The sequence below is a fragment of the Aedes aegypti genome, chromosome 2, assembly GCF_002204515.2.
Source record: "Aedes aegypti strain LVP_AGWG chromosome 2, AaegL5.0 Primary Assembly, whole genome shotgun sequence".
Lineage (NCBI taxonomy): Eukaryota > Metazoa > Arthropoda > Insecta > Diptera > Culicidae > Aedes > Aedes aegypti.
Genome location: NC_035108.1, coordinates 18,165,271 through 18,395,179, shown reverse-complemented (window position 1 = coordinate 18,395,179; position 229,909 = coordinate 18,165,271). Strand labels below are relative to the sequence as shown.

Sequence of the window (229,909 nt, the reverse complement as noted above, 5' to 3'; positions counted from 1 at the left end):
CACAGACTGTTTCAAATCGAATCAGATGAGGTTGAGCCGCTCACAAAGCAAGCCTTCTCAGGTCAGCTCAGACCCTAGTTCCCTGAGCACAGGCGCGTTTGGCACACCGGAAGTGATTCAAGTGAACGTGATCGCAGATAACTTATTGAATCATCAAGGACGAATCCTTATTGTAAAACAAAAGTGGGGTGAAACGCTTTCAGATTACTTGGTGCCGAATGAAATACGATGCAACGTACAATAATGCAATAAAATCAGCGTTAAATATCTCTAGATCGAACGCTTAAATAGAGAATACCAAATACGACAGAGTTCACTGCGATTATGAAGCCGGAAACATGTCCATGATTCGATTCGAAAGCAACGAACCTCAAAATCCTCACCCCAAACGGTCAATTTGATCTAAATTTTCACCTATTCATTATGCTTAGCTTGCTTTCCATCATTGTGTTTAGAACAATTTTGAATATAGGCGATAAGATCGAAATGCGTTACAAGTGACCTATCTGAAGTAAATAAATAAGCATTTGTGGTATTTATACAGGCTCAATCCCGACCAACCAGTCTTTATAATTCTTTATAGATCTTTGACCAACGATGGCGATCAATGAATAAGGTTACTACTGTCCAGGACTGTGTTTCAAAAAAATTTTTTTTTTACTTTCGCCCCCTTACATATTTTTGAATCACCGCCTGATTTGTAATTAATGTGTTTGTATTAAATAAAGGATATACTGTGTTAAGATCGTGTTCTACACCTCACCATAAGTTTACCAAAAATACATCAAATTTACTGGTGAAATAGGGTAGGACAGGGCATGATGAGCGAATCTATGACAAAAGGTCAAAAGACAAAAGGTCGAAAGAACAAAAGGTCGAAGAACAAAAGAGAAGGGACAAAAGGTCGAAAATCTTTTCTCAAAAAAGGAAAAAATTTCTACCATGCAAATCAATTCGACCTTTTGTCCTTTCGACTTTTTGTCCTTTCAACCTTTTGTCCATAAACCATGATGAGCACCCCTCAATTTGAACGTATTTTATCAAAATAACATCATACATTGTTGAGTACAGATTAATTCAACTACTATCCTCGATAAAAGTTATCAGAAATAATAAGAATTTGAAAATAAACCCGTTAACGCCCAAGGTCACAATTGTGCTTTAATCTAGAAATTGTTAACAATAGTTACGTTTCCATAAAGTAAACACTGTTCCAGCAACAACAAAATAAAGTCTATGGTGAAGTAATTCAAAAAAAAATCTTAAATGTGTGTCGTCAATATCTGCTAGCTCTATGGAATAAATTTGGCAGTTTATTAAGACAAAATTAATTAAAGTTTTATTGCAATGGAATAAGACACTATTCGAGTTCAATATCTATTCGAAATTTATTTAAAAGTATAGTATACCCAAAGGTTTTAACAACATTTACTTCTAAGTGTTATCTGGTACGGATTTATGGCACAAATTAAGCAATGTATCAATATTCAAGGTGATAAATTATGGTTTGCTTGGTAAAAAATAAATTCCAGAGCCACAATTCACATGTTTGAGTTGAACTCTAATTTTTTTATTACCCTTAAAATTTGCTTTACTCAAGAAACCTCAAAAAACCCTATTGTTAAACCTTTTTTTTCTATAAATCAAAATTCGACCCGGTGACATGTAGTTGTTTCTACATGAATTTGATTCTTTGATCCCAGCAAATATGTTTGGGCAGAAATAGAAATTTTAATTACACTCAAAAAATCTTTTAATTAAAAACTACAAAAAAATAATTTTTTGACACTGTTTGCCTTTACAACAAAATTCAACGCAATAACTAATGGATTTCTCGACTGAAATATGACTGTTGAAGTCTATTGAATATATATTTTTTATTACGCTCTAATTTTTTTTTTTTTTTTTTTTGGTTACGCTCTAAATTGATTCTTTTCTAATTACTGAAATCCCATTTTTTCCATTTGTCAAAAAATCAAAATATGATGCGATGAAATCTTGTATTGTGGTTTATAATTTTATTACAAAAGTCTGGTGTTCAGCCAGAAAATAAAATTTTTGAGTGCATTCAAAATTTATTCTATTTTAAAAATTACAAAAAGCCCTTTTAAAATTTTTGCCTGCAAATCAAAAATTAATATTTTTTTTTTGGCTTTCAAACGAGCCGGAGAATCAGTTTTTTTTACAATTCGGTTGTATATCAGCCTACTTTTTAACAAGAAATTGATCAATGCATTCAATATAATGGCCTACTTTTCCTACCAGAAGAAGTAATGCTGAAAAGAGCTACTTTTCAGCACTAAAAACGATCATGGATTGTGTTTTAGTTTACAGCTGGTAATAATTGTCAAACTAGAATGAGATACATTTTTGGTCTGTTGATGTCATCTAATTGAATAAATAAATAAAAAACTTGTAACTTTTTAACATCACACAGCTCATAGAAGCCCATTGAAAACTCATGGTTTGAAAAAGCAAGTTTTTGTTATACTTAAATTTATTTTACTAGAATTACGAAAAAAGGTATTTTCGTAACTTTTTGTTTTTAAGCAAAAATTTAATGATGACTTGTGAATTCTTTTACTTCTCTCCAAACATCTTATGCAAACAAACTTATGTCTAAAACCACCATGTCATTACATTGGGCTTTGATTTAAAGAGATAAAAGGTTAAATAATAGAATGTTTCCTAGTTGTTTAAATCAAATATATTTTGAGTGTTATCTAAAATTTAATTCTGGCTAAAACATGTTCACTAGACATCTAAAAGCAAATTTTCCTTTCACGCGTAAAAAATACATATAATTACCATGAATATTCATTTACAGGCAAAAAAATAAGTAGTTAGTAACTTCTGTAGCAATTTCGTGAGTTAGTAACGTGGGACCGCTCTGGGATAAGCTATGGTGCCCGTTTTGCCCCGATTCCATGGATTTTTTTTATTTTTATGTTGTTTTGTGTAAAATTGTTTTATTATGGAGATAATTTCACATGAACTTCTTCATTTCTAGTCCATTCAATAATGTTTTACAGAGAACGTTATAAAGAGATGGTAATTTAGGGGATTATGGGGTCAAATGTACAATGAAATATTTTTGAAGATGAATTTTTGTTTTTGATTTTTTCAACGTGTTTTTTTATTGAAATAATTTCTAAAATAGTAAAATAATCATGAATATTGCTTGCAGAAATAAGTTGTAGTGAAATTTGTTGAAAATGTATGATCATTAATTATGCTCTATGCAAAATATTGTGAATAATTTACCTTCTTATATCACAAATTCCAAACATTTCCAAACGGTATGCGATAGTTTGGGTACATGGTATTGATCTAAATCACTGTTTCCCAAACTTTTTTAACTTTCGCCCCCTTAAGGCCAATATATCTCTGGAATCGCCCCCCTGATGTTTTTGAAAATTCAGTTTAATATATTACCATAAGTAAACAAAGTTTGGTTAAGTTATCAAGTTTACTGATTTAAAAATGTTAAGGCGAAGTAGTTCGTCATCGAAATTGGTACACGTCTTTAATGATTGTTGCTAATTCACCTCACGATTAAAAACTAATGAAATTCAGATGGGTTTTTACTGAAATAGCTGAAAAACTATCAGCATACTTTCTGCATGGAAACGAATATTGCGATACTTTTCCAAATCATTATTGATCATGAAGACTTGCTTTTATTACTTTGAAATTGTGAGCTGCAAAGTCAACATGGCTGCTAAAACGAATGATGGGCTACTTAGCCTTAAATATGCTTCAATATTATGCACTTAAAAAAATTAAGGAATTTTGTGCAATAAATATTTGATAGTTTTGAGAACGCCAATACTAAGAAAGCATAGGCAAATCCTAAAAAAATCCATTGCCTTGTTAACTGCAATGTAAAGCAAACAAGTTTTTATCCTTAAGGTGAAGATGAATCGAAGCCAAACATCAAATTTTCAAGAGCACGGATCAGGAGAAATAAACATCCGTTTAAGCTTAAAACCTAATCGATTGGTCACTAGCTGGTGCTGATTAATCGATTAGGTTTTCAGCTCAAACGAATGTTTGGTTCTCCAGATCCGTGCTTTGGAAAATTTGAACTTTGGCTTCGATTCATCTTCACCTTAAATCCTTGAGGTTTTAATCCGATAATTCTTCAAATTTAATTAAATTAAAGTTGCATGATTAACGTTTTCGGATATATTAGTTTCAACGTTGATACCTGATCTTTGTTTACAAAATTTTCTCTCGGATTACTAACATATAACATAGTTCTGAATACGTTATGTTTTGGGAAAATTTCAGTTACTAATTCATAATTCATAGCGAGATTAAGACTCAAGCTAAAAAAAAAACTGGATGCTTTATAAACATATTTCGTCTTTTGAAAATTGTATCCAAGTTTTGTTTATCCTGTTTAAAAAGAAAATGTTAAAAGGTACAAACAAATAGAGGGAAAGAGTTGATGTGGAATTTTCAGACTATTTAAGTATAATCTACTATTAAATTGAGTATCTTCTCCAAATAAATCGTAGTTTTCAGTTTCTCCCACTTTCGCCCCCTTTCTAGTATTTTCGCCCTCCAAAATCCAGTTTTCCAATTTTCGCCCCCCTGGACCTGAAAATCGCCCCCAGGGGGACGAATTCGCCCACTTTGGGAATCACTGATCTAAATGATCGATTGCCGTTAGCCTCATTGATAGGAGATAGTGGGAGCATATAGTTTTTTGGCTATTTTTGCCCCAAATCCCCTAAAAACATTTTTTTTTTCATAAATAATTGAACAGATATCTCCGAATTAAATTCATTTTGTACTGAATTGTTTATGCTGTATCTGATACAATATTTAAATCATAAAACATAGGAGATTATGGGGATCATTTAAAAAAAAAATAAAAATAAAAATAACGAAGTATAAAAAAACACAAAACTAAATCTATCAAGAAACCACCTGCCGTTTTTTTTCTGATTGAAATAAATTACACAACCTCTTCTGTAGCAACTTCGTGAGAATTTAATTACATTTCACAAGAAATTATTCGGGAAATATTTTTTTTATTTTAACGGATATTTGGTATTACAATATTCCAATTGCCATCATACACTAGAGAAAAAGTTACCATAAAAATGAAAATGCAGTTGTCAACAATGCTCAATACTAGATTTTTTTTCCAAAATCATTAATTTAATTAGTATAATTTATTGTTACTATGTTTAATATGTTGCCGCCCTCTACATTTTCAGTAAACAGATTGCTTGTTGGTTGACATATTTCTCTTGGTGAATCATACTGTGTTAATATTGTAAACAGTTATTATGGTTACATCTGTTTGACTGAATTTCAAGCGTGTTCAAGAGCATTCTAAAATGCATAAAAATGCATAACATATAGAAATTATTTTCTTGTTTTATATGTTTTCATAAAATAGCCCGAGCAAACTTGAATAACAAAAAGATAAACGCTGAGTCATCAGATAGCAAGCATTTTATATCTAGATTTGTTTTCATTTTGTTTGAATAAGCAGGCAACACAACAAACATAACATAAATTATACTAATGAAATGGATAACTGAATTTGAAAAATATTGAGAATTTAGCATTGTTAACTATTACATTTTCAATAAAAATGTGCCATATTGAAATATGTGGGACATTTTGTTTGTTCACCTTTTCTGTAGTAGGGTGTAGAGCTACTTGGGCACTTCCATGATTCAATTTGACAGGGTGGATTTTTTTCAGTTTAATTGTCTGAAACTTTGCAATAAGAAACGCTTAAATACGATGCATACTTTGATCAAATATGAGCTTTGAAGCTTTCAAAAAACTTCACTGCCGAACATTGTAATGACAAACATTCGTCAAAAGAGAAAACTATTTTCCGAATAATTTCGTGTGAAAAGCAATTTTACTCTCATGAAATTTCTACAGTTGTGTTTGTGCAACTAACTTAATCCTGAGTGATTTGTTTCGATCAGAAAAAACACTGCAGATGGTTTCTTAATGGATTCATTTTTGAGTTTTTTATTTGTGTGTTTTTTTCTTTAATTTATGTGTAAAAGATCCCCATAATCTCCTATGTTTTATGATTCAAATACTGTATCACCTACTGAATAAACAATTTAGTACATAATATATTGAATTCGGAGATTCTGTTCAAATAATTATGAAACAAACCGTTTTTAGGGGAATTGGGGCAAAAATAGCCAAAAAAAACTATATGCACCCACTATCTCGTATCAATGAGGCTAACGGCAATCGATCATTTAGATCAATACAGTGTACCCAAACTATCGCATACCGTTTGGAAATGTTTGGAATTTGTGATATAAGAAGATAAATTATTCACAATATTTTGCATAGAGCATAATTAATGATCATACATTTTCAAAAAAATTCCACTACAACTTTTTTCCGCAAGCTATATTTATGATTATTTTACTATTTTAGAAATTATTTCAATAAAAAAACACGTTGAAAAAATCAAAAACAAAAATTCCTCTTCAAAAATATTTCATTGTACATTTGACCCCATAATCCCCTAAATTTACATCTTTTTATAACATCTTTTTATTTCTCTGTAAAACATTGTTGAATAAACTATAAATGACGGAGTTCATGGGATATAATCTCCATAATAAAACAATTTTACACAAAACAACATGAAAATCAAAAATTTACAAGAAATCGGGGCAAAACGGGCACCATAGCTTATCCCTGAGCGGTCCCACGTTTATGAAACTACCACCAATCGATTCCTGAGAAAATTTCCTTTCGAACGACCTATACCTAATACCTATTTAAACTTATTTACGAGCAAAAAATCAAATCGAGTTCTTATGTTTTAATGCTACCCGGGAAGGAGCGCCTAAAGTCCAGACGAAACCAGCGTCGCTTCCGGCCTTAGCAAAATGATAATGTGTCTTGCGCTGCAGATCCGTAGCAGGAAATAGCGACAATGACGTCGTGTTCCGGTACGTGTGAACGCATATTCAGAGAATATTAGACTCTATCGTACCAAGAGCACTGGCCTATTTGACTGAGGCGAGAAAACCTTATACCCCATAGGAGTGGTTCACAAGTTTGCTTTCAATTTTATTACTCATTATCGAATTAGAGCCAATAATAATTATGACCGCAGTGGAGTAATGCAAATTAGGTTGCACAAAACATCAACAAAGTTGGACCTTATATAGCCCACAATATTTAAAATAATAAAGATTACATAAGACATGATTCGACTGACATAAGGCAGCAGGGGACCAATTTTGACCACTTTTATGAATCGAATAGCTTGATGTTTGTACACGAATATGAGTTTGTAATGTCTAGGCAACAACAAAACCGTCATATTATTTGATATAAAACTATAGAAGTGAATGGCAATGTACACAAAATAGTTCTGTAACCTGAGAAGTGTTTCACAAAACTTTATAAAAAAATTAAGGCATGAAATTTAGCATTCAGATCCACTAAATTCAAATTTTTGAATTTCAGTAGTTTGAGATGTGTTCCCGCTGTTAGTTTTAACTGTTATTCAATAAGGTCCTCTTGGACTTCATATCTTGAGGTGGTAAATCATCTCAATTCAAAACCGTTAGAATGAACAAGATGTGGGTGCAGATAGCAGGTGTTTATTTGATAATTGTAAAAGTGCTTATACTACCAAAAGTCCACGTGGTTTAAAATATTCTTCAAAACGAAGTTCGTACCATTCTGAAAAGCTAGTTTATGTTTTTCACCAGCAGAAACGTATTAATAATTGTTCAATGCCATGTCTGGATAGACTGTGAGTTTGCACAAATTTCCAACGAGAACGAAATCGCAAACGGTCATGAACCCCTTACAAAGCTATCGCAGCAAAAATAAACGCACTTCGCGACTCGTATGTAATTACAATGATACCGGTAAATTATCATTTTTGTCTCTCCTATTGTGAAGTAGGTACCAGCCTACCCACCATATGGGATTCCCGCTCTCGGCTGGTCAAAAATGCACACTCCAACCGTCGTCGTTTATGTGCCGTAATACCCACCTACTGAACATTATGTGACTGCTCCAAATGACCCACTCACACGTTTTCGCGTTTTATTGTTTCTCGCTACTTTTGGTGAAATGAACTTGTAACTGCTGCCAGAGCCATTGTCGTTGTCGTCGTCGTCGGGGTTCGAGGAAATTTTCATCGTACAAGACATGTGCAAGCGAGCGACGATGCATTAATTATTCAAATATCGTGCATCGAAATTACAATGAGAAACTCATAGGCCAACTCTTCCCCCACCCTCCCATCATCGTCGTCGTCGCACAGTGGTGCAGATTTGAAAAATCATGGAAAAAAATCCGCAATCTTAATATTATGCTATATTTAGCTATGGAAAGGGTTTTGGCCAAGTCCTTACTGTTTGTTAGCTGAGGAATGGTAGTGTGTAATGATTGTTGCTTCTAGAGACCGAGAATACCTCTGCATCTCCACAATCACCACGGGAAGCGTGCCCGAGCAAGGCTCAACATCAAAATAAGAGCATGTCGAAAATATATCCAGTTTTCAGCAACAAGTTGATACAGGTCGGACTCGATTATCCGAAGTATCGATTTTTTTACTCCGGATAATCGAATCCTCCTAGTAATAGAATCACTAAAAGAAAAATTAATATCTGCGACAAAAGAACTTAAATATTATCTTTTTTCACTGTTTTATTTATATAATGCAGTGGCGTAACCAGAAATTATTTCTAGAAGCATTAGGTGAAGGAGAAGAAAAAAAATGTTTTGGCCGCAACTGCAAGGAACATGAAGGTCTTTATTTCGTCTTTGGTCATAGTGTTGTCTGATGGTTATTAGTGAGGGAGAAGCAAGATCTGGGAGTCACCTTTGATCGATGATGCGATCCATGGATAAGGAGGAAAAATACGATTCTTACTTAAAACTAGTTTTACATTTTAGTCTCGTGGGTTTTTTCAGATTTTAGAAAAAGCTGGACCTCCGTGTGTCGTCGTTGCGTTGCGCGAATCATGGAACAAACGAGAGGCGCATTGGTAACTATTTAACCACGCCACGTTCAAAGTGCAGCAGCGAAAACGCGTACAAAGAGCAGAAATGTTAGCTTCCATCATGATTTACTATCGCTACGCTCAGCCACGATGTAAAACTTGAGAGGTAACAAAACAGGTAACTCTTCCGTCATGTTGCACAGTGGAACCACTGACGCTGAATAATGAAACTTAGATCAAAGAATAAACACACAGAGTAAAAAAGCGTTACTTTTCAGTGCTATTTTTCTACTATTCTCGCATAAACTGTGATCTCGCCCTAAAAGCCATTGGTAGCCGAGAGTGTAGCTTGTTGTTACCAAGCAAACAAATGGATTTACACGTTATTCAACAATGCTACGATAAAGAGAAGATCATTTCCTATCTTCCAGTGGCTATAGTTTTCATCCTGGGCCATTCATTTGCTTAGAAACAAGGAGCTACACACTCGGTTACCAATGGATTTTAGGGCGAGATCATAAGTTATGCGAGTATTGATCTCTTTACGATCCTTGTTAGGATCCGTGCCTTCGATTTTTCGTTGGATACGTTAGTGAAAACTAGCGGTGGTAATCCTTCTTGAACACCGTCTTGGGAAAAACCTCTTAGAAGGTCTCTTCTTCCTTCGTTTATTCATTAAACATGGTTACAACCACGAACAAAAGAAAAGGTGAATCGCTGAATTCACAACTTCCTTCCAAACAAGTGACATTTCAGACATTTTTTAACACCAAATCGAAGCAGCCTCTAGCTCAGGCTCTTTGATTTAAGTGAGGAAACAAAGAGTGTCGCCTATCATGGTCAGTTGTTCCGAATTTGGGGGATTTAGGCAGGAGATCTTGAACTCCATTATGAGAATTAAGGTTTCCTTCCAAATCGCAAAGAAAGGAGACTGTCGCGATTTTCCGGAAACTCTCAAAGATCGCGAACTTCTTCTCAAACATCTTGAAAAGAAGAAGCACATTTTTGTTTACTTATGACGACAAAACTGAACGATTGTTCAAAGTGTCTTGAAAGGTCTCTCAAGTGACTATAAGTCACCTGAAGAGATCAAAAATGGAATAAATGATTTACTTCGATTTTCCCTAGTCCAAGTAATCATCATGAAAAAGAGAACCGTAAAACGGGGTAACTTTGATAATGCGGGTAACATTGGTAGTGCGAGAATCACAACATATTAAACGAAATATCATAATTTATGTTAATCAGTTAAGCAAAAAGAGAGCAAAAGTAAAGAGTATTAGTATCAGAGCTGTTAAATGTCATGAATTTCACGTGACTTTGACATTTGAATTTTGCTAATATCATCGATCCCCGTAAAAAAAGTCATCTGAAAAGCATTTTTCCGGTGACGTTTTATAGACTACTATCGGTTGGCATTAAGTGCTGATGTGATATTTCGCATAGGACGGTGCTATGAGCATTCTAATTTTTCCAAAATTTTGACATTTAACAGCACTGATTAGTATGACACTTCATGTGAAAGCTATTTGCGTTGGAATCAAGTGCATTTGAGGATTTATATGCAAACATTAAAAATTTACAAGATTTTAGCATTCTTGCAACGCTTACAAACAATCTTTTCTACGATCACTATTTGATAAAGTCATAAAGAGACCATCTTTGTAATCAAAGTCAGAAATTTCCATACAGCGATAAACGCCTAGAGGTATGCAACGCCCTATAAATGTTCCGTAATTCATTCAATTTTGTTCGATTATCAAAGTAACCCCAAAACAGAAAACCGACTTACGATTATATGAAAAGTAATATATCCATTCAGAACAAATCTTTTGGCAATCTATCAAGTGCAATCGATAGCTAGGATGTCAGTACTTGTTTTAAAAATATAAATTGTAATTCTTTGAAACAGCATGCATAAATATTGAAGTTCTCTTCGAAAAAACAATCAAAGTTACCCCGTTTTACGGATCCTACTCTGGTATTCTTCGGAAAGGGCTTTCTAAAAAATATTATTTAGTTCAATTTAACGAAACAGATCTAAATAATATTAAAGCTTTAGAAAAAGCGAGACTTATGTTCGATGTCCGTGTGACATGGGAACATTTCCAGAAACCTGGAGGAAATTTCCAGAACCCTACTCAATGCCGTCGGTGCCAAAAGTGGGTTCAAGGTACAAAACATTGCCACATGGATGCTAAATGCATGATTTGCGAAGGTTCTTCTCACGATAAGGACGTCTGTCCAGTGAAGGGAGATACCAAAAAGTTTGTATGCGCAAACTGCAGGAGAATTCCCCAGAATCTTCAACAATGTTCATTTTGCAGTTAACGATCACTTGCTAAAGAATCAAATTTTTAACATGCTCATTCACAAGCAAATTTTCTTACGTCGGGTAGCCGTTCGAATCTTTTAATTTCGAATCAATTTACCCAAGGAAATTTCAGTTTCAGCTCCACCCCTTTAAATTGTCCTCTTACTGATAACCGTTCTAATTGTTTCAAATAATATGGAAAACCCCTGCCTCAGCAGGCAACTCCTATTCCGTCTCTTCATTAACGGAGAATCTTATTTTCTAACAGCTAATAACACTAAATACACTACCCGTCATAAATACGGACTCGCTTGGAAAAATATTGCAACACTCAGTTGAATATTGAATCATCCTGAAAAGTTTAGCATCACCTCAAAACAGGAACATTCATGATGCTAAATCACGAGATGCTGATGATCTATGATGGTGCGGTCTCCAGCAAAGTTGTTCAGCAGATCAAGGACATTCGGAAAGCAAATAGTTTGGTACGCAATTTTTTCCACTAGGTGGCGCTAGTGAGCATGTCAAACTGAACATTTTAAGCAAGGTTTATCTTGTGATGCACATGAGATAGAAAGAAAGAATGTCAAGAACATTAGGAAGACAGACAGTTTAGTAGGCCATTTTGTCGCTAGGTAGCACTAGTGAGCATTTTAATCAAGTTCTATCGTGTGATCAACATGAGATAAAAAGTTCGAGTCTTCTGCAAACTTGTTCAGAAAGTCAATGACATCCGGAAGTTAGACTATTTGGTTTAAAGTGGTTCCGCTAGGTAGTTCTATCTCGTGATCCATAGAAAGTTCAAGTCTTCGGCAAAAACAGGAAGAAAGGTGGCGCTTACGAGCAGATAAACATGATCATCTATCTGATCATCCAGATAGATAGTTCGAGTCTTCGACAAAGTGTATTATAAGGTAAAGGACATCAGAAATGCAGGAAGTCAAGGACATCCGAAAAGCACACCGTTTTGTTTCTAATGTTGCCGTTAGGTAGCACTAGTAAGCATATTTAAGGTGAAGCGGCGTGTAACTCAAAGAATCATTAGAATCATCATTGATGTAATAGTAGTAGTGTCGCCTTTCCATGTATATTTTCAAAACAAACAAACAAAAAATATAACATTTGTGTTTAGCATATTTTTATGTAAACACATGGGAAATTTAGTAGATTGACGAGTATTGGAAATCAAAATCAACTCTTCAATCGTACATATCAAAAGAAAACATTACAATTTAATGAAGGGCAACGGAATTTCTCTGTTTTTAATTGAATTTATCGCATATTTTTGTTATGAATCGGTACGGTTTATGTTTGCAAGGGATGACGGTGTTGCCAGGTGATTGGTGACAGATTTTTCTAGCAATTGTTATATGCTTGTTTTCGGAACATTTGCTACATATTATAAAAACTTATCATTTTGCAAATAGTTTTCCATCACAAGATCACTGATTTAATAAAATTTCAATGATTTTTGTGATCAATTCACATTAAATGCTACGATTTTACAGATAGCAACTCTGACATCACTGCGCTCAACGATCGCGATGATTGTGCACACACGATAGACGCGTCCCGACGCATCCCGACGCATCGCACTGTGGAGCTTTTCAATTATTTTGGGTGGTCCAAATTGATAAACTCTTGGTTTGATTTTATGCTTCGTAGAGATGGTTTTCGTAATTTGAGAGAATCGAAAAACAAACAACGTATGAGTTTCAAGTTTCTATGCTTTGCCCAACCTTTCCGTACTGAAAATTAATACAACAGGAAAAAAGTTGGATATTTTAAACTATAAACACAGGCATGTCTCAATGTGCGGTGGTGGCGTCGATTCGCAGCAAGTGAAAACAACCGCCATAATAGTTTTGAGTGTTGCGGTTGATAAAACTTTATAAATATTTGATTCCCGTTTGAAATGTGTTCCTTTAAGGAAAGTGAATGAAAGATTTGTTTAGTGGAAGTGTAGTGAACGCAATATAAAAATCAAAATACAAATGTTTGCTGCAGAATTACAATGGAAAAGGTAAGAACCTTCTATTTACAAGTGTAGTTGTGTGAGGCAATAAAATGCGGCATAAAATCGGAGATTTTTTTTCGAGAATATAAATCTCATGTATATTGTCGCTAAATTGGTAATGCTGTATCTAAAAGTGTTGTTTATATATTGAAATGCCACCTGAAGCATTTTTCTTCGCATAAATTATCCATTAAATCAGGTGATAAGCAGTTATATTTCATCGATGCTGCAAATACCAATACTATCATAATAATATGTTAATGATTTTGGAAGAAGCCATTTTGTGATGACGCACCAAAAGGCCTTAATCAAACAAATTCCATCTTGGGAACAAGATGAGATTGAAAATTCGAGTCTTCGACAAAATTGTTAAGACAGTGTGAAATTGAGCATCTTGTACTTGAAATTAAAGGGATGATCACGTTATCAAACACATAATCAGTGTTACTGAAGTCCTAGGTTGCCTCGTAAACCAACTTTTACTCTGGTACTTCAACTCTTTTGTTAATATTTGTGTTCAGTCTGAGCAGCTTATGGCTGAAGACGGTGAAAATTTTCTTTTTTTTTAATATTCTGCGCGGTGTGTGAGATGAGACAAGTCGAATGAGGTGACAATTGTCAACTCGCTCCGATTTGATTAACATTAGTCGTCTCACGTCACTCGCGGTGAGAGCGACTCGTCTCGACTCACACGCCGCGCAGAATAAGCACATTTTTTCAGATGTGGAACATCAAGTTACGGAACGGAGGGTTGACTGTTATTAAATTTATGATAATAAGATAGACTGTCCAGAGTGTTCAATGAGCACTTCCACAGTTATTAACTGAGAGCTTTCTTTGCCAAAGTTGCCATTTTCGCATTCATATATCGTGGCAGGTACGATGATACTCTATGCCCAGGGAAGTCAAGGAAATTTCCATTACGAAAAGATCCTGGACCGACCGGGAATCGAACCCAGACACCTTCAGCATGGCTTTGCTTTGTAGCCGCGGACTCTAACCACTCGGCTAAGGAAGGCCAAGTGATTAATGTCTGATCCTGTCATGTGTTTCAGGTTGTATTCTCTCCATCTATCTATCTTCTATATAAATAAAAATGGAGTGGTGTTTGTATGTCACGAAATGGCTTCCGAATGGGTCAATCGATTTGAATGATTATTTTTCCGTTTTGTTCGTCAAGTGTTCCGACGTGTTTGTGTGTATAAAAATCCCAGGATATTCACCGGGAAAGTTGGAAAAACGAGCGTGAACGGAACTGTCCTTTTGTATGGGACGATCCATAACGTTTTTCAACAGCCTACTTGATGGCAAGACGAAGTTTGCCGAGCCCACTAGTAATAAATAAATCATGTCAGATTCACTCCACGTTCTAGTGACTCAAGACTGATTCACTCCATATTCAAGTGGCTCACGTCAGATTCACTTTATTTTCAAGAGATTTTGGATTGATTCACTTCATATTCAAATGATTCATTTCCAAGTGATTTAATTCGCTCCATATCCAAGTGATTCATATCTGATTCACTTCATATTGAGCAATTCTCGCTGAAATCAGGCCGCCATCGGCACCCATCGTTAGAATTCCAATTTTATGTCACTGATCGCTAGTTTTCGATAAAACTTGAGGGTGGTCCTTTCGGTTTTCTCAAATTGGTGGACCCCTCGTACGCCAGCTAGCTAAACAGTTTGCGAAAAAGCGCATTAGGGGATTTCGTTTGCGAAAAAGCCCAAAAGGGGATTTCGTTACACGTACATTCTGGTTGTCAGGGTGAGATCACCATCAGAAAGCTGAAGAGAAATTGCGAAATACAATATTTATAGAAATAATGAATAGTTTAATTCCAAGAATTACGCGAAAAACGCCTAAATGTATGCTATTTTCTAAGGATTTTCCTGGTTTCTGAGATTTCTTACGCGCCATACAATTTATTTTTAATTTTCATACCGAAAATTGTCTTACGTAATTGATGGACTAGGGTTGCTGATTCACTTTATATACAAAAGTTTGTTTGGTACGATTGACATAATTTTCTTGGGCAAATTTACTTCATATTTGAGGACATCATTGATTCACTTCTTCTTTGAGTGATTTAGGTCTGATTCATTCATATCCAAGTGATTCATGTCTGATTTACTTCATACTCAAGTGTTAAATGTTCGCATTAATTCAATTTTTAGTTATTCAATTTGCTTCCTATTTAAGGAATTCAGAACTGATTTACTCCATCTTCAAGAAATCAAGTTATATTTCAATATCTGTTCAAGTGACTCAGGTCTGATGCTTTGCTTAAAATGCTCAATTTTACATACTCACTAGCGCCACCTAGTGGCAAAATTGCGAAACACACTGTCTGTTTTCCTAATGAACAACTTTGCCGAGGACTCGATATTTCTATCTCATGTGGATCACAGGATAGAACTTGCTTAAAATGCTCAATTTTACGTGCTCACTAGCACCACCTAGCGGAAAAATTGCAAACCAAACTGTTTGCCTTCCGGATGTCCTTGATCCGCTGATCAACTTTGCTTAGTATCGGTTCTTTGCAAATGATAAGGATCTCCAGATATATCAATTTAAAATTAACCATTTTGAGGTGATTCTTAACTTTTTGGCGGATGATTCAATATTCAACTGAGTGTTGCAATATTCATTTTGGTGAGTCCGTATTTATGAGTAAAATCAAATATTTTTTTACGAAAACATTCCCTAAGATCTTAACAACATCGTGATTTGTTTTATTTTTTTATATCTTTATCCGTTAAATTTTAAAAAATCGAAACGTGCGCCAAAGTCGGGGGTTTTCCCGTTTTTTCGGCCCGGTGATGAAGCTTCCCCTTAATATCGGTTCTTTGCAAATGATAAGGATCTCCAGGTATAGCAATTTAAAATTAACCATTTTGAGGTGATGCTTAACTTTTTGGCGGATGATTCAATTTTCAACTGAGTGCTGCAATATTTATTTTGGTGAGTCCGTATTTATGACGAATAGTGTATCTGTCAATTTGCCTCTACAATGCACTGGACTGCATGTTAATTTGCTTCAAAATGACTTGCGGAAATTAATTCGCAATAAATCAAACTGTTTTGTCATTGGTGACTACTGGGTTATAATATGTTTTGCATTACAAATCTACCATTTGTCTGGAAACGTTCTAATTATGTTTATTATGTTTCAACCAACTTATGTTCTATAGCCGTCTTCTCATGTCTATTAAAACATATGTTTGGTTATATGTCTTATTTCGGTTGTTTCAGACTTGTATGCAAAACAAACACCCTCAATTTGTCATGTTCCTGTCATATGTTATAATACATATTATTTTCAATCCAGAACATGAAACAAAACAGAAACAAAATATGTTTATTTTTAAGTCAAATATAAGTTATATAAGTAGTCTATAACACAAATGCAACAAAAGTGGCATTTATTACTTTTAATAGCTTGGATGATACACTACCGGCCAAGAAATTCGTAATATGGTGTTCACTGAATATTTTTAAACGAATGCTGCAAGAAAATTGTTATAATTAAAGTATGCTTTAAATACCGATCAATCAGTTTATATAAAGGTGAGGTGGTTGCATGCCACAGTTTAGTACGAAAAAAGTTCAACGGAAATACTTAACTTGCCCACAGTTGTGTTCGTGCAGAGTTTACTCGTTTTTAGCTTAGCTTAGCTTAGCTTAGACTGACTACACATATCAATGGTTGCTATTCCGTGATTGACCGAAGTCAGTGAAAATGCACAAAGAATCAACTAGAAGTTCAGCTGGGATTGGCCATAATCTTCTTCAGTGTGCATAATTCAGTGCCTCTATTTATACAAGGTCAATAACGGCGCCGGCCACGTCCTTGCAGTCAGGTGGGATTGAGGGAAGGAATGTTAGTGTGTAACCTTTGCTATTTGGAGACCGTGTTTGCCTCTGCATCTCCACAAAGGTTACTGGGAGGGATGCTCGTTAATGGGGAGGATCGTTGGGTCAAAGGATTCACTTTGATAAGCGATTAGACCATGATAAACAATGATTTGTGAGATATATACATGCTTATACGTAAATATAATTGTTCATATAATTTCTATGTAGAGGAAAATTATGCCGACACTTGAGGTGACGAATCATTCAAAGTTTGTTGAACAAATACCTAAATGTAACATTCCTACAGCTGTCAGTACGAAAGCATGTGTTATTATATTTTACTCATTTGAAAAGAAACAAAAGACTCAATTGGTTGGGACATCATAGAACACTCTTATTCTTATGCCGACACTTACAGTGGCGAACCATCCAAAGTTTGTTGAATAAAGTGAACCTTTCGCAAGTCTACACTTGTAGTGTCGAACCATTCAAAGTTTTTTTAATTACAAAAATAAAGGTATATAAGGGGCGTTCTGAAAAAAAATGTTAAACATAAATAAATCATGAATCAGAGTTTGTGTCGACACTCACAGTGACGAACCATCCATAGTTTGTTGAAACATCATATTTACATCCCACCATTGTAACGATTAAATGTGTAGTCATACATATTTTATAGATTAGAAATAGTAGCATGAAACGAGCTCACCAATTGATCCTGTATCCTTGACTGAGCAGCCACAATCCACTTTCAGCTTCACTCGTTTGCTCGGCTAGCACTCAGAAAAAAAAATAGGCGCGCGACCCGAAAAAAAACACGGACGACAGCTCGGGCTTTCTTGACGCACTGCCCAGGAGCAAGCGTCAAGGTCGTCGAAAGATCAAAAAGAACGAACCGATCGCGGCACTTTTTAACTTACTCCAACCGAACTCCCCGATCACGCCACTTTTTCACTTACGAGATCGACGCGCGACATGTTTGATACTGTCCTCGTCGCTCGCTCCGGCAAAAGCAAGCGTCAAGGTCGAAAGATCAAACAGAACTCCGTGCAGAGTTTACTCGTTTTTGTATAGAAAGTAGAAATAAAAAATATTTGGAATATAGTCACTTAATATACTTAATATAGATGAAAAAATTACAAGATCAACGAAAATTGTGTCTTTTTCCAATACACTCATCAGGCAGTGTATCAAAGGGACCATCTTTATTACATTATATTTACTTTTAATATTTACTAAAACTATGAGCTTTGTGTTCCCAAGTTTTGATGAAAGTTAAAATAGTTTAATAAAATTGATGTATTCTATTAGAAAACGAAATTAATGAATTCATTTGGTAAATGTGATGATCTCTATTTCCAAATATTTACTTGGTCTGATGTAACACAATGTATATCAAACGATTTATAAAGGCGGGATGATATTGATTCGCACATGAATTAACTGTTAAGGAACAGTTTACTTCATCCGTAATCGTGTAATTAAAAATGAAGACTTTTAAATGTTAGCACTTCTACATTTTTCATTGTCGACATCCCAATACATCTACAATACTAAATGTTATCAGCAGTTTGTTGCGTTTATGGTTTGTTGAACAAAGTATACATTTTTATGTTCACCTAAACTCATTGGATGCATAATTTTGACAACAAAACTATGTTGCACAAGCTCCACCTTCTGCGCTCTTCCAGTCATATATAAGTATAAAAAGCAGTTTTAAAGCCATCGTCAGAAAATAAAAACGGTTTTCTCAAATAAGGAACCACAATTTTAATAATAAAATTTATCAACAGTTTTAATAATAAAATGTATTATTTACCATGCGTAATGAGTTTTGGATTTCATTCCAATCACACGCCGTAAAACTTCTCTAATTAACGAAATTCTATGAAATTTCTTCAACGACCGCGTATAATTGAGAATGTAAACAAAGTTCAATCCGTCGTACTGAGAAAAAAAAGCGTGTGCGCATCAATGTGTGCGCGATACTCGGCGTAAAAAATAAACGATTCCTTTGATTGTGCTGTTTTCGTTGCACTGTGAGCAAATGTCATAATTGTTTGGTCAAATGGAATCGTGTTCATATGTTTGGGCTGAATTTTGATAACGAACAATGAATTTAAAGGAAATTAGTATATTCCATCAAGTAAAACATTTCATTATAGCGTTGATATGTTGTGTTTTGACCACTCACTATATCACAGTGAGCCGCAAGTTGTGAGACGAACCTGGAAACTAAATGCGACAGGAATGAAAACGATACGACGAATTGAGAATACGGCAAGATGCATTTTCTTTGCTTTTTTTGCAAAAAGAGATCAAGATTTATCAAAATCTTATTGTACAATGCTAAAGCCGTTTTGAGAAAGAATTATTTGGCATCGGTTTGTATCAGCATCATTCACCGCAATAATGGGAAAATTACAGTTCTTACTGATCAATGCTAAATACAATTGTCACTAGCAAATAATCCTATAAGAAATGTAATGTTTGGAATGATACTAAAAATAAATTAAACATCGTTTGATGTCGTTAATAGCAACATGCTACAAAATCCGACAGCAAAGGGGCATCTTCAACGAATTTAAACGACCAAATTCGATTGCTTTTTTTAATTTTTATCCTTAATATTTTCATCTTTATTGCAACGATTTTGTTTTCTCTGGTTCTGTGGAATTTCATTACATACTATAATAGCATTTTTTTTGTTTTTGTTTTGAAGTAGATTACAGCTGATTACTTTGTTTTCTTTCTCTGATTTTGTTTTTCTTTCTGCGATTTTATGCTTCTTTGTTTCTGTGTGTATGTGAGTGTTTCGTATTGTTCATTCCTTTTATAATTCTTCATCGTTTTTTTTTTACTGCTGCTCTTCAAGTTGTTGTTTGTTGTTGTTTTTGATGATTTTGTGGATGTTATGCGTCGAACAGGATTCGACTTTGCATGCTATTGCTACTGAATGTAGTCGGAAAGGAAGATGTTTGCACTTTCCTTTGTGTTTAGTTTTTTTTTTCTATTTCCTGTATCACTTCTGGTGGTGGCTGTTTTTTTTCTGATAAGTTTGCTTTTGTCTGACAATGCTGCGTTGTTTTTCAAACTTTGAAGCTATGTTTGTCTTTTCTTTGTTGTTTTGTTGATGATGTTGTTTGCTGTTGTTCCTAAATGTTGGTTTTCGATTTTTCTTAGTAGATGTTTCATTTCTTTATGCGAAAAATTGACAAGTTTTACACACGGTTACTCTCACTTTGTTTGCATTTGCTTTGCTTCTTGGTTGGTTTGTGTTGTTTTTTTTTGGTTTTAACTTTCGGGTACTACAAGTCTCCCCCGAGTTGTTGTAATTCTTGTTCTAGAGTTGAGTGTTTTGTTCTATTCCTTGAAGTGAAGATACCAGAGGGAGTCGGGCAGAACGAAAAGAGTTCTCCTACATTCGTCAATCGAAATGCGTGTGTGTTTGTGTTGATTTGTGTGAGTCGGGAAAGAAAGTTTTCTTGTTTTATCAGTAGTTGTAGTAAAGAGGTGTGGTAGTCTCGAGACGTGACCGGTGGGGTCGCACAAAGTTGGGCGATTCGATTGATTCGCACGCACACGTTCCTTCTGCGTGTGTTTGATTGATCAATGTTTGTGAGTGTAGCATATTTGCGTTGCCTTTGAGACAGGGATATCTACCAGGAAGAAATTGAACGGTGTCGTTTCCTACGAGTGCGGTAAAATTTTCAAAGTCTTTCCGTTTGTTTTATCATTTATGTTTTTTGTGACTTGTTTTGTGTACGTGTTAGAGTGTTTTCTTTTACATTGTTCCTATTATCTTCAGAGAGACAGAAACAGAGAGAAGTGTAATTTAGTATTGTTGCTTTTTTCCTAATCACTGGTTGTTGGCTAGCATTGATGTTTTCTTGTATGTGTGTTGTATGTTCGTTTTGTAAGAGTGTGTGTATGTGTGTGTTCTTTAAATGCAAAAGGCGAAAATTGTTAGCTTTTATTAACTTTATTTATTTTTTTTAGATTTTTCTTTTATATAATTTTGAAAGCCATCACTTGATTCTCCTTTAATCTTATTAACTTGTTTCGTTTTTTTATTAAATAACATGAAAACCAATTTTCAATTGTCCATTTTTCATCTTGATTTTTCTTCGTTAGTCGCTATTTGTTTTCCACTGTTATAGGTTATTGTTAATACATCATCTCGTTTCTATGTTCGTGTGTGTATGTGTGGAGTTGAAAGTGTGTTTGTGGCTATGTTTGAATTTTATTTTCAGTGTGTAGTGATGTCAGTGTATGGGATTGTGTGTAGGTGGTGTGTCTGTGTATGTGTTGGCCTGTATAAACAGCTGTCAAACCGAGGGAGGGCTAACTGATATTTTTATTGTATTCCTTCCACTGCGTGTGTAGATAGAGATGAATGATTTTCCTACGATTCTTTCAACACTATTTTGAGAGAGATTCTTCATTAACTTGTCAGTAACTTCAAAATGGACTTACGATTAAATGTAACAATATACACGATCCTTCTCTAAACATGTTCTGTTTATTTATACTTCTGTCAAACGCTTTCCCGCCGTTTCCTCCCAATATATAGCAACGGTTGCTTCGCTTTCGTTTTGCAATATTTTTTTTTTAAGTTTTGTTCATCAACATCAAGATTTCAAGAAAAAATAAATGCCTTATCTAATACAAGAGAAAGGGTTAGGAGGAAAAATTAAAATTAACACGTGTCGATTTTTGTTTGTTTGCTTTTTATATCTCACAATGATGCTGCTGCTGCTGCTGCGCTTATATAGATTTGCTAATCCTCCCACTCTAGCCGACCCATCCAAGGTGGCGCTGATTGTGACTCACTGTCGCGCCATCTAGTTGTAAAAACGGTTCGAATCCTCAAACGGGGTTAAAAAATGAATGGTTTTGCTTTTTTTAAATTTTCGATTCAATATAGATATGGAAAACGTTATGATTCGAGAGCCGAGCGGCGTCTGTTTGGGTGTGTGTGTGATGGTAAAATCCTCACAATCTACAGTGCTTGAACGTAGAAGGCGGTACGCGACGGCACTCGCCTGCAGCGCCACCATTGGCCAGTTCGTCAATGCTTCTCGCCATCCAAGTAGCTTAATTATTCTCTTTTTTTATTTAAATACTTTGTTCTTAATGGTAACCTTACTAGTTATTAACTGATATAGAGAAATATAGAGAAAAAATACTTTCTGTACAACAGATCGCCTTTAATTGTGTTTTTTTTTTCTCCTAGATGACGTGATATTGATTTTGTGTGCATTCATTTTCTGTTAGGACTTTCGTGTGTGTGTTTTGATCTTATTCGCAAAGTATCTTTTTGTATTTTTTTTTAATTCGCTGTCCACGAGAGGAAGAAGATTGAATTACATTTTGTCTTTCGCTGATTTTAAATTGGTTGCTTTTTTGCGATTTGCAGATGTTCTATACGTGAGTTGCTTTTTTATATCTGACTAGTTTTTCGGCTATAAGATTTTAATTGTTATGTTCACCTCTTTCTTACATGCTTCGTCTTTAAGATAAATAACTAATATAAATTAATAGGCTAGTTCCTTTTTGTATTATCATCAGACATTACTTTTCAAATGCTACATATATAGACTGCATTTCTTTGTAATAATGATAACTTGTCACTCACTTTTGTTCCTGTCAACAAAACAATGCTTATTAACAAATAGATTAAATCAAACCTAATCGCAAGTCTCCCGTTTTCTTGGGATGATTTTGCTGCTCCAGAAATCGGAGAAAAATCATCCTCTTCCCTTGTTATTGATGTTTTCATTAGCACACGGAAGTTTGAAAACTCATAACCAAAAAAAAAAACGCAAGCAACAGTCATAACCTCAACAAAAACGATTGTATTAGCTTTGTAAACTGTACAGTGTGGATAGCAAATTTCTGCTCGATTTTTGCGTTTTTTGGTTTTTATTTTTGTTTGTTCTCGGTTTCCTACTAATGAAGAATCTTATCGTGAATTGTTGTAAAATTCTTAAATCTCACTTTCGTAAGTTTAATGTTTTCTGGGCAGTATAGTACGATTCTCATGTTTTGTTTTTTTTATTTCGTGTCTTTCTCCGAGTGTCGTCCCGCTTTGCGCGTCGAGTATGCGCGTGTCTGCATAAGTGTGTGAGTGAATGAATGAAAGTCGCTGGTATTTGAGGGATGAATTCAAAACGCATGGTTGGTTCCTTCCGATTATATCGAATCTAAGCTGCCGTGAATCGCAAGTCAGTCCCATCTGTGAAAAGTGAGCATTGAGAAAATGGGCTGTAAAGTTTTCAAACTCGGTTTCCATACGAATATTCAAAAAAATCAAGAGGATTGGAACATCTTCCAATCTTTATGAAACATTCACAACTTGCTCGTTACTACGATATTTTTCCGAGAAAAATATAAAATTGATCGAAACAAGCTCCATGTTTGTGTTTCACGGTGCGAAAATCTGTAGTGGACTGATATGCGGTTGCTTTTCATTATGGGACAATTTGACCTGCTGTTTTTTTTTTCTATTCTTACCAAACAAATCATATTATTTCATTAGTGCAGCTGAAAGAGCATTGGAAGAGATGTTAAAAACTGAGCTCAACTCAATTTTGACGAAAATGCCGTTTTGACGTTTTGTCTTTCGACATTTTTTCCCTAAACCGTTATCGATTACATAGTTTCTGCGCTGCCGACATTCGAATAACAATCCCCTGTTTTATGGGATTTCCTATATGCATGTGAATGTTATGCGAATACCCACTGTGCATGGGTCTGGGTCATTTGGCATAAAGCATTTTGGCGTAAGTTCATTTAGCATAACGCCATTTGACATAAAGCACATTTGGCATAATTAACATTAGTCATAATTTTTTTCTTTATCAAAAAACAGCCATATGTTGAAAGAAGGGCTACAATTCTGATTATGGCAAATGGTCATTACGTTAAATGACCGTTATTCCATAAGGCGTTATGCCAAATGGCTTTATGCCAAATAACCCGTTCCCGAAGTACAGAGCTTGTCGGCTGTAGCAAGGTAAATGTCGTTCGAAAAACGAATCGATGTTAGTAATACTTATGTCCGTTAATAAGTATTAGGATTCATAATTTCAGGTATCATAATCCGAACGGATTGTTTTAAAATATTCATCTAATTAAGACGTAAATTCTCAAAATTCTGAAGTGGCCAGAGTGGATTGTGAACCCCTAAAAGTCACGCTTAGTTCGCTGAGCGTAGTGCATGCACATACATCAAATGAGGACATAAATTCCTAAAATTCAGAAATATTAAGTCCGTATGTGCACAAGAATGCCATACCATGCGATGAGCCATTGGCGTACCAAGACCGGATTGTGTCCCCACAAATGCCACACTCAGCTCGCTTAGCGTAGTGCCTGCCTAGCGAGGTGAGAATTTTTGGGGGTTAACCACAATCCGCTCTGGCTACGCCAATGACAATGATGTTGATAATGATGAATATCCGTGTCAGTGTCAATTCGGGTGTTTTACGTGTAGTCCAATTCTCAGTCCTTTGTTGGAAACGACAGAAGTCTCTTTTTCAGATTACAACCAGGTTTGACAGAAACTGTTCTGTGATGCATAAATGGATCGATTTCGAGGTTTTTCTGAGGAGTAAAAATTGAACTCTAAACTCACAGCACGAATCTTCAAACGATTCGAGTGCATTGTACTCTTTATCTCTTGCTTCTAAGCTCACCTTTACTCACACTTTAAAACTCTTGAGTGACCTTTTCGACCGAAACAGACCTCGCTGAGTTGTGATGGCACTCTTTTTTATGAAATTTTCTTCGTTGTGTTTTGTGTCATATCTTCCTCGGTCATTTTTCGTTGCCTCTCTGCTTGCTAACTTTTCGCTCCCTCGCAAAGAGGCAAAGACAGCACGCTGCTCTAGAACATGCTACCGAACTCTGGTGATGTTGAGGAGTATTATCATGCCTGATTACAACTAGAAGTTTACATTTTGGGAAGCCATCTCTTCTGATCAGTCACTGATGGCTTCACGTAGGATCAATACTAAATACGAAAAAGTGCGTCAGTATCATTTTGGTTATGAATTGCTTTTGGCCATAACGAATAAGTTATTGATTTTTTCCAACGATATTCTTCAAGAAGGATGAGTTCTCCACAGGCTTTACAGAATCTGCTTTTTTTTTCTGAGGAGTAAAAATTAAACTCGAAATTTTCAACACAGATCCTCATCTCGTCCGTTGTGTTATGTGTCACATCTTCCTCGCTCATTTTTCGTTGCCTCTATGCTTGGTATTTTTTCGCTCCCTCGCAAAGAGGCAAGGACTGTACGCTGCTCTTGCTCATGCTACCGAACTCTGATGATGTTGAGGAGTATTATCAAGTCTGATTACAACTAGAAGGTTTCATTTTGGGATACCATCTTGTCTGAAAAGTATTGAATGAAAAGACTTCACGTTCGATCAATACTAAATAAGAACAAGACTTTAGTATCGTTTTGGTTAATGAAATGCTTTTGGCCATGACGAATAAAGGATTAATTCTGTCCAATAAATAATATCTAGGAAGGAATGAGTTTTCCAGCTAGAAATGCATCTTCTGCCTTTCCATGACGGGTTCCGTTTAAACTGTAATCTGTCGAAGACCTAGTTTGCAGTATTGATAGACTCACACTCAAATCTCAATCAATGAACTCTCCCGCGAGAGCAAACGCATTAGTGATCTTCTTAGAAAATTCCATGCTTGAGTTTTTCGTGTAAAATCATGAAAAAAATTAAATTGGACCTTGTCTTCTGTTTAGTTTCATTGGACCATTTGTCTTTCGAACTTTTGTCATTAGTTCTAAGAAAAAGACCTCGTAGCAGTACAAAAGTCGCTCACCGTCTGACTTCCCGTCTGAACGTCTCGTCCCGTGAATAGTAGTAGTGTGTACGTAAGTAGTATATCTATAGGCTTCCTCTTGTATATCCTTTTTTTTTTTGTTTTCCCAAATTAATGTTAGAGATTATTATTCTTTAAATATTATCACACATTTTCTTGAACATTTTTTAATTTTTCTTCCTCTTTTTATTACTGTTCGTGTCATGATTTTCTTCCGATACTCTCTCGCGTTTCCTAATCATCACTTTTAATTTCTGCTTCTTGTAAGCTTCTACACACACGCTCGCGCGTCAAAAAACAATCGCTACCTCTCGAACTCGCTCGCTGTTGATTTGAATTTTGCTTTGCCACACACATTTTGCTTGCATATATAGAGAGTTTTGTTTAAGCCAATCTTAATGTCCTTGCATGGTTTCAATAACGTGTCCTCCCCGGTTTCGGCTGACCATCTTCGGCGATCCCACCCTCCATTATATACACTCGATAGATTCTCGCAACGGCGGTGGCCAACCGAACCCAACGGACAACCCTTTCCCTAGTTTGTGTGTGTTTGTCTATGAATTGTTCTTGCTTGTCACGTCAATTGGAAGTGTTCCTTCTTTGAATTATTGCTAAGGAGGCGTCTCTAACTGGGACATTCCAACACACACAATGTCCCGCTTTGTTCCTTTTTTTTAAAAGATTTTTTATCTAATCGCCCAATCCATATGTCATAGGCGTTGTCCTAAAAACACTCCGATTTCGCAAGCAAAAGTTGTAACTTTTTTGAATAAGAACGAGCGTACCTAAACAACCCTGCCGCGGAAATCAGCTTGCAGCTCCCGAATGGCGTGAATAGCTTTAACTAAAACAAATTTATAACAAATCAAGGGTCAAACTTCCTCTAAATAGTATTTACACATTCGAACTAAAACCTAACATCGCCCACGATCGGGGCCCATTTTGTGTTTGTATGCGCTTACTTTTGGTATTGAACTAGACTAAGAGCGACTTGATTATAGCGTGTCGTCTTTCGTGGGCATCACCTGGTTTGACTAGATACAGTGAGTATGATTGTTCCTAAGATTTCAAAACAACAACAAAGGTAAACTAGCGCGACGAATCGAATGGAATGCATACGGTCGCGTTTCGGCAGCGAACAACTTATTCTATAACCTTAAAGACAAACTTAAAAAAGAAATTTTTCCCTCAACAAGCGGGTGTGTTTAGAAGCTTTTTCCACACGGTATGTATAAGCATGTTTGAGATCTTGAATGGAAAGCACCACACCACTAATAAGTTTGAATTGTTCTGTTTCAACTGTATGTTCCGCACACATTTTATGGATTTTCATTTCGCTTTTTTCATCGGTAATCATTGGTTTACCAGTCGCAGTTATTAAGCCGCTGGATAAGTTGATCTGTCTATCTGCTTTAGGTGGACTGCAGGGCCCAGGTTATTGACGATATTCAAGAAGTATGATTGGGTCACACACCGACCATTAAGAACACGCAGAGAACCTAAAATAAAGGAAATTGATTAACAAGCAGTTTTCATTAAACCTAGAAAAAAAAATCCTTGGAACATTCTAAAATTCACAATTCAATTGGAATATTAATATAATTCGATCAGATCTGCCCACCACTAGAAATTCTTGTAAGGATTTTTTAGCGCACATACGGTCTGATTAACCCTCTCTTTCCCATGGTAGCTCCAGAGCTCCATGTATTTTCTACGAATTTGAGACAAGCCAAATCAGATTAATACCATGAGGTAGTTACTAGAATATGAATCCGTACTATTAATCTGATTGCAAAACTATAGAGTACTATCAATCTGATTGCAAAACTATAGAGCGCTGCATATGACGAGCCTAACCTCACTTATTTGACAGCTGCTGGTCCTGTTGTTTACGTTTCGGACTTAGTCGTTTTTTCCATCATTTTTTCATCTTCGCATTTCTATCACCAGCATGCTGATGGTGACGATTTTCCACTGTAGGAAGATAGAATGATACGATCCGTGGGTATCTGCAGTGGATTTGACCTCTCCTCGCAGCAAACTTTCACGAAATTAAGAATGATTCGAAAAAAGTACTAAGTCCAAACTGTAAACAACAGGACCAGTACCTGTCAAAATTGATGCGTGACGTCGCAGTGCAGTGGAGTATTGAAAAAACAACTTAAAAATGTATTTGTTTTTAAACGTCATGCCAAATTTCAACAGTGTTTGTTCAAGCGGTCTAATTGTTCGATAACAGAATTTTATTGCTCTTGTTCAAATATTACGTAACGCAACAGGGGGAGGGAGGGGGTCTTACATAGTGTTACGGTCCATACAAAAAATTAAAATTTCCCATACAAAAGCTGTTACGTGGGGGTGGGAGGGGGTCTAAAATTGGACAATTTTGCGTTACGTAATATTTGAATGAACCCTAAGTCAAGTCTTTATGGAATGGTCTACTGTATAACCAAAAGAGTGATAATTCAACTATCAAATACAAAAACCTGGTAAAAATCGTGTTCAGGGTAGGGGGGCAGGATCCGTCATTAATTTTGGAATTTTAAAATGCAGTTTTCTCGTTCAAAATCAAACAAATTTACATGAAAATGTGTTCACTGTATTCTATTCTCCAACCGAAACACAGTGAACACATTTTCATCGAATAATTTTTAGTTTTGAACAAAAAAAACTGCTTTTGAAGTTTCAATAATGACGATGATTACGATGCTGGAGCGTTGGACGTTATAGGACCTTGGTGATCATTTACTTACTTACTTACTTATTTGGCTTTACATCAATTATCTTGATAAAGCCTCGCCAACAATATTTCGCCAATTCCCTCGGTTCATGGCCGCTTCTCTCCATCCTCGACTGTGACCCACGCTCTCCAGGTCCTGGTGTACCTGGTCAATCCACCTAGCTCGCTGCGCCCCACGCCTTCTTGTTCCGACCGGATTCGTGGCGAACACCATCTTTACAGGGTTGTTGTCCGGCATTCTTGCAACATGCCCTGCCCAGCGTATCCTTCCAGCTTTAGCTACCTTCACGATACTGGGTTCGCCGTAGAGTTGAGCGAGCTCGTGGTTCATCCTTCGCCGCCACACGCCGTTCTCCTGCACGCCGCCGAAGATCGTCCTTAGCACTCGGCGTTCGAAAACCCCAAGAGCTTGCAAGTCCTCCTCGAGCATAGTCCACGCCTCATGCCCATAGAGGACTACCGGTCTTATGAGCGTTTTGTACATCGTGCATTTGGTGCGGGGGTGAATCTTTCTTGACCGCAGTTTCTTCTGGAGCCCATAGTAGGCACGACTTCCGCTGATGATGCGCCTTCGTATTTCCCGACTAACATTGTTGTCAGCCGTCAACAAGGATCCGAGGTAGACGAACTCGTCCACCACCTCGAAGGTATCCCCGTCTATCGTAACACTGCTTCCTAGGCGGGTCCTGTCGCGCTCAGTTCCGCCAACCAGCATGTACTTTGTTTTCGACGCATTCACCATTAGCCCGACTCTTGTTGCTTCGAATTTCAGGCGGGTGAACAAATCTGCCACCGTTTCAAATTTTCTCCCAATAATATCCATGTCGTCCGCGAAGCAAACAAATTGTCCGGATCTCGTGAAAATCGTGCCTCGACTGTTAAGTCCGGCTCTCCGCATGACACCTTCAAGCGCAATATTGAACAACAGGCACGAAAGTCCGTCGCCCTGTCGTAGTCCCCGCCGAGACTCGAACGAACTGGAGTGTTCGCCCGAGATCTTCACGCAGTTTTGCACACCGTCCATCGTTGCTCTGATCAATCTTGTGAGCTTCCCGGGAAAGCTGTTCTCTTCCATGATTTTCCATAGCTCTATGCGGTCGATACTATCGTATGCCGCCTTAAAATCGATGAACAAATGGTGCGTAGGGACCTGGTACTCACGGCATTTCTGGAGGATTTGCCGTACGGAAAAGATCTGGTCCGTTGTCGAGCGGCCGTCGATGAAACCTGCTTGATAACTTCCCACGAACTCGTTTGCTATAGGTGATAGACGACGGAAGAGAATCTGGGATAGCACTTTATAGGCGGCGTTTAGGATGGTGATTGCACGATAATTTTCACACTCCAGTTTGTCGCCCTTTTTGTAGATAGGGCATATAACGCCTTGCTTCCACTCCTCCGGTAGCTGTTCCGTTTCCCAGATTCTGACTATCAGCCGATGCAGACAAGCGGCCAACCTGTCCGGGCCCATCTTGATGAGTTCGGCTCCGATACCATCCTTGCCAGCGGCTTTGTTGTTCTTGAGCTGTTGAATGGCATCCTTAACTTCCCCCATCGTGGGAGCTGGTTGATTTCCGCTGTCCGCTGTGCTGACGTAGCCATCGCCTTCGCTGTCCTGACCTTCTGTGCCTGTGTTCTCTGCGCCATTCAGGTGTTCATCGTAGTGCTGCTTCCACCTTTCGATCACTTCGCGTCCGTACGTCAAGATGCTCCCATCCTTATCCCGGCACATCTCAGCTCGCGGCACGAAGCCTTTGCGGGATGTGTTGAGCTTCTGATAGAACTTCCGCGTTTCTCGAGAACGGTACAGCAACTCCGTCTCTTGGCATTCCACCTCTTCCAGGCGGCGCTTTTTGTCCTGGAATAGGCGGGTTTGCTGTTTCCGCTTCAGTCTGTATCGTTCCACGTTTTGCCGCGTACCATGCTGCAGCATTGCAGCCCGCGCTGCATTCTTCTCCTCTAAAACCTCTTGGCACTCCTCGTCGAACCAATCGTTTCTTGAGCTCCGTTCCACATATCCGACAACGCTTTCGGCAGCGTCGTTAATAGCTGCTTTGACTGTCCTCCAGCAGTCCTCAAGAGGGGCCCTATCGAGCTCGCCCTCATCCGGCAACGCTGCCTCAAGATGCTGCGCGTACGCATTGGCGACATCCGGTTGTTTCAGCCGCTCGAGATTGTACCGGGGCGGGCGTCGGTACCGTACATTGTTGATGACGGATAGTTTTGGGCGCAGTTTCACCATCACCAGATAGTGGTCGGAGTCAATGTTGGCGCCACGATAGGTTCTGACGTCGGTTATGTCGGAGAAGTGCCGTCCATCGATCAAAACGTGGTCGATTTGCGATTCTGTCTGCTGAGGTGATCTCCAGGTGTACCGATACGGGAGGCTGTGCTGGAAATAGGTGCTACGAATGGCCATGTTCTTGGAGGCGGCAAAATCTATCAGTCGTAGGCCGTTCTCGTTCGTCAGCCGGTGGGCGCTGAACTTTCCAATCGTCGGTCTGAACTCCTCCTCCTGGCTAACCTGAGCGTTCAAATCTCCTATGATGATCTTGACGTCGTGGCTTGGGCAGCGGTCGTACTCGCGTTCGAGCTGCGCGTAAAATGCGTCCTTGTCATCATCAGTGCTTCCGGAGTGTGGGCTATGCACGTTAATTATGCTGAAGTTAAAGAATCGGCCTTTGATTCTTAACTTGCACATTCGTTCATTGATCGGCCACCACCCGATCACGCGCCTTTGCATATCACCCATCACTATAAAAGCTGTTCCCAGCTCGCGTGTGTTGCCGCAGCTCTGGTAGATGGTATGATTACCTCTAAACGTTCGCACCAATGCTCCTGTCCAGCACACCTCCTGCAGCGCTACGATGTCGAAACCGCGGGTCTTCAGTACATCGGAGAGTATGCGAGTACTTCCAATGAAGTTGAGAGATTTGCAGTTCCACGTACCGAGTTTCCAATCGCTAGTCCATTTTCGTCGCTGTGGTCTTTGCCGATTGTTCCGGTCCGTATTCTCTCGTTGACGTTCCTGTGCTGGTGTATTTTTACGGCTGGCTCGCAGTGCCTGACACCAACCCCCTAGATTTCCGGAGGACCATTCCCCCTAAATGTTCGGAGGGCCATAGTGCGCAGTTTAGCTTAGAGTCCTTCTCTGGCACTCGGACGATGATCAGCCGCCCCTGACATGGGGAACAGACGCTGTTGTGAGCCGCTCCTAACGTGGAGTACAGACGCTCCAGGTTTGCAAAAGCAAACCCCCCCTTCCCTGTCAGCATACGACCAAAGTTCCCACCGGGGGTTGGTTACCCGATCTTCCCCAAGGTTACTCGTACCCCGGCCAGTACCACGAGGAGGTAGGGATAGGAGTTGCTGGGCAAGAGGCTAAGGACCGCACAAAGGGGTCTATTTTATTCCTGCAGGTACACGAGGTACCAATGGTACGCCATGCCCAGCCATTTACCGCGCCTTGGTGATCATTTAAAAAATCTTAATTAGTTTCTTGTAAAAAGTAGTCCATAATTATAAGTACAAACAGTAATGAACACCGGATATCTAGCCGTTCATGTCCCTCTGGCAATTTGAGAATTCCATCCAACCAGTGAAGATTGACCAAGGCATCTCATACCCAGCAGCCCGTCGAATAGTGGAACAGAACCGTGGTTCCTTCCAATGATGCTTTCCAGCGGACAAATGAAAGAATTGACCAGCAGACTGCTGTTCTGGCTTCGAAGCACACGGAAATTACCGATCTCCGCGCAGCTCTTGCAACGCGTCCAACTCCTCCGGCGTCCATCACTCATGAGATCGAATCCCTTGAAGCAGTTGTCGCCTGTCAAGTCAAGCGAAATTCAACTATTAACCAAAGTTAATGCAAACATTTGCACGCATCAGACAGCGTCCATTTATTACGTAACGCTAAAATTTGAAATTTTTGACCCCCCTCCCCCCTCCGTGACGCTTTTTGTATGAAAAAAAAATCAAATTTTTGTATGAGCCGTAACGCTAGAGCCTACTACCCCCCTCCCCCAAGAGCGTTACGTAATTTGTGCATGCCGCCTCGTCAATGGAAACCTTACTGCAGAACCAACGGCTACAGCGAATGATCTTGTCAAATTCTTCGCTAATCTTACTGCCTTTGATAGCCAAAATCTAGAAGATTTTGAACATTTGTCTGGAAAAGTCTGGATTGCTTATGTCGTATATGGAGAACCTTACAAATTATTTACAAACCCTTACAAATTCATTTCAAATTTTATCTGGATCTTCCAGATTTTTGTAAAATGGGGCCTCAAAAACCTGGAATATTCCAGACAAATCTGGAAGGTTGGCAACGCTGTTGACAGCTACGACAGTAGATGCATTAACCTAAGAATGCTAATGTCGCTGCTGTTCGTGTTACCAACATCTAGTTTGCCACGAACTGACAGCGTGAATACCGGGCATCAAAGTGTCAAATTAATTACAACAACCAAAACAACGACATGGTATTGAACAAACAATGAAAAAACCCATAATTTAAGGTAATAATAATTAAAATCAATTTTGTGACAACAGCGCACCTAGCGTTCTACTACTAATATTTCTATTGCTACGACCGATGACATAGTCAACTTCAACGTACCTGAGAGCACCCCACCCACCTTTCCATCAATCAACCATTCTAGGTAGGAGAACTGCAGTACGCCCTAAGCCGAAGTAAAGGCAAATCCGTCGTTCCTGATGACATTGACTACCCTATGTTGAAGAGGCTTGACGGATAAGGAAAACTAGTACAGCTTGAGCTGATTAACGATCTGTGGACTGGCAACTCTTACCCGTTTGAGCAGCGTGAAAGTCTCGTTGTTCCTATCCCGAAGCCCAATGCAAGCCAATTTCTCTCACTTTCGAAAGTTGTAGAGAGGATGGTAAACCGCTGAATAACGCCCCACCTACAACAACATAGTCTTCTCGACTAGAGATGGGCAAAATGGTTCAACTTTAGGAGCGACTCGTAGGTGACTTACTCACGAAAGTGAATTGACTCTTTTGATCGATTCAGTGACTCATTTAGTAAATCAATACTTAATCATGTATTTCGTAGAAAAAATGAAATATGTTACCATATTTGAACAAGATCTTTTTTATTAAGCTAAATTAAATATTCAAACATGCATGGAGTACTAGATTATGAAAATCCCGACTCAAAAACAAAGGGTAAATTTTAAGACTCATCAATCAAAATATAAGGACCTAGTGGAACATGACTCTTTTGAAAAGAACCGTGATTCGTTCACTCAATTTTGAGAGTCGACTCTTTTGAATGATTCATGAGTGAGTCGCCCATCTCTATTCTCGACTACCAACAACACGCCTTCAAGCCGGGATATGGAATTAATACCTGCTATGCAAACCTTGGTGAGGTCTTGCAAGAATCGAAAGATAAGAACACCTAGGTCATATTCTGAAATTTACTATACGCAGAAAAGCCCAAGCAGACGTCTCTCGGGTAGCCATACGGGCTGCCTCCGTTGGTTTTAAAATGTCGATTTGGTTGGTTTGACTTTATTAACGAGATTTTTAGCCCTAGGCTAGTTCATCTCGGGACCAACGGCTTTACTTCCCTTCCGAAGGAAGTCGTCACTATAACTTTTTACGTCATAAGTGACTATGTCGGGGATGGGATTCTATCCCAGGTCCTCGGCGTGAGAGGCGAGTGTTCTAACCACTACACCAGGTCCGTCCCCCAAAATGTCGATTTGAATTTTTAACAACTACCGAAAAGCTAAACATTGATTTGGATTAAATGGACAAATTGATGTGAAGTTTTGCGAAAAAGTTACACGTTTTCTCAGTGAGAATCGAACTCACGACTCCCTGATCTCTAGTTAGCACGCGTTACCCCTACGCCATGAGAGGACTCATGGACGCAGAAGTTACCCTGAATTCGATTTCAGCTCAATAATCACGTAGAGAATCGCGAATAACTAATGAAAATGGCCTATTTCAATATTTAAATAATAATTTTTGCATTAAACTCGATATAATTTGAAAATGGCTACTGCTAGAGAAAATATCCATGTAATCATTATGGTTCAGAATAATTTCAAGATTTCAATGTCCCAACCAAGATTCTAAGGTGAAAATTTAAAATATATTCAAATTTTTGTGTAATTTAAACCTGAGGTTTTGTTTTTGAATTTATCATGAAAAAAACATAAAATATGTTTTCAGTGTATATTTTTTTCTTGTAGTCCAAAAGGTTAACTACAATTTCTTCATAGAACATTTTTCTCTAGAATCAACAGTTTCGGAGTTAGAATTTTTCAAAAAAGTTACATGCAAACATTTATAGGCCATTTTCAAAAGTTATTCTCGAATCAAAATGATCTATTTTTTTCATGAAAAACACTTATTGTATCATACCAAAAACATGTGCAAAATTTACTGCAAATCGAAGATGGTCGAGTTCTGTGACTGATCGATTTTACATGGAATTCGTCAGGCGAATTTACGTATAGCGCGGCATCGGCTTGCGCTTCTTTTGCAATTTTGCCGGACATCCGCAGACAAATTACGTGTTTGCTTATATACATTTATGCCCTCCTCAATCCTCTATCGATTCACACGAACAAAATTGTTAAAATCTTTTTGGTACCGCTTTTACAACGCTTGGAACATCTCATGTCACTGTGACTATTGTCGGTAGTCTCGTTTTCTTCGGCAGCTTTCTTATAAGAGCAGCAGGCGAATCTTTTCGGCAGCTCTAAATCAGTCACATTTTGAGGCGTATTTTATTTGATGACATCTTTGACGAATTTGTTGATTCTGTTTTGGAAATCTCGTCAGTGCACAGTGCTCCAGTTTTTAAAAATCATGGCAGAAATTGCACTCAACATTTCACTACTTTTAACCATTACAAGTGTTTTGGAACATGATTTAGGGTTGAAAACTCTCTTTTGGGCATATTCAAATTTTTTGGTTGTCATAGAGCAAAATTCTAACAAAAATGATGTTTTTTATACGTTTTTTGGCTCTCAATTTTTTCAAACAACTTTCGTTTAGGCAAACTGAGGCAACATGAATCTTCTTCGATCAATTCCTTAAGGACTGTTCATTTTTTGAAGTGGACATCTTGTGCATGCAGTATCTTTTTAATTTATCAATGAAATTTCAATCGGTTTTCTACACATCGTTCGACTAGTCTTGTACAATGTTGTGATAATGAAAATTCTCTAAAATAATTAAATTTCACACGAATATGGAACAACGATTGAGACGGTCGATTTTTTGAGGTTATCAAAATCAATGATTGTTAGAAATTAGCTGGAAAATTCGATAATTTATATTTTTTTATTTTCCAAAAAGGCTTGTTCTTCGAAAGCTTGATGATCTGATCTGAAGTCTGATGGAAAAAATGAAGTTATTTTTGGAGCAACAATTTTACAGATGTAATAAAATCATTTGTCCCCTATATTTTTTAGAGAAACATATTTTAAATTTGAAGGGAATTAATATGAGTGGATTTTTTTAATTAAAATTAGTTTCTGGGGGAAGTGCTAATATAGTATTAATATGAAAAATAACTCACGCCTTCACAGAGTAACTTATTTAGTCCCCACGCCACATTAAAGCACATCACTTTATTCTTAGAAGACCTTTCAAAGTACATTGACAGTCATCAAAATTGGCAACACTGCTGTAATAAAAACGATTTTATTTTTCACATATTATTTTCATAATATGTTATTCTGAGATTAACAATTGAAATATTCGGAGAAAACCGTTTACAATTTGCTGTAGATCGATAAATATGCGTACATGATTTTAAAACTATGAGACTTACCATAAACAGTACAATTTATGCTTAGGACTGTGGCTTAAACTCACGATTAAGCTCTCGTTTATACAAATAGTTTCTTTAGTAATCCAAACTAGTTTTGAACCTTTTTTTACTTTCCTCTTTTACTGGGAGGGAAAGAATGATGTATCAGCAAATTTGTCCATAAATCGGTAAATCACTGATGTTACCTAATGTCAGAGAATTTAGGAATATAATTGTTTTTTTTTAAGCGATACCTTTAGTAGAATAGTAAAGCATTGTATCCTTTACATACAATTTGTTCAAAAAAATTAGGATTTTAGTTTTGCGAAAAATAATGTTAAACTTTGACGTACCGTCAAACGGGGTGACTTGCAACACATTGTAATTTACAACTAAATTTCACTATAAAACACAAATTGCAAAAGAAAATTTATTTTAAATCGTTGCTTCAATACGTGTGACGCACAATTCAAGTAGGGGCCACGATTAAAGCTGTTATTAAAAATATGTTTATACAATAAACATATTTTTTCTAAATGTCTTGAAAACTGATACTTGATGGAGGTTCAAAATCGTGACCTGAAAACATGAGATAGATTTAATTTACAAAAGTAATACTCTACATGTTGTTTCTTTAACTAATAAGTGATAATATGACGAATTTTATTTTACGAAATTGTAACATCAACTTTTTAATAAAAATCATTTTTATATAAATGTACCTATTCGGGGTGACTTGCAACACTTTATTTCTAAGCAATTTAGAGTTTTTTAAAAGTTAAAAACTTTTGTGTTAGGTCTACTTCATAATCAAAAGAGTAATAATTTATCAATCAACTACAAACACTCGTTAAAAATATTGTTCAGTTAAGATATTGGACCTTGATGATTTAACGCCTCTTTTTCCCATACAAAAGTAGTTCAATTATTTTATTACAAAATGGTATTCATAACGCTCTTGTACTGGTTCGAATGCTTTATATACACGAATAACAATACTTAACAAGTGTGACTATAAAAAATATCAACATTTTGTTGGAAAAAACTAAATTAGCATTGAGTGTTGCAAGTCACCCCGCACAAGGACATTTAAAAAAAATCACCTTTTTGATGACTTTTGATATGGAGCAATTCTCGCTGAAACCAGGCCGCCATCGGCACCCATCGTTAGAATTCCAATTTTATGTCACTGATCGCTAGCTTTCGATAAAACTTAAGGGTGGTCCTTTTTGTTTTCTCAAATTGGTGGACCCCTCGTACGCCAACTAGCTAAACAGTTTGCAAAAAAGCCCATTTTTTGATAAATCTTGGGTATTTCTTCACGTGATATGTCTCATATTTCCCTTGGAACACATACCAAACTTAATGGCATCGTATAGAGAAAGGATATAGCTTTCATTTGAAGTTAAAAAAAATCCGGCGGCCATTTTGAATTTGACCGCCATCTTGAATTTTGTTAGAAAAATCGTTTTTTCACCATTAGCGCACCGCTCGTTTTGAATTCTGAGATCACCATCAGAAAGCTGAGGAAAAATTGCGTAAGATAGGCTACAGAAACAAGGTGTGCAATGGTATTTACCCTATGAAATGAACTATTTTCTAAAACATGTTCCACGATTTTGACGTACATGGCGAGTGCAATCAATGCAAACATCATTTTTTGTACAACAAAGATACAAGTTTTCAATAGTTGGTGTATTTTTCGAGTCAGATGAAGAATAGGAGTATTATTTTGAGTGAAAAAATCTGGCGGCCATCTTGGATTTTGACGCCATCTTGGTTTTAAGTAGAAGAATGAGTTTTCACCTTGATAACACTCAACATGTTGAATTTTAATGCCACCGTTGCACTTACTATTCTTCTTGTTCTTTTTTTTTTCCTGACGTTACGTCCCTACTGGAATAGAGCCAGCCCCTAAGCTTCAAAAATAAATTAACAAGTAGAATTTTTTAACGCTTATTTGCCACCTGAATGATTGTTCTACATATCTGCGAGTTGAAAAATAGCATTAATTCTTTCATTTATTTGGTCTAAAACCATTGATAGAAATGAACAATCTGTTGAACAGCTAAAATAAGATAAGAAATAAAGAATCTGTTTGTTTTTTAACGGAGATCTTTAATTAATTAAACATGAAGAGCGCTGAGATGGTAAAAAATCATTCTACTGCTAAAAACTAAGATGGCGTCGAAATCCAAGATGGCCACCAGATTTTCCAAACTCAAAATGATTCACCTGCGTTTCGGCATCACGTCCACATTAGAACAAAGCCTGCTTCTCACCTTTCAATTTCGCTATTTTTCACATGCATGTTGGGTGTTAGTGAAAACAATACTTTATGATTCAGAAAATCAAGGATTTTTTTGCTTAAAAATTTAAGATTTCCATTCTAAATTAATGCACTTTCGGAAATGTTTTACGTTAAAACTACAGATATTACCACAAAACTTACTAATGTCGCAACAATTTATAAACTTCATTCGATGACAAAAAAAGCATATGGTAAAAAAAAATATTTGTTTATTTCAATCAATGTTTTTGGACGGTTTTTATTCATTAAATTTATTTATTCATAATAACTGAATTCAAAGATATGTCGAGAATTATTCTGTTATTAAAAATCGTATTATAAAAGAAAATTCCTATTTAATAACCTGTATTTATAACTAACAAAGCTGAGTATCAGGCTCGGTTCCACTAGGGACGTAACGTCAGGAAAATGAAGAATAATAAGAAGAAGAGTATACGTAACCTTGTTTTTATTGGTAACCTCTAAATTAGACATGCTGAGTGCTATCAAGGTGAAAAATTCATTCTACTAGTCAAAATCAAGATGGCGTCAAAATCCAAGATGGCCGCCAGATTTTATCACTCTAAATAATACTCCTATTCTTCATCTGACTCGAAAAATACACCAACTATTGAAAACTTGTATCTTTGTTGTACAAAAAATGATGTTTGCATTGATTGCACTCGCCATATACGTCAAAATCGTGGAACATGTTTTAGAAAATCGTTCATTTCATAGGGTAAATACCATTGCACACCTAGTTTCTGTAGCCTATCTTACGCAATTTTTCCTCAGCTTTCTGATGGTGATCTCAGAATTCAAAACGAGCGGTGCGCTAATGGTGAAAAAACGATTTTTCTAACAAAATTCAAGATGGCGGCCAAATTCAAAATGGCCGCCGGATTTTTTTTAACTTCAAATGAAAGCTATATCCTTTCTCTATACGATGCCATTATGTTTGGTATGTGTTCCAAGGGAAATATGAGACATATCACGTAAAGAAATACCCAAGATTTATCAAAAAATGGGCTTTTTTGCAAACTGTTTAGCTAGCTGGCGTACTAGGGGTCCACCAATTTGAGAAAACAAAAAGGACCACCCTTAAGTTTTATCGAAAGCTAGCGATCAGTGACATAAAATTGGAATTCTAACGATGGGTGCCGATGGCGGCCTGGTTTCAGCGAGAATTGCTCATGACAACATAATTCGATTCAATCTTTTATCATCTCATTCTGTAGGAAGGCCGGCCATTCAAAGTTCTACAAGGAATTTAGATTTTAAGACGACGTTTAGATCATGGTTTTGGTTGATTGAAATTGAAAAGTGTTGCAAGTCACCCCGTTTGACGGTACAGCTTATCTTAGGAGTTTTTGGAAAGTGTTAATTCGATAAGGCTAACAACACCTGAATATTCATTCGAAGATGTTGAATCTATACCCGAGGAGGAAAACATAAATCGCAATAACTAATGCATACCATATTTTGGTATCATACCATAATCAGGTACTGTTGAGTTGTCAATACCTCATTTTGGTATTATAATGGTATTGAGAAAAAATGTTCAAAAAATACTTCATTTTGGTATTTGATAGCTATTGAGGACTGCTGCAGGTATTGAACTACTATTGAAAAATTTCACTTTTATATGAAAATCCATCATGTATTAAGTAGATGGAAAAACCGAATTTAGTACTATACCATTTAATTCCACTAGAGTTTGTATCCTTTGACAGATACCGATTTGTCTCAAATTCCGAAAAGACTCATATTCCGAACACTCCGTTTTTGTATGGCGATTTGGTTGAAATGTTTCGCTGAAATATGTCATCAAACTGCAAGGAAATGGCAGTCAATTGCAATCCAATTTAAACTCTTCTAATCTATTCTATACCTCTGGAGTAGTGATGATCCTCTAGTTAGAGACCAGTAAAACTAGCTCAGATAAATTTATTTGCGAAGTTATTCATTTGAATACGATTTATTCGTGCTGTTTGGAATATGAGTCAAGGTGTTCGGAATATGAGACAGAATGAACACAGTGTTCGGCATTTGAATCAAAATGTTGTTCCATACTTTTGCGTAAAAACAATACTAAACAAACAAACAATTTTATCGGCAAACCCAACAGCTAACAGTTAGACTTTGCGAAGAAATTTAAATTTTCACAAATATCAGCTAATTTATGCAAATCAGATGCATTTGAAGTCACTGTTGGCCTTAAGTGTTCGGAATATGAGTCAAAACGGTACGCGTATTTCGACCTCAACTGTAAGGCCGTATTCAGTGTCGTGTACTAGACTCGACTTCGAGTCACTGAAGACGGCCTTACAGTTGAGGTCGAAATACGCGTATCTGTCAAAGGATACAAACTCTAGTGGAATTAAATGGTATAGTACTAAATTCGGTTTTTTCATCTAGTTATAGTTACTCTACTAAACAGCTCGAAGATTTATTATCATCATGTATTATTCAGGTGTTCCAATACCTGATCTAATTATCAGTTTTGAGTTTGTAGAATATGCAGAAGGTATTATTTAAGGTATTTTATCTCTTATGCAGGGCTCATTCATACCTTATTCAGGTTGTAAGTATTGGAAATTATCTGGTATGGAATACCTTAGTTTGGTATGGAGTAGTTATTTACTTCTGCTCGGGTATGAGAACGAGTTATTGACCAGAAAAAAATATGGTGAAACCCAAATTTGCACGGGTTCTAGTAAAAATTGATTAGTTAAGTTTTGAAGCGAAAATTTTGGTTTTTGGATATGTTAACGTCTGAATATGCAGAAAAACATTTTTATTTTTGAATTCTCGTACGTATTTCCAACTAAATGATATAGTAGATGAATATTGGACTTTGTTTTTCAACAAAAAAAAACTAGTTTGGGAAACGAGGTTTTGGCCAGCTATTTGAAAATCTAGACCAATGTGCAGTGGGAAGCTGACAGAACAAACAATCATTTGTATGTTTTCTTTGGTATGATTTGATAGAAAAATACTGTGTATTCAACGTTTGAAAATTGATGGCCGATAATAGTCAAATGATGCCGAAACCGTAATTACCCTACGACTTTTTTAATTTATTTCTATTTTCCTAGGATAGCTTTTTGAGTAAGCTTAAATGACGATCGATATAAAAAATAAGATTATGCAGTATGTGTCATTCAACGTATACCTTGTGTTTGCGATGAATTCTTTAGAGCGCAAACCGAATGTTTTATGAGTTTTGTATTCAACAAAGGGTCGATAAGTTGGATTTTAAGAACATCTGAACGATCACAATTCTACTCTTTGCCAACAAAAAGCCATCTCACATAATATTATTCGTGATCTGTCTTCTGTAGTATGAGATCTTGAATGTACAACAAATCCAAATGCATCACGTCTTTCTTGTTTCAGGTCCATCTTTCCTATTGGTATTGAGCCCCTCTTCAACATAGTGTTTGTAAAAGTATTTGCTCAATTGTTCATTGAAGGGCTTTCATTGTGCGTTATTACATGACTTTGCATATAGTGTATATTATAACATTGTTGATGTGGTACTTAGAATTACAATTTTCAAAAAATAAATGATATCTTAAAACTACATGTCAAAAAGAGTACTTTTGACTTAAAATATATTAACAAATGGTTTCAAAACTGCATGGTAATTGTGACTTATTTAGGGTTTTTTATTATTATAACATCCAGAAAACTATACTTTCAAAACTAATAATGTTCCAAGGCATAACCCATTTTTCCACAACATTCATCTGTAATACTTACGAATCATCTGGTGAATATGTCGCATTGCTCGCCTTCCAAAGAAACGCGAATCCCGAATTGTTTTTTTTATGCTGCTGCTCTAAGTGTACTGTTGCTGCTTCTACTACTTGTCTGCCTCCGATGACAACCGATTGTTGCTGCTGGACAATGAAAATACGTAACTCTTCCGACGATGGGGGTTCCTACTTAATCACAACGAAAGTAGAAAAAAAAGCTTGGGACCTATGCGGGAACCCATCCTGTAAATGCATACATCATAACGCAGTCCTCGGTTGGCTGCGCTTGTTTTACTATTTGATGTGACAAGCGAAGATATTCTCTCGATGTGGGGGCGCATCTATCACCAATAATCATAACTCTTACAATCTTTTTGCTTTTGCTATTTTTTTTGTGTGAGTGGTTAGGATCGATGTTTTATTATTTGTTTGCTTAAAAACCGAAATATCCGGTAATCGTTGACGCAACCACTATCAGAAGGATGCTCACACATATCAGGATAATGATCTTCTTCTCCAACTCCAAGGTTAGGATCGATGTTTTATTATTTGTTTGCTTAAAAACCGAAATATCCGGTAATCGTTGACGCAACCACTATCAGAAGGATGCTCACACATATCAGGATAATGATCTTCTTCTGCTCGATGCGATACGGTTTCGGATGACGGAGAGGTTTGAAACATACATACAGTTGTCGGAAAATACAACAGGAAAAGAACAAGAGAGCAAAAAGAGAAAGAAGAAAAGTCCCAATCGTAATTAGTTGTTATCTATCGAGCCGAACACACACACAAACATACCGGCTAATGAGGGAAATGAAACGAAGGAAAATATATCTCTACGGCAGCGTGGAGTTTTTTTTTACTGACCGTTATAAATATACAGGACTAAGACACAAATCGGAACCAAGGTTCGCGCACAACAACGGAAAAGGAAAATTGAAAAGCCTGTGACGAAAATAAGGAAAACTAAAGAGTGTTTTTGTCATTTATCACTTCATTTATTGATGATAGTTTTTTGCTTTGTTCGCAAGTTGATATTTTGCTTTATCTAACCTCAATGGGATGGATTTTCTTTCGAGCGAAAAATACACCCAATTGAGTCACAGCTTTTTGCATAACTTTGATGTTAATCATATACGTACAAATCGAAAGTTTATGGCTTATACACCAAGGGGGCCCATTTTTATATGAAAGCAATTGAACTGTAAAAATCTTACCTACACCCCTCAAAATTGTTTATTTGGACCCCCAAAAGTTATTATCAAAGTTTGAGATAAATCCAACATATTTAAAAGAAGATTGCCCCATTCACATTTTCAGCCATAGTGAAGCGCTGTTATTGATGAATTCATCTCGTTATTGATTCGGAGATTCTCCAAAGAAAAGAAACTACAGTTTACGGGATTTGTTTTTCATTCAGAATCGAAAAAGTTATACCTAATGAAGCTAACTTTTCTCTTGCCTATTGGTTGGGGAATCTTCAAGTCATTAAGTAAAAGTATTCATTGACTGCAGAGCCATTTATGTTCTAAAATGTAATTGTAACATACATTATGTCTATTTTCTCATACCTACTTCAAGGTATTCCCTCTTTAGACTTGATGGATTGCGTTAAAATTTTCAATGTAGTTTATGGGGGTCAAAATGTACAAATTTGAGGGGTGTAGCTGAAGACTTCGCAGTCTGATGATTATGGGCCACCCTACTCACCATAGATGATTGCTTTAGCAGTCAATTAAAGGCACCAAATATTGAAACTTTAGTTGACAAAACAGAATTAATATATGCAATGATCGATACCAGTCTTAACTTAACATCAAAGTTATATGCACTTAATTGTAAGAAACAATCACTAAAAAATTAAACTAAATATCAAATAAAACCATTAATTACAGAATAAAACCGATACAACTAATTTGCATTTTAATTACACATGTCGCTTCTGGCTGCTATTTTTAACGTATTTTTTTTTCTTGTTCGATAAGTTGACTTTTATGCCCAACAAAAATGATAATAACTGCTGCAACCTATTTTACTAGCATTCGTCATTCGCTCGCACAACACTGACAGTATGTTATGTTCATATGATATTTACTGGTTTTACTTACACGATCATTCACTTTTATGCACAATATCAATCGTTGTGAATAGTAATGAAAGAGGGGATGGGGGTTTTCCGCAAGGGGTATGAGCTTTGTTTTACATTATGCAAGGATTTTGGAGGGGTTGGGGGTTTTACTAACATAGTGAATGATAAAGAAATTTAGATTATTTCTGTACACAACGAATTGAAGTTTTTTTTTTTTTTTTTGTCGAAATAGAGCTTTGACCAATAATTATAAAGATTCTAACATGATTCATCAGCTAAACTGGGCAGTCTAGGTATGAGATTTTAAGAGGGGAGATTTACAGAGTTCGATATATGTGAATGTGATGCAAAACATAAAATAAATATGAGTTTTATTTTTCGTGGCGCGTATAACCTTGAGGTTTCTATATCTTGTCGGTCTAGCACTGAATTCAATTCCGACTTCCGATGTTTTACTTCCGCTGTTACGTTAAACATAGGCCTTTTCATGTGACAGGTGTATGCATTTGTTCACTTCAGTGGATGACCGGTGGATAGACGGGACTGTCATTTGCATAGGAAAACTTTCGAAGTACTTCGAGATCAGCTGATTTAATACGTCTCGTGAAAATGTCTATGGTGCCAAAAGTAATATGCTGTATAGCGATGTACTTCTTCCTATATTACCAGTGGAAATAGAATATTTTAAGTCAGAATTCATATTAGCACTAGCACTGCAATACTAAAAAATGCTATTATTAAATGTTGCGAGTGGGTTGTAAGACTTGTCTCAATTAGGTGATGAATAAGAAAGACCCGAAGGAGCGTGTTTCATAATGCAGGAAAACTTAGGTATATTTGAACACACTGCAACTTTCTATGACCAAATTAGAGCCAAAATCCCGATGGATTCGAAAAATACATTAAATGTTAAGGCTTGAAAATATCAAAAAACAAAACAAAATGCTGGCGAGCATCGGAGTGCTGATTTACTCGCATCTGTCGTTCTCGCGAGTAAACCAAGCTAAAGTGTTTCGTGAACGTGTTTGGAGCTGTTCAGAGTGAATTGCGCTTTTGGGAAAAAAGCCAGTTTCCCTCCGAGATTTCTGGTTTTCAGAGATAACATATATCCAAATTTGTGCTGTTTGCAATGGTGGAAATGTCAGCATCACGATGCAATTCATGATTTCATGAATTCAATCATCACAGACTCGCGAACAAGCTTGGTGTGAGTAAGTTCGCACCCGCCTGCTCGGGAGAGCATACCAAAAAGAATAGCAAACAGTTCGCGAACTTTTACTCGTGAGCAACCAAACAAAGTGTGATTTTTTATGGTTTTGTCAGACAAGTCAAGTGTATATCAATCAAATCGACAGTAAATTAAATATATACACTTGATTTGTCTGACAAAACCATAACAAATCACACTTTGTTTGGTTGCTCACGAGTAAAAGTTCGCGAACTTTTTGCTATTCCTTTTGGTATGCTCTCTCGAGCAGGCGGGTGCGAACTTACTCACACCAAGCATGTTGCCGTGTGATGCGAACATTTCCACCACTGCAAACAGCACAAATTTCGATTATAACTCTAAGCGGACAGTAGGGTCCTAAAACTGCGACAGTACTAAACGCAAAAGTTTAGGCCCGTAAAACATGATTATTCAATTTCTACATTTTTTCGTTGGTCTGAGTTCAAAAAACAAGTGTTTGCGGGTTTTGAGATTCTGCCACACCCCTTGATTTAAACTCAAGTATTGTGTGTACTGTGCGCCCCCGCTAAATTGAAAGCTACCTCATCGGGGACCGGGGTTCATTTTTTATTTGAATTACTCAAATGTATTACCTTTTTGGCTGTTTTGTTTTGATTCTGCGATTCGTTTCACAATGTTCCATTTCAGTTCAATCCGTTCTTGAAGAGCTGAATGACGCTTGAACCTTTTTTCATTTGAACGATGTGCAGATTAGCAGGGTACAAATTAAAAAGTTTTAAGATTAAATGCGGTTAAACCAACGGAAATATTTAGTTTTTCGTGCCTGAAATGTCAGATAGGAATAACCCTGATGCTAAAAAGTTGAACCCGTGTGGCGTATTTGTCGATTAAGTGAACGTCAAACATGATCGAAAGTGTCAAGGCTCAAATCTGAACCCATTTTTAAAGATTAAACATGATGCAGCAGTCATTTGAGAAAATAAATTACCATAGTAGTAGCAAGAACATGTTCAATCGTTTTATTGAATAAAACCAAGATTTTATTAAACTTTTTGGACCCTTTTGAGAAATGGGTTAAATGACTAAAACATTAATATTTTTAATCGGTTCGACAAAAAGACAAAACCACCCAAAATTAACCGAAAACCTCAAACTAAATTATCAAACATTTTTGGCGACCTTAGGTTACTTAAATAAATTGAAAAATATATGTTTTTTGAAATTCTACGGGAGAAATATTAATAAATCCACAAAAAATCTATCTAGAAATCCTAAAAAAAAAAATGGATGGGAAAATATAAGCTATTCATAGACTTTTCGTAACAGGAGTTAGGGTTCTAATAGGGTCCTACAACATCATTTCAATGTTTGTACCGAACGATTCAGTTTATACCAGTAAGACACTTTTACTCATTTTTCCAATGTTTTGTATTGGTTGAAGATAAAAAAAAAAACAAAAACGTTTGTATTTGAAGTTTGTGTCATACCTCTGGACCACACCTCAACTCATATTTTGGGTGAATTATGTTTTCCGTGTACTTTCCGAAATGTCAGATACGTACAAGCCCAGTGTAAAAAAGTAAAACCATATTGCTTCTTTGTTTTGTAGGTGAAATGACCGTCAATCATGATCAAAAGTGTCGATTGAAATTTCATCGAATTTTTTTATTGGTTTGAATTTTAAATCTGAATGACGAGTTTTGATTTTCTGTTGAACAATGGCATTATGCTCTGCAGTAATACCGGCAGCGATTTCAATATAGCTGAACCTTGTTATTTTCCAGAATAGTTTGAAATTTTGGAAAAGGATTGTAGATTCATCGGTTATTTTCGACCCTTAGTGAATAGTATACAGTGGACCTTTTTTTACAGATGCTTACAGAGGCGCCAGTTCAACCTGAGATTCTTTGTTATATGCTTTTGAGATTCAATATTTTGGAACAGTCTCTTTCGATATTACCAGTCAGAATCATCAATATGTTAAACCAATGAAATTCTTTCATTTCGTTCATTGGTAGAATCACGTTTAAAGAGACTTCAGATAATTCAGAGTTCGGACAAAACGTGCCTGGTAATAGTTCATAAAGAAAACTGCTAACTAGACGAATACTTAATAGTAATATTTTTAGAAAAAATCTTGAACCCACAATCCAGACAAGTCTTTTCAACCCAATCGCATTTATGTAGCTTCTAGCTTACTGGATGTACTTCCATCCATTTCCTCCGTCGTAGAACACGAGATTTCCGAAACTCCACTAACTAAAGTAAAATCCTAACACTACTCAAATGAATGACAATGGTTTTTTATGCTTCAATGTAACCGGTTTAAATAAATAGTTTTATATATATGTACCTGATTATTTTACACGGGATATTGACTTGCTCAAGTACGAGTAATGGTAGTACTACCAGTAGCAGTACATAGCGGTAGGATAGTAGATGAAGTAGTAGTAGTAGTAGCAGTAGTAGTATTGTTGGTGATGGTGGTGGTGGTGATGGTTTCAAGAGGGGACATTCTCTACACTGACACTTCTAGCGGGGTGGTCTTTGTCAGCTGACTTGGTTTGGTGGTATTGGTGGTTGTGCCCGGACAACTCTATATTGTGTAACTTGCAACACAGTAGATACGAAGAATACAGACGTACACAGGACAAAGAGAGATATTACGGGAGATGGATACTCTTGCGGGGATAGTGCACGTGTATTGAATTTCCTTCCTCTTTGTGGATGTGAACGCACGTGCCTTGCGCTATTTGTGGTTGTTTTCGGTTTTTTGTTCGTGGTAGTGCAGGAACGGTGCATCGTCTCATTTGGTTGTACTTCTCCATCACAGACTTCAATTGTGTTGTTAAGTGTCATTGTCGTTTAGAACCCCTGGCGGAGATAATGCTCGATCGAATGTTGTGTAGTGTTCTTTTATACAAATGCAGTGGTGGTAACAGTTGGTGAGGGGTGATGTTTTGCATGGTTTAGTGGTGTGAGGATGTTCCATTCTCAGCGTACTCTGGTTCTGCTGCCTGGAGCTCGTGGAATCGACGCGATAAAAACAAACGACTTAACCGAGGGATCACAAAAGAGTAATATGTTCGCTTCGACGTTTCTTCCCTATGACCAACTTTCGCCGAGACACACGAGTGATAGATTGAGAGACACTGTGCTTAATGGCTAATACGGAGCGATTACTATTTTCGTATTAATAATACTATTCTGCTGATGATGATATATCTCGTTGTGCTTCCGGTTGGGAGCACTACAACAGCACTGACGTAGCAATAGATTTGTTTTGTATTTTTGATAGTTGTTGGTGATTTTGCTGATGATCTTTGTCGGTGATGGTGTTATTTTACGCTACAGTCTTACACCGTAGTCTACTGGAATTCACAGTTTTTCTTCAGATTGATTCTTCGTCTCTAATAATTTCTTCCCTCCCGGATTTGATCAGGTCGTAATAGTAGTAGTTGTAGTAGTAGTGGTTGTTGTTGTTGTTGATGTTGCTCTTGTTGGTTGTTATTGCGCCGCTGCTGATGCTGGCACCGTTTACATAAAGTAGCTACTGACGTACGAGGCCGCAATGAGACCGAGTACGGTGAGACATATCAGGATCATGATCTTCTTCTGCAGGGTGTGCAACGAGAAAAGGGAGAGAAACGCACGTTGAGCAGTGATACAGAGAATAAGGTAACGGAAGAAAGAGAAAAAAAACGAATGAAGAAACAATAGTTAATGGAATCAACTAAAACTGTGTGGGGCTGAAGAACGATTGCGGTGAAGATTACAATAATTTTTAGTTTGAAGAAACAATATTCGCAACAAATAAGTATGTTAAAACACAAAAACAAAACGTTAAAACATCTTAGACTCTTCGGTAACACGACGCAGCAAGTTTAAACTTAACTATGTTTATCAGATCTGAATACTTCGTAAATAATTATTCCATTTATGGCTTATTTGAGAGCCAAAAGAGGAGGGCTAAATTCAACAACCAATCATTGAGTTACGACCAGTGCTGTAAACATAAGACATTTCTCGCGACGCTCGTTATGATTCAATTGTCAGCAGTCGATTGATTTGCAATACTCATCCGGTACAGTCACTCTCAGACACAGCACGTGATGCAGCCCACAGACGCTCATACGGTTTGATCAACATTGACTCCGCCCCCCACGTTGGTGTTCATGTTGGTGCTATGTTTGACCGTGTGTGATGCTGCTTGACGAACCAACTTGACAGTTTGTGAAACCGATTTGACGGTTGACGAATCGGTTGGCCAAAAACAAACGAGTTTGATTTTCTAAAACCACCGGTGGGCGGAGTCACATGTTTGACGAACTGATCATACCGTCTGTAGGGATGTTGCACGAACATCGACATCAGCATGTCAAATTGAAGCTTCGACGTCCCATGAACTCCCAATGCCGATGGGTGGCCAGTCAATATACGTAAATTTACACAGCGTCGACGACATGCTGATCTAGCAAATTTGTGCTCTTGAGTTGTTTCTATAAATTCCACTGGCGTTTTCGCACAATTTTTGACCAATTTCTTTAGCAAATGCTCTGCAGTTCTACCGGTGATTCCATCAAAAGTTCAATACGGCATGCATCCAGGGATTGTACTAGGAATTACTAGGAAAACAAGGAACCCATCAGCAATTTCACCAGGAATTCATCCAGGTAATGGGATTCCGCTTAAAGTTCTTCCAGAGATTCCATCAGGAGAGTTTCTATCAGAAAATATTGTTATAATTCTTACACTTCTAGGATTCCACAGGATTCCACCAGAAATGCCATCAAAATTTCCTCCAGGATTTCCATTAGGAGTTGCTTTAGGGATTTCATCATAAGTTCTTCTGGGGATTCTATCAGGAGTTCCATCAGGGTTTTTTTTAAGAATTCCTGTAGGGATTTCATCAAGTGTTCCTATAGGAATTCTATCAGGAGTTCATCTAGGAAATTCATCAGGAGTTCCTCCAATGATTCCATCAGGAGTTCCTTCAAGAATATTTTCAGGAAATCCTCCAAGGATCTTATCAGGAGTTTATCCAGGGAATCCATCAAAAGTACATTCACAGATTCCGCCTGGACTTCCTGCAGTGATTCCATCAGGAGTTCCTCCACATGTTATATCAGAAGTTCATCGAAGAATTCTATCAGGATTTCTTCTAGGCACATCAAAAGGAATTCCTCTAGGGATTCTATTAGGACTTTCTCTAGGGATTCTATCAGGAGCTCCTTCGGAGATTGTACCTGGATTTTTTCCAAAGATTATAGCAGGGATTCCTCAAGGAATTCCATCAGCATTACTTCTTGGGATTTTATAAGGAGTTCCGTCAGGCATATTATCAGGACTACATCCAGGGATCTCATCAGGAGTTCCTCCAAGGACTACATCGGTTCTTGTAGGAATTACTGCAGGAGTTCCTCTAGGGATTACATTAGGAGTCCTCCTAGGGATTTTATCAGGAGTTCCTCCAAGGATTTCATCAGGAGTTTCTTCAAGAATATCAAATGTTTCTGTAGGAATTCCATTAGGAATTCCTTCAGATATTCTACCTGAAATTCCTACAGGAATTTCACCAACAGTTTTTATATGGATTTTATCAGAAATTCCATCAGAAGTTTCTCCAGGGATTTCATCAGGGGTCATTTAATCCATTTCATTAGGAGTTTCTTCAGGGATTCCATCAGAAGATTTTCCATAGATTCCCTTTGAAGTACTTCTAAGATTTCATTATAAAACCTTCTGGGGCTCCATCATAAACACCTTCTGGGATTCCATCAGAAGTTCTGTCAGGGATTCTATCACGAATTCTTCTAATGGTTTCTTCAGGAATTCCTCTTGGATTATTCTGGGTTCCATCAGACTGTTTACTACGGATTCATCCGGGAATTCATTAAGGGATTCTACCAGAATTTGCCAGGATTTTTTTCTAGGGAATTCTTTCAAGTAATCTTCCCGTAGTTAATCAATGAATGCCTCCCGAAATTCTTCAAATAATTAATATCTCCAAGGATCCTCAAGGGTTACCAGGTATTCCCCCTGGGATTTAACCAGAAATTTCTCATGAGGATTTTATAACCGGAATTACTCAAGAGATCCTTCTCTAATTTCTCAAGGAATTTCTTGCGGAATATCTTCAGGGATTCTTGGGGGGTTTTCAGGAATTCCTCCAGAAATTTGACCAAAAATTTCCTGTAAGGATTTTACAAGTTATTTGAAAATCCACCAGTATATCTTCCAGTGACTTTATGAGGAGTTCCTCCTGGGTTGAAAATAGGAATTCCTTCAGAGATGCCACCATATTTTTCCACCATATAATTCCACCAGGAATTCAGTCGAAAACTCCACTAAGATTTCCTCTGAGGATTTCATTTAAAAATCCTCCACATAAATCCTCCTGGTATTCCTGTAAGGATTCCACCAGAGGTTGCTCCATGGATCGCATCTATAGTTCACTCACGATTTCGCGAGATGAGTTTCGAAGGAATTTCAGAATTAACACTTGGAATATCACCAGAGTTTCGCTTGAACTTCCACCGGAAAATACTTCAATGGTTTTACTAGGATTTCCCTTCTTAGAATTTTTCAAGGTTATCAGAAATTTCTCCAGCGAATTAACCACCAATATTTCCGTGAGAGAATCGACCAGGAATTCCGCAAAGGGATGAACCAGAAATTCTTACTTTCTCTACTCTAGGTATAGCATCAGGAAGGCATCTAGAAAATTCCAAAAGATTATTCCATTGATATTTACTCAGAGGATTAAAGAAAGCATTTCTCTGAATGTCTTTAAGTTGAATCCTTGGAAGGATTTTTTTGGAAAAAATCTGAAACAAAAACATGGAACACTTTATTGTGAAATCCATGGAGGAATCGCCAAAAAATCACTGGAAAAATTCCCAGAAAATTCCATGGAGAATTTCCTTAATATGTCTTCATAAGAACTTTCAAAGCAATCTCCGAAGGAGCTCCTACAGGATTCCTTTTTGGGTTCCTTGAAAAAACCCTTCAAGAAATACTGGAAGAAGCTGATGGATAAACTCCATTAGAAATCCTCGGAGAAATTTCAGGTACATTCTTGAAATAATTTCTTCAGAAATCCCGAAGGCTTCATAGGGTCCATTCAGGGATACAAGGAAGAATTTGTAAAGGAAACACTGGAAGAATTTATTGAAGATTGGCTAGAAGAATCCCCTGAGAATAAACTGGGGGAGCCCCTTAAAAAAATGCAATCGGAACTTCAAAGAATTCCTGGTGGAAACCCGTGCAGAAAGTTTTTTGAATTCTTTTACAGTATTTCTTGTGGAATCTCTGAAGGCATTCTGGTGGAATTCCTTGATGAATCCTTGAAGAAATTCTGGGTAGAATCACTGTAGGTGCTCCAAAAGTAAATCTCTGCATATATTGTAGGAATTTTTGAAGGAATTTCTAGCGAAAATCGTGTAAATTAATCGCTGCAATATTTTTGTGAGGTATACCTAGGGAAATCACTAGAAGAACACTGCAAGATTTTTTATGGGAGCAATGCCTGGTGTATTAATTCCTGTATTAATTTCTTGGGAGCGATTCATTGAACAATCTCTTTACGAATTTCTTGAGGAATTCCTGGTGGAATCGCAGGTAAAAATTCTTATAGAATCTGTTTAGAAATCCCTGAAGTTTCGCTGGAGGAATTCTTAAATCAATCTTTGGGGGATTTTTGGTGGAATTCTTGAAGGAAGCATTGGATGAATCACTGAAGAAATCCCTTGGGAAGTTTTTGGATAAATCCCTGGAGGACTCTGTAAAAAAATACAAGTAACAATCGCTGAAGAACTTCCTTTTGGAATTTCTGAACGAACTTCTGGTGGAATTTAAGTCCTAGAATGAAGTAGAAGTATCTGAAAACATTCTGAATAATGCATGATGGAATCGTTGAAAATAAATTCTAGAGGAATTCCTGAAGATATCTTTGAAAAAATCGTTTTAGCAATCTCTGTAGGAATTCTTGGAAGCAGCTTTGGATTGCTTGATCAGTGGAAGAAATTCTTAATAATTAGTAGAGAAAGCTTTGAAGAAATCTCTAGAAGAATGCCACCTAAAAGAATACCGGAAGGATTTTTCCCTGAGAAATTTCTGGTTGAATCTGTTGATAAGTTTCTGGAGGAATTATTGATAATATTCTTGATAGAATTCCAGGAAGAATTTCTGGTGGAATTCCTAGTTTAACTCATTGAATCCTGGAAAATTTTTAGAGTAGAATAACTGGAGGAATCAATAAAGATTCTTGATATATTCTTTGAAGAATTTGCCATAGCCATTCCCATATGGATGAATGTTCAGAATAATCCCAGACAGAGAACGCTAATAATTTTAGAGTTATGCCGGAACACTTCGTGTGAATTATAACTGAAATTCCTCATCAATATCAATTCCTTCCGTTACTTAAGTTTTAAATTTTCTTCTCTTGTTCACAACAACTATTGCCCAAAAATCGTAAAAATATTGACAGTAAAATATAAATAAAAACAATCACAGAATTCGAGAGAATAACAATCTCATATTCACTAGACTTGCCGTGATCATTCAAAACATGCGAAGAAATATAGTGTTTCTGTAACGAACGGTCAAACGGTTGCAGCAACATAAATCGGTTTGGATAACTTGGGGGCGGAGTCAATGTTGGTCAAACCATCTGAGCGTCTGTGGGCTGCATGAGGTAGAATAAACATCGAGAAACACGAAAACTGTGGAATGAATGACCTCTGACACGATTACGTTTCCATACATCATAATTTTTGCATAGTTTCAGAAATATCCTATCATAAACAACACGAAACGGTTTAATCTCGCCTGTTATGTCAAATGTGGCACACATACTGTGAAATCAGTTCTAATAACGAGAAAAGATAAACAATAATCAAAGGGAACTTTCTGGCGACGTCGTCGCTGCATTCAATTGACATTTTTTTTTTTCGTACGTTCATTTGACCGTACGTCTTGTGAATGCTGAAGGCAACGGCTGTCAAATGTCAACGAAAACGTGTCGACTCATCGTGATTGTTTACAACACTGGTTTATATTATCAATGATTTATCAAATATTCCAAATATGCTAACGGAAAAACTTGTCTGAAGTAGATATTTATTGAACTCGCTTAAGAATTATGCTAAAAGTGTAACATTAATGAAAGATTGTACCCATGTTGACATCCGTAACCACTCATTTTCCGAACCACTGCTTTCGGCAATACCGGGAAAACAAGTCGGTTTTTGAACATTTGATAAATCCAATTGATACCAAATCATTGGAAGCAACCATTGAATCAATATCAATTTTGAACGCATACTTTCTTGTTATCGAATACAACTTTGCTTGTAAAAGTCGTAATGGGCTTTTTCAACTCTTTTTTTGCTTTATACATTCAACCCTTTTCAAGTGTATATCATATTTCCTTCTATCCCTTTTCCATTTGTTTTCCTTTGGATAGAATGATAGAATAGGCTATGGATATTCAAACAATCAATCTTAGAACAGTATTCAGATCATTGATGGACGAAACATTGCTGCACCGATTGTTACGCTAAGAGTATGACTAGAATAATAGGGGTGAGCTTGTATTAGTGGAAGGGTTAACGAATTAAAACACAAAATGTATAACCAAACATGGGGAAAAAAATCATGCAAAACGCCCGCCAAAAACGAGTTGGCGGGAAAAGAGTTTGGAAAGATGTCGTAGGATTAGAAGGATGAAAATCGAAACGCGGGACTGTGCCCGAGTAAACCTATATCTCTATCTATATAATGGTGTAAAAATGCACATGGTAAGAATGGTTGAAAAGGTTATGGAGCTCCAAAGAACGGCGACATCGATACTTCCAAAAACAAACTGTGGTTACATGGCGTATTGTAATATAGAGAGATTAAACGAAGCTAAACGAACAGAGCGCCTATGGCAAACGGTATCAATCCGGACCATTTGTTGTTCAGTTAATTGCTGAAATTGACTAGTGTGGCTGGTAGTGATACATAAGTGATTGTGGAGGTGGTGGTAATAGTGCTCTGTATGTGAAGGATACACTTTCTGGATGTTTTGTTACGTTAAAAAGAATTATCTCTGTTTTCAGTTTGATTTTGTTGAAGTTTCTTTTTGGTGAATGTATGTGTGAAAAATATGAGTGCTAATAAGCGATTTTTGATGGATGATCGTACCGAAGACTAAAATGATTGTGATCATTCATTAGAACTAGCAATAACAGGCAATTACGTTTTTTATAGTATTGAATTATCAATTGTTCAACATTCTACTACTATTGTTATTAATGCTAAGAAATGTTTTCATGCAGACTTAACGTTATTAATCATGCTTCGCTCTAATAATACCAAACACTGTCCCATCACACGCAGATCACATTCATACATTTGATTCGAGCTCATTTCCATACGCTTTCTTTCAATTCTAAGCTTGGGCAGTGTGGATGACAAATTCAGGATGCTCGGTAAACGTTCACACTTTTGGGGGTCATCCACTAACCCTGTAAATGATTATTGGGAAGAAGTGAAAATCTTCAGGATTCGCTTACAAAGGTTCATAGAAATCGCCAATGGATTTTTTTCCGTGTAACAAAAGTTCCCATGTAACAGAAGATCGAAAGACAAAAGGCCGAAAAAACAAAAAGTCGACAAACAAAACAGAGGGGACAAAGGTCGAAAACCGTTTTTCGAAGTAGGAAAAAATTACCACCAGGCAAAGCATTTTTGAGATTTCATCCTTTCGACATTTCTTTTTTCGACCTTTTGATCATAAACCTCGTGTATCCTTTCACGTAATAAATGGACGGCCCCAACTCACAATGTGGGATGCCTCCACACCCACACAACCTACAATATAATTTCGAAGCAGATGAAGCTTGTTCGCAGTCCGTACGTATCGCAGCCATCCGGGAGCCAAGGGGGTCGTTTGAAATGAGCTTTTCCCGCGTAGAATGATATCTCACCCAGGACGACCGTCACGCCGCGTGCCACCTACAACAAAGCGAACACTCACGCCTCACAGTGGTCCAGAATTGATAAATCTTGGCAAAAAATACGTGTTCTTAATAGTTTACAAGTTTCGATCTTTACAATTGATGTGGAACATGATTTAGAATTGCAGACTTTGTTTTGGGCATAGTCATCATATTCTTATTTTCCATAGGACAACATTTTTAGGGTCTAAACTTCTTTAAAAAAAATCTAGACAATCTTAGACAAGAGGTTTATTCTTAGATCAACTCTTTAAGAAGAGCATTTTAGAAAAAAAAATATCTTCTTCTTCTTTCTGGCGTTACGTCCCCACTGGGACAGAGCCTGCTTCTCAGCTTAGTGTTCTTATGAGCACTTCCACAGTTATTAACTGAGAGCTTACTATGCCAATGACCATTTTTGCATGCGTATATCGTGTGGCAGGTACGAAGATACTCTATGCCCTGGGAAGTCGAGAAAATTTCCAACCCGAAAAGATCCTCGGCTGGTGGGATTCGAACCCACGACCCTCAGCTTGGTCTTGCTGAATAGCTGCGCGTTCACCGCTACGGCTATCGGGGCCCCTTCTTCTTTATTATTTAACATAAGATTTTGATCTACTTCGTCGCAAGCGCAAATTCCCGTCGTGTCCAACTTGAATATCACTACGGCGGATATTCGAATTTACCTACAATATAGATTCATTTCCCAACTGTAATTTCGTGAGAGCTGTTATGATGCGCCCATTTGTACACCAAAAACGCAATGAAACTACCGAATTTTGAAAAATAACTTCAGCTCAATTATCCACTTTGTACTTTTTCACCGAAATCGCATGGACGAAGACGTATCATGAGAAATCACTACTTAAATTTAAGCCTTAAATTCAAATTTAAGGCTTAAGCCTTCGTAACTCTTCACTGAAGGATTTAATTCCAATCATACGCCGTAAAACTTCTATGATTCACGAAATTTGAAGAAATTCGCCCAACACCCGCCTATAGCCGGATTTGCTGCTGGAATCGCTAAAGAAATTTCTAGCCGATTCCTTGCAGAAATTTTCTACAACGACTCCCGACATCTCTTTTCAATTACGTACTGCGATCAGAAAAAAAGCGCTTCCTTGATCGATTCCTTGCAGAAATTTCCCATGCATCAAGATAGGCCAACAAATTACTTGTTAACAGCGAATCAGGCTTATGATTGAGAACTTAATGTTCGAAGTAGAAAACGATTCCTTTAATTGTGGTGTGAAAGTATTTTTTCGCTGCACTGTAAGCAGCTGTCATGCATTTGTTTGGTCAAAAAAAAGCTTATCTATACAAACTGTATTTTGATGGGGCCAATGAACTTTAAGGGGAATCCATATATTTCATCATGTTATAGGAATAGAGGGAGTTGTCCGTAGATCTAAATAATTTTGTAAAACTTTTTTTTATTACGTTGAAGTGTTGTATTTTGAGATGATATAGTATCACGGTTAACCGTTGGTTATAAGACGATGAATTAAAACAGATTACGACCAAAATAAAAATGGATTCGACAGATATAGGCGACAGTAAATGATAACTTCATTGCATTACTCCCAATGAATTATCAAAATTTATCGAAATCTTATTTCACAATGCGAAAGACGTCTTGAGAAATATTTTTTTTGCAATGGATTTATATCAGCATCATTCACTGCGAATCTGGGAAAATTGAAAATTCTCACTAATAAAATCATAATTCGATAGAAATTAGTATGTCACCAAAGACGAAATAAAGACCTCCATGTTCCATGCAGTTACCCAAGATTTTATGGCACTGCGATCTGTCAAACTTGGGTGTCTTTTGTAATACCAAAAGAACGAAGGTAGTACTAGAAGTGGTACCCGATTGTCCGACATTTCCCCGAATGTTTTTTTCAAGAAGGATTTTCTCCCGGAAACCATTTTCCGAATGAACTGTTTCCCGAATGTACTGTTTCCCCGAAAGCTTTTCCCAAAGACATTTTTTATTTTATTGCTTTTGTGTAATTAACGGTGTAATATACTATATTCAGCAAGTTCGATAATGGCCTCAAACGAATGATTCTTTTATGAATGATTCGAGTCGAAATACGAAAGATGAGATATTCGGATTAGAAAACGATGACAGTTTTTACTGGCAGGTCTACTTTCGAAAATATGTTTGAAACAATAAAGTTCGGTATTCAAATTTTATTATGCTAAGAATCATAATACTGTCGACTCTCTACATCTCGATGTTCTACATCTCGATATCTCTCCCTATGTCGATGGTTTCTTCGGTCCCTTCATTCTGCATACGATTTCTCTCTCCATATCTCGATATCCTCCTTATCTTGATATCTCCATATCTTGATGTGTTTCTGTTGATTGTTTGTTCCCAATTTCTTCTCCATATGTCGATATGAACATTATCAAAGGTTACTAGACCAGATTTAAGTGATTCAAAACAATTTGGAAACTCGAAACGAAGTTTGTTTGTTTACACTGAAAACATCTTTTCGTATTTTATCCAAAATCCATTTCGTAAAACAAGGTTTCGTACATATAACGCAATTTTCATTCATTGTACGAATTATTTGTACTTGACAGAATTTCACGATTCAGTGACTTTACGAAATTATCGTAAGATGTACGATATACAATTCGTAGATGTGCGTTATCGTGTTGTTCGTATTATGAATTGTTTAGTATTACGAAACTGATCGTTTAATCTACGAAAGCATTCGTTGTTTTCTGCAACGAAAGGTTTCGTAGACACAATTCGTAAAATACAACATGACACGGCCGGAGCCGTGGGAGGTAAGAAGAAGCGCGTGTAAATGTTCGTTCTGAATACGAAACAAACGAATTTCTATTACGAAATGTTTAGTACATTATAACAATCATTGTTTGTTTTGATTTCAAGCTTGAATCATATTACGAAGCTGGTTGCATACATTTTACGAAACTGTTTCGTTGCAGAAAACAACGAATAATTTCGTAGTTCAAACGAACGATTTCGTAATATAAAACAATATATATTTTCAGTGTATTATTTTCCTAGTAACGGAGTGATTTTCAATCTAGTGTTCATTAAATTAATGTTCTTTGACTAGATCTCTCCCTATCTCGATGGTCCCTTCGATATCGTGATGTGGAGAGGCGACTGTAATAATGCATAAAATGTAGAAGGAAGGTTTTAAAAGAATATTCAAGATCAAAAATGTACAGGCCATTTTGAAAAGTTATTCTTGAGACAAAATGATCAGTTTTTCTAACATCTGCTTATATTTTATGAGACACAATCTACTAACGCGGAAGTAGTGATCGAATAACAGCCTAGACACAGTGTGCTCAACTTTCAAATGCTTCCCAAACAAATAAAAAATCCCATTAATTTTCTTCAAATTCTTATGCAGTATTAACGATGTCCTTTCAATTTTTTGGGGTCACGCCTTTGATTCCTCTTTTCAACCAGTCAAACTTTATTTAAAAATTCTGCTAATACCCGTTTAGACAGATTTAATTAAGATGAGTTATATCCGGACAAACGACATTAAGCCTCAAATTTATTAATCTCTTGAAGAATTTTTAAAACCTACTCTCTTAATTTTCTGATATTTTCAATTGTAGTTTGCAGTAGCATAGTAGATTAGTAGAATTTAAACCCTGAACTTATTTTTTTTTTTTTCAACATATTTATATAAGCTGTCTTTCTAATAAACACTATCATTGCTGTTTTTGCAACCGTATTATAGTACTAGACAGAATAAAGTACGCATTGGCCGTTTTTCATACAAAGTACTCAAGTTTGGCGATCTGAATTTCGGCTTCTAGTAGTCCGATTCATCAGCAATTTTTACCACAGCTCAGAAAACACATGAATTTCACTCAAATGAACATGTTTAATATTTGAATCAACAATGGATTAATGGAAATCTGTAATTTTGTGAAAAGTTGCAAAACATAATTTTGGAAATATTTTGAAAACGATCAGTGTCACTGAAAAGCGTTATTCAACAATCAAATTATATTATTTTGCAGAAGGGTATATTGCTCTAAATATTTCCATTCAAAAAATTATTTCTAATTCAAACTTCATATTTTTTGTCACAATTTGAGATTTAAGATGTTTTAAAAGTTTGTTCATGAAAAGCTCTGAATTTCCAGCTTTGGATATTTGAAGTGGTGAAAATTTCAGGTCAACCAGACTTCTAGAAGCAGAGATCAAAAATACCAAACTTGACAATTTTGCATGAGAGAACGGCCAATGCGTGGTTTATTTTGTGTAGTGCTGAATCTCAACTGCCGTTTTTCGACTCAAATCGTTCATTTAAAACGATAATAAAATTTACTGATTTCTGTCTGTCTATATTGATAATAGAACAAAATCTGAGAAAATGTCTTTGGGAAAAGCATTTGGGGATACAATACATTCCGGTAAACCGTTTATTCGGGGAAATGGTTTTCGGGAAAAATTCCTTCGGGGAACTGGTTTTCGAAATGTTTGGGAAATGTCGGACAATCGAAATTGACAGGTGGCGAGTAGTTTGCATGTATCGTTTCTATGGGTGGTGAAGTGAAAATTTTCTTCCGCATTCCTGAGCGAAATTTGTGCTTCCTTTAGTATTTGAAATTATGTAGCGATTTTGAACTTGAAATCTTGTATGTAAGCTTATTTGAAGAACTTAATCGAATAATAAGTGATTTAAACCAATCCAAACCTTCAGGCAAAGTGTGTGAGACATAGCTTTTTCTAGCATCCTCTAGTCAATACAAACTCATCAGCTGTCACCTGGTTATTCGCGCATGTCCAAAAACATTTAGCCTGTGAGCCATTAGTTGTCGTATTATAAAAATTGGATGTCAGTTTGGTAATTTTGTTCTACCTGTACGCCTCCACTTGTCTAAGCTTTCGCCCACAATTCACCGTATAATAGTCACTGTCTAGCTTTCACTGTTCAGTCTGAAATCTATTTTTTTATAATACGACAACAACACAGGCTAAATGTTTTTGGTCAGTCGTGAATAATTCTTTAGATCTGAAGAAGATCCAAATTGGAATCGAAACGTTGGAGCCAAGAAAATAAATTTGTGAGCCCTTTATAACACTGCAAGCCAAAAACGATTATGTAATACCTCGCTTTTAGATACCTTGGTCCAAATATAACACAAAAACATTTTCTTTTGATTTTTTATATTCAATATTGTAGATGAAAGTGCCAATCATTAGCCGGATGATTAGAGTCCGAGGCTACATAGCAAAGCCATGTTGAAGATGTCTGAGTTCGATACCCGGTCGGTACAGGATCTTTTCGTAATTGAAATTTTCTTGCATTCCCTGGGCACACGGTGTACTATATTAAGATGGTAATATATTCCGAAAACTGACAGCTACTTGACGACATCATTCTTATCCACCTCGAACAAAATTACAAAAAATCTAGTGGTCGGGAAGGTATATGGTACGATAGGAGTGAATGAAACTTGATATTTACATCAGTAAAGAGCCTGCCTTGTTTATTTTTATGCCGTGCCTGGGCATAGAGTATCATCGTGGCAACTTTGGCAAAGATTGCTCTCAGTTTATAAGCAGGCTTTGTCCCAGTGGGGACGAATATTGAAGATGAATGTTTGACTTTGTTTTTCAACTAAAAACACGTTTGGAAATGGAGTTTTGCCAGCTTTCCTGAAAGCTGGACCTCTGTGCACCCGCTACACCACGTGACGCGCCCAGATGACTAAGAATGGGAGGACTAGCAAGACGATGCCAGGAAAGCCAGGGAAGATTGTGCTTCGATAAAAATGGAAAAGCACGTTCCTCTTGGTAGGCTCCAACTTTTCTGCAGCTCATCGATATGCGGCTCCTTTCATTCCACCAGCACCGCATGAGTAATCGAACCAATTCTAGTACAAAAGGTCAAGCATTCGTTCTTGGGGTTCGCTTCGGTGGTAGGCGGTGAGAATGAGTGTCTCACGGTCGTCTCGTTGACTGCACAGGACAGCCAATGATTTCGTCATAAGAGTTAGCTAAAAGTCTAAAAATTGGCAACAAATTTCTACAGACAATTTGATCGACAAAATGCCAAAATGAATCATGAAGCTTTCCAAGTAGCGATGTACCCTAGAATGTCCCTCAGCAATTTTCGGGGTTGTGCTCCCCTCCGCAAGCAAACCTGCCCTCGACATTAGCTAACCATCGATCCACCCCGCCGAGCTGAAGAACTAACTGGGTTATCCGAGTGGGAGAAAATGATGATGATAAGAACGCTTCCATTGTTGTTGTTGTTGTAGGTTCCGTTTTCGAGGATGAAGGAAGTCGCGATGACACGTACAAATCGTCACTGAATTGGTAAGCAAATGTAATAAGTGTGGAAGATTAGGTTAGGCTTTCAATTGATCAACATTGCGTAATTAATATTTGCGCGAAATTCGTTTACGACGGTATCGGCGTCGAGTAAGAAGAAGATGATACACGCTATGTCTAAACCAGCACTGCTGGTCCAGCAGATTATCGAAATCTAATGTACCGTAAATTCGGGTGAAATTGATCGGTAGGGTGAAATTGATCACCCTATCACACGATTTTATTTCTTACTAATAGAGCAGAAATATCAATGTCAACTGTAGTAAATGGACTTTGTTTGTCTCAACAATGGTCAAATAGTGTGTTGTGAAGTTTTTTGAGTTAAAGAATGCTTGTTTCGATGAAAATTGTGTAAAAATGCATAATCATGTAAGGTGTGGTATTCACAGACTTCCATAAACTTCTAGTTCTAAACAAGGATGTGAACATAGTGTCAGCGTAAAAGTTTTTGAGGATGCTTAAAATATTTCCCCAAAACAGATTTTATCATCAAAATTCGTAGCAATTCGTTCCTTTGGTTATAATAATAGAATTTCTGTTAGTTAGTTTGAAATTCCTTTGGAAATTGCCTACATTCAGGCGTTTTACGCGGTACTCTAGAAATTTAATTACGAATTATCTCCGTAAATATTGCATTGTTAAGAATTTGGCAAGCATAATCGGATTCAGGGAGCCCAAATTAAGTAAGTAGAGTTGTTTTTGAAACTAACAATAATCACATTGACAAGTGATCAATTTCACCCCGAAATGGGATTCCCCGATTTTTTATTTTAAAGATATTTTTTAGCATCAAAATCACATTTGTTAGAAAAAATCGTTACATGAACCAATGAGGCTCACCGTCGTACTTGTTTTCCTGCACATTGACATTGACAACATTACAGAACACAGATCAGAAAAACGGTGAAAAATGATCAATTTCACCCGAAATTACGGTACTTCGATTTTGTTCCGCTAAAGTGCAGTAATTGGGTCATATATTCATAATCGAAAGGTTTTAAAATACTCCATCGGTGAAATTTCGTTTTTCCACTTTTTGGCTATTTTTTCATATACAGTCTATGGAAATCATTGACAATTATGTTTTCCTACACATTTCAGCCCATACAAAATGTATGGGAAAAATTTCACCGATAGAATATTTTGAAAACTTTTGATTATGAAATTATAGACCAAATACTGTTACCTAGCGGAATCCGAAAAAATCCAAGGTACATTCGATTTTTATATTCTGCTGGTTTAGACATAGCGTGTGATAAGTGAGGATATTTACATATTGTGGAGATGAACCAAGCTGAAAATGTCTCCTACAAAGATAATAATAGGGTCCTAAAGCCCTGTCTCAATTTCAGTACCAAACGCTTATGTTTAGGTCAAAAACACATTTTTACTCAATTTTTTAATGTTTTCCGTTGGTTTGAGTCCAAAATTTTTTTTTTCATGTTCTTTTAGATTTTGTCACACCCCTTGGCTTAAACTCAAATTTTGAGTATATTTTGTTTTCCGTGTCCCTTCCGAAATGTCAGATAGGAACAACCCCAGTGTTAAAACTAAAACCCCTGTGGTGTTTTTGTCGACTAAGCGAACGTCAAACATGATCAAAAGTGTCAAGGTTCATTTATGGACCCAATTTTTAAATTAAAGTTTAAACATGATATAGCCGTTATTTGAGCGGGGAAAAATGCAAAAGTAGTTGCAGTAACATGCTCTTTCGTGTTATTGAATAAAAACAAGATTTCATTAAAAATGTTAGGACCCAATTGTAACCAATCTCGGACGCGACTATTGTAGGGATTAATTCAAATTTAATATGGACGCTTCCTCTTTACAAAGACACGTTATTGTGAAGGGGTCATCGAAGAAATTTCGAACTTATAGCGGTTTGAATGAGCCAAGAATTGTAAAAAATCGAGGGTTTCTCAAAAACGTTTTCCACTATACTGAACTAGAGTTTTCAAACGAGTATAATTTTAAGCATTATAAAAGATCAAGCGTGCCTGTTTCAGCGAGAATTACTCAGGGCTTAAATTCAATTCCCATTCATGGAATTAGGTCTATGAAGCATTTAGGTTCATATTATTCATGATAAATATTCCAAATGTTGTTGCCTTAAGAGGATATTTAATGAACTTACTTAAGAATTATGCTAAAAATAATACATCATTAAAAGACTTCGGTTGATGAGAATACGGATTTTAATTAAAAAATAATTAATAAAGATAAAGTGAAGCGGTTTAAAAACAAGTCGAAAGTTTGAAAGAAAATATATTTTTGAATCCTTTATGGTAAGCGAATTGTTTTTAATTTTGATTGACATTGATTCTTCATCAGGGCTTAACTGCATTGATCGATATCTCTTCATGGTTGCTCTTTTTGCATTATTGCAGAAAACTGATTCACTTTTCATAACATGTTTTCGTATAGTAGGATAAAGAATCACTATACCTTACTTCATGAACAAGAAATATTGCAAATTTGTTTAATTTGGCGAAGTTGTTAGCGGAAGTGTTAAATTTCATAAATTGTCAAATATGTCTATCAGATCTTATCTCAGAAAAGTTGAACTATTGTCCAATCAAACAGATTTATATCGGAAGTAATCCTGTTATTGTAGCATTGAATTTTGCAAAACCATATACTACAATAAGTTCAACCAATTAAATTCTTGGTTCAAATATCAGGGTTGATCGTAGCAATTTTTGCAACTGTAAGTATGATTGGTCCCATAATAAAGTACTATACCATTTTGGAACATATACCAGCTCCAGTTTCGCTGATTGAAAAATAGTGTATTTTTGTGAATCAGCTTTACTAGTTTATAATGTACAGCTATCCTGGTAACGACGGGGTTGGTGGTCGAATAGGTACCGCTTCTGCTTCATAAGCAGAAGGGCGAGGGTTCATTCCCAGGCCTGTCCATTTCCTCGCACTTTATAGTTGCATCTTTCACTTGCTTCTATCTTCCACTTTTAATCTATCACACTGAAACTATTCGTTCATAGCAATCGCTAAAAATAGAAACGAACAAGGGACCGTTTCTTTAAGTATCCATTCTTCCATCATTATAGCACGCCTTTTCTTACGCCCAATACATAGGCTGTCTGCTAACTAAAAGCAAGTCTCTCTGCCATAAAAATACCCTACCCTATACCTTCCCACATGAACTGGAGTAGATGCAGGGGTATATCCGGTCTACTAAGGGACCAGTTTTAAATGCAAATAAATACTGGAGTAGCAACCACAAGCGGCCAATCAAGCACAAGCTCAAGCTATAATGAGCAGCTACCCGGTTAAACAATATTGCGAATATTCTATTGAATGTTTCTAAATAAATCGCTGAAGATATATCTTAGGACAAAGACTCAGATAATCCACTAGAATAAATCACTTTAAGGTTCCTAAATGAATCGTTGGAGGTAATCCAGCGTTATTCAGTAGTACATAAACGGATTATCTGTTCATATAAGAGTAAATATTTGAAGACCTATCAAAAGCCTGATCATATGAAGAATTTGGGTAAAAAAGCAGGATAACAATTCGTGCGGTCAATTTTCATTCCTGCAATAATTTCCTCAGGCTGTTATTGCTATGAAAACGTAATTTCAATAGATCATAATCAGCTTTCCAGCATATAATATAAGAAATCCTATCAAAAGCCTGATAAAAAGGAGAATTCGAGTAAAATGAGTATGATAACATTCCGTGCGATCAGTTTTAATTTCAGCACTCATTATCTTAGGCTTCTATCACTTAGAAAACGTTATTTCCATAGCGGACTGTTCATTTTATAAAGTGGACACTTTGTTTATGCTATATCTTTTTTATTTATTGATAAAATCGTAATCGGTTTTCTGTGTATCGTTGACCTATTATTCTAAAATGCTATGAAAATATAAAATCTATGAAAATGCTTTTGGTTGAAGAGCTAAATAGTTTTTCCAAAAACTCTTAAGGCTAAGTAGCCCGTCATTCGTTTTGGCAACAATGATGACTTTTCAGCTTGCATTTCAATGTGATAATACTCAGCCTTGATAGTTTATATTGACTTGAAAAAGTATCACTGTACGCTACTTTTTCAGCTGAGTCAGTGCAAAACCAACTGATTTTCTTTGATTCGAAATCGTGAGATGAATTAGCAACAATCATCAACGACCCGTACAAATTTCAATGATGGCCTACTTCGCCTTAAAAAAAGCTGTCCGTCAAAGTTTAACATTATTTTTCGCAAAACAAAAATCCTTATTTTTATGAACAAATTGTATGTTTGTATCCTTTACTATTCTACTAAAGGTAAAGCTTAAAAATATCAATTATATTCCACCATTCTATGACATTAGGTAACTTTAGTGATTTACCCATTTATGGCCAAATTTGCTGATACACCATCCTTTCACTCCCAGCAAAAGAGAAAAGTAAAAAGCGTGTTCAAAACTAGTTTGGATTACTAAAGAAACTATATTAGTATAAACGAAAGCTAAATCGTGAGATTAAACTACAGTCTTAAGTATAAATTTTACTGTTTATGGTAGTTTTACTAAAAAGTATCATACTTTTAAAATCATGTACGCATATTTATCGATCTACAGAAAATTGTAAACAGTTTTCTCCGAATTTTTCAATTGGTAATCTCAGAATAACATATTATGAAAATAATATGTGGAAAATAAAATCGATTTTATTACAGCAGTGTTGCCAATTTTGATGATTGTCAATGTACTTTGATAGGTCTTCTAAGAATAAAACAATTGTGTTTCTGTTGTGCTTTGAATGTGACGTGGGGACTTACTAAGTAACTCTATGAAGGCGTAAGTTATTTTTCATATTAATACTACACAGAAAAAAATATTTAATTTTCAATGTGATGTAAACTGAAGTGTACTGTGAAAATAAATCAAATTCGTGTGTTGTTACAGCATCATGTAAATTTAAATGAATATACATTCAATTTTCAACTAGAAATGGTTGCATATTACATGATCGTGTATATTTAAAGTAAATTTGATTGAAAAATAATTGATTGGTCGTTGAAATTTAGGTTTATTTTGATGCTCCAAATATGTGCATGAAAATAAACTTAAATTTACAACATATTTTTAGCTGTGTATATTAGGACTTCCGTCAGGACGTACTTTTACACAAAAAATTCTACTCATATCAATTCCCATCAAATTTAAAAAAAAAATTTCTTTAAAAATATACGGGAAAATTGATTTTATTATATCTGTAAAACTATTGCTCCAAAAATAGCTTGATTTTTTCCATCAGGCTTCTGATTGATGATGCTTTCGAAAAACAAGCCTTTTTTGAAAATAGAAAATATAAATTATCGAATTTTCCAAGCCAATTTCTTACAAACATTGATTTTGATAACCTCAAAAAATCGACCGATCTAATCGTTGTTCCATATTCGTGTGAAATTTAATTATTTTGGAGAATTTTTATTATCACAACATTGTACAATACTAGTCGAACGATGTGCAAAAAACCGATTGAAATTTCATTGATTAATAAGAAAGATACAGCATGCACAAGGTGTCTACTTTATAAAATGAACAGTCCTTCAACCGTTTCCCTGTATATAATGTGATAAGTCCTATCAAAAGCTCAATAATAATCGGGTTTCAGTTCCTGCACACACTTTTCTATGCAGTTCTCATTCAGAAAAATTTATTTCAGTTGCTCATGATCTGCTTCCTAGCATATTATATAAGAAGTCCTATTAAAGGCCTGATAAAATTGGGAATTTGAGCAACATTAGTATGGTAACGATCCGTGAGCTCAGTTTAAATGCCAGTTTTAACTTTCTTATACACCTATCGCAACGAAAACGTTATTTCAATAGCTTATAAAAAGTTTACTTGTATATGAGCATGAGAAATTCAACCAAATACTTGATAAAAATGTGGAATTAGGGTGATATGAGCAGGGTAACAACGGGTGCGGTCAGTTTTAATTCCTGCACTCACATACTCGGACTGTTAACGATCGAAAAATGTTACTTTAAAAATGTTAGCTCATAAACAATTTCCCTGCATACACTATGAGAAATCCTACAGAAAACCTTATACATTGAGGAATTCGGGTAAAATGAGCATGATAACGATTTTCAGTTTCAATTCCAGTTTCCAGTTCAGTTTCAAGGGAATACTCTTTCCTAGACTCCTATCGCTTAGAAAACATTATGCCAATAGCTTGTGAACAGTTCCCCCGAATATAATATGATAAAACAAATGAAAAACCTAATAAAATGAAGATTCGGGTGAAATGATTATAATAACAATCCATGCGGTTAGGTCTAACTCCAGCACTTTCATCTTTATACACTTATCAACTAAAAACGCTATTTCAAAAGAGTGTACCCTATTAGGCATAAGGACGTTGAGCATAAGAAGATTAGGCATAATGGATGTTAGGCATAAAATACGTTGAGCATAATGGACGTTTGGCATAAAATAATTTGCGTATGTGCCATTTGAAACTCGTCATATATCGATAACTGTTCGGATCGATTTACAAATTCCATTACGCTGATGGAGGTGGGTGTCCTTGAGATGTAACATCTTATGAAAAATAATGCAAAATTCATACAAAAAGCGTTACGAGGGGTTGAGTTGATCAATTGGTCATAATTTTCGGTGTTATGGAATTTAAAAATGAACCCGTTATCGCAAGATATCGAAGAAGATTGTTGTGCTTGGATATTGCTATCATGCTAAAATCCAGCTCAATCCATTTCTGTAAATATCCATTTATATTTGTGATGTGCAATCAAAATGTTATTTGTTTCCAGATATGTTTATTTAAGTGAGTATATGATTTAGTTTGTTATACTGCTCTTACATAATTGCGTTAATTTTGAAGAAGATAAATCTTTCATATAAATATTACTAATTATAATGTAAACGATTAGCTTGAAAACAACATTCAATAGTCAAATCAAGATTTTTTGTTAAGATGGGTGACACAATCTTTAACAATAATTTGTTGATAGTATGACAACCTCTTCTTGGCTTTACATTCCAAATCCGTGTTTACTCATCAATTTAATGTAGAGAAAACAGTTAAATTGCTTCATCTGCAACCAATTTTCGATGATTTGCAGTCATTTTTTATCAGCCGCATAGTAAGTTTTACCGAATGCACTTTGAAAATATTTGAAATTTTTCGAGTTTGAAAAGTTAAAATCTGATTTAGTATTTATTTTAGATACAGAAGTCAAGTTCAAATTTTATATAGCACAGGTTTCAGCATTTAGCATGGCGTGCATTCAGATTCATTCAGATTCAGATTCCTGATTTTATTGCACAGAATTCCTACAACTAATCTGATTCCCAAGTATTCCAAATAATCATTCGAAGCAAGTTGAAATGGAATTTTTTGTTGAAAATATCTACATTTACTATTCCAATAACTTTTAGAACAGCAAGATTAAAAAGAACAACATATTAATGAAAGAAGGAGATTTTTCAAACAGCCTTTTCCACCAGTCATTGAATTAACCGTATAAGTATGAAGAATAGCCTTTGATTCAAAGAAGGGAAAATGTATGATGGAAATATTGAGAGCAATAATGACAATAATTGTTGAATTAGTATGCCTCGAAAGATATAGCCTTCAATTTGAAGAAGGGGTAATCTCTGATGAAAAAATGGCCAACTAAATGTGTACAACAAAACTCAAAAGATGAGCAGCAGGTCGACGCTGTACATTCTTGTTCTTGGGATAGAGCCCCAACTCAAATTCTTAGCGTAGTGTTCTAAGAGCACTTCTACAGTTATGAATCAAAAGATTGCTTTGCTAAAGTAGCCATTTTGCATTCTTATTTATGCATGATACGCGAGCACGATTATACTTCATGGCCAAGTGCAGAAAACGAAAAGATCCTGGATCGACTAAGAAACGAACTAAGATACCTTCAACATGGCTTTGCTCTATGGTCGTAGAAGTTATCACAAAGCTAATGAAGACCATTTACAACATTGTCATGTTGATTACTTAATAAAGTTTAGTCCTAGAAACTGAGTTCAAAGAATTTTCAACTATGGGACTGCTGCACCCAACAGCATTTCAAAGGACTTACTTTTGATTTTGAAGTCCTTCACAATTTTCAACAAAAGTCAGCTCACATTTCACATAAACGATTTCAATATTTATTTGGTAATTATGCCTATCGTATATATGCCTAACGAATTTATGCCTAACGTCGTGCCTCTCGGTCATCTGCACACTTTGAAGGGAAGACGTTAAAAATAAAACAATAAGACCTAAAAAAATACTTAAGTCTAAATCGATTGGAAATTAAATAAAATATCGTCGATGAAGCTTATAGATTGGACACATTTTGTATTTTTTGTTTTTGTGAAGTAACGTTCGATTAATCTAATTATAAGTTTTTTTTTTTTCTAAATCATCTTCCCGAGCTTTGCCTTGCTTCAGAGATATTTTTTTTAATGTTCAGCATTTTCAATTTTGATGTTGAAAATATCATATTCAGTCGACAAGCATTGGAATTCCACGACTTTCCTATAAAAATAGCCTTAATCACAAGATTTTCCGATAACATTTGCTTACCAATGTCAATGAAAGGATTTCGAATTTTGGCATGAGACTAATTTCCGTTCCGATCTAACTGTGACCTAACTGCGGAAATTCGTGTCGTGCCATAATACTTAAAGCTATCGTAAAAATCATAAACAATCCAATTTTTAAAATAAATAAAACTCTTTAATAAATTTCAAATAATTCAAGCCCACTTTATACAATTATTACATTCAGTATCATAGTACTTATTCAACTAAAAACACCGACTATGTTCCCTACGCCTCTTGTCGATAAGAATTTTGGTTCTTTTGGCCGATGTCGAAAATGAAACGAGAACCTTTGAACACAATCAACATGTTCGCACAGTTTGTGGCGTTATTCTAAAAATCTAACGTTCTCTTCGTTTCCGGTCCGATTCCAAACCCCACTTACTAACTAGAGCAGTATCCCATCTACCTAATAACTGGTTCGGTTGACTAGTGCGAGGAATGTTTCTCTCCTGTTTGTCCTGTCTTTTTCAGATACGTTCTCATTTTGTTCCCTAAAATCAACTCCTCTCAACTCGATTCTACAATGATTTGGCATACAATATCTACGGTTGTTCGCGTTTGGACTCTGCTTGCTTGCTTGCTAACTACTAGCTATTTTCCTATCATATTTACAACTAAAACGAAACAACACAGTAACTAAGTAAACTAGATAGTGGAACGAGTTCCTTAATGATCGTGAACGACATTTACATAATTTTGATATTAGGTTTTCATTTTTTTTCCCTAAACATTAATATTTAGTAGCGACATCTACTAAATTCAGTAACCATTTAAGCACAGGAGGTTCATCTAAAGTCAGTGATGAATTGTGTGCGTAGCCGGAAGTTCCCTGCGGTTGCTTACAAACTACACTCGCACAATCGCAACATGGCAAGAATGTAACGACGGAAATCGTGTGAAGAGTTATCAGGAAAATTGTTCATCGCTCGTACAGGTGCAGTAATTTTCGTTTTATGTGTTGTGGTAGGTCTAGCTTTGGGTTTTTTTTATGATAAGTAGATTGCTAGAAAGACTATCAAAATGATGAGTGTTATCGCAACGCACACGGCAATCAAGACTTTTTTCTGCAAAGAAGTACAAAGGAGAGAAAGTAAGAAAAAGAAAAAAAAAAACGTAAGAAGAAAAGAAAAAGGAAAATTTAATTAATGACACCGCGATAAGATAAGAACGCCACACCGTTTGCACATTGAGTCTTGTTAGGCAAAAGACGACAACAACCGAGAACCAAAAAAAAAGAATGAAAAACAGATGGCGTGTAGAACAACAACGACTGCGGCTTAGACAGATGACGACATGGAACACTAGACCGGTCGAAAATTATTTAGGTCTTGAATTGTGGAATTTTTCGATAGTAATCATTTGCGAATGAACCATTAAATCTTATGCTACTGAATTGAACTATTCTTTACTTTGAAGCAATTTCATTACACATTATCATAATTTTGTACCAGTCTAATAGTAGTGGATAAATTCAAACCCAAACGACGAACAAGGATGGATGATAACTTCGATGATGGTCATTTAAATGCCAAAGGGAATGAATAATTCACCAAAAGCGGCGTTCACAACATTTTGCATCATTCGAGGACCTATTTACACTACCAGCAACGCGGGTGGCAGAAGATATGTGAGGAAAAGCACAAAACATTAGCCACCACAATAAGCGATGAATTTTCCATCAACACAATTTGCAGTACGGCGACAGGCTGCGGCCTTTCCCAACAACAACTAATGGTTACATATTACACACTAGAGGTGATGGTGGCTGAATGAAAGATTAGGAAATGAAGACATACCAACAAACAAAGAAAGACAGATCACACTAAGATACCACCACAATAACCTTATCCTTTGATATTTTTGCCAATATGTGCAATCACGTTTTAATGAGTTCAATGTTCATTATAAATAACATCACAAAAACATTATTTTTTTCCTTATTCTGTTCAATCACACCGCCAATCAATAATAGAAAAGACACAGAGAACGACCATTATAAAACAAACGACAACCAACTCTCATTAGAGAAAACGATACGCAATGTTTTCCCTTGTTTCTGCCTCGTTTTCTACAAGAATCACCAAATGACTCAGAATGATCCAAAGCATTTTGAAGAGTTGTATATTTGTTTGTGGACCGAGATTATATTTTCTTTTAAACGTTGGTAAACTTCCAAAATATTGCCAAACTTCATAAAAATTGATCTAATGATTAAACTTTTTAGTATCATCTCACATACCGCTAGTTGAAAAAAAAAACACGTGTCCTCTCTTATGACAGATGTAAATTTCTGCCTTATTAGACGATTATTCGATAAATGGGACACTAGTTTCGAAATTTCCTTAAAATCAACATAAAGTAAGACGTTCAACCTAACAAAACAATCCAAATTTCTAGTTGAACTCCAACAGTTGTACATAATAGATACCACACAATGAATACAATGAATTCGTATGTAGTTGTTTATCAATTTTTAGTTATACAGTCAACTCTCCATCGATATTGAAGAAAACTGAGACGAGACTCGCGGAGACGGTCTTCTTTTTCTGCGATTGCTGAGTTTTTTCTTATTCCACTCAGTGTTCATATCAATCTTGCGCAAGCCGTTCAAGCTCTCACATGACCATCTCCGCAAAAAACTGTTTCATTGGAATCACACCAAAGCATAAACGACATTTTGAGTGAAATATCATGCCAGCAAGCGTAGAAGAGATTATAAATAACTAGTCTTGCGTTTAGATTTATCAGCATGTTTGGAAAAACTGCTCCGCTGACTGAGGTTTTTAATAATAGTTTATTTTGAATACAATACTTTTCACTTTCTCAGCCATAAAAACGACGGGCCGTGGCAGCCAAATCTTGGCTGCATATGACGTTGATATTTTTCCTCTTCGAGAGTCTCTCTCAGGAAGAGACCATCGAGTTAGCCAAGGGACTCCAAGAGACCATCGAGATAGCCATGAAAATCAACTTTTACTATCAAGATACAGAATATCGAGTAAGGGACTTTAAATTCAGTACACTTGACTATTATAGATAAATATATCTTTTCCCTATTTAAGTTTTTTGACATCTATCGCTATGCTCTCGATGACAACTTCAGTTGTCATACAGAGTCATTCTTCCGAGGAGTATTTCAAAGCCGGAGTAGTTTGAAGGGGTTGGCGCGAAACCCCGTAACAGATCATTTTTTCCGAGAAAAGTGACCTTAGTGACTTTTTGTTGAAAATACAGTAAGGACCCGATTTTGTCAGCCCCTCGATGAATTTTAGGCTGACAAAATGGGGAACCTGACAAAATCGGGTCATGTTATTTTGTTCCTGCTTTCAAATTTTGACGTATTACATGGATTTTTAAGAGGGCGATGGACATGGGCGTAGCCAGCTTTTTTAACAGGGGCCCCCCTTCCTTATATTGGTAATATCGATTTTTAACACTTAATAAAAGGCATTGCCATTGCCCCCTCTGGCTACGCCCATGCGTGCATGACATCAAACATCATCATCAATTTTAATGTAAACGTGGTAAAACATGACGATAACAATTTTTTGACAAATTTAAAATAGGCTGACAAAATCGGGGGTAGAAAAATCGGGGGATGACAAAATCGGGTCAGTACTGTAGTGACTTTTTAGTGACTAGGTCGAAACAAGTGACCAAGTACCAGCCCTGTAGAATAACTATGCCGAAAACGCCATGTGATCGGGCAGTTGAGATATATGCAAAATAAAAGTTTCATGCTCATTAGCGTCACCTGGAACCAAAATTTAGAATCAACTAGCTCGTTCAATGATTGCCGTTTTTATATGTGATCAGAATTCTGAGATATCTGCAAAGCGAGAGTTTAATGCAAATTAGCGCCGCCTGGTGAAAAAATCTCGAATCTTTTAGCTTGAATGATGAGCCCTTGGCTTATTAAAGAACCACTGTGGATACGAGTAACTGACACTGAAGAAGACTGCAAATGGCAGTCAAAATATGCGTATCTGTCAAAGATAAGCCTTTAAAGCGGAATTAAAAAGTACAAAGTACTTCAATCTACTTCACAAAAAATGAATTTCGGCACCGTAAAGCGTTGAACGTGATTGAGCCTCAAATAAACGAACTAGCAAAAAAAAAATGTGGGAGTTGTCGCGAAATGCGTCCAATTTAAATAAAATGCTGGTTTTATGATTGTTCACATGAAATTTAAACTATTATTTATCAAACTTTCGAATGATCTAATCCACTAAACATGCATAAGTGGACCTACAATTTCATGTAGGATAAAGTTAGGTTTGATTGCAAAATTTAATTTGGATAAACACGATTTTTTTTAAATGCCTGAAGTATGCGTACAAAATTCTTCGTTTCTTTTATATGGCAAAAGATATAACACAATACTTTTCTAAAGCATTAAAAACAACTTTTGAGAATGGAAAGCAGTGTTGATAGACTCACACTCAAAATCTCAATCAATACGCTCTCCCGTGAGAGCAAACTCATTAGAGATCTGCTTCGCAAATATCACGCTTGAGATTTTGATGAAAAATCAACTCAATCAACTCAAACCGTAAAAAATGATTCAATCGCAAAACCCGGCAAAAACTCGTGAAACCCGAATGTTGTGGTTTACGTTAGAAAGGATTAACATAATTTTACCAGACTAACAAGAAATTATTGCCGGGTGTGAGTAAACTGTGGAAATACGAGACATTGAGTTAAAAAGGTGAGCCAACTCATCCGTGATTTTTTGACTGCTGAGTTGCATGATTGACAACTCACGCATGAAAAATCTCAAGCGTGAGTTGTGAGAAATTGAGTTTTTCACAACACTGATGGAAAGTATTATGAACTTTGTTGATAAGTATTTTTAACACATTGAGTTTGAATTGTATGTAATTAAGCAAATAAGCTGCTATAGAAGCGGTAAACTCGCATGCAAGATGACTGGAATCGTTAAATAATGCATTTTCACCAGCCAAAATCTCAAAACTAGACATGCTTTGTGTTTTTGAAACGGCTATGGATTCAACAAGACTAAATTAAGTAAACAACGGTATTTTGATGCTATTAAAATTTCTTCAGAAGTTCCGTACTATGTATTTAATTTAATACCTTCAGAAAATCATGCAGGCAATTATCCCGATGTTTCATTAACCATTTCTTCAATAATTATCTTAGATTTGTTTTGGAAAATATTTCAAGACTTTGTAGAATGTTCAGAAGCTCTGTCAACCTACACGCTTAAATAAAGTTACACAAAATTTAGTGCGATTCGAACAAAATCGAGCTATTCTGGACCAACACATCACTATAACACATACTAAAAACCTGCTCCTGGGATGATTTTTTCTTCGTTGTTGCAACGTATATAACACAAAAAGAAACTCCGCAATACTACCCGACTAGCTGATCATATCCAAATTATATCACAAATATATCATATTTAGATATAACTATCTCCCGTTCATGGAATTAAGATATGACATATTATTATTAATAACATGATTGTATCAGAACGTATTGCAATTCATTTGATAAAACTCCATGTTACAAACAGTTCTAACAAATTGTATTACAATCTTGTTATAGCAGGAGCAGTATTTCAGCTACATTCACCATTATAGCAAAATTATATCATATGTTGTCATGATAACAGGACATGATTTAAATATGTTGTATTGTATGAAGAACATTTAGGGTAACTGGGGGAAAAACGCGCCCTCTAAGGAAGGAAGCGTTTTTAGCTATGAAGAACATTATTATAACCCTTTTTTTAATCATTATCCCATAGACAAACATGTTTTCTATCAAATAGTAGAAACAGCCATCCATTTTCTGTTTTCTGGAGTTAATAAATATATAAAAAAAATGCTTGCTTATCTGCATTTTTATTTTTTGCGGGGTAAAACGCGCCACCTGATCTCGGCGTTAGTCGTTCGCGCGCACGCATGCGCAATCATGCTTGCAAATACGTTGCATACATAAGGGCGTTTGATCAGATGTTATTGTTCGATTAATGTGCATTTGTAAGGTTCAAATTGACACGTAACTACAGCTGTAGCTAGCTTGGCATTACGATGGCTGGAATTTGAATTCAAACGGCTGTTTTGGTGTTATGAAATAGGAGTGGCCGTTTTGCCCCACGAGTTGATTAAAGTTTAAGTCGTTCAATATGCTTTTTAAGGATAAATTCAACACTTTTTTCACATGGTATACGAACTATGGGAGTGCACAAGTCGATTCTCGATGATAGTTTCAAAAGTTATGTTGTTTATCGGCCTGAAAAATGACCTAGAAAATAACACAAAATTACAACGAAAACAGCGAAAAACGTTTTTACGATTTTTTCACGATTTTTACCAGGAAAACACTTAAAAATATATATAGAGAAGTATTTTAATACATTTTCCAATATCTCGGGTGGAAAACAGCGTCCTAAAGCACGTCGTTTGTTCAAAACAAGCGTGGCGCGTTTCACCCCAACGGCGCATTTTACACCCAGTTCCCCTACCAAGAACGAGTAAGTTTGCCATTCGTATACGTCACTAACTGTGACGTCATGTTTCCCAACTCAGACGCAGGAGCAATTTGAAAAACACCAAGTCCATTCATATTATCTGAGAAACCGTAGAAACAGTTGAGCTTGCATCACCATTTGCTTCAAGTGTACCAATAGCCTCAACGGTAGGGGCGTCAGGTGGTTTGGTATATGTCTAGGTTCGATTCCCGTTGATGACTTGGTGTTTTAAAAAATATAAAACTTTTTTATTGCATATATATAATTTTCAAAATATAAACTTACACACCTAAAAACATTTACTCAAAAAATGAGTAAAAATATATAGTATTTACCCTAATTGATTTTTACCAAAAGCGGTATTTGTAACAAAATATATTAAAATTTTGATATGCTGTAGTGCAAAATTTTAGTTATTTTAACAACATCCTGCATCTAAATTGTAACAACCGGTGTTACAAAGATCGAAACTAAATAAGACATCAAGTTATAATTTTGATAGCTTCAGCTTGTCGGGGAATCTCTGGATTTCCTATTCACATGGGACAATTATACGTTTATGGGTAGTATAGGAAAATCTTAAATAAATAGGAAAATCACTGGTAATCCTTGTTGGGAATTCAGCTTTAAGGTCACGATCTGAATTTCTGAAAGAATTTCTGGTACTATACTCTTGGAGAAATAACTTAGTGAGGTGTTACTGTATTTTTTGTCGTAGCGTCACTTGGAACCTACAAGTCACTGGGTCAAGTCGTGAAAAGAGCTTTTTTTCGGGACATAGCATGTTATCTTTATTTATTTTTTCTATGACAATCATTTTAATTTGCATAAATCATTAAGATCTGATATTCAGCATTATAAAATGAAGAGGTTTGCACCATTTAGAATGTACCGGATGTAGCCGTTAGGACTTAATGCCCTGAAGAACCGGCCATAGTTTTGATGGATACTACACCGTTTCAATTCTCGTAAACTAGAGATCAATCATAATAGTACAGTGGATCCACAATTAAGAATCGTCCACAATTTATGAATCAGCTGACTTTAAATGACAAAATAACAACTAAAATCAACACAAAACATCACGTAAACAATTTTACTCAAAATAAATTATAAGCGAAAATGTTTCCGTGATGTTTTGTGCTATTTTATACTGTTATTTTGTCCTTTGAAGGCAGCTGATTCATAAATTGTGGGTGATTCTTAATTGTGGATTCACTGTACACTAAAGTTCGTTTCAATGGATCATTGAAGGTAGTTTTTGCAAGTGCTCACCGCATCAAAACAAAGGCGCCACTGTATATGGGATTTACCATTGTGACAGCATTGCTGTTCTGTCAAACACACAACGCTACGGTGGCGCTATCTATGCTTTCCATAGCGACCGTTTTGGTTATTTTAATGATCTATAAGCTTGGTACAGATGTTTAGATACAAATTGGCCACTTTGTAGTAGATTTGAGATGTTTGAGGAACCCAAAAATGGTCATTTGTATGGTAAATCAAATGCAGGACAAATGGTTATCCAATTCCATCGTTTCTCAAAAGGTTTACGTTGATCCGTTTTTCTTAAAATTCCATGATATAGTGGCCACATTATAACCGAATCCGGAAATTATATGTGAATTGAAATTTTCCAAAATACTGGGGCATAGAAGCACAGTAGGGGTACCGGGGGCAGTATGGACACCCGGGGCAGAATGGACACCCCCTGTATCTTTGCATAAGCGAATACTTTTACACTTTAAATGCAAACAATATTTCAGTTGCCTGTCGGAGGAGTAAATTATCCACTAAAATTTCAGAAAAAATGTTCAAAACATTGATTTTAAATAGAAAAATTGAGCATGTTTTTATTTGGTTCGAAAATTATAACATTCACACCTCACCAAATAAGGTTTCAGAGGCAAATGACTGCAAGTTGACCGATAATGTAGCTCTTGATTGAATCTTCAATTATTTATGCTATATTCAAAAATATAGTAGATTTTTTTCTGGTACTTTAAGACATTGAAAAACTTTTATAAAAATTTCTTATACTGTTGGGGCAATATGGACACCGGGTGACAAAGCAGAGCTGACACTTCAAAGAGAAAAAAATAAAACTTCAAATACAAAATTATCCAAAAATATTTAGCCATTCAATGCAATGATTATGAAGCAGAACCACAAATCAGTTGAAAATCGTCAATTCTTGATTAAAACTAACCTGGAGGCAATATTGAAAGCATCTTTACGAAAAATGTCGTAAATTGGTTTTGATCATGTTTCCAGTGGCACAGTGACCTGTCACTATGGTTTCCTGAATATGAACTTCATTTTTCGAGGTTTTGAGAACGATCGCGGGACAATTTTCCTATAAACATTAGGGTGTCCATACTGCCCCATGGGGGTGTCCACTTTGCCCCGCTAGCTTGATGGCGACTACCAAGTATAAGCTTTTTTTAAACCTATTTTTGAAAACAAAATATTTTTTTCCCAATTATGCAACCATGTTTAACAAATGCTTAAGAACTCTAAAAAGCATACTGCACATAAAAAACAGTATAATATTCATGTCCTCACAGTCAAAATAGGCAAATTCCTTAGGGTGTCCATACTGCCCCGTGTCCCCCTACCCTTTTCTCCCGAACTGACCCACCGGAATAACTCCAACCACAGGAACATTCCCGAGATCCTTTAGCCACTTATAGAAACTAGATATGTGTGCGAGTATACTGACAAAAAATAGTTGAAATCCGTTAAGTATTCGCTGAGCGGTGTGAGTTTTAGTATTTTTTCTTTCACTCAGGCCTATACCGGTTAATTTGTTTATTGCTTCATTTTGAGACCATTTTTTCCTTCTTTCAGGCATTAGGTCTCTAACGATCCTAGTTTTAAGACACTCGGTCGCAATCAGCCCTAAACACGTGAAAAAATATCTCACAAAGCTACTGTGAAACACTCTATCTTTCCCACTAAGATAATATTTCTGTTTTAATCGCAAAAACAACATCAGAAGCATCTTCCTTGGTTGAGCCAGAGCCTCGTGGGTTTGCACAGTTTATCCGATTTGCTTGCCTTCCATCCAGACACCGACATGACATGACCGGACACGAGGAAAACTGAAGGGTACAAATTATCCGAGATTTATTCCGCTTTCGGTTGTGTCCTGGCCTCTCCCACCCTTCCATGTGTTTTACTTGCTCCGCTCTTTTCAAAGGTCTTGCCTTGGGTGACCTCTGGCAATTAGCAGGTACCTAACAGTCGGTGTCGTACCTGATGGTCTGTTGTTCCTCCCACCCACACCCTAGCAGAAACACTGGTTGCTGCTCTGTGCCATTTATATTATACCGAAAACGGAAACTGTGTGGGAGGATTTTTTCTATGTCGTCGCTCCCCCAGAAAGTAAATGTCATCTGCCTACGTTCTGAGTAACGGTACGGTTGCTGCTGCTGCAATCCCCTCGAAAAAGGATCATCAACTCATCGTTGCTGTCGTGTTGCAGTAGGATGAAATGCAATAAGCCAGTACAGTGATCCCTCCATGAGTCGATGTTCCATGACTCGATATCGACTCATGGAACCATACTGGAAACAAAATTTCATGGTTACTATGATGGTCCCTTCAAACAGCTTTCCAAAGGATTGCTGTTCCATGACTCGATATTTCCATGAGTCGATGATCCCTTCAATATCGACTCATGGAGGTTTCACTGTAGTTCCTAACCTTTTTGGAAGGAACGTATTGAAATCAATAGCTATCATTATACTAGCCAACAGATTCGAGATTAATGTCTCCAATCGGTGGTAGTGTGCATGAAACTTTTGTTTTGATGATATCAAAAAATCCTGACCACTTAGAAAAATGTCTTTGTCTTCGGCAAAGTTGTTTAATAAGCCAAGAGCAATCATTCATCGAGCTAGTTGATTCAAAATTTTGTCACCAGGTGACGCAAGTGAGCATTAAAACATTTGTTTTGCAAATAGCTTAGGAGACCGATCACTTAGAAAGATGGCGTCTTTGGCAGAGTTGTTTAGTAGCTCGAAGCCTGCCTTTGTTAAGGCTTTGAAATTCGTAATTGGCTAAAATAATGATAGCCCATGAGCTACTGAACAACTTTGCCCAAGACGTTATCTTTTTAGGTGGTCAATCTTCTGAGACATCTGCGAAATAAAATTTTCATGCTCACTATCGACGCCTGGTGGCAAGATTTTGAATCAACTAGCTCAAACAATGATAGCCCTTAACCTTCTGAACAACTTTGCCTAAGACGTCATCTTTCAATATGGACAGGCTCCTGGGATATCTGCAAAATAATAGTAAAAGTTTCATGTCTACCAGCGCCACCAAGCGGGCGAGTTCAATTGCGGTAGAGTATTCTCTGTAGGAATCACTAGAAGAATTCCTGAGCTTTTCATCGAAGAATCTGAAAATTTCCAAAGAACCTGGAAACAATCGCGTAGGATTTTCTTGAATTCATTTCTAGAATTTTCAACAGGATTCACTGCAAAAAATGCAAAAACTTGACTTTTGATTAAAAGTAGAAGGTCTTGAAAATAGAGACTTGCATTGAGATAGTGACCAAATTCCTAAAAAGAGACCTTCTACCAGTCCAGCGCGTTTTTACAACAAGATAGCTGTAGGTGATTTTACATGGCGGAGGAATGAAACGCCCTTTATGTCCATCACTTCTCAGTAAATGAAATTCGCATTACAGGATGTCACTGTTACATATTCAAGCTTTCCCGAGTTAGCTCATCGCATTCAGAAAAATCCGTACAGGGCCATCGAACGGAACCACAATGGATGCCAGAAAAGTCAGTAGAAAATGAGAATTCCGACCTCGTTGCTGCATCGAGGCGCCACCTCGGAACAACTTGCCGTGGTGACTCTGTGTCACACCCCCAACCAACCTGGTTGTCCCTTGCACCCCGACTCCACGTGTATGATGTGTGGGTGGGTGGGTGTGTGCGCTGCAAAGGCTCATCATGGCCCACAGGCAGAGAGACATCAATTCCCGCCGACCGTGAATGGAATGAACGCGCGAGTGGGAGTAGGAAAAAAAAGGACAAGCAACGGATAAAGCTAATGGCTCACTCCAGTAATGGATGTTTGTAGAAAGGCATCATCAACTACATCTCACACAGAGAAACGAAAAGTAAGAAACCCCTCCGGGCCGAAGCTGACACCATTCTTGTTGAGCTAAACCTGGCGATAATGTGAGATATAAAATACTGCTCTATTTTTTAGTATCTAGGTAAACTGTGGGCCCGTGGAATTCTTTAAACGCAATGGTTTCGATGTAGCAGGTGTTGAATTTTAGCTCCGTCGTGGGATATGACATTGTATCAGAGCATTTAAAAGTAGAATGTTGGAGTCGAAATTGTATTCTTTGTGAATAGAATAAACAAAAGGCCGACATCCTCAAGCTCCTGCGACATTTCCTAAAAAGCTTTTTTCCACATGTTTTTTTTTTTTCAATTGGGTTTCGATGAATTAATCATCTGCAACGCATCTTGTGCCAGTTCAGTTGTGTTTCAATGTCAAACACTCTCACAGTTTCAACTTTGTTTCACTGAAATTGCAGTCTACACGAATTGTACATAGCAAGGCATACTACCCTAATTGATTGTATAGTTGAAGCTGATAGAGCATGTCAGTCATGAAGAACGCACTCGTACTATAAATAATTTCGATTTGAAAATAAGAATGAGGCACTTCATTGCTCTACGATTGTTCAGAACGGATAATCTACTGCATACCCAAAATCACTCATACCCGTATAGAAACTCTGGAAAACGTTCGGCTAGAGCAATCTACCATTCACCTGTGAAACATCCGCCATTGAACCTGTGATAAACGCCATCAAACAAAGAAGCAACCTGCACCACCATTCGATCCTTGATATACAGAAAGGTAACGACGGGTCGTTGTTAGCCAAGTTAAAGAGAGCATCAATCGGTCAGTATAGTGAGTTAGTTTCTGCAGTTAACTACAATCTACGACAACAACAGCAGCATCTGCACGATTCGAAGCGGGTGCGAAAAACCCATCCCACCTAGGAAGAGCGTCCGTTTTCCGCTTCGCTATTGTTGCTGTTACTGTTGTTCCTACACCCGCCTAAACACCCACAAGCACGCACTCGGGAAGGCGCACCCCACTATGGGTAGAAACCTACTTTGGTTGGCCAAAATCTGTAGCGCTCCCCAAGTTTGATGTGTGGTGAATTAGACTTTTATTTTGACGGTATTGAATTTGATCTAGATAACACACAACGTCTCAGTTTACAACTTATATAGATAATAGATGGAACTTTTGATAGAAGCGTCCTAGAAACCAAGTTGTCAATTGCTGTTTTTTTAAGGTCTGTGTCTTTGGTCTAAAAAAACCTTTGTGATAGTCATTATTAAACATAAAAAAAACATTGTCTAAACAGGTTTTTTACGTGAAAATATCTCTCTGATTTCCTAAATCATCATTGTGCAATTGTTTGTTTAGAAATTTCAGTATAATTGTGTCCTTTTATCATTAAAAATGTAAAAAAAATCATGTTTTTTTAAACTGCATCGAATCGAAAAAAAATCTGCTCTTTATGTTAAGCTCTGATTATATCGGTATGATAACAGTGCATGATAAACAAGCTCCAAACCTGAGGGGCACTGTTGCTATAGGATGTTCGGGGATTGTGACAAATACCATATAATACCAATAAAGTAAAACACCTATCCCCAACGGCAAATGAGCGAGTATAAATAGTATAAATTCCATCTTTCATAAGGCAAAATGTATGAATTTCAATAGTCCAGTTCGCTGCGTGTGCGGTTGACGAGTCAGAGATCATTTTTGAATCACGAGCCAAATCGCAGAAAAAAAATTGTGCGGCAGGCCGATATTTTTGATGCACAGACATTTGCGGAAAAAAATGTTGCTGGGCATCCTACTGGATATCACTTCCAAAATAATTCAATAATCTTGCCCAGGATTTTTGAAAAATACAACTTTTTTGCGAGAACTTGCCCTGGCACGTTGTTAAAATCTTCTTACTATTGAACTTTCATGAACCTGGTATTTTCTTCCGAAAACGTTCAGCATTCAGTCTAAAATTAGTAAAATTGTGTTTGGAAATTATGCCTTTCTGAAAAAACTTTTGTCCAGTCTTATTAGGCCTTCAGTTTTGTCGTTTAATAGACAATTAATGAAGTCATGGGAGAAAAAATGTTCTTATAATAAAAATAAAACAATCTTATTAACAACTACCGAAAAGCTAAACATTACATATTACAGGGTGGCCACCGAATTTTGATTTTGAAATTCCCGCTTTTTTCCCGGTTTTCCCGATATATTTTACTTAATTTTCCCGGTTTTTAATACATTCTTTCCAGCGACCATAATAGACTTTTTCTATATCGTTTCTATGAAATGCACTGCAACATTTGTTTAACGGTTTTTATTTTTTTTAGTTATTTTTTTCATAGTAATTTGATTGTTTATTAATAGTTTCACTATTGGAACAATAAGCTAACTATTAGATTGCTCTAATCTATATAGAATCTTATCCTGAAAGCTATGACATGGTATTGTATTCATCTGAATGGATTTGTCTCGCGTTCGTCGAAAATCATTGAAGCCCTGGAGCTATCTATCATGGGAAAGAGATGGTTAATTGATCCTACTCTTGACACGACAGGGGTTTGATTTGAATGCTATTTAACCCATATTTATCAACAGCCCTTTAAGCCAAACTTAGAATTTTCAACTTCAAGTTTTAAGATCTAGAGAACCTGACAACCGTTTGCGTTGAAAATTTGATGGATTGGTTGCATTCTGGTGATGATAAAACGATCAAAATTTCAGCTCAGAGCTCTGTTGAGAAAAAAATAGACTCGTGCTCTTGAAATTTCAAGGTTTGGCTTTGGTATACAATCACCTTAAGCGCATCTTAATGCTGAATTTCAGATAATATGGCCGACAAAAGGCCCAGGTGGCTGAGTAAATCATCAAGATGCCCAAGTAGTTCTTTAACGGATTTTAAATTATTTCAATTCTCAAACCTTTGAATTTTCTTCTCTAAAGCAAATAAGTTCAAGGTATGGATGAAACAAATCCACACATGTAGAAGCACTTACATAGGGCTCACTCACAATTTTAATAACACCGAAAATTATCATTTTTGACATCCATCCACCCTCTCGAAATGCTTTTTGTATGGATATTCTACACATTTTATATGAGCTGTAACAGCTTGAACGTTATTAAAATCGTACATGCACCCTTATCAAAAACTTTGTCGACTAGATAACAAGTGACATATTAAAAACTTTTATAAATAAAGGCATGTTTACAAGATTAGTTGTGGTATCCAGCAATTACAGAAGGGTGCTAACCATTCTGCAATAAGTAATTAAACTTTGATTCAAAACGTCGAGTAAAAAATAGAGAAAAGTTCAAAAAATATTAACACTGACAGTGCGAGAACAAAAATTCAAAAAATATTTTGAAACATTGCTTAGAAAAGAGTGAAACAGTTTTAAGAAATATGATGTAGCATAGTAGAAATTAAATAATTATTGTTTGAAATTATTTTGAAATTGCAGATGCCATGAGAATGTCATTAAGCATAACTACATTCTATAATTTATTTTGGAGGTAATTTTGTAGATTACAGCTTGCAGATGTTCGTTCAAAACGATTTTCCCGGTGATCTTCTCAAATTCCCGGTTTTTCCCGTCTTTTTCCCGGTGGATTCAAATTCCCGTCTTTTTCCCGCTTTTCCCGTTTTTCCCGGTTTGGTGGCCACCCTGATATTATTTGCAATTGGATTAGATGGACAAATTGATGTGAAGATTTGCGAAAAAGTTACACGTCTTCTCAGTGAGAATCGAACTCACGACTCCCTGATCTCTAGTTAGGCCGCGTTACCCCTACGCCATGAGAGGACTCATGAACGCAGAAGTTAACCTGATTCGATTTCGAGAAGACGTGTAACTTTTCGCAAATCTTCACATCAATTTGTCCATCTAATCCAATTGCAAATTATATGTAATGTTTAGCTTTCCGGTAGTTGTTAAACTTCCACTCGGCTTATTACCCGTAAACCACGATTCATAATTAAAAACAAGTACAATCTTATTAGTTTAAATCTTTTCACATTATGGACCTCAAATAACAAAAATCATCATCTCAAGTTAGTTCTCCTAGTACAATTTTCTTCGTTATTGCTACTCCGATACACCATGCTCAAAATAATTCTGCTTAATTAGGTATAACAAATTTTAAAGACTTGATATTCAGATTTTGTTAACAATATAAAATATATATGAAATGGTCAATCTTGTCATGATCTAATCCAAGTTGGTAGAACTTCAACGGGCCAGATAGGAGGAAAATCATAGAACTCTTCGCGGGCCGAAGCATTGAGCTAGAGTCTCGAAGAATTTTGACGCAATTCAGTATCTGAGATTTGGCCTGCAATTCGGAAAGGTTGGTCTTGCTTAGTTTACAGGACTGGCAACAAACCATTATTTAGTGACTTGGTCACTTTTTTTACTCAATTTTCAGAATCTGGTTTCTAGCGTCTGTATAACTTAGGTGAGAATTCCACAATATTTTACAATCTAAGTAAACACAAGTAATCCATAAAATTGTTGAATCCCCGGATAATTAATTCAGTTTTATCCGAATAATAAAACCACGGATAATCGAGACCCCGATTAATCGAACACTTGTTTAACCCCTCTACCGGCAGCTTCATTTTTATCGCTAAACAAATATTCAAATCGCGATAACTTTTTTGTTTCGACGAATTCCATCCAGAATGAGTCGAAAAAAATAAAAATCGTGCTCGATAGTCTTCGGTTTGGATTAAATTTTGCACATGTTTTTGGTATGGTAGAGTAAGTGTTTTCCATAGAAAAAATGATCATTTTGACTCAAGCTTAACTTTCGAAAATGGCCTATAATTTTTTACATGCAACTTATTTGAAAAAACCTAACTCCGAAACTGTTGATTTTAGAGAAGAATGTTCTATGAAGAAGTTGTAGTGAACCGTTTGGACTATGAGAAAAAAATATACACTGAAAAAAATATTTCATTTATTTTCATAGAAAAATCAAAAATAAAACTTGAATTTTAAATTACACAAAAACCCCATTTTTAATATTTTTTAAAATTTCACCATAGAATCTTGATAGTACAGAGATGTTTGGGACAAAGTTTCATGATGGAGAAATTTTTAATAAAAAAGTTTTTCTAAGAGCAACTTTTGGTAGATTTTCAAAATATTGATTTTTTTTTCAAAATAAATACGTTTTGATGATACAGTAAGCATCTTGAAATGATTGTAAGCCATAATGAATATATGAATAATTTCTCTAGAACTAGCCATTTTCGAATTATATCGAGTTTATTGCAAAAAATATTAAAATAGGCCATTTTCATAAGTTATTCGCGATTCTCCATCAAGGAAAATAAGTAAATGGAAAGAAATATGGTCTTTACTCTCGAAAACGTATTATTATTAATGGAGAAACGCGAATAACTTATGAAAATGGCCTATTTTAATTTTTAAACAATATTTTTTGCAATAAACTCGATATAATTTGAAAATGGCTACTTCTAGAGAACTTATTAATATAATCATTATGGCTTACAATCATTTCAAGATGCTTACTATATCATCAAAACGTATTTATTTTGACAAAAAATCAAAATTTTGAAAATCGACCAAAAGTTGTTCTTAGAAAAACTTTTTTATTAAAAATTTCTCCATCATGAAACATTGTCCCAAACATCTCTTTACTATCAAGATTCTATGGTGAAAATTTAAAAAATATTAAAAATGGGGTTTTTGTGTGATTTAAAATTTAAGTTTTATTTTTGATTTTTATATGGAAATAAATAAAATATTTTTTCAGTGTATATTTTTTTCTTATAGTCCAAACGGTTCACTACAACTTCTTCATAGAACATTTTTCTCTAAAATCAACAGTTTCGGAGTTAGAATTTTTCAAATAAGTTGCATGTAAAAAATTATAGGCCATTTTCAAAAGTTAAGCTTGAGTCAAAATGATCAATTTTTCTATGGAAAACACTTATTCTACCATACCAAAAATATGTGCAAAATTTAATCCAAATCGAAGATGGTCGAGTTCAGTGACTGACCGATTTGACATGGAATCCGTCTTTCTCGATATTCTTGTAAATTTTTTTCACAAGATCTCAAAAAACTCTTCCAGTTTCATTGGTGATCTAGTTTTGAAGATAATCCGATGTTCCTTGGGAGACCGACATTCTCCATAAAAATGTCTTTGACGGCCATTTTGTTTTCGGTCAATTTATCAAAATAATAAAATGTGGACTATACAATGCCAGGTAATAAGGAGCTACTCTAAAAAAATCATACAAATCGGTTCAGAATTCTTGGAGAAATCTGAAAATTACGATATGAGGTTTTTTAGAGATTTCAAGATTTTTATTTGTCCAGCGTGGTACCAGAAACATAAATGCTCATTACTCAAAGACGGCTGCACCAAATTGCTTCATTTTTTCACAACATCAACGTGGGTTATGGTCAACTCGTCGGTCCCCCAAGGAATTTTGGAATATCTCCGGATCCAGATGACCAATGATCAATTTTGACACAGATTCTAAAACTAGAAGAGGTTTTTGAGAACTTGTGAAAAAATTGTACAAAAATATTGAGAAACTAAACAGTTATCGCGATTTGAATATTTTGTTGGCGGTAAAAAATGAAGCTGCCGGTAGAGGGGTTAATCGAGTTCGACCTGTATAATATTTAAATTTTGTATTTTTAATATATGATAAATTGTTTGCATTTCATTCGAAAACGTTCAAATTTTCTAAATTGCAGGGTGACTGAGTGTCTTGGAAATAGGAACTCTAGAGACCTTTACCTGAAAAAAAAAAACAAAAGAGAGACCGAACAGGAATTAAAAAAAAAAAAAACAAAACAAAACTAATCCTAACAGGAACTATAAGATGAGAGTTTTATTCCTCATGAAATCAGACCAGAGTTTTATTTGTTTTATGACAAATAATACTGCTCGTATTATGCATTTTACAATGATTTTCTCAAGGAATTTCGTCAGAAATTATTTCAGGTATTTGCCCAAAGATTCATATATTACTCCGAAGATTTCGTCAGGTTAGTATAGATGGATAGATTTCTTTATTGTAGACCGAGGCTAGCTCATCTCTTAATCATTTACTGATTATTTCCCATAGAATCCCTTCGAAAATTTTCCTAAGGAATTCATTGATAAATTTTGTTTGAATAACTCAAGAACACAACTTGGTTTTTGTCAAATATAACCAGAGAAATTAACTCAGAGATTATCAATAATTTATTTCCATTTTTTTTCAAGAAAGTCCTAAGTTTTCCAGGATTTAATCTGGTGATTCTACCTTCTATTTTTCAGGACATCCTCTAAGATAAAAAATCTACTACAAGTTTGTCCAAAAATGCGTCCTGGGATTTCTTAAAAAAAAGTCGTTCAGAATTTCTTTAAGGTTCTAATTAGGAATTTATTTGAGGAAATCTACAGAAATCACTCAGAGATTTCTAAAGTAATTCTTAAGAATTTCTCAAGAAAGTTTTTGAAGATTTGTCCAAGTACTCTTCCAGACATTTTCCAGGCATTTCTCCATGAAAAAGTGAATTGTTCTTTTCAAAAATAAGAGAAAATGATCAAAAAATTCATGTAGCAAGTAACTTTTGATGATACTTGTGTAAGTTTTCAAGTAGCCCTTGGTGAATAAGGGTTACTAGAGAAATTCATAGACCTTTGAGGAAATTTTAGGAGAGTTTCTAGTTAAATTGTTAGGATGATTGAACGAAAAAACGAATCAATCAAAACTCTGGATTATATCGTGTAACCCTTTAAAAGGTGAAGGAGGGTTTTCTGGAAAAATGCTGCAGTGTTTATTAGTATGGAACATTGAACAAACATTTGCACATTCCATAGGATTTATTTGAGAAATGTTTGGAAGAACTGCATCGGGTAATTCTTCGACGAAATTCTTGAAAAATGTCCACAAAAAAAAATCTAGCGTTTTTTTTTTTTTGAGAAATTCTTTGGAGTTACCGTGGATGAAGTGACGTAAAAATTCTTGTCGGGTTTAGTGGAAAATCCTTTAAACATTTTTTTCTAGAATATTATTGGAAAAAAATCTGGAAGATCTGCCTTAGTAAAAACTGGAAAACTCGGTTGAAGGATTAATGTAAAAATATCTGGAAGATATTTTAAACTGCAAACGAGATAGAGACTGCAAGACTTTTTAGAGACTTGCATTGAAATAGAGATCAAGTATCTAAAATTAATAAATTAATTGTTTCGACATATTAAAATGAAATTTGTTTCAATTGCAGATTACTTTCCCTAAATCAGTTTTCATGTTTTTTTTTTAATTTCGAATAATTTAAAACAATGTGCATGAGGATATGTGAATACATAACTGATCAAATTAATCATGTCTTAGAAAGTCGATAAAATGTTATACCCGAAAGGATCCATACAGCTCAATAATTGTTTTAAAAGCGGCGCAGCCGAATGTTTCGAAGAGGTTTTGACGCGAAAATTCATTGAAATTAACATATTCTACCTTGAGTTACTGTCTCGACGAAATTTCCCTGATTGTTATCGAAAATCCCTGAAAATTACAGATTTTTCAGGTTTAATAAAATTCCCTGATAGTTCCAGGTTTTCCAATTTTAACTAATAGCCACCCTGACTGAAGGTAGAGCTTTAAAATCACCAATATCTGACAGTAAGTCACTCTAATGATTTATCCATGTATAATCAATTTTGCTCAAATATCTTCCGTTTACTCCCAGCAAAAAAGTTAAGTAAAAAGCACGTTCAAAATTGAAAACGAAACTGTATTTGTATAATAAAAAGCAAGATCGTAAGTTTCAACCGCATTCTAGGGTATAAATTTTACTTCTTATGGTCGTGTTAACGAAAAGTCTTATATTTTTACAACGTTTACGTATGTTTACCGATCTACAGCAATTTGTAAACGCTTTTATCCTATCTTTCGATTGGTAATCTCAGAATAACATATTATGAAAATAAAACATGAAAAATTAAGTTAATTTCATTGCTGCAGTCTTGCCAAATTTGATGAATTTCATTGTGCTTTGAGAGTTCTTCTAAAAAACGATTTTTTTTTTCTTCAATATGCTCTAAATATGACGTGGTGGCAAAATAAGCAAGTCTATGAAGGCGCAGGTTATTTTTCATATTATTTTTTTATGACATCTGGTAAGCTGTTGCTCCAAAAATAACTCCATTATTTATACGAGGCTTCTGATTGATGATGCTTTTGAAGAACAAGACCCTTTTGAGAAAAAAAAAGATTGTCGAATTTTTCATCCAAATTATGATAATCATTGATTTTGATAACCCTCATAAACCACCCGTTTTTAACGTTGTTCCTTATTCGTATGAAATTTCATTATTTTTGTGGCTTATTTATCATCACAAATCGTACAATATTAGGGGAAATGCACCAATTTTCGACCTAGTGCTAATTTTCGACCCATTCATACAATTTTGGCCTACTTTGTATGGAAATCAAAAAATTGGCACAGATTTCTTGTAGGTCGAAAATTAGTGCTTTTCCCCTATTCTAATGATGTACAGAAAATCGATTGCGATTTCGTTGATGAATTAAAAAGAAATAGCATGCACAAAGTGTCCACTTAATAAAATGAACAGTTCTCATCACATTTTATGTTTTTATTTTCGTTTTTTTGCTATTTTTTTTAAACTAATGTTTATATTTGTCATTTTTAGTCACTATTTTGAGCAGACACTAAAGTCAATATTATTTTGCCGTCTGGCCGCTACCAGCCCAGGGTTTAGAGAGCACACGTTAAAACCTTCGATTGAATGGATTGACCCCTTGACTCAATTCAAAACACCAATCACCATAATTTGAAGAGTTCTAACTTTGGACTAGCTCCACTGTCGTCTCTAGCAATAGACTCTGATGTGGAAGGTCATTCATTTCAAACATCATCTCTCTAGTATGGGAGCATTAGTTGGCAGCTCGTTGTAAAAACTCATTGAAATTAACTCTTCTCCTTCTAACAAGTTGCAATTTGGTGTCGACTTGCACTCCAAAGATCGTAGGTTCAAGTCTAGGTTGGGCGGAAATGTTTATTCAACTTTTTTTTTAAATCTATATAAATAAAAATTGAATGGTGTTTGTATGTCACGAAATGGCTTACGAACGGGTTAACGGATTTGAATGATTCTTTCTCAATTTCGTTCATCAAGGGTTCCGACGTGTTTGTGTGTATAAAAATCCCAGGATATTCACCGGGAAAGTTGAAAAACCGAGCGCGAACGAAACTGTCATTTTGTATGGGACGAAAAATAGCGTTTTTCAACAGCCTACCTGATGGCAAGACGAAGTTTGCAGGGACCACTAGTTTCAAATAAAAAAGAGCGTTGCTCTCAAGATTAGCGATGGGCGATTTTGAATCGATGTTCCGAAAATCGATTTTTTTGTTCCAATTAATCGATTTTTTGAATCGATGTTTGGAGCATTCAAAATGGAATGAATCGATATTCTTCATTCGATTTTTTGTTTGGCTTCAAAATTATATAATTGATCAGAATTTTTTAATGAGTTGACATAGATTTAAATCAGCTTGAAGTGTTGAATATATCATTTTTAATTTATAACGCCATTCAATCGGAGGAATTCTAGAATTATATGCAATTTCATTTGGTCTTATTTTGAAACCTTTTTTTTTTGTAAATTTTTATATGAGCTTGACATTTGAATCGATTCAAGTGATTTGATTTAATCGGTGAATCGATTCGACATATTGAATTTGAATCGATTCAGTAACATCGATGTTTTGGTCAAATTTACCTAACGCTACTCAAGATACGTTTCATTAATATTGTAAGATTGACAAAAAGCGCAAATTCAAGAGCAGAACTATTGCATCATGGTGCTTATTTTTTACCATGTGTTGGAGGACGAACCAGCCACAAGCTGGAAATTTCGTCATTGAAGATAATAATAACAATATTTTTTACCGTGTGCACGCTTCTATCAAAATAAACGTATCTACATAAGTTTTAGCTTATCAAAATCAGATTCAATACCGTCAAAATTAAGCTCTTATTCACCATAGATAATTTGTTCAAAACATTGCATTCCCGGAGCGCCACTGGTTTTGACCAACCAAAGTAAGTTTCTGACCCACAGTGCGCCTGGAGGGTGGTGCACGAGGGATACGACCGGAGAACCCAGTCGCTGTGTGTGCGTTTGCTCATAAATACCTTTCTTGCTTTGGACATGTACTTGTTCGCCTGAACCAGTTCCTGTTGACCTTGTGCCACATAGTTCCCGCTTTGCTCAACGTGGTACTCAATTCGGTCCACCAGTTCGCCCTTTCGTTCGACGTTGGTCCGGAAGCCGTCGTCGCCGGATGTAGATGGCGCAAATCGGCAGTCGATTGCGATTTAGCAGCCGATAAGGACGACGAAGATGATGGTGGCGGGGCGAGGAGATTCAGTTTCCGACGAGGTGGGAATTTGGGTGTGGTGAGGATTTCGCAGGAACGGGATTGGGACCGGTTCAAACGGGGAACCGGAGAAGGAGGGTATTTAGAGTAACGGGTAGCCCCGCCGGCACCGGAAGAGGCAGAGGAGGAAGAAGCGGCGACCACGTGACCGTGTTCGGAGGAAGAAAAACTCGGAAGGACCCGTAGGAGAAATGAAGAGAGAGAAAGTTGTAGCAGATTTTTGTTTTTTCGGCGAGGTTTTTTTCGGTTTTGTTAGTTGGTTTAGTTCAGCGCCATTCGCGGAAAACAGGGTGGTAGTCAAAATGGGTTAGACACCGGAATTCCACAGATTGGGGTTGCGGTGTTTGGGAAGATTGCATCCATAGTCAATAATCGATTGGTTTATAGTTAGATAGTCAGGTGGTATCGTAGGTGCCCACAGTAGATAAAAACCATTCATAATTGCATGAGAGGTGAGAGATTGTGATATCCATTTTCCCGCGAGTTAGTTGTACCGAGCACCAGAATTGTCATGTTACACATAAATTGTCCCATATTGCATAGAATTCAGATCACCAAAACACACATTTTCGTACATTCACACATACACACATTCAGAGGCACGCATATATCATATATAGCATTGGATTAGTTATTTTAATGAAGCCGACATGCAAAGTAATCAGTGAAACATGCAATTATCATAGATGAACGCATGAGAAACGTGGATTTTAACCATCCCATTCATAGCGTCAAACATGCAAGTTAGGTTTGAAATAAATGACATTAATTTATGTAGATAGTTGATGTTTATAAGCCATAACAGAAAACAGAACAGAAAATAAATACAAATTTTGTGTAGGAAAGATCACCAAACCGTGTGGTGGGAATGTTATGGAAGGAAAATTGAAGGGATAATCGTGGGAATCAAGGACGACGGATGTGAGCGATTTATATGTTTTTCACATCGATTGGACAGGAGGCGGTGGGTCGGGTCGTATCAGGATTCGAATTCGGAACATAAAAATGGAAAGAAAAAAAGAAAAAAAAAACACACATTAGTTAAAAAGTCGTCTAGTGTACTCACCCGGCGGGCTTTGCTTTGATATTTAAGCGCTTTCTTTGTGTCTTGTGTCGCTGTTTGGACATAATCCATTGCGTGTTCAACATGATATTCTATACGATCAATCATTTCACCCTGTTGAGTGGTAGATAGAGAGAGAGAAGAACGGCATACGGTAGAGAAAAGGGGCTGTATTTTGGGGGTAGGGGAGGTTTTACAGAGACTGAGTCATAATTGGGCAGACCCGATTCGGAAATATCTGCTTCGATGGTGAAGTTGATGTACTTTGTTGTTTGTTCTTCTAAAAGTTCCGATTACGGCGAAATGGTTCGTACTATAGTTGTCTAGTTGCATATCTTACTAATTATCACGTTCAAGCGTTTTTTCTGGCTTGCAAATCAAATTTCTAGCAATCAGTAGATCAGGACACGGGGAAAGAGCTAGTTGTGTCTTTCAGATTCTTTACAACACACGGAAGAGCAATACATTTATACAACATTATTTACACAGAAGTAGCAACGGAGGGAGCAACTTGGGAAGTCGACAGAAGAGTAAATACAGCGGCAACGGATTTTAACACAGTGTAGAACGACGAACCTTGGAATCTCTTTGCAATGCAGGAGCGTTTTAAAAGGTACTAACAATCCCGAATAATTTAATATTTTGGGTCGTTTTGACGATTGTGAAAGTTTTTGTTTAACAGTCGACATATGTACTCTACAATGATTTGTAACGCAATATGATATTCCTATACTTTCAAAATGAATTCTTCATCAACGCCTCTTAAAAACTTTATTGAGCTTGTTAGTGGAATAGCTGTAAGTAATAAGGAACTTAGAGTACTGCTTTTTGGTTCTCTTGATTTGTAATCTTGAAGAGTAGAGGTGTTGCTAAAATGTTCTCCTAAAGTGACGTGCACTAGACTCATCTTGTATGACACTGAAGATGGCCTTACAGTTGAGAACGAAATATACATATACGGCAAAGAATATTTCTAGTTAGAATTAATTGATAGTGTACGTAGGAACAGGCAAGAACAATCATTTTGACGAATAATGAGGCTTAATTCATAACAGATGTTTTAAGGAATTTCAGCTTGGCTAAAGCTGCTAAGAAAAGTCCAACAAAATCTACCACACTTTATTAATCAAGCACTAAATTCAGTCTTTGATTTCGCTTATTTTTTTTAAAATAATTTCGCATGAATAAACTTGTAGCTTAAACTCTAAACTACGTTTTTTTTGCAAAAAAAGTTCAATATTTCCAAAAACTTTAATATAATTAAATTCTTTATACCTACAAATCTCTTAAAAATTAGTCATTAGTAGATATTTGGTCATTCTTTCAACGTGAATTCCTCTTGAAGAACAACAATTCCTCCTATATCTAATGTTTATCCATAAATTGATTCCAGATCTTTTAAAAAAATACTCAATCTTTCAAAATCACATAATTTGACATTCCTCATTAATTCTGTAGAATTCTTTCGTATAGTTTCCCAAAACCTAAATCCAAAAATCCTTCAAAAATGTTTTAAAAACACATCACAAATAGCGTCACAAACTCTGCTATGTTTTGGTTTCGTAAATTCTACTTGAAATCCTCGAACTATACGGAAAATATCTACGAAATGTATGTCCAGAATGTCTCTTGATTTCGAATCTACAGAAGAAATTTGTTGAAAAACCCCAGGCATCCGAAATAAGCATAGTGGTAAAAAAAATCTATGGAGAAACATTTATCAATATAACTGCGAAGGGATTTATTTAGAAATTTATAGAAAAATTGTAAGGATCGTACTTAAAATATTACTTTAGAAATAGTGTTATCAATTATGCCAATAACTCATAGGCTGGAATTGAATTCTTGGGCAATTCCAAGACGGAATTCCTAGAGGCTCCCTGGCAGAATTCTGGTAAATCCAGGAATAATCCTTCTTTGATTCTGCTAGATTTCAAGGATAATTTCCAAAGAAGATTCTGATGAAGCTTTCTGTGAAATATATTTCCTTTTTAATTCATTAGAGAGGTTTCAATTATCCTGTAGTCATTAACCTCTAGAGAAAGGATTATAAATTATCAAATAATCCATATCGTGCCTCCACCTGCTTCAACATTTTGTTGTTTCTCCTTCCTTCATTGACGCTATCTTTAGCAACTTCGTATGATAAATCTTTTCATACACTCAAAAGCAACATTTTAAAGAAACCAAAAGAAAAAAATCTAGGCGTTTTAAAATCTGCACGCATAAAAAGTATGGTTTCTGATTTCTGAAAGTTAATTAAGAACTCCTCAACAAATCATCAAAGTAATAAGAAAATATTCTCCAAGATTCAAATTTGCTAAAATAACATTAAACTTCTGCAGTTGAACCATGATATTTAAAAATAGTTCCTCCAAAGATTTTTTTTTTTGAGATTCTACAAGGTGTACATTACTTGTACAAGTACATTAAACTTCGGATTTCATGCAAAACATTTTCTAATATGTTAGATACAAACACCTTCAGTAAAAAAAAACACCCGTTTTGACGCAAGTAAATCATTGTCCATTATAAAAGACGAATAAAAAAACAAGCTTTTTTGTAGTAAATTCTTCAAAAACCACCTTATCTTTTCTGTGAGGTAAGTAGTCAGGAATTCTGTCAAAAAGTTTCGAAAATACTACGGTGAATTCTTGCATTTTCGAGCAAGAATTTTAACAAAATCAATTTAAGCTGAAATTATCCAAAACAATTTTTTTAAGTTCTTCAAAAACTCTGTAAATCTGATAGATATGGAGTGATTTGCAGAGCCATTTTTGAAAAAAATCCCTTAAAAAATGAGGTTTTCCTGGAGTAGTTATTGAACCAAATATGGAGAATGGATAGATTTCTAGATACTATTTGAGTAAGAATCCCTGAGTCACAATTCAGAAACGAAAAATGTAGAGTTATTTTTAGAACTTAAAAGAATACGTGGTGGAATATCCGGAGATTTTTTTTAGATATTCGAGAATGAATTTCAAAATCTTTTAGTAAATCCGTTAAAAAAACATTTTAAAAAACCCCAGAAGAATCGCTAGTACCCGAGGAGGAAAGAATAACTCGGAATAACTTATGCATACCACATTTTGGTATCATACTTTAATTAGGTATTGTTCAGTTGTCGATACCTCATTTTGATATTATAATGGTATTAATTCAATACAGTCATCTCTCCCTTACTCGATATTGAAGGGACCATCGAGTTAGGGAGGTATCGAGAATATAAGATTACGATTCTAATGACACCTTGTTTTAAAATTTTGGTCGATCCAATGCCGAGGAAATTAGCTATGTCTTTTCAGTGTGTTTTTTGAAAAATGTCACAACTTTAAGTAAAAATATAGTATACAAAGTTCAAAGAATGTTTTTGGAAAAATACATACGAAGTAAGAATAACTCTTTGCCTTTCGAATGCGGCTTAGAGAGTTTCAATTGGACGTGCAATCACAAAGATGTTTTTTAGAGGGTGAACCCAAACTTATGCACGGGAGTGTAGATGCTTCGGAAAATTTCCTGGCAACATCAGAAAGCCTAAAGAAACTTCAGGAAAAAAAAACTGTTGAATAATAACTACTAATCCCAGGAATGATTTTCCGTGGGAATCCCACAAGGAACTCAGAGAAAACTTATAAGGGAGTTCTTGTAGAATGCACTGGAAAAGTACGGAAATAATTCTTGAAGTTCGATTGTTCACTGTATCCATTTCATTACAGAATAAATCGTTTTGCCTGGCTTTTTGTGGAGAACATCTATAAAAAAATGTATCTCGCCAAAAATGTTGCTCAGCGTTTCCCTTCGAATGCGCAATAGCATTTTAGAGTTCGTAGGTCTAAGCCCTGTAGTTGTGGAAGCCCTGTCCCGATTTGACTACCAAACGCTTAAGTTTAGGCCAAAAACACATGTTCACTCAATTTTTCAATGATTTCCGTTTGTTTAAGCCCAAAATACATTTTTTTTAATGATTTTTTTAGATTTTGTCACACCCCTTGGCTTAAACTCAAATTTTGGGTGTATTTTGTTTTCCGTATCGCTTCCGAAATCTCAGATAGGAACAACGTCAGTATTAAAACTGAAACCTATGGTGTTTTTGTCAACTTAACGAACGTCAAACATGATCAAAAGTGTCAAGGTTGATTTATAGACCCAATTTTTAAATTAAAGTTGAATTATGATGTAGCCGTTATTTGAGCGGGAAAAAAATGCTAAAGTAGTTGCAGTAACATGCTCTTTGGTGTTATTTAAAAAAAAGTCGCTATCTCGATGTAATTGGAAGACTTAAAAAACTCCATTTTTAATTAAAGGTTTCTCAAGTCTGAAATCTGAAGCATTTTTCACATATTTCATTACAGACAAACAGACGTAACACTTAGAACAAATCTCGATCCAGATCATAGTCATGAGGACATGTACGCCCAATGCTAAAATCGGTGTGTTTGGCCGACATGCCAACAGATGGCGATAGTGTGTAAACGTCAAACGCGAACAAAAACGATGCGAGCGCTGCGGGTGGTGGATTGGCCACCTACAATATCTTTTAATCGATTGTTAAAAAGGTGGCGATGGACAATAGTGTGGGACAAAATTTAGATTCTGGCTTCAGTCCACTTTTTGGATTGCGTTTAGGTCCCATAACAACTGTGCAAAATTTCAGCTCGATCGGAGAAACTATATTTACGCGCCAGCCGTTCAAAGTTTGTATGGGATTTCCTATGGGAAAACTTACTTTTGCAAAGAAAAATCGCCAGAGGTCGCCCATTGTCCTCTATAAAAATTCTGAACATAGACCTCGATAGGTATTTTTACGATGAAAAATATTGCCGAAGACCGCGAAACAATCCGACACTTGTAATACAGTTGTTATGGGACCTAAATGCAATCCAAAAAGTGGACTGGAGCGAGAATCTAAATTTTTAATATAGCCGTGTCCCAGGACAATGATGAGAGTGTGACGTCTGGTTGTCTGTGCTATTATTTGGATCATACATCAACATAGCTATTTTGCTTTTGGATTTATATCAACATAGCTATTTTGCTATTCCAACCAACAGATGGATGCTCCCTCATTTTTTTTTTTTTTTTTTTTTTTTTGATGATTTAAAGATATTATACCTCGAAATATCACCTAAGAAATTAATTAAGGATATTTCAAAAGATTTTTGAGATGGTCTTTAGTTCAGTCAGAGTGGACCAAGTGCACATAGTCCATCAAAAAATCGTTCTATTAGAGGTTTGGATTATGAGTTTCAATGATTATCACTTCACATAATATTGTTTGAAAGTAGTACAAAGATGTGTAGAAACATTGAACAAAAATTTTAACGAGTTAAACAATTACAAAGAGTTAGATTTCAAGCCTATTTTACTCAAAATATGAAAAATGTCACTTGGTCCACTCTGACTTAACGCCGACCATTTGGAAGCCAGACAGTTTGGTTCACAATTTTGCCGCCAGGTGGCACTAGTGAGCATTTAAAATTGAGCATTTCAAACTAGTTCTAGCTTGTGATCCACAAGAGATAGAAAGTTGTTCAGTAGGTCAAGGACATTCTGAAAAAAGATAGCTTGGTTCGCAATTGTGCCGCTAGATGGCTCTAGTGAGCATGTCAAATTGAATATTTGAGGCATGTTCTATCTTGTGATCCATATGAGATAGAAAGCTCGAGTCTTCGGCAAAGTTGTTCAGAAAGTCAAGGACATTCGGAATACAAACAGTTTAATTCGCATTTTGCTGCTAGGTGGCGCAAGTGAGCATGTAAAATTGAGCATTTTAATCATGTGCTATCTTGTAATACACAAGACATAGAAAGTTCGAGTCTTCGGCAAATCGAGAAGCCCATTGACATGCCAAATCGAGAAGCCCAATGGAAAGCAGTTATATTCTGCAAATCAACAGTTCGCTCAATCGTTTTCAATTTCTTCCTTCCTGAATTATATATAGCTAGCTGTCACTGCTTGTCAGTGGTGTGCAAAAACTGAAAAGGTTTCTCGGATAAATTTTCATTCTAGGTAACCCTAGACATATATTTGCAAAAAAATTGGGAGTAGTTTGTTGATTTATTGTAGAATTTTGTAAGATTCTTCAGAATGTTTTTATTGGATTCTTGGAAAAATGTTTGATAAACTTGTCAGCTTTTAGTGGACTCCGAATAATCTTGGAAGAATTTTTCCTCTATCTGTGATGGATTAGAGAGAAAATTATCGGGTATGTCTGCTAAGGATATCTGTTGATTCATGAATAATCTTTAAAAAGTATTCATGACCCTTTGTTTAGAGATCATTAACTTTAAAAGCATTAACTTTAAAAGCTTCAAAAAGGTTAAGAATCACTGTTCAATATCCGGGAAAGAAATAAGAGTACATACATACTGACTTGCATGGGAAAACTTGTAGAAGTAACTCAATGAAAATAAGGAAATATTTCAAATAATACAGTTCAATCTTCGCTGCAAGAATATGCTAGCGTTTCTGGTTAGATACACGCAAAAATATTGTGCGGTAAAAACTACCGTTTTAGGGGGTTAACTTAAGCGCTCGCACCGGCAATTTTCAGCAGACCAGAAATGCGCTTGATTTGACCATGTCTGTTGTCGAAATCAGATTGTTGTAAATTATTTCTGTCAAATGTACCAGTAATGTGGTGGGATGTATCGTAAACATAGTAAATTGGTCTGAAATTCCATGGTAGTTTCAAGAATAGGCATAGTCAGCTAAAATAGTAATTTTTACCACAGAATTTTTTACCCGTGTACATATCGAAGAAATTTTGAAAGTATTCCAAAAGGAACTTTGAATTAGCATACCTCAGTAACATTGTTTATTGATGTTAATGATTGCATTGAATCCATTTGAAAACTGTCTTGAAACCCTAATAAAACTATAACCATTGTCTTACATTCTTTCAACACCACAAGCATACATATATTCCAGTTGTCCATCGTGCTAAAAATCCCATAATAACCTTTTATAGATCTATTGCAATTATTGTAGATTTTGCTGCTAACCTATTAAAACGCTCAAGCATAAGATTCATCGTCCTACAAAACCATACCGCTGTACTATTTTGAAAGGCCTACACAGTAGAAAATGTGCGTTTCACTTATCAAGATTACGAAAACGCAGTTCCATCAAACAGCAACAGGTAACAAGTGACAGTAAACAGCTGACGATGGATTACAGAATATTACACAGAGGAGGGAAACCCAAGTTCAAGCTTCAAAGGAAATACTTGTGTTCACGGTTTTGAATACGGTTTTCAGCAACAAACAGAACAGGAGACAGACAGTCAAGAAACACACGGCCATCAGTCAGGTTGCTGTTTACACGTAGTTTTGATAGTTTGAAACAATAGGACAGACACAATTACAGAACTACAGTCACACGAGGCTTTACATTGTTGGTCAGTGTGTATGGTCTTAACGAGGGGGTTTTGCAGCACAGCGACCTATTCACGATGAGTAGTAGTAGTAGGTAGTAGCGGTAGTACATCAACAGATAGACAAACAGTGAAAGAGTGGTACAGACAGCGAGGAAATAGGACGACAACACACGCACACAGACAGAGAGAGAACATTCCGTCGATTCTGCTCGGGCGTTAGCTTTCGTGGGCGCTACCGTAATGGGGGGTTGCTTGGCTAGCGTAGTCTTCTTCTACAAGGTAGCGTCGTTGAACGGTATACGAGTAAGCCTCCAAAGTAGCGCTTGAGGATCAACGCAAAGTCCTTGGGCCCCGCCCTCGGAGGGGCTGGGCCACTTCTGTGCGTTACAATACTTGATTCCTTTCGGAATCAGAGAGACAGCTGTGTCGAACAACACCATCGAATGCGGTCCGGTTTAGGGAGCTTCGACGGTATTGGAACAGCTGGATTTCGAAGTTTCTGAATTTTGTATTTTATTTTAATACTATGGTAAACTTATATCAATTTGGAAGTAATAAACTCTAGATTGGTTGCTATATCAAGGGAAGCAGAACTCAGGAAGAATGCAAAATAAATGACGTTCAAGCAAAAAAGATGAATACGGCAAATGCCAGAAAACCATTTACGGATGTTACAAAAAAGTTTTAATTCATGACATGACATCTGAATAGTTTTCTGGCAAAACATATTTGGGCAGATGTCAAACAACTAAAATAATAGGGATATCCAGCATTTCAACTCGAATGGTCGTTCCAATTGAAAAAAAGATTCAACCGTCGCAAGCGTTGAAAATGGGATAATGTATCTTTTCCGGAGAGCAATTGAACCGTTTGTTGGAATAATTCTACAATTGTGTACAGAATGATTTTCATAGTATTTTTTTCTTCAATACAGAATGTTTATGTTATATTTGCAAGAGTTGGAAATAAGGAGTGTTATTTCATGTAAAAATCAGCTTCAAATACAACAGTATTGAATTGATTCGACTTCAACTTCAAGGCCGTTTTCAATATCGTGCACTAAGTAGAGTCTAGTATACGACACTGAAAATGTCCTTACAGTTTAGATCGAAATAAGCGCGGAAAAAAAAACATCATCCAAAATTGGACTTGACACGTTGTTCAAACGAACGATTCAATTGCCGTAGGATTTAATGCAATAAAAACCGATTGGACAAGGGTATGAACACAAGCAAGGGAGAAGGTCAACTACGAAACGGTTCACTACATGACTGCAAAAGATGATGATTATGGCGATAAAGTGTAGGAGGAGGATGAGGAGGAAACAAATGGTCGGGTCACACAATTTAAACCAATGTAGATCTGTGCGAAATCCGTGGATCGGAGCTGGACGGAGCATCTTTTATTAGTTCGCGCTCTGAATGATTGTGCGGCGGTCAACACGCGGGATGATAAATAGCGAGTAAATTAAATTAAACCAGGAGTATCATTCCCTGGCAGCTCAACAAGCAGTTATGGGCGGTTGGCGCCACTGACTGGCCGCTATTGCCGCGTTGTAGGCCAGTCTGGCCGCATTGGATGGGAGAGGATCAACAAATTGAATGTTTCGGACGTGGTTCCCATTGTGAGGAAGTTCGCTCTGAGGATAAAATGTACGTGATGACCAACGAATGAGAATCGTTACGTAATTCAAGAAGAATAGGTTCCAATCTGTTCGGGAAGGTCCATACCGGGAATGATTTTCGACAAAACGAAAGTCTTTCAGCACAGTTAACTTTGCCTTATTTGAAGCTACATAAATGCATTTTCATAGATCGATAGCAGAAGAACCACGCCATCTATCCAATTCCCGACAATTTCCGAACCGCACAAATCTAATCAGCATCAGCAATGGAGAAAGGACAAACGGAGCAGGACAGGAAGAGGGGGAAATTGCATCATGTAGTGAACGTACGCTATGATGATATAACAATATAACACAACATACACGAACACAGAATCTGTAAGATCTACTGAATAAACTGGGATAAAGTAAGTGCTTGCTGTTGAGTGCTGTTGCTTATTCAAAGCATCGGCTCACTTCTTTCAACGCCTGTGACACAAACACACACTCCATATTACCAGCGGTAATCTGGATGGAAAGTTTTCTAGGTTTTTTGTACATCTCACATTTCCTGCGCTAGATATAGCTGTTTCCTTGCTGTAATAGGTGCGCGCTGTGATATGAGTGTGCCGATACCGACCGTCCGACAGTCACCAACCTGCAAGCATGCAGTCCTTGGAGGACTCTGTCGGTCGGCACGACGGCTAAATCATCGTCGTCGTCATCATCATCAAGGGTTTATCGAAGAGAAAGACCCACAGGGAGCCAAGAAGGCATAATAGTAATTGAATTCCACTTTACCTGGCTCTCGACGAGCATCGCCATGTCCATGAACATATCGTGTAGCTCCCTAATTGAATTCTCCAATTTTATAATATCTGCATGCCGTGCTTCGATATCGGCTAGCGTTTGTTTAGCTTGTTGGGTTTCCATGATAATCTGCACCGGATGAGGGAGAAACAAACACGGGAAATAGAGATTAGTTTTACTCCGGTACACGGGCATCCCGCTAGAAAGAACGTTGACATTACCCCTTGCGTGAACACGGCTGAATTGCCCTGTTCCAACATCTCCTCCAGTTCTTCGTTCGTCGTCGCTCTACCCGCTGTAATTCAAATCGGAAAAAAAGACGGTAACCGATTAGTAATTTGTTCGTTCCCCGCGTCTAGAGGAAATCAAACGGGCGGTCACTTACTAATTTCCAATTGTCGTTGTATTCTTCCTTTGCACCGCTCTCGGTAGTCAGTCTGAGTCCGGTTGTACTCGGTCATCACCTCGACGAATTTGCGTGACAGCGCCGAGTGCTGTGTCTTCCGTATCCTAAGATCGGCATTGGACTTGTTCGTCTGCTCCTCCTGCTCAATGTTCTGTTCGATACCCTGTGAGAAGCATGATAGGAGCGCGGTTAGTGGAAAATATAACAGGCTTTTTTCTGGACAAATCTTACCTTGAGCTTCCCTCTTACTCTGTTGGCAGTTTTTTTTATATCGGCCATTAGGTCTTCGAGTTCCTGTTTGGTTTCTGTAAGATGGGGAATGATTAGCTTATGAAGGGAACAAGGGATGATGCGTGGGCCGGTAAGTACTGCATGCCAGTAATGCGAATGTAAACTATTGAGAAGAAGCGCCGAAGAATCAATATTAGGCCGACTCAATGGCCGACTATGTATCTTCTTCTTCTTCCTTTTCTTCTCATTCTTTCTGGCATTAGAGTAAGGTGGGGCAAAAATTCGACCTTAGTGGTATAATCAAAGTTTTCAGGAAAACAATAGCAGTTAAAACAAAACAAATACCATACAGTGAACCTTCAACATATTGGCAATAATTTTGCTGAACAAACTTGTGTCCAAATATTTACTCATTTTTAGTTATAACAGTATCAAAATTTTTTGTCTTATTCGAACTTTTGCCCCACCGGTGGGGCAAGAGTTCGAATCTAGTGTGGGGCAAAAGTTCGCTGACTAAAACACAAAATATCGATCCTTTTATGACAGGCATACTTTACACCAACCGTAAACTTAAGTTTGCCGAAAAATACACACTAAAATTTCATTAAAAAATTGCCCAAAACCGGGTTAATTGTAATATACTCAAAAATAGCAGTTTTTCGCAAAACTAAGTGGAAATGTAAAATTTTGGTGACAGTTTTCACACGATCAGACAAATTTAACTAAATTTGAAGATAATATGTGGATTTTAGGCAATTTGAAATTTTTTCCGTGATTTTATACATGGGTCGAACTGTTGCCCCGCTGATTCGAACTTTTGCCCCACTATGGGCCAAAAATTGTTTTCAAGCATTTATGCAAAATCTAATACACTTCAAAGCAACTTTATGATAGGCCCAGAAACGCCCTTACATAAAATATTGGAAAAGATTTTATCTTCAATTGGTTTTATGCAACGAAAGTTTGACCAAAAATTACAATATTCACGTCGAAAAACAACAAATAGCCATAACTTTTCCAAATCTCAATCGATTTTTATGATATTTGGAGTAAAAGTCTCTTACTTGAATAGCATTCGAACCACAATGACATTTATAGGATTTGTTTTGAATTGAGCTAGAAATCTTAAAAAGAAACTCTTACCCCACTCACTCTACGGCCCAACTAGAACAGAGCCTGGTTCTCAGCTTGGGTTGTTATGAGTACTTCCACAATTGTTAACTGAGAGTTCATTGACAAATGGAAGTTTTAAAAAAAATCACAGACAAGGTTAACCTTCAAGGTAATCTTTCAAGATTTCCACAATTAATCCAACCCTGAAGAAGTTTTCGCAGTGCGTAAGGATTTGATTTCGCAGATGTACCTTCAGGAATCACCACAATGATTTCCACAAAACTTTAAAAAGAAACTTCAAAAATCTACACTTCCAGGAAATTTTATAAATGTCTAAAAGAATACCCACCATTTTTTTAACCTACAGGGATTTCACCTGAAATTTCTCTAGAGATTACTTCGGAATTTCTTCCAAAGCCTTAATCGAACAACAGTTCATTGATCAGTATTTTCAAGGGCTACACCCAAAATTCTAACCTTTTTTGTCATGCAATCCTTCCAACATTTCATCAGGTAATCTATGGATTCTTGCAAGAATTTCTCTGGGGATTACTTAAAGAAATCAATAATTAATTTCTCCAGCAGTTCTTAATAACTAGATACAGTGCTATAAATTCCTAAAAGTGCACGGTCGGTTTTCAATGTCACGCACTATCGTCAAACAGGTCAAACATTTAAAAGAAATATATATTCTTTTAGACAATCGCAAATTATGACATTTTCACCAGTTTGTTAACATATGATTTACTAGGAGCATTGAGTAAGAGGACAAACACTTTTTTTATAGGGAAATTTTAATAAGCGCAGTAAAATCGTTATACCATAAAAGTAAAGCAAACAACATTGTTGTCAGTTTTAGTACTTAGTTTGTTTATATCTGAATTGTTCAATAAATACGTTTTGGCATTGAATCAATCGGGCTTTACCACATGTACAGAGGATTTTTTCGCCATTTTTCCCTTACAGTTGCTTCAAAGTCTCTAATCGATCTAAACTGCCGTCCTCCACTGTATACCCGTTTTGCCAGGATTCCCCAAAGATTCTCAATGGGATTCAGATTGTCTCGTTCCGATGCCTTGCTGACGTGGATTGCAGTGTTATCTTGCTGGAAAATGAACTTGTTATCGATTTCGTCCTCCGTAAATGGAATCAAAACGCTGTCCAGTAGTTCGACATAGTATTCGGATTTCATTCTGGTGGAAATGGTTGCAATCGGAGTGTTTACTTTGCGTGAAAATGCAGCCCACACTTCCTCTTCCAAATTTTGGCTCAGCTTCACCTCTGGATTTTTTCGTAGATCGTGTCAATAATACGCACAGCAGTCAGGACCATCAAGATTGAATTTTTTTTCGTCAGAAAATATGACGTTCTTCCACTCCTGCTTCCAGAACATATGCTTTCTCGCAAAATCCAACCTTGCTTGAATGTGCTGCGGTGAAACATTATTTTTTTTTTTGCTTTTTACTTGTAAACCATATATCCAGAAGATCGTAATATTTGAAACACACATCTTACTATATTGTCCGATCGAGTTCTTTCTTTATTTTAGACGAATTCAACCTGCCGGTCTCATCGAGCGGAATAATGCGGTACCGTTCCCGGTTGGTGATTTTAGAGTTGCCCTTCGTTTTCTTCTGAATCCCGCAGTTCTCTCGGATTTCTTGCAATTATTATAAGCATTTTTCTCAGGATTCTTCAGCAATTTCACCAAGATTTTTTTTAAAGTTATTCTGAAGAATCCTTAATCTTAGTAAGGACCTTGTGGGCCCCAATGTGGGATATGTAACTTTTGATTTGAACAACCCAGCAATTTGAAATTTTATGACAATGTTTTTTGTGCGAAATTTCATCTCTGTGGAAACAAAAGTTTGATATAAATCCAGGGGGGCTTCCATAAAAAGTTACCAATTGCTGCCACAAGAAAAGTTATAAAATGGTCATTTATCTATAACACAGCGTAACAAAAATTACATTTTTGCGTGTCTCAAGAATCAAATTATGTGTCTCTAGTAGATTTAGGGTTGCTGAATCTGATGCCGTTCTCAGAAATGCCCCAGCACGTCACAATTTTTAGTTACAGGTCGATAAAATTGTATAAAACACTGGTTTTATTGATGTTTACATAAAATTTAAGGTATGATTTATCCAACTTTTTTGAAATCTTATCCACCAAGCATGCATAATAGGACTTGAACTTCCATTTCAAATATAATTTGGTCGAAATTGACCGATAAAATATGAGTCTGTTCGGAATTTGAGACAAAACGGTACGCTCCTAACAATTATGAACCAGCATTCGCTGTTGGTTGAATAATCCATGGCTGAGAGAGTGGAGAGAAACGTTGGCTCTATCCAAACGCACATCTTTCATTTGACAGCTCTAGCTTACTGCGAGGCTCTGCAAACACATCATCATTGCTTTTGGGATGAACTGAGGTTGGTTTCTCCGTCAACGTAAGAGCATGATTTCGCTTTCCTCTTTGCCCTTTTGGGCAAAGAGCAACAAAGAGACAACGAAGAGCTGTCTGGAAATGCTCTTCCCCGAACTGAGAAATGGGAAAACATGCTCTCCCCCTAACTGAGAAAGGGAGAAAATAATCTCTTTCTCTTTTAAGCACTGAGGTTGTCAAAACAAACTCTTCACCACAGTGGGAATGAAAATAACAAACATAAACGTGTGAACTCTTCATCCCGCATTCATCCTCGTACGCTCAGTTTGTGTGTGGGTAAAATCGCTTCTCTTTTGTAGTTGATCATTAAAAGGGGGAGAAAGAGGATAAGTCAAGAGCAAGGAAGAAGCCTGTCTGTGGCAAATAAAGCAAATAAATTGCCATACAAGCTGGCAAACTTGCATGCAAGTTGGCTGATATGGCCAAATTTTGCATTTTCAACCGGGAATATCTCAAAAACTAGACGTGCTATGATATTTCTGAAAACGGCAATGGATTCAGCAATCCTTAATTAAGTAAGCAGTGGTAGTTTGATGCTTGGGACAAAAACGTGTTCCGCAGTGTAATAGAACTAGAAGAGTCACAGCTATTCAAAATCATACAGATCTCAATTATGTCTAGTTTTGGTATAAAAACTGAAATTTCAAACTATGCGGGTCATTCCTGTGTTATTTTTGTAATCAAAAAGAACCAAAGCGATCATTCATCTATTAATGAACTACAAGAGTCACAGGTATTAAAAATCATAAATATTGAGCCGTCACATGCCTAGTTTTGGTACAAAAACTGAAATGCCCCACAATACGGATATTTCCGGTGGTACTTTCTGGGTTATTACGGTGGTCAAAAAGACTAAAAGTGAACATTCATCTGTAATTGAACTGTCACAGCTATTCAAAATCATGAAGATTGAGCCGCCGCATGCCTGGTTTTGGTGCTAAAACTTAGTGGTACTATAATACTGGTTTCCCTGTAGCCCTTCTGGTGCTCCAAAATGACCAGAGTAGCTGTCCATTCATTATTTTGGCAAAAGACATCCAAACATTCAAAATCATAAAGATTTGGACGCCATTCCTTTGGCTTTGTGGTATTACTCCGAGTAATTGCATTGTCCAGATTGTTCACTTTTCGAGACTCCAGGAACCGGCTCCCAATGGACCATACTGCACCGAAATTCTCAGGGGATGTGCTCCGGTATCTTATACCTTATAGACATGTGTGCCTTCCATTTAAGCCTAACAGAACTGAAATCGGTTAACACACTGATTTTTGCAAGCTATTTAAATTTTCACAATTTGTAACTTTTTGTTAAGGACTAAGGAAGGTTAAAGAGTATTATTAATTTCATATTAGCACATAGGAGCTATTCTCGCTGAAACCAGTCCATCTTCGGCATCCATCGCAAGAATTCCAATTTTATGTCACTGATTGCTAGTATATGCTAAAACTAAAGGGTGGTCCTTTCGGTTTTCTCAAATTGGTGCCCCCTCGTACGCTTGCTAGCAAAACAGTTTGCGAAAAAGCCTGAATTTCATTGGCATTACGTCCACATTGGTAGATCAAAGTCGTAGAATCGAATGTCGAAGTTTTGTCCTTGGCGTCGAAAAGAAAGAAAGAATGCGAATGTCTGATAAAACCTCGATCTATTCGATGTTAATTGAAGAAAAATGAAGAAAATAGATGAAAATGTAACGTAAAATATTTACATTTTACTTTTAATAATGTTTTGAATTGTCAATGCAGTGAAAAATATATTTCTACAATGTTATTAATGAGATACCATAATTTTTAGTTGGTCTCGGAAAGGATAGTGAAAAAATCAAATTGAAAATTGTCAAATTTTATCGGACTTTTTAAGACATTTATTTTTAATTTTCAGGTTACAAAAACATTATCGCAGTCTCTCATCAAAGTTCTTATTTAAGTCAAATATTGCAAAGAGAAGGCGAAGGGCATGTATTGATATTACAGTGAAACCTCCATGAGTCGATATTGAAGGGACCATCGACTCATGGAAATATCGAGTCATGGAACAGGAATCCTTTGGAAACCTGTTTCAAGGGACCATCATAGTAACCATGAAATTTTGTTTTTAGTATGTGTATCTAGTACATCGAGTCATGGAACATCGACTCATGGAGGTATCACTGTAAATTATCAGTTAACTATAGTTAGATTTAAAGGGTATCCTACTTAATTTGGTTTTCATTTACTTATCAATTAATAATTTTGTCGATTTTACCATTATTTTGCGTAACTACAAAAAAATCTATACAAAAATAAATCAATATTTAGATCTCAATTCGATACTGCAAATTGGAAACTTGCTGAAGATCTTGATTTTTATATATGAATTCCTTAATTAAATCTGTTTCTGAAATCAATTAACGATCTAATTGTGCTTATTAGAGAAAAGAATAAGTAACTTTTTAAAGAATAAAGAATTCACTAAGTGTCAAAAATCATGTGTTAGTTGTTAGTAATCAGTTCACTTCACATTTAATTAGTTAAACATGCATATTAAATTGAGTTATTGAAGTTATCCAGTTTAATAAAATCATACCACCCTATACAAACTGTCATAAGTTAATTTATTTGCTATATAACGCAAACTGCCAACACTCTTGTAACTATTACACACTAACGCATTCACGGAACACGATGAGGGACGAAACCAATAGATAAGGCATTTGTTTGTAAAGGAAGCGTTGAAAAAGGATTGAAGTTGTTAGGAAAGGAAAAGAGTACGATTTTTCACACAACTTTGAAATCTGTGGAATGCGTTGCTGAAGGTGTAACTCAACCCCCGAACCTATATTCTCCAATGGACCTATGCACGGGTTCACTGTCTGACGTTTTAGCGGTGCCGTGTTATTTATGGGACCATGGCAACCAGTGAATTCGACACCGCTCAAACGTCAAATTAGTGAACTCGTGCATCGGTCCATATCAAGGTTGAATGGTTTGATCTGTTCTGCACATCTAAAGCTTCAATTTCAATTAGCTTCACAAGGTAGGAAAGAAGCACCTTGTGAAGCTAATTGACAGAAATAGTTGAAAAGTGACATTTTCATGAAGGTTTGATCTATGCTTACTATGATGGAAATTGAAAATTTTGCTGTTTCCAACGCCGTCCACATCGCAACCATTTTTTCCCTAGCAACGCAAGCTATCCAAAAACTCTCGTTTTCGACGTTTTGTCCCTTTCGACGTTTTGGCATTCGACGTTTTGTCTTTCGACATTTTGTCCCTAAACCGTGCGGGTGATCTTCTATTATTAGGCAACAATGGCACCTGCCACGTTAGAATGCAGACCAATGTGGGAAGGGTAAGTAAATGATGTTGCACTTATACTGGCCCACTGTAGACCGTGGAGCCCGATTGCTTCTACGCCAGTTCATGCGGGAGTGTATGGATTGGAGGAAAGGCATGGCAAAGAGGTTTGCTTTTGTGGTTAGCAGACTGCCTATGTATCAGGCGTAAGGAACGGCGTGCTATAATGATTGAAGAAATAGTGTATTGTAACTGGAGATTTGACAAAAGTTAGTAACCAAATTATGTTTTTCCATACAAAATGCCCAAGTTTGGGGATCTGTATCTCAGCTTCTGGTAGGCCGAATTGGCTGAATTTTGAATAACCTGAAGTTTTGTGTATACTGAGCTCATTGGATTTCAATCATTTTCCTAGTAGTTTAAGAGGGTTGACCAAATAGAAAAGTAAGTAACCGAGAGATTTTTCGATTTAATTAAAAAAACAGTGAGCTGTCAGTGGTTGATGTGTTCTGCAAGTTTGTGTAACTTCAGAAAGTGAACAACTTTGCCGAGGAAACTAACCAACCAAAACATACCGTTTTTGAATTAAATTCTCTTTGACCAACCCTCTGCAACTTCTCGGAAAATAACTGAAACTTAAATTAATTAACTCATTACGCGTGCTAAAGATGGACAAATTATGGGTGAAATTATGAAAAAAAATCCACGTGCTCGGCTGGGATTTGAACCCAGGACTCTTGTATGCTAGACGAGCGCTTTACCAACTAAGCTACCGAGCCACTTGGTGACCCAATAACTGAGTTGGCTACAAGTTTAGAAGGTTACAAGATTCAAAATCAAATTCCAACGGTCGATAACTTAGTGGGTAAACCTCTCGCCTTTCATACGAGAGTTATTGGGTCGAATCTCATCTGAGCACGTAACACGGGTACACCGTATCTGGTACGTTACGGGGTAAGGCGGCATCCACAAATTACGTAACGCTCTAGGGGGAGGGGGGGAGTAGGCTCAAGCGTTACGGTCCATACAAAAATTTGAAATTTTTCATACAAAAAGCGTTACGGAGGGGGGGGAGGGGGCCAAAAATTTCAAATTTTAGCGTTACGTAATAAATGGATGCCGCCTAAGATGAACCAATCTAAACCCTAGTCTCATCTTGTGTGTAATATTTTCGAGTAATTGAAGGAATCATAGTACAAAGTACTTGTTACTGGTAACAGTTTCTGAAATTGGATATATTTTATCTAACAGATGAATAAAGACTCGGAGTTTGTCTGTCCAAAGACTACAGTTGAAACCAGGGCGAAAATCATAAGTACTAACTCAGTAATGGTAATTCATGTGAATGCTGAATACTAAACAAATGTTCTACCATGTTCAGAGTTTGCTGCTAGTACAAAGTCTCTGTTTTCTATTTTTTTTTCTGGAACTAACATAAAAGTGAAACAAGGATAGGACTAGAATTTCGTTGCATGATCAAATATCAGTACTAACGATTTTGTTATGTCTGTTTCTGTTCGGGATGAACCACTGCGACCAGTTTTCTTTGATCTTTTGTGGTATACCCGTGTCCTTTGTTTAGTGCATGTTGTTCTACTCCATTACTATTGAGAAATAATGAAGTAGTCGTTTTTTATACAAATATCATTCTTTACCATTTTGCATAGAGCCTCTTTAGAAAAAGATACCGCTATTTATACCTTTTGGAGAAAACAGTTTGTCACCATTAAACTCTCAAAAGCGCGCCCCTTAATCAGGTTCTGCCACTAAGCTGGTTGAATGATACTGATTTTGACCATGCATCGGTACTCTAGCGTATCAAATTATTGCTTCTACTTACAAGGTTCAAAGTCGTTTTTTGAAACTGTGAACAGGTTTCATCACATGAGACATTTAGATTCCTTGAAACAAAAAGCTTATTTTAGAAGTTAAGAGGTCTGCTACTCCACTGATTCGGAATCGTTTTCCTCCTAGATATCGAAAGATAAACTCTTGAACTTGGAAAGAAATTGTCTCATGCGTTGGAACCAACCTCAGAAGCTGATTGAGCCATTTTTCCACTTCGACCTCCTCATCATCTAGGACAAATAGGTGGGTCTTAGTGGCTTGTTACTCTCTTATACTCTTCCGACCGTAACTTATAAGTATTCACAAGAACAGATACAGCAAGAGTACAATTTGGTAGATCTTACCCCGTAACACACCTCGAAAAGGTGATCTACCCGCGTTACGGGACATCGATTTTGTTACTCTGAAATCAAACTGATTATGTTTGATAAGGGCACGCCTTCACTGAGATGTAAGTCTCCATAATGAGTTCAAAAAGCGGGACCTATTCATTATTCGATCTTTCCCTCAATCTCTGAGAAAACAAAATAGAAACTGCACAAAAATCGATACTTCATTACCTACGAATGGAAATGGAGTACATGTACTATACACCATTATTATTATTATTAATTTTATTAATGAAATTTGCAGCCCGAGGTGAAAAAAGAAAAAGTTGAGGGTATCAGAGAGATATCCCCCATAAATGACCACGTGGTTTATGGACGACCTCTTTGTGTAAGACAACTTAATGCGGTCTATCGCTATTCTAATACAACAATGCCAAACTAAAACTATCAGTTAACGATGCTGAATATTTTGCAGGGGATCTGGCAGGAGTCCAAACATCTGTGACTCTGGATAAATTCTGAGAGTTTTACCTTTCTCTTTCCCAAGGTAGCACAGGTGACCGACTGATTTTCGAAAAACGCTAACCTTATCGAATTGGTACGTTTAGCTCAGTAATTATTGGAACAAATTTATACGAAAGTGAAAAACAAATGTTTGGACAGCTGTCGGATCTCCATCAAATATTTGACACATTTGCTTAAGCAACTTGGTCGCTCAAAGCGATAATAATCTAAATTTGTACAAAAAATAGTCAAAGATACGACATACAACGTTTTGCTCTAATTTTATGTTCTGTCTTGTTTTTCTTATACGACCAAAATTATTGAACCTCAGTTCAGTTACTTGTTGGTTATCATCCTATCGTAGAAGTTAATGAACCTCTTTTATTAGTAATTTAGTATTTATTTTTGGCAGGGTAAGGCTACTTCGGCACTTCCATGATTCATTTTAGCATGGGGGGTTTTTCTCGGCAGAATTATCTGTAACTTTGCAGTAAGAAGCACTTTAATACGACGTATATTGTGCCAAATATGAGATCAGTAGCATTCAAAAAAAAACATCTGCCGAAGTGAATCAAAAGTGCCTAACCTAACAGAACCAAATATGAGATTCCCCATTATTACTGGCACACAATCCTACCGTCAGCGAATCCTTTCGCAAATCATATACTTACTCTCATCTGACTGTGGGGCCGACAGGATGGCACTGTGCTTCTTCTTCACCTCTTCCACGTTCGCCTGGATTTTGTCGATCATGATACGGATCTCTTCCACCTCGTTGAAAAAATCCTCCATAAAGCTGCCCTCCACCGGGACGGCCACATCTTCCGGCATGTCCTCATCGTCACTCTGTGCCTGCAGGGTTGCAAAAATGCCGACGCGATTTTCATATATTTCGAAGACGGAAACAAACGAGAAGAAAAACATCATTAGTTGCGTTTTCACTGGCACTTGGTGAGAGTTGGATCTAAAGAATTTAAAGTAAAAATAAGTCTAGAAAACTGAGAGAAGAAGCCAAGGCAAAAATAAGCAACCGGAAAAGTTTTCCAGCGGAAAGAACAAATGCCGATCATTGACCTGGATAATAGTTTTCAAGTGGAAACAATTTGGAAGCTAGCCAAACAAACTATTTTTTTTTCTTTCGGAGTTGGTGTTTGGCTGCGCTCTGCAAGGAATATAAGTGTGGTGGAAAAAACAAGAAACACCTTACCCAACAGCTATCGTGTGCGTCGGGGATGTTCAATCCTCGTCAAAACTGCTCTGAAATGGAAACCCTGCTCTGCCAACGTGGCAGTAAAGAACCACCAAGTCAGCATAAATCTGCCGGATCAATATTTTCGGTGGGTATGGGCTGTACCGTGATGCATCATTACCCGGACACTTAAGCAATGCCGAAACTTTAAACACTGTTTTGAATATGTTTTTGTCACTTCTGGTATCACTGTTATTGTTATTCACATAGATACACATTAAAACTTTGAATCTTGGACAAAAAATTAACTGAAAAATGCAATTATAACATGTAAAACGTTAAATTAATGAAGCATATCGTGTTTTTAAATCCGGACACATGCATCAAAATGCCGGACGCTTTTGAATCGAAATCCGGACAGGTGCGTTTGATTTGAAAATACAAATGAAAAATCAATAAAATGCAATTCACTTTAACTGAAAATCCCAATATAATAAAATTAGATGAATGCATTTGCATACGGGGATCAAAATATTGGGTAAAGTTATTTTTGTTTTACCTTCACCGCTGTCAACATCCTGCACTTAAAGTTCACGGGAATGATTCTCAATATTAGCACTTTTCTTCCGTAAATCCATTCACAAGAGATTGATCACAGTTCTTGTAATGTTACTATACAACTTTTCGTCAATTCACATTATGTTTGTTTTTCTAAAAGCACTAAATATAAGGTTTCCATTAAACGTCCGGGTTAATGATCACTTGCCTATAAATCCGGACAGCACTTGAGGCAGCCTTTCTTCACACTAAAAATGCTTATTTTCATAGGTTTTCCCACTCTTTCGTGCACACACTTGAAAATTATTATACCATACACTTCTTAGAGACGTACAGTACCAAAATTGTGTAGTTTAGTAACTTAATCGTAAGACAGAAGTGGCTGATTTTGTTGTCGAAATTTTTACTATAGAATTTGGTTCTTTGCAGGAATGACGCCGAGCTGGTGCAGCCAAATTGTTTTTATTTTTAATATTTTATTGCCAAGGATTACTAGATGAAACAATGAATTAAAATGAACAGCAATATTGAAGGTTGAAAATATTAATTACAAAACAATATTTAATGTTCGATTTCATATTTAATTTATTAATTACAACCAGAGTGTCCGGATATTGGTACCGTCCGGATTTTGATTCACCACGGTATATAGGAGAAGCAACAGCAGCTGTAGCATGAGAACAGTTTTCTTTTTTTTTTCGCTTAGGTAGTCTAGATTGTTTTTATACAATATATTACTCGAATTCATGACAGGTGAGAAAAATTACTGCTGTCAGTTAACACTGTTCTCCACACCAAACGGTAATATATTTGTAGTTCAACATAACATTGATTGTCCTTCTCTTTTGCTTCTTTATATATAAACTATCATCATGCTTTAGTGGAATTCCTAAATGGAAATAAATGAACAAAAACCGACTTCAGTAATATACCATGTATTTCCACTACAGTTTGTATCACTTGACAGATACGCGTATTTCGACCTCAACTATAAGGCCGTCTTCAGTGTGGTGTTCTCGACGACTTCAGTACACGATTCTGAAAACGGCCTTACAGTTGGGGTCGAAATACGCGGATCTGTAAAAGGATACAAACTCTAGTGGAAATAAATGGTATAGTACTAAATTCGGTTTTCATTTACTTATAGGTATGAAACTAAACAGCTCGTAGATTTATTATCATCATTGCTTTTCACAAGCAGTTATGTCCATATCGCTAATTTCCCCGGAATTCCGTTCACCAACTAAGAAGCCTGCTAATTGTCATTGTTTTCAGTCAAAATGGCCCAATCAAAACGCCCCATCACACTCCAACCATTCATTCATCATCGGAAATAGAAGGAAAACGCCCCACCAAATTTATCAAAAGCCATCATCTGCGTCAGCATATTTAGCAAGTCCATTCAACCGAAAGTATGGGAGAATCGACCTTCCCTAGATTTGTGCTTTTCGGCGGCTCAGTGGGCCTCACACATGGCAAGAAAACACACCGACTAGGGGTTTTGGGGAGTTTGGAACAATGCGGATCCATCCTCTTGCCGACACTGGCGCCACCAACCGACGGATGACGGAAAGCCGATGCTGAACGGGAGATTATTTCCGAAACAAGACGGAATTCGATTCCATCGCATCGTCACCGTCCTCATCATCGGCGATTTCCACTTGGTTTGACCGATGATGAGATATTTTTGGGAGGGCCATGTCACAGTTGCCATATCATCCCATAGCCAGGGATGCGGGCGACTGAGTATCAAAAAATGGGAACTTCAGAGATCTCATACCTAAAAAATAGATCGAAAATTGAGCGAATAGGAACAAAACAGACACCAAAAAGGATCCAAAAGAGTCCAAATAGGTATCAAATAACAAAAAAGAGTTCTTAGTATCCAAGAAATAATTCAAAAGTTTTAACGAGGATTTCTTAACAAATCTGACCAAATGGCTGGTCCTCTAACGGTTCTTTTTTATATTTTATACCTACATACCGGATTTTCATACAAAACCCTCAAAGAATTCAATCAGCTCTACAAAATCTATCTCCAGAGATCAAGGATTTTTCCTGAGATTCCTTCAGTTATTTCTTAACCCGTATAGGCCTGAGTTAAAGCAAAAGTACTAAAATCCTCACCGCTCAGCAAATATTCCTGTGGCCGGGGTCACTAGATCAGGTCGGTAAAAAATGCTATTTTTTTAGCATGCCATGTTATTTTTATTTATTTGCAATGCAAATCATTTTAATTTGTATAGCTCATTAAGATCTGATATTCAACATTATATATGATGAATTTTGCACCGTTAAGAAAGTACAGGAGGTGTCCACTCGGACATATTGCCATAAAGAATCGGTTATAGATTTGTTGGATACTAAACCCCTAAACCGTTTCAATTCTCGAAAAGTAAATACCGCAATTGGGGGTGTAGTTGATAAGTGGGGAGAAGTTGATCATTCCCGTACCCACATGTATAGACTGTTAGAAGAGCTAAGACCCAATTTCAATTATAACATTTTTTTTATGTTGTGGCATTACCTGATAGCTACTCTTGATGTTTCTGAATTCGGTTTATCATTCAAGTATCATGACAAAACAATGACGATCGTGGACCGCAACAGGTGAGATGTTTTTCCTTGCTTGCTCTGATCGTGCTTCACACTCAAATGAGAGCCAATTCTGCAATGCCTGAACGTGGCAGTTGCTTTTATGATATTCTGAGAAATATTTCAATGCAGTGTTTACTCCTGTAACTGTTGCGGCGAGATGTTACCAAAGAAATTCCTTCAATGACATTTTCGTAGTTTTCTAAAAAATAATCAGGATTTACTCTTGAAATCTTGAGGGATTTCTCCATGAATTTCAAAATATCTTCACGAATTCATAAAATTTGTTTTTCTTTTTTTCAAGAATAGCTCCGGGCTTTGAAAAGCCCAAGCAAGACAGTTCGTTTTTGGGATGCCGAGAAGTTTCCGGTTCGCGTTGAGCGGGTACGACAAGATATTCGTGTTAAGTCGTGGGTGGTGAACCAACTGGTGAGCCCGTTGTTTGTTTATGATAACACATTTTTTTCATGACAGCGTTACTTTTATGTAATTTTCAAACAAACTATCTATGGTTTGTCACTACAAGTATCGATATTATTCCTGTTTTACATACTTTCAATATTTGCGCCATTGTTTAAAACATTTTTCGAATTCTCCGACATTATGAATGTTAACGTATTTTTTAAACTTCTACCAAAAACTTTTTATTTCGTGACAAAAAATGCAGAACTAGTTTTAAGTAAGAGTCACATTTTTCCTCCCTATCCATGGATCGCATTATCGGCCAAAGGTGACTCACAGATCTTTTCCTCCCTCACTACTTAACACCCTTCCCGTGGTGATTGTGGAGATGCAGAGGTATTTTCGATATCTAGAAGCAACAATAATTACATCCTAACATTTCTTTCCCATCCCAACTGACTGGAAGGACTTGGCCGGCGCCGTTATTGATCAATAATATGAGATCTGTTAAAAGGTTAACTTCGAGAGTAAGCGGAAGCCACCATTGACATGTACAGTCAATCTATACTATGCTATGCTATGCTATGCTAAGAATAGCTCCAGAAATTACTCCAGAGATTCCACCCTGAATTTCTTCGGGATTTCCTCCACAAATTCCACGAGAAAATTTGGAGTTCTTCAGGAGTTTATCCAGTGATTCTTTCACCGATTTAGTTCGAAATTTTGGGAGATATCCCTGAAAAAATGGAAGATGTTTCTACAACAAATCATATGGTTATCTTGGATGAAACTTCTGTAGAAATTCCTAATTAATTCTTACAAGGATTTCGAAAAAAAACTCCCTAATTCCTAAGGAAGTCTTATTGGATTGCTTAGATGAATTTCTAAAAAACGTTGATTTTTTTTAAGAATTCATTAAAAACATCGAACCGAATCCTTGAAGAAATTTGTGTTTGAATGATCGGAATAATTGTCGTAGTATTTGCTGATGTGAAACCTAAAACAATATTGGGTGAAATTCATGAATCTTTAATATGAAAAAAATACTGGTGAATTATTAAGAAAAATTGCAGGAATAATTCGTAGATGAAATGTTGCAGAAATATCTAAAAAGAAAAATCTGGTGGACCCTAATGAGGAACCTTTAATTCAATTTATTCAGAAATTCTTGAAAGAGTTTTTATTAAATTTCCTGTAATAAATTTAGGGCAACTCCTAAGACAAACGGCAAATGACTTCATAAGGAATCCATGTGAAAATAACTGGTAAATCAACTAGAAAAATCGACGTAGGAATTGTAGGATTTCCTGATAAAAATTCTCACCCAATTTCTTCGAAAACTCTAAAATGTTCAGAAGAAATCTTTGGAAAACTCCTTAAGCTTTCTCAAGGAATGTGAGAAGAGACGAGGTAAAGTCTCTGAAGGTTTCTCTAGTTCTCCTATATTTAATTTTGCACCAGAAGAAAAGTAGTTAATTTTGGTAAAAAATAGACTTCAGTGACCTTTCGTTAAAAATAAAGGCTTTTTGAGACCTGCTACCAGCCCTGCCTGTTCGAAAACGAAGGCAACGCCGTCGGAGCTGACGTAGCTCACCGAAAAGGATGTAGGGCAAAATGGTCCAAAATGCCACTTTAAGGATTTGTGTCGTTTTCTCTTAATTAGATCTACATTTTAACACCATTCTAAGTCCAAACAGTAACTTTACAATATTTGCTAGCTACCACCATGAAAACTTTACCGAAATTAGAGTTTATTTACGGTTTTAAATCGTGTTGAAAAGTAGGTTGAAAAATGGGGGTACCGAATGGGTGGGTAGAATGCCATTCAGTATGGAAACTAGGAGTAAGCAACCATGTTACTCCATGAGTTTGCTCTGTGGTATGAAAAGGCTTATTCGTTGATAAAATCATCGAAAAACCTTAATATTTAGGCAAAAAAGTGAAAAATGTTGAATTTCACCTGGAATTTAAGGGAAAATCTATGAGTTTATGTTCAAGGGTTGTAGCGGCAACTCTTGGGTAAACATATTTTAACATCGTTTGGCAAATAATACAAATGGAAACGCTGTAGGAATGATTTAATGAGGTGAGCCATTTTACCCCATCAGTGCGTCTTAGACCATGTTCCCCTAACCCAAAGGAGACAGGTTGTCGTTTTTTTTTTCTCCTTGCTGCATTGTTATTATTGCTGTCGCCCATTGGTCCTGCGTCGTCATCAGCACTTTGGACGAAGCAAAATGAGGCTATTTTTATGCGACTCTTGACTGGGGTCCCTTCTGCTCCCGTCAAGCCATCATCAGGTCGAGCAAAGAAGGAATGCGTTTCGCCACCCTACCATGCACCTCCTCAACAAGGAAAATCGATTTTCGCAAATTCTTGAAATGGAATACTTTTGATTTTGTCCGTGTCTGAAGGGGACACCAAGAGGGTACAAGTCGTTGTCGTCGTCTGACAACAGCGTACCATGACCGACTGTCGGCGCCAGCAGACTCAGATCCAGTTGATGCAAATTCCATCGACTCTCCAGAGTGCGGTTTGACGTCATTCGGAAAACCCAGTGACCAGTAATGGTAAAAGTGGGACGTGGGGGGTCCCACTCCAGTGACTGCAAAATGCAATACTGGAAGGACAATACAAAACTGGAAATGACTGCACAAGTTTCGCTGCAATAATGAGCAATGCGAATGGTTCAGAACCCGGGTAGAGGTGAATGGCAAATCAGAAACAAAATTTGTCATCAGAACTTATTGTAAGATTTTGATGAAAAATTGAAAATATCATTACAATAGAAAAATGTACCGTCATACCAAAATATGTCATATATTTTTTTTATTTTGATTGCCAGTGGAATATCGTAGAATAATTACTGATTTTGTCATTTCTGAGATGTTTATGATCTCCTAGACTAAACTAGACTAGTTGACTGTCGAAATTCGCCATCCTGTTTCTGTTTTTATTAAATGGCAAAATATGCGATTGACTTGCAATTCTTTCCTACTCGGGAACGTTATTGCCCTAGCTGGTCGGAGTTCCAGTCGCAACGTGACGCTATAGAAAGTTTAAAATACCGAAGAACTCCGACACACGAGAGTGTTAATTATCGCTGACCAGCTGATATCGCTTTCTGGAGGGTACTCTAATCAGTTTTATAAATAGAGGAAGCTGTGTGCACGTTCGACGCTACAATGTAATAACATTCAGAGATATCGTTACTGTTATTTAAACAAAGAATTATGAGCAGCATAAACGTTATGTGCAAATTTAAATTCGTGAAATGTGCTGAAGTCGTTTCACGACTTCAAAAAATCGATCCACGCTCGTGACAATGTTGGAAAACGTTCATCCCAAATCCGTCGTTATCCTTTTCCCGTTTGTCCTTTCCTCCGCAGTAAGACATTGTTGCAGATAATGAATCTTTCATAAAATGGGGATTTTCAAATTCCAGCACCATCAGCATTCACACTCGTCGTCGACGACGTCGCCATCGTCATTTTAGCGAGCCTTAACCTCTTCCGGAGGAGGATGATCATCGTCGACATGTGCGCTGAATGACTGCAGCGGTGATGGCGTGACTCACGACGACGGCAAAGCGGAAAGCAAAAATGCTCTCAATCCTGTTTGAGCATCGTCTTCCCCCGGGGCTCTTCCAGGGTTCCTAACTTCAGTTTGCCGCTGAGGTTTAATGCAAACCATCAGACGTGTCCTTCCATTCAACCAGCTGTGCATCATATGCATGATGTGGTTGGTGGAGACGCATGGTGTTTCTTCGCTCTAGCATTGGGGTTTCCTTGAGTAGTATTCGAGCTTGCATTACTCTTATAACTCTTACAATAATTGTGTTTGATGATTAATCATGTTCGATATGCGAATCAAAACTGTTTCGAAAAAGGGCTACACACCAAACTATGGTGAGTATGTATCGCAATCTTTTTTTTTTTTTTTTTGATTCTGATTTCTACCCGACTATTATTTCCTAGCAATTTGATGACATATTTCAGCGAAACAGTTCAACCAAATCGCCATACAAAAAGTCGGTTCGGAATTTGAGACAGAATGGTAAAAGCAATCTAGCGTAATTTTTTTTAAATAACTTTGGCAAAAGTATTCGGAAGAATCCGCACATCTAAAATGCAAAACCTAGAATGAATTCCCTAAATATCGCTTGATTTTTCGGTTATCAAGAGAAATTGACCAAAAAATGCATTTAATATAAATTTACTGAGAAGCTTACAAGGAATCCTCTAATACATGTAATCCCCCTCCCCTCATGAACCCTTAAGTAAATAATGGACGGCCCCTAATGAAAAAACGGAAGCTTCAATTTAAGCCAGCACATATAAAATACACCAAAATTCCGTCTCGTGATAACCACTTTAGCCTATCCAATGGCACTGGAATTGTAATGAACATTGTATCCGTTGCACATAACTGACCAGCACAATCGAAATTGCACAAGGAAACATCAGACGGGGTTAGACTGTCATCCTCAATGTGCAATTTCAAAGATTCTTAACATAATGAATTCAATAGCGAGGCCGGTCACGTCGTTTTGGTCATAGAGGAGAGAAAGAAACATTGGTGCGACATTTTTTTTTACTTGAGACCAAAATCAGTCTATCACCTCCACAGATTTCATTTGATAGGTAACGTATTTAATCTTTTCATGATCGGGATACACCTTGGTAAGTGGTTTTACTCTGACAAAGACAACAATTATTTGTACATCAACACATTGGATAACGAAGCATTTAATAATGTTGTTAATACAAAAACAAATTATGTATAGTGTTAAAACAAAAATGAAACGAGCTCACCAGTTAATAATTCATGTTTGGTTTGAGCTCTTTAAAACATGAAAAATAAGAAGACTGACTTTATCTCCTGTGGACTTATCACTAGATGTTTTACTAGTACATTTAAGCCATCAAGTTATGTCTTTCCCACGGCGGAACTTGATAGCATGTTCAAAATGATTGTTTTACTCAATTTCAATTCCATATCCAAATGCACAAACTTTTTCCTTCACACCACTCTTAAGATCCTGTACAACACTTGGATCAACTTTTTTTTAGCGTGGCAGTCATTTTTTTTCTTCATATCTTCCCCCGATTTCACTTCCTTAGGATGTTTCCGAAATGCCGGCTTCATGGTGGCCCAGTACTAGGCCGTCCCTTATTTTACGAAAATGCGAAATGTTATAAGTTCGTCATTGTAAAGTGCTCGTTTTGGTAAGAAAAAAAAATCAGGTAAAAAATTGAAGTCCGTTCATGGACGCTAAGTGGTCCCCCAACGGACCTGAAGGTATTAGGAGTAGATGATCCCGTGCGCAAAATCGAGCTCGCTGCTCTAGTTGTTACTAGCGGCTTTTCGTACTCATGTTGCGTACACTAGAGCAGCGAGCTCGATTTGGCGCACGTGATCATCTACACCCAATACCTTTAGGGTCGTTGGCAAGTTGAAAGTGGATCGCATGTTGTAGCGCAGGAGTGCTGGTTTAAAGTCATGCTTTATTGGAAACAAGCTAAGAATTTCCTAAAACAACTTCAAGTGGAAAAATGTTTCTAGCAGAATTCAGGGATAGACACGTTATTACGTTATTTCCCGAAGAAAATCTACCAATTTACTGATCGAATCAGTGAAAAATTCCTGAAAAAGTTGCTCTAAAAATTGTTTCAAAAAATATTTATGAAATTCTTCTGGAATCTTCGATGACACACGGTCACGAAGTCCCTCTCTAAACCATTTGATTGTTAAAAAATGTAAGAACATACCAGAAGCTCCAACATGTGGCTGCATCTCATCCAGCACTGTCGACACTGGATGACAACAATGACAACCGGAGCACCTCAAGCCATAACAACCCATGCTACAGTAAACTTCGCTCAGATCTATGGTAATTGAGTCATTGGATGGCAATTTGCCAGAAATTCGCTCACAATCCACCTCTCCAACGTCCCACTTAAAAGTAGCCTTCCGGCGCGCGCCAGACATGATGCATTTCAATTTGGCGATCATCGCTTCAGTTTGGCGTATAATTAGCTTACATGGAGGCGCAGTTACATCGACCTTCCCCGATTGCGTGGACAAACGTACCTATCAGCACAAAGCGGGAAAGCTGTAAAACGATACACCGCATACTATCTATGCCGGCTAGCCGAGAGCAGTAAACTGTTGGGCCACGTACGAACTGCTGCTATCTCACCCCCAACCTATCGACTCTATCGGTAATTAGGCATTTATAAACAGTCGTTTGTGTCTCATCCACGACCATTCCGGTGCAGTTCCAGGTGTTCCATAGTCGCGAGAGAGTATCCTGACCGGAACAATGTACGTGCATTGTATTCGGAATTAGCTGTAGGGGAACTGGGTGTAAAATGCGCAACCGGAATATCACGAAGAGAAACGGTAATTAGACAAATTCGATAAATTTCGTACGATATCTCAATCAATTTCAATACCTTTAACGGTTTTCTTTTTTTACATCAAAATATGAAAAACCGTTTTTTTTTTTGCGAAAGGACGTGGGCAAAATACGCTACACTTAATCGTTGCTCAAAAGCCATCGATACAAATTATACCACAAAAACTCAAACTCAAATGAGCAGAACTGAGAAAAACTTAAGAGAAAATATATCCCAGCTTTTCAAATAAGTTTACTAACTTTTCGCTGAACTCCACCCATAAATTCTTGCACAGTGTCATTCTCTACATTATCTGTCATTTTTCCAAAAATATTTCTAAATGAGACGAATAGTTTTTGTCGGAATTTACAATCAAAATCGAGTTTGTTTGTGCATATTACCCCGTCTTCCCTTACGTAGCTGCCCTCTCATTCAATATGAATTTCCATAGGCGTACCGCGTTTTTGACATTATACCCACGCAGCCCCACACATATCGAACAAGGATCCACTTCAAACGATCCGTCTCTAGATGCATGATGTAAAAATCGAGTTATGGCCTCCCATTCATGTCCCTCGCTTGCATGAATCTGTAGCGTCGTCGCGCGAGCATAAAATTATATTTGAAGTTAATTACCGGGTTTCCCTTTCAACGGGCGCTCGCACCGACAACTGTTCGGCCGGGGCGACTAACTAAGCTTCGGGGTTGATTTTGAAATGGAAATTGTTTACCAATCAGCGATGTTACCGGTGCACTATGGAGCAGAAATCTGTTTTGGTTGGTAAAAACCTCTAGCGCTCTGAGGATGAGTTTTTGAGGTTTGCTGTCTTTGGCAAAATATTTTCCTCTTCTTCTTGCTGGCATAACGTCTACACTAGGACAGAGTCTGCTTCTCAGCTTAGTTTTCAATGAGCACTTCCTCAGTTATTTCTTTGCCAAAGTAACCCTTTCCGCATTCATATATCGTGTGGCAGGTAGGATGATACTCTATGCCCAAGGAAGTCAAGGATATTGCTTTTTCGAAAAGATCCTGGACCGACCGGGAATCGAACCCATAAAAACATAAATCACCCGAATGGCTCGATACTGTTGCAGTCTGTGAGAGTTGCTGCTCTTGAACGCTCTCGTGCCACGTACCAAACGAGAGAGTGAATGTTTACATTGATAGGGCTCTTCGAATGCGATGTGCCACGAACTGTTATGGTTCGCAAACTGTTACACTCTCCGAATATGGTTCGATCGTCTTATCCGGATCAAAATCCAAACACTACATGCGAGAGAGTAAATATCAATATTCATAGGGCTCTCCGAATACAATGTGCCACGAACTGATATAATTCATCCACTGTTACACTCTCTGAGTATAACTCACACGAGATAGTACTGACAGGGCTACTAAAGCAATATCTGGTGGATCTCCTGGAATTTCTCAGATAATTATTTTAGTAAAACTTCCGAAGGTCTATTCAAAGATGCATGGATTTCTACCAGGCTTCTTTTTTGCTCTTGACTTAGCCTCTTTCTCCCCCTTTAAATTATCAAATAAAAAGAGAAGCGATATTACCCACACACAAACTGAGGTTACGTGCTCTGCGGGATGAAGAGTTTACACGTTTGTGTTTGCTTATTTTCATTCCCACAGTTGTGAAATTTTGTTTTGGAGAGCATTTTTTCCCATTTCTCAGTTCGGGGGAGAGCGTTTCCAGACAGCTCTTCATTTTCTCTATACAGCTCTTTGTCCACAAGGGCAAAGAGGAAAGTGGAATTATGCAATGTTGAAATGTTTGCAGAGCTTCGCAGTAGGATATTTCGTTCTTAAACGCTAACAGTTGGCGCCAGCGGCAAAAAGTACAGACAACAACCTTTCGAACATGCAGTTTCTCTCACTGGCCGGCGACACTGATCTTTGTATTCTAGTCACTGATCGCGCTAAGCAGGATTCTCGAATTTCTCAAACTCCCTACGCAAGCGCATGGAAGAATGTTAGTCGATAGCTGTCAAAACGTATGGAAAATAATGAAAAACGTAAATAACTAGCAATTAGGAAACTGGATCGAAAAAGTAGTGATTACAAATACAGCGTAATGTGAATAGATAACTTTTTGTTTTAAGTTCATCTTCCATGGTGCTTTCTTTGCGATTTCGTTTTACTACCACTGAAAAAGAGATTTTCTGTTTTGAATATCGCCCTATTGTTGTGAGCGTACGAGTTTGCTCCATCTTTCAGATCAAAATGGGCAAAATAAAGCCTGTTTGCTACGGGAATTCTTCCAAGAATTTCTTTGGAAACATTATTTGAATTTTAATTTCATTTAAAAAATCTGCAGTTCATTACTTAACAAATTTAGCTGAAAATTCCCTAACAAATTCCTTGGAGGAGCCAGAAATCCGTGGAAAAATCATTAATAAATTCAAGAATTTCGACAGAAATTCTCAAACAATTTCATATCGAAGACTTACAATTCAAGCACTTTCGAACCAATCAGATAACTGCTTGGGTCCATCAATTCGTCATCCAACTGAATTTGCGTCGTGTCATGTGGATTCTGTAGGTACCCAGTCAACACAAACTCGTATACAATAGCGCATAAGAGTACAAAAGTGGAGGCGATATACGTACATGCGCTATTAGGCTGCATGCAAAATGTACGTATATCGCCTCCACATTTGTACTCATATATCCTATCATATACGATCGTGTGTTTACTGGGTATCGAGACTAAGTGGTTTATGGCATAAGTTCGCTTTGGTTAGCGAATTGCCATTTATTGCTTGTACATTTCAGTTTCTAGCACTGGCTATGAACGTTTGTATATAGCAAAAATCTATTTAACCACAAGGTAAATGAACGATAACCAGTATATAATTGGTCTAACTTTTGCTTATACAGAAGCAAGAGCTTTTAGGCCAACACCTCAGTTTTGAACCTGAAGTACAGCTACAAACGAGAAAATGCTTTTTGATATCCATAGTTAACAGCTTTCTTTCCCAAGGCCTCTTGGGCCTCTTTTTTGGTCAAGAATTCCAATCCAATCGGAAAAAACTCATTGATTTTGATTTAAAACTTCGTGTTTTCCATCTGAGCTGTAGAAGATATCCGTGGCACATTGGTCCAGATATTCAAAACAAAGTCTAACATTCATCTACTATATCAGATAGTAGAGAATACGTACGGGAAGTTAAAAATAAACATGTTTTTCTACATGTTCAGACATTAAATAGCTGCACATTAGTGTGGGACAAAAATCTAAAGATTCTCGTTCCAGTCCACTTTTTGGATTGCATTTAGGTCCAACAACAACTGTGCAAAATTTCAGCTCGATCGGTGAAACTATAATTACGCGCCAGCCGTTCAAAGTTTGTATGGGATTTACTATGGGAAAACTTACTATTGCAAAGAAAAATCGCCAGATGTCGTCCATTGACCTCTATAAAAATTTTGAACACAGACCTCGATAGGTATTTCTACGATGAAGAATATTGCCGAAGACCGCGAAACAATCCGACACTTGTGAAAAAAAAGTTATTCAATGAAAACCTATTGGCAAGGCGACGTTTTTTTTTTTTTCTATCTTTATTAACGAGATTTTTAGCCATGGGCTAGTTCATCTCGGACAAGGCGACGTTGATTAAAACGTAAAGGAATAACAATAATAACAAAATTGGGCAATATTTCCGAATAGTATATATCAAATAACTTTTTTCACATGCTTCGGATTGCTTTGCGGTCTTCGACAATGTTGTTCATTGTAGAAATACCTATCGAGATCTGTGTTCATAATTTTTATAGAGGACAATGGGCGACCTCTGGCGATTTTTATTTGCAAAAGTTAGTTTTCCCATAGTAAATCCTACACGGATAAAAATCTGATCCCCATACCATGATTTACAAATCATGAAATTCATAAATTTTTAGGTCATAATATCAGGATCACAAATCAGGGTTCCTGGAGCCATAATCATGATTCCTCATAAGCGTAACATCCAGCGTGAAAACACTAAGCAGCGCACTTTGGTTCATTTCATTCGTACCGATCACTGCTAATTCAAGATTACGAAGTGGTTGAGTGGTAAAGCACAAGGCTCACAATCTGAAGGTTCTTGGCTCGATTCTCAATGTATGCTATTTTTAACTTTTTTTTTATTTTGTCGATCATAAACGAATGCGCGACTCAGCATTTTTGGCATTTGAATCATGATTCCGAGCAATCAGCTACAAAATCCTAACGCGTGTGTTGCGTTACGGCAATCTGACTCATGATATCATGAGTTCAAATCATGGTGTATTTTCATAAGACGAAAACACGCTGGAATCATGATATCATGAGTCATAATCTTGTTTTTGGATTCTGATTTCTACCCGTGTATACAAACTTTGAACGGCTGGCGCGTAAATATAGTTTCACCGATCGAGCTGAAATTTTGTACAGTTGTTATGGGACCTAAATGCACTCCAAAAAGTGGACTGAAGCGAGAATCTAAATTTTTCATATAATCGTGTCCCAGGCTACTGCACATGTCGAAAAATCTAAATTTTTGCTTCAAAACTCAACTAATCAAATTTTTACCAAAACCTGTGCAAATTTTGGGTTCAGCATATTATTTTGGTTGGTGTTCATCAGACCGGACTAGATGATATTTTAGCGTTCTAAAAAAACGTTAAGTACTCCAAAAATTCTAATTTTTTCGCTATTTCTATACAGATGCATTATTAGGTAAGTTATATTATTTTAGCAATTGGAGCAAATATTTTGATATTTCTAATGCTTGGGAGACGTTTTCCTGAAACCATAAAAAAAACACTTGGTCCAGTCCGTCTGAACACCGACCAGATGATGACTGAGACAAACTGATCCTCTTCGAAGGCGGCTAGCCTCAAACGACTCAGGAACACGGCAAAATGAACTACAACAAGAACAATGGACTACAGCTTATAAGTAAATCAATTAAAATAACAGCAGATCACTCTCCTACCTTCACGGTGTGAGAGTAAAAGAGTAGAAGAATGTGAAGTAGATGATAATCCGGCACTATGAATCCGGCACAGTGGCGGCCACGAGCACAGAGTGCCTTTCAAATAAACAAAAGAATAAAAAAACAATATTTAGTAGTACAACTCCAATTAGCATCGTTTGAACATCATCTTTGAACACAATGCTCTATCGGTATGACAGCAACACACAATGTTGTCAATCTATGGTTCAATTACTGATTCGCATGTCATGATCCTTCTCGCTTCCCACAGTTGACCAGTCATAGCTTCTCACCCAGTAAACTACTGTCAACTTTCCCTGTTTGGTACCCACAATTCAAAGCCTAATCGCCACCGACACGCGATGTTTCAATTGCACTCGATACGGTATGATGTTGTCACATAAACTGAATCGCAGAGACAATACGACAAATTCTACTTTCAAACATCTTATATGTGACACTATCTCCATTACTGGGAGGTTTGCAGATCAACAGCATACATGTGGAGTCCCGCCCGAGTACCGAACCGGGGAACGGAATGTAATCAATTTAAAGTTAAATATAGAGCTTGATTGAAACGGAAGGTTCTGATTGAATTTGGGCCTCTCAGTGCACTTCGTTGATGATGCCGCTACTTCAGAACCACCGACTGGGAACAAATTGTTTTTGCGATCTATCTTCTCCGGTCAACTTATCTTGAGAGCGAACAAGAACATCCATATCAAACCGCATCCGATGTTGATTGAATTATTTTTGTACGACATCGGATTGATTGCAATCGGTCCACACTGGCCGGTAGTGATTAAATGCATTCCTGCTGAACGAGAAGGGGAATATATGACGACGTTCAGCGACTGAACTGTGCAATGCGTACATTAATTAATCTCCACTATAAGGTGGCCCATTTTTATTAAAAAATATCTACTGTGAAAATTTAAGCGGAATCCATCAACTCTAAGGAGGAACGAGCTTGAAGTATGTATGGGAAAAAAATTACCGTTATGGGCTACCCTAGTCCGCAGTCGACATTCATATTGCACTTGCTGGAATGTGCGTCGCGGTGCACTGGAATCCAATAATTGGATCCGAGAGCGGTGCGCGGGCAATTGGCGGTGTGAAAGCACAGGACCAAGCTAACATTAGAAATTCAACCGACGATTAGTTTTATGTTTAAATGCCACCGAGCACGGAAGAGCTAAAAAGGCGACAACATATCACCGTCTGATGTCAGTAGTCGTCGATTCTCCGGTTGAGTTCCGTTTCGTATTCTAAAGGCAACAGTTTACTGGAGTACGTACCCCCGTTCATGTCGCACATTTGGCATATTGCTGTTTTACATAATGCGGTTTAACATAATTCCGTTTGACACAATTTGGCATAATGGTCTTACAACTCAAAAGCCTATGTTCCAAAGAAGGCAAAATTTCTAATACTGATTTATTTACCGTGTACCAACTGGTTTTTGTACTAGAAAACTTTGGTCAATTTCTGTGCATCGAAGGAAAACTTTAATTTTTAAGTAAATTTTCAAGTTGATGCGCAATTGCATCCAAATTGTAACATGTTGACTGTAGAGTTTGATGCAATGAGTATTCAACTTCCCATGAAGTCTCGTGAAAAGAATCTACGAGGGGGAATAGCGTCTACGAGTGAGAAAGTAAATTCTTCAAATTATGTCAAATGACCATTATGACAAATGGGGTAGAGCCGCACATTTGCAGTACATGGGGGGTGGTTGCTTGTTGTCATCGCCATCATCATCATCATCATCATTCGCTGCTGTAGTCGTTGGTACTGTTTACAGGAGTGTAGTTGTCCGCGACGGACATTAATGGGCATAAGGAAACCCCCTCATTAGCATAGAGATTATCGTGGCTATTTTGTTTTATGAGCACGACTTCATTTTAGGTGCGCGAGTGCTTAGGCAAAAAGGCGTTTCTATGGATTCGTTTGACCGGAAAATGGATGAGTCGCGACTGTGGGCACTGTAGAGAAGTTCTGGGAAAATTTGCACACTACCTTGGATGGTTCTAATCGCAAGTCATTTGCAATTTCTGAGCCCTTGTAGGGTCCTTTAGTGTTTAATAAACATCGTTTATTAGTATACGGATAAGAATTGATCAGAAGATTAATGCGAAGGTTTATGCGGTAATGGTGAAGAATTTTAACAAGGAAATTTTATAACATTTTTATAGGATTTTGCCATGCCAAAATCATGCAAATCCGGTGACATAAAAATAGGTTTGTCATCTTTTATTGTCAGTATGACATTGCATTGACATATTAAAAATCTGAGCCCCTGTAACAAAAAAAAAGAAAAATGAAACATATTTAAGATGGCTACGCGGATCCCCTGAGCAATCGTCACGGTCCTCTAGAGGTCCGCGGATCACCGGTTAAGAAACGTGCATTAGTGCTTGCTGTTTTAAAGGCCAATGCAATAAAAACATTAAGTCTCGATTAATTTCCATTCCGAGTCTTTTAATATTTGTGCTCAGGAGTGTAAAAACTTCTGTTAATGTCCTACATTTCAATATTGTTGCCAGATGGTCAAAGTGCGTTAAATGTAGAGTTAATGCATACAAAATTTACATAGCTCTTTTTTGTATGTTATTGAAACAAGTAGCAATGAACGATTGAGTACTGTATCGTTACAGTTATCAATTATGTCCGGTTTTTTTAGTGAGCCGCTACAACCACTTTTTATAGTATTATATAACCAATGACATGAGCATATTTAAACTGAGCTTTTCTCTAGCTGGTCCAAAGGCGAGTAGGTCTCTAAATTAACATGGACAACCTATGTACCTATGCAAAAATTAAATTAGAAATTATTTTGAAATTGTTTCGGCTCCGTAATGCTATATGCTACATGAGCCCTCAGTTAAAGGTAATGATATGTTCGATTTTAGATTTTTTTCAATTACTTTGAGGTTTTTTTTTAAGAAATTTGAAGGCTAAGAGTCATGAAAGGTATGTTCATACCTAGGACTTTTTCATATAAAATAATAAAATTCGAATATTTAAATTTTTCATCGGTAAAATACTTTGAGGCAAGGATTTTCTGAAAGGTTAAACCATAAACTAAAACCCTTTCTAGGAAAATTTGAGATTCATTCTTTTTTGATAATATCGTGATTACATGTATGCGTGATAGCAGAGTAAGTTTTACAACATCCTAAAGGAGTTTGTTAATCGAAGTTACCCTTAATGGACTGTGAAAAACTCATCGAGAAATTCAAAGCAATGTTTCCAAAGAAATTCGTCCACCTGTTAAGAATGAAACGGGCAATTAGCAGTCGTGCTCCGGTTAAAGTTTCTGTAATAAGTACAATAGTAGAGAATGAGCTTGCTAATCAGACGCCAAATGTTAATCCAAAAACCTAATTTTGATATTTTTGGAATTTCTATTCATAATACTACCCAAAAACATATATGCACAACTTCATTTTTTCTCCGATATTTAAGATATGTAATCAAATTAACGTGTAGAGGCAGCCTCAACCATGTCATTTTGATCGGTACAACACAATCTTAAATTCAAATGAATTAACTTATTGCACGTGATAAAAATTTATGAAAAAAAAAATCCACGTTTCTCAGGTGGGATTCGAACTGACCTAATAATAAAAGCACTCGTCTAGCTTACAAGAGTCGTGGGTTCGAATCCCACCTAAGCCCGTAAATTTTTTCATAATTTCATCGAAAATTTATCCAACTCTACCACGCGAAATAAGTAAATTAATTTAAAAATCATGCGGATTGGGTTACCGATCAACTCAATATATGTGTCAATATACAATCCTCATGTCCCGCAATATTTTAGCCAGATGCAACGGTCGATTTATTTTGCTACTTTTGACCATTAGAGTGATGCAAATTTTGAAATGTTTGCTCCCCTATGCTTAAACGATTTTAATTATGATAAATAGCATCCTCCCAAAATTTGATGTGATTCGGAAGAAATTTGACTGTGCACACGCCATTTGAAGTTTATATGAAGATTACTATGGAAAACGCCAATCTTTTGTGTTCAGCCATCTATATCTTCTTCATAATATTTTATGGAAAAGTGAACAAATTCTTCTAATGTGAAATCCTCCCAGCTACAACTTTGCCGAAACCACTTTTTGATTGGACCTCAGGATAAATTGTTATTCATCATCATAAAGTTGGTTTGCATGTAGCATGCTTCACCAACTGTTCGGCAGGCAACAGTGGTGCTCCTGGCGGGAAGAATAGATCAAAGTAATCCAGGCTACTATGTTCTACAGCAAAAAAGCAGTGTTGCTCTGAAAGTAATTGAATGATCATCTCAGCATAATTTAGACTTTGTTATCAATAATAACAAATTATCCTTACGTCTCATCGAAATATGGTCTTCGGCAAAGTTGTAGCTGGGAATTTTTCACATGAGATGAGTGTGTTCACTTTTCCATATATTATTATGACGAACAGTTAGAGAGCTGAACACAAAAGGTTTGCCTTTTCCATAGTAATTTTCATATAAACTTCAAATAGCGTGTGCAGAACCAAATTTCTTCCGAATCACTTCAAATTTTGGGAGGATCATTTTCATCATAATTGACATCGTTTAAGCATAGGGGAGCAAAAACTTCAAAATTTGCCTCAGTTTATTGACCATAGCAATCTATCATTAATGACATGAACAGATTAACCAATTTAAATACTATAAAAAGCATCCACATCATTCGTCGAAGCTTATTTTTTAGTTTCACTAGTAAATCTTAATCAAAGCGCGAAAAAGCTCTTGGGGAGTTAGGGGGTGGGTCGCACACCCCACCCTGTTCTAGTTGGGCGGTAGTAAAGCGCTTCGGTACTGTGCCTTCCAGCGACAATATCTTCTTCCTATTTACTGTGTGCGTGTATGTGAGGGGTGGGTGTTGCACTGAGTGACAGTGAATCTGATGTGCGAATTGTGCTCGTTTTTCATCCAACGGCAGTAGCATGCAGTCGAGGACACCTGACCCCCTTCCGCGTGTTCCTTAAGATTGAGGTTCAAGTGAGCCTTCCATTGTTGTCCTTCTGGCTGAGACTTCTTCATCTATTTCTTCGGGTGGCACGTTTCCCTATCCATCCACATCCTCTCGAAAGCATAGACAATTTTTCGAAAATTTGTCTGCATCTTTGGTGGGGATCATGCGCACTGGAGATTTTCTCGTGTCGGCATGCTGATGGTGCTGCTGCTGCTGCTGCTGTAGAAATCCGTTAGTCAGACCAGAACCACTGTGTCACACTCTTATCATCACCACTACCGTGACTTGTTCGTTTGGGGACCGACAGCTTCTCCTGCAGCAACGACGACGCTTCCGGGGGGAGTTTGATACAAGGTGGGAACTCTCACCGACCCCCCTTTGTTTGTGGGTGGGTGGTAACTCAACTCACGCACTCACACATCCAGGATTGACGGCGTGGAGGATGACGATGGTCGAAGAGAGAGCCACTCTCGACGTACGTCACACGTGGTTACCATTGTGTGAGTGCGTGTCACCAGTTGGTACGCACGGTGTGTCTGAAACCGTTACTAACGAAAACATGACCATCAATTCTACATTCTTTATTTGGAAGATATGGCAATGGCAATTTGATTCACTTTCTAGAAATAAGAAAGTAATGTAATGTTTAAATTGATATCAATAAATGAATAAAATAAAAGGATGGAATGCAAACCAGTAAGCTCGTTTTAAGCTTCTGTTTTAATTTTATTTTTAATTATTGTTTTCATAATAATACAAGAACAAAACCGAAACTTCTAGTATCGAACCATTCAATCGATACTAGAAGTTTCGATTAAGAGATCGATAGATGACTTTTCGGATTGATGTTGCATGCATTACTTACATCATGCAAAATCAAAGATGTCGACACATTGTATATTTAGTCATGTGATGTACCTATGGATGGATTACTTTTGAAATTAAAACGTTTCTCGTGAAACTGCAGAGGACTCGACGGCTTTCTGGAAGCGAGTAACACGTTAACATGTCCTCCCCATCCCAAATTGACCTGCATTCGGATGCAACCGGCGTCAATACTGCTTAGAAAGCAACTAATCAATAACCAAGTAGCATCCGTTGGGTCGATGAAGAACTCTAGTTCTGTTGTCTGTCGATAAGATGTTATGACGGTGTCAAATTCTTGAATTTTTTTTTTTTTCGTTAATAATAGTTTTAGACACACCGTGCAAGTCGGTAAGGGAAATCATCTGTGGAGGGAATGACGATACTATCAATGGAGTGCTTGAAGTATGCGGGTGAGAAAGAGAGTTATGATCCCAAGAAGAGAATTGAGAGCGATTTGTCCTTGCACGTTTTTTGCAACCACAACGTGATGAATGAGGGGGTGTTAAAGAGAGAAGCGCATGCAACAGCATTTCACTGGCACGCTCACAATAATCTCTCGCAAATGATTCATTGTGTTTGCAGGAGAAAGTGACGATCCTGGCAAAGAAACAGGATATGCGATTAGCCATAAAAACCTCGAAAAAACATTGAAACGAGGAAATTTCATTGAACGGAAGAAAATAGATTTTCTTCATTGGTCTACAAAAGGCGCCGGGACGCTAATGACGACCATAAAGTGGGCGTCGGAATTTTCGGAAATGTAATCGATCGCGGACATTCGTCAACGATTTATTTGCGTGTTCACAAATCTGGTTATCATTCTCTCGCCATCGTCAAATCGTCAAAGGGTGGGTGGAAGCGTCGTCATTAGACTAGAGGGCTTCTTAGAATACATTCAAACGGCACACTTCTGAGTCAGCCTGAGCAAACGGAAAACAAATAATCGATTTAATTAATTTAATAAACATCGGTGCCAAGCAGTCTGTCAAAGCTGACGTTGTTGTTTTGAAGTTTTTTTTTTTGTTTGCACATGACCTGAAATAGTAGTCGTCCGGATGATTCAACGGTGATGGAAGTTGTGTGAGAGTATTTATAGTGCTTTAAAAGGATTTTTCGCTTTTATTTTTGGCGCAGTGCCCGCTCGTTGTCGGGATGTAAAAACTGAACTTTTCGTTTGTTGGACGTTTACAGAATTGGAAGGGGGTGTTCGAATATGATAATTTTCGGATGATCTGGGTCGAGAAATGTTAAAGGTTATCGATTTCGGCATGTTGTTGAACTCGTCCAAATTGAAGTGACGAGTGGCGCGTGGACATACTATTGATTGCGTCCCAACTGAGACAGGGCCTTCTTCCCAGATTATTGTTTTCATGATCACTTCCAATGTTATTGATTGAAGAATTATTGAAACAACTAAATACAGATTTTTTCATAAAACATTTTAACAAAGATAACAACGCTTCTATCAGAAGATAAATTTAATCTAGATAAAGTTTAAGATCAAACTTAATACCATTAGTAGAAAACAAAAATAAAACCTTAATTCACTTAAAATAATTTTTCAGAGGCATGAAACCTTCAGATAAATACTTTTTCTTAATTATGAATCGTGGTTTACGGCTAACCAGCCGAGTGGAAGTTTAACAACTACCGAAAAGCTAAACATTACATATACTTTGCAATTGGATTAAATGGACAAATTGATGTGAAGTTTTGCGAAAAAATTACACGTCTTTTCAGTGAGAATCGAACTCACGACTCCCTGATCTCTAGTAAGGGCGCGTTACCCCTACGCCATGAGAGGACTCATGGACGCAGAAGTTAACCTGAATTCGATTTTCGCTCAATAATCACGTGGTCCTTTTTCGCAAAGTGCATCTCTTTCGGAAGAATTAGATGCCCATCCAAACACAACGCTCTCTATTTATATCCAATGCCTAGCCCGAGAGCGCATTATTTTTTGGATAATGAAAACGTTAACTTCTGCGTCCATGAGTCCTCTCATGGCGTAGGGGTAACGCGCCCTTACTAGAGATCAGGGAGTCGTGAATTCGATTCTCACTGAAAAGACGTGTAACTTTTTCGCAAAACTTCACATCAATTTGTCCATTTAATCCAATTGCAAAGTATATGTAATTTTTAGCTTTTTGGTAGTTCAGATAAATGTTTTAGCCAACCAAAGTAGCTTTCTGCCCCATAGTGCGCCGCTAGAAGAGTGATATTTGGTGATCCGCTGACGGATGGTGGACTCCCCTAACTAAAAGTAGCAGTCGATCGATTAAAGAAACCGTTTTGCGGTTCGCTTTCAAGTGGTATAAGCACACTCATTGGGTAAGCCTAATTAATTGAGGTAGGCTGTTTCAAGTGAGCCGCAAGTGTCTCGTGATTTTTTAGGATTGCAATTTTGTTTTGATTTAAAATATTTCTTCCGTAGTAGTTTTTCATATTATCATTTATCTTTCAGGCAATGATTGTTAATTTTTTTCGAATAATTTAAACCAATGTATGTCATATAACAAAGTGATAGACAACCCATTACCTTAAGTATTTCAGCAGAACTCTTAACTGCTCTATACAATATTCATAGCAAATTGATGTGAATAATGCAAGGTGGCGCTTTTTTACCACGATTGATTTCCCTGTAGATTTCCAACCAATTAGAAAGTAACACTAGCTTGTATAGGGAAACATGCCACTGAGCTGACATTCCAATCAAGGCAATGTGATAAAACTAGGCACATAACATGTTTATGGCAATTTGTCGCTTATTGATTACACGCCGAAGCTTCAACTTCGGCATTCAATATTCACATCCATCTCTATTTTCATCAATTTCAACCAGAGGAACCGATTCACCAACTTGTTTGAAGCCCCATCCAGATCAATCTGATCGAACAATGGCAAAAAAATGCTCCCAACTATCGGGAGACCCTTAGACACCCGCCCACACTCCTTCAACAACTCCATCATTTTACGTACGACCCCAAGTGCACGAGAGCTCATTGTTCTGCTCGAGACATTTTAATGCAACGCTGTACGCGCGCAGCATGTGGCCTAACCGTTATAATAGGGACATCGCCGCCCATTCTGTGGGAGGTTAGTAGCATAACTGCCACTTCAAAACCACAGTCTCACTCACAGCGGAAGGGGTTTATTCACAAATTTCATAACGCCAAAAATGGCCATTTTTGACACCCACCCACCCCCTCGTAACGCTTTTTGTATGAATATTTAACAAATTTTGTATGATCCGTAACAGCACGAAGACACCCACCCACCCCCTTCAGCGTTATGAAATTTGTGAATGGGCCCAAGGCGCGTGGAAAGGATTGAAGAAGCGCGCATCATCATTGTGCGAATAATGGAATCGAACGAAGCCTTTTCTTGACTGAAAGTGGACTCAGTTCTGGGAAGACACGAACAAACCACTGTAGAGCGTGGGAATATGCCGAGGTGGCAGATGAGATGCCACATGCATTCATTGGGAGTTCTTATTAGTACTGGCTGTACAATGCTTTAGTTTTGGTTCGGATTGTAGTGGCATCTCAACTTGTTGGTCAGGATGAGAATTACGATTTTTAATGTCGAGTTTAGAGAGGTCCAACGAAATGACATAAATCTTCTGAGTGTTGTAGTGCACTATAATGAGATGTGATCCTAAAACTTTGGTCGATAACATAAACTATCGTTTTACTGAAAAAAAAACTTTTTTTATAATACTAAAAATAAATATAAGTGTCTATTAACGATAAAGGTCTCCCCAGAACTATTGTGAACGTTCCAGGTGAACGCTGAATTTTGGACAAAAATCTGACGATTCTAAGAAGTTGTTGATTCCATGGGAACAAAGATGATTTGTTTAAGAATCCTTAATATTTAAGAAGAAACTGCACAGACATAAAATTAAATACTGTGCTATTCAATGTAACTCAATCACATTTGCAATTCGATCAAATAACACTGAAATTTACACAACCATGTATAACAATTGATTCGAACATGAACATAAATGTTTCTCTATGAGCAATCGGCATAAAGTTTTGACAGAGAACTACAATTATGCTCAATTCCATTATCACAAAATTTGAAATTTTTGAAAGCACCGGTTGAAAAGCTAAGCACCAGGTGAACGCGCTCAATATAATAGTTGTTTTTGTATTGAAATAGTTATTTATACAACAAGTTGCAAAATGATGATTTTTTCAGCACGAGTTGTAGATTTATCCAACGAGGCTCGCCGAGTTGGATAAATACAACGAGTGCTGAAAAAATCGAGTTTTGCAACGAGTTGCATACAACATTTTTTGCTATTACGGAAAATTCCGTTTAAGCTGGATCATTTCCAATAGCACAAACAAACATTTCAACAGAAACCACGTGGGCATACATCCTACTACGTCATTTCAGTATTTTTCAATCGCGTAGGCTGCGACTTAGTAGTATATATCTACGAATGTCACAAATTTTCTCGCTCACCGACATATATTCCCAAGGACAGAACAGGTGAGACGACGCGTACAGTAGTAGATTCTGCTGCCATTTCTACGAATCCTCTACCTGGACGATCCGTTCCCGAACCAGTATTGTTGATTAATCGTTAGAAAATGCAGTTCGCAGGTAACGGATTTTTCTCGGTATCCATGCAAGATACCCTGCATCGTAAGTAGAGTGCATTAGTGCATATCCGGATGCGAATCGAATGCACTACTTCCGATGTTAGGTATCTCGCATAGATTCTGAGAAAATTACACCGGCGAGAAACCGATTCTAACTTTTTATCGCGCCGACAATATCACCAGTCTTGCATCTGTATCGCGCATCAGCTATAGAATCAGATGCTATGGCAGAATCAAGGGCAGAATAGAGTGGAATATTTGACTGACGCCTCCCAAACAGTACTGAAAAGTGCTACTTTTCAGCATTGTTTTTTTTTTGGTAGGAAAAGCAGGCCATTATGTAGTGCAAATTGTCAATGAAAAGTTGATTGATTTGCAACGGAATCGCAAAAATGTTTATTCAGTAACAATTTTGCCTCTTTCAATTTCCCTTGCATTCGCAAGGACGTGGTCAGGACAGCTCTATATTGTCTAAGAGTCAGAGATTAGTCCCAAACCTCTGACTTTGGTAACAGATGGGGATTTTTTTTTATTACCGTACGGGTTTGGGCCGAAGGGTCTCAGATTTTCATGAAACTTTTTCCACAGGCAGGGCTCATGGATATATGAATAAAAAAAAATTGAGAAAAATTCAGGGTCGCCTATTTTTCCGGAAAACTCAGGTGGAAATTTTTTGTTTTCCCTTGACACTACTTACTTTGAAAAATTATAACTCAAGAACAAAGCATCGTAGAAACAAAGTTTTTATACGAAAATTTAAGCAAATTTTCTCAAAAATCCAAAAAAAATATGAGCTGGAAAAGGTTTTCCACAAAATTATCCACCGTTGGGAAAATTCGTAGAGAAAAGCCGGAAAAACTATGCCCCTACTCGTGGAAAATTTTCACAAAAATATTTTTGAGAAGGTAATTTTATAAGCTTTAATCACTGAAATTTTTGGAATGCACTTTTTTTTCGTTTTTGAGTTATGGCCAATTTTGTGAAAAATGTCCAGATGTGCCATATAAGACTTTTCTTTGAAAAATCATAACTCAAGAACGAAACATTGTAGAAACAAAGTTTTTATATGAAAATTTAAGCAAATTTTCTCAGAAATCCAAAAAAAATATGAACTGGAAAAAGTTTTCCACAAAATTTTCCACCGTTGGGGAAATTCATAAAGATAAGCTGGAAAATCTATGCCCGAACTCGCGGAAATTTTTGAATAAAATATTTTTAAGAAAGAAACTTTATAAACTTCAATTCTGGTAACTTTTAGGATGTACTTTTCTTTAGTTCCTGATCTATGGTTAATTTTGTAAAAAATGCAAAGATTTGCCATGTATGGCAAGTCATGATGAGTCTTGAGTCATGATTTTCAAACGAAAAGGCATGTATGGCAAATCTTTGCATTTTTTACAAAATTGACCATAACTCAGGAACAAAAAAAAAGTACATCCTAAAAGTTACTAGAATTGAAGTTTATGAAGTTTCCTTCTCAAAAATATTTTAATAAAAAATTTTCCGCGAGTTCGGGCATAGATTTTCCAGCTTTTCTTTATGAATTTCCCTAACGGTGGGAAATTTTGTGGAAAACTTTTTCCAGTTCATATTTTTTTTTTTGGATTTCGGAAAAAATTTGCTTAAATTTTCATATAAAAACTTTGTTTCTACAATGTTTCGTTCTTGAGTTATGATTTTTCAAAGAAAAAGCTTATATGGCACATCTGGACATTTTTCACAAAATTGGCCATAACTCAAAAACGAAAAAAAAGTGCATTCCAAAAATTTCAGTAATTAAAGCTTATAAAATTACCTTCTCGAAAATATTTTTTTGAAAATTTTCCACGAGTTCGGGCATAGTTTTTCCGGCTTTTCTCTACGAATTTTCCCAACGGTGGAAAATTTTGTGAAAAACCTTTTCCAGTTCATATTTTTTTTGGATTTTTGAGAAAATTTGCTTAAATTTTCGTACAAAAACTTTGTTTCTACGATGCTTTGTTCTTGAGTTATGATTTTTCAAAGTAAGTAGTGTCAAGGGAAAACAAAAAAATTCTACCTGAGTTTTCCGGAAAAATAGGCGACCCTGAATTTTTCTCAATTTTTTTTTATTCATATATCCATGAGCCCTGCCTGTGGAAAAAGTTTCATGAAAATCTGAGACCCTTCGGCCCAATTTGTACGATAATAAAAAAAAATCCCCAGATGGGAAGGAGGCAACCCTCATACAATGGTCCAGGACTGTACGACCTACGAATTTGTGCGAATTGCTTAATGCTAATGCTAATGAGCATATTTGTACTGCCGTTCTACGCATATTTGGTCGGTGTTCAGGCAGACTGGGCTAGATGATTTTTGGAGTTCTAAAGAGACGTTATGAACTCCATAAATTCTTATTTTTCCGATGCTATTTTGATACAGATGTATCATCAAAAAGATAAGTTTCATTATTACAGCGAATAATCTCAATATTTTGATATTCCGAATGCCTAAGGTACGTTGTCCGGTAAACATTAAAAAACACTTGGTCAGGTCTATCCGAATTCCGACCATTTGTCCCGCGGTCCATAAGGTTTACATAGAACATGGGACAAGTAGACATAGAAGGATAAAAAAAATAGTTCTCTGTCAAAATGCTATACCGATTGTTCATAGGTAACCAATGTTACAGCATGCCAAAGTTGAGCAAATCGACTTCCACTTCTTCTGAACACAACGGTATCTTGATGTAATCACAAATACGATTGAATCATTAACAAAATCTATTCAATATAACGATATTGAAATGCGTTGTCCAAAAACAGCGCTATTGTTCTAAATCGCAACAGCAGAATAAAAATCACTACAGGGTTGGAAATCTTTCAGCATATATTTAAAACTGTTTTGAACCAAATAGTAGGAACAGTGGCGCAACCAAGGGGGGGTTTTGGGGGTCAAACCCCCCCCCCCCCCAGAGCCGAAAAATTTAAAGGGTTGCCAAGTATTATTTTGAAATTTAACACTATACATCACACAACTACAGAACAGTAAAAAAAAAGACACTACACGTTAATGCTTCCAGTGCGCTATTTTCTCTTTGAAGGAAGCACCACACTAGCCAACGGACTAGCATGCAAAGCTCAGTGGCACAGTCGGAAAACATTTCTCTCAAAAAGTTTCCGGCCTGAGGCGGGAATCGATCCCACATTCCTCAGCACGATGCGGCTAAACGCCTTGGTGACACTAACTACACGGCTACGAAGCCCACTAACTGAGTTTGATAATAAATCTTCGAACTGTTTAGTACAATACCTATAAGTAGATGAAAAAACCGAATTTAGAACTATACCATTTAATTCCATTAGAGTTTGTAGCCTTTGACAGATACGCGTATTTTGACCTCAACTGTAAGGCCGTCTTCAGTGTCGTGTACTAGGTGTAAGTCGAGTCTAGTACACGACACTGAAGACGGCCTTACAGTTGATGTCGAAATACGCGTATCTGTCAAAGGATACAAACTCTAGTGGAATTAAATGGTATAGTACTAAATTCGGTTTTTTTATCCACTTAACATTGTTTGATTCGTATGAACACTGGTAATGTCAGTAGTTTTCATAGTTTTATTCTTCCAAGTTTTTTTTGTTATTCTTAAATTTTTAAGGGAGTTTTATAAAAACAAAATTATCTGCGAATCATAACTACAATAAGCTAATATATAACATTATTTTTGAAACAAACTAACGGTGTTGTGTCCACAGTTTGTTAAACCTTCAGATTTATTGGAATCTTTTCATTGCTGCAGCTGCCGGTGGAAGCATTTCGGCCCCATTAGGAACTTTTGACAATTTTGAGATTTTTTAGGTGTTTTCTTTTTTTTTTTCATGAAAATAGGATGTTTATGTAAAAAATATATGATACTCTCGGATTTGTCTATTAGAAATATGGATGCAATAGCATCCCACTACAATAGTAAACGAGCTTGAGCTTGATTGGCCGCCCGTGGTTGACTGCTTAGGACTGATAGACACCCTCGGTGTATAAGTGCTGGTAATTTTCTATTTACGGGGATAGTGGCGCCTGCCACATCAGAATGTAGATCAATGAGGGGAAGGGGAAGGAATTGATGCGGCATTGAAGCGGTTGACATTGAACCACCAACCCGGTCATCCCACTACAATAGTAAACGAATCGGACTACAAAGTCATCCAAAATAAAGTTTAATAGGGTCCTACAGCCCTGTCCCAATTTCAGCGTCAAACGCTTAAGTTTAGGTCAAAAATACATGTTTACTCAATTTTATAAAGTTTTCCGTTCGTTTAAGTCTAAAAAAGTTTTTTTAATGTTTTTTTTTAGATTTTGTCACACCCTTTAGCTTAAACTCAAATTTTGGGTATATTTTGTTTTCCGTGTTCCTCTCGAAATGTCAGATAGGAACAACCCCAGTGTTAAAACTAAAACTCCTGTGGTGTTTTTGTCGACTAAGCGAACGTCAAACATGATCACAAGTATCAAGGTTCATTTATGGACACAATTTTTAAATTAAAGTTTAAACATGTTATACCCGTCATTTGAGCGGGAAAAATGGCTAAAGTGGTTGCAGTAACATGCTCTTTCATGTTATTCAATAACAACATGATTTCATTAAAAAAATTAGGACCCAATCGTCGTTTAGAGAACTTTGAGGTGTTATCACATATTTGGACATAAAATCTTCACAATGAAAGTAGCCCTCATGTTTGATCTATGGACTCGATTTTATAGATGGCCAATTCTGTAAGATCTGGCAATTAGTTTTCAATGATTTTTATTGCAAATTTCTGTTCTTAAAGATTATTCTCGAATTCATTCTCATTGTTGAAAACCTTGAAAACATTTTTAATGAACTACACAGCGGGAGAGCAGCTGAGCGGCATCACGCTAATTTATAGTTATCTTTCCTAATTCATTTTATTATGCAAAAACTAAAACATACTTAAATTCTCCAACTCAATTTTTTCATCAAAAAATATCTTCTCAAAAAGTATTTTGAAATTTGCAAAACCCCCCCTAGAACCAAATCCTGGTTGCGCTACTGAGTAGGAAACAGGTGATTTTCAGTTTGAAAGAGTCAAAATTTTAAACCACCGTCAAAAAATTTACGTCGATTTAGCCAGAGATTTCCACTTATGAGGATTCCGAGAAAATGCTAAGGATTAATGGAAGAAATTCCTGAGAGAGCAGAGAAGTTCATCGGAAAGCGAAGGATTTCATTAGGAAACCCAATATTTAGTAATAAATATGATGATTATTTGACGCAACTGATGATATGGAAAGACGCTATCAATTGTGTGACAAATGTTATTGTTCCGGGAGGAATTCCATCAGAATTAAGAGATTTTTGTAGAAACTGATACTCCAGGAGGGAGCTACGGATTTTGTTTAAAAAAAAACGAGGCCTTAGAGAGCTATCAGACATGCAGTTTGAAGTCAAGCAAGAGATTTCGATAGGAACTAAGAAAATCTGAAAGCTGTTAAAGATTTATTAGCATGGTATATCTGCCAGGATCCTTTCAATGAATTTCTTGCACAATATCTCCAGGAATCCGACCGGGAATCAAACTAACAATTTCTACGAGAAATTCAGGAGCATTCGCAGTAATTCAGGATTTTTTTTTACTACTGAATTTCTCCAGGAAATCGTGCTATGAATTTTTACTATGGATAAACACCTTTGTTTTTCTTAAGTTCTTTTTTCAGTTGTTACTTCAGAAATTGTTTTAGGGATCCTTCATGAATTCCTCTAGGAATTCTTACATGAAGCTTTCCAGAACATCATTCTTGACATTCCTTCCAGTGATAATTCCAGAATTTCTCTAATGTAAAAACTATGAAACAGGAAAAAGATGGAATTTATTTTTTTGGAGAATACCAGAATATCTAAAAGGACGATATCTCCTGAGATAAGTCATCCCCAATTCCTCTAAGAAATCGATTGAGAATTCAATGTTTTATGTAGAAATTCTTTCCAAAAGTTTTAAAATCTTCTGTGTTAAAATTAAAAAAAACTTCTTGGAATGCATCAATGTCATTTTAAGTAACTCCTCTAGACTAGAGATAGGTAAAAACGAATCGGAACCGTGCAAATGAACCGAATCACTTAATTTTCAACTACGAAGCTGCTGATGTTTTCTTCGGTTTTCTGTGAGCAAAAACAAGGAGAGCGATATTGGTTGCTTTTTTTCACACATACGATGACAGTTCCTTACGAGGTGATCCGTTGGTGCGAGTGCTTTGTGGTATATCTTTATGCTTCGCAGTCGCGAATTGATCCGTGGCTCATATTTGGCGAGAGTAGGTTCATTCGATCAGCAGTAACACAACCGATCAGACAAAAAGTTATCCGTAAAATGAACAAAATGACTCTTTTCTCATATTTTCTTTCGTTCTTGGCTTTATTATAACGCTTGACACGTGCCTTGCTTTGCACGCCACGCCACATGCAAGCACAGTTTGCTAGTTCTCTGTACTCCAGCGCTCGCAGCATAGGCAGACAAATTTGCCCCGCCCACTTGCATTACAGGCAAACGAAAGGTAAAGAGAGAAAGTGTTCACCTGAACGGCAAAGCGCATAGTTTTGCATTATTCGCCTTATTCGTTTGATTGGGGTAGGGGAAATCTGCCGAATATTGTGTTCCTGTCCGATTGAATCATGTTGGGAAATGAGGAATGAACCGGAATGGAATCCGTTTCGCTCGATTCAGTACGCTCTTCCTTTAGGCGGCATCCACAAATTACGTAACGTTCTAGGGGGAGGGGGGGAGTAGGCTACAGCGTTACGGCTCATACAAAAATTTGAAATTTTTCATACAAAAAGCGTTACGGAGGGGGGGGGGGGAGGGGGTCAAGAATTTTTCAATTTTAGCGTTACGTAATAAATGGATGCCGCCTTACGAGCCGCTGAGCCACTGAACCGTTCCAAAGATCCGATTCACTAAGGTGAGTGATTCGGATCGGATCCATTCACTAAAAAGAGGCGTATTACCCATCTCTAGTATACACCATTTTTTTACTGAAATCAGCAATATTTTGTTGAAATTTTCCTAGCTGATATTTTCAGTAAATCAAAATGCTGAGTTTCAGTAGGAACCTGCTGATTTTTCAGCGGTCCGCACTAGCGTTGGGCGATTTAGAATCGATGTTCCAAAAATCGATGTTTTGATTCCGATTAATCGATTTTTTGAATCGATGTTTTGAGCATCTGAAATCGGGTGAATCGTTTCTCCTCATTCGATTTTTAGATTCGATTCATTTTGATAAAATCTATGAGTATTTTTCAATGTGTCGATGAAAAGAAATAGAATTTTAAACGAGCCTTGAAGTATGTAGTATTCTCTATTGGATTTCAAACTGATTTTATTGAAAAAGGGAAAAATGAATGCAAATACATTTGGTCACATTTCAAGCTTCATAGATTTCAATTCGATTTCGATTCGAACCGATTCAAATATATCGATGCGAAGGATTCGATAAAATCGGTGAATCGATTCGACAGTTTGAATTTGAATCGACTCAATAACATCGATATTATGGACAAATTTGCCCAACGCTAGTCCGCACTGAAGATCAACAATTCGGTTTACTGAAAATGTCAGCTCGACAAATTTCAGCTAAAAAATTGCTGATTTTATAATTTGATGACAAGATTTTTAGTAGATTTATCTAAAACTGGCTACGATCAGTAGTTTAAGGCTTTTCCTAGTTCCCTTCCCTGTTCTACTTTTAAGATTCTATAGAGTCTTTTATCTGGGCAAAAGCAACGATAACATTTATTCCCAAAACCATTATAGATAGCTTAGTTACAATATTGACATAATAGAACAATTTCGAAATTTATTCGGCTCCGTAATGCCATATGCTACATGAGCCCTTAGTTAAAAGTAATAAAATATTCAATTTAAAATTTTACTTTATCCTGTTTGTATAGTTTTAGGATTTCGAAGAAATTTGATGGCTAAGAGCCATGGAAGGATTTTTTTACTCTCTCTGATAAGCCGTCTACCTAGGACTTTTTCATATAAAATATGAAACTCGAATATTTCAATTTTTCACCGATAGAATATTTTGAGGCAAGGATTTTCCGAAAGGTTAGACCATAACCTAAGACCATACGAAAGGAAAATTTGAGGTTCATTTTTGTTTGATAATATCGTAATTATCGCAAAACCCCTATGTGGGAATTTAGAAAAATTGAAAATTAATATGTTTCATGATAGTAACGTTTTTGACGATGATTCTAGGAAAATTCCAACAAAATTTACAATATGGAATCCTGATGCAAAGTTGTTTAAAACTTTAACCGAACTTCTGTATTCAGCCTTAGAAATCCAAAATCCTTGGAAAATTTGAACATAAAGCTCTGAAAAAACAACAGTGTGTTTACAGTTACCATAAACTGGAGATTGGCAAAATGAATCAGAGCCGTTCAAAAGAACCGAATCACGCAATTGAATAAGTGATCCGTGGCTCTTTTTTTTGCGAAAATCGGTTCACTCGATCATATAAAAAGTGACCCGTGAAAAGAACGAACTGATTCTCTTCTCCTATTCTCTTTCATTTGTATCTCGACTGGACACGCTAAGCCACACATACAAGCACACATTGCTGCTTCCCGGGCTATCAGCGCTCTCAGCAGACAAATCTGCACGGCCCACTTGCATTACAGGCAAAGAGAAAGTGCCCCCTGAACGGCATGCAAAGCGCATAGTTTTACATCTTTCCTTTGGTTCGTATAGGGGAAATCGGCCGAACATCGTGAGTTCCTGGAGAAAGAATGTACGAAGCGAAAGATCGTACAACATATGGCGCGTGAGTCGCGCAAATACGAAAATGACCATTGGATCCGTTTGTTCGGTTCAGTTCGCTCTTCCTTTATGAGCCGCTGAGCCGCTGAGCCACTGAACCATTCAAAAGATCCGATTCACTAAAGTGAGTGATTATGCTACTAATGCTCTCAATTAGAAAACGTCATCTGGCGGTGTCGCATGAACCACTTGATTTGTCAAGCGAATAAAATACGACAGGCTGCTTTGGGCTGGTCACATTGTCCGAATGATGGAAGAACGATAAGCTAAACTGCCCATAACTGCCTGTTTATCACATTCGACATTTTTGACAATTTCAAGTTAATACGGGGAGAGTCATCAAATGATAAATACTTTCGATCAACTTACTGAAATCTGTGAGATTGTTCTAGAAATCCGAAAAAAAAATGCAAGTTGTTTTGTCACATTGGTAATTGTAACCGCATAACAGTCACGTTGAGATTTGACATATGCCTTGTAATGTCGTAGGAATGAAATTTCTAGCAGAATTATTTTCTGACTGCCGAGAACTCAAAAAGGCTTATTTGAGGCTGAAATTTTGTACAACTCATATCGCATACTGGGTGAATGTATGCGATATGAGTTGTACAAAAATTCAGCCTCAAAATAAGCCTTTTTGAATTCTCGGCATTTTTTTGAAATTTTAGTTTCCTCCCATACTGCCATAAAATGCAAACTTGGTGTTCCATTTACTCAATGCCTACTTTTGTCGAATGTTACAAATATGCAGTTATGGGCAGTGAAGTGCTTATATATGAAAACTTAAATTTATAACTAGTATTTCTTGATTCACAAAAAACATTCCAACGGAATATCGAGATCGGGTGAAATCATAGCGGGATCCTGTAGATTTCCAGTGGAATCTTTACAGTTCCGGAAGATTGCTAGCAACTACTGCGATGAAGATTTTTGATAGAGTCAAAATTCAAAACAATAGGGTTCAAACACTAAGAATTCCCAGCCAAATCTTGAAAATTCTGAGAGAAACCTATGGATACTTTTCTGGCTCAGAATGTTCAGAGGGAACTTGAGGGCACTCATCCCGTTGATTGCTAGCTCCTGGGGTTTCTCAGATAACAAAACGCTCAGGCAACAATAATATACGCAGAAAGGTGCGTTATTCGATGCATATATGTGCAAGAATTCCGCATAAAATGTCGTCAAAAGACAGGGACAAAGCCTGCTTCTCAGCTTAGAGTTCTATGAGTACTTCCACAATTACCAAATAAGAGCTATCCTTTCCAAAGATATAATTTTCACTCCGTATATAATGTGTCAGGGATTCTTCATGCTCAATGAAGTCGAAGATATTTACGTTATGAAAACAATGTTGAACCGTCTGGGACTCGAAATCATGCATTCTCTACTTATTTATAGAACGGGAAAGTTGTACTCATATCCAACTTTTTGTGATCCTTCTTGTCAAAGCTTGTTGAAAGTGTTCAGTAGTCTCGTAACCGTAACTGGATGAAATCGATTATCCACAGCTTGTTAGTTGGACTTATGGCAATGTCGTCAGGAAATTATGCACACCAAACTAAGTAGCAAGATAACAAGCCACTGTAGAGTTAAGATGTATCGCGCTACTGTTGTGTAACATTTTTTCAATATTGTATCGACGAGGGACTCAACTATTGAGGCAAAAATAGTGACACGCCCTCTCGCAATTCCAGCGCCGGGTAATAACACTGATGTCACCACCTTCGTCGTCGTCATCATCATCATCTTAATAAAATCTTGCTTCTTCTGCAAAGCCGGTTTACTGCACAAGTGGTGATTCAGCAGAGACTGCACGTTCCTGACCTGGTCTCAATCGAACGCATTCATCACTCCGTAGAGTGTCTGCTAACTACTGACTTCACGTCTATCTACGGCGGTGGGAGGCGTTTGACTCGTCGTCACTCGATTACTGCTAACCATATTAGACGAGTGCTTGCTAAACGATTGTTGTTCATTTCCCGACCGGTCGGTCGTGTGCTGATGCCTTGTGTCACACCAAACAACATTGTCGTCACGAGCAAATACCATATAGCTCGCTCACATGAAAAGCACGGGCGTGCATAAAATAGATACAACAGCGTTAACGCATCCGAACCGCAAAGCGGGAGGCCTCTAGGTTCCGCTCAGCTAGCAACGAAGCCCTTGAACCACCCACCACCACTGCGAACAAGGGCTAAATCCCTCCCAACCAGTCCGAAGCCTTGGAGACGGGTTAAAGAAAAACTCATCGAAGGAGAAGAAATAAAGTCGAAAAAGTTATTACGGTTCGTTGACGGAGTGTGTCGTTCACATTTACTAGCTTCTTCAGGTATTCGTTCCGTGCGCGCCCACCTGCTCAAATTAGATTCCGGGAAATGCGAAGGAACTGCGAAAGTAGACGGCCACATTTAAGTAGGAATAAAATACAATCAATTTTCCGTTTGCAAGTTTTTCTTTCTTTGCTGGGTTCCTTCGAATGGTATAACGACTGGAGCTCAATTCCTTCCATTTCCCGTAGATATCGAGCGATGAGGTAGGGGTAAAAGCCTTCTCGCCTCAAAACCGTGCTTACACTTTTGTACGAATAGGGTTGGGGAGTTTTCTGCCTCCCCCATTGCAAGCAGACGATGATTTTTTTTGTTCGGTTCGTGGTAGACACCATACCTAGTCCAACGTGCGGTGTGATACTATTGCGTAATCCATGCATCATACCATCCACCCAGTAATTGACCTCACGCAGAATTGGTGTCAACTGGTTTCCGACGAATCACTGCGGTTTCGAATGCGCGATTGGATAGTAAAATGAATCACTCTTGATTGCAATCCTATCTTATTTCCTAGTTACTTAAGTCTAGTTCCATTGGCTACCAAGAAGAACAAGAAGAATTATCTGTAGTGCCAGATAACTTCTCTAAAATACAACTGATTTGTTGCTTTCAATAATAGTGTTTAGCAACGCCTTACATCCACATAAAACTAATATAGGCCAATAGTAAACTACAATGAATCATTAGGGGCCCAGATAGCCGTAGCGGTAAACGCGCAGCTATTCAGCAAGACCAAGCTGAGGGTCGTGGGTTCGAATCCCACTGGTCGAGGATCGTTTCGGCTTGGAAATTTTCTCGACTTCCCAGGGCATAGAGTATCTTTGTACCTGCCACACGATATACACATTAAAGTAGTTCAAAAAAATCGTTTTTGCTCCACACCGCTCATTCGATTCTAGATCAAATTCTGAGTGTCTCCCCAAAATTTGAGCTAATTCGGATGAAAACTGAGACTGCACAAGCCTTTAAAAGTTTATATGGAATTACTATGGGAAAGCTAGCAATTCATTCATCGGTCATAGTGTTTGCCCATGTGCTCTTGAGGATTAGTGCTACGTTGATACGGTGAGATACATTCATCAGCTACAACTTTGCCGAAGACCATTTTTAAATCGGACGCCTCAGCAATTAGTTATTGATTTTTGTATGAGTTGTAAAACTTTGGCTATAATAATTGGGCAATTCTGCAGGCATCACTGGATATATGCAGTAAAACATAGTAGCCATGATTTGTGCGTGCTATCTTTCGCGCCAGATGCAGCAATGTTGCCTGTTCAGAAGTGAAATGAGCACTGTTGAAGAATTTGTGACTGGATATAAATCAATAATTAATTACTGAGACGTCCGATTTGAAAACGGTCTTCGGCAAAGTTGTAGCTGATGAATGTTTCTCATAGTATCAACGTAGCACTAATCCTCAAAAGCACTTGGGCAAACACTATGACCGATTGAATGAATTGCTTGCTTTTCCCCATAGTATTCCCATATAAACTTTAAAGGGCTTGTGCAGTCTCAGATTTCATCCGAATGAGCTCAAATTTTGGGAGGACACTCAGAAATTGATCTAGAATCGAATGAGCGGTGTGGAGCAAAAACGATTTTTTGGAACCACTTTAATACACATGCAAAAATGGTCATTGGCATAGTAAGCTCTCAGTTAATAACTGTGGAAGTGCTCATAAGAACACTAAGCTGAGAAGCAGGCTCTGTCCCAGTGGGGACGTAACGCCAGAAAGAAGAAGAAGAAGAATGAATCATTCTTCGGCATTACCTGACATTCGACAAATTTCAAATGATCCCATCAATCGAATAGGGATTTGCTAAACTTCTCAACTCGGGTGAAAAGTCTTCACCGTAAGCTCAATTATGCCCGTTTAACACCTTAATCTGCCATGGATATTTCACATCTCATGCAATGTGTATAACCAGAACCGAAGTATATTGTATGAGAGAACATGTGCCAAGTTAACAATCCCTAAAACGTCTCGCTCACTAATGTAAAAGTCGGGTTTCCTGTCTGCTGATGAGCCGTACAATTTAGTATATGTAACCGTAGCGCCACTATATTGTGTCAGCTTATCGTACGGGCCGGGGCAAGCCAGGACTAATAACTAAAATTCTCCAATTGCGTGTCGTTCTCCCGCGCCCAGTGGTGGGACTTGTGGGTGGATTTTATCCTAGCAAACTAACGGTGGCAGATTCATAAACCTTGTCTGAAAAGGACACGGCCCAATCTGGCTCCCAGGAGCTATGTTAAGCTCAAAATCCAACAAACAACTTAACCATTCGGATTCGGTGGTAGGTCATTTGGCATAAAGTCGTTTGGCATAATGGGCATAATAGTCGTTTGGCACAATGAGTCTGAAGAGAAGAATTTCTTAAAAGGACATCCATTTTCACGCTTCTATTGAATTCCTCTGACGACATCAGGCTTATTTTGGAGTTAATTGATACTAAAATGAAACTTTATTGAACAATCATATGCTCTTGAATTAACTAAAGCAAATTAGAAAATATATTGACAATAGTAATTTTATTATTTATTCAGAAATTATCTTTCTTTCAAATCAGTTATCAGCGAAAATAGAAATCGATTACTGCCCTTACTCCGATGATTCTGAACACAATGTTTGATGTCCTTTCTTCTTATTATGCCGCAATAATTTTTGGCGTCCAATCTTCTATTGTTTTAATAATAAATTCTACCTTCTTTTAAAAATAGGCAGTTCTTCATATTTATACTGTTATAAGATAAAAAAATTTATATCTTGCTGTTTTATCAATTCTTGCGAACCATCCTCTTAAATGATCATTACTCTAGAACCTGTTAATATTTCAACATAAATTATTTTTTTACAAACACATGATCTTCTTTCAAGATCTTCTTTTTGGCATTAACGTCCCCACTGGGACAGAGCCGGCTACTCAGCGTAGTGTTCTAAGTGCACTTCCACAGTTACTAACTGAGAGCTTTCTTTGCCTTAATTGCCATTTTTGCATGTGTATATCGTGTGGCAGAACGATGATACTGTATGCCCAGGGAAGTCAAGGAAATTTCCATTACGAAAAGATCCTGGACCGACCGGGAATCGAACCCAGACACCTTCAGCATGGCTTTGCTTAGTAGCCGCGGACTCCAACCACTTAGCTAAGGAAGGCCCCGCAGATATTCATTCTAAATCACTCATTATGCCAAACGGGCATTATGCCAACGACTGTATGCCAAACGGCCTTATGCCAAACGAATGTATGCCAAACGGGGGTAAAATCTCGGATTCAAAGAAGTTTAATGAACTCGAGATGCAGGAAAACAAGACATTGACAAAAGTGGCAAATAATAGCACGTAAGATTTACAATTATAATGTCTCAGCAAAGGAAAAAGTCACTGAGCCATACTTAGTCTTCTACTCAGCATAGTTTCTGCTTACTTATAGCACTACTAGTAAAGTTTAAGTCATCGCTTGAGGCGCGTCCACGTTCGAAACCATGGGTAGGATGTTGGCAAATATTTTGTGCACAGAGAAGCTACGAAAATTTTAACCCTAAGGAACCCTAGGCTGGAAATTGAAACTTTCTATGTTTGAGAGGCTGTTTTCCGCACAACAGAAAAAAAAACATATTTCTTAGCTTGAGCTTGAGCTTGATTGGCCGCCCGTGGTTGCTACTCCAGTATCGCCAGATCAGCTGCACTTACACAAGGAACCAACCAGATGACTGCTTGGGAATTAACAGACACCCTCAGTGTATAAGTGCTGGTGATCTTCTATTTGTAGGCAATAATGGTGCCTGCCACGTCAGAATGCAGACCAATAAGGGGAAGGGGAAGGAGTTGATGATGCATTCAACTGGCCCTCACGGTAGACCGTATATACCACTGCATCTACGCCAGTTCATGCGGGAAGGGTGAAAGATTGGGTATTTTTTTATGTCAGAGAGGCTTTGCTGGTTTGGTTAGCAGACTGCCTATGTATCAGGCGTAAGGAAAGGCGTCCTATAATGATGAAGTAATTGAAGCGTAGGGAAACGGTTTATTCCTGTCCGTCTCAGGTTCTAGCAAATGCTATGAACTGTGATAGATCAACTGTGATATATTAAGAGTGGTAGATAGAAGCAAGTGAAAGATACAACTACAAAGTACGAGGAAAGGGACGGGCCCTGGGATTGAACCAATGACCTTCTGCTTTTGGACAGAAGCGGTAGCCATTAGACCACAAACCCCGTCCAGAAAAATAACAACAAGAATAACATTTAAAGTTGACTGTAACATATGATAAATATGGCAATTTTCCGAGCGTTTCTTCCAAGATGCTTTTATTCATTTCACCTCTTGAGATACTGCGAAATTTTCAATGAAATTTATCATGCCTCACAAATTATTTTTTTTCATGAATTTCTTTCATGTGGTAAGTGTTTGCAAAATGAACACCGTGCCTTTTATCGAGAAAAAAACAAATTTGATTCAATTTTTATCAAGCACGGACGATTTAGTGTGTGTTCGGGTCGATACGGAGGTCAATTGAAGTGAAAATATAAACGAAAACAAAGATTTTATAAAACCACGTTTGAAAATTAGAACTGACGTAACTTTTAGCTCGGGAGTCTTGAGGTATTTCAGTGAGGTGAATATCGTTATGATATGATGGTCAAATCTGATACCTTTAGAGTTCTTTATGAATGCAACGGGAATGCAACGGAAATTCTCAAAAATATTTGGTTTTAGTCACGTTTTTTGCGTTATGTTCATTTTACCAATCATCAGCAGTGCATTTTTACCCAACATAGTGCAGGTAAAATGAACATTTGCATTTTTTTAAGCGAAAAAAATATGAGAAAAATTTAGCTATTTCAGCCTGAATTCGTGTAGCTGCTGAAGATAACATCCTTATTTTTTTATATTGTGCGATAGAACTACACAAATTCCTCGTTTTTTCTATCAGAACAAGATGATATCCTTAAGGCTTGCATTTTACCACCCCTTCCCTAGTTCATCTATGATTATCTGCGACTGTTAATGCTTTTTTTCAATTCCAGATCGGTTGTTCAAATCTTGGTTATAGTTTACCGATGTTTGGAATTTTGAATTAAATGTGTAGAAAGAAACTTCGACGAAGCCTATGATGAGAATTTCTCTGCAAACTGTGTCCTGGGTCAATGTTAAAGTAAACTGTTAAAAAAACTGTTGAAAAAAATCCATGGGCCAATTCTTAGAATGACTTAGTGAAGGAATTATTTTGGAGAAACACAAAACTGCAAAAATATCCCTGGATAAATATCTCAAGAAGTTCAAGAAGGCCCGGAGCAAACCTCATATGCTTGTTAACTTAAAAAAGCATTGCTGCTTATCATATTTCTTTAATAGTATTTATTCTTAAATCTTACTATCTTTTATTGTATAAGTTAAGAAGCTTATGGTTAAGAAGCTCTTCCTAAAATCCTTTAGCAGTTGTTCTAAATTCCAAATTGGTATTTCCAGAAGTAGGTGATTGCAAATTCCACACAAGTGCTTCTGGAAATTTCTTTTCAAAAGAGACGATGTTCTGGGTAAAGTCTCTGTAAACAAAAAAAATCCTTTTGCAATTATCAATTTTAGTTTTACAGCGGCTTTGAGTTCTGCATTGTTCTTTATTGTGATTATTTCCATCTAATAAACTTTTGGTCACCATGATAGTTCTAAACTGTTGGGCTTATTCTTTCTAAATCTAGTGGTGAAAAAATATCTTGAAGATATGGTATGATTTTTTGAACGAACTTCTGTCAGAAATCGCAGGGACTTGAACAACTAATAAAATTTATCGCAAGAAAATAAATTATCAATTCAGTGTCCATTTGATTTTGGCAACGCAATAAACAATTTTACGTTGCCAAAATCTAACAATCAAACGGTCTTTTAATGATGCATTTTTCTAACACAATTTATTGTGATTTGAACTACAAAGTCATCCTATAACCTTAGTTATGATTAAATTGTTGATAATCATTGCCATAATCTAAGAAGAGGTAAACCGTTCTATTTTGGCACGGTGTAAAATTGTATGTTGCCAAATCGAACAGGCACTTAAGTATTAAATCAGCTCTTGAAATATTTTTTGATTCTTGGGAGAAATTTCTTAGAGGATATTTTTTGTAATTTTTAGAAGGATGATCATAACGAATCCCTTCGAAAAAAAAATCGTTTCTTTAGAATAGCTAGACCGATCAAGCATAACAATAGTTTTTTTTTTTTAATTTATAATCTTCATTTTACGATGCAATTTTGGGCCAACCTGTTGCAAAAGGCTACACGTTCGATTGATAAGCGAATGGTCATGGGTTTGCGTCCATGGCTGAATGATTAAATAAACACAACTCACAGATTAGGGGCCCAGATAGCCGTAGCGGTAAACGCGCAGCTATTCAGCAAGACCAAGCTGAGGGTCGTGGGTTCGTATCCCCACCGGTCGAGGATCTTTTCGGGTTGGAAATTTTCTCGACTTCCCAAGGCATAGAGTATCTTCGTACCTGCCACACGATATACGCCAAAACACAGTAAGCTTTATTAATAACTTGAATGCTATAAGAACACAGAGAACAGTCTGCCAGAGAAAGAAAGAAGAAGAAGAACTCACAGATTAAATCGTAATGTTGTGTGATATGCAACATAAAATCAATTAAAGATTTTTTCACTACAGCAAGTTTCCATGAAAAATGTTTCTGTAGCTCTGCATACAGAGCTAAGTTCTCCAGTAATCCATAAAAATATATGCTTATATTCAATTATTTTTCTACATACTATTAACGTTATCAGATCGACATCAATTGCGTCGTTTGCATACAAATGCAATAAATATGTAAGCACATTACTCGCAAGTGAATCTTAAACCGACTGCATAATCAGTATCAATCGTAGGAATCAATTCCACAAAACACTTAGATACTACTCACCTGCTGTATGTTTTTTTTTTCTTGGTGCATCTGCACCCAACATCAAACAGACATCTGCCGGGTATCATTTCCAGCCTTCTTTGGCAAGTCTCCATCCACAACAAACTAATCAGATACATACTACAGAGGGGAGGCACATATTTATGAAACACACATCCGACGAATGCGGACTTCCTACCGCACCCGGCATGTCGATAACCGAAAACCGTAACGAACCAACGAAGAAAAACCATACACCAAGCGCTGGAGGCTTGTGGCCGCCCCTGAACTTGAACGTGTTTTCGATAAGTGCAAAATATTTGTGTTGCAGCAATTGGGCGCCACATTGCTATCTAGTTCAACTCTTTGGAGGTGCACTGCTTCAGAGGAGCTATGACGTGACGACGACGAACAAATTAACACCCAGTGAAGGTCTCCCAAGTCGTTTGTGTTGCGGTTTTTGGAAGCTCTCACCAACACCGGCGTACTCAATTGAATCATCGGTAATGCCCCTTTGGTGTGCAAAGATCGCATCGCGCGTTTGGCACCGCCATCAGTAAGTTGCTGATTAACTGACTGACTGACTGACTACCACCACGTGCGATACGTGATTCTATGGACGACAAGTGTTTTCCTCCGTTTTTGGCGTTCTTATCGCGTTTCCAAACACTTAAATTTGGCATTGTATGTGATGTGGTACCGGTGGCCAGCTAGCCGTAGCAGTGAACGGAAGGTATTCAGCACGACCAAGGTCGTGGGTTCGAATCCATCGGTCGAGGGTTTTTTCAGGTGGGAAATTTTCTCAACTTGCCAGGATATAGAGTATTATCGTACCTGCCACATGATGGATAATTGGCAAGAAAACCTCTCAGTAGTTAAAACTCTGGAAGTGCTCATAAGATCATTAAGCTGAGAAGCAGGTCCTGTTCCAGTTGGGACGTAATGCTAAAAAGAACTAGAAGATGTGCTGTGAAGCGAAGCAATGTCCAAAACTGTGTAGAGGCAGGTTACAGTCGTCGAATGAAACACGGTGTGAATTTTATCGCTTCGACCTTCAAGTGCGCTGTGCTACAGTGTCTCTACTACATCTGCCAGGGAAGAACTGTTATTTGAACTTTTTTTTTATCAACAAGGGTGGAGGTGGTGGCGTTGCGATACGAGTTTGCAGTTGCTGATGATTCATTTTGATCTGGAAACGATGGCGATGAACTTGTACAGGGTTCTGTTTATATTGTTTTCAGGTGGACTGTAAGCAAAACAATTGTGGGGCAATGGTGAATCATAGCCATTATTTTTGTTGGGGGCTTAAACTGATTCTGCGCTAATTTGCTTCGTTATCTTTCGAGAAGCTTTGTTGGTATTGTCGATTTTTGGAAGGGATTAGAAGATCGATTAATCAAATATATAATTCAGGAAAGTGCACTTGCCAAGCCGTAACAAAACCCTTCTCCAGTAATTCCAATAAAAAATTTATTCCGTGACTCCTGCTAAAATAACTCAATACAGATTATTCGTGGAAGTTCTCCATGGATCCCTAAAGAGATAACTCTAAAGTTGAAGAAATTTCCCAGAGGTTAGGAAATTTAACAAAAATACGTTCAATAATTGCTTCAGAAATTCATGAAAAGTACTTCAAAATACCTTCGAGATTTCTATCAGAGATTATTAGGATTCCTCCCGAGATTCTGCGAGAATTTCATGAAGATAGATGAAAAAACCGAATTTAGTACTATACCATTTAATTCCACTAGAGTTTGTATCCTTTGACAGATACGCGTATTTCGACCTCAACTGTAAGGCCGTCTTCAGTGTCGTGTACTAGACTCGACTTGAAGGCATTTCTCCAGAGTTTTCTTGCGAAATTTCTACATTGCTCCTTGCACGATTCAAACTCTGCTAAAATGCTGCATTAGTATTGGCTAAACCAGTGATCCTCAGCCCTGTTTTTTTAACCATTTTTATTCCTAATAGTGGATAGTTTTTGTAATGGTTTTTGTTTGATGTTCTTAATAACTTTGGAAGTATAACACTTCCCGAAGAAAAAATATGCGGAACTTATCAGATTTAAGAGATGCAGACATCTCTTGCGGGCCGCACTTTGGTGACCACGGGGCTAAACGGTCTTTGGGATTTGTAAACACTAGTTTTTGGTAGTTTGGGACCAGGAATGCCTCCAAATTAAGAGATTTCTTTAAAAATTCAAAGTACTCAAATCCAAAAATACGTGTGCTTTTCTGAATTCAAATCACATAATAAGAAAAACCTCAAATTTTAGGCAAAAAAAAAATTTAGACGTGGCGTAAACGACTTGAAGGTGAAGTCATAAATTATTACCTTCAGTAAATTCTTCATAATTTTATTATTTTTTAAACAATTTTGAAGCTCTTAAGTAATTTTGAAGCTCCTTCAAATTAAATCTACAAAAAGTTTGTAAACATCAAATTTATCAAACATAAAAGTCTTGAACTAACTTTGTATGACCATAACTCTATTAATACTCATCCGATTCTAAATATTTTAACGTGCTTTTGAAGCTAATTTAGTTGTTTTTAAATTGTGTATACAATACATTCAATTCAAAATTGGTTTGAATTAGTTATTTAACAAAAACTACCCAAAAGCATTATTTTTTATAAAAAAATAAAATTTCCTTGTATTATTTATTTTTTTTCGGCGGAAATTACATATTTACTATTTAAATGAAGTTATAAAGTATCTTGATATAACTCTGGATAGCTTTTGTTCAAATACTAAGTCAAAACTTTATTTTAATAAAAAAATGTTGTACACATAGTTTGTATCAAAAGTATGTAAAATTATTTCGAATCGGTTAAGTATTCATGAAGTTATGAACGAACAATCTTAATATTTTGGATCAAACTTTGAGGTTTCTCTTTTTGCTTTTGTGAACTTTCGGAAAAAAAGGCGCTCCCTACTCTTAGAAACTTTTATCGAACTCCTACAAAACTCTTAAAGGATAAAATTATCTATTTAAGAATTTATCGGTTTTCTTCATAATAAGATCAACATTTTAAGGCCATTTAAAGCGCTAATAGTAACCATACAATATTTGCTAGCTACCACCATGAAAACATTTCCCGAGGTCGTTTCGAAAAGTTGGTTGAAAATTGGATCATGTTCAAAATGAGCCAATGGGTGGAGTAGAACTCCATTTAGTGTGAATAGTTAAGAGTCAGCTACCAAGCATCTCCATGAGTTCTTCCGTATTAAGGAAACAAGCGTTATATATTACGTTAATCAAATCTCTAGGAAAGCTTCCGACTTATGCGAAAAAGTGAAACATGATTGAATTTCTTCGCGATATTAAATGAAAAATCTATGATTTTTGCTTCAAGACTTGTAGCGGCAACTCTTAGGTGAGCGAGAATTAACACCGTTTGGCAAAGTAATAGATTGAATCCTAGGAGGGATTCAATAAGTCGGGTCATTTCACCCTATCAGTGCGTATTGGACCATGTTACTTTACATACTCCTCCAGATAGCGTTGGGCAAATTTGTCCATAACATCGATGTTACTGAATCGTTTCAAATTTAAACTGTCGAATCGATTCACCGATTTTATCGAATCCTTCGCATCGATTCGAATCGAAATCAAATTGAAATCTAGAAGCTTGAAATGTGACCAAATGTATTTGCATTCATTTTTACCCTCTTTCAATAAAATCAGTTTGAAATCCAATAGAGAATACTACATACTTCAAGCACAGACAAACAGACGTAACAATTAGAACAAATTTCTTCAAAATCCATCGCCCAGTTTTCACCATCATCATCTGGTGAGCATGTAGCACGAAAAGGTGTTTCGTGCAACAAGACCGGCAGATGGCGGTAGTGTGAAACGTCAAACGCGAAGAAAAACGATGCGCGCGCCTCTGGTTGTGAGATTTGTAACCTAGCGAATTTGAAATGATCGTTAAAAGAGTGGTCGATGGAAATTTCATCAGTGTTACGTCTGTTTGTCTGTGCTTCAAGGCTCGTTCAAGATTCTATTTTTTTTTTCATCGACACATTGAAAAGTACTCATAGATTTTACCAAAATGAATAGAATCAAAAATCGGGAGAATCGATTCACCCGATTTCCAGATGCTCAAAACATCAATTCAAAATTCCTTCAGAAATTACTTCAACGATCCTATGAGATTTTTTTTCATGGAATTCTAAGCATTTCTCTTAAGATTTCCTTAAATTTCTAATGATTTTTTTTATAAATTCTGCTGCTTGTTAGCTTCTGATGAGAAGCTTGTAGCTTCTGAAGGCTTAACTGCTTCTTTTGACAAGCTTATCAGCTTCTGATGAGAAGCTAGTCAGCTTATGATGAAAAACTTTTCAGCTTCTGTCGAAAAACTTTTTAGCTTCTGATGAGGAACTGTTCAGTTTCTGATGAGAAGCGTTGCAGTTTCTCATGAAAAGCTTTTCAACTTATAATGATTATAAATATTTTCATCTCGGATGGGACGCATTTCAACTTTTGAAGGGAAGCTTTTCAGCTTCTGAAGAGAAGCTTTTCAGTTTCTGATGAGAAGCTTTCCAGCTTCTGATGAGAAGCTTTCCAGCTTCTGATGAGAAGCTTTTAAGCCTTCATCATCCTTTTTCAGCTTTTGAAGAGAAGCTTTTCAGCTTCTGATAAGAGAAACTTTTCAGCATCTGATGGAAGAAGCTTTTCCAGCTTCTGATGAGAGGAGCTTTTCAGTTTCTAATGAGAAGCTTTTCAGCTTCTGGTGAGAAGTTTGTCTGCTTCTGATGAGAGGAGCTATTCAGCTTCTGATGAGAAGATTTTCTGGGTATATCCTTAAAAAAACTGGACATATCTAAAGAAAGTTCCTGATAAAAATCCTAAAGAGGAACAGTATTATCTGTATAAACTGTTATCAAAAGCAATGTGGAAAAAATCAGGATACTTTACTGTCCATGCCTTCATATCTAAAACATTCGTATTATCAACACAATTTTGGAATTTTCATTTATTGTCTCATGCTGCAATTTTACATTAAATATAACAAGAGTAAACTTACCCAAACATTTAACAGAAAAAAGTACCATCTTCAGAACCACAAATCTAGAAAACTAAACAGTGTCAAAGCTGACAAATTATTCGATTGATCACCACCAGCGAGTAACCAATCTATCTTTTTTCAAAATTAATGATTGTTTGATTCATCACATTAAAGGTCTTGAAAAATTTGAGGTTACGGCTTTTATACATCTTCACTTAAAATACGAGAATCCTTATTGGTTTTTTCTCTATACATAGTTTCACCAGTTTTTACTCGGATATTTTTGAGCAAACTTATAAAGATTGACAAGATTTTATGGAGTGAGCTTCCTTTATTTCAAGATTTTGAGCAAAATGCGTGAAACTAGACACTCAGGTTGATCTAGGAAACTTTAGAACATAATATGTTTAAAGCATTCCACGCCAACTTTGAAGAAATTGTTCGGGAGAGCACTGTTGATGCTTTTTTATTTCAGAAAATTTAAATTCTGAGTAAGCAGTAAAAGTGTAGTTTAATCTATTATGCATTAAAAGCATTTTCTTCCAATGGTGTACTGCTATTTTGAAAGATTGATTACCCCATTTTTCATTAATTATTACCCATAAAGATCATAATTATTTACTATTGTATTGTAGATTTAGCCTAATCGATTAACTTTGCAGACAATCAACTCGTTTGATGTTGTAGTATTGATAATTTTCCCTCAAGTGAAATTCCCTGACTATCTCTGACTTTCCAGACCAAAAATTTCTCCATCAATTTCTTCTGCAACAAGCAATCGAACCGCCTACACACTTAATTTAGAATGCCGAATCTCGGCTAATTTTAAACCGAGATCCGCACAGCCGAGTAGTCGGCAAATAAATTTCCAGGGATCTCAGCAAATAAAAGCCGAGTATCAGTAAATCGTGTTTCATTGCTTAGCAACCGGACAATTTGTTAGCTGAGTCTCGATTAAAATCGGGAAACCGAGATTCGCACAGCCGAGCTCGTTGAAAAAAAACTAAGTATGTACGTTTTTTATCCGTTTTAAAAATAAGAAATGTCTCCACACTAGGATTCAAGAATTTTCCAAGAGATTCCATCGGAAAAATGCTCACTGAGTTATTCAGAAATTTGTAGGTACATTAATGTGTTCTTTAAGACCATTCTAGAAATGGTCTCCAAGAGGTGTTCCAGATACTACGCCAGCATTTTCTCCTGGGAGTCCTCTAATGATTTTTTGAGGATTTCCTCTCAAAACTCGTTAAAAATTTTTTTAAACAATTGCTCCTAGAGTCTACATTAAAATTTTTTCCACGGATGGGTTTCCAAGGATTTTTTCTGGGGGTTTTAAACGATTCATCTATATATTTCTCAAAAGATTCCTTTGAAAAATACTGAGAATTACCTCCCAGTATCCTAGGCATTTCTACAGCATTTTTCCTGTAATACTTCTTTGAATCACTCCAGGTACTCTTGAAGAAATTTCTCAAAAAATACGTTTAATCATACCTTCACCCTTCCTTTCCTTACCAAGAAGGATATTTTGCGGTCTTGTCAAGTGCAGTCTTTGGGGGAATCCATAACTTTGGTTTTTGCTCATCACAACGTTTCGATCCGTTTGGGATCACAATGCTCACAGGGTATGAAATTTTCCTGGGACTTATTCCAAGAGATTCCACCGGGGAACTTCTTCAGTTTTTCAGTCATTGATTAACTCAGACATGCCTACTTGGATTCCATTAGGAATGTTTCCGAGGGTTTTCCTTAGGAATGCCTCTATGAATCCTTCAGGAATGCCACTAAGTATTCCATTAGAGTTTCTACAGGAATTTCTCCTAGAACGTATAACAGATATTCTTTCAGTAAATGTCATTTATTTTGTTCAAATATTCAAGGATCAACTCTTTATTTCTAATGATATCTCTTCCTCTAGTGATTCAACCATAATTCTCCAGTATTCCTGAACCAATGCCTTCAGGGATTTATTTCGGAATATCAAAAATTTCTCGAAGCCAACCTTCCTCTAGAGAGAAGTTCCTCTCGAAAGAGAGCACCTTGATTATTGAGCTGAAATCGAATTGAGATTAACTTCTGCGTCCATGAGTCTTTCTCCGATGTGTAGGGGTAACACGCACTATCTAGTGAACAGGGAGTCGTTAGTTCGATTCTCACCGAGAAGACGTGTAACTTTTTCGCAAACTTCACATTAATTTGTCAAATTTAATCCAATGGTAAAATATATGTAATGTTAGTTTTCCGATAATTCTATGTCGTTTCAGCGATTATACAGCAATATTATATGAATCACGTTTCCAACTAACAAAATGTTCTTTCACTTAAAACAAAAAAAAGCTATAAATGCATAAAGGTATAAATGCATTGCTAAAAGAACGGAAGAAACGATTCCGGGTGAAACACATAGCCACATTTTCACCGATTTCAACTGCAAATATCTTAAATTATGCCGCTTAAATCTGTTTGTTTCAGCCAAGCAGCTTTTTCGGTTCTGTTTTCGCTGCACTCTCCTTGTTTCTCCGCCCGCTATCCAGATGAGTCAGCTCTGGTTGATGTTGGCTTAATGACCTAGAAACTCATTTCGTATGCACTCGCGGCTTGCTGCTGTATTTTCACAATCCTACCAAACCAAACAACTATAAGGCAGCTAGGCAAACGGCAACGAAAATGGCCAAAAATATGGAACAACGAAAAAAGAAAAAATAACTCGCTATAATAGGTAATTGAAAATGAATGGCGAACGGCAGAAAACGGCAAATTATTCTGACAGCGTCGAACCAAAGCTTTTACTATACTCTTGTACATAACTAATGGTATGGTTCGGTCAGCGATACAGCGACAGAGGAAAAAGTTGCCACCTCCGCCGATAAGCTCCCATCGTCGTCCGAGATTTCCAATGCAGCTTGGGCCAAGGTTCTTCGGGTCGAAAGAAATGGTGAAAATTCATCTGCAGTTGAACAACGTGAGCCTCTAGATTCGAAATTCGGAACAGTGGGTGGTTTTTGATAAAAAGTGGTTGAGTTTTACCACTTGTCTGATTTGATTCCTAGGTCCAACTCAAAATAAATCCAAACTTTTTGTTCATCGTAAGGATCTACTGGATGAAGTATTGGCGTATAAAACACCACCTTTTTTCGTCATTCAAATTTAAAGTATTTGAAACTTTGGGAGTTTCCGTCGAAGCACAGCTTAGTAAACTATTTGCCTTTGCAATGCACTGGGCAGCAAGTTAATTTGCTTCAAACTGACTTGCGGGAATAGATTCGCAATAAGTAAAAAAAATAATTCATTTGTGACTTCAATGCATAACATCGCTTTTAATAATTTACAAAGCAATTCTAACGGCAGAATTTTTATTTGATGAGTGCTTTTTAGGATATTTCTCAATTCAATACCCTGATAGCCCTACTTGTGTTTCCTCTTCTAGAATTCTTTTATGATTGATTTGGTCTTATCCGGCCTAAGTCACCTTTGTAGTCAACTGGTTACTCACGCTGATTTTGATTCTGATTACGTCCCTGTTATATTTCTATTCTCAATCCTATCGACTCCACTTTCAATTATTTACTAGCCGACTGGAATACATATGAAACGTACATCGATAGTAATCTATATGTCAATTTTTCTTGCAAACAAAACTTGATATTGGCAATCGCGAAACTTTAACGAATTCCATAGTTGAAGTAAGGGGCATTGCCATACTAAAATGTGAAGTAAACCCGTAATTTGTGGTTATAGACTATGATCTAAAAAATCCCTAGATCCGTCTTAAAAACGTAATAAGAAGGCAATTTCAACGCATTCGCGATCCTGGTAATAAATATTATATGGTGGGATCTACAAAAAGAAATTGAAAAAAAATTCACTCAATTAGGAAGTAAAATATTTGAAAATTAAATTTCTCACCTGGACCATGGCTCTAAGCCTTTTGGAAATCATCTTAATTAAAAAAAAAACTCAGAAGGCAATTCGGCATTGAAAGATGAAAACAAATTATTACTAATGAGTAGCAACCTCTGAAGCTATCTACTGGTATGTTGTAGTAGATGTCACCTTTATTGAGAAGTTTGACTTCTCCGGTCAAGAATAAAAATACAGCGGATTGATTTTATCAGAGCTTACGTTTCGGCTCTTGGTTGGGGCCTTCTTCGGAGAAGTAATAGGACTATCGCTCTTGTTTAGCTTTTGCTTCCCAGAAGAAGGCCCCAATCAAGAATCGAAACGTTGGATATGGTATAATCGATCCACTGCATTTTTATTCCTGAACGGGAAAGTCGAACTCGAGGGAAACTTCTTCATAAACCCACCGGTCGTACCGATCGAACGATGCGCAGTTTGAATATTTTGACACTTTGCCCGTCAGCACCCAGTACTGTAAAGGTTTGAGCGAACATCAAACCAGCGACTGCAAGATTTCAATGTGGATTCTGCATAAAAACCTTACAAATGCTCTATAATATTGCTACATATACAATAAATGGAAGGTTGTTATACAGTTTTTTTTTTGTATAAAGTGTTATATTTAGTTTAAATACTATTATCAAAAATACGGTATTGAGAAAAAATTCAAGAACTAGAAGAACTGAAACTGAATCACTGCTGCCAGAGCTAAAAGCTTCTCGTCCCTCATCGACCCGTGGTCAGAAGCGTTGCCGCCGTCTACATGACGCTACCATGCAACAGCGGAAAAGCGTTTAGCATAATGGAAACCAACAAATGCAGAACGACGATTGGGTTTGCTTGGCTAGCTTCTTTGTTGTGGTTAAGTTTCCCATAATTTTCTTTCCAGTATAAAAGCTATAAATGGGGGTATCAAGCGTACTAGGGGTAGAAAACGTAAAAGGATCGAACAAACGGATGAAACCAAACGGAACAATTTTTTCGGGGAGGAAATTACTACACTAGAAAAACGGTAATAACAAACGAACAAACGGAATACAAGTTATGCAAGAATTAAGTTTCATTTAGTTATTAAAGTGATATAATAGAGTGACATACTAACCGCTATATCCTGTTTTATTGTTAGTTTTGCAAGTATTCACAGGTTTACATTGCACAACGAAAAACACATCCAAAACCAAACACGTTTTACACATTCAGATGATGTTGTGGTAGGCATTTGATTTTTTTGATTATTTTTTGGTAGCAGGAGATGATGGTTGGTGGTGGTACAGTAGTAGTAGATTTTTTTTTAACAGTAGTAGTAGCAGAGGTGGTGATGGTGATGGTGGTACAGTAGTAGTAGTTACAGTAGTAGTACAGTAGACAGAGACAGTTATGGAAATAGAAAATCAAAAAACATATATTTTTACATTTATTTACAACGGTCATGAATATTAGTAATTGTTACAATATATGGCATGGGTAAAAATGGATAACAAATATGCAACAACTGAGGAGTGATAACACCGGGGGATGGGAGTAGGAATCGAAGGAGCCGGGGAAATAATGAATGGATTACTACGATGAGTCGTTCCGAGGCAATTCGATAAGATAAGGTCAGGAAATCTTAAGAATAAGTGATAAGATATTGCTTATATTGCTAGACAATGGTTCAGCCTGAACTGAACATAAAACATTAAAGAGATTCAAACTGTTTGAAAATTTCATTTGCTCAATTTGCCTCGGAATGACCCACATATGATAATACTACAAAACAAGAACAACACACAGCGAATTATCATGTATTTTTTTGCTGCAACCTCCACCGGTTAGTAATGAAGGGGAACAAACCGCTCACCACGTCAGTAATGGACAGCGAACGCGAAAAGCGCGGAAGGAGGGAACTCAGGGTACAGAACAAATCACAAACACACAGCACTCCACACACCAAACAGGTGAGGGAAAATGTGACCGAACTTGTCGGAGACACACAGACGTAACAATTTGAACAAATTCCAATAAAATCCATCACCCAGTTCACACCATTATCATCTGGTTAGCGAAATACTGTTCTGTGTAAAATGAACTGCAGATGGCGGTAGTGTGAAATGACAAACACGAAGAAAAACGATGCGCGCGCCTCTGGTTGTGAGGTTTGAAGCATAGCATATTCGTTAAACGAGTGATCGATAGAAATTTCGTCAGTGTTAAGTCTGTTTGTCTGTGGAACTACTGTGCGACGACGACGCGACAATCTAGGAAAGGGATGAAAGGGCCAAATGGAAGAGGATTCCGAGTTGGCAATGTAAATATTTATGAGTGGAAACATATTTGTGCTAATGGTTTCTAGTTTTCGTATTCACGGCGCTCTTCCACTGTTGCACAAATCGAGAAAAAGCCGCACGCTGTCGTCGTCGTCAACCGCAGTCATTTCCTATTCAAACACAATCGCGCGACAAACGTGAGGACTAAATTATCGGGGAAACGATGGAGGGAAAATATCGATGGGAAGGTATCGAATGCGAATGACGAAACGACCAAAAATCATCTTTTTTTCGAAACGGTTGCGCTACTGGAATTACGATTAGTGTGGAAACATTCAACGACTTGCTGCTCTGTTTATTGGGTACAACAATCAAATGTCAAATCAGGATTCATGGATGTGAGCGGCTTACGGGTTCGGCCTTAATGGTTAACGATTTTTTTCAGATCATTCTATAACAAATTTTTAGATTGAAACCGATTACAATACTTAATTAACTTAAGGACATACATACTATTGTTTATGCAAATCAATCAATTAACCAATTAGACAATTATAGCTACATTACAGGAACGTCTGGATTGTCCAGAACGATCAGGTAATTGGAACATTTTTAAGATTAATTCTCTCACCTTTTATGGTTATGTTATGATTATGCCTCCATAAACCTTCAGTAGGATCACTTATTGTGTTCGTAGTTTTGAATCTGCTACAGGTAACCTTCAAAAGACTGTTTACACTGAAGTTACAAGAACAGCATTTTAAGGAATTAAGACAAATGCCCACTTTGTGGAACATCCACGCCTTAAATTGTGCAAATCTGGTCACTTTGAGTGATATGTATATAATCAAGGTACGGCTGAAGTCAGACTGATATGTGTATATATTTCAATAAATTTATCAAACCAACTTTTCTGCCGATCCAACATTTAATATTAATATTTATAAGAGAAACAAACGACCCAGAATTCGATTACGAAATCACTCCGAAAGCCTCCGTAAACTTTAATGTGCCGAAAATGCCTGCAACATTTCTACGAACAATATCCCTACGCCTCAGCAATTTTCATCCTTGCCTTCGAAGATATCGCAAAACCCTCCGATTCACACATGTATGTGAATCAACGTCCCATGTTAAATCCAAACCCCATCCGCAGTCGTCCCCACTCATTGCTGCTAAACGTCTGCCCGCAGACTTCTTGTTTGGAATGAGGTTGATAGTTAAGTATCAACCCACCACCCACCAGAGGAGGATCGTGAGATGCGGGATAAGAAAAGGTGTTTCCACTCACACTCTCACACATACACAGAGACGCACCGAACCAGCCCAACCAACCCAGCGAGGTCGATAGTTGAATGGATGGTTTAGGAATGCTGCAGATCGCTGTTTCCACCCACAAGACGCAGGGACTTACGCCTCACGGTAGGCACGGTAGACATGACCAACAACGGGAGTCTGCTCGAGACGTACTCCGCGCGCCTGTCGCATCTATCCTCCCCTCCAACGCCACATGACGTGTTTGTTGGATGTCACCAGCAGCAGTGGAGTGCCACGGTGCTCCACAGAACTTTATTATCAGAAAAAAATCTCTATCACATCTATGCTCATTAGTTGACTACCAGAAATAAACTGCATGCCCAGACAATATTGAAAATACAGTAGGACTTATTTCGAAGTTAATACGATGGCATAAATCTACAAATTCTATAGAACACATTGATATTGCTTGACATCGGATTGCCTGAGAAAAATCTTAACGCGTTTGGTGTTCCCGCATTTGATATTTGCATTTCAAACGCACACAGCAATAATTGCAATAATTGCTCAGCGAGAGAGCAGAAGTATAAATGTGCGGTCCAGTCGGACTTTGGTTTTAGGTTGGCCGACGGCGCTGCACAATCGTTACCCATTCTGTGGCGTAGTTGGTTAACGCGCTCTGTCTAGCGTTTTGGGAGTCGTGGGATCGAACCCCACCAGATATATAAACGAATGCTATGTTTACACATTAGTGTCATTTTCGGAGTAATATTCTAACTAATAAGGCGACTAGTTCTCATTTAGTTGATCAACTGTGTCGAAGACACCAACTTTGTATCTCATCACGTGACTGATATAACATGAAAAAAAAAGGTTTGCCCACCAGCACCATCTTTGAAGTGTTTTGCGAACAGGTGAATACGTCTCAATCAGTATTCCCATGAACAGAACCGATGTCCAACTTTGGTTTGAACCTTGCAACTTGTGTTGAACCGCAAACGCGCTTCGTCTCTGTACCACTGCATCGAACCGAACCCGGAACATGTGTATACTTCGGTTTAAACTTATGTTCAAATAATGGCACAAAGCAGGCAGACAGCCACGCGGATAAATTTCTACGATCATATAAGAAACTTCTTGGTTCAAATCGCGAGACCCTTGAGGCTTGAATAAATGTTTGATTTAAGCAGATCAACTAAGATCAATATTTTAAATAACATTTAGCGATGACTTTATGAAAAAAAAACTAAGGATCATACAACAAGGCAAGTATAAATTAATAAGCGTGGATATCAACTGTTTTCTGTCCGTCCGTTTGTGTCATCGCTCTGAACTTCGGGTGCAACCGAAGATTTGCACCAAAATTTGAATCGTGGTTGCAATCGAAGTACAATTGGACCGGTTTTCGAACCGGCGTTTAAACCTATGTTCCTTTACACAAGTTTAGGTTCAGGTTCGTGCGTTTCGGTTTGCACACGAGAACAGAGTACAAATAGAGTACGAAACCGTCTGAACCAACGTGTTCGGTGTTCGTTTGGGAAGACTGGTCTCAATTAGTTGTTCAACTTTGTCAAAGACATCAATATTGTGTTGGGGGGTCTCGTAGCCTCGAGGTTACGGTTTCGCTTCGTAAGCGGAAGGTCATGGGTTCGATTCCCAATCCCCCCACACAAAAAACTCCGTCCAGCCACCAGAAGACGCCGCATGAAGGACTGTGTATAGGGGAACACATCCATCCTTCGTCAGTATCGGATGGTGACTGAAACACACTGACCCTCTTTGTAGGCTGTTGCCTCCCACGACACATATACATGGCAAAATGAACCACCGCACACCAATGGACTTCGATATGGATATGGAATGGACCAACGGCAGCACTCTCCTCTACCTGCTCGGTATGAGAGATAGCAATAAGAACTAGGATATAAATAGATTCTGTATATATGATCCTCGGCATAGTAGTGGCCGGCCAAGTGCACGGAGTGCCTAACAAATAAAAAAAAAATTATTGTGTTTCATCACTGGACTGAGATAAAAGCAAATGAAATGTTTGCCTACTAGCGTCACCTCGGAAGTGCTTTCTGGACTAATAAGGTTTCAAGCGAACAGGTCTCATGTAGTTGACCAACTTTGTTGAAAACAGCAATTTTGTATCTCATCACTGGCTGAGATATGAGCAAGTAAAATGTTTGCCCACTAGCGCCATCTTTGGACTGCTTTGCGAACTAATGAGGTTTCGGTCTCATTTAGCTGATCAACTGGTTGGTGTTCAGACAGACCGAACTGGATGATATTTTAGACTTGTAAAGATAAGTCACCATCTCCGTCAATTCAATTTTTTTCGATACTATTTTGACACAGATAATTAATCAAACAGACAAGTATGCGGATACTTTTTCAGCAATGTCAGTGCAAAATCAACCAATTTGCATTTATTCAAAACCGTGGAATGAGTTGGTAACAATCATCAATGACGCGTACAAATTTGAATGACGGCCCACTTCGCCTGAATTAGTTATTCAACTTCATCGAAGACAACAATTTTGTAACTCATCGCTGGAGTGAGATACAAGCGAAATCAATACTTGCACGCCGAAAATTTACTTCATATATTGCTTTCACATGCGAATTTAGTTGGTGTCTGTGCGCCTCCTGGTGAGTGAATTCTGAATTAAAACATTCACCAAATGGAAGTCAGCGGTCCTGTGATCAACTTTGCAGAAAACAGTTTTCTTCTAAAGCTCTTCATTACCAAGATAATGGCACTACAAGTACCGTCTTATTTATAGGATACTGGGCGTTCGGGGCTTCTGTACTATTTTTAGGACGCTGAGCGGATATGGGTTAATACATCCATCGAGTTATAGAACATATTGAGTTATAGAATATCAAATTGTGGATGGTCAACTGTATTCTCATTAAAAAAAAAGGTCGTGTGATTCTGCCTAAGAAACCGACTATCTAGCGTAAGTAGGCCTTGTGAACGAAATGATATAAAATACGGTAGAGCCACTGAACAAAAAATATTTAAAACAATTTTATTCCTATCAGGTAGATTTAACCCAGATTTAATTACAGATATTTGCGGTTCAGCATTCAGCATTTAGTTTCTTGAAATATAGAACTTCTCTAAAAATTTCACTAATGACATCTAGGAAACAAAATGTAAATCAATATTATCAATAAAGTATTCCTTAGCCTCGTGGTACCATCCACGACTACAAAGCAATGCCATGCTGGAGGTGTCTGGGTTCGATACTGGATCGGTCCAGGATCTTTACGAAATGTAAATTTGCTTGACATCCTTAGGCAAGGAATCTTTAGAAACAAAATATTGGAGTGCCATTAGCGGATGAATATTTCATCAGTGTTCAACTCAGATGGCCTTGGATCTGCCGAAGACCGACCGGACCTTCTAGCTCTAGCACATGAGTCTCTTGAGATGGAAAAGTTAAAAAAAAACTATCACTGGCGCTACCTAGCAGATGAATTTCTACTCCAAGGCTGGTAGCGGTCAGGTTCAAAATGGTGATAAAAAATATGCCTAGAATCGAAATGCATTACACATTGGTTATAAACATGGATAAAACCAATCTACAATAGTTTAATCAAGTATTTTGAAATATTGCTTATCAGTTATCCGTACAAGACTTGAATGTTTCGTATGTCTCTTTCTTAGAAATCAGTTTACCAAATCACAATACGCATGAAGCATCATGACTGGAAAAAGTATGCCTAAAAGATGTTGCATTGGATATTTCCTTATGTTTCTACGGGCCAAATATGAGCTAGGAATCGAGTATAATTTATAGAGAATACCAAGTAGATCTCATGCGATAGAAAACTTTTGGAAATACAAAATTCATGGATCCCGGATATAAGATCTTTTGTTAATATTTTTTGAAGTCCAAATGAGAGAAAAAAATTCAATTGAGAGCTTTTTTTTGTAGTGTTTTAACGAACTTTCTCGCAAGAATTCATTGAACATTTTTCAGATGTCGTAGAGGTGTGCGAAACATATCTTTGAGAAAAAACGCTTTTAACGTTTCTAGACATCACGGCAAAAAATATAACCCCAAAATATTTTCTGATTTTCATTTTTCAGGAATTTTACCATAAATTTCCACAGACATTTTGTCAAATTATCCAGTCACTTCGTCTTCATTTTGATTCATTAATTTTTAGATCAGAAAAAAGTTTCCAACATGAAAAATTAAATTCTATGAAGCATTACTGGTTTGCTGTTTGAATTTGGAAAGCAGTACCAAAGTACTGTTTTTTTCTCAAACAATCAGAAATCGCATAAAAACTCACGTAATAACACGTATTTATACAAATTACATCAAACCTGCAATACACGGTGGATGAAATCGTCGGATTGATGAGTTTTGCATAAGGGCCCATTCACAAATTTCGTAACGCTGAAAGGGGTGGGTGGGTGCCCAGCTCATATAAAATTTGAAAAATATTCATACCAAATGCCTTACGAGTGGATGTTAAAAATGGCCATTTTTGGCGTTATGAAATAAGCGAATGAAGCTTTAAACACTATTATCTGAATGCTTTTGTATATTTTGTTTCGTCCCATACGCTCGTACAAACTATGACGATTCAATTCGTAGCAGCTGTCAAATCAACATTTGTTATCATAAGTTAAGTCGCATAAGATCACAGATTAGTTTTCCAGAAAATGTATACACTCGCATTGTATGACATTTTTCATCACATAATATATGCTCGTATATCGCCTCCACTTTTGTACGTAGAAGGCCTTTTCGCGACATATTACACGTGAAATTTAGCGCATGTAAGTCTCGCATAACGCAAAAGGTGATTTCGTTATACGTATTGTCTGGGTTATTTTCTGATCCCAAAAACATTTTGTGAGAAAAGAGACTTGAAATGAAATGATCAAGTAAAAACTGGTGACCAAGTCATTAAAATGTGACTCGCAACCAGCCCTGCTAGTCATAATTTTCTTCGCTCTTGATCTGCTTAATAGCCCTTAATCTGCTGAACAACTTTGCCGAAGACACCGACCTTCTAGCTCACCAAGATCTCGAGATAGAGAAGATTGAAGAAAATTTGTTGCTAGCAGCCCCTGGCGGATGAATTCTCAATCAAATGTATCTTTGCCATATAGCCCTTGGTTTGCTGAACAACTTTGTCAAAAACACCAACCTTCTAGCTCATCAGGATCTTGAGATATCCGTCTTGAGATTATGATGTTGAATAAATGTGTGGAATCTCTTAACTCAATCATTCGCAAAAGAACTTTATTGGCAATGTTCAGATTTTTGATGTTTCAATTTTTTTTTGATATTGTACCCAAAGGAAACTTTTGGCATATTTTCGGCTGAATACTTAAAATGGTTTGCCAACTTTTCGGCGAGATCTTCTAATCGTTTCTCGGAAATTCATGTGACAAAATATTGATGGCAATTTCAACATCAATATTTCGACGAGAAAATGGCGGAATCTTCTCAAATCCATCAGCAGGATTTTTGAGGAGAATTTTGACTGATACATGCTATAATAATATTTCGGAGATATCTGCGAAGCTGAAAGGGTTTTTGAAGAGTTCCTGGTGAAATTTATAACGAATTCTTCCAATGGCCGTTAGTTGGCTAAATTCATTAGCAAGTTTCTTAAAACATTGAAAGCAGCTTGCAGATATGATGTTTGGTGGAAACCAATCCTATCTTTGAACAATTTAATGGCGAGAACTTCGGTTGAACCCATGAGGATATCCGAAGAAGTCTTGGCTAGATTGATAGTGGACTAAGTGGTTTTCAGATGATCTTAGAAGAACCCTTTCATTGTCTATGGTGAATTACAGACGTGACTTTTGGGTGTGTCGGCCAAGGATATCTGTTGATTAATTATAAGATATTTGGAAAGCATTCATGGACTTTTATTTTGAGAACATCTATTTTTATGGACCCACGGGATGTTTGTAGAACTTCAAGGGGAGTCATTGCCTCAAAAAGGCTAGGTAGCACTGACCTACACAAATCAACTTTGAATCAAGCTTGAATGATGCATTTTTATTATAAATAAATTTGTAAATTGAAAACCGTTTATATTGCACTTTTTTTAGAATTTGTAGACCTTAGCTATCAGAATAATGTAACTTACCATTTGTTTTGATTCAAATTACGTACACTTAAGGCCTCAGTGAAGTACAACTCATTATGAAGCATATATATTTTTTTTTCGAAAATCCACATTTTTGAGCCTTCAAAACACTTAAGTTTCGAAGGGTGGGTGAGGATTTTGATTCCCCTACATGAAAAATTTTACACTTTGATTCGAATGCCGAATAACTCAAGTGAATCATGAATATAAAAATCAAACGATCCATTAAAATCGTCAAACCACTAAAGAGACGTCTAAGGCAGTTGGGAATTTTCATAGATATTCATAGATAACAAGCCTCGAAAGTGTGAACTTTTAAATGGACAAAATTTAAACATTTCATGTGAAATGGTTCCCATACAAAGAGTGTCCGGAATTTAAAGTTGTCCGTAATATGAATCAAAACTACACTTTATCTAAATTTTGCTCAGACATAAAGTTTCAAAAAATCAGTCGATGGTGTAGATTTTTTTTTTCCTGATACCAACGATCTTGGCAGCACCGTGGGTACCTAACAGTGCCACCCAAGTCAGAGGGTGGGTAACGTTGTAGAAAGCGTTGATGGCGACACAATAAGAAGACCAGCCAAGAGTTGGGTGGTGGCGACAGTGAAATCAGCATTCGCACTGAAAGCTCCAGAGAACATTTAGGTGTTCTGACGGCAGGCTGACTGACTGACTGACGACGACTAATACTGGGTTGATAATTTCGGAAGCGCGCGCACTGAGGACACGGAAAGAATAAGGTTTTTCGACTAACGTCTCCCTCTCCCCACTTCCGATGCTGACCCACCCACATAGTTTGGGGTTTGTCCTTTTTTCACCGACATCGTCGTCATCGCCGTCGGCGATGTTCTCTTTCCGCTTCTGTTGCGAACGTCTTGTTTGCTAAGGTTAGGGAATCGATCGCCTTGCGTGAGATACACTCAGCGAAATAAAAAAAAGCACCACCCCGTTATTAACTTTTCTGGGCCGGCCTGAAAATTTGGTTGAAGAACAGCTTATTGTTAAGACAAAGTTTCGATTTTCTGTTAATAAGTGGATACAGACATTCTATATATTTGGTTTGAATGTCCTCAGTGTGATTTTTGAAAGTTACTTTTTTATCTAGCACACTTAACTTCATCTGTCCTATGCGTTGGAACCACTCGCATCGTGACACCTTCTTGAAGATTTTAAATAAAGAGCTTTTGGTTTATGTGGGAATATTATAAGTTGAGTTTTGGAAGCATTAGGAGAGATCTTCCGTTTTTGCAGGGGTGAAGAAAAATATCCAAGCTGTTTTGCAATCTAATAAGGACGCCACGTAAGTATCGCAAACAAATATTTTTGACATCCTTGAGATAACTCAGGAAAGTCAGATGAGAAAATAATGTATAATAATGGTCCCAAAATACTGCCTTGAGCCAGCTCTTACAGGAAGCATATCCGACTTGAAGTTCTGATATTTAACCTGAAGTGTACAATTTGACAGATAATTTTGTAAGTTGGAAAATTAAAGTTTTTTAATGGTTTACGTCATAAGTTGACAAGTTTTTTGCTAAAACAGCAGAAAAATAAGGTGTTACTTTTTTGATTTCGCTGAGTGTATGCCACACACATACAGACGCACATATTGTGCAAGAAGGCCAAAACCTTTTTCCTTCAAGCATCGCAGACGACGACATTGAAAACGTAAAACTTTGTCGCACAATCTGATGACCCGTCCTAACGAGGGAAGTTCTCGGAAAGGTTCCCTCATCGGAGCACCGAGCGTTGCGAAAGAGCTTGTTACTTTTTTTCTCTTACTGTATGGGAAGGAAGGTCACAAAATACTTCCAGGAGAAAATCGCAAACCGTGTCGGAGAGATGTGGATTTTGCTCTGTGGGCTTGCGGCAAAATGGGGAGGAACTGTGCTGGCTGGCAAGCGTGTAAATGCGATAAACGATTTTCTGTTGGAATAGGTTCAATAAATATAAAATGACACGGGCTTAAATAGAACGCGACAGGTACGAATCGGAGTCGGAGAGATGGTCTGGCTGGATGGTTGCGAAATCTGGGACACAAGACGGAAAACGGAAACTGGATCGATGATAGAGATTGTAGTTCTTTTAGTCGGGAAAAAGTTGAACTAACAAATGCCATTATACAGCTGGAGTATTCATTGGCTCTGTATGGGAAGCACATGATATAGAAAGATGTACAAAATCTAATGGTTTTGAGATGGAAGAACGAAAGATTTCAATAGATAAATCATGAGTTTATACATCTGCACCAGGAATTTCACAGAATTTGACATATCCATAACCCATAAGGAACAAATTATTGGAAATTTCAATACCTTTTGGAACGAAATACTTTTGAATAATACAGACAGATAAACAAAAACTGTTGCTCAGAATCTGTCTAAAATTTGACCAGGAACATCGAACGTTTTTTCCAAGCGATTCACATAATATTTAGAAAATATTCATGCAACCAACTTTTTTAGAATCGCAACAAACATTTGCCTACGAACCCATTAAGTACTTAACATACAAGCAGTGGTGGAAATTTTCGCATCACGAAGCAACTCACGAATGTAAACCAACGCAAAACAAACATCACAGACTCGCGAACAAGCTTGGTGTGAGTAAGTTCGCACCCATTTGCTCGGGAGAGAATACCAAAAAGAATAGCAAAAAGTTCGCGAACTTTTACTCGTGAGCAACCGAACAAGGTGTGATTTATTATGGTTTTCACAGGCAAAGCAAGTGTATATCCATCAAATCGACAGTAAACTACCAATTTGTAGCCAAAAACCCCTGACACCAAAAATCTTGGAGGAAAAATAGCTTTTACCCCAAAAGCGCAATTGACTCGGAGAAACTTCGAACACGCTCACGAACAGTTTCAGCTTCGTTTACTCGCGAGCACGACAGATGCGATTAAATCAACACTCTGATGCTTGCGAGCATTTTGTTTTGTTTTTGCTCCAGTTCAGCAAACATGGTCGTCACTTTCCATCACAGTCAACAAGACATCCACCAAATATATTGTCACAAATTCACCAAGGATTTCACAAGAATCTCCTACAAACGTTGAGAATAGTTCCCGGTGAATCTTCTCAGAAATTTCATGAAATTCTAGTGAGAAGCACTCACTTGTCTTACCCTGACAATCAATCACACAGCCAGAAGATGTTCTAAGCAATTCACCAAGGATCTTGCCAGCACGCTACCGATTTGATATTTGTTTCTTGGTGTTTTGTTCCACAAAAGATCGATATGATCGGTCAAGGATCCATCATACAGTTCATCGAAAATCTATAGCGATATCGATAATTTGTCAAAGATTTTCTGTATCCGGCAGGAATATTACCAAGGATTTCGCTAGTACTATTCCAAAGGTCTCATTAAAGATCTTCTAAATAACTTATTAATCGATGTCTAATAACTTAACATCGAGAGCGTTATCAGGAGTCCAATAAGTATATTGTATTGTATATAAGTTGGTCCAGGATCTTAATATTCCGCTGAAAGCTTCACCAAGAAACCAACAAAACTATCTAGAAGCTTCCAGAAACACACTAAAAATTTAGTCGTTACACGATATTTTCAGTTCAAATGCAAATAAACTAGGCAGTTGTTCATATCTTAAGCGGGGCGGTAAGATGTCAGAGGTTCTCAACTTAGTCAACTCGCTGTATCTAAATTGAAGCAAAACAGTCCTAATGATCATATTGGAAGAATTATAACCATTATCCAAAAACACTCCTGAGAATATGGATATGGCGCTATCGGTGGGTTACACACATAAAACATATCTTACAATTATAACATCAATCATAAAATGATGACCAAATGACATAAAACACTTACGAACACTTACTAAATGAAGAACGCAGGTAAAATCAATTATCAATACCAAAATTCAATGGATATTTACAAAGAATGAACAAAACGTACACATACACATACATATACGCAATATGGCAAACTGAAACCATTCAACAGTTAAGACTCAAATGAAACACATTAGTACATAAGTAAGTGCGAACTCGTACAATATAAATGCAACAATTTCGTCTTCTCAACACTCTCTCAGATGCTGATACGGATAAACTGTCCACTACGGTGCGGCTTATTTTTCAAAAGTTCTCAAAACCAAAAATTCGCGTGTTCTACTGAATTCAAATCACATTAAAAGAGAAACCTAAAAATCTGAGACAAAAATATTAACATTTAGAGGTGGCGCAAGCATCTTGAAGGTGAATTTTCAGGTTATGAAAAATTACCTTCAGTGAAGTACACATAACTTTTTTTATTTTTCAACCGATTTTTAAACTTTTAGCATCGATACCTTCAAAATTAAATTTATGAAAACTTTGTTGAAAACCAAATTTGTTTTAAATCAAAACAAGTTTTAATTAAAAGTAATGTATTCCAAATTTTTCCTCATTTTAATAAAAATTTCAATTTTCTCTGACCATAACTTCATGATAACTCAATCGATTCCAAATAATTTTACATGCTTTTAAAGCTAATTCAATTGTTTTCAAACCTTTCATACATCACATTTCACTAAAACAAGTCTTGACCAAATTATTCAGCAAAAACTGCACAAAAACATGATTTTTCGCCGGATTTTTTTTTTCAAATTTTTGCCAGTTAAATATTATATCTAAAGTTGAAACTGGTTTTTCTCATTTGTTAAACCTTTAAGAAGGATTTGGCAACAATTTTTAAATAATTTTGAATGTTTGCATGTGTTAAAAAATATATCATGTTTTTGGGTAATTTTTGCTGAATAACTAAAACCATTTTTTAGAACAAGGTGTTGTATGAACAGTTTGAAAACAACTAAATTTGCTTCAAAAACATGTAAAAAGATTCGGAATTGATTGAGTATTTATGAAGTTATGGTCAAACAAAAATGATTTGTTTAGTAAAATAAGGAAAAATTTTGATAAAAGTATAGATTGAAATAGTAGAAAACAATTAAAAACCTTAGCTTTTCTGCTCCTTTGCACCAGTAATAGTGGGGCGTTCCTATAATTGTGAGTTTCAATGGGAAATCAATGCAAACCACTATTATAGGAACACAAGTTAGAAAATACTACTATTACTGGAACATGTTCCAGTAATGGAGGAAATGATTTTTTAGAAGATTCAATTATTTTATCAGAGTTGCTCACTGTCGCTATCAACGCTTAAAATTTGCTGATTTATACAGGCCGACTGCGATACAATTCAGATCAATCCATAACACATCAACATCATGCTTTCTACTCCATCACTAGTGAATTGATGGCGATACAATATGGATATCAGTGATGGGTTAAGTTTAGCCTTAACTCAAGCAGATAAAATGGCAATTTATCAGTGCGTTGTTTTTGGCAGTGTTGGAGATAGATTAAAACTATGTTGTTGGTCACTGAAAAACATTAATAGCATGAATAATTACCACGTGATCACTAATTCTGCAGTGGTTATGATCTAGAGTGCTATGTCGCATCACTGCTGTTGGTTGTCAATTCAAAGTGATATTGATAGCTTGCAAGTGATATTGATGGTTTTAGACCATCAGCCATCAGATGATATGTATGATATTAAGCAACACTGGATTTTCTCTAAATGTTAATATTTTTGGCTTAGATTTTGAGGTTTCTCTTTTAATGTGATTTAAGTTCAGTAGAGCATACGAATTTTTGGTTTTTAGAACTTTTTAAAAACCACCCCACAGAGAATTATATAAAGATTTGAATTTATGATTACACGTGTCTCACATGGTGTATTCTGTGCTTTTTCGTCTTTGGCGTCATTCGATTGATACCGTTATATTTTTTTCGCTGGTGTTCTAAGTTGTGTTATATTTGTAAAAAAAAACTAAATTTTGCTTGAGTTTGAGTATTGGCTACGGGAAGGATTGCCTTGCAGAGCATTGGAAAAGGCTTGTGCACTTGTTGTAGGCGATGAGGCAAATCCTCATCACATCATTTAGTGCTGACCAGGTATCAAGTTGATACTGGCTCCAATATGCTGTAGTACTTGAGCAAAGCAGGTCCAGAATTATGCAATTATCAGGCAATCGCCTTCCTTAGTGGTTCGAGTCCGCGCCTACAAAGCAAGCCATGATGATCGTGTCTGGAATCGAATCCCGGTCGGTCCAGCATCTTTTCGCAAGGGAAATTTCCTTGACTTCCCTGGGCATAGAGTATCATTGTACCTGCCACACGATATACGAATGCGAAAATGACAACTTTGGCAAAGAAAGCTCTCAGTTAATAACTGTGGAAGTGTTTATTCAACACTAATCTGAGAAGCAGGCTCTGTCCCAGTGAGAAGAACAATCGCCCAATTTTTTTGGTGTATAGTTTAGATTTTGATTCAAGCTTATATTTTAGCTCGGTTATTATTTTAACGAGGACAAAAAAATTGTCCACCGGCTGGTTGGATCCACCCTATCTACAAGAAAGGGCACAGACTGGAGTGTGTCTATTACAGAGGAATTACCCTGCTGAATTTGGCGTACAAAATTCGCGCATCCTGTTTAACAGACTGAGACCGCTCGAGGAGTCATTCGTCGGCGAATACCAAGCTGGTTTTCGCGAGGGCCGTTCGACAACGGACCAGATGTTTAGCTTGCGAATGATCCTAGACAAATTCCGGGAGTATAACTTGCAGACGCACCATCTGTTTATTAATTTCAAGGCGGCGTACGACTCGGTGAAAAGAAATGAGCTTTGGCAGATAATGTCTGAACATGGTTTTCCGGCGAAACTAATTAGGCTGATTCGTGCTACGCAGGATGATTTGAAATCAAGTGTTCGGATCGCAGACGAGGTGTCAACCTCGTTCGTGACGTTAGACGGATTGAATCAAGGAGACGCACTTTCGAATTTACTGTTCAACATTGCACTCGAGGGTGCTATTAGGAGATCTGGCGTGCAGAGAAATGGCACTATTATCACAAGGTCGCACATGCTTCTTGGCTTAGCGGACGATATAGACCTAATTGGAATCGATCGCAGGTCAGTGGAAGAGGCCTTCGTGCCTCTGAAGAGGGAGACAGCGAGGATAGGCCTGACCATTAATTCTACCAAAACGAAGTACATGGTTGCAGATAGAGATAGAGTCAGGCATGGTGATGTAGGTGCTGAGGTAGTGTTTGATGGGAATGTGTTTGAAGTTGTTGAAGAATTTGTTTACCTTGGAACACTTCTGACAACGACGTTTTCCGCGATGTGAAAAGACGTGTTGCGGACTACGTAACCAGCTTAGGTCCCGCCGCTTGCAAACGGAAACAAAATTCGCCCTGTATAAAACATTGATTCTTCCGGTGGCTCTCTACAGGCACGAAGCGTGAACATTTAAAGAGTCAGACCGGAAAGCTCTCGGTGTTTTCGAGCATAAAATGCTGCGGACAATACTCGGTGGGAAACTCGAAAATGGTACGTGGCGCAGACGCATGAATCACGAGTTGTATCAAGTGTACAAAGATGCAAATATTATTAAGCGTGTAAAATACAGCAGACTTCGAAGGGCTGGTCACCTAGTGCGAATGTCGGAAGAAAGAATTGCGAAAATTATATTCAGCAGGGAACCAGATAGAGGTCGGCGGCTTCGGGGAAGACCACGAATACGCTGGCTGTACGCAGTGGAAGAGGACCAGGCGACCCTAAACGTTCGGGGCAACTGGAGAAGTTTCACCCAAGACCGACGAAGATGGAGATCTACAATACGCCCGGCAATGGCGTGAAGCTACGCTGTAGTCATCAAGATGTCAAGGTAGGTACTGGTTTACAAGATCATACTTGTTCAATTTACCTCATAAGGCTTGCAACGATGCTTTTTGATCTGCTGAACGATCTGGCTAGCAAACATACTTCTTCGTGTGAACTAACATAATTACCACATTCGTTAAGTATTGCTTGGTTGTTCTCTTGGATATGGAATGTGCTTTTAATAACGTGTAACGTGGTGCACGAAATTATGGGTTACCTACATTGACTACCATCAGAATTTGTCAAATGCCAAAAAACGACATCTCTTCCCGACATTGCGTCAAGCGGTGATTTGCAATAATAGCGGTTTTCCTACTTATGGATTTGCTGAAGACTATATTATATTGATAGTTGATATGTTCATAGGCACCCTGCTCGACCCAATACGAAGCACTCTTTAGGTTGTTCAGAGCTGATGTCGCCTGAACTGCCCATAACTGCATATTTGTAACATTCGAAAAAAGTAGGCATTGAGTAAATGAGATACCAAGTTTGCATTTTATTGCAGTATGGGAGGGAACTGATATTTCAAAAAATCACTAAGAATTAAAAAGTGCTTATTTGAGGCTGAAATTTTGTACAACTCATATCGCTTATTGGGTGAATAGTCAGAAAATAATTCTGATAGAAATTTCGTTGCCAATGCATTATGAGGCTTATGTATAATCTCAATGTGACTGTTATGCGGTTATAATTGCCAATGTGACAAAACAACTCGGTATTTTTTTCGAATTTTCTAGAACAATCTCACAGATTTTAGTAAGTGGATCGAAAGTATTTGTTATTTGATGACTCTCCCCGGTATTAACTCGAAATTGTCAAAAATGTCGAATGTGACTGTTATGCAGTTATGGGCAGTGAAGGTCAAACACAATGGAATCGGCCTTTCTAGATCTTTGGACATTGAGATTAGTGACTGAACCAGGTAAAGATTTTCGGAACACTTTTCTATTACAGCAGAGTCAAAGTAGTCTACAAGGCTTTAAGGCAGGCCTGCCCAACGTACGGCCCGCCGCTCCATTTTGTGCAGCCCGCGATGAGCTTGAAGATTCTTCCCATACCTGGCCCTTTCATTGATCTAGAAGCTTTAGAACTAGATATTTGAACATTTCAAGGATTATTTGAGAAGGCAATCTAATGGTTTTTTATCCATACAAATTTGCTTGATTTCTTAAATGGTGAAAAATGTTCCATTAAAAAAAAAATACTGAATTTTATAAGGATTAAATATGTACGATGATTCTCGCCAATAACATTCCTCACTATTATATGGACTAAACTGAATTTATATTGAGTTCGAACATAAGTTGTTGGCAAAAATAGTAAGGCCGATCGCTATCTTATTGAATCATAAGTTGGATTTTTAAAAGCACTTGAGCATGAATTGTATACATGAGAAGAATTATATCCAATATCAGGCAGGTCCAGAGGCAGGTTAATAGGTTTGAAAGTATAATACAGGATTCGCAGATACATTTTACGGACAACATAGGCAGGATTCTCACAAAAAGCTATTTTGCAAGAGAATCATTTTGATATTTCACGGAATGATAGTACATAATGAATATCACCGAATTCTGGACATTAGTATGCAAAATTGGCTTGACCTATCTTCAGTGAATTTCTTACAGAACTCTGAGTGGGACAGAATTCTCCAGATTCTAGATCAGGATTTTATAATAATTTGAGTGTGGTTCTGCGGAATATTAAGGACAATTTTGATAAAATTCTACGTTCGTAAAATCCAGAGCCTCTATCTTATAAAAAATTGGTAAGGGTTTTTCAAACAGCACTATATGAGATGCTGGCAAAATTTAACGAAATTTCTGATAGAATTCTAAGGATGATTTTTATAAAATGCTGTGCAACATTCTCAATTATTTGTAAAGAATTTCTGGGCTGTATTCAGGCTTAATTATAAACACAATTCTCACAGAATTATCTAGATTACCATAGAAGCAAATACATACTATTAATATCCCTACATTTTTTTATTTTTTTTTGAAAATTTTATTTCATCCCACCATTTGTTTTTTTAATATCTGCATTAAAAAAACTTTGACTCGCCGCACAATATTGTTTCTGAGATTTGGCCCGCGGTTCAAAAAGGTTGGGCAGGTCTGCTTTAAAGAAACGACACACAGTGGGATGAAACTAAAAATTGACGGTCAAAGCCTCTTAGAGGCGTTTAGCCCATAGGTGTCTTCGGGACATTGTTTTGAATAAGCGTCTCGAGTTATAATAAAACATAATTTTTAAATTTGACTGAATAGAGCACCCTAGTTAAATATATGTTTTTAAAAATATTTGTTTAGGGTTATCATTACTTCAGCAAAGTTCTAGATCTTTTTATTTTCAACAACTTTGCTAAACATACTTGATATTTTTTATTTCGTTTTCACAGTAAAATATTGGAATTTAGCCTTCTTCTTCTTTCTGGCGTTACGTCCCCACTGGTACAGAGCCTGCTTCACAGCTTAGTGTTCTTATGAGCACTTTCACAGTTATTCACTGAGAGCTTACTATGCCAATGACCATTTTTGCATGCGTATATCGTGTGGCAGGTACGATGATACTCTATGCCCTGGGAAGTCGAAAAAATTTCCAACCCGAAAAGATCCTCGACTGGTGGAATTCAAACCCACGACCCTCAGCTTGGTCATACTGAATAGCTGCGCGTTTACCGCTACGTCTATCTGGGTCCCACCCCAGGAATTTAGCCTATTTTATCATAAATATCATTTTTTTGGCCATTTCTATACTCAATGTGCAATTTATGAACATGATATGTTCTACAACATTTTATAAATTACAAAAACAAACACAACTTTGCCGAATATACCAAAGCTGTGAAATCATCACATCGAAAGAAATAATGAATTCATGGTAAAGATGGTATAATTTTCGACCATATTTCAAGGCAAGTTTCTCCTAAATCGGCACCTTTTGGCAGTCATACTTAGTATACTTTGATGCTTCATTATATCAGCTAAAACCCAAGGCAACAGAATGATCGGTTCTCACAGGGCACATTGATTTCACCAATTGTGTTATCAAGCATGGAATTTTAACTTTACATCAAATAGTTTTTTTTACCTTTTGTTTGCTTACAGTGCAGTGAATGTATTAAAATCACTCACACAAGTGTACTTATCCATGTATATGAATAGCACTTTAATTAGCCCTGCGTGCTAAAATAGTGCTATAAAGCAGCTGACATACTTTATGTTGACCTATAATAGCCCTATAAGTAAAAAAGGCCAATTAGCGAAATAGTGGATATTTGAGTACTTTGCTAACAGATATTGTAATCAGTGTAACAACAAAATAAATTTTATTACCAAAATTTGGTAAGTTTGACTGAGAATATTCACGTTATCAGTAAAAGGAACAATTGAGCCAATGCACTCTTTGTGTATGTAAACAACTTTGTCTAGAAAAATAGACAATTTATACGAGTAAACGACACAACAACGCAAAAACATCCCCCCTGCAATTCTTCCTCCAAATGCACATGAATAAAATCAATATTTCATGCCAACTTTTCCATTAGCTATCAACGATGACAAAAATGTGCCACCGCCCTCAAAATCACTTGCAAATCAGAAGAAAACTTTTATTCAATCTTTTCCGGCTATGTTGCATGTGGATGAGTATGTAGGTCCATCCCGCCATTCACCTCTATGCTGCAATGTGTGTGAAATAAGAGCAACGTTAGGTAGATATTTGCATCACCACATCCAAAAACCCGGAGGCAACCGCACTCAAAGCGCTCTCCGTGAGTGCAACAGCAACCTGTCGCCCACAGTCCACAGAAGGGGTTGCATGCAGCAGCCAAATCAGCCTTCCGAAAGTCCGCAGGACGTGAGCAATTTTGATGAAATGCCACCCCTTGGGTGAGACAGAAGAAATCTGCGGTGAAATCAGTGTAGAAATTTGCATAATTTCATCGTCGGACATGGGAAGAGGGATGTTTTGCGGATTCGCAACTAGGGAAATTTGAAACAATATTTCTGCTCATAGATTTAACTAAATATGACCTTCACCTTAAGCAACTACATGCTTTTCAGGCAGCGGCGTAGCCAGGATTTTCATTAGGGGACGAGGGCGAACGACCTCTATGACAATATTTACCAATTTCTTACAAAATGACAATTATCTACACATTTCGCATTCTTTTTGTGTTTTTATTCATAATTCTTGTGTGAAACGTAACAATTTGGAAATCGTTAACTCCTTCCCATTATATTTCAATGGACAAAGTGGAGTCCAAAATCCGGTTTAATTCACTTTCTGCAATAATCAGAGGGTTCAGTTAACGATGTTGGACGGGTTGGAAATGTCTGATTTATTCGGTGACGAATGAGGAGTCATCGTTCATGCATACCGCAAATAATTATTCGAAGTAATCCTCCGAAAATTCGTCAGGAATTTCTCAGAATTTATTCTGAAACCTTCTGTAGAAATGTTTCCTATGAGCTCTTCCAGGCATTCCCCAGAAACTTGAAACTCTTCTAGGATTAAAATTATATATGCTTCTTCTTCTTTCTGGCGTTACGTCCCAACTAGGACAAAGCCTGCTTCTCAGATTAGTGTTCTTATGAGCACTTCCACAGTTATTAACTGAGAGCTTTCTTTGCCGATTGACCATTTTTGCATGTGTATATCGTGTGGCAGGTACGAAGATACTCTATGCCCTGGGAAGTCGAGAAAATTTCCTTTACGAAAAGATTCTCGACCAGTGGGATTCGAACCCACGACCCTCAGCATGGTCATGCTGAATAGCTGCGCGTTTACAGCTACAGTTATCTGGGCCCCTTATATATGCATTTCATTGAAAATTGCATTACAAAAATGACATTATAAGTAAATTCAGGAATATTAGCAAAAAAAATTTATATATATAAAATACTTCAAGAATGACTTCAAAAATTCACTAAAAACCGCACAGATCATTCTTTTAAGAATTTCGCTAGTGATTTCTCTACAAGTTTCTCAACAGATAATTTCAAGAACTACACTCCAAACTTTGTCAAAAGAGACTTTCAGGTAGTAACTATAGAAATACTTTTAGAACCCTAAGTTGAAAAGCAGGCTCTGTCCCAGTGGTTCTGCAATGCCTAAAGTAGAAGCAAAAGAACGTCAACCTGAAATCAATAACAGCCAATAAAAACTCAAGATAAGGATTCCAGATCAAGAAGTCCAAAGCCGCAGCAGCACACACAGAGCCCTCCGAAAGCCGGCTCTCAAATTACGACCAAACCCCGCTGGAAACCCGATTTATCGCCACTCTCCTTCCCCCCGCTCTGACAGGACCATGGAACATCGTCACCACGTGTCACCGACGCCGTCTTCACAAATGGAGCAAAAAAAAATCGGCGGAAAAATAAGAGCTCCCACGTTTCGGTTGAAGTGTATCATGTTCGAGCCCCAAGAGTTCGGGCTAAATCATCATAGGTACAGAGGTACGCGCGCTGAAGGAACCTAACTCATAAAAAAGGCACATAAATTTTCCCACTTCGTCCGACCCACGGGAAACCCCCTCCCACACCGAACACAATGTACACTGTCACTGTCCGTGTCAGTGGGAAAAAGGAAAAACGCCGCTGCGTCTGCGCACCATCCCCATTTTCCTTCAGGCAAACAGCGGCGGAAAAAGAAAGCATTCCCAATTGAATGCCTTCCTCGTGGAAGGCGATTTTGCTCCCAATCAGCATTTCGATAGTCGCCTTCGTCTTCGCGCGGTGGTTGTTTGCCTACGAGAGACGTTTATCGCACATTGGAGCCTATTGCTGGCGTTGCTGCACAATGGTCGAAGAGAAAATAAAATTTGGTCAAAACTAGTTTGATCGCTTAAATTGAAGAAAACCGTCATCCTACTATGCTTTTTGGGGTATTCATTGTTTTAGAAAAGACTGTTCACATAATATGTAATTTTTTGGATCCTTCAATTCAAGTATAGAGTAATACCTCGCTAAACCTAAACTTTTACCTCGATATAAAGTAACTTGATTTATTTTTGGCAGTTTAAATTAAAAACTTGCCAAATTAGAGCAAATCCAGCGTTTCATACCAGAGCTGTTGGCTCTTGAGTGCATCTAGAATAGGAACTTCAGAGACCCTATGCCTGAAAATAATGACCAAAAAGAAACCGCACAGGAACAAAAATGAGATCAAAAATATACCGTACAGGATAAAAAGAAACAAAAAATAATCCGAACAATAATAATAATATGAAAGTTTCCACAATAATTCTCAGAAAATCCGACCAGACATTTTTCTATAAATACTTTTTTTTAAGGAATTAATAGTATCACTAGTCGAATTACTGTATGCAATTTTGCCAGAAAACAAAAGTTGATGAAGGTTTTTGCCCAAAAAAAATCATTGAATGTTTAACGGCTTTTTAAGGAATTCCTCGATGAAATAGTTTATAGTCCAAGATACATTTAAGCATTCTATCTGATTTGTTAAGGATAACTCCAGAAATTACTTAATTGAATTTCTTCAGGAATTCTTCCAAATTTTTTTCTCAACTTCCCCAAGAAAATCCTGGAGTTTATACAATGATTCTCCAATCGATGTCACTAAATTTCAAGAACTCAAAAAATAATTTCTCCTTAGATTTCTCCACTGATATCTGAGGATTTCCTCCAGAATTGTAGTTCGGGTTTTTCAAAGATTTCAACCAAGTATTTCTCTAAGGATACCATTAGAAGTTACTGCAGAGATTTATTCTATGAATTTTTCAGAAAATCCAGCAGAAATTATATTTCCCCAAGGAAGTTTAATTTCTTTAAAAACTGTGATTTTTTCTCTTTTAATCTCTAATTAAACTTCTGTAGAAATTCCCAATGAACTCTTGCGAGGATCTCTGAAGAAATCCCTAACTTTTTAGGAAATCTCTAAGGTCTCTCTGGATGAATTGCTAAGATAATTAATGAACAATAATCAATTGAGAACCTGGAAAAAATTCTGCAGAATTTTCTAGAGGCATGCGATGTAAAACATTAAACAGAGTCTCTGAAGAAAGCTGGGTAGACATTTTCGGAATAATTACTGTAGTATTTACTAGTGTGAAACCTCAAATAAAATTTTAAATAATTTATAGAAGTTTCACTTGAAAAATTACTCGAGAATTGTTTGGAAGAACTGCAGGAGTAGTGATTCGTGGATTAAATGTTGGAGAAATTTTGAGATAAATTTCTAGAAGAACTTAATGTTGAACCACGGATCAATTTTTTTGACGAATTCCTAATAGAGTTCTTGATTGTGATAACAGTTACTTTAGAGGCCATTTTGGTGAAAAAAGAGACTTTAGAGACCTTCCATTAAAAATAGAGACTTTTTAGATACTTGAATCAAAATAGAGACCGAAAAAAAAACGCGTCAGTCCTTTATGGGCGAGCGACGGAACCCGGATCAATTGTGGTTGGTTTGCGTAGTAACCGCACTATCGGTATCGATCATCCCTGTAAATGCTTTCGTATCCATCTCAAATTATATCTTTATCATTTACCAAAACATTTCCCTCCCATCCTCAAATGGACCTACATTCGGACGCAGCCGGCGCCGGTATTGTTTGTTACAATAATGAGAGCACCAGTACTTACACATTGAAGATTCTACTGATCCCGAGTAGGGCGTCTGTACCAGTGATAGTGGCAATAGTAACGGGTTGAAGAATAAAAAATCGCCAAAAAAAACGGAAACTCGTTTTTTTATATCTGAAAACGTCATTTGAAAGCTTTTTTATTATATTTCACGTAAAAAATAATCTTAGAATGATAAAATCATTAAATCAAAAAAGCATTTCCTCCATGACTGGAACACGTTCCAGTAATAGTGGTATTTGCTAACTTTTGTTCCTATAATAGTGGTTTACATTGATTTCCCATTGAGACTCACTATTATAGGAACGCCCCACTATAACTGGTGCAAAGGAGCAAAACAGTTAAGGATTTTAATTGTTTTCTACTATTTCCTTACTATTTCACAAGATTTTTTTCACACATTCATATCATTTTGACAATGTCCATGTTACAAAAATACACATAAAAATAAAAATTGGCTATAACACGCTTGAAACGGCACTACCACTATTATTGGTACACACACTATGACTGGATCAGACACCCTAATGTCTGTTGGTTCCCTGTGTAAGTACAGCTGTTCTTGCAATAACGGAGTAGCAACTGCGGGCGGTCAATCATGCTCATGCTCATGCTCACTTGAATCAAAACAGAGACCACATCTCTAAAAGGAGACCTACTAGCAACCCTATATCATTGAATACAGTGATAAATCGATATCTAGCAGTGGTGAAAATGTTCACAACACGAAGCACATCACAAGTGTAAACCAACGTAAAACAAACATGACACTCGCGAACAGGTTTGGTGTGAGTAAGTTTGCATCCGCCTGCTCGGGAGAACATATCAAAAGAAATAGCAAAAAGTTCACAAACATTTACTCGCGAGTGATCGTAAATGATAGAATTTAGTATGGTTTAGCAGACAAAGCATTTGTATATCCATCAAATCGACAGTAAACTACCAATTTGTAGTCTTAAATCCTTGAAAACCAAAAATCTCGGAAGAGAAACCTTTTGTATGTTCACGAATCACGAAATACGAGTAAATAAGCCTTCTGATGCTTGCGAGCATTTTGTGTTGTTCTTATTCCGGTTCAGTAGACATGTTTGCCAATTTCCATTACTGATATCTAGTGAACTATAAGCTAATATTAAAGCCAACACTTTGTTATTGCTGTACATTTGTGTGAAAAGCATTAGTTTTTCTCACCTATGTAGCATTTACGTTCCCATTGGAACCAAACGTGCTATTTATATTAGTGTTCTACATTAACTTCATATTCATTTAGAAATTATTTTGCTAAAGTTACTTTTTCATTATCTTATAGCATATTGCAAGAGAAATGCCGTGGGTTCGAATCCCACCGGTCGAGGATCTTTTCGGGTTGGAAATTTTCTCGACTTCCCAGGGCATAGAGTATCATCGTACCTGCCACACGATATACGCATGCTAGAGTGTCCATCCCGGGACATCCCGGGACAAGAAATCCCGGGATTTGACAAATTTCGGGATTTCCCGTTTCCCGGGATTTTATTTCTGACATCCCGGGAATCCCGGGATTCCCGAAATGTACTTAGAATTTGATGAAAACCATCAAATTTCAATGAAAAACAATTACATTTTTTCTCACTATCAACCTTATTTGATAAAGTAGTAATGGAAAGAGAATAAACGAATAATTATTTTCATGAAAAGATCAATTTACCAACTGGTCAGTCGTCAGTGTTCAGACAGACCGGACTAGATGATATTTTGGCCTTGTAAAGATAAGTTAGGAACTCCGTCGATTCTGATTTTTCCGATGCTATTTTGATACAGATTCATCAAGCAGATAAGTTTCATTATTATAATAAATAAAGCGAATATTTTGTTATTTTGGACGCTTGGGGTACGTTTTCCTGAAATCATTAAAAAAGCACTTGGTTCAGTCTGTCTGAACACCGACCAAGTAAGAAACACATATTTTTATTTGTCTAGTTGCAAAGTTTTAATGCTTTCCTTTCCAACATTAGCCGTTTTTATAAGCCTATGCTGAGATAAAAAATTAGAAGTACACCTAAATTGCCGCAAATCGCAAGTCAGTACCATCTGTAAGAAATAGGCATTGCGAAAATTGACTGAGGAGTTTTCAATCTCGTTTTCCATACAAATATTCTAAAATTCCAGGAGATTGGAACATTTTTCGATCTCAATGAAACTTGTCCAAACCTTTCCAAGAAAAATATAAAGATGACCAAATAACGATTCATTTTTGTGTTACACGATGCAAAAATCTGCACTGGGACTAACATGCATTAACTTTCCATTATAGGACAATTCGACTTAGTGTTTTCCTTAATTTTACTGAACAAAAAGTGATTTCTCGTTAGTTCAGATGAAAGATCATAAGAAGAATGAAAACTGATATCGACTCAATTTTGACCAAAATGCAGATGGGACTGACTTGCGATTCATAGCAGTGAACTTCAGTCAATAATTTTCAGTAATTAACTTTTAGCATGATCTACAATACCTTCAATGATATTTAATCGTTTCTTTTGATCTTTTTTTGCTTTAAAATTGTGACTTAAGTTTTTATCATACTTCATATGTGTTGTAAAGAATTTGAAAAAAAAATCCATAGCAAACCCGTAATTAGTCAAGCTAGGTTTTGTTTTTTGTTAGGTTCCTTCATCAGAATAAGAAATTTTTATCTGAAACGTGAAATTGATTTAACATATTATTTTGAAAAGTTACATTATCTGTTTATTTCATTGAAAAAATATTGTATTGTTAAATTTTTGCTTCCATTTCAACCGAAATTCTAGTTTTATTGAATATTTGATAAATCCCGGGATCCCGGGATTTCCCGGGACGAGCATAGATTTTTGTCCCGAATCCCGGGAAGAGCGAAATGGCCGGGAAATGGACACTCTAACGCATGCAAAAATGGTCATTGGCATAGTAAGCTCTCAGTTAATAACTGTGGAAGTGCTCATAAGAACACTAAGCTGTGAAGCAGGCTCTGGCCCAGTGGGGAAGTAATGCCAGAAAGAAGATGAAAAAGAAGACCCCAAATCTGTGAGTCGCAGCGTCACGATTGTTCCAGGGATATCCCTAAGTATTCCATCATGTATTTCCATAGAATTCCATTATCAATCTCCTGCAAGAATTCCACTTCCTTCAGATATTCATCTATAAACACTTGTAAGAATTCCTTCAGAAATGTGTCTAGGATTCCATCAGTTTTATTTAATTAGTTCTTCTAGGAATTTCTTCAGAGATTTCTTCAAAAGTTCCTACAAAAAACAATCAACAGTATTGACTTTGAAAACTCCCTTAGACATGTTTTAAGTTCTTTTATCTGAAATTTCTCCAGGGGTTCTGTCAAGAATTAATTCAAGTTCTACTGGGTATTTTGTCAACAATTTTATCATTTGATCCAGTATTTTCAATGAATTCCATTATCTAATCGTTTGGCTACCGCCAGAAGCACTTCGTTGATGCTGGGTAGAAGCGGGGTTTTTTTTCACTTGCGTTATGCAAAATGTAACAAAGCGGCTATTGAAGTGTTAAGAACAATCCAGCAATTATTCATAGAATTCAAGGAATTCATTCAAGGAATTATTCAGAAAAAACAGCAGAGATTCGTTAAACAAACTGACACAAATTGTCGAACGGTATCTCTGGGCATATTCAATTCTGCAATAGTTACTCCAAGTATTAAGGTACCGCGGGGCAAGTGGGAACGAAAAAAACGATAGTTCAAACAAATTGTTCGATAAAATTTTCAAATGTCAATATTTTTCAAATCCAACAACACAATCACGTTTTGGCAACATATTTGCTGGTGTGTGCATGAAACTAATCGAATAATTTCGAAATTGTGAAAACCTTGGAAGAAAGTTTCAGAATGAGCCAATGGACGCAGTTACCTCGCTGATCGGGGCAAGTGGGACACATCCAGTTTCATGCGTCAATCCACATCAGTAAGTCAACCATTACAATAATAGGATTGATAAGTCATAGATTTTTGATTTTAAGAGCATATTTGATGTACATAAGGGATCAACCATAAAATACGTTACGTTTTAGGAAGAAACCCTTTATTTAATAGTATGTCACCTCACATTTAATATTAACTGAAAATTCTTCAATAAAAGTGTAAAGAGGAATTAAACATGTTCAAAATATATCATTATAAGTTGTTAACTAAAATGTAGCACATAAATAATCAATAATTGACGAAATTATAAATATGTTTTGTTATTATTTATATGCATGGCAGAAAACCACCTTATGGGATGGAATTGTTTTCCATCACTACTTAATTTGGTAGAAATAACAAATAAAGTTCAACTAACATAGGAAAGTAATCGTTCTCATGATGCATTTCAAATTTCAGCTGTGTGTTTGTCCAATTTTGAAGTCGTATTTCAAAAATAAAAAAATTATTTTAAAATAAAGAATAATAACACTTTTCTTCCCCCTCTTATGCAATTACGTAATTTGAGGTTGATCTTTTTTGATAAAAATCATTTGTTTGAATGTTTTAGTGCTACTCTCTAGCAAAATGTATGAAACGTGTACGATGTATGTACGTGTGTAGTTTTGATTCTGGTTTTTGTTTTGATAGGTCCCACTTACCCCAGGTACAGATATATTTTGGGGTAAGATAGACCATCGAAAATTTCATATGAAATAAAAACAAAATACTGGTTTGTCGTTAGCAGCTTGTAATAATACTAAAAATTATAGCTTACTGATGGAAATTCGATTTAAAACACATTTATTTTTTGCGAGTCAATGCAAGACGTGAAACGTGTCACAATTTGTCATGCAAGTTGAAAATAGCACTGAACTGACAACTGTTACATGAACCACATGGTAATAAAAATAACAATATGTTTAGTACTAAATACATTCCTTCCCAAGTAACAAATTCACAGCAATTTGGCATTCGAGTGGATTTATTAATGCTTTAAGACAGTTTCGTGAATGCTATGATAGCTAGAGGCGACATTTAACGTTGCTAGAAGATGATATTTTGTAAGTCAGCTCTTGGTTGTTTTCAAAACCTTTTAGAGACAAACTATAAAGTTGAAATTTTTGGCTACAAAACCAGCTTTATTGCAGCATACAATACCTCATTTAAACTGATAGTGGTGGCTGAGTGACACTTATTTGTGACGGCTATGATAAAAGTTTGATATAATACACCTTGTTGCCATAAAAGCTGCTTTTAAACTGATTGACTTGCACTTTAATCTTGATAACTTACCTTATTTATACCTCTCAAATCGATATTTGGGCTCTTCAGATGCATTACGAATGCATTGCAATGCATTGCGAACACTTATTCCCGACGAAATAACGACGAACTAATGCCCGTTTTCATTTTTTTGCGTATATTCTTCATAATAGCGTACCCAAACTGCAAACTTTGTTGAATGCTGCTTGGTTGCCATAAAAAGCGAAAGAAAGCTGAATCATCTTCAACCAGCATTTGTTGAAGCAATTTTACATCTGCAAATCATAACAGTGTGCCCTTATTTGTGTATTTATGATGACAAACAGCATTTGTTGATGACACTCTATCAATTATGGTTCCGCCATATTAATTTCACTTAGGTTGCCACAATTTCACTTTTTCACATAATATTATCTCCATGAATTCGCTCATTAGATGCTATGGTGTGATGAGTAAACTGACTGAATATAATTTAAAGCACAATTACCGCCCAATCAAACCAATAAATGTTCAATTCTTCACCTGGCGGTTCATTTTAGCAACTACTAAATAACTAGAAATATGCCACTTTCAGAGGGAGCACGAGCAAATTTACTTCTTTCTCATCACATTTCACAGTAAATCTCACTCGGCACTAAAGATTTGGGCACTATATTCAAATAAATCACTTCAAATAATCAGCACTAAGAAATAAACTATCACAGCCATGTTTTCAATCTTATTTTCTTTTGTTTACGTTGGAAAAAAAACCGGCAAGATCAACGTTATGATAAAATCATTTTCAAGATGAAGCGACATTCATCTAGAACAGGTGGCCTCAAAATAGCTACCATAAATGCTATTTTGCTTTATTCGTGTGGCTTTTCCCAATTATTCGTTTCCAATAAATTGTTTCAGTTTTTGTCCAGAGATTCTTACTCGCATTCCTTAAGATTTCTTGTTACAAGAGCTTTTTTAAGGGATTCCTCTAAAAACTGATCAAGTATTCATTTAGAGATTCCTCCTAGAATACCATAATTAATTCTATCAAAAGTTCGTTCAGGAACTTTTCCATGGAATATGCTTCAAAGATAGTGAATATGTTTTAAGAATTATTCTAGGAATTTGTTCTGTATTGTCCCTAAAAATATTTGTAATGATTATTTCAAGAAGTTTACTGTGGATTTTTACAGGAATATCATATAAAGCTCCAACATAATTGTTTTCAGGGTGTCTGCACTCATCTAAGTTTTTCTCTAAAAATTCCTCCGAATATTCCTTCGAGATTCAATTACTCCACTAATTCCAGCAGTTTCATCAAGATTTTCCTAAATTATGCGCTTAGGATTCATATCTGATCTCCTTCAACCATATTTCCAATAATGCTCACATGATATTTCCTTGAATTTCTTCTGAAATTTCTATAAGAGGTTCATGGGTTGTTGGGGATATCTCCATAAATGTCTGCTAGATTTGTTTCCAGGTTCTTCTTGAATTTCTTCGGATTTATCATCGAAGTTTCCTAAAAATATTAGAATACCGCCAATAATTCCACCAAGGGGGGGGGATTCTTCAAAGATAGTTCTAATGTGTTTTTTTTATTTAACCTTGAATTTTATTATATAATATTCTAAGAGTTATTCCGGGAATTTAGTCTGTTAGCAACATAATATAAATTTTAGTAATAATAAATTTTCGAGCTGTTTAGTGGAATATCTATCAATAAATGAGAACTGAATTAGTACTATACCATTTGATTCCATTAGAGATTCTAACTTTTGCCAGATACGCGTATTTCAACCTAAACTGTAAGGCTGTCTTCAATGACGTGTACTAGTCTCGAGTAGTAACGTTCTACTTAGATCGAAGGATGCTTTTTGATGTGCACTGTTGGTGACACGTGCTGTTTTCCATGTATAAAATCATCAAAATTACTAAATTTAAAAATCAAACAGTACTTAAATTTTCAACTTCAATATTTTTTCATCCTAATGCGCGATAAATATGTTGAACCATAAGCTTTTAGATGGTTTATAACGTTAGAAAATATTTTATTCCTAACAAATAAATTTTGTACTTAACTTTAATGTCATATTTTACAAACTTTTTACTTTGGCCAGTTCGACGACATAACAGTGGGATGAATTTTAATTTTAGACAATTTTATTGAAAATTCATGAGAATATAGGGTGCCGGTGCCATTAATGGACTACCTAGGCTATAAAAAATCATAACAAAATAACGAAAAGCCTTAACAGAGATCTTTTGGCGTCAACCGAAAGATTTCAACCTCTACTATATGGGAAAAATACAAAAAGAGTGATAAAACTCATTTTTAACATAAAACCGCTCGTGTCACTATTGGTACACGTGTTCCAGTAGTAGACGTTAGGGAATGATACAAGGAATTTCAAACAAAATGATAAATTTTAACACAGGTTTAACATTTTTCCCTTGAAAGATCATCTCTGGGACTTTTCTTCATTTTATACATCCATTTTAAAAACTGATTCCATCCGTTGATCCACTACTGGATCACGACGGCAACTATTGGTGCAAGGGAGCAATTTGTTTGCGTAAACTTAATTATTTATATGACTTTTTGATGAAATAAAAAGCTGAAATTTGGCAAATCGACTAAACTAGAGGCGATCTATCCCCCAAAAATAGCACATGTCGTTTTTATCGACAAATGTACGTTCAATTCCATAGTCAAATCTGCTGGTACATTACAACCATTGGTACCGGTACCCTAATACATGAGTTATATTTCAAAAAATATTAAAATAAATAACAACCTCAAAAGCTTTGACCACCTTTTCACATGAAGCTCGACCATTGTGATATTGGTTGCAATCGTCGTCGTTATCAGCAGAAACTCAAACCGTTCGTTGGTCGCGATTAGCATTCTAGAAAGAGGCGACAATGATGACGGTGATGACGACGACGACGAAGACATCGCTCCACAATTGGTATAACCTAACGAATGTGCCGTGTCAGAGTCAGTCGATGGCATCGAGAAACGCGGTGGTGAATCATTCCGTTCCATCCATCCGACCGATAAGTAGATTTGGTTTCCCACAAAGGTTAACTCGGAAGAAGATGTCACTTCGAGCCCTATTAGCTGCGGTGACTTCCGAAAATTGGAAATGGTAATTGGAAGTGCATTTGTCGGGATGGTTTGTATATAGGTGGAGCACTACATGAATTGAGTGGAAATGTGGTAAATGTCAACTCTGTTCAGGACCCTTCTTTTAGCAATACAGACCAGACTATAGAATGAATCATTCTACCATTGATTAGTTATCACAAATTATAAGAATGTACTTTTTAAGAGTGATAGTCAAGAAATTCCCTAGTTAGCCTAATGAGCAAGGCTGTAGATTACCAATTCAAAGATCGATTCACGGTACAGACAAGAATCTTTCTAAATAAGAAAATACCATGAATCATTCCAAATTTAAGTAGTTGGTAATCTGTCAGAAAGCTTTCATGAAACTCAAAGGTACCAGGATCTTACCAACAGGTTACTTCAAAATAGACAAAATAGAATCCGGGATTCCATCGAGAGGTTCGTCTTCGGGTATATTCTTCTTCATGACATTACCTCCTCATTGGGACAAAACCTGCTTGTCAGCTCAGTGTTTAATGAGCACTTCCACAGTTATTAACAGAGAGATTTCTTTGCCAAAGTGGCCATTTTCGCATTCGTATATCGTGTGGCAGGTACGATGATACTTTATGCCCAGGGAAGTCAAGGAAATTTCCATTACGAAAAGATCCTGGACCGACCGGGAATCGAACTCAGACACCTTCTGCATGGCTTGCTTTGTAGCCGCGGACTCTAACCACTCGGCTAAGGAAGGCCTTCGTGTTCGGGTGTATCCTTACCTTCTTTCAATCAGTGTCTGCATATTTCAATATACAGTCAACAACGCCGATCCTCAGTAGGCTCCGTCATCGTTGAATTCTTCTTTGTGTGAATGTTTGTTTGACAATACATGCACGAATCTGGTAGAACGTGCATTCAGTTTTTCAATTACTTTTGCTACACTAATTCTTCATCCACTACTGACATTCAAATTCAATTTCACTAGTGAAAAAAATCATTTCCGTCAGAATACCCCACAAAACATCCGCAAATTGCAAAAGTTGTATTTTTTATTAAAAGACAATCATGATTCATCAACTGGAGGCATCACATTGCCGTTTTCTTACACCAGTAATATAAAATTCATTTGTAATTTTTAATATTCAATTTTCAATTTCAGTGCCTCTAGGTGAAACTGAATTTTGAAATGACACCAACAGTGGGTGAACTGAATGTGTGCGTATGTTGCACCCACTCTCTTTCTCGTCGCATTCGCACTCGAAGTATCTTCAATGATATTCACAAGGAATTTTAACATTTTCGGTAGTTACACTGTTGAATTTTGTACAACGTAGATGAAAAAACCTCGCTTACAGCATCAGCGTAATGCTTCTGGCGGTGGCCAACAGCGCCAATACTGAGGTGTAAAAGATCCCTCTGAAGATTGATCTGGAAATTCTGAAGAAATTTCCTCCATACTTATTTTCTACAACTTTCCTCCCGGTAGCTTGATCCTCAGGATGGCTCATTCACAAAAGTTTTTGTGGATTTCTGGTGATATCTATGATGGATTCCTGGAGAAATACTTTTTTGATAGTCTTATCTTGTTACTACTGAACTGTTGCCCAACATACTGTTTTACCTTTTTAAGCTAAAATTGGCTATCGAGTTGAACTAGATAATTATTCAAAATTTTATAAGAATCTGAAGCTTCAAATGCATAGGATAACATGCTATAATATATTGGGAAGTGGTGTACATAAATTTAGTGCTGAATAATTGTAACGATATGATCAGCATTGATTTTGTAGAGCTGTTGCTTGCTCATTACTCATATGATCAATACCCGTTGGTTGAGATCATAAATCATAAGAGGGGGCTGTTGATGTACGTGCATTGTGTGTACGTAGAGCAGACTCCAGTGTCATCCCCCTATACAAGGGGTTGCAAATCGTTTCATCAAGTCCCACAGTATCATATCATTAACCGCCTCCACCCCCACAAAAGGACGTAGGTAGGAACGAAATGATTCTTTCCAGTAGCCCCATCGAACCAAGTGCGGAAAAGTATTGGACGAACATCGTCAATCATCAACGTTTAGAGCAATGCCATTGCCGCATGACGTCAGAAATTGACGTTGGAAAAGTCAAGAGTCCTACCACATCCATGCATTCAATAGGTACCTAGCGTGAAGCAAAACTTGTATTGCAGCTTCGGTGCGTGGGACGTATTGGAGTCTACAGTCTGGCGGCTGCCGAGAGGGATGAGGATTATCCGCAAATAGCCTGTTGAAAGCCCACCACCCTCCGCTCTGTAGGTCCACTACACAGCTCGAAGATATCCCACGCATAACAGGACTCGTTTGTGCAAATGGCTAGCGAATGGCGATGGTCCTGATGAATGCGATACGAACTCTCCTGTACAAATGGATGGGCACATGCTTGGGAATAGTTTGCAGCATAATTATGCGGTCACTGCTAGGGAATTTCACTGGGCAATATGAGTCAGATGCAGAAATTGTTGATTCATCATCCCGATCGTAAACGACCTTCATACAGTTTTTTTTTTCAACGATCCTTTAGAAATAACTGTTCATTATTACTGAAGAAAGATAGGCAAATGCGTAGGCTTTTGTCTCTTTTGCACTGCTTACACCCACTGGCTCTACGTTCCCAGTAAAACTTAGCCGGTCTGGTCTTCCTAATGTTCTTATGAATTAGGTTGATAATTGAATCAAAATGAGCAATCAGTTCCATGCTTTAGACAAATTTTCCGAGCATCAAATCGAAGCAGCCAATAACCCAGGTCCCATGATTGAAGTTAGGAAACAAAGGGTGCCGTCTATCGTGGTCAGTTGTTCCGAATTTGGAGGATTTGGGCAGGAGATCTTGAACTCCATTAGAGGAGTCAAGGTTTCCTTCCAAGTCGCAAAGAAAGGAGACTGTCGCGTATTGCCGGAAACTCTTAAAGATCGCACGCTTCTTCTCAAACATATTAAAGAGAAGAAACACATTTGTTTTACAAATGGCGATAAAATTGAACGTTTGTTCAAAGTGGTATTGAAAGTTCTCTCAAGTGACTATAAGTCATCTGAAGAGATGGAATAAATGATTTACTTGGATTTTCCCCAGTCCAAATAATCATTATGAAAAAGAGTACCCAATCTGGCATTCTTCGGAAAGGCATTCCAGAAACCTGGAGGATATTATGGTCTTGCCCTTCTAGCCATAGAAAAAGCATTCGACAGTGTTTGGTAGGCTTGATTGTAAAATTAAAAAAACTTTAATTTTCCAACATACATTGTTAGAATAATCTTAAGTTATCTGCCGAATCGTACACTTCAGGTTAATTATCAGAAATCCAAGTCTGAAAGACTTGCTGTAAGAGCTGGTGTTCCTGAAGGCAGCATTTTGGGACCAATATTATACAATATTTTTACAACTGGCTTACCTGAGTTATTCTGATATTAAGATCCTTATATAAATTAGGAAAATATTAAGCTGCTAATAATGGATTCCAGGCATTAACTGGCAGGTAATACTATTCCAGTATCGCCGATTAAAAGGATTCACCATAATTTATTCCAAAGATTTTGCGAAAACCTAATCCCAAAATAGCACACCATCATAAGCAAATCGGACGCTCCCAACCGCAGCACCAGGCCATGTAAGTAGGTGGATTGACGTTTATCTGCGGACGGGATTCTGTTCCCAACCGACCTTGGTGTCAAGCCGGATCCCAAAAATAGCAGTCACCTGGTTTGGTTTGCATTGTTCGAGCTGCAGGCTATAAATAAAGCAACGGAATTTGCAACTGGAAAAGCACGCCCCACTCGATGATGTATGGAGACGCGGACATTAGGGTGGCCCATGATTATCGAACTATAGAAACATTTAGTTCTTCTGCTTCTTGGCGGTTCGTTTTCACTGGGACAGAGCCTGCTTCTCAGCCTAGTGATCTTATGAGCACTTCCACAGTTATTAACTGAGAGCTTTCTTTGCCAAAGTTTCCATTTTCGCATTCGTATATCGTGTGGCAGGTACGATTATACTATATGCCCAGGGAAGTCACGGAAATTTCCATTACGAAAAGATCCTGGACCGACCGGGAATTGAACCCAGACACCTTCAGCATAGCTTTGCTTTGTAGCCGCGGACTGTCGTTAAACTCGGCTAAGGAAGGCAAAACTAATCTTTAGTTACACCGCCATAAATTGGTTCATTTGGATCCCCAGTGGGTACCTACTGTGAAAATTTAAGGGGAATCCGTTAGCTTTAAGGAGCTTGAAGATTGTATGATTAAAATCTATCAAATATATTTGAAAAACGGTTCTAACGAACAAGTGTCGGGAGAGTAACTTAAGATTTGACAAGTTAATTTTTCACACATGAAAATGGGCCACCGTACGGGCATGGATGACTTCCCGATCCGCTTCGTTGCAGCGCGTGGTCCTTTCAGTAGGTAAACGTCGGCTGGGCTTCGTGCGTGCCAGCAAACAAGTGGACGAGAATGTATCGTCATAAATAAATGTTTTCACTTTCCTAGTGACGAACAATAGGAGGTTCTAATAAATAGGAATCCGTTGAATCCGAGTTAAAATTAAAGTTATTGAAAACTGCCAATTTTTGACAAATATTTATCCATTTTCCCAAAATAGTATTTATTTTATTATTTCAAAATTCTTGGATAGAATTTCAATAATTTGTCACAGATGATGTTATTTCTGATATTTCTCCAAACTTGATCATTTTGTATGAATATTGTCCCTCATGTACATTCCTGTCAGTACTATAAATACCGAGTAATGAAACAAGTCTTACGTATCGTTCAACACGTTGCAGAAGCTATGCTCTTCTGTCACCGTAAATTATTCAGAGTACGTCAATCTTAGCATTACTGCGTCAAGAAGCATAGGTAAAAGTTCGTCCCCAACCGAAACCGATATCGATCGGCAATGCAGCGAATTTTCTGCAATTGTCAAAAGAACAAAAGCATTCAACCTAAACTCAACCTGACCGCACAGGGCCAATGAGCTGCAGACAACGGTCCAACGAAACAGAGCCATTTTTCATTCATGAAAATCACTGCATCGGTTTCACCGGAATACACGTTCCACTCCACAGCCTTGGTCGACGTCGACGACGACGCCAGTGGCAAAAAGCGAAACCACCACCCAAAGTTAAAACCCCCTCCTCCCATCTGTCACCCATTCTCCCATTCTGAGGTTCTGTATCACAATTTCCTACATACCTACAGCCCTCGATTCCACCCAGGATCCCATACAGACACAAACGCACACATACCCAGATCACAAAACCCGACTCGAAAACGCGTCATTGCGTCACGATTTTTTTCCCCAGAATGAAGAAACCATCCTCTCAACCGTCGTCGGGGGAAAACTCGGAACTCATTTCCCACCCCGAAAGCGTGCCTTCTCTGCTCTCGTTCTCATTTTCCCATTTTCTCAAAAACTCTCGCAACACTCTCCACGTTCTCTCCGATACTGCATAACTTAGAATATGCTCTCGGAAATTCGCACTATCCTTCCCCGTTCCACTCTTGCGATTGAATTCACAGGAACTGAGACACTCTTCCGTTTCCTCCTCCGTCACGAGCGGCGCTGATTGTCAACCGTCGTGAAACGGACTGAACTATTTCACAGTTCATCAGGATAATTCCTAGGCAGAAAGCAGCAAACCGAGAATGAAATTAACGAACGAAACACAGAAGTGCACACGAAATAGGCCATCCCTGAAGCCCTGAAGTCACAACCAGAGCGCCTTTCGCTAACAATTTGGGGTTCGACTGCATCAGAGTGCAGTTTTATTGTCATCCTCGTCATCGTCACCGTCATCATCGTCATCATCATCTGATTCTCGTGACTCAATGTGACTCGACTCGGATTCGGGTGGGGTCAGTGTGCGTTTTCGGGACAATCCACAGGATGAAATTAGTTTCCACGGAACAAGGATTTGTTTGTTTCAACAAAACAGCAGATTTGGCGAATCGGATTTGTTTGCAAGATTTGGATATGAGATTCATCAGTTTTTAATGTTGCAAATGTAATGAACAAATACGGATGACCAAGGATGTATTCAATACATTTTTTTTTTCAAGTGCACTTACTTCAAAACAATACGATCGTCACCTGTCTCGAAAACTTAGTCATTTATTTAAATTTAGATTAGACTTATAATCAAAACTACCGTAGCTGTATGATTTCATATTCACTGAAGGAACTACACTTTAAATAAGTTCAAACAATAATTCCTTAGCCGAGTGGTTAAAGTCCGCGGCTACAAAGCAAATCCATATTGAAGGTGTCTGTATTCGATTCCCGGCCGATCCAGGATCTTTTCGTAATGGAGATGTGGCACACAGTCCCAGCTGGACACAACTCGTTTTAGAAAGTCTATTACCATGTTAGGATTACTTTGCCAAATTTTCAAAAAGGGCTCTAATAACCCTTTTTCCAAATGTTGAAATGAAATTCTTCGATTAGGCAATGCTTCGCAATTACAGAGTAATGCTCAGCAGTTTCCTTTTTAGCTTGACATCCGTATAAGATTCGTATCTTTTTAAGATGATACCTACTTGGTCATCAGCTCAGTTATTACCTTAAGATTTCATTTATTAGGATTTTATGAATCATTTCGCTTGCTTGGATACATTGCATTCCAATTGGATATTTCCATTTTTTCAGGTTCAGCCTGAAAGTGCACTCAAGAACACCTCAGAACAGGTCAGAGCCGACAAAGCTCAAAGCTGCACCATGTCATGTTAGATTGACGGCGATTTCATTCCCTTCAATACCACAATGGTCGGGCAACAAGTACCATGTAAATTCGTACCTACTGGCCAATTGCTTCAGAGAAGTACAGAACGCAGAGTGCATTCCCCACTAATTTTGATCGACATGTAAATGCTTTTGGCTTATTCAAAGCTACTTGACTGTCCGAGAAAATACAGATCTTTGCAAACCTGTAGTTCCTTTTGAGACAAACATGTGTACAGTCTATAATGACTTTTATTTCAGCTTGGAACACAGTTCCGTATTGTCCGTATTGTCGCCCATCTTTGACCCGTCTGTATCAAATACAATAGATCCTGAACGTAAACTTGGCTCACCAGAACCCCAAATATGGCGGCTTGATTTGAGCATTTTGAAGGACACATCATAGTTGGTCCTCGTTGTCATCCAATTTTCTGTTCTTCAAATTCTGTTCTGTTCAAATTAAACTCCTTGGCGATCTTCATGTGACCCATCAGATCACCATCTAGTATTTACTAGTAACGGACAAACTAAAAGACATTTGTTGCAACTTGCATTTTAATGAATTCATGCAAATGAAGTATATTAAGAAGCGTATCCAAAGAAGGTGTATTTTTCAATTCCCATGTCATTTATATACAATCAAGCCTTTGCAACTTAGTCAGCTTCTTCTGACCGGTTACCTCATCCTGAAACTGATTTAAGCTGGGATGGTACGCTGGGCAGGACATCTTGTAAGAATGCCGGACAATAACTCTGTAAAACGGTTTTCTCTTCCAATCCGAGTTGTAGGGTGCAGAGCCACTTGGGCACTTCCATGATTCACTTTGGCATGGGGGGTTTTTCTTGGCCGAATTGCATGAAACTTTGCAATCAGAAGCGCATCAATACATCGCACATTATGGACAGATATGACCTCTGTAGCTTTCAAAAAACCCTACTGCCGAAGTGAATCAAAAGTGCCAAGAATAGGATCCGGGTCCCTATCAAGATAATTGATGTAGAACTAAATAAAAACCAAATAAATTATACATAATATGCAGAAATGGCAAAATTCTGCTGCTCAACGTACGCAGGAGAACAATCCCAGGCAAGAATGTCGAAGGGAAAGTTCTCGACTGTTTAAGCCTAAAACTGCTGTTCTAACATAAGTCTCTTACACCGCTTCTCCCTGGATGTCATTTCTCCGAACGCCAGTAATACGTGCATAAATGATCATTAACTATTCATACTGTTCATAACCGCATATTTGTAACATTCAGCAACAGTAGAAATTGAGAAAATGACGTGTCGCGACGCTGGTGATATTAATACACACTTAAACTCTTACTTTAACGAAATCTCGACGAAAGTTATCAAGATTCGGCAAACATGTACCGAAATATCTTCAAAAGTGTTATAGAGCTTCAGGAAATAATTACCGAGATCTCAGCTGTTGGATTTTCAGCAATCCGTTTACCGAGATCGACTTGACCAAATTTAAGTGTCAAGGTACACTTAAATACAAACTGCTAAAAATAAGCATTATGGAAAGAAAGAGTGTTATTTGACTAAAACCAAATGTATGACAAATCGAAAATTTTCAGATTACCAATATTTCCCGAAAATTTATCATGCTTTTTACGTCATAATCATCTTTGCATGGAAATTATCTATACATAACAGACCCGTTACATGGCTGATGATCTGTTCTAATATTATACGTGGTCAAAGATTTGGTGGTATATCCAAGAAAATGCAAAAAATCTTAAAATATTGTCAAGTGCAAGTTCTTAGATAGATCAAGTTTTGACTACGCTAGCGCTAACACTAAGTTCTTAGGTAGACCAAGTTTTTCTAATACATTTCAAAACCTTTACGAAATCTACACACTTTCTGTCGTTGCACTCCATCTTCTGATTAGGAACTTTATACCTTCTGAGCCACTGAACCATCAAGCGGCTTAGTCAGGGTGTATGTACTATATTGAGAAGGTGATATATTCCTAAAACTGACAGCTATACTTCTAAAACAACCGAGACTTCCTTCTGAACAATGTAAAGAATTGAAGCTTCATGTACCAAATGAAGAAGTAAGCAAAAAGTATTAATTCGATCAGTACGACCGGGAATATACAGAATACCCGCGACTGAGCCACTCTGAATATCTGAATCCTTGTACAGGCCGAAGGATACAATCTTTTGTAACAAACAATATAATAGTTTGCAGCAAACGAAAAAAGATGAAGCATCTAAAGTAAATAAACCCAATCAGTGGCTACAAGATGTTGATACAATTATGCATAATAACCCTTTTAATAGGCCTTTTCATGTGACAGGTCCGTCTATGCATTTGTTTACATCGGTGGAGGACCGGTGCTAACACGGGCCTGTCATTTTTATAGATGAACTGTCAAAGACCTTCCGGATCAGCTGATTTGAAACGTCACGTGAAAAAGCCTATTGTAAAATATCATTACATATACAGTGACCCCACGCAGTTGAATCACCCACAATTTATGAATCAGCTGACTTCAAAAGACAAAATTATTATCAAACTTGTCACAAAACATCACAGAATTATTTTTACTGATAAGAAACTATGTGTAAAAATAATTCTGTGATGTTTTGTGACAAGTTTGATAATAATTTTGTCTTTTTAAATCAGCTGATTCATAAATTGTGGGTGATTCAACTGCGTGAGGTCACTGTACGGGCCCCTGATAACTGAGCGTTAAACACAATGGCCATAAACGCTCATACCAAGCTGAGGGTCGTAAGTTTGAACCCCACCAGTCGAGGGTCTTTTAGAGTTAAAAATTGTGGCGACTTTCCAGGACAATAGTCAATTTGCAAAGAAAGCTTTTAAATAATACCTGTACTGCCCATAACTGCATATCAGTCGCATTCGACATTTTTGACAATTTCAGGATAATACCGTGTGTAGAGTCATCAAATGGTAAACACTTAAGATCAACTTACTAAAATCTATGAGTTTGTTCTAGAAAATTCGAAAAAAATACCGAGTTGTTTTTGTATTTGTAACCGCACAAAAGTCACATTGAAATTATACCTGAGCCTCGTTATATAGTAACAATGAAATTTCTATCAGAATTATTTTCTGACTAAAGCCTGTCCACGTTAAATTTCGGACACCCAAATAATGGCAGCAAAAAAAAGTTACTCATAATTCAACAAAAACAATTGTTTATTTCAGAATAAAAGAGTTATATCTACAAAATAAACAGTTGATAAGGATGTTAATCCTTCTTTCTGTAAAATTCTCGAACTTTCTGTGGTACACCCGCCATCCGTGTCCGAAATTTATCGTGGACAGGCTTTATTCATCCAGTACGTGATTTGAGTTGTACAACATTTTAGCCTCAAATAAGTATACTTATGAGTTCATGGCGATTTTTATAAAATTTAGTTTCCTCCCATACTGCCATAAAATGCACACTTGTTATTGGATTTACTTAATGCCTACTTTTGTCGAATGTTACAAATATGCAGTTATGGGCAGTGTAGAAATGCTAATAAGAACCATACATTGAGAATCAGGCCCTGTCTCAGTTAACCCTCGCTTTACCACGACTTTGATTGGCTATTTCTATACCAAAAACCGTTTCTGTGAAAAATACTATAACAAACAATATTACATAAAGACTAAATTTTTCGAAATTGGTTTAAAAAAATTCAGTTGACAGGTTCCTTGAAAGATTTTTGAAGAGATTATTAGTGGATTATTACTTGTTTAATTTTTTATGTGATTCTTGTTACATTTCTGAGAGATGCTTGGTAGGACTTTTGAAAGAGATTGTTTGGAACCGCCATCTAAAACCCTTTGAAGAATTCTTCTTGAACCATGACAAATTTTTAGCGTAATTTATGCTTCAAAACAATTGTAATTTCAGATAATTGTATTCAATTTTAATTCAGCTTATTTTAATACTTTTTAAAATCATTTTAAGAAGGCTGTGGGACATTTGTAAAGGCTTTAAACGATAAACAATTGGTTTAAGGCAAAGTAGGCCGTCATTGAAATTTGTACGCGTCGTTGATGATTGTTGCTAATGCATCTCACAATTTCGAATCAAAGAAAATCAGTTGGTTTTGCACTGACACAGCTGAAAAAGTATCAGCTTACTTTATGCATGTTAGCGCGTACAGTGATACATTTTCAAGTCAATATAAACTATCAAGACCAAGTTTTATCACTTTGGAATGCAAGCTGAAAAGTCATCATTGTTGCCAAAACGAATGACGGGCTACTTAGCCTTAAGTGGAAATTATTTCTTTTTGATGTTTTTTTACTTAAAAGAGTTAAAAATGGAAGTCATAGTGCACAAGATTTTGAAACACTGATCATAATTGATTGAAAAGGGACATCAATCGAAATGGCCGATTCATAAAATATCGAGACCAAAAATATCCAATGTACATAACCTGATCTACGCAGTTATTAACTGAGAGCTTTCTTTGCCATTTGACTTTTTGAGTGTGTCTTTCATGTGGCAGGTACGCAGATATTCTATGCCCTGGGAAGTCGAAAAAAAATTTTCAACGAACTACGACCCTCAGCTTGGTCTTGATGAATAGCTGTGCGTTAACCGCTACGGCTATCTGGGCCCCATCCACTTATAGACATTTATGCCAATTCGTCTTTTTAGGCTTAGGAATTTCAATCAATATGTTGATGAATTTTTGAACCTACAGGTTTAACTTATTCAAACATTCTGAATTTGCTCAGGTGTTTATTCAAATGGGTATAGAGTTATTTGTTAACTGTTCTTTGTTTATGCATTACTTGATGGTTTCTTCAATTTAGACAAAAGAAAGTCCACTGAATTCATTTTAATAATATGTTTATAGCTATCTTAATGAGCATAGAATGCTAGAGGAAAAGCAAATTTCTATTGATGTTCGAAGTATGCTTGCTGAGAATATCAGATAGTCAAGACTCAGCAAAATTTCCATGTACGGACACTTGAGGTGACTATGAAACGAAACCAAACTTCGAATTTTTAAGTGCACACATCTAGAAAACCTGACAACTGTTGGCATTAATAATTTAGTGGATTGATTGCTGTTGATAATCAATCGATTAATGCTTCAGCTGCTTTTGAAAATTCGAGGATTCGTTTTATAATAATTTCAAGGCTTCAGTGAAGTATAACTAATTGAAAAACATATAAATTGAATCGTTCAATATAAAACCACAGTGTGATCAAGACTTGCAAACTCTAACATTTTGAGTGGTGCAGAATTGGATTTTACATCTTAAATTAACTCGAATCAATAGAAATGCGAGGCCTCTACATGATTCTTATTCCGGGCACAATCACACTTTTGCTTCATATTCCGGATTCTAGCTCTTGAAAAACACAATTAACATATTTAAATTATTAATTAAACTTACTCAGCCGTTCGAAAGAGGTCAAAACTAATTGAGCAATGTGAATTATCATGGACTGCAATAGAAAATGTTTGTGAAAACCAACCTTCAAATTAGGAACAAATTAGGCAAATTTTGCCGAAACGATATCCAGTTAAAAATGAATAGGCAACGTGTTGAGAAACTACCTTCAGTAACAAATTAGATATCACAAAAAGAATTTCGTCTACATCTACTGGAAGTTGGTTGGACCATTCGGCTTTGCAAATTGATCGTCTGGCACACATTGTCACGGACGGGAAAATATGAATGGTTTCATGATACTAATGATTGAGATAGGGAAACTGATCATATTCTTGGAACTTTTGAGTCACTTCGGCAAGGGGTTCTATGAAATCTAACGAGCTCATATTCTTCAACAATTTTCTCCGTATATGAGTGCATCTCACAGCTGGGTTTCACGGAGATGTCCAATTGATTCTTTATTCTATGACTGAAATGAGTTAACAATGTAAGAGAAGTTGGAACAGACGGCAATCGATTCTGTCATAGTTATTTCAAGATTTTAATTCGTTACAATTACAGGTATGGATTTATATATAGATTTGTCTAAATGCTTCAAATGTAAATATGTTTTAAAGATTTCCATGTCCACTTAGGTTTAAGTGGATCAGCAATGATTAGCATTATCAAACACTCTCTTAAAAAAGAGTTACACAAAATCAGGCTCTTCTGGGACAACACATCAATGTGATTTTTCACACATGCTGAAAATCGATTTTGTGCTGATTTACGCTTCAATTTCATGTCACATCAATATGCATACAGAAACATGGTACATTATGCTGATGATTTCACTAATTTATTCTGATGTTCTCCATTCAATGAAATCAGCACGTCAAAATACTAAGAATTACTGTGTAAGGCTTAGTCCTTCCGATAATCAGCAGCAGTAACGTGTGAAAGCTTGCAAACAGCAAACAAAGACGTGAACGCAGACAAATGATTTGCCAAGTAGTTTCAACTGATTGTTACTAAAGTAATAAAATGTTTGATTTAAAAAAGGAGAAATTTAATATACAGACGACTCTCCACATCTCGATATCGAAGGGATCATCGAAATAGGAAGAGATCGAGTCATAGAACATACTTTTAAGGAATACTAGATTGAAAACCGGTCCATTGTCAGGAAAATAGGGGAAAACAATAAACAATTGGACGTCATTTCTTCTTTCTATCTTTTGACAATGGGCATATCGACATATGGAGAGAAAATCAGGAATTACATCGAAGTATGAAGATATCGAGGATACAGAATAAAGGGACTGAATAAATCATTGACATAGGGAGAGATATCGAGATGTGGAAAGTTGACTGTATTTTGTAAAATAATGTCACTGTAGTTTATACCAAGAAAAACAACATTCCCATATTAAGACATTTGTAATTAATAATTTTATATAAAAAGAAAAGTCAAACAAATGAGTAACGTTCGTTTCGCACAGCACAGCCACTAGGCGAGCAGTAAAGTTATGTAGCTAGAGGTATGAATGGTACACGGTGAACTCATGCGCTGCTCAGCCGAAATCGATTTGACATTTAATTATTACCCATCGTAGCAGAGCGCAACACACGTAGAGATACGTAACCGGAACGAAACAGCAAAGTTCAAAAAACAAAAAAAACGTTCTCCTAATATGTACCGAAACCACATCGAGGAAGGACACATTGATCAACTTAAACCGTTTAATACAATGAAGACATGTAGAGGAACAGGGTCAGGGGGTAGTTGATGTTCAGGGACATTGTCGGAGGAGGAAATACGTGACACTAGAGAGAAATGATCTCCACAAAAAAGAACTCAAATAGGGGACAAACGAAATCAAAAACTTATGAGAATTCAGCAACCAGTGACGGTGCCAAAAATTGGGAAATGTAAAAACAGATACGTACCGCTTGTAACGCTGCTAATCTGTCCTTCGTCATTTTGGATGCTGCTCCCGGGGGACACTGTTCCGGTACTAGCAAATTTGATCACTCAACTCGAACTGTGGGTTTTTCTGATTCTCGGAATCCTGTCTCACTGCAACTCTGCCGCAGAATCTACTTGGCTTGGCGCTTTCGGTAGGAATCGTAGGTACGCACACTCACACCGGGAATTTCACAGGCACAGGTTTCCGGAACGCTCTTCTGCCACTCGCACACACTTTCTAGGGCAGACGGCTATGCTGCCTCTCAAGAACCGGGCTCCTTTTCCAGCGAGACCCAACGATCCATTCACACCGGAAATCCCATCTGTAACTGTTGCAACACTTGAAACACAACTCGGAATCTCTTCTCCGACACTTTCCGGATAATACTTCCGGTGGGGGTGTACTATCGTTCCACTTGTGTCTGCGGCCACAATTTGTTCCTATTTGCACTGTAGCACTACAGATCTAGACGACGTCCACCACCTATATGGATTCAACTTTTTTTCATCTGTCAAAAGAGGGAAAAATCAATCACGAATGATGTTCCGTCTCTCGAGCGAAGAAAACTTCCAGCTGCTTCCGGTTGTCGATTTTGATACACTTCACACTGTCGCGGATTTGGTTCTTCGCTGAAATCAAGCCCCAGGGCTGTGCCCAAGTTCACTGCTAGCACCAGTGCCCAAAATCCGGAACGGTCCGGACCCAATTCAGGAAGTTTTCGGTTCCTACAATAATCTTCACCTAGACTCGAGCCACAACTCTCCAGCGACTTGCGAGTGGAGTGTATGAAAATCGATATCTTCACGCGACGTCGTTATGCAGCAGCAGAAGCACCAGTATGTTGTTCAACTTCCAACACGGAGACATGTCGCTCTCGGGAATGCTCTTTTCTCTCGATGCGGGCGCGAACTCTCCCTGAAATACGGAATATCTACTAGGTAGGTACAATCGCGGCCATACGCACACCAGCTTTCGAGTCTACTCTAGCAGCGACTTGCGCGTATCAGTTAACTTCCCATTCACAACACCACGGTGATCCTCTCTGTCCATTGGCTAGCGAAAACTCAACACTACGGGGGGAGAATGCCGACAGCCACTTATTGTGGGTTGGCTGAATAAGCCCATTCCGGGGCTATTAAATTAACACCTAGCTTAGCATACGTGTAAATTTGCGTCTGTCGCACGTTTTTATGATTTAGAGACCCTTTAAAGTTGTTGATGAAGAAATTTTCTAGTATCTTCAAAACATTTCAGTTTTCGGAAGTTTATAAGGCAATGTTCATTGAACAAGCTTGTTACGGCATTTAGCCACAAACAACCAGAGTTTTATATGAACCAATCATACACATAGTGTACGACAGTAAAGCCGAATTAATGAGAGCGATAATAAATGGTTGAGGCCTCCTCTTATTGCTCGATTCCATCTAATGAAAAGACGGCCTCGCTTGCAAGGTTTTGTAAGGGTTCAGCTTAATGTTCTTCGAGAATTTCATCACTTATCATCATATGTATAAAATCTCAGAGCTGCATGCCTGTCAGTGACACTGGAAAGAAAAAAAATAATGTCTTTTGTATCTTTTTTTTTGTTTATCGTCTGCAGTTTTAACATTTGAATTAATTCTTGTAGTACTCTGAAATACATTTCATAGTGCTTAAAGAAGTATGAATAATAGAACATTTTCGTTAACATTCTTCTCCCTAATTTGTATGATGTTATGGAACTTTGAAAATGTGTCATAAATTTAGGCGATTGTGCAGTAATAAGTAACATGCCTGTGAGGATGTCGTGTAATGTTAAAAAGATTATAACCAACGTCCTCTACTTCTTGACATATCTCTTATATGGGACACTGCTTCTCTGCTGAGTGCTTTCAGCACTTTTACAGTAATTAACACTTCAGTCGTCGCACTGTTGTATTTTGTACAACACTGGTGAAAAAAACCTCGCTTCTTGTACACAGCTGCAGCGTGGTGGTTCTGACGGTGGCAAACCGCGCGACGACTGGAAGGTTAACAGAGAAATTTATTTGGCCAAGTTGCCATTTTGCATTTGAACATAGATATCAACAATTTTTGAAAGGTCATACATAGTATTTCGCTTCTGAATTCCGTTGGCCACGTTGAGATATCATTTTAGTCAGGAATCTGTTTAGAAACTTTGCATAATAATCCTTTGCAAAATCTATCCTTCAAATATATGCCCAGAAATCTTTTCAGGAACACTATTTTCACGTAATCTTCTTGAAATAGCTATAGACATATTTAAATCGCTCAAAGTTTTTCTTTTTTTTTCATTAGTTAGTTTTATTAGGTTTTCTGTGTTATTAGACAACATTATCATCCTAATTTGGTAAAACGAATTTAAGATTTTATTAACATTTTGTTAACAACATATTACATTTCATCTGCCGTAGCAGTTCAGATTTTTTACAGGTGAGTTGATTTCACCTGCTTATAAGAGAAAAAAAATAACGTTTTCAGTTTACTTAACCTAACTTAACCTAAACATATCTCGCATAATCTGTGATCTCGCCCTAAAAGCCATTGGTAACCGAGTGTGTAGCTCGTTGTTTCTAAGCAAATGAATGGACCAGGATGAAAACTATTACCACTGGGGGATAGAGGAGTATCTTCTTTTCATCGTAGCATTGTAGAATAAAGTGTAAATCGATTCGTTTGCTCAGTAACACCAAGCTACACGCGCGGTTACCAATGGTTTTTAGGGCGAGATCACAGATTATGCGAGTTATAACGCATTAATCGTGAAAATAGAAGATTGTAACGATTTTTGCCTGAAATTATTGATTATTTTATTTCAAATTTGTTCCAATGTTTCAACATTGGATATTCTATGTAACTCATTGGTACTATACCAGGGAGGAAGCTTCAGAATCATTTTCAAAATTTTATTTTGAATTCTCTGCAGAGCTTTCTTCCTGGTATTACAACAGCTAGTCCATATTGGTACAGCATACAACATGGCTGGCCTGAAAATTTGTTTGAATATCAAAAGCTTGTTCTTAAGACAAAGTTTTGATTTTCTATTAATAAAGGGATAAGAGATATTTTACATATTTATTACATTTGGCTTGAATGCCCTCAATGTGATTTTTGAAAGTTCAATTCTTATCTAGCATGAGCCCTAGATACTTAACTTTATCTGACCAATTTATTGGAACCCCTCTCATCGTGACCAAATGTCTACTTGAAGGTTTCAAATAAAGAGCTTTTGGTTTATGTAGGAATATTATTAGTTGAGTTTTGGAAGCATTGGGAGAAATCTTCCATTTTTGCAAGTATGAAGAAAAAATATAAAAACTTTTTTGCAATCGACTACAGATGACACGCAAGCTTCGTCCTTGGCGGAGAGGCCTGTGTCATCCGCAAACAAAGATTTTTGACATTCCTGAGGTAACTCAGGTAAGTCAGATTCTGCCTTGAGGAACACCAGCTCTTATAGGAAGTCTTTCAGATTTAGAGTTCTGATAATTAACCTGAAGTGAACGATTTGACAGATAACTTTGAATTATTCTAACAATGTATGTTGGAAAATTAAAGTTTTTTAAATTTACAATCAAACCTTCATGCCAAACAATGTCGAATGCTTTTTCTATGTCTAGAAGAGCAAGATCAGTAGAATAACCTTCAGATTTGTTGGAACGAATCAAATTTGTTACACGTAAAAGTTGATGAGTAGTCGAATGTCCATGGCGGAATCCGAACTGTTCATTTGCAAAAATTGAATTTTCGTTCAAAATGACCTTTTCAAAAAGTTTACTGATTGGACGATAGCTAGAAGCTTCTGCAGGATTTTTGTCTGGTTTTGAAATTGGAACAACCTTAGCATTTTTCCATTTGTCAGGAAAATATGCTAATTTTTAAACATTTGTTAAATATATTAACTAAAAATGATAAGCTACTTTCTGGAAGTTTCTCAATGAGGATGTATAAAATTCCATCATCGCCAGGAGCTTTCATATTTTTGAATTTTTTAATAATAGTTCTCACTTCTTCCAAATCAGTCTCCCAGGCATTTTCGAAAACGTTCTTTTGGTTGAGAATATTTTCGAACTCTTGAGTAACTTGATTTTCAATTGGACTAGTAAGTCCTAAATTAAAATTGTGCGCACTTTCAAACTGCATAGCAAGTTTTTGAACTTTTTCGCAATTATTTAGTAATAATTTGCTTTCCTCTTTCAATGCCGGTATTGGCTTCTGAGGTTTTTTCAAAATTTGAGGTAATTTCCAAAAGGGCATAGAGCCAGGGTCCAATTGAGAAATCTTATTGTCAAAATTTTTGTTTCTTAATTGTGAAAAACGTTTCTTGATTTCTTTCTGCAAATTCTGCCATATAATTTTCATAGCAGGATCGCGAATGCGTTGAAATTGCCTTCTCCTCACGTTTTTAAGACGGATCAAGAGTTTAAGATTACCGTCTATAATCACGGATTCAAATTTTACTTCACATTTTGGAATTGCGATGCTCCTGCCTTCAACAATGCAATTTGTTAAAGTTTCAAGAGCATTGTCAATATCAAGTTTTGTTTGTAAAGGAATATTAACATTAAGATTAGAGTCAATAAATGTTTCATATATATTCCAGTCGGCTCGAAAATAATTGAAAGTGGAGCTGATAGGATTGAGAATCGCTTCATGGGATATTTGAAATGTAACAGGGACATGATCCGAATCAAAATCATCATGAGTAATCAGTTGGCTACAAAGATGACTAGAGTCGGTTAAGACCAAATCAATCGTAGATGGATTAAATCGCTCAAAGTATTTCTCCTGTACTGCCCATGACCGTATAATTGTAACTTTCTACATTGTAAGGAAATGGAGTACCAAGTGTACATCTTTTTGTCAGTATGAGATGAAACTAAAATATCTAAAAAATACTAAGCACTTTAAAATACTTATTTGAGGCTTAAGAGCTCATATTTCATATTAGGTGAATATATAGACAGAAAATAATAATAAATATTTCATTGCTACTAAATTTTGAAACCCATGTCAATGCTCAATTTGACTGTCATGCGGTTACATTTAGCAACATAACAGCTTGGTATTGTTATTTGAATTTTCTAGAACAATCTCACATATGTTGTTAAGTTAATCGAAAATATTTATTCCAAGTGCAATGTTCATAAGTTTCTCTAAGAACAACTCAACAATTATCTAACAAATTTTCCAAAAAATATCTCCATGGATTTCAGAAATTTATTTGAAAGTTCCATCGGAAATAACTTCAAGGATTCGTTCTAAGTTTTCTGCAATGATTCATTCATGAAAAATTTCAGTTTTCATGCATTCGACTAGGAATTCAAATAAGAACAACATCAACATTTTTTAGCAGTCATTCCTTTGAAAGTTTTCAGGACTTATTCTACAAAAATTTCGAATATTGTTATAATTTATTACCGGTAATTTTGCAATTATTCTCCAGCGATGCCATCAATTTTTTTCATGAACGCTTCTAAGAGGCTCTGTCCCAGTTGAGACGTAACGCAAGAAAGAAAAAGAATTTGGGAAATCTTTTGGAAATTCTTGACAAAATCGTTTCAAGCATTCTTTCAGGAATATCACCAGATACTAACTCGTCCGAGAAGTCGGGAATTCCCTTCTAAATATTACTCTAGAAATATCTACAAGAACTCATTCAGTAATTATTCTAGAGTTCTCTCTGTGAGATGCTGCGTTCTTTAGGAATTAAAGGATTAACAATAAAAAATACTACAGATACTCCTAGAAATTACTACAGATAAAAATTGCAGTAAAAAAATTCCTCAAAAACATTAACGAAACTCATACAAAACTCATGAAAGTTCCTCAGAATTACTTAAAAAATAATTCTGAAATTGTTTTAAGATTTTCTTAGAAATTACTCCAAGAAATATTAGGAACTAGTGGTCCCGGCAAACTTCGTCTTGCCATCAAGTAGGCTATTGAAAAACACTACTGATCGTCCCATAAAAATGACAGTTCCGTTCACGCTCGTTTTTCTAACTTTCCCGGTGAATATCCTAGGATTTTTATACACACAAACACGTCGGAACCCTTAACAAACAAAATGGAGAAAGAATCGTTCATATCCGTTCACCCGTTCGTAAGTCATTTCGTGACATACAAACACCATTCCATTTTTATTTATATAGATTATGTAGGTAGAGTATGACCCATAAAAAAATGCGAAAATTGTTCGAACGTGAGTTTAGCATCCACAAGCGTTATTTTCGTTGTTTTTGTGAGTGAATGTAATTTCCGATTAATGTAGTATATTTGTACACAGTTTAAAGGTTTTGTCCGCTCAAAGCCAAAAACAGCGTCTGATTGTCGTATACTCTGGTGATAAACTTTCCAACTTCGAAAATCACACTTTATTGTTGAAAATATTAGTTTGTAGTTTCAGAGGATGGAGGAGTTCTTAGAGAACTTCTGTTTTTCATGATCACAATAAAATATTTTGTCAGGATCTTATTTTTGAGGGCATTTGCGTTTTATGGGTCTGATATGCCTTTATTTTTTGTTAAAGTTTAATAAAAAATAAACACAGAGGTCTATAACAATTGTTTGAGGAAAAACAATGTTCCTTCGGTTAGAGACAACTTATATCAATACTATCTCATAGGTTTTGAGCAAAACAGAGCCGCTTATCACACTTATACGAAGGTGCATCCACGGCTCTCCAAAATGAGCAGTTTTTTCGAAAATATGTTTATGTCTCCATTGATCTACGTATTAATCCATTCTATCATTTGATATGGGCGAATCATCCCATCCTTGATGTTGTAGAAGCTTTCAACACGAAGATATTGAACTTGATGACTGCATGATAAAATTTGAAGGTATGTTTTCAATTCCTCTCTAGTAAGGTGAAAGTAACAGATAAAAATTATGTTCAAAGCGTAAACCTGAGTTTAAACAGATTAAACAATACAAATAATGAATAACATTTATGTTACGGTAACATTTTTCTTATAAAAACTACCATAAAACATGATATGACGATTTTCGCATTTTTTATGGGCCATACTGTACTTTAGAAATCCCTCAGCCGTTTAAAAAATCCAATTATCCTATTAATTTATGTGAGATTTTTTCAAAGCTATCTAAAAATAAGACTGTATGTATAATGCTTGAATAGGCCCACCAGATGAAAATTTGGAAAAGCAGACATTTTGAGTGATCGGCTTTGAGAAAAGATGACATCGAAATTTAAGTTACTCTGACCACATGCTTTAAAAAAAAGACACCGACATGTTAATGCTTCCAGTTGACCATTAGCCATTTGAAGGAAGCACCACACTATACAACGGACTAACATGAAACGCCCAGTAGCACAGTCGAAATATATACGTGCTTGGAAAAACTTACTGAAAATTAAAATTGGTCAACGTTTAGATTTTTTCATAAGAATTGAATTCATGACCTTCTGCTTAGTGAACTGTAACGGTAACTGTTGATTTTTTCCAAACATGCGTACATGTTATATTATATAAATCTGAATATAATGTTCCCCAATTAGCCGCTGGAATTCCTTTAATCTTGAATTTTATTACCCTATGGTATGTCATTCACTTGGAATGGAATATTTGGTGTTTTATAATCCAAGGTTACGATGCATTCGGTGAAATGGCATATTGCATTATAATTTTTTTTTATTAAAATATGTTTGGAACAACACATGAGCAACTTTAGTCAAACAAAAGTTACAATAAATGTCGTTCCAAAATAAAAAGTTGCAATTTTATATTGATCTCACAAACGTATAAAAATACTGAAAAATAAGTCGTTTGATCTTAAATCTTAATCTAATCTTCAACGATGTTTATTTGATGTCAAGTAAATAGTTGATGTAATGTAAAGTGATATCTAAAGCTCTGCGGAACATTTTTTGCCCAAAGTACCAAACATCCGCAATTAACTCAATTTAGGGCTACTCCAGATATTCCTCCAAATATTTATTCTGAATGGTTTGAAATAATTCTAAAGGAAGCCTTCGAAGTTTTTTTTTTCAATCATTCTTCCAGGAGAATTGTCAGACAGTGTCCCTAGAGTAATTTCGTAAAAATTTTTCAGAAATTATTAGGGAAAACTTTACAAAAAAAAAATCTACATAGTAATTTAAAGAAAATCGTAATGTAACCTCTGATGAAACTTGTGTAAGTGGAAAACATACCTTTGATGGAGGAAGATCTCTGAAAGAACTACTGGATTCTTGAGAAAACTTTAGCAGATTTCCTAAATTAATTGGCAAAATGATTGAAAATAATAATTAATCGAATTTCCTGATAATATCTCGAAGGATTTTATGAAGGAACTCTTTGAAGAACAACAGATTCCTGAAGAAGTTCATTGGCTCTGGAGAATTGCCCATTGGCTCTGGAGAATTGAACTTAATGGATGTGGACCCTACACTGAATGAGTTGTATGAAAAGTTTAGCATATTTGTGCTGCTTGATCCCGAAAGGGTTTAATAAACTTTTGTAGATAGTACGAGTAATCTTTGAATGGAATGCTGGAGAAAACTGTAGAAATCAAGATGAACTTTAAGATGCATTCCAGGTTGAACTATTTCAGAAATACCTGAAAGAGTTCTCAATGGAATTCCTCGAAAAATTCCTCTATGGACTTTTGTAGCAATTCCTAGAAGTAACCGTGGATGAATTCTTGAAGGAATCCACATGTAAAGGCGTAGGAAAATTTGTAGAGTACTTTGGAAGAATTCTTGAACGATTTTTTTTCTGAAATTCTAGAATATTCCTTTGTGGATTTTGCTAACTGGAGAAATCCGCTGAAGGATTTTTGGAAAATAGCTGAAGGAAATCCTAGGATAAATTCTGGAAAATGCTTTAAAGTATTCCCTTAGGAAACGAGGTAGTCACGTTGAAGTGCTCAAGGATTTCATGGAGCAAGCTTTGGAGAAATTCCTCTAAGCATCTTTTGAAAAAATCGCTGAAAGAATTTCTGACAGAATTGGTAGACAAAGCACTAGAAGAATTTTAGGAGAGATCCCCGTGGAAGCCCCTGAAAGTTTTTCAGATGAAATCTTTGGAGAAATCACTACGATACAGCTTTTCCTCGAGGAAACTGGAAAGAAGTTCTTGAAGGTCCTTTTTCATAGACTCTTTATAGCTTCTGAATGTTTTTCTAGAGCGGTGGTTTCCAACCTTGTTGAAGCTGCGATCCACTTCTAAGTTCTACAAACAACCCGCAAAACCCTAAAAATGATGTTTTTATAATGCATGTTGCTACAACGCGATTTTCGCGGATTTGTGCCGTCAGACGCAAAAATTACGAGTGAATAGAAAGCTTTCGCGAAAATCGCGGATTTGCCAAATCATGTCACGAAAGTCATATATAAATTGATTAGACAGACAAGCTACAAAGTATTTATTTTGCAGAGCCGGCAAAATATTACATTTTTAACTTTTCAAAATTGTGATTCTGTATATTGGATGCGCAGGCAGAGTTAGCTCATATTGTAGTGTGGTCACCAAACTCCTATTTTGTATACTATTTTATTTAGTCAAATTTGGTCGTAGTTAATTTACTATCCTAGTGATAGTCAAAAATCTTCGATATGAAGACAATACTGTTACGATTTGTTGAAAGTTCTACTATCATTAAACAAAGTTGTTGGTTCAATATTTTTGAATCCAAACAGTTTAGAATAAAATGGTATTCATTATTGTGTTTTAGAATATTTTTTACAGACTGTTTAAAACTAACAGACATTCTGAGGTATCAAATGAATGTTAGCTCTTCAGTTCAATATCAGTCAAATGTTAGACCTTGCAAGCTTTTGACGATCTAATATAAAGTAAGATGAGCGAAAATTGGTGTTGAGATTTACTATTTCTTATGCGTTAATTTGACAACATTTTTGTTTAATACCTAATTATGGGGTGATCCATTTCGCATGAGGACACATCGCATAATGGATGTCTCGTATAAACCAGTTTCATACAAGAACAGGAAGCATAAAAAAAAGCATAAATGTATTTCTCTTTATGCCAAACGTCCACCCACCTAATAATTTGGTATATGAAAATTATCACCAGTACTTTGTCTGTCTTTTACGGTAGTGATTTTTCCAAGGCATAAAAGGAAACACTGTCGTAATCTAACGAAGTGACGAGAGCTTCATTTCATTTTTTTTGTGTATTTTGACATACCTTCGAAGAAATTATAAGAAATAGTAATATTCCTGCTAGGTAAAAATGTAGGAACTAGTGATTATTATAAATTCATGGAGATACATTCTAAGAAATCTACTATATTTACCGCTTGGTGACCACAAATGAACTAAAGACTATGGCGCTTACGTCACTGTGCCAGATTACGGCAGAATACAACGTTTGCCGGGATAGTTAGCTTTTAATAAATTTTAAATATTGAAAATTGTAACCCCTCATTTATTTATCAATCACGAACATTTCTAGTGCTTTTCACATAAAATGTAAAACCTGAGAAAATTTGACTAAATTTTTCGAGGAAAGAAAACTGAAGGGAAATATATCAAATTAATACTACTAATTTTTCCCACTTGTTTCCTTGACCTAATATACAATATGACTGACAGGCTAATTTAGGGGTAGTCGGGGCGATTTGGACAATGGGGTGAAATGAGCACCCCTTGAAAACTGCATAAATTCTTGAAATTTCATCTGAAATAACATGCAACCCTAAAGCTGACAAGGAAATGAAGCAATAGACATGCTAAAAGTCAGTGTTCCATCGGTAAAAAATCGACTCAAAAAATGACAAATTTTGAAAAATCTCTCATTTATTCGGGAATTTTATAAGACAACGGAAATCATACAGATCTAGTGTATTGATCTAAGAAATGTTGGAAATCATGCAAAAATCCAAAGTTTCCATAATATTTTCATCAATTTAATCGACTTTTTCTTAAGGTGGCCAAACTGCCTAACTTTCCCCTAATCAATAAAAAAGAAAATTACAAATTAGAAAATGATAAAACAAGAAACATTATCTTTGCTAAATTAAAGTTTAATAGTTTATTGTAACTTACTTAGTTGTACATATTCTGTATTAATCAGAAGTATTAAAACGTATTCTATAAATCGTAGAATTTTGTTCAATGTTCTAATACCAGTAATTAATATTAAAATTACCTATAGTGTTTCAAGCTCTATAGCTGCTTGAGAAAATTATCACGCTCTTTCTTGGACACGAGGAACACCGTGACCGCACAATAAACAAACCACCCAACTTTTGACAGCTTAAGCCAACCTTGGCAACCCTGCCGGCACTTATCGCACACCCAACACGCATACAAACTCAGCCGAAAGTATGTTTTGACAGCTCAACGAACGATTCTTTTTTGGGGTTTGGTTCTCTTCCTCTCACTCTCTCTCTCTCTCTCTCTCAAGATACGCAACACTACACACTGATGTCACTCCGCGCTAATGTCTCTGTGTTGGGGTTGGAAATGAAAAAATAGCGAGAAATTATTGATTTTTCACACGAATTTCTTCTGCGAATCAGCTTCACTGGGGGTTGCTAATATTAGTCATTGCCCTTTTTTCGCAACGATTTGACGAAAGCACAAATTGGTTTCTGCATCCACAAACACTGCACCTATCAAAAATCAGAACTGATTCCCGAGCACTCTGAAGCGCGATTAGATACGGTCGACGACAAACACTGAAAGAAATTATCTGGGCCACTGTGTGACGGATCGAAGCCTCCGCAAAAGCGCACACAAAACTCACTCGAATTAGGAGACCTATAATCTTGGTCTCGTCGACACTCCTTGGAGACAAATCTACGGCCGTTGAATGGATGGCGAAAAAACCCGGGGCGTAACAACTACACCACGTATACGACGACGGGTCCTGAATCGAGGGGGGCACACACTTGAGAAACACCGAATGCACACCACACACACGTCCTTTACGCAAGGGCGTCAGACTTCGAATGGAAGAGGGTTTCGAATTTGAGTCACGAGCAAGTCAACCAAAAACCACCCACCGCATCGCGATGAGAGAGAGCAGCGAGAGCGAGAGAGGTGGAATTTCCATGAGAATGTGTAGGAATTTTTCTCTGCGTGCAATGAATATACATGCTTCACGATACACTCACACCACAACGCGACAACGAATGTGCGACATGACATTTGCGAAGGAGTTTCGTATCAAGGTTAGTCTCATTTAAGGTCCTTACTAAATGCAATGTTTGATTGTATTTTTATTCTAATACTTGACGTCATATTTAGCTTTTTATTTTCGATGATTTCATTCTCGGATTCTCGGTACTGATATAGAGTAAAGTGGGGCAAAATTTCAAATGAGAAAAAAAAACTTCTTAAGATTTCTAACTCAATTCACAACAAATGTTATAAATATGATGGTGCGTCGAATGTTATTCAAGTATGGTACTTCCACACCAAATATTATTGCGGCACTCATTTTAAACCCACATCCAGCGGCGGCGGTAACGCGCAGAAGATACGCGCGTAATTCTTGAATTATTTTCGTTCTTTAAGGACGCAAATGTTTCAAATTAGCTAAATCTGCAACATTTGGTGATTTTCATTATCACTGCGACGGTATATCGACATTTTCAGATAATCGCATTACGTGGATTTATCTTGCAGAGCACAATAAAGAAATCGACTAAGATTTAGAGAAGTTATAGCTATTTGTTGTTTTTAGCCACAAAAATTGTAATTTTCGGTCAAACTTACATTGCATGGAAAAAAACCCTTTTAGATTTTTTTTAATAGGGGCGACTTTAGGCCTATCATGGTTTAAGGCGTATTAGTTTTTTCATAACTGCTTGGAAACCAGCTTTGAACCATAGCGGGGCAAAATTTTGATCCACATGCTGGCGAACTCGTTCCGCATTCCGTTGCCGTTCCGCTATCATTGCGTTTGGGCCTTAACAGTGCCTGCTTTTCGGCCCGAGGATGAAACGTTCCTATAAAATACATGTATACATAGCCAAGTAGCCACCTTCATGCTCTTGACGGTATTAACATAGCCTTGGCCAGTATGGCCAGTTATAAACACCGTGACCGTCTGGTAACCTTATTATAGATAAACTAGCTTACCCAGCGTGGC

At 36.9% G+C, this 229,909-nt stretch overlaps 1 protein-coding gene across 14 annotated transcripts; it reads right to left on the bottom strand.

Moving 5' to 3' along the window:
• Positions 1 to 20,068: 20,068 nt before the first annotated feature.
• LOC5576630 (syntaxin-1A) lies at positions 20,069 to 228,781 on the bottom strand. Of its 14 annotated transcripts, none has more exons than XR_002499403.1 (13): positions 228,560 to 228,781; positions 216,799 to 217,326; positions 170,523 to 170,531; positions 116,552 to 116,732; positions 106,364 to 106,437; positions 106,112 to 106,295; positions 105,948 to 106,021; positions 105,718 to 105,855; positions 95,939 to 96,049; positions 94,628 to 95,052; positions 48,243 to 49,504; positions 42,613 to 43,246; positions 20,077 to 27,515 (listed from the first exon to the last, which is right to left on the bottom strand). XR_002499403.1 is itself a non-coding variant. In XM_021840067.1 (11 exons), exons 2-11 carry the CDS (start codon positions 216,829 to 216,831, stop codon positions 49,492 to 49,494), a joined length of 1,242 nt encoding a protein of 413 aa, XP_021695759.1. In that variant the 5' UTR covers positions 216,832 to 217,326; positions 228,560 to 228,781; the 3' UTR covers positions 48,169 to 49,491. The 14 variants fall into 14 exon arrangements, 4 of the variants coding, with proteins under 4 accessions (XP_021695759.1, XP_021695760.1, XP_021695761.1 ...); XR_002499404.1 differs by lacking the exon at positions 228,560 to 228,781 and adding an exon at positions 228,426 to 228,537; XR_002499405.1 differs by lacking the exon at positions 228,560 to 228,781 and adding an exon at positions 228,313 to 228,400.
• Positions 228,782 to 229,909: the final 1,128 nt, after the last annotated feature.

Bases quoted from the DNA above. Each gene is read 5' to 3' on its own strand.
- LOC5576630 (XM_021840067.1), bottom strand. From the start codon at position 216,831: ATGACGAAGGACAGATTAGCAGCGTTACAAGCG. The intron at 105,856-105,947 runs GTAATGTCAACG...CATCCGGTGCAG, and splicing joins CAGCCGTGTTCACGCAAGGG to ATTATCATGGAAACCCAACA. The intron at 96,050-105,717 runs GTAAAGTGGAAT...ACCACTCAACAG, and splicing joins CGATGCTCGTCGAGAGCCAG to GGTGAAATGATTGATCGTAT.